Source organism: Rhinatrema bivittatum, chromosome 1 (assembly GCF_901001135.1).
Source record: "Rhinatrema bivittatum chromosome 1, aRhiBiv1.1, whole genome shotgun sequence".
NCBI lineage: Eukaryota > Metazoa > Chordata > Amphibia > Gymnophiona > Rhinatrematidae > Rhinatrema > Rhinatrema bivittatum.
The window spans coordinates 84,389,805-84,678,162 of NC_042615.1; positions in this window are offsets into that span (position 1 = coordinate 84,389,805).

Below are 288,358 nucleotides of genomic sequence, written 5' to 3' on the forward strand. Positions count from 1 at the left end.
TTTTGAGCTCCGATATTGCCCGGCTGAGAAAAAACACCCGTGCTAACACTCTTTCTCGCTCCCTGGAACCCGAGGACACAGCAGATAGGCCAGCACACATAATTGATCCAGCATGTATTTGTTTGGCAGCCATATTGACTGTACTGCCCGGGAAGACCGTAGTTCCATGGTGTCTCCGGGAATGAGTCCTACGATGGGCCTGTGATTCAAGTCTTGCCGGCCACCCAGGCCGGACCCGTACCCTAGAGATGCTCCATCACCATTACTGGTGGCCCTCCATGGTCAAATACACTCATGACTACTTCAACTCCTGCCCTACATGTGCCCAGCAGAAGCCGCCCACTGGATGCCCTTCTGCAGCCATTACCTGCACCCACCGGACTGTGGTCCCACTTGGCATGGACTTTATTGTAGACTTGCTCCCCTCCAAGGGGAACACCGTTATATGGGTCATCATCAATCATTTCTCAAAGATAGCTCACCGTACCACTACCAAGCCTTCCTTTGGCTCCCAAGCTCACTCGACTGTTCCTAACTCACGTGTTCCGCCTTCATGGGGCCACCACAAGAGACTTGTTCTGTCGAGGCCCGCAGTTTGCTGCCAGCTATGGAGATCGCTATGTAAGAAGTTTGGAATCAACCTCAATTGACCTCGGCCTACCACCCTTAGGACAACGGACAGGCCGAACGGACTAACCATTCCTTGAAACCTTCATATAGCATACGTCAATGATCAGCATAACAATTGGGCAGACCTAACTCCCATGATCTAGTCTCCCACAATAGCCATGTGGCAGCTTGCTTTCGGAACCCTATCCAATTTGTCATGCGTCTTTGGACGGCCAGCCACAACTGACTGCTACCCATTCGTTCCAGGTCCCTTCTCCTGCCGGGCCCCAAGCTACAGCACAGAAGATTTGCTTGTGTGTGGGACCATGTGACACACAAATCCGCAGGTGGCAGATCTTTGCTAAGCGTTTCACGGATGCCCACCGGCGAGCGGCTCCAGTGTTCCTTCCAGGACAGAAGGTATGGTTGAGCACCCAGCATATCCACCTACAGATGCCTTCGCAGCGATTTGTGCCCTGCTTCATCGGACCCTTCCCAGTCCTTCGGCGAGTTGGCACCATGTCCTACCAACTGCATCTACCCCCAAATATGGGTATCCACAACATGTTTCACGTGTCACTTTTAAAGCCTCTCGTTCTTTCCTGGCCATCCCAACGGCATCCTCCAGGTCTGGGAGGTCCTCAATGTGTGACGCCGTCAGAGGAGATGGGAGTACCTCCTCGCATGGGTGGGATTCGGCCCCAAGGAAAACTTGTGGGAGCCAGTACATCAAATTCTAGACAATGACCTTCTCCAGGCCTTCCATCATGCTCACCCTGAGAAGCCCCGACCAATGAGTGGGAGGCCTAGAGGGAGGGATACTGTTGCGCGCTCTGCTGTGGCCCCACAATGGACAGCCCTGCTCACTTCGCTTGAACTCCAACAGGCCCTGGTTCAGCTTCTCCCGCAGCCGCAGCCAGTCGCTGCAGTCCATGACGCTCCTCGTTGGCATCTCCTGCTCCGTCCAGGCCCTCAACCTCCCAGGCCGCCCTGCAGGTGTCCTGCAGGGCCTCGTCATCCTCCCTCTATTTAGATAGATCCATTTAAACTTTTGAAATTCTAAATGTGATTAGTACCAGTAAAGCAGGGAAAGCACCAGGCCCCAATGGCTTTTCATATGATTTTTACTAAATGTTAAAATCACAGCTAGTGGACCCATTAACCTTCCAAATTTATTTTAGCAAAGCTCATATATCATGTTACCTAAGCCTGGGATGGATCCACTATCTCCAGCCTCATATAGACCCATCTCACTTTCTCAATTGCACACCTGAAAATTGTGGCAAAACTTCTGGTGGAAAGGGTGGATGCAATTCTCCCTTCTCTCATTTTGAAATATCAGGTAGGCTTCTTTAAGGGGAGGTTAACTAGCTCTTGTATTATTAAATTGCTCACGGCTATTTCCCACCTGTAATGTTTACCATATTCCAGCCCTTGTTATTGGATTTGATTCTGAGAAGGCATTTGATCAGGTATCATGGCCTTATTCCTTGTCAGTCCTTCACAGCTTTGGGTTTCAGGGAGACATAGTTTCCTACATCTCTATGCTGTATCATAATCCCTTATCATTTATAATAGCTAATGGGTATAAATCCACTGCGGTCGAGATTCAACAAGGGATTAGGCAGGGTTGCCCGCTCTCTATGCTGCTTTATATTCTAGCTAATGACCCCCTGTTAAGGAAAATTGAGATGATGCAACAAATTACTGGTTTTCAGGGATGCAGCATATCTTTAAAGTCATCGCTTTTGTGGATGATGTCCTGGTTTTTCCTTACTGAGCCTGAGGATTCCTTGGCTTTATTGCTGGAACTCCAAACCACATATGGTAGTTTTGTGGGCTTATAGATTAATCAGGATAAATTGGAGGCACTTGATGTTTATGGAAATATGAAGATTTATTGGCAGGGCAATTTTCCCTCAAATGGGTACATAGGGAAATGAAATATCTAGGAATTTGGATATCAACAAGTCCTAACAAAATTTACTCTGCCAATATTAGACCATTAATGGATTGTAGGTCTCAATTCCCTAAAACAGTGGCAAGAACTACCACTGTCTCTCTTACTGAAAATGATTATTTTGCCTAAATGGCTCTATATCTTTCATATGTTAACAATTTGGATTACAAAACAAGACTGTAGAGATGTAGAGAAACTGTTTTGAAAATTCTTATGGAATGGGAAGAGAGCCAGAATTTTCTTGAAAAATCTTACCCGGGAGCTGAAGGAGGGAGAGTGGAGGACCGCCGGAGTCCCTTAGGCGGCGGCAAATTGAAAGAACTGCTCACAGCTGGGAGAGCCGCGAGTGCCATGTGTCATCAGCCTGATCTGGGGATTTAAAATCCCGTGAGAACTGGAGTACCTCGGAGCTGAAGGAGGGAGAGTGCCAAAGGGGTGCGCGCGGCTTAGACCGGCTTTGACCGCCTTTGACTGCTTTGCTTGCCTGGAAAGTTTCAATTTAGATTTATGGGCGTAAAAGGAAGGCCAGGGGCCTATACATCATCCCCTGTTACCCCTAGAGTCAGACCGATGGATACACTCCTGAATAGACTCAATAAGCCAATTGAGGATGATGCTAGAGACTCTTTTGAAGTCTCTTTAAGTCCTGGCTTGGGAGCCACACCCTCTCAACCCCCAGGAGAAGCGACCGTGGATGGATCCATGGGAAATGAGGCTGCAAACGTAAGTAGAGAGGAAATCCCTCCCGAAGAGGTGGGTGTTGAAGCTCTACATCATTTGTCTTCCTTACATCAGGAAGGTGAAAGTGGATTTCCATCTCCACTTCAAGCAAGCATCCAGGTAGTGGATCTGGATGCATCTAAAGTTACGTTAGGGGATCTTTGGAGGATGTTACTGAAACTTGACTCTAATGTTACCTAAATGAACTCCTCTCTTTCAATGATGGTTAACAATAATAAGGTGTCAATTACTGAACATGGGAAAAAGTTAATAGATATGGATGTGAAGGTAAATAATTTATTAACTAATGTTCAAAATATTCAGAGTGTGGAAACAGCACGTGTTTCTGATAATGTGATGCTGCATAATGATATTGAGAATTTGGAAAATTTGATGCAGATTAAGAATTTAAGATTTGTCAATTTTCCCTATACAAGGTTACTATCTCCATATGAGATGTTTGTTAAATATCTCAAAGAAAATCTGTCTTGAAAGAATGAGGAAATTCCACTTATTTCCAAAATCTATTATTTCCCTTTTAAGGTAATTAATAAACCAGGGGGAGTGGATGATATACAGTCCCCAGGAATATCAACTTTCCTTGAAGATTCCTTGGATATGATAAACAAAAGGACAACTTTGTCTCTTTTGTGCAGGAAAGGGATAAGGAGTCAATATTTGAGAAATCCCTAAAAAATCGTGAGATATTATTCTGTGGTCAAAAAGTCTATACATTTCCTGATGTTTCTAGGGCCACGCAAGGTCATAGAAAACAGTTCCTTATGTTGAAGGCCAAAACATTGGAGTCAGGGGCAACTTTTTATTTAAAGTTCCCCTGTCGATGTTTTGTAAATTACCAAGGGAATAAGTTTATCTTTTCGTTACCTGAACATATGGAGAATTTTTTAAGGGATAAGGAATTGGAAAAGTTGAATCAAGCTTCAGTAACAACAGTGGGTTGAATTAAATTGAAATGTGTCCTCCTATCTCCTTAGATAAATTTATATTTTCCTATTTGTTTATTGTTTAATGGCTCCCTTTATGAGTTAAATGGAGCAAATGTATATGTTTTTCTTCTAACAAGGTTATATTGTAATTTTTATGTTTTGCAAAATTGATTTACTTTATTAGTGAAGGAAAAATTGTAATCATTTAAAGTGATTGAAACTCAATAAAGATTAAATTAAAAAAAAAAAGAAAAATCTTACCCAACCCATTCTCAGTGGGGTTTGGGATGTCCTTATCTGAATTTGTATAATTTAGCATGTTTGCTAAGGTTCCTGAGAGATTGGACCTTGGGAAGCTCACATTTTGTTCCTTACTTCCATTTGCTAGATTGGTACTGCTTACCCTGACTGAATAGATTGCCGCAAGTAGCTCATGCTCTCTTTGTGCCTGAATTACACTCACACATCACGGTAACATGTAGCTGACATGCCTAGTTGTACTTACGCTCTCTGCTTTATCTCCTACATAGGTTAACTCCCCTCTTAAGCAATGGTATGTTTGAAACAGGAATGAGTAAATCAGCCTTTCACTGTTGGAAGGAACAAGGCCTGGTTTATATTTACCAATTATTTTCCCAAAACATTGGGTTGTTTTTATGTTTTCAGGAACTTCAATCACAGTTTTCTCTGTCTTGCCAACACTTCTTTCCATACCTACAGTTCAGGCATTTTGTCAAGACCTTTGAAGCTTCCTTTTGAGTTTCTTCCTCCTTTAGGACATTGCAGGATATTATACTAGGGATGGCAAGCGTAAACATTTGGTCACCAAGTTTATCAAATCAGTAGAGGTCACCCCTTCCTTATTGGGACTTCAAGTTCTGCATGAAAAATGGCAGAAATGGTTGGAGTTTAGTCTCTCTTTTCCAGAATTTTTAGCTTGTTTTGGTGAGATCCCAACCTTAACCAAAAAAACTTCTATTGGTCTCCGGACAAAGCCTTCTTGGCCAAACAGTCTGCTAATAACTTATGTCCTAAATGTGAGACTGCCCCCCCTGTGACTATTATCATTATTTTTGGTCTTGCCCTCTAATACAGTCTTTTTGGTCTCAGATAAGACAGAGTTGTGCCTTTCTAACAGGCCGATACAGAAAGAAACGCAGGAGAGCGGGAGAGTGCCCGCTCTCCCGGCGCGCGCACAGGCCAGTGCCTGTGTGTGCAATACAGTAAATAAAATTATGCTAATTAGGGCACGTCCCTAGTGCCTCCTTTTTGACAGGAGCGGCGGCTGTCAGCGGGTTTGACAGCCGATGCTCCATTTTGCCGGCGTCGGTTCTCAGACCCGCTGACAGCCACGAGTTCGGAAACCGGACACCGGCAAAATTGAGCATCCGGTTTTCAACCCGCGAGCCGCGGGCTGTTTTACATTTTTCTATTTTTTTATTTTTAATTATTTTTTACTTTTGGGACCTCCAACAATATCGCCATGATATTAAGTCAGAGGGTGTACAAAAAAGCAGTTTTTACTGCTTTTCTGTACACTAGGGATGTGCAGAGTGATGGAATATGTTGCATTCGGTATTCGTATTCATCAGAGGGCAGATACGTTGCATTCGGCAAGGGGGGCCCCCCCTATATTTTCATGCGTTCATTCTTATTCGTTTCCCGGCTAAAATTGAATTAACTACAACCCCCCACACTCCTGAACCCCCCCAAGACTTACCAAAACTCCCTGGTGGTCCAACGGGGGGCCGGGAGCCATCTCCTGCACTCACTCCGTTGGCTGCCAGTATTCAAAATGGTGCGAATATCCTTTGACCTTACTATGTCACAGGGGCTACCAGTGCTATTGGTCGGCCCCTGTGACATAGTGAGGGCAAAGGCTATCGGCGCCATTTTGATTACTGGCAGCTGACAGCCCGAATGCAGGAGATCGCTCCCGGACCCCTGCTGGACCACCAGGGACTTTTGGAGAGTCTTGTGGGGGTCATATGGGACCACCAAGACTTGCCAAAAGTCCCTGGTGGTCCAGTGGGGGTCCGGGAGTGATCTCCTGCACTCAGGTCGTCGGCAGCCAGTAATCAAAATGGCGCCAATAGCCTTTGCCCTTACTATGTCACAGGGGCTACCGGTGCCATTGGTCAGCCCCTGTCACATGGTAGGAGCACAAGTTGGTGCCGGCCATCCATTGCTCCTACCATGTGACAGGGACTGACCAATGGCACCGGTAGCCCCTGTGAGATAAGGTCAAAGGCTATCGCTGCCATTTGGAATACCGGCGGCCGATGGCGTGAGTGCAGGAGATGGCTCCCGGATCCCCCCCCCCCACCGGCTGGACCACCAGGGAATTTTGGTAAGTCTTGGGGGGGGGGTCAGGAGGTTGGGGGGATTGTTTAAATTCACTCCTTTAGATGGCCAAATAATTCAGTGAAGATTCATTGTATTCTAGGGAATCACGATACGTTTCACTTCCCCACGAATACAACGAATATGGCCCTATATGTTGCAGATTACCAATACATTGGAAATTAATGCACATCCCTTCTGTACACTTTCCCAGTGCCAAGAGAAATTAATGCATAACTTTGGGTAGGTGCTAATTTCTGAAAGTAAAATGTGCGGCAAAAACTATATCCAAAGCAGAAAGCCTTTGAGGGAGTTAGTTGGACCGTTAGATGATCGAGGGGTTAAAGGGGCACTTAGAGAAGATAAGGCCTTGTGGAAAGATTAAATGATTTCTTTGCTTCGGTGTTTACTGAAGAGGATGTTGGGGAGGTACCCGTAATGGAGAAGGTTTTCATGGGTAATGATTCAGATGGACTGAATCAAATCACGGTGAACCATTGTACCTGAAGACTGGAGGATAGCAAATGTAACCCCAATATTTAAAAAGGGCTCCAGGGGTGATCCAGGAAACTACAGGCCGGTTAGCCTGACTTCAGTGCCAGGAAAAATAGTGGAAAGTGTTCTAAACATCAAAATCACAGAACATATAGAAAGACATGGTTTAATGGAACAAAGTCAGCATGACTTTACCCAGGGCAAGTCTTGCCTCACAAATCTGCTTCACTTTTTTGAAGGAGTTAATAAACACGTGGATAAAGGTGAACCGGTAGATGTAGTATACTTGGATTTTCAGAAGGCATATGACAAAGTTCCTCATGAGAGGCTTCTAGGAAATGTAAAAAGTAATGGGATAGGTGGTGATGTCCTTTCTTGGATTGCCAACTGGCTAAAAGACAGGAAACAGAGAGTAGGATTAAATGGACAATTTTCTCAGTGGAAGACAGTGGACAGTGGAGTGCCTCAGGGATCTGTATTGGGACCCTTACTTTTCAATATATTTATAAATGATCTGGAAAGAAATAAGATGAGTGAGATAATCAAATTTGCAGATGACAAAAAATTGTTCAGAGTAGTTAAATCATAAGCAGATTGTGATAAATTGCAGGAAGACCTTGTGAGACTGGAAAATTGGGCATCCAAATGGCAGATGAAATTTAATTTGGATAAGTGCAAGGTGATGCATATAGGGAAAAATAACCCATGCTATAATTACACAATTGGGCGGAATTTAAATGCCGGCTGGATTTACCCGAGCAGGGCCCTCGCGCGCCGGCAAATCTATTTTACATAGGCCACCGGCACGCGCGGAGCCCCAGGACGCGCGTAAGTCCCGGGGCTTTTTAAAAGGGGCGTGTCGGGGGCGTCGCCAAATGACGCAGCATTTCGGGGGCGTGATGCGGCGTTTGGGGGGCGGGCCCGGGGGTGTGGTGCCGGCCCGGGGGCATTCCGGGGACGTGGCCGCGCCCTCCGGATCAGCCCCTGGGTCAGGTCTTGGCGCACCAGCAGCCCGCTGGCATGCGCGGATTTACGTCTGTCTCCGGTAGGTGTAAATCCATGGATAAATGTAGGGGGGAGGGGGTTAGATAGGGCTGGGGGGGTGGGTAAGGTAGGGGAAGGGAGGGGAAGGTGAGGGGAGGGTGAAAGAAAGTTCCCTCCGAGGCCACTCCGATTTTGGAGCGGCCTCGGAGGGAACGGAGGCAGGCTGTGCAGCTCGGCGCACACTTTTGTGTGCGCGATTGCATACTTTTGTTTGCGCCTGGTGCGCAAACAAAAGTATGCAATTGCGCTATTTTTTAAAATCTAACCCAATATGGGTTCCATATTAGGTGCTACAACCCAAGAAAGAGATCTAGGCATCATAGTGGATAACACATTGAAATCGTCGGTTCAGTGTGCTGTGGCAGTCAAAAAAGCAAACAGAATACTGGGAATTATTAGAAAGGGAATGGTGAATAAAACGGAAAATGTAATAATGCCTCTGTATCGCTCCAAGGTGAGACCGCACCTTGAATACTACGTACAATTCTGGTCGTCGCATCTCAAAAAAGATATAATTGCAATGGAGAAGGTACAGAGAAGGGCTACCAAAATGATAAGGGGAATGAAACAGCTCCCCTATGAGGAAAGACTAAAGAGGTTAGAACTTTTCAGCTTGGAGAAGAGACAGCTGAGGGGGGATATGATAGAGATGTTTAAAATTATGAGAGGTCTAGAACGGGTAGATGTGAATCGGTTATTTACTCTTTCAGATAGTAGAAAGACTAGGGGGCACTCCATGAAGTTAGCATGGGACACATTTAAAACTAATCGGAGTAAGTTCTTTTTTACTCAACGCACAATAAAGCTCTGGAATTTGTTGCCAGAGGATGTGGTTAGTGCAGTTAGTATAGCGGTGTTTAAAAAAGGATTGGATAAGTTCTTGGAGGAGAAGTCCATTATCTGCTATTAAGTTCACTTAGAGAATAGCCACTGCCATTAGCAATGGTAACATGAAATAGATTTAGTTTTTGGGTACTTGCCAGGTTTTTATGGCCTGGATTGGCCGCTGTTGGAAACAGGATGCTGGGCTTGATGGACCCTTGGTCTGACCCAGTATGGAATTTTCTTATGTTCTTTTGTTCTTATGAATACTTGCACAAATTCAAAGATTTTCTCTCTCCAGGATTCCAATATTCCTAAATTCAGGCAGGGTATTATGTAGAGATACAAATTAACCTGCAGATACTGATAAGGCTGTTCTAATTATCAAATTTCTATTGCTTCGAAGCCCTGGTTCAAGTGGTCTATGCCCTAGACTCCTATTTTGTTTTATCTTGTTTTGTTTTATTTAAAGCAGTGGATGGGCATGGGATTGATTGAAAGATGATTAAAAGATGACAAATAGTATCCTGTTTTGCTTTTCACTTGTTGAGTCGTATACTTGAGGTTGATGTGTCTCTGTTTTCTAATGTTGCTTTGTTGAAAATGTAATAAAAATATTGAACATAATAAAGCTGCTTGCCCATTATATCCACTTACAATGTATGAACATAAGAACATAAGAACATAAGAAAATGCCATACTGGGTCACACCAAGGGTCCATCAAGCCCAGCATCCTGTTTCCAACAGTGGCCAATCCAGGCCACTGGATTGGCCACTGTGTGTTCATTATTGATGGGTTGTTCAAAGGGATGGAAATGGTATTGGGGGTGGTAGAGGGTAGAGAGGAAGGGGCCATCCCGGCTACCAATGTTAAAATAAAGGCCTGGGCCCCCGAGCAGAAGACCACAATAACGTTATGCTGGGTGGACCTGTTTTCCCAATATAGCAGCCCTTAGACCCCCAGTGCAATGGGCATCACCCTCTTTTTCCATCTCCTTACCTCTCCCATGGTGGTACCTTCTCCCTCGATGACTTCACACAGTGGCGCAAGTTGTGCTGGTGGTGGGTCTAGATTAGCTACGAGTAAGGGGGAGGGGAGGGCTAAGTGTCCTTTGATGTTGCAGCCACCAGTTTAAAACCACAGTGCTGACACACACAGCCCCTTTTGCTCCTTTTCCTGCAGCATTCACACTCACTCACCATCGATAAAGCTATTAGGGATATGTGCAGTCTAGCAGTAGAGTATTGATGGGGTATTAGGTACGTGAATTTTGTTAATCAAAAGAAAAAAGAAATGATTGTAGGTTAACTGTTATGGCTATTGTATCGAGCCAGAGTGGGGGCACCCCTTTGGAAGGGGTACCCAAAGCCTATCTGCAAATCAGTGTATTTTTGGTTGGTAGTTTGGGTACCGTTTAGGCATGTTATGCCTGTAAAGTGGCTTCCTTGCTTGGAAACACAGCAGGGAGCCGGATGCCACTGGGCTGTCTTACTTGGCTACGGTGAACGACAGATAAACGAAGGCTCATTAATGTTCATTAAGAGGTGACACTGGCTTGGTTACTCATAGGATTCTAAGTTTTGTTTTATAAAGCTGCAGATTTGTATATCCTCCTACAACTTGTACTGTGTGTTCATTAACAATCGGTTGATCTAAGGAGATGGTTTGGGGGGAGGTAGAGGGTGGAGAGGAGGGGGACATCCCGGCTATCAATATTATAACAATATATTTTTCCTTTTCTCAATAGATTAAGATGCCAAGAAGCTTTATGCCACTGCTGATGCTACTTGATATACTACTGACTGTCAGTTTTCAATTTGATATAGCATACAACATGGAAAACAAATGTTTAAAATGTAATGCTACATTGTACACCACTTCAGAGTGGTGTACAATGTAGCATATAGGATGTCAGTTTCCTGCAGTTCTCTAGAATGGTTAAAGAACATTTCACTATTAACAGATGGATATTTTATTGTCTTTATTATTCACTTAACTAGCATGTGGATGAATTTGGCTTGCTGCTATATTATAATTTCAAGTCACGCGCCGTCTGAAGAACACCTCAGAGTCTGAAATCAGGTTCCATACTTGCTTACTCAATAGAAATTGCCTCTCTTGGGAGAATCTTTTCTCTTGCCATGCTACATCTCAATCAGTAAAGAGATTCATTTTGAATTCTTGCTTCATCTAGTTACATCCAACTGAACACTGACTTTTCTGAATGTTAAAAGCCACAACTTTCTATTGACAGTTTCATGGAAGAGATCCAGAATTGCTCAGTATCTGAATTTTGTATTTTTTTTTTCTTTTGGCAAAAATGGAGGTCTTTACTATGCAGCAACATAACCTTTTCTGAATTTCTTTTAATATACTGTCTGAAAGCCCATGCTTGCAAGAAAGTTCTCAAATCATCTCAGCTAGGATGAGCAACATAATAAAATGTGAAGTGAAAGGTCAGAACAGGTACTGGACATTCATTTACTACAGGTACGCCTGAGGGCACACTTTACAATCACTTGGGCTCAGAAGAACAGTCTAACTAGGTTTGCAGATTTTGGATTACAATATTTTCAGGGTTGTTTTGTAATTAAAATAAATCCACAGGGTATTTTTGCTTGCATTTAATCTTCCCAATACAATATTAGCAGGAGAAAACTCTGTTCATTCTTTTTTATTATTAGTTTCAATAGTTTTATACTTAATGCAGAAAAAGTTTTGAAAATAGGTCTGAGTGGTTAGGATTTTCAAGGGGAAACTATGAGAGAGAGAGAGAGAGAGAGAGAGAGAGAGAGAGAGAGAGAGAGAGAGAGAGAGAGAGAGAGAGAGAGAGAGAGAGAGAGAGAGAGAGAGAGAGAGAGACTAGAGAAGATTCACTGTGTGCAGCTATTTATATCTCTATAGAAGGCTCACCTAATAGGTGGAGGTGAGGTGGTGGTGGTTTAGGCCTTAAGGGCTAGTTTCATATGTAGAGTGAGACATACGAACAGCACGGTAGACTTTGTTGAAGATTTGACATCTTTTTGAGTTAGGAAAGTCTCAAAAAGATGAAATTTATACTATGTTCTCTCACCCTAGCTTGATGGACTCTATAGTATCAAGGTGTACTGTGCTGTTCATACATCTCACTCTACATGCAAAACTGGCCCCTAAACTCCAAACCATCACTAACACCTGACCTCAACCTATCAGGGTGCCCTCCTATAGAGCTATAAATAGGTACACAGTAGCTTTCTCTCTTGAGATCTTGTTTATATATTCTAAAGTTTTTTTCTAAAGTTTTCTAAAGTTTTTTTCTAAAGTTTGGCAGCTAAGATTTAATGCTAACAAATGAAGAATTGTGCATTTGAGCTGCAAAAACTGAAAGTAACAGAATAGTAAAGGAATAAATTCTCTAATAAAAAAAGAGTGGAATCTAGGGTTCATCTTAGGGTGGCCAACAGGTAGGTAAGAAAATGGCAAAAAGATGCTTGAGTGCATAAGGAAAGGGATATGCAGCAGGATAAATTAGGTTATATTGCCCTGTATAAGTCCCTGGTTAGACCTCATTTTAGAATACTGTGTACAGTTTTGGAGACCACATCTTCAAAAGGATTTAAGTTGGATGGATTCAATCCAGAGGGTGAATGCTGAAATGATCACTGATCTTCATTATAGGGCATATAGGAGCAGACTTAAATATCTAAACATGTATACCCTAGAAGAAAGGCAGGATACCTCCAAGGAATCAAGGTGGTGGGTCTTTCTTAAAGGAAATGATGTCCTGGAATGAGGGTCTTAGGATGAGGGGGAAAAGGAGTAGATTCAGGAATACTCTGCAGAAATATTTCTTTTCAGAGAAAGTGATGGATTCATGTAACAACCTTCCAGAGGAGGTGGTGGAGACAAGGACAGTATCTGAATGTAAGAAAGTATAGGGAAAAAAAACCACAAGAGATGTCTGGGGGAATCAGAGAGATTGTACAGCTAAGTAGTAAGTGTGGCTGGGCATATTAGATAGGCATATGTTTTTTTTCTAAACAAAAAAAATATAATGTATATATTGTTATGTTATGAGTAAAGTCAATAGTGGACCCTTGGGCCGGCTGAGGTGGACAGCGTCCACAGGAGTTAATAAGCCGGGAGGCGGCACTCAGCTGGAGCGGACTGATGGCGTCTTCACCCTGGAAACCCAAGACCCCCCCAGGAGGAGCCCGTAGGGGTCCGAGTCGCTGGGACTTAGGAGAATCGTGAATGAGTCCAAGGTTCGAGGCTGGCAGAAGACAAAGGAGAATCGTGAAGAAGACCAAGGTTCGTGGCTGGCTGAAGACAAAGGAGAATCGTGAAGAAGACCAAGGTTCGTGGCTGGCTGAAGACAAAGGAGAATCGTGAAGAAGACCAAGGTTCGTGGCTGGCTGAAGACAAAGGAGAATCGTGAAGAAGACCAAGGTTCGTGGCTGGCTGAAGACAAGGAGAATCAGGAACCGGAGCTGGAGTCAGGATATGTAGACAGCAAGTAGAGCCCAGAGCTGGAGCCAAGGCACAGCAGGACCAAACAGAACCTGACCTGGAAGCAAGGCACGGCTGGGACAAGCTGGAACCGGAGCTGGAAGCAAGGCACGGCTGGAACAAGCAGGAACCAGGGCTGGAAGCAAGGCACGGCTGGAACAAGCTGGAACCGGAGCTGGAAGCAAGGCACGGCTGGAACAAGCAGGAACCAGGGCTGGAAGCAAGGCACGGCTGGAACAAGCAGGAACCAAGGCTGAAAGCAACGCTGGGAAGCAACTAAGCACACAGTAGAGTGACCTCGTTGCAAAGGCAAAGCAAGGAAGTCAGACGCTGGTTTAAATAGCCGGCCAGCGTCTGACGTCAGGAACGGGGCGGTTCAGCACTTCCGGGTGCTGGACCTTTAAGAGCCCCCTGCTCGCGCGCGCGCGCGCGTTGCCTGGCAGTGGGAGGAGTCTGAGTCGTCCCTCGGCAGCGTCTCCACGTGGAGAGAGACGCTGCCATGCGGCCCTGCAGGCCCCAGGAGCAACGGAACGCGGCGAGACCGGGAGAGGCAGCAGAAAGGTAAGGACCCGGTCGCTAGCCTAGCGACCGGGACCGCAACATATATAATATACATATTATATATTATATATATATATATATATATATATATATATATATATATATATATATATATATATATATATATATATAATGTTTATAAATATATATATATAATGTGGTTGCAAAAGTTTTTTGAAAACTTCAAGGAAATGGATGCATCTCATCATTAATCAAATATTAAAAGCCCTTTTAATCAGAGAATGTCCTTTACAAGTTTAAATGTATTCAAGCAAAAATCCCCAATCTTGTGCAGTTTAAGCAATTGCTCAATGAATGGATGTTACATAATTCAGTCCCCTGACACGGGATGGTGTTTTACAAGGCTGCATTGGGAGGGACAAATGTAGCATAAATATCAGGTATACTCTAATTCAAAATGAACCATATATAATTTTGTAAAGAAATAGCAATAACAGATTTAAATGCAAAGTAACATTTCCCCAATTAAAAGCAAAGATGTAAAAAAGGGATCTGGCTGCAGGCTTGCAGTAAATGTCCATGTTGAATGTTAAAAAAAACTTTCAAGCAATTGTCGATAGAGGCTGCAACGAACATCCACAAAATCAAATGAAATACAGTAAATTGCAAATCCACAAAAAAGGCATGAAGTGAGAGGAATATGAAAGACTTACATACCTAATTCAAAAAGAACCATATATAATATTGTAAAGGGATATCAGTAACAGATTTATGCTCTTATGTTCTTATGTTCCCTAAAAGAGAAGAAATTTTTTAATACATAAGTTAAATAAAACTTAAATGAGAAACAATATAACAATATTACAAATCAGAAGGAAGAAAAGAAAACCACTAAGTTATTGAGTGTCTGAGAAATGTATTGGAAAATGGAAGCAAGACGGAGAACTGCCACAAATCCACTTAAGGGTCTAGGTGAGCTTCAAAACAATAAAGAAGGTTAAAAAAAATGTTTTTAATGGCTCAACAATTAGAAGGCAGAGAGAATATGAGTACATACTATACTTGAATCATGTTGATAGATCAAATTTTAGTGATAGTGATGACTCGAGGGTGTTGAAAAATAGAAACTGCTTGAAAAGGTGACTGTGACACAAAGGAAGTTAACAGTGTAAGATAAACAAAAGCAGACAGAGAGAAATGTGTGAAAATGATAAGTAAAATAGAACACCAATGAAGATGTACTGAGCGAAAAATTACATAACCTATTTATAAAGTACAGATGCAAAAAATGGGTCTGACCACAGGCTCACAGTAATTGTCTGAAGAATAAGATTTAGGATCAGTTAGATGGACAGAGAAGGGTAAAAATATTTTCAGCAAAAAAAGGGGATTTAGTGATGTCATAAATAGCATTTAAGGTACTGTGAAAATTAATGAGCAGTGAGATGAAAAATGAAAATCGGGAAAGATGAAAATATTATGAAAAAGCTTAAAAATACCCATGATGATTGTTAAAAAAAAAACAACCTTTCAAACAAATGTGAATAGGGGCTGCAACATGCATCCCCTGATTCAGTGAGTGGGGAGAAGAGAAAACATAGTAATTTAAATGCAAACCGGCTTCCCGAGTGCACCAAAACGGGCCGTCAACAAGCATGATGTCAATGTTAAATAAGGAATCCAGACACTTTTGTTCTGCAAGATATAAGAAACAAAATATAAAATCAGTCAAAAAGAGAAAAGGGGAAAACAAGATAGAGAAAATAAAATTATAAAAGGAAGTCCTATGAACAACTATGTTAAACAATCATGAGTTGTAACCACAAATTGGGAATAGAGCAGAAGTGGGGGGCAAATCTAAGTGATAAAACATTAACCTCAGTAAAAGGTACATGAGTAAAAAAGAAGTCTAGGATTGAGAAAAAAGGTTTGAAATGGAAATAATTCAGATGAAAGAAAAAGTAAAATTTTCAAAAACAGAGAAAAAAGAAAAAATCTACAAAAGGGAGCCCCATTCAATCTCTTTAATGAGAACAGTGGGAGATAAGGAATGAAATTCAAAAATCCAGCATTGTTCAGGTCTAGTTAGCGCACTGCTAACTAGACCTGAACAATGCTGGAAGCCCCCCCCCCCCCCCGACCCCCCAGCACAGATGTGCAGGTGCTGCAAATAACCGGGCATCCGATGCATTTTGTTGATGATGCCTTCGCCGCACCAGGTTTACAGTAGATGCATGGTAGGGAGGTGGGTCCAGCTGGTCCGGTGTCGGGTGCAGTGACATCATCATTACATGCCCTGATGACAGACCACTCAATTGGCCCGGAGGAGCGGTGTGATGATGTCGGCAGGGGGAGGTGACCAGCAGGAAATTTAAAACCTGCTGGCTCCCCTTCATTTGGCCTCTTCTTCCTTGGCCCCAATGCATAGTGATTCAATGCCAGGGGTGTGCATTCATTCTCTACGAATTGGCAATCCACAACGTATAGGGACATATTTGTTGTATTCGTGGGGAAGCGAAACGTATCGCGATTCCCCACAAATACAACAAATCTTCACCAAATTATTCGGCCATCTAAAGGAGCCAATTTAAACAAACCCCCTACCCTCCTGAACCCGCCAAGACTTACCAAAACTCCCTGGTGGTCCAGCGGGGGGTCCAGGAGCCATCTCCTGCACTCACACCCTCAGCTGCCAGTTTAAAAATGGTGCTGATAGCCTTTGACCTACTTTGTCACAGAGGCTACCGGTGCCATTGGTCAGCACCTGTCACATGGTAGGAGCAATGGATGGTGCCATTTTGAATACTGGCAGCCGATAGTCGACCATCAGCCCCTGTGACATAGTGAGGGCAAAGGCTATTGGCGCCATTTTGAATACTGGCAGCTGATGGTCCAAGTGCAGGAGGTTGCTCCCAAACCCCCGCTGGACTTTTGCGTCTTGTGGGGCTCAGAAGGGTCCCCCAAGACTTTCCAAAAGCCCCTGGTGGTCCAGAAGGGGTCTGGGAGCGATCTGCACTCGGGCCGTCAGCTGCCAGTAATCAAAATGGTGCCGATAGCCTTTGTCCTTACTATTGCCAATATGTAGGGACCGAATGCACACCCCTATCGTTTAGTGCATTTTGATTCTAGTAGAACATTACAAACCTGTAGCACCGGGTTTCATAAAGCCTGTGGTTCGTGCTCTGTATGTAAAGTGATGATTGATATGGAAGTTCTCTTTTTTTCAAGATTGAATTTTACTTTGTCACTGAAACACAGGACTGATTGCACATCTGCAGGTGTCATTTATCTGATTTAATGCTCATGCAATCTGTGGTATGTGGGCAAAACAAGAAGACAGTTGAAAACTCGGATAATAGAGCATAGATCGTGTCTTAACAAAGCACGTACCACGGCCCGCTTGGTCACACATTGTTTGGAAAAAGCTCATGATTGTGATTCGCTACGTGTTTGTGTTTTGAAACAGCTGTTTCAATCTTGGCGTAGAGGAGATTTTAATGGAGCCCTGCTACAGGAAGAACAACGCTGGATACATTTGCTAGACACTGCACATCCTAATGTTCTCAATTCTGCTCTTGAGCTGCAAGTTTTCTTATAGGAACAGGTTGTTGACACAGTTTCCATAGTGACCTTGCGTTAAGACGTCATCACGTCTGATTTCACGCGGGCTATTTAATCATTCTATCCTGGAGTAATCGGTCTCTGTCCCATGTTTTTTGAAGATACTATTGAGAGACTGGGAGTTCGTTTCTAAAGAGGTTGGCGTTGCGCTAATACAAGCTAAGTACAGTTTCTTTAATTGTCCCGTTATTTGTATTGATTTTTTCCTTTTTTTGTAAGGTTGTTACCCCTGATGAAGCTGCCAGCCATGCAACGAAACACCGGCAGCTGTCGGGAATTTTGCTAAAACATCCAAGGGACACTGAACATTATTCTTTGTTAACAATTGTCATTTATGAATAACAAGCCGTTAAGCCCGTTAAAACGGGCAACATTAAATTTTTTTTTCTGTCCATTTTTGAACACAGCACCCTTCTACACTTTTTCTTCTCCCTCACTCCCCTTCCCCTCGTTCACTCACCCCTTCCCTCCACTCAATCTTACTCACCCTCTGTCCTCCCCACTGCCTCCCTCCCCCTCACCTCCCTCCCCTTCCCTCAGTCACTCCCACCCTCTCTCAATCCCATCCCCTCTCCCTCAGCCCTCCTCCACTCCTTTTTCTCTGTCTCTTACCCCTCCCCCTCATTCTCCCCTCTCATTCTCCCTCTCCCCTCACCTCCTCCCACCTCTCCCCTCTCCCCCACCCCTACCGTCCCCTCTCTCCCAACACTCTCCTCTCTCCCACTATTCACCTCCCTCCCCACAGAGTTCGCTGCTCCTTGCGGACGCTACTGGCCGCCGCTCCTTGTCGCCGCCATGTTGATATCCAGCTGACGCTCACAGCCCATAACAACTGGATACTCTGACCCTCCCACCCCTCCCTCTCACCCTCTCCTCCCTCCCACCCCCCACTCACTCTCACCCCCCACTCACTCTCACCCTCCCACCCCCTCACTCACCCTTGCTTCCCCTCTCACCCCTCCCCTCACTCTCTCTCCCCTCCCCCTCACTCTCTCCTCCCTCACCACCGGGTTCGCTGCTTCTCGCCGCCGCTGCTACTGCTCGCCGCCACCTCTTACTGCCCCTCGCCGATGCCGCCGCCGTCACTGCCCCTCACTGATGCCGCCGCCGCTGCCCCTCGCTGATGCCGCCGCCACCGCTACAGCTCCTCGCCGCCGCCACTGCACCTTGCCGATGCCGCCGCCACCACTACAGCTCCTCGCTGATGCCGCTGCCTCTACTGCCCCTCGCCGATGCCGCCGCCGCCACTGCCCCTCGCTGATGCCGTCGCCGCTGCCCCTCGCTGATGCCGCCGCCGCTGCCCCTCGCCGATGCCGCCGCTACAGCTCCTCGCTGCCGCCACTGCACCTTGCCGATGCCGCCGCCACTACAGCTCCTCGCTGATGCCGCCGCCGCTGCAGCCGCCATGTTTTCAAGCAGCTGACGCTCTGCTGTGACCGATGTGCTCGCCCACACATGCTCAGTAGAGTTTCTCTCTACTGCGCATTTGCAGCACGTCGGTCAACCTTCATTTATTAGGTTGATACATTTTCAAGGCTTCATTGATATCATAAATTACTAGCAGGCTTCATGGCTGGGAAAGAGCCGCAGATGAAGAACAGACCGGACGGTCCGACCGGGTAAGGTTAGGCACGTCGTCAGGCTTGCAGATGCGGCTCCTGCTTTAAGAATTTTTTTTTTCCTTTTTTCCTTTATTGTTTGTCTGCACGCCTTAGTTGGTTTACAATTAATAGAATAGGTGCCTATTGTGTTTTTTGGATTTAATTTTGAGGACCTACTATACGCTCTTTGTGTTGGGATAGATATCATCTAAGACATGAATGGGTGGATGTGCATTGTTCAGGATTGTTTGCTCTAGAAGGAGTGGCTACATGGGAAATGTCCTTTAGGGGGGTCTGAGTGGTTCTAGGGAGGTGCTTGCTGATGTCATCTTGAATGACAGTCCATGCTAAAAATCGCAACAATCAAACCAATACTAAAGAAGAAAAACCTTAACCCAGAAGACCTGAACAATTACCGCCCAATATCAAACCTACCCCTCCTTGCTAAACTGACTGAGAAAGCGGTCCTGAAACAACTCAATGAACATCTTTACAATCACAAAATACTACACCCCACCCAACACGGCTTCAGGAAAAATCTCAGCACAGAAACACTACTAATAAACCTTTCCAATACTATACTTAGAGGATTCGATAACAAAATAGGCCACCTACTGATCCTCCTCGATCTTTCCGCACCTTTTGATACAGTTGACCACAAGAGACTAATAACTAGCCTAGAAACCATCGGGCTCACTGACAAAACTCTAGACTGGTTCACCTCTTTCCTAAAAAACAGGTTCTTCAAAGTCTCTATCAACAACAACTCATCCGAAGCCATCCCCCTTGAAACAGGAGTGCCACAGGGGTCTGCTCTATTGGCCACACTCTTCAATATTTACCTACTACTCCTATGCCAACTCTTATCGAGCCTAGGCATAACTTACTACATGTATGCGGACGACATTCAACTCCTCATTCTAATCACTTCAACCATAGAAGATACAATAACGATAGCAGCCTCACACCTCGATGCAATTCGAAAAATGCTAAACCAACTAAAATTATGTTTAAACATGAGCAAAACCGAATGCATTCTAATCGTAAGAAAAAACTCAGGAGCAATAACCACACCACCATTCCAAATCGATAACATCCGCATACAGCTCAAAGACAACATAAAAGACCTTGGCATATGGATTGACAGTGAATTAAACTACAAAAAACACATAGCAACAAAAACAAAAGAAGGTTCCCATAAACTCCAAATACTCAAACACCTAAAACCGATGCTTCACCACCATGAATTCAGAAGTCTTACAAGCCCTCATCTTCAACAGCCTTGACTACTGTAACTCACTATTGATAGGTCTACCTAAAATTGACTTAAAACCACTTCAGTTACTACAGAATGCGGCTGCCAGAATCCTAATTGGTAAAAAGAAATCAGACCACATCACCCCCGAGCTCAACAATTTACACTGGCTTCTGGTCATAAAAAGAATAGAATTCAAAGTACTAACAATTCTACATTACGCCATTCATAACGCAGACAACACAGCTCTGGACAATGCCATTCACATACACAGGTCACTACGAATGACCAGGACGACAAGCAAACTACAACTAGAGGTACCATCACTACCGCTATCCAAACTATCCTCCAAAAGAAACAGAGCCATCTCTATAGCGGGCCCGATTCTATGGAACTCCCTACCACAACACCTAAGCTCACAAGAAAACATAAAATATTTTAAAAAAGAACTCAAAACATGGCTATTCAGTCAAACATTCAAAGATGGCATAGGATAATACAACAAATCACACATATCGCATGCCCGCTTCGGATATGCAATATTCACCTCAATGACTATATGACTGTCTCACTGAAAACCTTATCAATTTTCACCCATTATCAATTCTTTCCCCACACATGATTTGAGCACAGATATATACCTCGTTATACTGTAAACATTTGAATGGTTCAAGTTATTTATTTATTGTTATTTTGTTATATATTAATTTACTTGTTTCAGAACCAGTTTCAGTTACTGTTAAATGCTTTAGATGTAACAAGTTGTTGTCATTGTAAACCGGAGTGAAGGCATTTTTTTGCTATACCTCGGTATATAAAAAATCTTTAAATAAATAAACAAATAAATAAATTTTGGCACACTCAGGAAGCCAATTTGTATTTAAATCGTCATGTTTTCTCTCCTCTCTGCTCACTGAATCAGCCTTGAACTTTCATTGCAGTCCTTATTCACAATTGTTTGAAAGTTTTTTTGAGCATTCAACATTTGAATGTTTATGCTTTTTCAGAATATTTTCATCTTTCTGATTTTTGTTTCTCCCTCACCTCTGATTAATTTTTACAGTACCTTAAATACCATTTAAGATATTGCTCTAGCCCCTTTTTTTACTGAAAACATGTTTACCTTCTCTGTCCATCTGACGAATCGTAAATCTTATTCTTCAGACATTAACTTCGAGCCTGTGGTCAAACCCCTTTTTTACATCTCTACCTTTAATCGGGAATGTAATTTCTCACTCAGTACATCTTCATTGTTCTATTTTACTCATCATTTTCACACATTTCTCACTGTCTACTTTTGTTTATCTTGAGCTGTTAATTTCCTTTGTGTGATAATCACCTTTTCAGCAGTTCCTATTTTGGACACCCTCGAGTCATCACTATCACTACTATTTGGTCTATCAATATGATTCAGGTATAGCATGTATTCATGTTCTCTCTGCCTTCTAATTGTTGATCCATTTTAAAATGTTTTTTTTTGTTTTTGTGTGTGTGCCTTCTTTATTGTTCTGAAGCTTGCCTAGCCCCTTTTTCCCATTTTCCAATACATTTCTCACACACTCAATAATAAACTTAGTGGCTTTATTTTCTTCTTTCTGATTCAGAATATTGTTATATCCTTCCTCATTTAAGTATTGGACTTATGTATTAGGGAAATGTTACTTTGCATTTTAATCTGTTACTGATAACCCTTTACAATATTAATATATATAGTTTATTTTGAATTAGGTATGTAAGTCTTTCATATGCCTCTCAATTTATGCCTTTTTTGTGGATTTGCAGTTTACTGTTATTTCATTTGATTTTGTGGATGCTTGTTGCAGTCCCTATTCACAATTGTATGAAAGGTTTTTTGAACATTCAATATGGACATTTACTGTGAGCCTGCTGTCAGCCTCCCTTTTAACATCTCAGCTTTTAATCGGGGAAATGTTACTTTGCATTTAAATCTGTTACTGAATACTGATATCCCTTTACAATATTGTATATGGTTCGTTTTGAATTAAAGTATACCTGATACCTATTCAGTCTGCATATGTCCCTCCCGATGCAGCCTTGCGAAACGCAGTCCCTTTTTGAGGGACTGAATTATCTAACATCCATTCATTGAGTAATTGCTTAAACTGCAAAAGACTGGGGATTTTTGAGTGAATACATTTAGACTTGTAAAGGACATTCTCTGATTAAAAGGGTTTTTACTATTTGATTAATGAAGAGATGCCTCCAGTTTCTTGAAGTTTTCTAAATGTATTGTTTAAATGCAAGCACATTAAGAGTTAACACAGCACACAATTATATTTTTGGGGGGACTGAATTATGTAACATCCATTCATTGAGCAGTTGTTTAACATGCACAAGGTTGGGGATTTTTGCTTGAATAGATTTACACTTGTAGAGGACATTCTCTGATTAAAAGGACTTTTGCTATTTGATTAATGATGAAATGCATCCATTTTCTTGAAGTTTTCTAAATTTATTGCTTATATGCAACCACATTAAGAGTTAAGGCAGCACATAATTATATTTGTCTGTTTTTCTTACCTGTGTGTATTCTGTGCACCATCTACTATTTTCTGTTGTGTGTGCTTTCTCTGCCATCACATTTATATGTTTCAAATTTTAAAATCATAACAGCCAAATTTTTAACCGGCCACATGCGTAAAAAAATGGAGGTTATGCTCGTGGCCACGCACACGCACAGAAGTGCCGGGCCGAAGGAAAGGGGCAGGGAGGAGCTATCCAGAGGACTGGGATGGCAGGGCTGCAAGCAGCCAGTACAGGGGACAGGGGGGGAACTGGGGAAGGCCGGGATGAGTTACCATGTGAAAGATTGCATGTCACCCCCACTGCTCGTGTCGCCCAAACATGCACGCAGATTATAAAATCTGGCACATGTGCTCATGGCCCCTGGATTTTTTAACATGCAAGTCCAGCTTGCGCACATTATCAAATCCACGCATCAGTGTGTGTGCACCGGGAAGCATTGGCACATGGAGGCGCGCACGTAAGTTTAAAAATCTACCCCTAAGTGCAGGGAATCTTTGGTTTCCCTAACTAAAAGGAATTTTCCATTTGATCGGGGAGGTTCTGTGTGGATATTTGTAAGTGAGGTTTGGGTTTTGCTCCCCCATGTGGGGCTGCAGATGGTGTGACCTAGCTTTTTATCATTCCATAGCACTATCTTCATTTATTTTTAGCTACAGTTTCAAGCAGAAATTGTCTCCTGCTTGCTATTTTTCCAACTGAATTTATGAGAAAAGAGAAAGGAAGATTTCTCATTTAGGGGTTAGACTCCTGTTCACCAGTTTATCCAGCCTTTAAGATTTTAAGCCAAATGTGTAGAATTCCCTGTGAAGCCAGTCCCCCTTGTTACAGTGGGTTGGGGTCTCCCTGTGTTAAAGGCAGGATTTGGGGTAAGAAGACCTGCAAAGTGCAATCTCTTCTTTCGAGGAAAGACCTGAGAGTTAGCTGATGCAGAGGAGTTTCAATTTGAATTAACAGTCTTTTTACACTATCTCCTCTATCTTGATGTGAGGAAGTTTTAGCCCATCCTTCCTGCTTCTTGCATGATTTTTTCCCCATTTATGGGTCTAATTACTATTTTTGTTCCTCTGTTTGCTAATGGCCTTTGGTTCCCGGGACTCAGTGACCAAACCATTGGGATACTGGTGTCTTTCATTCTGATTAGAACCAGAGGTGTGGATAAAGTCATCTAGAGGAAAGCACCAAGGCAACTGGCCAAGTGAAGGACAATTATGAATAAAAGTAAAGGTAGAAGAACATTTTTGCTGCTATATTAAGTATTACATGAGGAATACTGTGCCCATCAGGGTGTAGTGGGTTGTGAGAATGGTGGTTTTTGCCTTGAAGTCTGGATCATAAAAAAACCAACACTGACACTGATTACAGCTTAAGTGAAAGTAAGGAAAAGGTATATTATATCTTCGAGAACACAACACAGATCTGTAAAAGCAAGTATTTGGTTTACTAAATATTATAAAATATGGTAAAACAGAAAATATTGCATAAATCAATAAAGACAAATAGTATAGCGAAAATTATGCAAATCTTATGTATTGCTTTAAGATACCTCCTTCAGAAGTCAACATATCTGGGAAGAAATCAAGAGAAAAGCAGGGCTGGAGACCTCAAATGAGATGGCTAAAGTGTTCTTGCTCTCTGATGATCTAAATTACACTATTAAATGAAATTAACTTTATACTCTCATTTTCTGGGCTCTAGTCCAGATTTTGCGAGTTCAGTTGGTCTTACTTAGAACTCGCAGCTTCAGCAGATTTATGCCTTAATTGTGGGTTCTGCCAGGGGACCTCCTGCTGCTGCACGAGTCACAAACAGTTCAGACACTGGCCATATTGAGCGTCAGCAGATGTTTTCTGTTCCTTTTTCAACTTGTTACTAAGCAGACTTAAGTGAACGCAGGTGAAACTGGCATGTTTTAAAAATAATCTTTTCCTAAGCTCTTGTGCAGTTAATATTGATCCACATTTATTCATTTATTTTTTGGTGATCGCTATGTTCCACTATCCCAACTGCTTGTGCAAAGATTTTGTTATGCTCGGTATAATGTGGACCCTTGCCCCGGAGAAAGAGAAACACCCACCTGAGGAACCAGGTGCCCCACGACTCCGGATGGTGGACGTCTCGGTACTGCTACCCCTCAGTACCCTTCGCAGTCCTCGGCAGGCTGGGTACAGGCCAGAAGAGTCAGAAGTAAGTCCAAGTTCCAGGCAGGGGTATAGTGGATTTCCCAGGAAGTACTGTAGACTCCAATCTGGGATTCCAGCAGACAAGGTAAATCCGAAGCAGTCCGAGGTCCAGGCAGGCAGCAGGCAACGAGGTCAAAAGACAGTCTGAGGTCCAGGCAGGTAGCAGGTAAACAAGGTCAAAGGCAATCCAAGGTTCAGGCAGGCGGCAGGCAAACAAGGTCAAAGGCAATCCAAGGTTCAGGCAGGCGGCAGGCAAACAAGGTCAAAGGCAGTCCAGGTATCAGGCAGGCGGCAGGCAAAACAAGATCAAAGGCAGTCCAGGTATCAGGCAGGCGGCAGGCAAAACAAGGTCAAAGGCAGTCCAGGTATCAGGCAGGCGGCAGGCAAAACAACAGAGTCAAGACCAGGCAGGAGACAGCAGGAAAACCGGACCGAACACAACTGGGACCTGTTGAAAAGGCGTCTGAATCACCACGGAGGAGGTTTAAATCTCCCTCCCCTCCGACGTCATCTCCGGGGCCGACCTCGTTTCCGCGGCCCGGCCCCTTTAAGAGGCGGGGCCAGCCGCGGCTCCTTCGATGCTGTCTTCGGGCGGCAGGACGCCATTACGCCGCGACCCGTGCCCTGCCGACCGCTAGTGGAGGAGTCCCGGGTGACCTGCGGGGAACAGGTAGGGAGACCCGATCGTGTGCAATCGCGATCGGGTCTCACAACAGTACCCCCCTTCTTATGCCCCCTGCTGGAGGGACCTGGCTTATCCGGATGAGCCTGATGAAATTGATGGAGCAAGTTTTTATCCAAAATGTTGACAGCCGGTTCCCACGAGTGCTCTTCCGGGCCAAACCCCTCCCAGGCGATCAAATACTCCCATCGTCGATGAAGGCGACGGACATCCAAAATGTCCCGAACTTGATAGACAGAGTCGTCCTCAGACGAAATCGTGGAAGGTGGAGGAGGAGGCTCATGAAACGGGGAGGAGACCAGAGGCTTGAGCAAGGAAACATGAAAAGAATTGTGGATCCGAAGGGAAGAGGGGAGCCGCAGACGGTAGGTCACCGGGCCCAGGCGTTTGGAGATGAAAAATGGTCCAATGTATCGAGGAGCAAGACGCATGGATGGAACACGCAGTCGTAAATGACGGGAGGACAGCCAAACATGATCTCCTGAATTAAACAGGGGAGCAGGTCTCCGATGACGGTCAGCCATACGTTTGGCCGCAGCGGCCGCATGATGAAGTCGGGCATTGGTGGCCATCCAAAGCTCACGGAGGTGCTGCGCCGATACTGTAGTTCTTTTCGGCAGGTGAAAATTTTTTAGAGAAGAATGAACACGGGAGTAATGCCCCCCGGACCGAATGCTGACTGAGGACTGCCCCGACCGCTATATCTGAAGCGTCTTCCTCCACCACGAAAGGTCGGCTAGGGTCCGGATGATGAAGGCAAGGTTCTTGAAGGAAGGCACTCTTGATTCTCTCGAAAGCTTGCCGAGCCTCAGGTGACCATTCTTTGGTATCAGCCCCTCTTCTGGTCAGGGCCGTAATGGGTGCAATGATATGTGAATAATGCGGAATAAAATTCCGGTAAAAATTAGCAAAGCCGAGAAAACGCTGGATGGCTCGGAGTCCAGTGGGTTGTGGCCAGTCCCGAATACAGGCCACCTTCTCAGGGTCCATTAGGAATCCAGTGGTGGATACAATAAACCCTAAAAAAGGTAGGGACTGTCTTTCAAAGAGGCATTTTTCTAATTTTACGAATAGTTGGTTTTCTCGTAATCGTTGGAGAACCAGTTTAACGTCCTTACGGTGGGTAGCCAGATCTTTAGAATAAATGAGGATGTCGTCCAAATAGATAATCACCTGTTTATATAACATGTCCCGAAAAACCTCATTCATCAGGTTCTGAAAAACTGCTGGAGCATTGCATAATCCAAATGGCATTACCAGATATTCGTAGTGTCCATTACGAGTGTTGAAAGCGGTCTTCCACTCGTCCCCTGGTTTGATGCGAACCAGATTATATGCTCCCCGTAAGTCCAGTTTCGAAAATATCTTAGCTTCGTGTAGTTGGTCCAGTAATTCAGGTATCAGGGGAAGAGGATAACGGTCCTTGCGAGTTATAGCATTGAGACCCCTGTAGTCGATACAGGGTCTTAATGACCCGTCTTTCTTGGGCACAAAGAAAAACCCTGCCCCTGCAGGAGACGTGGATGGACGGATGAAACCCCGTGCGAGGTTCTCCTGGATATACTCCGACATAGCCTGGGATTCTGGACCTGAGAGAGGATAAGTTCGTCCTCTCGGAGGAATGGCGTCTGGAAGTAAATTGATTGCACAATCAAATCTTCGATGGCAGGGTAGAATTTCCGCTTTCTCTTTGGAAAATACGTCCATGAATTCCGAGTATTGAGATGGGATAACCACCTTAGTGGCAGTGATCGAGACGGTGGATTGATGTGTCCAATGAATACAAGTCCTCTGACAATCTGGACCCCAGGCCGCAATTTGGAGGGTTGTCCAATCAATGGTAGGAGAGTGTCGTTGTAACCAGGGCAGACCCAGTACCACTGGGTGGATGGCTTTTTCCAAAATAAAAAAAGTAATCTCTTCATGGTGCAATACCCCTGTAGAAAGGCGTATAGGGGCAGTGCATGAGGAAATCTGTCCCGGGAGGTTCTCTCCAAGAATGGAAGACACAAACAATGGTGTTTCCCTAGGCCGAGTTGGTATCTGTAATTGATGGACCAGTTCAGCTAATATGAAGTTTCCCCCCGCTCCGGAATCAACCAGGGCCTGAGTGGTGAAAGGTCCTGTTTCACCTTGAAGAGTCACGGGTACTATAAATTGAGGAGCAGGAGTACTCCCTAGGGTCTGCCCCCCCAAGACTCCTAGGACCGGAAGTTTCCCGGACGTTCGGGACACTGAGCCAAAAGATGACCTTGGTTGCCGCAATATAAGCACAGCCCCATCTTTCGTCGACGCTGTTTCTCCTCCGCCGTCAGCCGACTCCTACCCAACTGCATAGGCTCGTCTTTCGTCTCTGGAGCTTCAGCCGGACCAGGTGTAACCAAAGGACGAGAAAAGTTGGGGGCCAAGGAAAACATTCGACGAGAGGTTTTAGCCTCTTTGGCTCTTTGTTGGATTCGTCGGTCTATCCGACCTGCCAGATTAATCAAGGAATCTAGATCTTCGGGAAGATCTCTACCCGCAAGTTCGTCCTTGATACGGGGAGATAAACCTTCCAAAAAGATGCCTCGTAGACAGTCTGGTTGCCATCCGACTTCAGAGGCCAGGGTATGGAATTCGATGGCAAAGTCCGCCAGAGTGCGGGACCCCTGTCGTAGATTTAGAAGTTCAGAAGCAGCAGTAGCTGATCTTCCAGGTTCATCGAATATTTGGCGGAAGGTGGTAACAAATCTGGATAAGTCACTCAAGATGGGATCCGTCTTCTCCCATATGGGGGAGGCCCATGCCATAGCCTTTCCGTCGAGTAGAGAAATGATGAATGCTGTCTTCGTTTGATCGTTTGGGAATTGCTGTGCTTGTAAAGAAAACCTGATGAAGCACTGGTTGAGGAAGCCACGACATAACTTGGCCTCCCCTGAGAAGCGAGATGGAGCAGGCAGATGAGAAACTGAAGCAGACACGTTAGGCGGAGGTGGTGCAGGAACAGCGGCCTCAGCTCCACGGGGTGTCTCCAGGTGCCGCACTAAACGCTCCACCGTAGCTGTGAGGGCCTCCAGACTTAGCTGCTGTTGTTGTTGTTGTTGACGTTGCTGCAATAACTGCTGGGCCAGGCCCGGAATTGCCTGAAGCCCTGATAGATCCACCGGGTCCATGGCCTTTTCAATCTGTTATGCTCGGTATACTGTGGACCCTTGCCCCGGAGAAAGAGAAACACCCACCTGAGGAACCAGGTGCCCCACGACTCCGGATGGTGGACGTCTCGGTACTGCTACCCCTCAGTACCCTTCGCAGTCCTCGGCAGGCTGGGTACAGGCCAGAAGAGTCAGAAGTAAGTCCAAGTTCCAGGCAGGGGTATAGTGGATTTCCCAGGAAGTACTGTAGACTCCAATCTGGGATTCCAGCAGACAAGGTAAATCCGAAGCAGTCCGAGGTCCAGGCAGGCAGCAAGCAACGAGGTCAAAAGACAGTCTGAGGTCCAGGCAGGTAGCAGGTAAACAAGGTCAAAGGCAATCCAAGGTTCAGGCAGGCGGCAGGCAAACAAGGTCAAAGGCAATCCAAGGTTCAGGCAGGCGTCAGGCAAACAAGGTCAAAGGCAGTCCAGGTATCAGGCAGGCGGCAGGCAAAACAAGATCAAAGACAGTCCAGGTATCAGGCAGGCGGCAGGCAAAACAAGGTCAAAGGCAGTCCAGGTATCAGGCAGGCGGCAGGCAAAACAACAGAGTCAAGACCAGGCAGGAGACAGCAGGAAAACCGGACCGAACACAACTGGGACCTGTTGAAAAGGCGTCTGAATCACCACGGAGGAGGTTTAAATCTCCCTCCCCTCCGACGTCATCTCCGGGGCCGACCTCGTTTCTGCGGCCCGGCCCCTTTAAGAGGCGGGGCCAGCCGCGGCTCCTTCGATGCTGTCTTCGGGCGGCAGGACGCCATTACGCCGCGACCCGTGCCCTGCCGACCGCTAGTGGAGGAGTCCCGGGTGACCTGCGGGGAACAGGTAGGGAGACCCGATCGTGTGCAATCGCGATCGGGTCTCACAACAGATTTTACATAAAATAAAATAACTCCCTTCGACTTCTTTCCATCCAGGTGCTGCCCAAGGAGTTAAAGGATTCAAGAAGATCTGGAAAATGTGTTAAATCAGAGATAAGTTCTGATAAATTATTGGGATTGTATTTCTAACTACCTTCAGAGGGAAATGCTATTGATGCAATTTGGCTTGAACTGATTTCAATCTGATACACTTGAAGAATTTGGAGTAATTTAGAAGAAGGAATTTAGTGTAAATAAAGTTCTTCCAAAGACAAGTAGAGACTTTGCTAAAGAAATGGAGTCACAAGTTTATTAAATCTTTCTGCTGTATTATTATTTGTTGACTTTATCTAAGAATGCATTGAAGCTGTAAATATTATTCCATCATCTAATCATCTATCAGTAAATAACTTAGAAACTGCCAATCTTCTCATGTATGTTTATTGGATGCAGAGATAGTGTAGAAAGGACTGGTCTTACAAAAGTAGGGTATAAGAACTATTGTTTGTCCCCACACTGGAATCCTGGGACAGAGTGTCAAGCTATCTGTGGGGTGAAGGAGAGACTGAGAGACATTGAAGGAGTTTTGTACAGAAATGGTCCATCTCTTTTCTTTTTCTATGTGCTCTTGAGTGCAAATCAAAGGAACTGTCCCACCCAAGGGTTACATGAGAAAATAAAAAACACATAAGATGCACCATACTGAGACAAACCAAAGATTCATTGAGCCCTGCATTTTTCTACAACAATGGACATTTCAGGTCAGTAGGAAAGCATCTGGAAGATCCCAAAGAGTTTATCCATTCCTTTTGCTCATCCCCAGGGATAAGTAAGTGGTGCCTTTCCACATCTACCTGGCTAATAACTGTTTATGGATTTTTCATCCAAGCACTTGTACAAACCTCTATTTAACCCAACTCCATGTTATTGCTTTAACCCATCTTCTGTAATAATTCCCACAGACTGATTGTGAATTAAATAAAATAAAATTATTTCTCCATTTTAAATCTGCTACCTGTTATTTTCTTGGCATGTCCCTAGTTTTAGTACTATTTGAAAGGGTAAATAGCTGTTTGATTCTACCCCATTCATGATTTAATAAATCTCTATCATATTCCCTCTCAATCATCTCTTCTCTAAGCTCATGAATCCTAAACTGTTTAGAATTTATTCAAAAGGGGGCCATTTCATTCCCTTTATTAGTTGTATTGCCTTTTCTGTACCTTTTCTAGTTCTGCTATGTCTTTTTTGAGATGCAGTGACTAGAACTATACACAATACTTAAGGTGTGGTTACACCATGGATCAGTACAAAGGTATTATGATATTATCAGTTTTATCCTCCATTCTTTTTCAAATGAGTAATAACATTATATTTGTTTTTATGGCTACCACTGCATACTGAGGATTATGAAATATCTACACTAACTCCAAGATCCTTTTACTAGGTGGTGATTTTTTAACTGAAATCCAGCATTGTTCTTTTTCCTTTTTGGAATACAGGAATTTGCATGCAAAGAATTTTCAGTACAGTTCATTTTATTCATTTTCAACTTGTTTTTTTCCAAATTTTATTTTATTTTGTATGTGGATTTTTTGTTGAATATATAATTTTCATTTTGGCATTTAATGAGCACTATTTTTTATGCTCTAATTGCAAATAGCATGCACTGTTTAGAAATAAAATATGCTATTTTCAGAAGTGAAAAATCTGAATTTTTTTTAGTTTTTGAAGGCTTTTTCAATTAGTTTTTGATTTAGCAAAACACAAATTTGGTCTCATTCAGTTCAGAATTCACATTCATTTTAAAAGAATGTACATCCATAGCGCATTACTTTGTACTTGTCCACATTAAATTTCATCTTCTATATAGAAGGCCAGTCTCCCAGTATCAGAAGGTGCTTTGGCAGTTCCACAAAGTATATACCTGCTTTTACAACTTTCAATAATTTTGTGTCATCTAGAAATTTGATCACTTTACACATTGCTTTTTTTTCCAGATCATTTATGTAAAATGGCGCCAGAACACCGGGTGACTGCGCACAGGGATGCCACACACCATCACCACTGGGCTCCCTCAAATAACAGTGATGAGAAAGACAGAAAGAAAGAAAAAAAAGCTGAAAGAATCCACCTGGGAGGGGCGGTGAGTGATCCTCGATCGGGAGACCTGCCCCCTCTGACGTCACTGACGACTGTGATGGACGTTAAATGGCGCCAGAACACTGGGTGCCTGCGCACAGGGATGCCACACACCATCACCACCGGGCTCCCTGAAATAACTAACAGTGATGAGAAAGACAGAAAAAAAGAAAAAAAAGGTGAAAGAATCCACCTGGAACTGAGAGGGGAGGGGAGGTGAGTGATCCTCGATTGGGAGACCCACCCCCTCTGACGTCACTGACGACTGTGACAGACGTTAATCGGCGCCAAAACACCAGGCGTTGCACGCCGTTCGTTGCGCGCCAAAGGGGCATGACAAAGGGCCGCTCCCCTTTGTGCACCCCTTCATGCATCCCGTAGAGTTAGCCATTCCCCATGTTCTTTTATATCCCTTGTTAACAATCCCCATATTTAAATGTTTAATATATTTGACAAAGGTAACGCATGAGTTCCTGCAAATTTTGTTTAAATGTAAACCGATGTGATATGTAAAATCGAACACCGGTATATAAAAATAAATAAATAAATAAGTAAATAAATAAATAAAGGTTAAGAGCCCGAGTTCCATTACCAATCCCTGGGGCATTCCACTATTCATGGCTGTCTACTGGGAAAACTGACCATTTAGTTCAACTTTCTGTTTTCTAAATTTTAATCATGCACCAACCTGCAGTAGGACATTGCCTCCTATCCTGTGACACCTTTTAATTTGCTAAGGAATCTCTCATGAGGGACTGTGTATTTTTTTTTTATTTCAAATTCCACTACTTGATTAGATTACTGGAAGAACATCTATAACTATGTTTTTAATTACTTGCTTTTCCAATCCTCTGCTACAGGTGGATTACAATTCAGGTACACCTTGAACAAGATGGCTTTAAGTCTAATGGGTGAATTTTAAAAGTGTTGCTCATGCAAAAATGGCCACAAAGTGCATATGCAGGCGTCACACAAGGACCATGCATTTTAGGAAGCTGTGAAGTATGTGCGTACATACCCATGCACATGTCAAGGAGAAGGGGGAAGTAAAGGGGTGAAGAATAAATGGGGCATGATTTGGGTATGGGTGTTCTGGGCTGGGGCCAAGACTTATGCACATAAATCCCAATTTTAAAAATAAAACTGACCATGGCATGCATTGGCTTGTTATCCCCGTAACTTTACTTCAGGTCCTGCTGAGGAGCAGGTCTGGAGATATTGAGTTTTATGTCATTTAGCATACTGTGAGGTTCAAGTAGGGGGCTTGCAGGAAGAAGAACCAGAAGTTCTTAAAGACCTCAGTATGAACTGCGCAAACTGGTGGACTACTTGGAAAAACTGGTATTTCCCTTGATAAGACTGTAAAAAATAATTAAATCAGATAGTCCATCTCATAGTGGTCAAACCACTTCCCTATATGCAATATATGTGTAAATGGAGATAGCTGTCACAAAAACTTCAAAATGTAATGCCTGGCTGAGCAGCTGCAATTCAGCTCTAAATACACTTTCCCACGTCTGTGGTTTTTTTTATATATAAGGTAAAGCATTGAGAATTATCCTATAAAATGACAGTTTCTATACTCTCTTATTAATTAATTAATTTACCTTTATATATCTCTAGAAAAAAAAAGGAACTGCATCATCACACTGATTGGCTGTGAAAAAGCAGAACTGCAGTACTTTGCTCATTAATATTCATTAATCACAGGTGCAGCTAAACTTGTGCAATCCTAACAGTCTTTGAAGAAGTAAACAACTACTGGTTATAACTGGTAATTCCTTACTTATTTCTATGTGCTTGCCCTCTAGCCCTCTTGTCACATGTCAGCCTTTAGCAGTTTCTGAACTATTTGATTATATAGAAGAAAGAGGAACTTAAAACCTTAATTCTAACTGCATAGTTCTGGCCTTGTCAACCTCAATGCATCGATTCAAATGGGATCTTAATCATAGATTCCCTGTAGATCTGGCAACTCCTCCCTTTTGATGCATTCAGGCTGAAAAAGGATCTAAATGTCTGTGGATAGAGCCATTTGCAACCAATGGATTTCAGGATGTTCAGGCATATCAGAAAGTTGATGCTACCCAGTTTTGTAAAGGTTAGGAAGAAGGGTCGCTAAGGGTTGTTTTGTAATTGAGGTGGGTACAAGACCCATTTGGTCTTCTTCTGCCGTCATTTCTATGTTTCTATGTTTCCTTTGGATTGAGAGGGTTTGATGAGTGACTCATTTGGGTTCAGAGACCTAGAAAAGATGTCAGAGGCTGAAGAGATATGTTAGCTTATATAGTACAATTCTAGAAAGTCACAGTAGTATTAGGCATAAATACATAATTGGGATAGCTGTCAAAAGTGGAATTCTGATAAATGTCTATTGGGGTATGGGCTGCAAATTTATAACATGGTCCAATAATTGGCCACTGGGGAAACATAACATGCAGGTAGTAGTTTCAATCCATCCATCAAGTATATAGCTTCCATTTAGGTAACCATAAACACTACAGTATAAAGGCAGAAGGGGTAATCATCAGAAGAGTTTAACAAAGTTGAAGGAGTCTGAGTGGCTTTTAAGGACTTGAAACATCACTCAGCAGTGTATAAAATCCTCAGACAAAATGATCAGTTTAAAGGGAACAGGTTTTGGGTGTTGCAGTCCAGCATATCTCTTACAGAAACTTCCCCCATGGATTAGGAAAGGAGAGAGCAAGAGGAAAAGTAGTGAAGGAATGCTGAGACAACATGGGAAGTTGGGTGCAAATCTATCAATGTGTGAGATTAAGGTCCAACCTGATAGAGTTATTTGAATAAAGTGATTATCATTAAGATTTTAGCTATCCAAGCTAGCCAGGCACAGTAATATGAATCATAACATCCAGGAGACACCTGGCTATGTCAGGGAACTAGTGAGGACTAGATAATGCTTTGTGTTCTTCTGCTTCTGCGGGTTCCAGATGTGCCTTACTTCTATCGATAAGAATCACTGGCTCTGGTTTACAGGCCATTTTGCAATGGCTGGAGTGCACCCAGTGATCAAGTCCTTGCAATTTTAAGGCTGAATGACTTACCAACAGTACTTGATATGGGGCCTTCCACCTTGGCCACAAACAGTTCTTTCACTAAAATACCTTGTAATAGACAAAATCTTCAGGTTGAATATCTAAAAGAGCTTGGTTGGGCAGTTTCTGGAAAGCTGGAGAGTCTTTCTTATGAATTCTTCTAACCCTTTTTGCAGTTAAGAGACAAAATGTAGGATCAATTCATCTTGAGCAAATTCTATGTCAACAGGCAGTTTTGGCATGGATGGCATTGGCATGGGTCTTCCCATGAGGATTTATTGTAGAGTAAGTCAATGTGTATGATTTGGCATATTTATCATACTCATAAGAGCTAAGGGAAGTGCATCAGGCCATTTCAAGATGTCTTATGGGTAAACTTGGCCAATTTACTTTTCAATGTTTGGTTTAGTCACTCTATGAAGTAGGAGGTATGTGATCTGTATACACAATGAAATTTGAGATTTATCCCCAGAGCTTTTCCCACATCTTGCATCACCTGTCCAGTAAAGTGAGTACCCCTGTCACTCTCAAGTGTCTCTAGAATACCAAATCTTGGAATGACTTCTGTTAATAATTTCTTTGCTACCATGACAGTATCATCTCTAGCTCTAGGGAATACATAATTCTACCCAGTAAACATACATGCAAATGGTAAAATATATTTCCATTGTAAAACTCGCAGCATCACAATTTGCATCTGGAGGAGCCCAAATGTTCAGGATCAACCCACAGACCTTTCCCAATGTAATGAAACACACAGGTATCACATCTCCATACAACTGAGGTGGCAATGGGACCTAAATTGGGGGCCCACCAGTGGGACTGTATCTCCATCATTACCCCTGCCTTGCTTGAATGAGAACTAGAGTGAGCCAAACAAGCAAGTTATGGAAGGAGAGTAGAAGGGGCAACAGGAAGGTCATTGGGGCAAAACCAGAAGCCAGGCAGCAATGTGGTGCAATTCTGACATTTCCAACTTGAGTGTTCATCTGTGGAAGCTGCCTGTAGGGGAAGAAAGTCAGAAAGAGAAACCTGGTCTGGAACCTGTACTGGAAAAATATAATTAGCAGGAAGAGAGGAAGTGGGTAAGTCTGACTTGGCAGCCCAACAGGCAGCAGTATTTCCAAAAGCATTTCTACAAGCCTCAAATGTGTCCACAGAAGACTGGGCTGAACATTTCACCACTACAACCTGTGAAGAAGAAAACAGAGAATATAACAAGGTTTGAATGAAATCATGATGTCTAATCGGAGACCCAGGGGAGGTAAGAAAATGTCAACTCTTCCTAAAATGGTGGTCAACCATAAAGGCATACTGATAATTGGGAAGAGGCAAGAAGGCAAGCCTGAGTTAAATCCACAACCTCTATAACTTGGGCAGAGGCATAAGAGGGAGGAAGAGGGGAAGCCTCATTGACCTCTGATGGAAAACCAGACAGCATACCCAGCCTGAAAGGACCTCAGACCATTAAGGCAAGAGCCATCGATGAAATGTGAAATCAGGATTGAGAAGAGGAATATCCATAAATCCGAAGAAAATCTCTTACCTACTAGGACAGCCGCATCCCACTCCGTGGAGTTCCCCATCATCTGGTAAGGGCAAAAGGTTCAGAAAGCATTGCCTGGCTGTGCAGCTACAATTCAGCTCTAAATACACTTTCTCACTTCAGCTTCTTTTTTACATATAAGATAAAGCATTGCAAATTATCCTATAAAATGACATTTTCTACACTCTCTTATTAATTAATTAATTTACCTTTATATATCTCTAGAAAAAAGAGGAACAGCATCATCACACTGATTGGCTGAGAAAAAGCAGAATTCCAGTACTTTGTGCATTAATATTCATTAATCACAGGTGCAGCTAAACTTGTGCAATCCTAACAGTCTTTTAAAATGTAAACAACTACTGGTTATAACTGGTAATTCCTTACTTATTTCTATGCGCTTGCTTGCATAGCCCTCTTGTCACATGTCAGCCTTTAGCAGTTTCTGCATTATTTCATTATATAGAAGAAAGAGGAACTTAAAGCTTTATTTCTAACTGTGTAGGTTTGGCCTTGTCAGCCTCAATGCATCAATACAATTGGGATTTTAATCATAGATTCCCTCTAGATCTGACAGCATTTAGCATTTAGCACAGCATGAGGCTCAAGTGGGAGGCTTGCAGGATGGAGAACCAGAGGGTCTTAAAGACCTCAGTATGAACTGGGCAAACTGGTGGACTACTTGAAAAAAACTGGTATTTCACTCACGCAAGCATGTTTTAAAATCCACCTGATTGCAAGTGTAAAAGCTGTTTTAGTCCTTTTAGTCCTAACTAGAGTGCACATGGTGGTGGTGGGGTGGGGAGGGGTACCTTAAATTATATATATATATATATATATATATATATATATATATATATATATATATATATATATATATATTTATTTCTGTACTGCAAATATTATATCATGTCCTAAAACACCAATCCACCACCTATTAGATAAACAGAACAATTCAGGCTACCTAAAAATATCTGCAAAATAAAAAATACCTGTACCTAAAAATATTGTACAAAAGCTTTTAAGATTACATAGGTCTCTTTTTCAGATGTCAAATCAGATATCAGAGACATTAACATCTAAAGATGAGTCCTATATTGTCTCAATAGCTCATGTATAGTATTTTGAGATAATACATATACAGTCCAAAAAAAGCTATCACAGTCTGCCAAGAATACAGTTTACCCCAAGAGACAAAGCTGTCATATCAAAACAACACTAACTCCCAAGATGTTAGGACCTGGAGTGTGGACCCTTGTTCTGAGGTAGAGTCGGTACTGCCGTCAAGGGGCGAACTCCTCATCCGTCTCTACCGTCAGATGGCGAGGCCTGTTGCAGATGTAGATCGGACTTCACCCTGGAAGCATGTGGTCCCCCCAGGAGGAGCCCGTAGGGACACGGCCACTGGGACTTAGGCGACTCCCTGAAGATAGAAGATGGTCTGGATGCAGGCGCCTCCTGCAGGTCATGAGTTCCAGATGGCTGGCGCCTCCAGCAGGTCGTAAGTTATCTCTGTAGAGAAGTTGGAGAAAATCCAGACGTCGTCCAAGACTCGGAGTCCAACGAGCGGTCCGCAGCCAGTCCAAGGGTCGGAAACCAGAGCGTGGTCCAAAGCCAGACCAAGGGTCGATATCCAGAGCGCGGTCCCAAGCCGTTCCAGAGGTCGGAGTCCAAAGCACGATCCGAAGCCGGTCCAGGGGTCGAAGTCCAAAGCGCGGTCCAAAGCCAGTCCAAAGGTCGAAATCCAAAGTGCGATCCGAAGCCAGTCCAGGGGTCGAAGTCCAAAGCGCGGTCCAAAGCCAGTCCAGAGGTTGGGGTCCGAAAGAAGCAATCCAACGAGGAGGGCAGAGCAGAAGCGGGACGAAGAATCAGGATACCAGGAACACAGGAACAAAGCAAGACCTCAATACTAAGGCTAGGTCTGAGGAGCAGACCTTGCCTTTAAATACCAAATCCAAAGGAAGTGCTGCAGAAGGGAGCCACGACACTTCCTGTCGTGGCCCCTTTAAATGCTGTCTTCAGCCGTGCGCGTACGGCCCTAGTGGAGTGGAGAAGGGGGCGGAGCCACGGCAGGAGTCAGAGGCCTGCAGCCAGCCGCACAGCGCCCGGGCCGCGCGGAGAACGTCTTCTGAGGCTCCCTGCCCCAGCAGGAGCCTCTTTGGAGCCCCGACGCCACGGGTGAGTATCAGGTCCCGGCCGCGGACCACCGCAGCTGGTGGCCATGACAGTCGGCCTCAGTTGCGGGCTGCCGTGGCCGGTGGCCATCTCAGTACCCCCTCCTCTAGGCCTCCCTCTAGAAGGCTTCGGTTTACTCAGATGTTCACTGTGAAAGTAAAATGTTCTTAGCAGGTTCTCAAGAATTCTCCTCCGGCCCGAATCCTTCCCAAGACAGGAGATACTCCCAAGTTTTGCCTCTTTTCCGGACATCCAGTACTTCGTGTACCTGGTAAATGGTCTCATCCTCGGCCCGAAGTTGTGGTACATCAGGGGGTTTCTGGGATGGCCACGTGAGGACCACGGGTTTCAAAAGGGACACATGGAAGGAATTATGGATTCGTAATGTCGCAGGAAGGTGAAGCTGATAGGTCACAGGCCCTAGTCGTCGAAGCACCAGAAAGGGACCAATGCAACGAGGAGCCAAACGCATGGAAGGCACTCGCAGACGGATGTGCCGGGTACTCAACCACACTTTCTCACCCGGACTGAATTGGGGTCCAGGCTGATGCCACTTATTGGCAAAGGTTTTAGCAGAGAGAGCCGCTTTACGAAGCATCCGTTGGGTACTGACCCATAGCTGTTTTAATTGGTCCGCCGTGAGCTGAGCTGCTGGAGATGGAACCATTAACAGCAATGGGGGTCAGGGTTGTCTGCCAAAGACGATCTGAAAAGGGGAAGCCCCCGTAGAACACATGCGTGAGAATTGTGGGAAAATTCCACCCAAGTAGGAAGGGTCGCCCAATCATCTTGACAAGAATTGACGTATAATCGTAAAAACTGTTTCAATCTACGGTTTGTGCTTTCAGCCTGTCCATTGGCTTGCGGGTGAAAAGCGGTGGTAAAGTCCAGAGCAATGTGGAATTTTTTACAGAGATTACGCCAGTAATGAGCTGTAAACTGAGGTCCTTGATCAGACACAATATGTATGTAGCTGAAGACCGTGAAATCTGAAGATATGGCGCATAAACAGCTGGCCCAAACAAGGAGCAAACAGGAGGGAGGGTAGTGGGATGAAGTGGGCCATTTTCGAAAACCGATCCACTACTACCCAAATAATGGTGTTGCCCTCTGAGGGTGGCAATTCCACAATGAAGTCTGTGGAGATGTGTGTCCAAGGTTTCAACGGGGCTGGTAATGGTTGCAACAGTCCTTGTGTTTTCCCTGTAGGAATCTTATGTTGTGCACATGTTGGACAGGAGGCCACATAAGCTTGTATGTCCTTGCACATACCTGGCCACCAATAATGCTGCTGAAGCAGTGCCTGAGTCCGAGCTCGTTCAGGGTGTCCAGCCAGCAGGGAGTCATGTCCCCAGGCCAACACTTTATTTCATAATCTTTTGGGAACCACTGTCTTTCCGGGTGGTACTGTGAAGGTCGCAGTCAAGCTGATGCAGGCCGGGTCAATTATGTGTTGGATGGGTTCCTCCATATCTTCTTCCGAGAAGGATCGAGACAAGGCATCTGCCTTAATATTCTTGTTAGCAGGCCGGTACCGGAGTTCAAAATTAAAACATGTGAAAAACAATGCCCATCAAGCCTGACGGGGGTTCAAACGTTGGGCCTGTTGAAGGTATACCAAATTTTTATGGTCCGTGTAGACTGTGATACGGTGCTGGGCTCCTTCCAGCCACTGTCGCCACTCTTCAAAGGCAAGTTTGATGGCGAGAAGTTCTCTATCACCGACAGAGTAATTCCACTCGGCAGATGAGAATTTCTGGAAGTAATAAGAGCAGGGATGAGATGTTCCCGAAGTGTCGTTCTGACTTAAAACAGCCCCTACTCCTTCCGCAGAAGCATCTACTTCCACTACAAACGGGCGTCTAGGGTCCGGGTGCCGCAAGCATGGTTTCTTGAGAAACAAATTCTTGAGTGCCCGAAATGCCTCCTCTGCCTCTGGAGGCCAAGCTTTTATATTAGCGCCTTTGCATGTAAGAGCTGTGAGAGGTGCTGCTAACTTGGAGAAATTTAAGGTAAAGCTGCGGTAGTAGTTGGCAAAACCAAGGAAGCGTTGCAATGCCCGTAGGGTTGAGGCCAGTATTGTATATATTCTAATTTGGACGCGTCCATCTGAAAGCCTTGTTTCGAGATTATATACCCCAAGAATGGTAAGGATTCTTGTTCGAAGATGCATTTTTCGAGCTTGGCATAGAGATGATTTTCTCTTAAACGTTGTAATACTAAGATCACATGTTGTCAATATACCTGTAAGTTCTGCGAGAAAATCAAGATATCATCTCAAAAAAGATATAATTGCGATGGAGAAGGTACAGAGAAGGGCTACCAAAATGATAAGGGGACTGGAACAACTCCCCTATGAGGAAAGACTAAAGAGGTTAGGACTTTTCAGCTTGGAGAAGAGACGACTGAGGGGGGATATGATAGAGGTGTTTAAAATCATGAGAGGTCTAGAATGGGTAGATGTGAATCGGTTATTTACTCTTTTGGATAGTAGAAAGACTAGGGGGCACTCCATGAAGTTAGCTTGGGGCACATTTAAAACTAATTGGAGAAAGTTCTTTTTTACTCAATGCACAATTAAACTCTGGAATTTGTTACCAGGGGATGTGGTCAGTGCAGTTAGTATAGCTGGGTTTAAAAAAGGATTGGATAAATTCTTGGAGGAGAAGTACATTACCTGCTATTAAGTTCACTTAGAGAATAGCCACTGCCATTAGCAACAGTAACATGGAATAGACTTAGTTTTTGGGTACTTGCCAGGTTCTTATGACCTGGATTGGCCACTGTTGGAAACAGGATGCTGGGCTTGATGGACCCTTGGTCTGACCCAGTATGGCATTTTCTTATGTTCTTATGTTCTTAAGATAAAGACAACACATACATATAGAAGATCCCTGAATATCTCATTTATGAAATGTTGGAATACCGCTGGAGCGTTGGTTAACCCAAAGGGCATGACTAAATACTCATAATGTCCATCCCTGGTGTTGAATGCCGTCTTCCACTCATCCCCTTCTCGAATTCTGACGAGATTATACGCTCCTCGAAGGTCCAATTTAGAGAAAATCTGGGCTCCCTGTAAACGATCAAAGAGCTCCGCTATGAGTGGTAATGGATATCGGTCCTTTATAGTAATGGCGTTAAGCCCACGGAAGTCTATGCGTGGACGCAGAGTCCCATCTTTTTTCCCACAAAAAAGAAACCAGCCCCAGCTGGAGATTTGGAGCATCTGATGAAACCTTTCTGTAGATTGTCCTGAATATATTCCGACATGGCTCGGGTCTCCAGAGCGGATAATGGATAAACCCTTCCTCGAGGCGGGGTGGTACCAGGAATCAAATTGATGCTGCAATCATACTCCCGATGTGGAGGCAAAATGTCCGCAGCTTTTTTGGAGAAAACGTCAGAAAACTGCTGATACGGTAATGGCAGACCCTCCAATCAAGAAGTGCAGATGAAACTACAAAATGAATTGGATCCAGAGGTACAAGTCCTCTGACAATTTGGTCCCCAGCTGATCAGTTTCAAGGAGGTCCAATCGAACTGTGGATTGTGTTGGGAAACACTATTCTAATACAGCCCCAGAGAAAAATGTAGTGGGACCAAAGAAAAATAAAGGTGACTAAGTGTTGCGCCTGGAGGTGGACCCTTGGCCTAGGGAAGGATTCGTAGGCTCCCTGGTCGGACGCAGAAAGCACCTGCCAGCAGGAGGTAGAGCACAAGAGGAGACAGAGGCTAGCTGGAGCTTCATCACTAGCAACACAGGGTTCCCTCAGGTTGAGCCCTTGGTTACCCGGGCTGCCTGGTCTTAGGTGGGCCTCGCAGGATCTCCTTGAGAGAAAGTTCAGAGGTGTGCCCACCAGGATCAAGGGTGCGAGGTCGATGTTCAGGCTAGAAGTCCAAGGTGCCAGAGAAGGCCAGAAAAGAGTCTCTGAATGGATGGCAAGGATCAAGTCCAGAGTCAAGGTAGTGTAGTCAGCCAAAGCAAGGTCAATACCAATGGTCAGTCCATGGATGGTCAGCCAAAGCAGGGGTCATGTTCCAGTGGTCAGACCATGGGTAGTCAGGCAAAGCAGAGGTCAGGTTCCAGGCAGCAGTCAGACATGGTCAGAGGTCAGGCAGAGGTCAGTTCCAGGCAGCGTGCAGATGTGGTCAGTGATCAGGCAGAGGTCGGTTCCATGCAGCATGCAGACGTGATCGATGAAACAGGCAAAGGTCAAATCCAGGCAGAGATCAACGTAGTCAAGAACAGGCAGAGATCAGTACCGAGAAGACAGTCCGAGAGGTACTACCTGGGGAGACGAAGGAGCAGGAGAACACAGGAACTGAAGGACGCTGGAACAGGAGGACACTGGAACAGAAGGATGCTGGAACAGGAGGACGCTGGAACAGAAGGACGCTGGAACAGGACTGGAACAAGACTGGAACAAACACTTGGAAATGCAGAGGCAAACTAGAAATCACAGTGTGATCGACCCGAATGAGGTGCCCGCCGGCCCTGGATCCCAGGCACCGTGGAACCGGATGCCGGACAGAATGGATGTCCCAGGGAACGGTCGACTGAGGAAGGATTCCAATGAACACCTGAACAGGGAGCTGTAGGACGACACATTGCACCAGGTAAAGACCCGAATGCCAGGGCAAGGAAATGCAGACAGGCACTTCCTCTTATACAGCGTTCAATCAGGGCACGCCACGGAGCTGGGATCCACCCCTGGCCCTTTAAGGAGCTGAGCGGTCCGCGCACATGCGCCTAGGGGCAAGGCCGATGCCACGGAGGATGCCGAGCCCTGCCGTGAGGCCTGGCTGGAAGTGGAAGGCCCGGCGACTGCTGTTGTGGGATGCCGAGGCCTGGCTGTACTCGCTGCTGCAGCTGGGGAGGACAGCCCGGGACCCATGGAGGACTTAATGAGGTAAGCAGGCCCAGACATGGGCTGAGTGTGGACGGGACGCGCAACACTAAGGTGACAAGAAGAATCCCTGGACGAGAAGTTATGTGTAGTGAGAAGGCCAGAACTCTAAAAGCATACCCTGCACAGCTGGCTTAAAATAGGTGGAGACAAGCGAGGAAGATGATGGTTCATCTCCACAGCTGAGGAAGATTTTATGTATTATTTACTTTAAAATGTTATATTCCTATTACACAAATGAGTTGTTGTTTAGAAGAACACCACTCATAGCTACGAATACAGCCATGGTAACTGAAGACGTCTTAGTTTGGGAATAATTTTATAATGCAAAGAGGGGATGCAATTGACACTGATGTATAGGAAAGGGCTGGGGAAGAGTGAAGAAATGTATTTGGGGGTCAGATTCTCACAAAACCTTAGCCAAAAAATCAATGAGAAGACATAACAAGGACCTGCAGCGTGAGAGACTGGGAAAGAGCCGGGGGGGGAACTGGATCAGAGAACAGACCAACTTAGAGTGCTCTTAGCATGAGAGACATTTGTAAGAAGGATGAAGGTAGAACAGACAAAAAGCACCAGAGCAATGATAACCACACCAATAAGGACTCACTTCTCCACAATGAATTTTCACTGTATAGTTTAAGTTCAGGAAAAATGTCACATTAAAAAAATTCAAAAACATGATATTTATAACGGACAGTACCCATTTACCTGTATTATTGTTATTACATGTATTATTCATTTTACATTTTCCTTTTCTTGTTCTGCTTGCGTGTGTTTTGTTTGTTTACAGAACTAAAAGCTTGGTTCATATTTATCACTTGATAAGTAGAAATAAAAATATGTGTGCATCCATTCATCAGTGCAGATATGCTGCAGCAAACCTCTTCCTACCCTTTTCTCTACTGTCCTTGCAGAGACAGTACCAAATTGATTATGGGTGGCTTCATGAAGTACTGAGCAGTGTTATATTGTCAAATTTGTCTCTAGAGTCATCTTAACTGTCAGAATATGATGCTGAAAACTTAGCTGTATCAGCTTCTTTTCAGATACCAATTTGTGCCTTTAAAATTTTGTATAGTCAAAGGTCTCTATACTCTCGGTAGTTAAATAACTTACACAATGAAAACGAACTGTAAGAATGGCATGAAATAATGGAAAAAAAATAATTTCAAAAATAATACATGTCTATGTATGTAAAGAATATACATAGAATATGAAGGCAGATACAGACCACCAGCCTAATTCAGGGCTTCATGTACACATTAAAATCTTGTTTTGCAGTGCTTCAATATACTATGACTTATTTGAATCTCCCTATCACCCTTGTTCTTTCCTCTTCTGAATATTTCATAAGGATTATGATGCAGATTGTAAACTATTTTGGAAGCCCTCCTTGGGACAACATCTGCTCCTTCAGGGATGTAGTAGAGGGTATAAATTATATATGGGCACTTTATATGAGGGATGGCATAGAATCCAACAGGATAAAGATCCTGCAGGAGGCTAAAAGCACAATAGAATATTTATGGTTAGAAATTCTATGAGTGATAGGGAAGAGTAGCGTGGTAGAGATATACTACCATTCAACTGGCCAAATGAACAGATAGCTTATGAAATGATAATGGAAATTAAGGGAGCTATCAAGTTTAGTAGCACAATCACCTCACTATTGACTAGGTAAATGTCACATCAGAACATGCTAGGGAGGTAAAGTTTCAAACTGAAATAAATGACTGCTTTATGGAGCAGCTTGTATGGGAACCAAGCAAGAGAGGGAGCCATTGTAGACCTAATAGTAGAATGCAGGATTTGGGGAAAAAGGTAACAGTAGGTGGCTGCTCAGCATCAGTGGTCATAATGCAATCAAATTTGAGTTAATGACTGGAAGGAGGACATTAAATAAATCCTCTGCGCTAGCATTTAACTTTAAAAAGGCAGACTTTGATAAAATGAGAAAAATATTTAGAAAAAACTAAAAGGTTCAGCTATAAAGCTGAAAAGTTTATATCAAGCACAGACATTGTTTAAAAATACCATCTTGGAAGCCCAGATCAGATTCATTCCATGCATTAGAAAAGGCAGAAGGAAGGCCAAATTAGTGCCAGCATGATTAAAAGGTGAGGTAAAAGAGGCCATTATAGCCAAAAAAACTTCTTTCAAAATTTGGAAACAGGATTCAACTAAAGAAAATAGGAAAAAGCATAAGCATTGCCAAGATAGATGTAAAACACTGATAAAGCAAGCAAAATAAGAATTTGAAAATCTGGATGTAGAGGCAAAAACTAATTTTAAAATCTTTTTTATATACATCTGCAGCAGGAAATCTGTGAGGGAGTTGGTTGGCCATTAGATGGCTGATAAGTAAAAAGAACACTTAGGGAAGACAAAACCATAGTGGAAAGACTAAATGAATTATTTGCATTGGTGTTTACTCAAGATGTTGGGGAGATACCTGTGCTGGAAACAGTATTTAATGGTGATGATTCAGAAGATCTGAAACAGATGATGATGAACCTAGATGATGTAATAGGGCAGATTGATAAACTAAAGAGTATCAAATCACCCGTAACAGATGGTTTACATTGCAGAGTTCTGAAAGAACTCAAAAATGAAATTGCAGATTTATTACTAGTAATTTGTAACCTATCATTAAAATTGTCTATTGTTCCTTAAGATCAGAGGTGACTAATGTGACACCAATCTTTCTAAAGGACAACAGGAGCGATCCAAGAAACTATAGATTAGGGGTGTGCAGGTCAAAAAATGTGATTTTGTATTGTGTCATTTTGTTTGGGGGTCAATTTTCATTGTTGATTTCCCTTTTTATATTATTTTTTTACATTTCTGGAAAAGTGTGCACTGTTTTCAAATAGTATGCACTATTCAGAAATAGTGCACACTACGAATGATAGAAAAAACCACAAATTGTTCTTCTATCATTTTGTTTTGCAAATGACAAGAAATGACACAATGTCATTGATATTGTCTATTCTTTCAAATGAATGCAAATCCCTACCACAGTGTAACATTTGGCTGTTCACAGGAAGCCCCTCAACCTGTCACAACTGTTATGCTCGGTGGTCTGCGCGCTCTTCCCATGGACTGCTGCTCTCACCTCCTGCCCTTCCCGAACAAATGTACCATGACCTGGCATGATGAGAGCGCCCTTGCATGCTGCGACACCACCCACCCACAACAGGAATGCTGTTCCCCAACTCGGTCTCGGACCACCAAGACTTGCAACCGAGATGCCACCGACATGGCTTAAGGCAGCATAATATCTTTAGATGTGTGTGCATGCCCCTAGTCTAAATTTAAAGGGATTATGGTGGGAAAGCCCCATGGCCCCTCCTGAGAAAGTCACTGTACTGGGCCTATAAAAGTTCGCGTCTGTGGCTCCTCCAGTGCCTCAGCAATAGGTTGCTCGCCTTGTGAAGTGCTTAGCCACCGCATTCCTTTTCCTGATTCTTGAGTTCCTGTGTCTCATTCCCGATCCTGTTTGACAGTCTAGTTTGTCTTGAGTTCTAGTCTTCATAATCAGTCTTTCTTGTCTGTCTTCAGTGTCTTCTGCTCCTGTGATCCCCATCCTCTTCATTCTCTTGTCTCTTGGATTGGACTTCTGGCTTTGACCTTGGACCAGCTCTGACTCTGACTTGGATTGGATTTCTGGCTTGACCCTCGGACTGGACCTCGACGCTGTTTGACCACCACTTGCCATTGACCATTGCCTTCACTCCATCTCTGATTGATCTCCGCCTGCCTCGACCACTGCAAGAACCTTGACACTCCCAGAACTCTGAACTTGACTATGTCTGATTGCTGACTGCCTGATTGCTGCTTGCCCTGACTTCGCTTCTTTCTCCATGTTGGCCTGCAACATCTTCATCACGACAGACCATCACCTTCACAGAGGCCCACACCTAAGACCCTGGCCCCAGCACCTAAGGGCTCAACCCAAGGGAACATAGGCTGGTACTGGTAAAGCTCCATTTGGGTCTCTGCTCCAGCCAGCTCTACCTGCTGATGGTGGGGACATGCAGGGCTCCTCCCTGCAGGTTGTGCCAACTCAGCCTCGGCCCAAGGGTCCACATTTGCAACAGGACTTACCCTCTGATGTCATGGGCCTCACAGCAGCAAGGATGCCACCATTCCACCTTCCCCAAGGATCCCTTTAGGTGAACATACACGGCGTGATTCAACTCTTAATGGCCCTGTGGCAGGAAACCTGCAGCATTACTCTTGATGATGTTAGTGCTAGCTGGGTACTTAAACCAAGGCTGTGCTTCCAGGTGGTGGCTCAGCAACAGGCCCCCCTAGCTTGTCTGAAGTGCATGTATTGCTACCTCTTTGTTCTGCCTTGCTTATTGCCTTGCTGTGCCTCCTTGTCTAGTTCCTGCCTTACCCTGCCTCTCTGATACCTTGCCCTGCCTGCCCTGCCTTGTCTTGATTCCCCATGTCTGTCCTGCCTTGTCCTATATGTCTTGACCTAATTCCTGGTTCTGATCTGCTATGGATTCTGACTTTCCCTTGTCTGCCATATGGTTTTGACCCTTATTTAGGACATGACTACTCTCTTGCCTGCCACCTGGAAATGACCTCTGCTATGGATATCAACTACTCTTTCAGACTTCTGCCTTCCCAGACTTTGGCCTGGACCTGGACTCTGCCTACTTGCTGCCAGCTCTGACCTCAGTCCATATTCTGACTTCACTTGACTGTTCCTTACAGGACTTTTGCTTAATCCCTGCAGGCCCCTGGAAACTAAGGGCTCAATCTGTGGGGAACAGGGCTGCTATAGGTGATATTCCTGGCTTCAGTCCCTCTAAGAGGGATTCCATCAGCTGTCAGTGTGGGACTAATGGATTCACCTGTTAAGCTGTGTCAACCACACCACAGCCCAAGGGCTCACATCCATGACACATAGTCTGATGAATTGGATTTAAGTGCCAAAAAAAATCATAGAATCTATTCTATAGAATAAAATCACAGAGCACATAGAAAGGAATGGTTTAATGGGACACAGCCAGCATGGATTTACCCAAGGGAAGTCTTGCCTTACCAATCTGCTACAATTTTTTGAAGAGGTTAATAAACATGTGAATAGTGGTGATTCAGTGCATATAGTAAATTGGATGTTCAGAAGGTGTTTGACAAAGTCCCCCATAAAAGTCTCCTGAGAGAAATAAAAAGTCATTGGCTAAGAGGCAATGTCCTATTGTGGAATGCAAACTGGAAAAATAATAGGAAACAGAGAGTAGGAATAAATGGTCAGTTTTCTCAGTGGAGAAAGGTAAACAGTCAACTAGTCTAGTGCCTCAGGAATCTGTACTAGGGCTGATGCTTTCCAATATTTTTAAAAATAATCTTGAAAATGGAACATGAAATGAGGTGAACAAATTTGCACATGGCACAAAATATTTTAAGTAATGAAATCACAAGTGGATTGTGCAAAATTGTAATAAGACCTTGCGAGATTAGGAGCTTGGGCAGCCAAATAGTAAATTAAATTTAATGTAGAGAAGTTTAAAGTGATGCACATTAAAGATTTGAATTCATGAGAAACAAAATAGTAAATGAGATGAAATTTCCTATTTTGTTTACTTCGTTCTCAAAAATCAGACAAAATGTCATTGGTTTTCACATTTCATTTTAAAAACAAAAAAATGTTCCATCCAGCCTAGGCCCAGGGCCAAAACTGGGGCCTCACCTAGGCATAGACCATGGTCTGATGCAGGAGCCATGGCCTAGGTCCAAGCGTGATGCAGGGATCTCAGCCGAGGCCTGGGCCCAATGTTGGGGTTTTGGGCCAAGATCCCAAAAATTGAAAAAAAAACATACCTGCTCCATTAGGGATACATTATCATGGCCCAGGCCCAGGCCCACAACTGGCTAGGTCTACCCAGGTAGACAGTCCATCAAGCTAGACTGAGAGAACATTATACAAATCTCATTGTTGTGAGAGTTTCCTCACTCTGAAGGACATCAAATCTTCACAAGAGTGTACTGTTCTGTTCATACATCTCACTCTGCATGTAAAAGTGGCCCCTAACCCCTACACTATTACCTAAACCTCACCTTGAGTTACTAGGTGGGCCTCCTAAAGAGATATAAATAGCTAACTACTAGAAGAGTTTTATAGCTAGGTGTGCTCTCTCTTTCTCTTTCTCTCTCCCCCCCCCCAGTTTTTGCAGGTAGAAAATCCAATAATGCACTTTGTGGTAATACCTATGTGAACTGCTAAGATAGCACACATTGTGATAAATAGGCTATTACCATAAAACATGCCCCTCTTCCTATTGCATGTGATAGTTTGATTAATCTAGCCCTAAGATCTATATCACATAAAGTTCAGCAGCTTCAGAAGTCATGGACAATGGAATTCTTAGCAGAGTGTATTTCAGTGCTGTCAAATACCTCTCTGCAATGTGTTGTGCTCTCAGTAGTTAAGAACATAAGAAATATCCAACTGAGTCAGACCAAGGCCCAGCTAGTCCAGTATCCTAGGTCTGATAGTTGCCAGTCTGGGTCACAAATACTCAAGAGATTCCAAATAGTTTATCTATTTCTTATATCTCTTTCCCAGGGATAAGCACTGGCTTTCCCAAGTCCACTTGGATAATAATTCTGTATGGATTTTTCCTTCAGTAACTTGTCCAGCACTATTTTTAAGCTATGTTAGTTGCCTTGGCCATATCCTCTGGCAACAGATTCCATAGCTTGATCTGTGCTGAGTGGAAAAATCATTCCAACAATTTGTTTGAAATCTTCTAGTAGTTTCATGGAGTGTCTCCTAGTTCTAGTATTGTTTGAAAGGGTAAGTAACAATTCACTATTTATTTACCTATTCCACCTCATTCATAATTTTGTAAAACTCATCCCCTCACAATCATCTCTTCTCCAAGTTAAACAGCTATAGTCTATTTAGCCTTACATAGAAACATAGAAATGACGGCAGAAGAAGACCAAACGGCCCATCCAGTCTGCCCAGCAAGCGTTCATACTTTTTTTTCTCTCATATTTATCTGTTACTCTTGGCTCTTAGTAACCTTTTTTATTCTGTTTCCCTTCCACCCTCATCATTAATGTAGAGAGCAGTGTTGGAACAGCATCTAAGTGAAATAGCTTAATTAGTTAGGGGTATTAACCATCGCAATAAACAAGCTACACCCATACTAATCTGTTTATCCAGACTATGTAATTCAGTCCTTGTTGGTTGTTGCCTGAATATAGATCCATGTTTCTTCATTCCCCCCTGCCATTGAAGAAGAGAGCCATGCTGGTTCTGCATTGAAAGTGAAGTATCAATCTTGCTCCCCTGCTGTTGAAGCAGAGAGCTATGCTGGATATGCGTGAAGTGTCAGACTTTCTCCCCTGCCGTTGAAGCAGAGAGCTATGCTTCTCCATAAAGGAGCTTCTCCATCCCCTTTATCATTTTTGTCATTCTTATCTGTGCCTTTTCTATGTCCACTTTGTCTTTTTTGAGATGGGCAACCAGAACTGCACATAATACTCAAGGTGCGGTTGCACCATGGAGCTATACAAAGATATGATATTCTCAGTTTTGTTCTCTATTCCAATCAAATAATTCCTTACATTCTATTTGCCTTTTTGACCACTGCCACACAATGAGCCAAATACTTCAAGGCATTTTCCACAGGGAATCCAATGTTTTCTCCCCTGGGTGGTGACTCCTAACCCAGAACCCAGCATTCTGTATCCGTAATTATTTCTCCCTATGTGCATTACATTGCACTTGTCCACATTAAATTGCATCTACCATTTAAATGCTCAATCTCCTTGTCTTCTATGATCCTTCTGCAGTTTCTAACAATCCACTACTGTTTTAATGATTTGAAACAATTTTGTGTCATTTGCAAATTTGGTCAACTTACTCATTGTTCCCTTTTCCAGGTAATATGCTAAATATGTTAAATAGTGCAGATCCCAGTACAGATCCCTGGGGTACTCCACTAATATAAGCACATAATAACATAATAAATTTGCCATTCTGAGTCAGACCAAGGGTTCATCAAGCCCAGCATCCAGTTTCCAACAGAGGCCAAACCAGGCCACAAGAACCTGGCAAGTACCAAAACACCAAGAAGATCTCACGCTACTGATGCAATTAATAGCAGTGGCTATTCCCTAAGTCAAATTGATTAATTGCAGTTAATGGACTTCTCCTCCAAGAACTTATCCAAACCTTTTTAAACCCAGCTACACTAACTGCACTAACCATATTCTCTGGCAACAAATTTCAGAGCTTAATTGTGCATTAAGTGAAAAAGAATTTTCTCCTATTAGTCATACATGTGCTACTTGCTAACTTCATGGAGTGCCCCTTAGTCCTCTATTATCCAAAAGTGTAAATAACCGATTCACATCTACTCATTCAAGACCTCTCATGATTTTAAAGACCTCTCTCATATCCCTCCTCAGCTGTCTCTTCTCCAAGCTGAAGAGTCCTAACCTCTTCAGCTTTTCCTCATAGGGGAGCTGTTCCATCCCATTTATCATTTTGGTTGCCCTTCTCTGTACCTTTTCCATCGCACCTATATCTTTTTTGAGATGCTGCGACCAGAATTGTACACAGTATTCAAGGTGTGGTCTGACCATGGAGTGATCTGTTTTAGTAACCATTTCCTTCCTAATAATTGCTAACATTCTGCTTGCTTTTTGACTGCTGCAACACACTGAGATGACGATTTCAAAGTATTATCCACTATGATGCCTAGATCTTTTTCCTGGGTGGTAGCTAGCTGCTAATATGGAACCAAACATCATGTAACTACAGCAAGGGGTACTTTTTCCTTATATGCAACACCTTGTACTTGTCCATATTAAATGTAATCTGCCATGTGGATGCCCAATCTTCCAATCTTGCAAGGTCCTCCTGTAATGTATCACAATCCACTTGTAATTTAACTGCTTTGAATAATTTTGTATCATCTGCAAATTTGATAACCTCACTCGTCATATTCCTTTCCAGATCATTTATAAATATATTGAAAAGCACTGGTCCAAGTACAGATCCCTGAGGAACTCCATTGTTAACCCTTTTCCACTGAGAAAATTGACCATTTAACCCTACTCTCTGTTTCCTGTCTTTTAACCAGTTTGTAATCCATGAAAGGACATCGCCTCCTATCCCAAGACTTTTTAGATTTTGTAGAAGCCTCTCATGAGGGACTTTGTTACCCAGGTAGAGAGTCCATCAAGCTAGGTTGAGAGAACCTTGCCCAAATCTCATCTTGGAGTGAGTTTCCTCACTCCGAAGGCCAGCAAATCTTCACAAGAGACCACTGTTCTGTTCGTACGTCTCATGTTGAATGTGAAAGTGGCCCCTAACCCCCTACATTAATACTTAAACCTCACCTCAAGTTACTAGGTGGGCCTCCCATAGGGATACAAATACCTGTCTAGGGAGGAGGCACTATAGCAAGTCTCTCTCTCTCTCTCTCTGCCCCCCCTCTCTCTCAAAACAGGCCTGTCCAGAAACATCATGAACCACGATAAACCTTTACCGGCTGTAGAGCACAATGTAACGCAAATGAAAGAGGTGTAGTTATTGGCCGCGTTAACAGTGCGGCTGTTTCGCGACACATGATAAATCCTCCCTGCTTTACATTTACTCCGCCCCCTGAATACAAAATTAAAAATTTGCATTCGCAAATCACGTTAACTGCTGTTAACGCGATTTGCGGAATTATCACACGCGTTAACTCCTTGGCAAATGAGGCCCTAAGAGCGGTAGCAACCTTCATCCATTTGCAAAACTTATTTAGTCCTACCCTTTGCTTCTTTTCTTTTATCCAGTTACCAGTCCACAACAGGACACTGTTTTTTATCCCATGATCTCCAAATTTCCTGAGTAGTTTCATGAGGGAATTTGTCAAGTGCTTTCTGAAAATCCAAATATATTATATCAACTAGCTCACTATCTGTATGTTTGTTTACACGATACAAGTTTTCTCTTTACTTTCACCTATTACAATCTTTTTCCTTGGTGCTCCTGTGCTTGTAGTTTTGTAAGTGGTCATCATGTGCAGAGCTTAGCCTGTGTTTGTGTGCATATGGCTGACATCTGATACTGGTCACCTTTCATTGGTAGGCAAGTTCATAGAAATCTAATTAGACAAATCTCTTGACTAGGAGGCTGGCCTTTTCACATCACAGTTCATTGTCAGGCCTTATTTGGCCAGCATTCATCACAACTCATTAAAAAGGGGATCAATGGTCCTTTCCATAGTTCTGCTTCTATATTCCTTTTCCATTGTTTTCTTTATTTTCTGCTTCTGTAGTTAATTGTTCAGATGTCTTCCTGTACTGTGCTGAGTTCTCTATGTTACAGGTCTGGTTTATAATCATCTCACATCTCTTTTGTGAAAGCCTGCTGTGATATTTTGGTGGCTGAGATGTCTAACAGGACCATTATGTAACCTTGACCATTGTCAAAGGCGTGCCACAACATGTCAGTGATTGATAGTGGTAGAGTTTCAGGTCTGTGATTTTTATACAATCCATACTGGTTGGGATGCAGGAGAGTATTACTTTCTAAATAATCAGATAGCTGTTCATTAACCACTTTCTCAATGACTTTAGGGAAAAAAAAAAAGATAGGGATGAGATTGGTCAATAACCAGCCAGAGCATTTAGATCGACTGTTTTATTTTTTAGTATAGGGTAAACTGAAGGCCTTTTGATTGTATCAGGCACCATTCCATCCTACAAGGATAAATTGACCATGTAACTGATATATGGGGAAATTTAATTTCTAATGCATTTTAATTTGTTGACTGAAAATTGTATTTATTTATTTATTCATTCATTCATTCATTCATTCATTCATTCATTCAACGTTTTTATATACCGACATTCATTAATAACATCACATTGGTTACCATTAAACAGAAATGCAGCCACAGCGGCGTTACAGTAGAACTGATTATGAAACTGGGGGTGGGAAGTCCATTAAACAAGAAGCTACTAAGTGGGGGGACAAAATTATGTGTTTAATTTAGCAATAATCGGTTGGACTTCAATGAACAAAATGGTGTAAAAAATGCTCTTATTTTCAGTTGACTTGTAAGGTACTGTTAACTGTGTGTGTATAACAGTGAGGGAAATTTAAATCATAAATCAGCAATCTTTTTAGTGAAGTAGTAAGCAAAGGCATTACATTTGGCAAGGTTTATGTGACCTTTTTGTTTGATTGAACCTCCCAGGATGAGCCTGTAAGGAACTTCTCTGTTGGGAATAGATATTGCGTATTGTGAATGCAACCATGAATTTTAGCTGAGAAATATTCTTTTTTGGGCTGAATTTACTGCTTCTCTATACTATTTTAACTGTTGTCTGTATGATTCTAAATTTGAACTAGATTTTTCTTTTCTCATTTTTTGCTTCTGTGTAAAGATATAAAGTTCCTGTTTCTGGCTAGCAAAAAAAATAAAAATAAAAATAATGTGACTTTTATGTTTTAAAATCTATATGGTCCAAGAAAACAAACCGATAACCGATCCAAGATGGCTGACAGAAAACAAAACACAAAGGTGGAATCGGTATAAAATGGACTTTATTGAATCTTGCCCGACTCTGGCTGAGTTTCGCTCAACGAGCTGCCTCAGGGGCTGTTGCAAACAAATAAAAGACACACAAACATATATATTTGAAACAACAAGTAAAATGGAATATAAAAATGTTGTATAAATAATATTAAATAATATAAAATAAATGTAAATATAGACATATTATAATATAAACTGACTTACAAACATGTGCCTATAATGTTTGTATGTGTGTACAAATCTATATACAATCATTTTATAAAGCAAATGTTCGTTTATGTGTACAAATATCAATGGCATCAAAGGCAATGAATAAACAGATAAAATATAAAGGGACTACGTGTGTACATATTGATAACTTAGTAAATAACCCTTAAACAAGGAGCATAATTAATTGAAGGAACAAAAATATGTTGTATTATTGTTATATATATCAAACATATATGTATACCGGAATACAAAAAACAACTTAAAACAAATGGAAAGTGGAAAACAAAAGGAGGTGGGGAAAAAGGATAAAAAAAAGGGGGGGGAGAGGGAAAAAAATAAAAAAGAGCAAAAAAATATATAAAAAAGAAAATAAAAAATGTGCAGGTAGATGGTTTTCAGGATTCTCTTATGAAACTCCGTGTGAACTGCATATAATGAAACATAACATAAATACCTTAAGAGCCACTTGAATTGGCTCAAATTAGCACGGACATCTCATATGTCATAATTGAAGAAGCATTAATCAGCGAACTGATTGAAAATAAAAAAGGAAATTTATGACTGCAATGGTCACAACAATGAGAACAAACCACCTTAAATACATTCAATATATTCAAGCATTTTTACCTATTGGACCTGTTTTGAAACAGATACTTTCAACAGCAGACCACTGTGAGAGCAATGATATCACAATTCTTTCAAGGAAAAGAAAGGAAATTAGATCAGTGGAAAATTTAAATCACAGTCATTGCCCTATATCTGATTGTAAAGTGCTCAAACTAAAACGGTATTTAAAACATAAACTGATATTTCCTTACACCTACAATTCACTATATCGCCGGTACCGAAGTCTATAAAATGCATATATAGCAGTGCACTACGAGCGTGTCTAAAACCAAAACATCTTAAAATTAATTAATAATGTATAAAAATATCTGAAAGGTACTCGAAGGGACAAGTGCTATTAAAATAACTTCTAAATAGCATTTTATGAATCAATAAAAACTGATTTCAACCGTGCCATTAGTATCGTAGGAGGGCAAAACATAAAGGGGTAGATTTTCAAACAAGGCGCGTTGGCGTACTTTTGTTGGCGCTCCAGGCACCAACAAAAGTACGCGGGATTTTAGTAGATACGCGCGGAGCCGCGCGTATCCACTAAAATCCTGGATCGGCGCTCGCAAGGCTATGAATTCTGTATAGCCGGCATGCGCCGAGCCGCGCTGCCTAACCCCGTTCCCTCCAAGGCCACTCCGAAATCGAAGCGGCCTTGGAGGGAATCCTCTAACGCCCTCCCCTCATCTTCCCCTCCCTTCCTCTATCTAACCCACCCGCCCGGCCCTGTCTACACCCCCCCCTTACCTTTCTCCGGGGATTTATGCCTCCCGGAGGGAGAAGTAAATCCCTGTGCGCCAGCGGGCCTCCTGCGCGCCGGGCCACGACCTGGGGGCGGGTACGGAGGGCACGGCCACGCCCCCGGACCGCCCCGGGCCATAGCCACGCCCCCGTACCCGCCCCCAAAACGCTGCCGACACGCCCCCGAAACGCCGCGACGACTGGACACGCCCCCGACACGCCCCCCTCGGAGAATCCCGGGACTTACGCGAGTCCCGGGGCTCTGCGCGCGCCGGTAGGCCTATGTAAAATAGGCTCACCGGCGCGCAGGGCCCTGCTCGCCTAAATCCGCCCGGTTTTGGGCGAATTTAGGCGAGCAGGGCTCTGAAAATCCGCCCCAATATATGTTTTAGTTAACCTAGGGTGCTGCATTTAATCTCACTATAACTTTGAGACGTAGGAACCACGGCTATAACACAATAAAATCTGCATGCGATTTGACACTTAAAAAATGATTGTGAACAACGGTTTAAAACAAAAGGTGCATTTAAAAAAAAGGTGTATTTTAAAATAATGTGAAAGCCTCGAACAATTACACTTCATCTTCATATATTAACCATTATTAGAAAACGGCACTCACCTACTCGCCGCTCAACATGATGCTGTGCAGAGATGAACTGAGCTACCTAGCCATTATTTATGCCCCACCTCGCATTCTAAAGCTCGCGATAACAAACGCACCTGCATTTAATCAAACCTATATAAATGAAGGTTAATATGAATTTAAATATTGAAATTTTTTCAACATTATGAAAATTCATAAACTCAAGGAGATAAAAAAGAAGAAAAACACTTCCCAAATAAACTACTACGTCCATTCCATAGCTCCTGAGGCTGTTACTGCTGCTCTTCTTCCTCCTCCTTGCTCACCTGGGTCTGGACATCCATCAGCAAGGCCCTCTGCAAAAGGGCTGGTATGCTGCTGGTTCCTGGGGCTTGCTGGCTGGACCCGGGGGCTTGATGACTGGGACTGGCAGCTTTGTGGGCGAGAGCTGTAAAAATAAAGAATAAGACAAAAGTAGCAATGGCAGTAAGTATCCATTTTGCATTTGGTATCAGAGACATACTTTGTCTCTTAAGAACTGTGAGCATCTTATGCCAAATGATGTGTACAACAGTTGCAGCCTGGCCATTTACAAGTGACATGAACTTACCAGCTGCAGCTCTCCTGGTGTCCAGCCACTCAGTTATTTCTTCAAAGACATCCAGTTCCAGCCATTGCGTGAGATGCTCCTCCTTGGTTGTAAGGATGATGGGACAAGGGGCTCCTCCTTCAGTCTGGCTTATGTATTTATTTTGGCTCGCCACCTTTGTCGTCAACTGCGCCTTGAGGTCCCAGTACCTGTGATCTACCTGCTCACCACTTCATTGGATACCACTGCGCCTGGAGGTCACTTGGGCTATGGTGCGCAGATACTACACTTGGCTGCCTTTGAGGTCTTGGCTGCCCATTGCCAAACAACATGGCATATTACTCCAGGAGCCCTGCAATCATCATATCATTGTCCTGCACACTGAACTTGATAGCTCTGAGTCGAGGGCATCCTGCCGCCTGGCTGTCAGAAGAGGGTGCCACTTCTGCTTCGAGAGGTGACCTCTCTTTCCTCACACTCCCTCCCACTCACTTGTCCCCTTCCTTACTCCCCCCTCTTGCCCCTACCCTGCAAACCTCTAACTCTCTGCCCTCTATTTCTAGTCTGCTGTCCTCCTCCCTCTGTCCTTGCCTGCCTATCCCCTTCCCCCTCCTACCTCCTCCTATCTCTTCCCCCCTGCCTATCTCTAATCCTTTCCCTGTCTCTACTCTTCTCTCTTACCTCTGCCCTCGTCCTCCTTCCTCCTCTCCTCTCTCCTCCCCTTCCTCTCCTCATGCCTCTCCTCTTCTCTCTCCCCCCACGCCTCTCATGTTCCATCCTCATCACTCCTCCTCACCACAACCACCACTCCTCATCACTCCTCTACTCCGTCACTCCTTCTGACTCCACTCCTCCACCACCACCTCTCCTCCTCACTTCTCCACAAAAAAAAGACTGACAGACAAACATGACTAACAAAAACTTTCACACACAGAAAAAGACAAAGGATCAAGGAAACAGATGAGAAACACCAACAAAGGACGCAGCACTCAGAAATCACTAGCTAAACTCCTATTCTAATTACTATCCAACTCACCTCCTCTCCTCTCTTTCCCATACCTGACACACCCTCAAAGTGGCATCTGCAGGATGCCGGGATATATAAACTGCAAAAATAATAAGCCATGCACTAATTTATGCTAGCCAGGTAAAATGACATGGCTTCCTGCTGACGCTATGTAGCACTTGCTGATGCAACACACCACATGCTGATGCAATGTGTGACACGATAACATAACGCACCTTTTGTTATTTCCCTATGCATTGTGGTAATCAGGAAATTAGTCTAACCATGCCCTTTTTTTTATTGTGGATTCTATTTCACTATATTTATAGAATTTTGATAACTCTAGGCCTATGTTTGTTATAGTTTTCTTCTTTTCCTGATACTATTCCCTATGTATCCCATAAATCCTCTGCATCTATCCACTTCCTTATCTTACTGTTTTTTAACCTTGACATCTTCTAATACAATCTCCCTAAGATTTATCTTGGGTAGTTTGTTGAAATTGTTTTGTTTTGTGCATAATTTAATAGGAATTAGCCTCATTTGTAAGACAGTGTATGTTGCATAATGTTTCAGTTTCTTAAATATACTACTACTTCTCTTAAGCCAAATCAAGCTTCTTCTGGAATTCATGGGATGTAATTAGGACTGGCAATTTATCAAGGTGAGCTTGAAGTTCTTTTTTTAATCAGACTGGAGGCAGCTGATGGAACTGAAAGAGTATAAAAGATTATTTATCTTTTAGTTGTACATTTATTACAATTCAGCTGGCCCGAGCAAATTAAAGCCTTGTAAGTCATTGAGTTCAAGATAAACCTATCTTCCTCAAGAAAGACAGGATATCTATAGGAAACAGCTTACAGCAAGCCTTTCAAGGGTAACAGTTTGTGAGTCCTTCTTACCAAGTCCAAAAGCAATGCAAGTTCATAGAAATATACAAATGAGGGCAGAACATTTCCAAATAGTCCATCCAGTCTACCCAGCAAGCTTCTTAAAGTAGTAACTTCCAATGCTGTGCAGGTTACACCATGTTTCTCCTAACTGCTGCTCCAAGCAGTTATCCCAAGCCTTATGATAACCCATAAAAATTGTAGCTAGCAATATTTTTTACTATGTGATGAGCTTTCTTGAAATTTCAGACAGTGCTGCTTGACGTGCTTTGCATATGTACTTTGCAGTCCTGTGCTTTTTCCCGTATGTCTATGTAACAGAACCCCAGACTGTAGAAGTCGCGGCCCTCTTGGTTGTTGTCTGAATCCAATTCCCCTTTTAAAGTGGGGAGCAATGTTGCAGTTGCATTAAAATCATCAAAGCTTATAGGTTAAGGTTAGTAATCTTCATGTCTTCTGCTAAGGATAGTAACTACCACAACAGCAAGTTACCCCCATTCACACTTTCTCCATTTCCTTTAGGACTTGGCCATAGAAGCAGTCCTATGCTTTTTCCCTTATGTCTCTGTATCAGTATCCCAGTCCATGGAAGTCGGGGACCTCAGTTATCAAGTGAATCCAATTCCTATTTTCCTCCCTGCTTTCAAGGTGGGGAGCAATGTTGAGTGGTATAATTTATTTATTTATCTATTTATTTATTTAAGGCTTTTATATACCGACTTTCTTGATACAAATCAAATCAAATCAATATTAAACACCTAAGGGTAGTAATTGCCACATCAGCAAGTTATTCCCCTGCACTCTTTTCACATTTCTGTCCTCTAGCTTTTAGAGATCCATAGAGTTTATCCCATGCCCCCTTGAATTTTTAGACAATGCTATGTTATTATGTTAGTATGATACCATGTATGTTATCATAAGAAATGTACTGTGTCGAAAGATTTATTGCATGCTTGCAGTTATAATCAAAACTTAAGCTTTGAAGAAGTTTTAGCTGTATTGTAGAATCAAAACTTGGCTCTTTGCTTTCTTATTCTAAAAATTTGTAACCGTAACATATGATTGCATCAATTTTCAAAAGCCCACTTACATGGGTAAAGTGCATTTACACAAGTAAAACCTAATTTTAAGTGTGTAAATGCTTTTTAAATCAGGCCCAGGATGGTAACATTTAAACAGGCACGCAGACACACATGTGCACGCATTTATATATTTATTTAACGCTATTTTTAGCCCATGTTCTCCAAATTTCGGGGAGGGTTACAATAACACATGCATAAAAGCAAGTATGTACATACATAATCAGTTAAAATGAATTACAAAATAAGACGTATGACAAGAATTGCATGATAGTACAAATAAAATATCTTTTCCTAGCTTTAGGGCAAGAATTCAGGAGACTGGGGACTCACTCTTATAAATCATTGTGCGTTATTGGAATGGAAATTAAGCTGAAGTTGAGGGAAAGGTAATTGTGAAAAAGTAAGTTTTTAAAGATTTTTTAAAATTGTTTTTGTTTGTGAGAAGTCGTAAATGCTACGGTATGGTATTCCAGAGTGTGGGCCTGGCCAATGAAAATGTCTTTTCCTGCATTTAATATTCGGACAGAAGGAGTTTCTAATAGTGCTTGTGAAGATGATCTAAGCACTCTGGATGGTACATAGAACTTAAGAGAGCTAGTGACTCAAGGTGATTTTATGTGATATAATAAATTGTGAACTAGGGAGGCACGTTTGTTTTGGATCCAGAATTCAATCGGTAACCAATGTAAGATTTGCAATGCTGGGGTAATGTGTTAGTGTTTCTGGGTGTTAGTAAAAAGTCTTGCTGCTATGTTTTGAATTAACTGGAGGGGTTTGATAGAATTGTAAGGAAAACCTATTTAAAGTGCATTGCAGTAGTCAAGGGAGGTTAGGATAAGCAATTGTAATACTTTTCTAAAGTAGTTTGGGTCCAACAATGACTTTGGGCCGACGCAATATATATGTGGTGAAAGCGGGCGCTGAACATTCAACGCCTGATTTTCTAATGTGCCCCCAGGCGCCTCTCCTGCGGGCACTATGCAATATTTAAATTAGGGGTCGTGTTATCAAGCAGGCGCTAAGGTCGCTTGCACACCCTACCGCCTCCTTGAGAACTGGAGCCCGCAAGCGGTTGGCTGTCCTCCGGTTAGGTAAACAGACAGCCAAATTTATCAGTGTCGGTTTTCCTAATCGGAGGACAGCCAGGGGTTAAGGAAAAGGACACTTGTTAACTGAGCATCCATTTCCTGAACCTGGACAATGGTGCTTTTTTTTTTTAGTTTTTTAAAGATTTGTTCCTCCTACTTAATATTGCAATGATATTAAGTAGGAGGATTAACAGAAAAGCTGTTTTTTCAGCTTTTCTGTTCAACTGCTCCTGGCAGGCATTAATTTCTAAGCGCAAAAATGTGCACCTTAGATGCACATTTTTTTTTTTTTTTGCTTTCAGAGTGAATAGCTAATAGCCTCATTCACATGCATTTGCATGTAATGAGCACTATTAGTTTCGTTCTGCGTTGGACGCACATTGTAGAAGCGCTAATCCCCTTATTTCATAAGGGAATTAGTGCCTATACAACTGAGCGCACTGTATTGCATCGGCCCCTAAGTGATGAAGTAAGCGTAGTTTATAGAATAGAGACTTTGTGACAGTTTTTATATGGGATTGCATAGATAATGTCGAGTCTAATTGTACACCGAGGTAGCAAACATTATTGGAAATGGCAATAGGCTGTGAGTTAAAATTAACAGAAACTGGAATTGGGTATGGAATTGATCAACCTAATATTATGATTTTGATCTTATTAAGATTCAATTTTAATCTGTTATGGGTGAGCCAAGCTCTGACAGAAGAAAGAAATAATGAAATGAATTGAGATGTTGTTGTCCATGAGGCTGAGATTGCTGTGATTCTGCCTGTGGCTAGAGCCACGGGAGTCCTCTTACCTTCCTGCCAGCCAGTGACCTGATGGCGTTGTTCCTCACGGCCGGGGGCTGCCCAGGTTGTCTTCGGCACGGCGGGCCGCCGCGTATCCATGCGGTCTGGAGCTGCTGACATCATTGCCAGTCTGTGGCCGGGGCCCACCACCGTTTCTGGCACTCTTTCCCCCGCGTGGCTAGGAGGCCATCGGAGTTCCTGCTGTGTCCCGGCAGCTGGCTCTGTCTCTGCTCCACTTTGCGGCATGGATGCTGCTCTCCAGGGTCCTGCCTCCTACCTGCCTCTAAGGCTTGGGGCCGCGCCTCCTTCCTACATTTAAAGGGCCAGGCCTTCTGGCTCCTCTTGATGACATCATCGGCTGCTGACTATAAATCCTCTGGAGGCTCTCAGAAGCATTGCCCTTGCAACTAGTCCTCCTGTTCTAGTTGCCTTGGTTCCATGGTTCAAGTATCTTTCGTGCCTTGGTCTTACCAAGCCAACCTCCGCCTGCCTGACTACACTGACTTCTCCAAGCTGACCTCCACCTGCCTGACTACGCTGACCTCTCCTGGCCTGACCTCCGCCTGTTTGACTACGCTGAATTCACCGAGCCTGACCACAGCTGGCCTGACTACTTCTTCATCTCTCCAGGACACCCTCAGAGGCCCACCTAAGTCCAGGTGGTCCAGGCACCCAAGGGCTCAACCTGCGGAAATCCCCGGACTGTTATTGGTGAAGCTCCAGCTAGCCTCAGTCTCTTTGCATGTTCTGCCTCCTGGTGGCAGGTGTTCTCTGGGCCCAACCAGAGGGCTGTACCAATCCTGCACCAGCCTAAGGGTCCACCTCCAGTGCAACAGAGATCGGTAAAAAGAACAGGATATCGTCAGTATAGATACGATAAGATAACCCTAGGGTAGCTAGGAGATGCAGAGGGGTGCTATGTAAATGTTGAACAGAGAAGCCAAGAGGGCTGAGCCTTGGGGGACACCTGTTGTGATGAAAAACCAGAAACGTGGCTGTTTTACAAAATACACAAGTATATGTGCGTGTGTCAAAAATAGCTGCTACCATGCGCACATGTGTGCCCATTTTAAGAGGGTGCACGCCTGTGCAGACAAATACCGCTCCTAAAGTGTAAGTGGGGAAATTTTAATATGCATGCACACCGATGCCATTACCGTTTTTCCAGTTCGAAACCAGTTCACACGAGCCAAGGATATTACTTTCAAACCCCCTACTTTAATTGCCTCCCTTTTCCCCTGTTATGCCTGCCCCTTAAAACCTTGCTGACATGCCTAGATGTCTTTATTTTATTACTTACACGCCATCCATAGCAGAAGTAAAGTTACGCAGCAGGGGACCCCAGTGCGCGCTTGTGCACACAAATAGTTACATGAAAAACTTCAAGTGAAATCTGGGAACGCCCATGCCCTGTTCAGACCACGCCTTCCCAAGCCCCTTTTTTCAAAAAATGTGTTTGTGAGTGCAGCGGGAAATACATGCATACATGGGCTCCTTTGAAAATCCACTAAGCGTGCGCTGGCCCAACATATTCACATATCTCTCAGTTCTGGTGTGTGCTGGGCTTTTAAAATTCACCTTTATATATTTTGCTGATTGCAATGGATTTCAGAACACGTCTGAAAGCTTGCTTGAAGTGGCCTCCTCCCTGTTATTTCATTTGCAATAAAACTTAAAGGCCTTAACTTGGAATAGAGTTATGTGTGGTTTTATCAGTGAGCTTAGAAGGAATTAAACCAGAGACTCCCAATTGGGACAACTTCTGTTTTTTTCTGCCACATTCTCTCTGGTTGTATTTCTAAGTATTTGATTTTCTTCTCTTCAATATGGTTTACAATATATAATAGCGACTTGGTACCAACACCAATTAGCAATCCTAGTTGTTTATTTTTCTTTGTTACAAACAATGTCAATACTTTTTATTTGTTAAAATGGGAATGCCCCAGGTGATCACACTTTTTCATTCTCTACAACTCTGTCAGGGACATGATCCCAGTGCTTTTTTTAGGTACAATGATGTTATGGTATTTAAACATTTCCAGTGGATGAGTCATAAGAACATAAGAAGTTGTCATACTGGATCAGACCGAGGGTCCATCAAACCCAGCATCCTGTTTCTAAAAGTGGTCAATCCATGTTACGAGTACCTGGCAAGTAACCAACCATTAAATAAATCCCATGCTGCTAATGCCAGTAATAGCAGTGGCTATTTCCTAAGCCAACTTGATTAATAGACGTTTTATGGACTTCTCTTCCAGGATCTTATTCAAGCATTTTTTTAAACCCAGCTGCACAAACTTCCCTAATCACATCCTCTGGCAATGAATTCCTGAGCTTAACTATGCGCTGAGCGAAAAAGAATATTCTTTGATTTATTTTAAATGAGCTACTTGCTAACTTCATGGATGCCCCCTAGTCCTTCTATTTGAGAGAGTAAATAACCAATTTACATTATCTTGTTCAAATCCTTTCATGATTTTGTAGACTTCTATCATATCCCCCCTCAGATGTCTCTTCTCCAAACTGAATAGCCCTAACTTCTTTAGCCTTTCCTCATAGGGCAGCCGTTCCATGCCCCTTATCATTTTGGTCGCCCTTCTCTGCACTTTCTCCAGTGCAGCTATATCCTTTCTGAGATGTGGTGCCCAGAACTGCACACAGTTTTCAAAGCGTGGTCTCACCATGGAGTGATACAGAGGCATTATGACATCCTCCGTTTTACATACCATTCCCTTCTTAATAATTCCTAAAATTCTAATTGCTTTTTTTGATTGCTATAGCACACTGGGATGACAATTTCAATATATTATCCATTATGATGCCTAGATCTCTTTCCTGGGTGGTAACTCCAAAGGCCAACACTGCTCGCACACCAGTCAGTGTCACTCATTCCCCCATACCAGTCTCTTCTTCAATCTCTCTCTCTCTCTCTCTCGTTGTCACCTCCTCCTCCCCTTTCACTCTCAGTCACTGTCATCCCTACCCCTAGACAAGTCTCTCTCTATTACCAGTCACTGTTACCTACTCCCCCCAAACCAGTCTCTATCTCAATCGTCACACTCCACTCCCTCCCCCAGACCAGTCTCTTGCTTGCTCTTAGTCAGTGTAACTCCCTACCCAGATTAGTCTCTCTCATCAGTTGCTGTCACCTCTCCCTATACTATTATCTTCCTTTCTCGCACCCTCCAGTCACTATCACCCCTCCCCCAGACTAGCCTGCCTCTTTCTCTCACTCCAATTAGTGACACTCCTTGCCCCCAGACCAGTCTCTCACTCTTGACTCTCTCTTACTGTTATGCTCGCCGCCCAAGGCAGCCCCATGATGTGGCCATCTCACCTTTCCAAGCAACCTCCAGGCTCCAGCTCCCCGTCGCTTGTGGCAGTGGGCTGCCGGCTCTGACTTCAGGCTCTTGCCAGCGCCTCTGGTCCTGCTCCACTTCCTGGGACTTCCAGACAGGATGCCTCCATCCATCGGGCCACTCTGCAGGGTTCATGGAGAGATGCTGCCAGCAGCACTGCACCCCTCTCTAGGTGCGCACACATCAGTAAAACTTTTAAAGGGCCTGCAGTGGGAACCTGGCCGTGGACCCGGATGCTGACGTCAGATCCCTCAGCATATTTAAGCTCAAGCCGAGCACTGAAGCTTTGCCTTTGCAACAGGTCTCCTCGGTTCCGTGTTTGGTTCTGAGTACTCATTGCCTCCGTGCTTCCTCATTCCATGTTCCTTCCAGTTCCTGTATCTTCATTCGTCTCATCTGTGTTTCGACTGATCTCCTGGTGCCAACTTCTACTATGTCTGACCTTGCCTGCCTTCTCCAAGCCTGACCTCTGCTACATCCAACCTTGCCTGCCTTCTCCAAGCCTGACCTCTGCTTCGTCCGACTTTGCCTGCCTTCTCCAAGCCTGACCTCTGCTACGTCTGACCATGCCTGCCTTCTCCGTGCCTTGACTACTGCTACGCCTGACCACGCCTGCCTTCTCTGCCTTCTCTGTGCCCTGATCATTGTTACAAACAACTAAGCTATAGACTCTTTGTGTCCAGAGTTCTACAATTACTTGCTACACATTTCCATTGCTGCCAGCTCTCATTCAAGTTTGATAATGATGCCTCTGTCCCTATCCTCTGGACTTGGACTGTCAAGGCTTCAGCCTTTCTCTGTCCAAGCACCTTCAGTCAAGCCTCGTCCCTTGATGCTTGAGTTCCTGTACTGGGACTAGTCCAGGATAATACTACGCCAGCTGCTGGCTGCTGTCTTTGAGCTGAACTGTTCGCCTTTGTTGTTCTACCTCGAGGCCCGCCTAAGTTCTGCCGGCCCCGGCATCCAAAGGCTCAACCTGAGGGGAACATGGGCTGGTATAGGTGAAGCTCCAGTGGCCTCTAGCTTCAGCTCACTCTACCTGCTGATGGTGGGAACCCGTAGGCCCTTGCCTAGGGTGTCAACCCCACCTCAGCCCAAGAATCCACCTCCAGTGCAACATTTACTTCTATCATTGTCAATCCCCCGGACCAGTATCTCTTTCTCACCAGTCACTGTCACTTACTACCCAGACCAGGCTATCTCTCACAAGTCTCTGTCATCCCGTCTCCCATACCAGTCTCTATCTTTCAAGTCTATGACAGTAATAAGCAGTTGTTATACCCTGTCAATTTGATTAATATTTTATGGACTTCTTCTCCAGGAATTTATCCAAACCATTACCCTCTGTCACTTCCCACACAACCAGTTTCTAATCCAGTCTATCACTTTTTGGTCCATACCAAGAGTACTTAGTTTATTTGAATTAGTTTATCTGATGTTAAGAATCCTCATTTGAGAATGTACCATCATTACCTACACTCTAGGTATATTAGTAGCTTATCTCTTATCATATACTGCTTTTTAGATTACTGTACATCAAGGGAGTAATTTTCAAAGCTATTTACACATATAAAACCTGGCTTTATGTGTGCAAATATCTTTTCTAAAATTGACCTGGGTTCTGTGTGTTGTGGAGCGCTAGGAGAGCGATCCCACTCCTGGGTGATGTGTGTCCTTGGGCCACGGCTCGACCCCAGAGGAACTCTGAAGAGGTGCCGCGGGAGGCGTGGCATGCCCGAGCATGGGGTGGACGGAAGCAGGGCTGGAGTGACATGGAAGACAGGCCCTCCTCCGGACCTGCACGCTTCGGAAGACCCAACAACGCAATGTTGGTCTTGTGAACAGTCCTCCGACCGTTCCCAGCCCTTTTGGACCTGCCGCAGGGTACGGCACGAAGCGGCAGGCCGGATGGAGGCCAGGGCAGCGAAGACTGGAACATGGATTCAGACGAGACTCAGGAACAATGTAGACTCAGGCATAGACGTGGACTTCAGGAACGAGGTGCAGGATGCAAAGACGTGGACAGGCACAGACGTGGACTCAGGACAAGGTACTGGATGCACAGAGGTGGAGTCAGGAACGAGGGCTGAAGGAAGACATGGGCACTGTCCCTCAGGGCGCCCTACTCAGACCACCCGCGGGACTGAGTCGCGGACCACCCTGTGAGCGGGAGAGCACAGGGAAGAGCAGGTTGCTGCACTCCTGGCAGCTTCGAGGCAAGGATACGCTGCACTCCTGGCAGCTTCGAGGCAAGGATAAAGCATCAGGATCAGGAACAAGGATTAAGACAGACCTCAGTGCTGGAACAAGGACATCTGGAACAGCAGGAACAACAGGACTGGAACAGGAGACACACCTCAGGGCTGGAACATGGACATCTGAAACAGCAGGAACATCAGGACTGGAACACAAGTACTGGATCAAAAGACAGACCTTGGGACTGGAACGGCAAGCAGACATCAGGACTGGACGAGGAGCTCCGACAGGTAACAAGAAACACAGGACCTTGCAGAAGTGCTGGAACACGGACGACTTCCTGGAGCGAAGGATCTCAGGAGTGACCAACTCCTTGCGAAGGCAAAGACAGACTGAACGCTGAGCCCTTTAGTAGAGCTGAGGTGGACAACGCCCAGGGAGGGGTCAGCAGGGGGCCACACCTGGCTGGCCCTTGAAGAGGCGCAGAGAGACGCCCGCCCGCGCCCTAGGGAGCTGGAGAGAAGAGCTGGAAGCTGGTGGCGTCCTCAGCCACGTGGAAGGCCAAGGAAGCAGTGGAGCAGCCCTGGGCTGGGTGAAGGCAGGTCAGTGGAGCAGCTCCCAGCTGCAAGGACAGAAGCAGGAAGAAGCAGAGAGAGGTAAGGCTGGCTGCAGGCACCGGCAGAGAGAACAGAGAGATGTAAGGACTGAAGCAGGAGAAGGGCTGACTGCAGGAACTACTCCATGCCATGAAGACAGCCCCAGGAGGAGAGGTAAGACTGCAGGCAGAGCAGAGAGCTGTAGCAGGCTGCAGGCACTGGCAGGGATGGCTTCCCAGCCAGGCAAGGACCCGGGCTGTAGCAGGCACCAGCAGAGACGGCCTGCTGACTGAAGGGCCCGGGATCGCAGCAGCACATCGGGGGAAGGCAGGAACAGAGAAGCCGGCCGCTTGGGAACAGCTGCGGGGACAGCCCCAGCTGATTCAGGGAAAAAGCAAGCAGCAGCGTCAGCAGCCCGACTGGCTGTCTGTGAGAAGGTAAGAGCCTGCCCACGCTTCTTGCGGGCAGGAGCATAACACTGTGTGTGTAAAAGTATGTGCATAACCTGATTTTATATGTACTTTTGAATCCACTGTAGAGAGGTATTCCAGGGGCCAGAGCTGGGGAGGAGTTGAAACATATACACATATTTTTTATTTTAAAAATTGTGTGCGGCAATGTACATTTATACAGGGTAATTTTCAGAGGAAAATATAAATGTATCATACTATTGTATTGTAGCAATTTTCAAAAGCCCACTTATGCCTTTGAAAATTGCTACAATATGTGCTATTGAATTATTAATAGGTTTTACCCGCGTTAAAATTCATTTAATGTGAGTAAATTGGCTTTTGAAAATTGCTACTATAGTATGTTATATTTACATTGTCCTTTGAAAATTACCCCATTACATGTACCTGTATAAGTTATCTGTACAAGTCATGTGTAACATTAAGTGGTTACATGTACAAGTTAGATGTAACTGTGTCTGAATGTGTGTGTATATAGTCACCCAATTACCCAAGCATTTTCAAAGCAAACTCACACATGTAATTTCACCTTGAAATTGTTCTGTAAAACTTGTGTGTGCAGATTTTACTGCTGGGCAGGTTGTTTGAAAATTTTACTCCATATGCATGAGTCAGTACTTTAGTGTGTTAAATCTTGTATGCTATACTCTTGACTACTTTTAAATTTCCTCTTCATTTGTTGTTTGTCATCTGAAATGTCCATCATACTTCAGATTCATTTCTAGGTACTACAGTTGCTTGCAAAGGTAACTAAAATGAGAATGCTTAGCAAATAAAATCTTGTAACACTGTCCTGACAGCAATTTTTTCTTAAGAAAATGTACTCCATATTATGGAGTCTTTGATAATTGGCTTTTTTTGGGGAGGGATTTGATCAGTTTTAATGGGATTACAGATGATGATCATCAGCTGGTGCTGATTCCTTTAGGCCTAGTTCAAAATGATTTTCAAAATAATATTTTTTTTCATTTTTTTCTATGTTTGAAGAGACAGTGTGTTACTGATTCTGAAATGAACCATCTGAACACAATTTTCAGCTTATAATGAGAATGTGCTGCTGACAGGATTTATTATTCCATGCTCATAACAATCTGAGACATAGGAATAAGGTATATCAAGGTATAAAGCCTGGCATATTGTGTTTTGTACATTCTGGTAAAAGCTTGTTGTTCTTGTCTTTTGTATGTTTTAATAGAGATGCCAAAAGAGCATACTCATGTTTCTGAAGGGAAAATTAAAAGTGCTATTTCATTTACCTTATTATTTTAGAATTGGTTTCTAGCTTGCTGTTTCATAAGATTGCAACATATATGCAAATAGTGTGATCTTCCTTTCAGGTTCTTATTGTCTTCTCAATTTAGGACTCATTTTACCAAAAATAGTACTTTATATAGGGTCATTTTAAATACTACACATAAGACAGTAGGGATGTGCAGAAGAAACATTTTAATTTCATTTTACTCATTCATTTTGTATGGAATTTCCATTTGTTTCAGTAGTTTCAAATGAAAAAAAATAAAGATTTTGTTCATTTTGGGGCGGATTTTAAGAGCCCTGCTCGCCGGTGCGCCTATTTTACATAGGCCTACCGGCGCGCGCAGAGCCCCGGGACTCGCGTAAGTCCCGGGGTTTTCCGAGGGGGGGCGTGTCGGGGGTGTGTCGGGGCGGGCCCGATCCACGCGGCGTTTTTGGGGTGGGACGTAGCATTTTGGGGGTGGGTCCGGGGGCGTGGTTACTGCCCGGGGCGGTCCAGGGGCGTGGCCATGCCCTCTGGACCCGCCCCCCGGTCGCGTCCTGGTGCGCTAGCGGCCCGCTGGCACGTGGGGATTTACGCCTCCCAGAGGGAGGTGTAAATCCCCCGACAAAGGTAAGGGGGGGGGGTTAGACAGGGCCGGGGGGGTGGGTTAGGTAGGGGAAGGGAGGGGAAGGTGAGGGGAGGGCAAAAGAAAGTTCCATCCGAGGCCGCTCCGATTTCAGAGCGGCCTCGGAGGGAACGGAGGTAGGCTGCGCGGCTCGGCGCGCGCCGGCTATACGGAATCGGTAGCCTTGCGCGCGCCAATCCAGGATTTTAGCGGCTACGCGCGTATCTACTAAAATCCAGCGTACTTTTGTTGGCGCCTGATGCGCCAACAAAAGTACGCCAAATCGCGCTTTTTGAAAATCTACCCCTTTATTTGTTCATTTGTTTACTATTATAATCAATGGGGAAAGCAATTAAACATATTTTGATCTCCCAAATTTAAATTTTCTAATCATTTCTAATGAAACTAGTGGGTAAACATCATTGTCAGAAGTGTAAAGGCAAGCCAATTAAATCAATACTATGTGAACATTACATCAAAAGTGACACGAAGAGCCCAAGGGCCCATAATAGATCAAAATAGTACCAGCAGTGATAGGTATTCTCCAAGGCATTGTCAAAAGAAGAAAACTTCAGCAAGAGTCACTAGATCACCCCAAGTTACAAAAGTGAGGCAAAGGACACCAACAATAGTGGCATGAAACCCAAGGCTGTATATGAAGGCCAAAGTGGCATGAATAACTCAAGGCACCATGAAAGGAGAACAAATCATCAAAAGAGGCTGAAACCTACCCAAGGCATTGATAAAGGTTGAAAGCAATTGAAAAAGTATCATGAAGATCCCAAAGCATCTTGATAGGGGCAGTCACCTAGAGTGGCAAGAACACCACAAGGCTCCAAATGAGGGGCAAAGGGCACTAACCACATTTTTAGAAAGTCCTAGGTAGGTATATGTAAGAGGAAAAGCATGGAGGAGGTCTGATATCATTTGCAAAGGAACTGGCTGTTTAAGTATGAAGTTAGCCTTCACTGGAGATTAAGATGCTACAGTAGAGGCACAAATACTCTATAGCATATAGCTGTTTAATATCCTGTGATTTAGGGAATCTAGGACATGATTCTTCTTCTGAATCACTTTTTTCAAATGCTGCCTCAATTACCTCAGAAACAGTAATCATTGAGGAATTCAGTCCTGGGTGCTGCACTTCTGTAGCCCTTGCTTTTTGATGCAGTATAATCCATCAATGGCTAAATACCAGATGAGACCAATAATTGCAAGAACCATAAGGGAATGCAGTTTGAAGAAAATGTCCAAGAGATCATGAAACCATTAAAGATAACTGGATGAATAAGGCCTGTGTAAACCAGCATATGGCCATGGCAAGAGCAAGAGTTGGTAAATACCATAGAGGAAAATGATTTGGAAGGAACTTCATAGACAGCTGGAGTGGCAGAGGAAACACCCTAAGGTACCAAGACTGGCTTGAAGTGGTGGTGGCAGTAGTGTGCTGTCCATTATTAATAACTGAAATGCTAAAAGCAGAGCAATACAGCAAAAAGAATATCTGTAAAATTCCCAAGGCAAACTTTGAGAGCTGAGATGGAGGAAGAATGGTATAAAAAGCCCAAGGTATGGTGCAGTAGGTGTGCAAAGCAATGGATAGCCAGGGCAAGACCAAGAGTTGGCAAGTACCATAAGGGAAGGTGATTTGGACAGAAGCTCAATGGAAGCCAAAGTGGGGGCTGTCTGTCTCAGTAGGAGGAATGTGATTGATGCTACAGTAAACTAGCATATTGCTCGGTCAAACAGTAAAGATCAAGCTATGCATGTTTTATATACACATGACTAGTATAGTGAAATTGCAAATGGCTCATTAGAGGGCTGATTTAATAAGCTGCACTGACTCTACCATGGGATTTAACTCTTATTTTAGTGCATATTTTTTTCAGCGCTGACATATCCTAGATATGTAATGGAGGTTGTATTGCCAGAAAAAGCAGCTCTATAAAACCTGCAGCAAAGAGCATGTCTCATGCTAATTGCAGGGTACTAAGCCTTATTAGCTATTAACATTCAATTCATGGAGACACGCTACTGCAGAGGCTGCCTAGCACATCTCTAGCTTTGAAAATGTAAGGCCTGGTCAAAGGCAGGGGTTAAACTTGTCATGGTAGAAAAGAGGGCACCATACCTCACTCTATTGGCCGGGGACGGCCAGCCAGCTAAATGTGAAAGCTAGCAAGTCCTCCCTCCTTCCCCAGTATGCTAAATCATGTTCCTCTCACCTTAAAAAAGAAATCAGAACAGGCAGGGCTGGATCAGGTCTGGGTCAGGTTCGGTAGATCTTATTCTCTTCCCAGGCCCCTCCCTGTCATCCTAAAAATTAAATTGGGCATAGTGGAACTCCCAAGTCTGGAACCCCCTCCTACCCATTAAAATCAAAGGTATCCTCAAAATCCCCCCAGTCCCACCCAGGAACCCCAGCTAGAGAAGAATTTACCTCCTCCAGCAGGGCTGCTTCATTTCTGGCAGCCAATTGGTCCCTCCACTGACACATATCAGTAAAAGGACCAGTCCCTTTATAGAATTCTGAAAGGACAGCCTTTTGAAAGGTGATTGTTCCTTTCACTAACAGCTGACAGTTCAGGGATCAATTCACAGACTGTGAAGAAGAAACAAAATTAATGTTAAGTGTCATACAGGTACAGCATGACCCCAAAGTTGGCATATCAGGGACAAGTCAGGTAGCAAGTGGTAGCAAGACACCTAAGGAGGTACATATGAGGCATGGCAGGCAATAGCAGGAATCTTAAGGTGGTATATCTAGGTTTTGCAGGTAGGTATAGTAGCAGGAAGACCAATAAATTGGTATATCTTGGGCAGGGCAGGTAAGTAGTATGGTAGCATCAAGACCCTTAAGGTAGTACATCTGGGGTATTTCAGATAGCATATTTAAAACTAATTGGAAAAAAATATTTTTCACTCAAATCACAATTATACTCTAGAATTTGTTGCCAGAGGATGTGGTTAGTGCAGTTAGTGTAGCTGGGTTTAAAAAAGGTTTGGATAAGTTCTTGGAGGAGAAGTACATTACCTGCTATCAATCAAGTTGACTTAGAAAATAGCCACTGCTATTACTAGCATCAGTAGCATGGGATATACTTAGTTTTTGGGTACTTGCAAGATACTTGTAGCCTGGATTGGCCATGGTTGGACACAGAATGCTGTGCTTGATGGACCCTTGGTCTGACCCAGTATGGAAATTTCTTAAGTTCTTATGTAACAATAATACCCCTAAGGTGGTATATCAAGGGCATGACAAATAGGCAGAGCAACATTAAGACCCCTAAGATAGAATATCTGGGATATGGCAAGTAGACAGAATGGCAATAAGAACTCTAAGACAGAATAACTGGTTTATGATAGGTAGGCAGAGTGGTAGCAGCAAGATCCATAAGGTAGTACATCTGCAAAATGGCAGATAGGCATGTGGCAGCAAGACCCCTCTGGTGGTATATCAGGGGCATGGCAAGTAGGCAGAGTAGCAGCAAGACCTTCAAGGTGCTTTCAATTATCTTGCATTTGCATAGAAATTCTTGAAACCGCAAGAAATGGAAGATTGATTTTCAAAAAGACCAGTTTTTCAATCAACTCTGGAACCAGTCTTGAGTGATGATATCTCATGATGTCACCTGCTATTGTGAAGATATGTTCACTAGGCATTCTGGCTGATGGGTAGGAAAGATAGCATTGAGTCACTTTGGCTTGGTATAGCTAGACTGAAGACTTGTATGCAGGGCTGGTACATCCCAATAGCTGAACTAGGTGGTCACCTAGGGCGCCAGCCATTAGGCAGTGGCAAAGAGCAGACATATGGAGCCACGAGCAGTGCCCATCCTGCTCACAGCTGAGAAAAGCAGAGACTTGGTGGGCTATGAGCAGCGCCCATCCTGCTCGCGGCTGAAAGAAGCAGAGTTTTGGCGGGCCGCGAGTGGTGCCTCTGTGTGTGTGTGTATGTGAATGAGAGGGATTGTGAGTGTATGAGAGAACAATGGTGTTAGTGAGAGAGAAGGAGGGAGCCTGTGTAAGGGTGCATGTGTGAATGAGACAAGGAACCTAAGTGTTATGATAGAGGGACCCTGGCTGAGTGAATGAGGTTAGGACCGGCGCCAGGGTCTGGACCAGGGGGGGAGGGGAGGTGCAAGGCAGAATATTCACCTAAGCACCTGCTGTGCTGCCCCAGTCCATGCCTCTCCCCTGATACTGTCTGCCTTGGATAGCTCTCCTACCTTTTTCATTTCCTCCTAAAGAAAAGGGCAAGGAATAGGCTGCAGTGGCACATGCTCTTCAAATTTCAACTGCTTGTGCCTTGAGCTGCCAGTGCTTTCCACTCTTGCTATTCTGCAGTTAAAAAGGTCTCTTTTAATTTGAGGGACAGTTTATTCCTGCTACTAAACTAAGCTGGATCTGTATCAATTGTTCTGTCCCTTCCAAGACTTACACTCCTTCCTCTTTTTTTCCTGACATGATGGAATTTGTTGACATGCCCTGCCTACTGAGGGTTTGGGTATTACAAATAATGTATTTAGTAGAGATGTGAATCGTGTCCTCGATCGTCTTAACGATCGATTTCGGCTGGGAGAGGGAGGGAATCGTATTGTTGCCGTTTGGGGGGGTAAAATATCGTGAAAAATCGTGAAAAATCGTAAAAAATCGAAAAAACGTAAAATCGCAAAACCGGCACATTAAAACCCCCTAAAACCCACCCCCGACCCTTTAAATTAAATCCCCCACCCTCCCAAACCCCCCCCCCCAAATGACTTAAATAACCTGCGGGTCCAGCGGCGGTCCGGAACGGCAGCGGTCCGGAACGGGCTCCTGCTACTGAATCTTGTTGTCTTCAGCCGCCGCCATTTTCCAAAATGGCGCCGAAAAATGGCGGCGGCCATAGACGAACACGATTGGACGGCAGGAGGTCCTTCCGGACCCCCGCTGGACTTTTGGCAAGTCTTGTGGGGGTCAGGAGGCCCCCCCCAAGCTGGCCAAAAGTTCCTGGAGGTCCAGCGGGGGTCAGGGAGCGATTTCCCGCCGCGAATCGTTTTCGTACGGAAAATGGCGCCGGCAGGAGATCGACTGCAGGAGGTCGTTCAGCGAGGCGCCGGAACCCTCGCTGAAAGACCTCCTGCAGTCGATCTCCTGCCGGCGCCATTTTCCATACGAAAACGATTCGCGGCGGCGACACTGTCCACATGCGCCTTGAACTCTGTGCAATCAAATTCAAAAAGAAACTAAAAACACTGCTGTTCAACCATGCCTACACAGAATAGCTTTCCCTCCCCCTCCGCAGCCCCCCCCCCTCTAGGTGACCGCCCTCTCCTTATATTAAGGAGATATTCAATGTAAATTGTAAATTGTTAATTGTTATTCTCTCGTTATGACCTTCTTGTTTTCTATCCTTCATTCTGCCTTTTGGTTATCCCCGCGCCCAGTTACTATCCCTGTTGAAATGTACTTTCCAACCTTGCAGTTATTATGTGAACCGGTATGATGTCCCCACAAATACCGGTATATAAAAGTTTCTAAATAAATAAATAAATAAATAAATGGTACAGTGAGACCACTTCAGCAGAGAAATCCGAAGCAGCACTTTGTCATTGCCAAATCCAACATTTTCCAATTGTTTTTTAAAACTCTGTGAGAACTTCTATAAACATATCTTTCTTTGCCATTAGCTAGAGAAGAAAAACAGACTGTTTCTTGCAGATGTTCAGACTTTACAGTGAGTCAGGGTAACTTGATCCAGATAGCATATAGGCTATTTTAAAAGATGCTACACCATGATTTGGCCACTTTCTGGTTTCCTTGACAACTTGCCCTGACTCAGCTCTAACAAAATTATGAAGTCACATAGCTAAGAGTTGGTTCCTAGGGTAAACTCTACTTGTTTATTCAGAGGATACCCATAAACCTGACTATGCCATAGATTTGAAGGGGAAACATAAACAAATGAGACAAGTACTTTTTGTTTCATTCATGAGATCCCTCCATTTTTTCCAGGTGGCCATGTATGAAACAAATATGGACAGATTTGTTGTAATTTACCCATTTATTTCAAATGAATGTACATCCCTATAAGCTAGAACATATAATGAATATACAAGTATGTGCACACAGAATTTATAAACTGTTTGGTGGAAGCAACACTGTTTTTAAAATACTGTGTACCTCTGCCCTGAATGTATATGTATATGTTTCAGTATGTGTATATTTTAATTTGCATGGAGCCGCTTACTTTTTATACTTATTTTATAAAAGTACATGTTTATATTTTATCTGCTAAATAACTGTATTCTGTGCAAGTATTTACCACAGTTTATGTACAGAGGAGAGTGTATTATAGACTATGTGTGTACTCTGTTTGTGAATATTCTTCTGAATATATTTTAAATCACAAATTCGCTAACACCTTTAGAGGTTCGCCTATATTTTCACCAGTTCACCTTGATCCTCCAACAATTCACTCCACATTACCTCTTAACTCAGACCTCCCACCGAAAAACTGCATAAAAAAAAGACAAGTGTATTTCAATTCTATGACTCAGGTTTAAAAGCATGCGTAAAAGTATGGTAATGTATGCACATATACCACTTACAAAATACTAACTTGTGCATGAGCATCTGAATCCCAACCTGTAATGCCCCTACACTGCCCTTTGTTTTCATTTACATTCATGCACGCCACTGCTAATACATGTTCTTCGAGCTTTTATCAAATAGTTTATTTGCTTATTTATTTATGAACATTTAATATTATGCCTTTCTCAAGTTAGTAACAAAGCAGATTATAAAAAATAAAAAGCATACATACATGCATAAATACCAGCATAACACATAAAAGTAAAGATCATAGAACATGATGCCAATATGATCTAAGAAATGAGGTAGAATTTTGCATCTGCCGCTAGGGATGTGAATCGTGTGCCCGATCGTTTTAACGATCGGGTTCGGCTGGGGTGGGGGGGAATCTGATCATTACGAGATGTGAATTGGAATCGGTTCCGATTCCAATTCACATCACTAATTTTTTTTAGTGAGGCCCACGCCGATAAAAAAAACCCACCCCCGACCCTTTAAAATTACCCCCTTAGCCTCCCCCACTCTCCCGACCCCCCCCCCCAAAACTTTTTACACATACCTGGTGGTCCAGGGGGGCCGCGGGGAGCGATCTCCTGTTCCCACGCTATCAGCTGCGCTAAAAAAATGGCGCCGATGGCCCTTTGCCCTTACCATGTGACAGGGCAAAGGTAGCGCCGGCGCCATTTTGAATATTGGCAATACGGCCCGCGTGCAGGAGATCGCTCCCAGACCCCCGCTGGACCCCCAGGGACTTTTGGCCAGCTTGGGGGGGGCCTCCTGACCCCCACAAGACTTGCCAAAAGTCCAGCGGGGTCCAGGAGCGACCTCCTGCACTCCGGCCGTATTTTCAGTGTTCAAAATGGCGCCGGCGCTACCTTTGCCCTCACTATGTCATAGGGGCCGACGGTCAGCGCCGGCGCTACCTTTGCCCTCCCTATGACATAGGGAGGGCAAAGGTAGCGCCGGCGCCATTTTGAATACTGGCAATACGGCCGATGTGCAGGAGGTCACTCCCGGACCCCTGCTGGACTTTTGGCAAGTCTTGTGGGGGTCAGGAGGCCCCCCAAGCTGGCCAAAAGTCCCTGGGAGTCCAGCGGGAGTCCAGGAGCGATCTCCTGCACGTGGGACATATTGCCAATATTCAAAATGGCGCCGGCGCTACCTTTGCCCTGTCACATGGTAAGGGCAAAGGGCCATCAGTGCCATTTTTTTAGCGCAGCTGATAGCATGGGAACGGGCGATCGCTCCCCGCGGCCCCCCTGGACCACCAGGTATGTGTAAAAAGTTTGGGGGGGGGGGGCGGGAGAGTGGGGGAGTCTAATGGGGTAATTTTAAAGGGTCGGGTGGGGTTTTTTTTTTATCGGGCCATCGGCACCATTTATATTAGTGGCAGCCAAAATGGAGCCGATGGCCCGAGAGCGGGAGATCGCGCCGGGACCCCCCCACTGGACCACCAGGTAATTTAAAACATTTTGGGGGGGGTTCGGGGGGGGGGGGGATTTGTTTTAAAGGGTCAGGGTGGGTTTAGGGGTTGTTTTGGTGTGCTGGTTTTCCCGCCCTCCCCCCTCCCCCCGATTTACGATTTTTCACGATAAATCAGGGGAATTTCTATTATATCGCGACTCTAACGATTTTTGACAATTTAAAAAATATCTGACAATTTTTTTAAATCATCAAAAAACGATTCACATCCCTATCTGCCGCTATTAGCATCCTTGTTTCTCAGCTATAGAAGAGTTTGGGCATTTTTGGCATCCTCTCCCCTGCCTTTAGCCTTCCCTTTTTTGGGATGGGTCTTAGGGGTATAAACTGACTCCTGAGCATGTGCATAAAGTCTTTCTGTTCTTCAGTGGATTGATCTAGAAATTTCTAGCTGTTAAGGGGTAGATTTTAAAAGGAATGGGCTCACATCCATGTGTGCGCGGTTCCTGACATGCGCACATGGACGCACCAACTTTATAACATGTGCGCGCCGGCGCATGCATGATATAAAATCTGATGGCCACGCGCTTGTGTGGGTGGCACGTGCTGTGGGGGGGGAGGGGGGGTGAATTGTAGTAAATTTTGTGTGGCGATGCAATCGGGCCTTCCCCAGTTCCCTCCCAGTCGGCTGCAATTAAGAAGCGGACTGGAAGGGAACTTCCCTACCTCCTGCCTAACCTTCCTTCCCTTCTCCTTCTCTACCCTGACCCCTAACCCCTACCTACTTTCCCGAAAATCTTTTATTTTTTGACTTACTGCTCCTCCCGAGCAGAAGTAGTTTGCGTGCCCACACATTTCCCCAGGACAGCAGCCGGCCTCTGTCCTGCCTCGCCCCTCCCCACCCGGACTACGCCCCCCGCCCAACCCTTTTTTAGGGCCCGTCACTTGTGCACATATCGGGACTTATACAGTGGCCAGGCTTTTTGAAAATGTAAGTGGCGCAATTTTTACACGCACTGCCGTTTGAAAATTCAGCCTTAAGTGTTTGGAAGAAGTTTGTTGAAGAGAAGTGGAAATATTTTTGCCCAGTGATCTACTAGGAGGGTTAGTTACCCCCTCTCTAGGAGAACAAGAATGGATCTGGTTTTTTTGTTTGTTTGTTTGTTTGTTTTGCTTGAGCCCAGAAAACAGCAAGGCCTAGACTCTAGAAATGAAGATAGTGATTTAGAGAATTTTGTGACCAGTTTTGCAGTAAGGTGGATTGGAAGTTGGCTGTTTTATCCCATGACCAGTAAACAGTGGGTAAAAGCTGATGATGTTTTAAAGATTTTTGAAGAATATTTGTAGACATCTAATTACTGGAACAAGAAGATTTTTTCATCCTACCCCTTGCATTCTGCTGGTTGCTGAAAAGACTTTTCCCACCCTCCTTGGGGAAGGGATTTTGGAAACTGTTTTAGTTAGAGAGAGAAGAGTGAATAGAGGAAGTGCTACGGACAAAGAGGCCACTGCTTTTGTTGTTATGATTCTTATATTGTTGCTCATAAATTTTGCAAACCTTTCATGGATCCTTATTTTTAAGTTAAAGTAAATTTCAGTTGAACACCATTGTGCTTTATTTAAGAGTATTTTTCCTCCCAGATGATCCTCTGTTGTGAGTATTAACCAACCAGTGAAAGAGAGAGAGAGAGTTCAGGTGTGAGTACATGACAAAGACTATGTTACCCACTACTGCATCAGGGGCCCTTTGAGGGTGAACCTCCCACCCTCCTCCCTGGATGAACCCCAGCATTTCCAGAAGCTGGAGCGGACAATGCGTTAGAGGAAGAGAGGTCTGAGATATTGAGGAGCTGTCCTGGGATCTGTGTGACCCTCTTATTGCAGTGCACCCCAAGATGGGGGTTACAAGTGTATTGACTGTAAATGATACCTCAAGGTAGATAAGACAGGGTTCATTTGATAGATTGTGTAGCAAAGATTTTTAAAAGAAAAATAGAACAATGCAAATAATTGACATGAGGAATACAATTAATCATTGACTATGCTAAGCACATGGTGCCTATAGAAATACCTACATAGATAAGAAAAGCACCTGATATTGGAAAGTCAGGAGTCAGGTACTAATAAGAGGAGTACATGCACATACATGTTCATTTCATGCATACCTTCCAATTTTATGCACTGGAACCTTTTGACAATTACCTCCATAATATATAGTTAAAAAATTTGCCAGAGTTATAGTAGTTTGTTTTTCCATGTTTATAATTTTTCCTACACTTGCTAAACATCCTTCAAAGTAAATCCTGGCATTTAAGATTCAAATATTGAATAACAGCCTCCAGTGCCCCTGCCGGCACCTCCTCGTTTCACAGGTGACCCCCTTGTTATGTAGGGGCTTCTTGAACCAGTTCAGCATGCACTTTTCTTTACAACCTGCATATTTCCCTGATGTAGTTTCCAAAACTACATACATTTTGTTCTTCCTGGACATGAAAGCACTGGCCTGGGTGTCACCACTTTGGGAGAGAATGGATCTGATCCTCAACGACCTGCCGGGCTTCCTCGCCCTATTTTGCATTGTATTTGACGACCCAGGTCGAAAAACCATCTCTGGGTCTATGCTCCTGCACTTGCAACAAGGTTCCAGATCACTGATTGATTATGTCATGGAATTCAGGACTCTCTCCTCTGAATTGCACTGGGACCTGGGCTGCCTTCCTTGATATCAAGGACGAACTAGCAGCATGATAACTTCCTGAGATGTTGGATTCCCTTATAGACCTCACCGGGTGCATTGACCGCCGGCTGTGTGAGCGTTCATAAGAAGTCAGAGGAGCCAAGAGGATGGCTTCAGGTGCTTCACGCACTCGTCCAACGTCATCCACTCAGACCACTACTATCCAAGGTACCGAGGAACCCATGCAAATGTGTCGTAGTCATCTATCTTCTAAGGAGAAGCATTGTCGCCAGAAGTCTGGTTTCTGCATGTATTGTGGTCAACCGGGTCATGCGATACCCTCCTGTCCATTCCGTCTGATAAAATCTCAGGCCTAGGATCTGCCAGAGGACTTCTCCTAGGCTAACCACACCTTCCACACTGTTAACTCTGCCTGTCTCCATCAAATTGGATGCTCAGTGGACTCCGAGGCCGGTGGAAATTTTATCCTCAGACAACTCATGGAACACCTCCAGATTCCTACAGTCTGTATACCGACACCATTATTGCTTTTGTCTATTCATGGGGAACCATTACCAGGTGAAGTTGCCTTCTCCACGATCCCCATTCGACTTCGCACAGGGTCTCTACATATGAGACCATTTCTTTCTTAATACTTGGACTTCCTTGGTTGAAACTACACACTCCAAAATTTGATTGGAATACAGTACAACTGTCCCACTGGGGAGACTACTGCCACAAAAAGTGTTTGGAGGTCGTCCCGCCAATGCCCTGCCTAGCCACTACAACCTCCATTCCGGGGCTTCCATCGCAGTATTCCTCCTTCCAGGATGTGTTCTCAAAGAAAGCAACAGACACTCTACCTCCTCACTGCTCATTTGATTGTGCTACAAATTTATTGCCTAATACTGAGCCTCCCCGAGGAAGGGTCTACTTTCTTTCACTGACTGAGACTAAGGTCATGTCTGAGTATATACAAAACAGCTGCGACTGCTGATGCTCACCTCTTTATTTGCCGCATTGACCCTGTTGGGGAACATGGCGGCCTCTGCCAGCTACCACCGACCTGCCTGGTGTCCCCGGGTCTCTCTGGATGCATAGATGCTGCCGACTGCCATCTTGCCCTCGGAATCACTTAGGCACACGCGCATGGGCCAGTCTTAAGCACGTCATGGTGGGAACCTGGGGGTGTCCCCTCCGGATGACATCATCCTTCCAGGATACTTAAGCCGGTTGGCCCTGCCTACCTACGACTTGGCAACAAGTTCCTTCATTGCTGAATCCGCTTCACTCACTGAAGTTCCTTCTTCCGGTTCCTGTTTCCTGGCCATAAGACATCCTGGGTACCCGCTCCTCGGGGGCCCTCTCTTCGCCTCTGGCTATCCGCTCCTCGGAGGGCCTGGTCCTAGGACCTCTGCCTACCCCGTGTCCTGGGGCTTCCGTGGAACCATCACTGCTCCTTTCATGATTACCCCGCTCTGCGTCCCATTACCATCTCTACTGAGGACTCTCTTCAGTGTATCCTGCTCTGCGGACCATTACCAACTCTACTGAGGACTTCAGTGGTGCACCTCGTCCTGCGGACCAGTACCATCTCTACTGAGGACCGTCAATGGGAATCCTGCTCCGCGGACCACCACCATCTCTTCTTACTGGGTATCCCCCTTTCTACAGACTCTGCAACCTCTCTCCTTGCACCCCCCGCTCCATGGGTAGTGCTGCTCTATCTCTTTAATAAAGACTCTAGATTTAGCTGTGTCTGACGTCAGCTAAGATCTCGCCTCCCGAAGGTGAGGCTTACTGGGCTCCTCCCCGAGGGCGGTACCATCTCTCACCTTGGCCCAGGGCCCACACACCCACAGAGCCTAACACTCACTTTTGCACACTAACAGCTTATTCTCTATATGCACTCACACACTCACATACATGCTTTGAGTTGGCACACATTGGGGCTAATGTAATAAGGTGCACTGAAGCTACTGTGTGTTTGTGCATGCCTGCAAGGCTGGAGAGAGCAGGAATTAGGCCCATGCCAGCTAAGAAAAGTAGGCCTCTATGTAAGGTTCTGATGTGATATTTAATAAGAGAAATAGTTTTCTAAATTTCCCAAATTATTTTTATTTATTTAAGAAGGCTTTATGAGCTTTTTTCTTAGCAAATTCTTCAATTACAATTTAAATTTTTATTTATATGTGTTAGAAATAGATATATTTAGCTTTTTAAAAAATTTTGGCCAACAAAAGCAGGCCCCTTGAACATTGTAGGCCCTAGCCAAATGGCCATGCTAGCACCCCCCTCTCCTTGAGTTCATGCCTGTAAGCGCATTTGTACATGCATTTTCTAATGCAAAGCCCTATATGAGGATGTATTAATGGTTTAATGTGTGGGAAAAAAGCGTGTATGAATGCGCTTACAGACCCACACTTTTTCCTGTGCAAATGCATGCTAACGGCATGCAAAGGAGGTGATTAGCTAATCATAGACAATACAGGGAGCCATGCTAAAGCTAGTGCAGGTTTTTTAATGCGGGTCTTTTACCACCAGAGAATGAGTTAAGTGTCAGTACTGACTCGGGGGCCTATGACGGCGTTCAAGCATCCTGAAAACCGTCTAGTTGAACGCCTATCTCGGCGTCCAAGTGGCCAGCTTAGCTAGGCAGTTTTCTTGGCATCGGAGCAACCAGCTTAGAAAAGTGCTTCCCTAGGCACTTTCTGGGCACCCAATTGTATAGATTCTCGACCAAGAAAGCGTTGAGCTCAGCACCTGAGTGGCAAGATTAGCTAAGCACCTTTCTGGGTGCCCAATCATATAGATTTGTAACTAATTAAGCACCTAGCTTAGTGCATGAGTGGCAACACTTGCTAGGCGCCTTTCTGGGCACCAGAACATCCATATTCGCTCCCGGCTGAGTGCCTATGTTAGCACCCAGGCATCCAGATTGGTGCCCAACTGAGCACCTATCTCACTGCTATGCCAATACGAATTAGCATCCATGAAAATATTTGCCATGTTTTCTGCAACACAGTTATTTGAAATATTAAAAATACTTTCCAGGGTCATACTTTCACTTAATAGGGAGACCCGTTTGCTTGCTCACTTTTATGTGCGGATTATCGGCGTGGGTTTTGAGCGTGAATGCGGCCACTTATTACATAGGCCCTGTACCACACTTAGGTACACGCATTTCTCGATATGTGCGCAGATTTCTGTGTGTAAATCATTTACATAATTTATTTTTTTATATCCCGTGGAAGCAGCATCTTCAGCTGCACACGGTGATCAAAACCCATGCTCAAAACTAGCGTCTGTTTTGCTGTGGGTCTTATTATATCAGCCCCATTGAGATTCTAGGAAATAGCTGCAAGCTTATTACGATCTTAGTTATGCTACTGAAAATAATGCATAATATGTATATATATAACACTAAGTAATGATTCCAATATTTCATGCAGTAAAATACTGATGTAGAGGGCCTAAGGGAATCTATGTTGCTTCTGTCATTTTCGGAAGTTCAAGATAGCAGATCTTCTGACAAATGATAGGGTCTGCCACATTTATATCTTTCTGTGTGTGCTATCTAAAACTATGCTAAGAGAGGCAGGGTTACCTCCTTTCGAAACCTAGCTGAGAGATAAAATCAGGTTGCCACATATTAGTTGTTATTTTTCTTTTCCTTGTAACTGTTTACTCTCTCAGAAGTTTGTCTTTATTCATTTTACAAGCAATAGTAATCAATTTTGTGACTTGAGTTCACTGTGAGGGCTCTGAGGCCTACCTTGCGTTTAGCATATTCATTTGTCCTAAGTTGATCAGATCCCATTACCGTGGTAAAAAGCAAATGCAGATTTTACACCAGTGTGGAAAATTTGAAAATTGTCCCATATCCCCTTTCCACTGGGGCTGGTGAGTTTTTTATTTTATAGGTTTTTAAGTGGATTGTTTCCCGAAATCTATTCAATTGGGTCTCATTCTATAATTCATGTCACTTTAGTTTTATGTTTATTAAACAATTTGTATTACATACATTTTATTTTAGAAAACCTTCACCAACCTGGCTACGAAGAGTTCAGGATTCAGTTTTCCAATAATGACATGATTTAGGCCAAAGAAAACATTGGCTGTGTAAAAGGCTAGATTTTCAGATTTAGGCATGATATTGCTCTTTAACTTGGGAGATCAAGTTCACACTTCTTTGTGACATTACTTAGTATTATCAGCATTGCATTATACCTTCTCAGCACCTTAGTCCAGTCCTGCTTTTCCCTCAAAATGTTGAGGATTACTATTAAAAATTTGAAACAAAACAAAGTAGACTAGTTAAAAATCCATCCCTGAGATTAATAAGTGCTATTTTTAAATGTGGCACCTATAAGAGATGAGGAAAGAGTATTCCACCTTGCCACCATTTTTGAAATACATGGTGGAGTAGGTCCTGGAGATTGGGAGGGTATTGGTCACCTCCTTTTTAGCAGTAACACATCAATTTTATCAGCAATAATAATTCTTGATGTGTTCCATAATATTCAATCCACCACCCGTCAAGACAACAATAACCTCCTCTGGATGCCCAACAACCTTACGCTTCCCCCTTATAGGAAGTGAAAACCCTCTCTGGTGGTCTAGTTTCCTCCACTACTCATCATCGCAAACTAAGAGGACCTTTTGATCTCAAGATCCCCCCCAACCTAGACAGTAAAAGGCTTTCCTGGCAGCTGATCCCTCAATCCCCTCTCCCAGAAATGAAGAGGCCGTCTCTATTATCCCAATCCCCAGACAGAAAAAGATCACCCTATCCCCACCTCCCCAGAGAATTTAAAGGCTCCTCCAGTGACCCTAGCACTTTACCCCCAACCTCAAAAGCAAGAGGTCCCTCCAGTGGCATGATACATATAATGATGCATATAGTGAAAAATAATCCATGCTATAGTTATACAGTGTTAGGTTTCATGTTAGAAGTTACCACCCAGTAAAAGATTCTAGACCTCATAGTGGACAATACATTGAAATTGTTGTCTCAATGTGCCGCTGCACTCAAAAAGAGCAAACAATTTTAGAAATTATTAGGCAGGGAATGGTGAATAAAATGGAGAATGTCATAATGCCTCTATATTGCTTCATGGTGAGACCACACCTCGAGTACTGTGTTCAATTCTGGTCGCCTCATCTAAAAACAAAGATATAATAAATACAATAGAGAAGATACAGAGAATGTCGACCAAAATGATAAAGGGATTGGAACGGCTCCCTTATGAGAAAAGGCTAAAGAGGTTAGGGTTATTGGAAAAAAGATGGGTGAATGGGGATATGATGGAGGCCTATAAAATCATGAAAGGACAAGAATGTGTAAATAATAGATAATAGAAAGACTTGGGACTACTTGAAGTTAACAAGTAGCACATTTAAAACTAATCAGAGAAAATTCGTTTTCATTCAATGTACAATTAAGCTCTGGAATGTGTTGCTAGAGGATGTGGTTAAGACAGTTAATCTAGATGAGTTTAAAAAAGATTTGGACAAGTTTCTGGAGATAAAGTCCATAAATTGCTATTAGACAAGTTGACTTACAAGTAAAATTTCAAAGGGCTACATGCATAAATTTAGGAATTTACGTGCATGACCAGACCTTGTGTATGCTGTGCTCATTTTACAATGGGCCCAACCATGCGCGTAAATCCCGGTATGCACCAAAGTGATGGGCCTTTCAAAAGGGGTAGGCTGGGGGGCAGGGACTGGGCAGGGAGGGGTGAGGTGGGGGGCGGGCTGGGACAGTGCCATTAGCCGCTGTCCCGGGGAAGTGTGCGCCGGCAGCTGGCCAGTGCACATAATCTACCTCCGGGTATTTAAGCCTCCACTACGCTACCTTTCATTGAGTTAGCAAGGACTTTGGTTTAGCTACTCTGACTGCTCTAAGCTGCTCACTTAGATGCCTCGCTTCCCTCCGGGGATTCTCACTCCAACGAAGCTCTAGGTACCCGCTCCTTGGGGTCCTCTCGCTTCCCCAAACCCTTCGGGGTTTCTACTAACTAGACAACCACTCCTCGGGGGTCTCTCTCTCTTTCAGGATTCTGTGCTATCAGGTACTCACTCCTTGAGGGCCTATCTGTCCAGTATATGCTGCACCATGGACCTTCGGTCCCACCATCTTCATTGCCAGGAAGACGTTCCCACTACGTTTCTGTGAGTACCTCTATGATCCGGTTCTCCAACTCCACCCACCAGGTTCATCTTTCCCGCACTACGGGCCTCTAACCACCTTGAACATCTATGTGAGACTTCTTCTGAGACTGTCTAAATGTAGTGGCACCTTGCCGGACTTCAGTTCCTTTTCTTCTTGCCTCATACCATCTATCTATAGCAGTATAATAAAGTTTTCCACCTACAAGTGTCTGCTCTCTGAGTTTAGCCTGTCACAGTGGTTCCCCACGAGGCCCATCCCCGTGGGAGGAGTCATCTCCACTGTGATTAAGGGTCCACACAATGCCACAAACACAACACTACGTGTTCCCATTTCCAGCTTTCCCATTGAATGTTCACTGCTTGAACATAAGTGGCAGGTAATTGCTGGTCACAGATTGTAAATCACATGAGGTCTAAGGTCAAAGGAGTGAACCATGTTCCTCTCATAGAAAATAAAGAAAGGTGCAAGCTGGGCTATCACTTCTTTGCATTCTGTATCTCTGTTTTCCCTTCCATCTATCTTATCATGTTCTATGATGTATTATGGAGGTGGACTGAGGTGGATAGATAGTGGAGAAATGAACCTCTCTCTTTTTGGGGACTTTGCACAACTGTATTGTTTGGCTAGTGGTCAGTTCTCCAAAGACAAGTATTCTATGGGTGCATCATGAAGAGGCTGTAATATTGTAGGACAGCAATGCAGGTAAAGTCAGAGATCACACTTGCCTGTGGACTTCTACTGAGATGAGATATTGGAAATCCTAATTTGTGGTGGTGATCCACCTTAGGGTGCATGAAGTCCAGGAAGGTTGAAAGTGGCTTGCCATTGAGATAGCATAAAGAGCTATCCAGATATGCTGGTGGGGAGGGGAAAAGGTTTGATTGCATGTTTTATTCTGGCTTGGGTCTCATAATCTGTCATTACTTAAATTAATCTGTGGCCCTTGCATTCCAATTCATTGTTTGTGGTTATTGCATTATTATGGAAGAGGGAAAGAGGGGATGTGAGGAGGATTGATGGCTCCCATTTACTGTTGTTAGTCTCAGTTGCTTCCTTTCTTGTGAGTGTGAAATATGAGGGAACTATGCATGAAATTGGTAAATAGCCCAATAAAGGTTTTACTGGATATGATCTTTTCTATGATCGTGTTTTAAGATCCAGTCTGGTCCCTTAAGCAGTGATAAATATATACAAGTTATGGTTGCATGTGATACTTACAGAGGATCTAAAATGACAAAGTCTTGCAAGATTGAGAAATGGTTTATTTCTATATTTTCATTTCCTCCCTCTGGCTGGGCAGGTGCTTCCCCTCCCCCCCCCCCCCCCCCCCCCCATCTTCCTACCACAGGCTAGATATCAGCTTGCCATAGTTCCTTATTATCCAGCTTGTCATGGCTTCTTATTGAGCTGTGAATCCTGGTCGGTTTTTGATGCAGTGAAGCCTTTATTTTCATTCCTCAGAATCAAATATTCTACTTAGGGGGCAAATTCATCCACAATTTGTACAGTTTGATTTGGCTGTTATTTGCCTCCCTTTGTGAAACAATTGATACCTGATTCCATTTGCTAGACAGGAAAGTGTGTTACTGGGAGCACAGGTAACAAGACTTCCTGTGATGTCCAGTTTTTCCAATTTCAGACTACTACTATTGATCCATTATACTGCAAGGTCTCAAGAAATTATGTCATTGCTGCTATACTCCTCTTTCTTTCTCCATTCCCCATAGGGAGGAGTGAATAAGAGACATGTTGGCCAATGTTCTCTTCTCATATATGGGAAGACTTATGAGCTCCTACTGTAGATTAAGTAAAATCTATGTATTAAAGTAGGTAGGTAAGCTGCACAGACTGGATGGGCTTATCTACCATCTTGTTTTATAATTCTGTGCTTCTCTCAACCCTTTTCCACAGGCCAAAGGGCTAGAAAGGATATGTCTAGTGCTGTAGACCTAGCAGAAAAAATAAAATGGGTTCAGCTGGAGGAGCTCACTTGAAAAAACAACCACATTAGTGTTGTAATTTAAATGTAACAGTGCTGTTAGATTGTGTGACAGCATGTTTCCTGGTTTTCAGGTATCTTTCCAGTACTACAGATAATGTCTTCACAGTCAGAAATGATTCTCACTAAAATGTCTTCAATGCTTCTAAAGAAAGAATGCCTTATTGAATGCAATATCAGGGAAAATATCAGAATAAAACTATGAAAAATACTAAATATTGATGTTAATCCTTCAGATCTTTAAATTAAAATGTCAAAATTTAGACACACTCAAATGGATACAAGTATAGCTAAGAATTATTCATTTCTTGCAGAAACTAATCAGGCTTGAGGTTCTGAATGATTTATTTGGAATATGTTTAAATAAACATTTGCATATTGGTAATGGCAATTATCAAAGGCATTTAACTGGATACATAAGTATTTAATCAGGTTAAATGACCTGACTGAAAATTGCCCTCCTCAAATGTGGTTTCTATGGTGCATGTACATTTAGCAGCATTAGAAGGAAGCATTCCTATGGGGCATATTTAAGTCAGGTCAAGGAAAATAGCATACATGTTTTAGATTTCCAAGAGTTCACACATTATTTTGCATCCTCTTGGCCATTCTTAAAAATGTGCATACATTTCTAAGGACCTGATTTTCAAAAGCATTTACATGCTTAAATAAATATAGTTTTACCACATAAATTCACATTGCCCTTATAAATAGGCTTTTGACATTTGCTGCAATATATGCCATTAAAGTGTCAATATGTTTACATGCATAAATGCACTTTATGGGGTAGATTTTATAAAAGTACGTCCGCGCGTACTTTTGTTCACGCACCACATTTTAATAGATACGTGCATAGCCGCGCATATCTTTTAAAATCTGGGGTCAGTGCACGCAAGGCTGCGCAAAATCGGCAGCCTGCGCACGCCGAGCCGCGCAGCCTGCCTCCATTCCCTCCACCCCCGCACCTTCCCCTCCCTTCCCATAACTAACCCTCCCCCCAGCCCTAACTAATTACCCCCTACCTTTATCGTGAATGTTACGCCTGCTAGCTGATCATACTGGACTCACCAATCATGAACTGTACACTCCTGTTTCCCATGCACATCAACAGCATCTGGATCTTATCCTCACTGCGGGAAAATAGGTGGAGAATATCAGGTGGAGCCAGCAAATATTAACCACCTTTTATTATGGATACCAGTACCCACCTTTGTGGAGCTGCATAATCAAAAAATATAAAAGACAGAAAGAAGAACCAACAGAGCGGCTAGCATAGAACTAGAACATTCCATTTAACTTGAACGCCTCCTGCAACATAATAACATAGTAATTAATATAATAATGTTATAATTACTATATTGCACCCAGTTTTTAATATTGCTGAGCAAATCTTAAGTTTGTCGCTATATATGGTTGGGGGCCCTCACACAAATAGACTAATACATCATACCACACTTACACACAAAATGTCAGACACCACTCTGAGACAGAGACAGACACACTACACTCAGATACAGAGAGACACTCAGGCATACAGGTCATACCACATATACAGGGACACAGACATTCATCATCTAGTCAAACAAGATAGGCACACCACCTCACAACAGAGAGACCAATAGAAAACATCATATTCACACACACACACATGTGTAGAAGAGGTACTTTTAGTTCATGTATTAAAAACTATACCTTAATTCAGCTCCACCACATTACTACATAACCAGCTCGTCAGTATGCATCCCACATCTTAGGCATTTTTTCAAATCATTTTATTTATACAGAATTAAATCTCAAAAATAAAATAAAATATTGAAAACAAAAAATTAACATCAACAATCAGAATTATGCAAGTCAAAGAATTCAGTTATAAACAGAAATTCCACCATGTATAGAAGGGAACCCAGAATCCAAAAATAGAATAACAAAATAAAAGGGGGAATAAACAATATCTATTTGTACGTAAAAAGCCAGACAGAAAATTTCAAAATAAAATAAGAATCAATCCTCTGAGGCACTCATCATTGCAGTGAGTATCTTGCTGATAACTCCTCAAAAATAACTCAAGCTACTATGACTCAATAAACAGGCACTAAGGGAACAACAAGCTTCCTCCAGCATCTGGCACTCTGAAATAATTCAAAGCCTTGTGAAAAAGACTGAGCACATATGTAGCAAATCTGCCATAACAAAACAGTATTAAAACTCAGAACACAAATGGCAATAGCCCTACCTATTAAAAGGCAGCATTCTAGAAAACCAAAACACCTCTTATTGGGAGGTATGGATTAGAAAATGGATCAAGCTGGACTGCTGTTGATCTCTACACAGAACCTACAGCTAATTGAATACCTCACCTTGGTCACATATGTAGAACAAAGACAGACCTTTACCAAATAAACAGAATAAGAGATTACAAACTAAAAATGGAAATATGTATACATAAATCTGAACTAGAAACCCCTCCAAAGTGCTAGGGGCCTGAGCAGTGGGGCTGACAGAGATCCCAGACCCCAGCGAAATGGAGCAGCTCACCTGCTCTGTATGGCTTTGCAGTTGATCTTTTTCTGGATATTGGTAAAGAATAGAGATGTGAATCGTGTCCTCGATCGTCTTAACGATCGATTTCGGCTGGGAGGGGGAGGGAATCGTATTGTTGCCGTTTGGGTGTTTGAAGTATCGTGAAAATCGTGAAAATCGTGAGCCGGCACATTAAAACCCCCTAAAACCCACCCCCGACCCTTTAAATTAAATCCCCCACCCTCCCGAACCCCCCCCAAATGCCTTAAATTACCTGGGGGTCCAGCGGCGGTCCGGAACGGCAGCGGTCCGGAACGGCCTCCTGCAATTGAATTGTGTTGTCTTCAGCCGGCGCCATTTTTCAAAATGGCGGCGCAAAAATGGCGGCGGCCATAGACCAACACGATTCGACTGCAGGAGGTCGTTCCGGACCCCCGCTGGACTTTTGGCAAGTCTTGTGGGGGTCAGGAGGCCCCCCCAAGCTGGCCAAAAGTCCCTGGGAGTCCAGCGGGAGTCCAGGAGCGATCTCCTGCACGTGGGACATATTGCCAATATTCAAAATGGCGCCTGCAGGAGGTCGTTCAGCGGGGGTTCCGGACCGCCACTGAACGACCTCCTGCAGTCGATCTCCTGCCGGCGCCATTTTCCGTACGGAAAACGATTCGCGGCAGGAGATCGTTTTCCGGACCCCCGCTGGACCCCCAAGGACTTTTGGCCAGCTTGGGGGGGCCTCCTGACCCCCACAAGACTTGCCAAAAGTCCAGCGGGGGTCCGGAACGACCTCCTGCAGTTGAATCATGTTGGTCTATGGCCGCCGCCATTTTGCGCCGCCATTTTGAAAAATGGCGCCGGCTGAAAACAACACAATTCAATTGCAGGAGGCCGTTCCGGACCGCTGCCGTTCCGGACCACCGCTGGACCCCCAGGTAATTTAAGGCATTTGGGGGGGGGGTTCGGGAGGGTGGGGGATTTAATTTAAAGGGTCGGGGGTGGGTTTTAGGGGGTTTTAGTGTGCCAGTTTTCCTGCCCTCCCCCTTCCCCCGATTTACGATTTTTTGACGATAAATCGGGGGAATTGGTATTGTATCGTGGCCCTAAAGATTTTTGATGATTTAAAATATATCGGACGATATTTTAAATCCTCAAAAAACGATTCACATCCCTAGTAAAGAAATCCTAGAAAACGTTCTATTCTGTATTCTCTGAACATTAGATTTGTTATGCACTTTTCTGTCCCTTAGGGCTTCATTTTCCAAGCCGCTCACACGCGATAAGGGACCTTTCGCAAGCGAAAAGTCCCTTATCACGTGCGATACCAGGATGGGGTCGGAGTCGGGGCGGAGTCGGCCCCGGAAGAGGAGTCGGGACGTCACCGGGGCCGACTCTGTGCTGACACCACGAACGGCGAAAAGGTAGGTGCCTTTTCACTGCCTATTTCGTTCCCAATAGCTACACCTCCTATGGTGGCGCTATTGGGTGCGAAACCGGCAGTGATCGCACCGCGACGGTGCGATCGTTGCCGGCTAGCGCAGGCCCACCCCCTGTTTCGGCCCCCCGCCCCTCATTTTCTAAAGTATCACAGATCTGCGATACTTTAGAAAATGAGGCCCTTAGTGAGAATTATCTACAGTCAGCAGCTCCCAGTAACTTCTTAGTAAATGGCTTTTAAGTTCTTTCATTTAATTTGGAATATTCAGGTAGGTTTCATTTCACAGTTTTCCTCCCAGTTTTAGAGAATAATGTTTTTGAGTTTGGATCTTTTGCTGCTACTTCCTAGTTTCATTTTGGAGTGGCCTTGGAGGCAACTTTTCTTTCGCTCCCCCCCACCTTCCCCTCCTTTCCCTATCTAACCCAGCCCCCAGCCCTACCTAAATCCTCCCCACCTTATTTTATTTTTTACGCCTGCCTCTTGCAGGTGTAGCTTGCGTGCGCCGGCTGGCTGTTGGCGCACAAACCTCCAGCACGCCCCCGGACCGCACCCAGACTGCCCCCAGACCGCCCCCGGACCGGTACCATGCCCACGACCCCGCCCCTTCCCACCCCTTTTTCAAAGCCCCGGGACATATGCACGTCCCGGGGCTTGTGCAAGCCGCCGAGCCTATGCAAAATAGGCTCAGCGCACACAGGGGCAGGTTTTTGGGGTTACGCGCATAACCCTTTGAAAATCTAACCCTGTATTTCTTGATGCTCACTGAAGACTTAGTGGTTATTTTTTCTAGGGGTTTGAATATTTAATTTAAAAATCCTTGAGAAGTAGTCTCAGAAAAATTTTCCTCTTGATGCTGTCATTAGGATTTTCTTGTCTCTCAGAGATATTGATTCTGTTGCTTATGGCAGTCCACGAGCTACCCCTGGGAACCACTGCACTCACACCCCATGCGGCTGGATGCCATGCCCCGGTGCAGCAGGATGCCACAAGCTTCACACATGACAGATCTCCTCCAGCCCCATCATGATATGCTCCTCCATAGGCATCTGCGCATTCAGCATTCCTCCATTTAAAGGTCAATCAATAGGAAAGTCCTGATGGTGCCAAATAATAACATCACTCATCCAGGCCTTTAGAAGGCCACTGCTGACAGTGACACCCTCTCACTGCCTCAGCAAGTCCACCCACTCTAGAGTGTGTTGTTTCCAGCATCCTTGTCTTCAGTCTTCATTATAGCATCCTTGTTTTCAGTTCATCATTCAGCTTTGTCTTCAGTTTTTTGTCCAGTCTATCTCCAGTTTTAACCAGCTTTTCTCTTGCCTTTGTCAGTTTGTCTCCAGTCTTGTTCCTGTTGTTCTTCTCCTTGCCTGCTTTCCCTGACTTTCTGTCGCCACTTACCTGGTTATACCTTGGCCTGATCTCAGATATGCTTGTCTGTAGCCTGCCGCTGACCATTGCCTGAATCTGGATATGCCTGACCTCCGCCTGCCTCTGAACATTGCCCAGACCTTGGACTTGCCTGCCCTCTGCCTGCCTATGACTCAAGCTAACCAAGGACCACCTCTTCTGCCATCAGCAGAGACCCCACCTAAGACATACCAGCCCCCGCAACAAAAGGCGGTTGACAAAGGGGAATGAGTGCTGATATAGGTAAAGGACTGCTAGTTCTCTGCTTCTCCCAGGTCTGCCTGCTGACAGTGAAAATCTGCATGGCTCCTCCCTGAAGGTTGCGCCAATTCTACCTCGGCCCAATGGTTCACAAATGCAACAAGTTGCTAAGGCCATGGATCTGGCAGACTTGATTTCCTTGCACACCATTCCGGATCTAGCCCACAGGCTGCACAAGCAGAAGTGAACCTTGAAACTTATGGACACCTCCATGGATCAGCTATGCACTTGCCTGAATTCCTTGACCAAATCTGTGATGCACCAGCACCACTATCCCTTGTAGCCTCCAGCCATCAGATACCTCAGTTACCAGTTCCACCCTGGTATGTAGAGGATCCCAAGCTATGTTGTGGATTTTTGAACCAGTGCCATATGCACTTTCAACTACAAGCATCACTATTCTCCAAAGACCAGATGAAAATTACATACATCTTCTCTCTGCTAGATGGAACAGCCCTGGCTTAGGCCTCTCCTCTCTGGGAATGAGGGGATCCCTTCTTTCTCAATTTGCAGCAGTTCCTAGAGAAGTTCTAAATTGTCTTTGAGGATCTTAGCTGTGCTGCAACTATGGCATCTGACTTCATTCACCTCCACCAAGGCTCCAGAACCCTGGCAGAGTATGCTATCCCAGACACTGGCTACTGTGTTAAACTGGAAAGAGAACAGTTTACTCACTAACTTCCTCAAAGGCTTCTCTCCTAAAATCAAAGATGAGCTCACCATTCAAGATCTCCCTACTTCACTAGAGGAGCTCATTTCCCTAACTGGAAAAATTGACTGTTATTGACAGAATAGAGCTTGAGAGATCCATCTAGCATGAAGGATCATTGCATTGGTGTCCCGGTTTCAGAATCTACTCTCGCCTCTGGCTGCTGCCCTCTCAACCTCTCTTCTCCCTGAAGAGCCAATGCAATTGGGACATTGTCACTTAGCCCCAGAGGAGAAGTTCTGTTGCAGACAGCATGGCCTTTCCTTATACTGTGCTGGCCAGAATCACCTTTTTGCTGAATACCCACTGAGGTAGGTAATCCTCAAAGCTTAGGGTCATGCGGGAAGATGACCCTAGGCCTTACTATTCCAGCTCCACAACTACTCCTTCCCGTGACCCTGGAGTTGTATTCCACACAATTTTCCATTCAGAGTTTGTGGATTCTAGCTCTAGAGGAAACTTTATCTTGAAGGAACTTGTTGATCAACTTCTCATTCCCATGGTCCTGATGACATCTCCCTTGATAATCTCTTCTTTCTGTTGAGACCCTCTTCCAATCCAAGTTACTTTGACTATAGTACCTGTTACCTTGTGAATCTGTCTCCTGCATCTGGAAAATCTCAATCTGTATGTGATCTGCAGGGCCATCTACTTCATTATCTTGGGATTACCATGGCTCCAGCAGCATTAACCTCACTTCAGCTGGGCTACCCTACAACTTACTTGATGGTGTCCTGAGTGAACGGAATCCTGTTTAGAGTCTGAAGGACTTCCTTGTCCCATAACTGTGGCTACCTTACTCCCTGGCTTTCCTTTGCAGTACATGGACTACAAAGATGTTTTTTTTAAGAAAAAGGCTGAAACGTTACCACCTCATCGCAAGTATGATTGTGGTATTGAGCTCATCCCAGGAGCCATGCCCCTGTCTCCCTGTCTCTTCATAAGACTGATACTATGTCCTATTACATTTGGGAAAATCTAGAGTGTGGATTTATCCATCCTTCTTTCTTGGCAGGGGCTGGATTCTTCTTTGTTGCCAAATAAAGATGGCTCACTCAAAGAGTGCATAGAGTACTGTGGCCTGAACGCCCTCACAAAGAAGGACCATTATCCATTACCTCAAATAAAATAACCCTTTAACCACCTACAAGGTACCAAGATATTTACAAAGCTGGATCTCAGGGGGGCATATAACCTTATTCTTATCAAGGCTTGTGCTGAGTAAAAAAACACATTTAACACTTGAGATAGACATTACAAATATTTGGTCATGCCCTTTGGGCTTTGTAATGCCCTAGGAGTCTACCAGACAATGGTCAATGAGATTTTTCATGGCATACTCTATACCTGTGTGGGCATATATTTAGATAATATATTTATCATTTCCAAAACACTGAAATCTCACAACAGAGATGTCTACATCTGTGAAAAAACAATCTATACACCAAGTTGGAAAAATGTCTCTTTGAAGAAAATGAACACCTCTTCCTGATATACATATTGTCTTGTGATGGATTTCAGATGGACCCTGCCAAGATAAAGGCCTTCATCGACTAACCCTGTCCAAGAAGCTCTGGGCTCTACAAAGATTCTTGGAATTTGCTAGTTATTATCATCAGTTTAGCCAAACTACTCCTCAATGGCAGCTGCTCTTACTGCCCCTACTCTCAAGGGCACTAAGAAAAAAGATTGGCCATCCAAGGCTCTAGAGACATTTCAGAAGTTAAAGAATGTCTTTATAGATGAGCCTTGCCTATCTCACCCAATTTCTACATGGCCCTTCATCTTAGAAGTTTATGTCTCTACCCTGGGCATAGGGCAGTCCTTAGCCAACACACTCCAGAAGGAGTTCTTCATCCATGTTCCTTTTTTTCTAAGAAGTTCTCACCATCTGAACATAATTACAGCACTGGAGATTGAGAGTTTTTGCCTTTTAAATTAGCTCCTGAGGAATGGTGCCATTTATTGGAAGGGACCCAACACTGTGTCACAATATATATGGATCACAAGAACCTCAAACATCTACATCAAGCTCATCATCTTGATGCAAGACAGGTCTGCTGGACTTTGTTCTTTGCATGCTTCAATTTTGAATTGCGGTATCGCCCAGTACTCAAGAATTAACAAAGAGATGTCCTCTTTCACTCCTTCCAGACCAAGGATAATCCATGCTATAGTTATACAGTGTTAGGTTTCATGTTAGAAGTTACCACCCAGTAAAAGATTCTAGACCTCATAGTGGACAATACATTGAAATTGTTGTCTCAATGTGCCGCTGCACTCAAAAAGAGCAAACAATTTTAGAAATTATTAGGCAGGGAATGGTGAATAAAATGGAGAATGTCATAATGCCTCTATATTGCTTCATGGTGAGACCACACCTCGAATACTGTGTTCAATTCTGGTCGCCTCATCTAAAAACAAAGATATAAGATATGAGCCCCAGACACTTTTAGAACAGCCATGTATGTGCATATGACATGATTTTATGTGCATGAATGGTTTTGAAAACTCAGCTCTTGGCATAATTTGGAAGTATATTTTCACACGTAAAACACTGTATTATACTCAAAAATGTTTTATAACATTGCCTGCCAGAATTGTGGGTAAGCCATATGCCATGTTTGTGGGTAAGATTACCTGGACTGTTTGGAGCTGCCCCCGGGGCTGGCGTTGGGGTGGAGTTTTTACTCGTTCATACTTTATGATTTCAAAAAGCATACACATAAATTTACACAGTTCCCAGTGCAGATGTTACTAATACAGTTACTTTCTCTGGGATAATTTTAAAAATGAATGTATATGTATACATTCCTTTGGAAAATTGGCATATCTTATGCACATATTTGCTGTATAAGTTGCTTTCAGTGTTACAAAATTGCCCTCCCTAAGTTTAGCAGAGAAAGTTGCCTGCTGCTATCTCTCAGTGGCTTGCTCTCACACATGCTGCTTTTCTAATGAGCTCTGTAATTCAGGTGCAGTGCTAAATAATACAATCTGCTCTCGCTATTGTTCACAATTATGCCTTTTGCCTTTACTCGGCAACTCTGAATAAAATAGTGAAGTTGCTGTGTTAGTCCATGTGGATATGTAGAAATAAAAGTTAATGAAAAATCGTTAGGCGATACCTTTTTATAGGACTGAAAGCATTTTTGCCTAGCTTTCAAGGGCCTTACTCCCTTCCTCTGCTCAGGCAAAATGAGCAAATATAACTCTTTGCATCTGAAACTTTACCTTGACATAACAGTTGGGTTAGTCTTTCAGAAGAAATGAAGTCCCAGATGGTATCTTAATATCACCTTCCTCATTTGTTTATAGAGATATCACAAGGAGTTCACCGGTTTGTAACTGTAAAAGCCCTCTCAGGGACAATATTGCCTGACTGATGATTCCACCACAATGCCTGAACAGGGTTCTCTGAGGTTATGTACTGTATGGAAGGTTTCTAAACAACCAATAACTACAATAAGTTATAAAGGTGGGGGGAGGGGAGGGCTCAATGCTACCTACCTCCCCACAATCCTCCCTCTCTATTGCACTGCTTTCGTGTTAAATTGATAAGTCCCCCAGAGCTTGGAATGGAAAGATTTATTATCGTTTATAAATTTTATTTAGGAAGGTTAAACTTACATTCTTTACATAAGTTAAAATAATGTAGTTCTATCATATAGAATATTTAGGAATTTCCCATGAAGACTCAGCTGAGAAGACGATGCTCATATTAATGAAGGTAAGTAAACAGTTTCTTAGGTATAACAATTCTGTTAGAAACTCTTTTATATTCAATTGACACTTTGCTTTCTTTTAACAAACTTTTTTTTTCTCTGCTTGAGATTAAATTCACACTTTTACAGCAAAAAAAATGTGATACTCTCCCATCTTCCTTATAGAAAACTTCTGCCTCTGAGCAGCCATTAATGTGCAAAGCATATTATTAAAGATAATACATAACATTAAAACTTTAGTTTAAAAAAAGTCTATTAGAACTTCAGTGTGACTTTTGAGGCTTTCTAGAATGGGGGTTTGTCTACTGTCTGTTTTGCTTAGTCTCATTTTGCCAGTAGACTGGCAATCCTGCAGTATGGCCATCTGATGGCCTGGAAAGCTGGCAGCCTAGATTAGATGGGGTGCACTGTACAATAACTTCCAGCAGCAACTACTTCCTTCTGATATGGCCTTGACTTTCTTGTAGTGGGCCAGCTTGTCCAGGAGCACAAGATGGCACCGGCCATCCATTGCTACTACCATGTGACAGGTGCTGACCAATGGCACCGGTAGCCCCTATGACATAGTGAGGGCAAAGGCTATTGGCACCATTTTGAATACTGGCAGCTGATGGCCCGAGTGCAGGAGATCGCTCCCGGACCCCCGCTGGACTACCAGGGACTTTTGGAAAGTCTTGGGGAACCTCCTGACCCCCACAAGACTTGCCAAAAGTCCCTGGTGGTCCAGCGGGGGTCCGGGAGCGATCTCCTGCACTCGGGCCGACAGCTGCCAGTAATCAAAATGGCGCCGATAGCCTTTGCCCTTACTATGTCACAGGGGCTACCGGTGCCATTGGTCAGCCCCGTCACATGGTAGGAGCACAAGATGGTGCCGGCCATCCATTGCTCCCACCATGTGACAGGCGCTGACCAATGGAACCGGTAGCCCCTGTGACATAGAAGGTCAAAGGCTATCTGCGCCATTTTGAATACCGGCAGCCGAGGATGTAAGTGCAAGAGATGGCTCCTGGACCCCCTGCTGGACCACCAGGGAGTTTTGGTAAGTCTTGGGATGGTCAGGAGGGTGGGGGGTTTGTTTAAATTGGCTCCTTTAGAAAGCCAAATAATTCGGCAAATATTCATTGTATTCATGGGGAATCGTGATACGTTTCACTTCCCCATGCATACAATGAATATGGCCCTATACGTTGCGGATTACAAATACGTATGAAACGAATGCACACCCCTACTGTTCAACTTGGAGAAGAGACAGCTGAGGGGGGATCTGATAAAGGTCTATAAATCATGAGAGGTCTAGTACAGATAAATGTGAATTGGTTATGTATTCTTTTGGATAATGGAAAAACTAGGGGCCACTCCATGAAGTTAGCAAGTAGCACATTTAAAAAATCAGAGAAAATTATTTTTCACTCAACACACAATTAAGCTCTGGGATTTTTATTTTTTTTTACCAGTGGATGTGGTTAGTGCAGTTAGTTTAGCTGAGTTTAAGAAAGGTTTGGATAAATTCTTGGAGGATAAGTCCATTAACTTCTATTAATCAAGCTGACTTAGGGAATAGCCACTGCTTTTACTGGCATTAGTAGCATGGGATCTACTTAATGTTTGGGTACTTGTCAGATACTTGTATTGTAACCTGGATTGGCCACTGTTGGAAACATGAAGCTAGGCTTGATGGACCCTTGATCTGACCCAGTATGGCAATTTCTTATGTTCTTATGTTTGCTTTTCCATGTTTTCTTTGTGTTATATAATTATTCTGCTTCTTGGTTGTGATCTATGGGATCCTCATATACATTTTTCCAGAATTTTTCTGTTTAAATTTTGGTTGGTGGAGTTTTAACTGAATTAATGTTTTTCCCCAGATCTCCATAGATCTATTTTTGGTTCTCTCTAAAAATATTATGTTAATGTCTCTGATTTCTGTTTTCTTTCTATCTTCACAGTCTTTGTGCTTCTGCCATTTTACATTTTTTATCTGAGCATATTAGATGAAGGATTTCTTCTGTTTCAGCTTGATGTTTTGGATTTTTTTTTTTTTCATTATTTTGGGCATTCTCAGTCTTGAGGGGTTGCCTAGCGGCTGGAAAAGTGGGTCTCAAGCCAGGGTTACAGTCTTGCTGTTGCTCCTTGTGACCTTACTGGATTTTTAAATGAATGTTCATGCTGGGCCTGATAATCAAAAGCATTTGCACACCAAAAGCATAATTTTAAATGGAATTACATGTGTAAATGTAACAAACATTGACAGTAACTTTTAAAACAGCACTCTTTGGCACACATCCAGATACACGGTCATTTTATAATTTGTGTGTGTGTGTATTATAAAATAGCTTGACTGCATGTGGCCACACAATTTTTTATTTAGATTTTTATATTCTGCTTTATGCCACTTCAAAGCAGATTACATGTGGGAACTTCCTTATCCTCAGAGGATTTACAATTGAAGTTTGGACCTGAGGGTAAAGTGACTTTTATGCAAGGTCACAAGGGGCTATAGTGGGATTTGAATGCTGATTGCCCTGTTTTGTAGCCCACTGCACTAGCCATTATCCTACTTCTCCACTCCTTCCATATGAATATGTGCCTATAAGTGTAAATCCTGTTTCTACTTTGTAAGTCATGGGATTTTAAAAGGGGTGTACATCCATGCAACTGCCAGTTTCACCAATTCATCCTCCCATCTGCCCAGTTAACTGCTAGGTCCTCCAAACACCCCTGGTTTGATATCATGCCCTCTCAGAACCCTATAAACCTCCGAGAAATGGCTCTTTATTTTTATTTTTTAACTTACATCTCGTCCCTAGCAGAAGTAAATTTACACGGCAGGGGATCTGGGTATGCACCCAGGCATGTAAGTACTTATGCACACATCTTTTGCATCTGCCCCAGAATGCCCTTGCCCCACCCAGGCCTTGAAAAGTTTAGAGATGTGCGCAATGCGCGGGAGATATACATGCATCTGAGCAGCTTTTAAAATTCTGTGGATGCTCACGAGCCCCACTTATGCGAGTATCTCCCGATTTTGGCACATGCTGGGCTTTTAAAATTGAACTCTTTCTGAATAAATAAATAATTTAAAAAAGCCATTTATGCACGTAAAATGCACTTATACATGAATATCCTATGAACAATTCAAGTATACTACATCTTGCACTCTTCTTGATTCTGTTTCTTAGCCTGTCTTTTATTGCTCTTATCTTCCTATGTTGCACCCATGTCATACAGTGGAGTGTTATCTGTTACCTCCTCCATTTGTTCTGGCTGTTCTGACACCTCTCCAGACTATCTTTCTACTTTTGTATCATCATTGTTATAAGATGATATCACCTATGTAATTTTTATGCTTTGTACAATTTAAGACTAAATTTACATCAATTACTTTTGGAAGCTTTTCATCTAATATTACTCTCCTTTCTTCCAGTTTTGGCAGAATCTCTTTGCATAAAAGTAACAGTACACTATCTTCTTTTTATCTTCAAGGGTCCATGTAACTGTAATTAGTCTTAATTTTTGATCAGCTTGTGTGGTCTCTTTTCTGCTGCAGTGAGTCCATGAAGAGGTTCGTTCGCCATGGTCTAAAACTGTACCACGGAAGTTTCTTCATTTTAAGATTCTGCACTATTGCTTCTTCCATCTTTAGCTCGCGTGCTAAGGCCAAGGATGGGAAAATATTTGTCCTGGGTGATGTGCGGCCAGCATGAATTTAACTTTTTGTGTGTCATTTCCTACTTCATTAGTAGTGCTCACTTTGCTGATATTTGGCCTAGATGTTTGATAATGAGGTCATCATGTAAAGGTACTCAGCAAGAGTTCAAAAGAGAAATTTAATCTATTCAATTATTCTCTTCCTCTCAGACCGCTCTGTGTAAATTCTGTGTTGCAGATGCAGTTCTACTTTTGCTGCTCTTTTTTGATTCCATCCGTACAAATGGACAGCATCCAGAAATGATGAATTTCACTCTCAGTCTCTTCAGTGTCCTGTATAAGTATAATATTACTTTTTTTTTCTATACATGATTTCTTCTTATCCTTACATTTTTATCCAACTGACTGGACACCTTTGAATTATCAGAAATTATTCTAAATCCCTTTCCTGTTTGCTACCCTCTTAAATGATAAGTGGCTAGAGAGATTTTGTGCCATAAATTCATTATTTAACATTTTTCCAATTGAAACACATTGCATAATCTTCGCCATTCCACTAGTTTTTTCCATGTCACTTTTAATTTTTGTCCATCTCTCTAATAGGGTCATTCATCAAAATGTATTATGGCATTAACACCATAATGCATGTGATAGCAGCAGTAGCATGAATACAAGAGGAAAGGAAGAAGAAGAGGGAGAGGCAGAGAGAACAATTCTGCAAAGATTTTTCTAGTAGTCAACTATTTATATCACTAGAGGAGGGCCAGTTAATAACTTGAGGTGATGTTTTGGTGGTGGTTTAGGGTTTTGGAGCCAGATTTACATGCAGGATGAGATGCACGAACAGCACAGTACATGTCAGTGAAGATTTGACATAATTTTGAGTGAGAAAAGTCTCACAAAGTTTAATTTCTACAACGTTCTCTCACCCTAGCTTGGGTACTATCAAGCTAGGGTGAGAGAACATTGTAGAAATCTCATCTTTGTGAGACTTTCCTCACTCAAAATGATGGCAAATCTTCACTGAGATGTACTGTGCTGTTTTTATGTCTCACTCTGCATGTAAATCTAGCTCCAAAACCCTAAACCACCACTGAAACCTCACCTCACGTTATTAGCTGGCCCTCCTATAGTGATATAAATAGTTGATTACAATGATGACCTGCCCAGAGGTTCTCTCTCTCTCTTTCCCTTGTTCTATCATTTAAAATTGTCATAGACACATCCCTTTCTCTTATCACAGGCATTATTCATGCAAAAATGTAGCATTTTGATGAATCTAGGGGTTAGTATGTCTACTTTTGTTAGAGATGTTTTGTCATCTCTAAACAGACCTATTTCCCCTTCATATCCTTCCACATTGCTGTTTACAATGACTGAAAAAAACCAAAAACAAACCCCAAACCCTGGCCCTAGAACTGAGCCTTGCAGAACTCCATTATCACTTCACCTTCACAAAAGTGTTCTTTGTGTACCAATTTTGTCTGAGTTCAATTGCACAAACAGCTTCTTGGTTGGTTCCATCCAATAAAGTCACTAGAACTTACATCCTTTATATGTGCAAAAAATATGTTAATTGTGGGCATGTGCTCATTTTTTAAAAGAAATTGCATGCAGTATATCAGGGGTTGGGCAACACCACAAAGAAGTCTGGTTTACAGGATAACCAAAATGAACATGCATGAGATATATTTGTATATAATAAAGGGATTGAATTTCATGCATATTCATTATGGATATCCTGAAAACAGTACCTCTCTGTGGCACTTGATGACCAGAGTTGCCTACCCTTGTGGTATACAATCTGTTACCAGAATTACAGAAAAATCTCAGGTGCAGGAATGTACATGTAGAATTTTTAGTTGCTGACAACAGTTTAAAATGGTATGTGATTTGAAGTATACTAGGTTCTGTTTCATCACAAGCTCTGGAGTCTGTACATTTTCTCAGCCTACTGGTGTGATACTTCCTCTATAAAAGCGAGATCAGAAGTATCAGCTATTGTAAGATGTCTATAACTATAACCCCTATTATGATTTCCCTGCACTTAAAGGTCTCTTTAGTACTTTACTAAAGTTTGTACTAATCTCTAGTGCAAACGTCCTGGGGAATCCCCAGGCAGTAAAATATTCAGGATGTCCATGATAACCATGCAATTGATATATTTGTATGTACTTCCTCCATTGCATGCACATCCATCTCATGCATATTGATTGCTATGTCCTGAAAACCTATCTTAAAGGGGATCCCCCAGGACCAGGGCCAGTGCTTTCATTAGGCAAACTAGGCAGTCACCTAGAGCTAAAAAATTTTAGGAGGAGCAAAATCCTGCTAGCAGAATAGGTGTGCTAGGCCAGGGCCAGTACCACCAAACAAGGGAATGCTGTGCTGGAGGGATGATGGGGGAGGGGGTGCATGATCAGAAGTTCACCTAGGGTGCCAAATACTCTTGCACTGGTCATGGCCAGGACAAGTTTGGGAACCTTTGCTCTAGGGGACTCCTTCTGATGATTGATCAGTAGGAGCTCAGAGGCCAGTGGAGTGAATCTTTCAAGCTGATATAGTAAGTAAAGGGACCTTAATTGTTTATTTTTGTTGCAAAGGCAAGCAGTATACTTTGTATTCTGTTATAAACATTTGGATTAACAAAAAAATGTTACTAGCATAGGTAAATTTGCTATGTAAAATCTTTTGTGAAAAAATAGAGGAATTTCCTGCTTATGCTGTGACTATGAATCTCATTTGTGTTAAATAATATTTGGCAAGAATATGCTGTTATTGTTATTTCAATTTATTGTATTAGCTACTTTAAGAACAAAAATATTATCAGGATTAACCTGCATGGTATATGAGGTTGCAGAATCTTAAATATTGTATTGCTTGGTGCATTTTTTAGAGATCTATATTCAAATGTTACTTAGCTGAAGAAATATGACTTATCCAGCTAAATGGCAGCCACTGAATATCCAGCTATGTTCAGTGGTCACCACTTAACCAGAAAACTCAGGGGCAGGGAATGGGAAGATCAAGAAGTGGCTACTTACCAGGCTGATTTAGCAAGATAAGTGCCAATATTCAGACTTATCCACCTAATAGGGACATTTATCAGAATGCGCTAATGCATTTTCACATGTGTTAAGGGCTTACTGCATGTGAAAAGTGCTGTTTACGCATGCGATTGCACCATAACGTATGGTGTGATACAAATCCAAAAAAGAGGAGGAATTAGGGGTGGGCTTACCATTTTGTGAAGTCCTTTTGCATGGCTTTAATTACACCTTTTTCAGTAGTATTAAGCCATATGATAGGTTGTGTTAACTTTGTGTTTTGTGATATGTTCTCAAAGGCTTGTTTTGAAGGAGAGAGAGAAGTAGCCATGATGCCCTCACCCTAGATAGGTATTTCTATTACTATGGGAGGCCCACCTAGTAACTCGAGGTGATAGGTATTAGTGTAGGGGGTTAGGGGCCATTTTGACATTCAAAGTGAGATGTACAAACAGAACAGTGCTCTCTTTTGAAGATTTGATGACTCTCGGAGTGAGGAAACTCACCCAAAGATGAGATTTGTGCAATGTTCTCTCAACCTAGCTTGATGTTACCCAGGTAGAGAGTCCATCAAGTTAAGTTAACTGGATAAGTTAGATCTGCTCAATAGCAGGTCTAACTGCTATTAACTGGATAGGTTAAGTTAACTGGATAAATTAGAACTGCTCAATAGCAGGTCTAAACTTAGCTAGATATAATTTATCCTGTTAAGTTGAGGCAAATATGGAGATATTTAGCTATATAACTGTGCTGTTGAATATCCCATGTATGTTAGCCAGATCTTATCCAGCTAGCTTACATATACAGCTGGAGATGAGAGGCTAGACATGCTGTATTAGATCTCTCAAGCTGATATAGTTTGAGAAAGAAACCTCATTATTTTTGTTAAAAGAGATTGCATCATTGACCCTTGAAATTTGGAGAGAAGATCAGCGAGCAGAAGTAGCTACAATCCCCCAAATGCAACCTTAAAACCTACAATGATCTTCACTAAGGATGCACAGTATAATCTCACCATTTCAAAGTTGCATGCACCATATTAAACTGACCTGAATAATAAATGCTGCTTGTGGAGAGAGATAAGCAATTCTCTGACTTTATTTTCTGCTCAAACACTTATTTAATCAGAGTTTCCTTCAATATATATTTTATTGTTCTGCATACATATAATTGTCAGTCTTTCTGTGTAGATAAATTATATTTACACATATGTATGCTATATACAAAAATTTGAATTTCATTTTGCTGCTTCCAGTTAAACATTGTATTAAAACTGTAACTATGTCAGTGTCATTGTTGAGTACTGAAATCATACATTGTGGTTTTTTTTTCTTTGTCTCAATGCAACACTTGCAGCCAAACGCTGATGAAGTTTATTGTTGTTGAAAGTTTTGCTTCTTTCCATTGACCCCCCTCACCTATACTGAAAGCTAGATGGGAAAGAAGAGTTGGTTTTATAAACATGTCTTCTTGTTGTCATTACTTGGTGAAAATATGTAACATTTTGTAAGACATCTTAAAGAGTTCCGCTATAAACCACCTTGTTGCCAAAATTTGAAAATAATACTAAAATCAGATACTTATAAATAAACATGAAATAGCTCAAATCCATTTTAAACCAGATTTTCACTGATTATGAAACTTTATAAACTGGAGAGTTTTGATCCAGGTGATTGAAAGGGTGTACAACTCATGTTAAAAACAAATCATGCATCCTTTCTCTTGATGTAGCTATTCCAGCTGGAAAGCAAGAAGAGACATTCAACAGTAAGGTCAATTTACCATTAGTAATCAAACTGCCAACTAGGAAGCGAGAAAATGAATGCATTCTATGTGCATTATTCCACCTCCTCCACGTATGTCAGTAGACAGTAACATCTGCTACTGTTAAGTTCTGAATTGAATATACTTTGTGAAAACAAATATGTTAGCTTAAAAAAATAGAAGAGCTTCTGAAATGCCAGCTCAAACCCCATGACATTTATAGGCTCCAAAGACGCATCTTCACCCAAGTTGATGGCTTTATATCATTGTATTCACAATCACAATAACTGATATTCTGTGATTTATTACAACTGCTTTACTTAAAATAATAAGATTGTTTTATCAGGTAAAAAGCAGATGCTCAAACCTGATCCTGTAATTATCACATAAAAGGGATCATGCATATGCATGACTTTATCAGTCAATAGCAGATACTGCATATTTATTCCTCAAGGCACAATAGCTACACATTACACATTTACGGTTCTTTGGAGTATACTATCAGTATTCAGTTAAGTGACTGTCCAACAATCCTGAATGAGCAAATTTCACTTTTCTCTCCTGGGATTCCATGGATATTTTCTCTTTGCCATCAATAGATCACAATAAATCACTAGGCTACAATAAAAGAAATGAAAATGTATATTTATATATAAATTACAACCCCTCTTCTTCCTCTTGAAGGGAACAATGTATTATCAAAAGGTCACCAAACAGAAAAATTAAAACTAGTACATAGAGAAGCAGTACTTGCAAGCCAGAAAAGAAGCTTTTCAAGTGACCTTGGACTGTGACTCCTAAAACATCTCAGTAATTTCCCAGAAGATGAGAGACTGAGGTATAATTCCCAGAACACTACATAAAACTTGCAGTATTCCAGTTACTGGACCCTGATTGAATTACTTAAGTTTTACAGGTTATAAAAATAGCTTTCTCTCTGTACAGAAAGAATAATGTATAATATGAAAATATGTAAATATGTAATTTGAGACTTTGCTTACTGAAAAAATCTAGAAACATTGCCACCCTAATGGCATCTCAAACTAATGAGTGGAAAAGGGGCACCTGTTACTTAGGCTATTTTACTTATTATATATACATCCCTATGTTGAAGATTTTGAGAAGGAGACTTGGGAGAGAAAAGGTTTTGTAACTGGAACCCTTTTTCTGGACTTTTTCTGTTGATTATCTGTCAGGCAAGTCTAGATTAATTCTTATGAACCATTGCTGTAATACTGATTAGCATATGTAGATAGTACAATGTGGTGTTCAAGTTAGATTTTATAAAACAATGAAGGTTTGCCACTAGATACAGCACAAGCTTTTAAGCTAACTTTTCAGAGATAAAGATGAAATATTTGCCCTATAAAATAAGACTTCCTCAATCCACAATACAGCCATTTCAATTAGTCCAAAATGCAGCAGCATAGCTATTATCCAACACAAAATTACATGAAAATATTTCCCTGATACTTTTCAGTCTACGCTGGATACCTATCAAATGGTGCACACAATATAAAACTCTATCAATCTTACACAACCTCATTTATAACAACAATAATGCTTGGCTGTCTGCCAGCTTGCACTTATATATTCCCTCCTGAAATGTAAGATCTAGAAACCAATTTCTGTTGCAAGTCCCCTCCACCAAAATTACCAGGCTTATAGCGATGAATGAATACACATTTTCCATCACAGGACCTGTCCTATGGAACTCCATACCTCAATCCCTTAGATCTATAAGCAATTCCAAAAAATTCAAGAGAGCCTTAAAGCATTTCTTATTTAAGCAAGCTTTTGCTGATTTGTGTAAAGCCTAATGATCCAGTTCCATATTCTTAACCTTTTTAAACTATTTTCAAAGGTCTTTTTCATCATTTTATTGTCATCAGGTTTCTATGATGTTTTAGTTATTGTCTTAGGATTTTATGTAAATATTTAATTATGAATGTATTATTGTAATCTGCCCCGACCATTGATGGGTACAGGAAATAAATGCTTTAATTACAATAAATAAATAAATATTTGGATAGAAAGGGGCAAATCATTTTCAAAGGAAATAAATGGTCTCCATTATATGATGGATTATCTCTACCTCATGAGGATTAATCAATAGATAACTATGCTCACAATATTACAATATGATGCATTCCCTTTATATCTAATATCTACTATTGGATGAATATATTTTTCAGGCAAGTGTACCTATATTTATGCTGAATGTATGATGTATTCTAGGTTGTTTTTTACCTAGCCATTGTGAAATACACTGCAACAGAAATAAGAAATAAGGCAAAAAGATACATTAAGTGAAACAAGAAACCAGAAATATACATTTATACATTTAACATATATTTATTTACTCATTTATTTTACTTAAAAATGTATATATCACATAACCAGTAAATTTTACAATACAAGTGGTTTATAGATTTAACATACTGTACATAATAAAATCCAACATAAAACCAATTACTAACAATACATTATATATACAAACTACCAAATGCCACTGCTGCTAGTACCCTTCTCAAGAACCCATCACTCCCCAAATCATAATCCTAATTCTCCACAACATCAAAAAAACAACTCTAAATCAACTTAATTCATCAAAATGGTGAGAGAGAGAGATGTGTCACTCTCTATTTATACCACTGTATGAGGGGGCACTTTTAATTCAGTGTGGGATTTGGGGTGGGAAAGGTTTGTGGGGGTGGCTTTACATACACAGTAGGAGGTACGAACAGCAAAGTTGATAAGCTAGAGTACATTGTATAAATCAACTCATCTTGTACCTTTCATCTATTCAAACAGCATAAAATCTTCAGTGATGTCAACTGAAGATTTTATGCTGTTTGAATCCTTCCACCCCCCCCCCCCCCGCACCTTCCCCTCCCTTCCCCTCCCTAACCGAGCTGCATCCGTTCCCTCACTCGGAGCGGCCTCGGAGGGAACGGAGGCAGCTCGGCATGCGCAAGCTTCCGATTTTGGGCAGCCTTACACGCGCCGACCCCGGATTTTAAAAGATATACACGGCTACGCACATATCTATTATAATCTGGCGTACTTTGTTTGTGCCAGTCATGCTAACATAAGTATGCGCGGGCTTAGTTTTTTTAAATCTACCCCTTAGGGCGTAAGGGGACATTTATAGTACACTATCAGAAAAGACATGGGCTCAGTGTGGTGAAAGAACACTCTATTGTTTTAATAAAGAAAAGAGAGCCAATTCAGCTCGTGCAAGGAGACAGCTCGCTCAAAAGAGACTGGTTACAGTTCTTCAAGAAGTATCAATCAGAGCCCTTCTCATCATTCTAGCCATGTCCACTAACAGTGGTCAGTCAAACTACACATGCTAACAGTAGTAGAGGGGAGAAGATTCCTTTCCACTGAGTTCTAGATAAGTGTACACTCATTACAAATATCTAGCTATACTGGATCTAGCAATATTATGGAGAAAAGCAGAGAGAACAGAGAAAGAGAGAGAGAGAGCAAAGAAACATAAATAATTGATTCAAAGATATAAGAAAAGAACATACAATACAGGAAATTTATGACTTACAGAGACTGGAAAGTTCACAGAATGATTCAGTGAGTAAAGGAAAGATTAAACACAGAGATACAGACAAACAAGAAAATAACACCTTTTCTTTACCTACCTACGACCTAGGAATGGTGATCATGTCCTACTGTACCTGTAAATATAATTGAAACACAAAGACTCACATTTCTTTACATAACTCCAGTTAATATATTCTTTATAGAGAAAATACTACAGATAATAACAAAATATTCTTATCTGATTGGTTTATTTTAGTTAGGAGATCTGGTTCTCAACAGGTCAGTAAGTTCTATAAAAAAAAAATAGAGAAACATTGCATCTATGTTGCTATTTCATAGTGAAAGCATTCACAAATTGCAGCTTTTTTCTAACTTGAAATTGTTTCAATACATTGTTAATTTTTGATAATTGATTTTAAAATTCATATTAATTCCCTCTGAATATATTTCTCTTCAAGTCTCTGTCTTCCTTCTTTACCCCTGGGAGACTATCTAGATGGGTTCTGCCACATATTTCCTTAGAGAATACCTAGCAGGAAAAAAAATAATGTTATTTCTCCACTCTCAATTGGTACGTTGCTAACATCTTATAGTGACACACTTATTGCTATCCAAAACCCCAGAAGTTGCAGTTTTCACCACAGCCACTGAAGCAGGTGAGACACTAACCAAAAGTGTCCAATTGATGAGAAATGGAAGAGGTTACCTTCTTGCAGTGGAACCTGGGATCACCAGAATTCAAGGAGAGGATGACGTTGAGACATCCTGAGAGAAAGAGGAAGGAGATAGAGGAGAGAAGGTGATGAGATGGCCCATGAATATCTACTGAAGATGGAAAGAAAGAGGAGTAGGATGTATCACCCTTGATACTATAGAAGGTAGTACTAAAACCTTTTGTCCCCGCCCCTTGGTCTGGACTATGAATTACTCCTATACTTGAAATAACAAATACCATATGAGAAATTATATTTACTAACACGATTTATCTTCATGTTTGTAGCCTGAATGGGGTTGAGACATGGACCCAGTCAACCCAGAACAACAATTTTGTGCCCTTTTCAAAGAAACTCTCACTTGTGGCATCAGAGACCAGAAAGATCAAGGTTCATCAGTTTTTCTTTCTCACCAAGGGTTTATGCTTGACTTTGGCTGAAAAGCTGACACAATTAACATGAGATACTGAATTTGGGGACAAAAGTCAAGGAAATAAACCTTCTTCCTCCTCTGCTAAAATAATCTCTGTGCAAAGTTTAGATTACTTAACTCAGTCTCTTAAGAAGATGATCCATCCATATGCTACTGGGCCTGGATATCTCTGGAAAGGAAGTCTCTCAGCTCTTGGCTCCTGTGTCCCTTCTTGGGATTTTACATGTAACTTGGCTCTGAAGCAATAATAGATGCCTGTCTCTCTATTTCCTTAGAGCACAGACTTCTGTCTCTACCACTTAATAATTAGCTCATCAGGAGAGCTGATGGCAGAGCTGCCAGATGCGCTCCTTTCTTCCTGGCTCCAACTCTAGGCCATCCCACCCCACCCACACAGACAAAGCCAGCCAAATTATGCCTTTTCTACCTTAAATGTTCTCCCAGCATTCCTTTGGCTTTCTCCTCTGCTGGCTATAAAGTGCTGTTCTCCTGGCAGGCTAAATAGTACAGCCCTTTTCCCAACTTGTTAGCACTGTGAGAGGTGGATGATGGTTCTTGCCGAACATTTGTCATTCATAGGAAAGCACACAGAGGTTTTTGATGTATTTGTATATTCCTTCACCTTGGCTACAGTGGCTTGTAGTATCTGTAGAGATGAAAACCCCTTTTGGCAGGTTCAAACATAACACATCACTCAGATTAAGATGAAGCTCATGTTAAACTCATGAGGGCAGGAACCTGGTTTATAGTAGCTTTCTACACTTTAAAAAACACTCTATGATATTCCATCTACATTGGGATGAAAGTACCACACTTGTCCTATATTCCAATGAGATGGATGCGATCAAGTAACTAAAAAAACTAATTAAATTGGAGAAAAATCTGAGCTTAAGAAAGACTGTAAGAAGTCACAAACTTACTAAAACTACTTGTATCATCTTGAAATTGAAATACACAGCTGTAAAGTCTTTAAATCATCATTACACTTTATCATTAAAAAGAGAAATGTTGGAAACCAACATACAAATATCATGTATTTCATTGAATTATGACTTCATTATACTGAAGTCTGTGATCAGTTTTATCAGCAGATAAAGGGCACATGTATTTGGCATGTATTTACGTTTCCCAATTTGAAGAAGCTTGTGTTTATCCTTCTCCTTTTTGGTCTAAGATCGTATTGTGGACTCAGTTTATTGATTATGTATTTTTTCATCTGGAGAGAATCTATAACAGCTTTGTAAATTTTTATGGACTGGTTTAATGCCCCAAATCACCATCTTCAGTTTCCAGAGTGTCAGGCAGTTGTGAGTGGAAGGCTTCTGCATGCACACATTCGAATCATTAATGAAGATTGACCCATTAAGTACGGGATTGAAACAGCACAAGACGCTACAGCACTATTTCTCTTGCTTTTGAAATTCCTGTACCACAGTTGTTGGCACAAGTTCTCTCTCACAAAGCCATTCAAAGTTTGAGGAATTTCCCCCCTTAAGGATGGTGCAACTATCTTTGCAAGCACGAAGCGTACACCTGTTAAACGCTATATTTAAATTTAACTAGTTTATCAAGCCTATGTGGCTTTTTCAGACTTAGTTCTAACTGCAGCTCTCCCAGCTGTGGCATGGGTGGAGCTTGATACGCATTCTTGGGTGTCCAGTTCATGAGGAAGCCAGTTTGGTGAAACAAGGACCTTATAACATCAGACCCTACAGGAACACCTCCTTTAAAAGGATTCTTTGTAAGTACACCATTAATAAACAGTACTGAGTGCAGCACCAAAGTGATTGTTAAATCTGTCATTCATCAATAGGCATCTAGTCTCATGCATTTTCTCGTAGAGAGAGTGTTTTTGCAACATTATTTTCAAGAGAAATATTATTTCTGAGTTTTGTTGTTTATATACTATTATAACATGTAACACTGTATCACAAAATTCTGGTTGTTATCTGTGTACGGTATCAAGGGTGAACGATTTCATGTGGTTAAATTAGTTACTATACTACTTCATAATGCCAAGACTGTGAGACATGGTTTTCATTTTCTATGGAGGAATAACAATTTTGTATAAACTAGTTGACATTGCAACCTTGCTTTGAGAGACACAAAGTTTTTCAACTATCAATCCTATTTAATTTCGTTATTGTCTGTTTATGTAGCCTTAGGGATCATTAGTACAGATCTGCATTAGTTTTATATTCTTCTTTACTGTGAGAGAGTACTAATATTTTAATTGTGTATATGTACATGAAGAAAGATTTAATATAACAGATTCACTTTTAATTTGCACTGAAGATAGATTATCCCATAAGTGCTTTACTCCCACTCTTTTTAGAGTGTATTTTGACTGTGCATAATAAGCACTAGTGAGAGGCACATATTGCCTGATTTTTTTGTTTCTCTCTCTCTCTCTCTCTCTCTCTATATATATATATACAGACACAAATACACACACACACACATCTCTTCTTCTCTCCCGTCTCTCTCTCTCTCTCTCTCACTCTCTCTCTCTCTATATATATATATATATAAATGTGAATCAAAACCAAACAAGGAACAAAATTACCAAACCATAACACAAATGGAAAATCTGATAAAACAAAAGTATTTATTAATTCTTGACAAGTATCTTTACTTAAAAAAAAAAAAAAGCCAGAACAGCTGCATAGATTCATATACAAAAATAGACATGAAATAGACTGAATAGGGATTTTTGTATTTTGTGGACAGATATGATCGAAGCACAAGGTATGGATATGTTTAGTTATTCCAAGCAGGCTGCTACTAGTGTACTCTCTGGCATTAGATTGTTTGATGTTGATGTTTCGAATCAGGAATTTACCGCTGATTGGTCTTTAAGGAAAGAAAGAGGCATATCCATACTGAGTTTCACTCTGCCTTCCTTAATGAATATTGTCGAGTAAAATGCATTCTGAGGGGTTTAAAATTTTTAAAGAACCTTTTTTGTATGCCCATGATACTAATTTCATCTCTAGGCAGAACACTATTTTGAACAAATACTCCTACGACTTGATGTTATTGATCATTGAAATTGTGAATACTTTGGTTTCTGAAATTAAGATTTCTTTAGATAAACAATTATCAGAACTTCAAGCTAAATCTCTGGTAGACTCCTTTTCTATTCAACTTGCTGAATATAAGGACAGTATGTAGAAATATTGGTCTGAATTAAAAGCATCAAAGATCAAAAAAATCCAAAGAGATATATATGATTACAAGGAACCCACCAGGGTAAGGCCTAAACCCATTCACTTACCCCAGCGGGTCCGCCCGGCCGACCACGAGGCTCCCTCCGCTGCATGCCTGAAGCCTCCGCCGTCCTGCCAAAGAGCTCCGCCCGCTCCGAGCAAGCCAGCCTATCCGGGGACCGCTCCTTCGCAGCCAATCAGGACTCCCCCTCCGGGCTCTAAAGCCCAGCTGCGACCGGCGCCACATCCTCTTCGTCGACCCGCCGTCCAGGGGAGGGTGTAGGCCTGCGCGATCGGTGCAAGGAACCCACCGGGGTAAGGCCTAAACCTATTCACTTACCCCAGCGGGTCCACCCGGCCGACCACGAGGCTCCCTCCGCTGCATGCCTGAAGCCTCCGCCGTCCTGCCACAGAGCTCCGCCTGCTCCGAGCAAGCCAGCCTATCTGGGGACCGCTCCTTCGCAGCCAATCAGGACTCCCCCTCCGGGATCTAAAGCCCAGCTGCGACAGGCGCCGCACGCCGTGCATCGCGCACCGAAGGAGCGCAACAAAGGGGCCAGCCCCTTTGTGCTCCCCTTCGTGCAGCTCCGTAGGGCCTACCCTGGACTCTTTCACTCTTCCATTCTTTAGAGTCTCAATTATTAAAATTCACCTGTCTACCTAATGTCTTTGCTTGCTACCCTACAAATTGTGTAAGCCTGCCTTAGACCCTTCTTCCCCCCCTCCTCTTCACAATTGGCTTTCTGCCTTATCTAGTCCTGGGCCCAGGAACCACTCTTCACCCCTCCCTTGTAACTCAATACAAGCTATTGCAATTTAAGGCTCATTGTGGAGCAGTGCAGCATACTAGGCCAAACTAAACACTGACTAAAGTGCCTCCCAATCAACACCCCAGTTGTGCACTACTCCCACTATCCCTCCACAATGGCCACCTTTCCCATTTACAAACTCCGATATAACTTCCACAGAAACTCAGCACCCCACCAATCACATCGTCATCACAACTCCCTCCTCCCAATCATGCTCACGCCTTTCACCCTATTCCTAGGCATTTCAACCATTGCCATGCTTTTGATCAACTCCCAATCCCTAACCAAAAAAACCCTCATCCTAAATGATCTGCTCCTTGATGAAAGACCAGATCTCTGCGCTATCACAGAGACATGGTTAAAGGACACCGACTCCGTTCTTATCAATCAACTTCCTAATACTGAATATGACATCCACTCCATTCCCAGACCTAAAAAAAGAGGTGGGGGACTACTTCTGGCTGCAAAGAAACACCTTAAGCTTAAACAAATCCCAGTCTCTCTCCCTCCCAAATATGAAGTGGGCCTATTCAAGTCCCCTATCCTTCAAATATGCCTTATATACACACCACCCGGCGTCTTAGACACTGACATCTCACCCATCATTGAATGCATTGCTGCAAATATCACCAGAGACATACCTGCCATAGTCCTTGGAGACTTCAACCTCCATATTGACTCACTCCCCCTTTCTCACAGCTGCGATACCCTCCTATCATCTCTTAATGCCATGGACCTCCATCAAATCATAACTAGTCCCACACACAAAGCCGGCCACTCCCTCGATCTCATCTTCATGAACTCCCTCCTCATACGACAATGTACCACCTACACTCCTGTTCCCTGGTCGGACCACTTTCTCATTAAAACCTCCTGCACCATCAAGAACACCCCTAAGCAGTCTAACACAAAAACTACCATACAATTTAGGCGAGCTTGTCCCAGAGACGACCTTAGTGACACCCTCACTGATAACCTTAAAAAGCTTGACCTCTCTGACTCCCAAACGGCCATCACCTCATGGAACCACATCACTAAAGACACAGCCAATGAACTTTGCCCTCTAATAACAAAAGAGATCCTACCCCCCACCAAAACTAAGCAACCTTGGTACACCCCTGAACTAAAACTCCAAAAACACAACCTCAGAACTCAAGAAAAAATATGGCGTAAAGATCCGTCCATTAAGCAGTTTGCCAAATACAAAACCTTACTGTACGACTACAGATCTAACACTCTCAAAGCTAAACGCGACCACTATGCCATTAAAATTCACAACTTTCAATTCAATCCGAGAGCTCTTTTCTCTATTATCTCTAATCTAACCATGACATCTCCCAAGACACCTCCATGCGAAGACCCCAGCACAAAATGCTACCAGCTTGCCCAATACTTCCATAACAAAGTTGCTACCATTGCCTCTCACTTTCCCCCTACGCCCTCTCCTACCAAATTCACCCCCAAAATCATTGACTACAAAATGGACACTTTTGAAAGCACATCCTCCTCTGAAATCTCTTCTATACTTAAGAAAATGCGACCCGCTACTCACCCCTCCGACATGATCCCATCCAAAATGCTACTAACAATCCCAGAAAACATTTCCCAACCACTGGCTGATATCATCAACACCTCCTTATCCACTGGAGTTGTTCCCACTCAGCTCAAATCAGCCATAGTAAAACCTATCCTTAAGAAACCAAAACTTGACCCTGCTGACTTATCCAACTACCGACCTATTTCCAACCTCCCATTCATCGCTAAAGTCCTTGAAAAAACTGTAAACACTCAACTGTCAACCTACCTTGACCAGCACCAGATACTCTACCCATCACAACACGGCTTTAGAAAGCGCTTTAGTACGGAAACACTGCTACTCTCACTCACCGACTTTGTCATCAGAGGCTTCGACAAAGGTCACTCATTCATACTAGCCCTATTAGACATCTCTGCAGCCTTCAACACTATTAACCACTCCATTCTACTCGACAGGATAGCCGATATTGGCATCTCTGGTACCTCATATCACTGGTTCAAATCATACATAAGTGACAGACAATTCAAAGTAAAAATAGAAAACCACGAATCTGAGCCAATCGATATCACAAGGGGCGTACCTCAAGGCTCCTCCTTATCATCCACGCTCTTTAAAATATACCTCCTCCCCCTCTGCCAGCTACTCTCAAATCTTAACCTTCCGCACTTTGTCTACGCCAATGATGTACAGGTTCTTATACCCATCACTGACTCCTTCTCCAACGCCCTTAAAAGATGGGACAGTGCCCTCTCATCCATCAACTGTCTACTCACACAACTCAACCTAGCCCTAAACCCCAGCAAAACTGAACATATGATCATTTCACCGCAACCCCTCAATACCTTACTGACCCCCTCAGCCAACTCTTCCCTTGTTCCCCCTGTCCTCTCGCAATCTGTAAGAGACTTAGGCGTCACACTTGACCCTCAATTCAGCCTACAGAAATGTATCTCCTCTACCATTAAGGATTGTTACTACAAATTACACACTCTCAAAAAACTTAAACCTATACTGCACCTCAACGACTTTAGAACTGCCCTGCAAGCCTTAATATTATCCAAAATAGATTACTCAAACTCTCTACTCCTAGGACTTCCCAAGAACAGCATTCCGACAGAACCTCAAGACTTGGTTGTTCACACGAACCTATACATGAGCCTCCCCTTCTTTTCTCCCCTGCTCCTTTCCGCCCCGTTCTCCCTCTCCCCACCCCCAGGTCCCTACTTAAACCCCCCCTCTTAACTTTCTTAACCCCCATTGTATTACTATTGTACATAAGCTTTATTTGCATTTAATTATGTTTTTGCCTTGAATTTACTTGTACAGTATATCCTTGGTTTCCCCTATCCCTCTACCCCCCAGTTCTCTTAATATTTGCATTGTAAAGCCCTTACCCCCCCCCCCCCCCCCCCCGCTCCCCCCACCCTCTCTAGTTACTTTATTCAGTTTCTAGGTAAAGCCCTGTTGGCCATATTTTGTTCTATGGAAACCGATGTGATGTTTTCTAAACGAATGTCGGTATACAAAAATTTTAAATAAATAAAATAAATAAATAAATACAACAAAGGTTATATATATCAGTGGATGGACAGGAATAGACTTGTGAAGAAATCCTGGCCTTTTGACAGTTTTTCAAGGAAGTTATTTTCTAAAGCTTTATTGCATGCGCTAGGGCCCTAACGCACCCGATATAATGCAAATTAAGGGGAAGGGAGGAGTTGGGGCAGGGAGGGGCGGAGTCGGGGGTGGCTTTGCTGTCGACGTTAATGTTACTAACATTATCGTTGGCAGGAGTGTGCCAAATAGCACCACCTTAGACGGTGCTGCTATTCAGTGCAAAAGCAGGCAGCCAGTGCACCACCGTGGTGCTAAGGCTATGGGTTTTCGCTGGCCTGCCACCCCCTTCGCCCCCCACCCCCCATTTTCAGCGGGGACATTGAACACAGTTTTTAATCTATCATCTCAGAATATAACTGTTCATGAAGTGGATTGGTTAGAAAAGGGTCTCTCATTTACAAAAATTCTTTCACTTAAAATTAAATTTTTTTTTGTAGATTATCCTCCCTCCTCTAAGGATTCTACATTAGTTCAGAAATCTAAGTGGGTACCCTAGATCGTCCTGATCCAGTCCTTGCCACTTTTGAGTAATTGGTACTACAAGCAATGGACCAGTTAGAAACTCAGCATGTTCATCTTTTTTATAATTTGTCCTTTCATGAAATACAACACTCTTCATCTGTTTGGCAAAGGTCACTGGTGGACTTTTCAAATGACAATGGTTACATTTTATTGGCTATTATATGAACTATTAATGTTTTATTAAGAAGTGTTGTTTTTCTATTTTGTGTCTATTTTTTAATATGAATCTATGCAGCAGTTTTGGCTGTTTTTCTAAGTAAAGATACTTTTCAAGAATTAATACATATTTTTTGTTTTATGAATTTTTCTATTTTGTTATGATTTAGTAATTTTGTTCCTTGTTTGGTTTAGATTCACATTTATGTAATTTTCAGGAACTGATTTATTTTTCTGTCCATGTGGTATTGACTGACAGGGATATATATCAGAGTTTCTGCATTCCTCTGACGTTAATCCTTATTATCATACTTTCCATATACAGAGACAGAGAGAGAGTGAGAGAGAGAGAGAGATGTATGTGTGTGTGTGTGTGTGTGTGTGTATTTTTATGCCTCTATCATAAATCCCCTATCCTGATTTTCCTCTAGGCTATATATATATATATATATATATATATACATACATATATATAGAGAGAGAGAGAGAGAGAGAGATATAATATATACACATTTTTGTGTGGGTATGTCCTTGAGTGGGTGTGTCCATGTGTCTATGGGTAGGATATGTGTCTGTGCATATGAGTGTGGTGTGGGAATGTATTTCAGAATGTGTTTTATGTATGTGTGTGTCTCTGTGAGTGAGGGTATGAGTGTTTGTCAGAGTGTGGTTATCTCTCTGTGTGAAGGATATGGATATGTATGTCTTTGAGTTTTGGTATGTCTCTGGTTGAAGGTGCGTGTGTGTGTCTGTCTGTCTGTGAAAGAGGTGTGTGGGATTATTTGTGTGTGTATGCCTTTGGGAGTGAATGTCAAGGTGATGTGTTTATTGCATACTCTCTCCCATTCACATCTCCCATACTCTCCTGCTCTTTCTTTTTCCTTCCCCTTCCTTACTTCTTTCCTCCACCCCTTATCTTTCTTCTCATTCCTTTCTTGTCTCCTCTCCTCCCACTCAATCTTTTTCCATCTTTCTCCTCCCCTATCTTCTCTTCATTTCCATCCTTCCTCACTCACACCCCCTTCCTGCCATATCATCTTTTGTCCTCTTCCTGTCCTCTCTTTTCTTCCTTCCCTCTCACACTTCCTTCCCCTCACATATTCACTTTCCTTCTGTTCACTCCTCCTCCACCTCATCCTTGCTAGGATTTCTTCTTCTGCTGGCAGCGAGTTGGGACTCAGCCAGACTTGCTGCCCTCCACCATGCTGGACTCATTACTCTGAGGTGGGGACCTGCCAGCATTGCTGCCTTTTGCCGAGCCATAGAGGCATAGGTGGTCCTCCTTCCTTCTGGAAGGAGGACCTCCACCAGAATTTCGCCATACACAGTGCCAAACATTCTTCTCTACTTCTGGCCACAAATACATACAGCTCAGTGTTACAGGACAACTTTCTGAATGACTTGTAGAGAGAAGATCTATGAGTTTCAACTTCACCTCTTATTCACCAGCAACTCTCCTGCTGTTTGCTTAGAAAATTACCCAAATTGTCTGTCTGAAGATAATCTTATTTATTGCTAATTTACACAGGGCTAAGCTTAGGTCTGCTTCAGGAAACACACAAGCAAGTAGGGACACAGAAAATAAGTAAAACTAGAGTTACAAAAGCATTCTTAACATCCTCTGCTTATCAGATTACAATTAATTAATGTTGGCATCAGCTCTCTTTAGTAGAAACTTAAATTTAAACTACTAATAAGTGCAAACTTACTAACCCATGGGGTGAGGAATAGAACTAATTTCTTACCATATGGGACCTACAATAATGCAGTCTCTCTCTCTCTCTGGATCTTCAGCAGGCTGGTTTCTCTGTACCCAGGGTCCTGGAGTCTGAGGCAACAGGGTCTATGCCCCAGACTAGGATGTCCTAAGCTGAGAAGGGCTTCACCTTTTCACTTTCTAGCAGCAAGGTGAATTCAGCTCCTCTACTCAGGGACACCTGGGATGGGATCGGTCTGTTTCTCTTCAGTGGGTGCCAGGAGCTTGGCCAGGGTGGAAGTAACAGCACTTGGATGGGCTGCATCCTTCTCCTTTAAGGGTAATGATCGGCTGACAATGATGACCCTGAGCGCTTGCACCCCTGCCACTTTTAAGGCCTCACCTATGCATAATTCTGCAGCTTCATGCATCAGTTGAATGCATAATTAAGGCTTTAATTAGCTGATCTTCCCACTCTTTTGCCAGTCCTTTGTCTCATCTCCAGGTGTTTTGTTTCTTGGTATTACCATACTGGGTCAGACCAAGGGTCCATCAAGCCTAGCATCCTGTTTCCAAAAGTGGCCAATCCAGGCCATAAGAACCTGGCAAGTACCCAAAACCTAAGTCTATCCCAAACTACTGTTGCTAATAATAGCAGTGGCTATTCTCTAAGGGGCGGATTTTAAGAGCCCTGCTCGCCTAAATCCGCCCAAATCTGGCCGGATTTAGGCAAGCAGGGCCCTGCACGCCGGTGAGCCTATTTTACATAGGCTCACCGGCGCGCGCAGACCCCGGGACTCGCGTAAGTCCCGGGGTTCTCCGAGGGGGGCGTGTTGGGGGAGGGCCCGGTCGTCGCGGCATTTAGGGGGCGTGTCGGCAGCGTTTTGGGGGCGGGTCTGTGGGCGTGGTTACGGCCCGGGGCAGTCCGGGGGCATGGCCGCGCCCTCCGTACCTGCCCCCAGGTCACATCCTGGCGCGCTAGCGGCCCGCTGGTGTGCGGGGATTTACGTCTCCCTCCGGGAGGCGTAAATCCCCCGACAAAGGTAAGGGGGGGTTTAGACAGGGCCGGGGGGGTGGGTTAGGAAGAGGAAGGGAGGGGAAGGTGAGGGGAGGGTGTTAGAGGATTCCCTCCGAGGCCGCTCTGATTTCGGAGCGGCCTTGGAGGGAACGGGGGTAGGCTGCGTGGCTCGGCGCGCGCCGGCTATACGTAATCGATAGCCTTGCGCGCGCCGATCCAGGATTTTATCGGATACGCGCGGCTCCGCGCGTATCTACTAAAATCCCGCGTACTTTTGTTTGCGCCTGGAGCGCCAACAAAAGTACGCCAACGCGCCTTGTTTGAAAATTTACCCCTAAGTCAACTTAATTAATAGCAGGTAATGGACGTCTCCTTCAAGAACTTATCCAATCCTTTTTTAAGCACAGCTACACTAACTGCACTAACCACATCCCCTGGCAATAAATTCCAGAGTTTAATTGTGCGTTGAGTGAAAAATAATTTTCTCCGATTAGTTCTAAATGTGCCACATGCTAACTTCAAGGAGTGCCCCCTAGTCCTTCTATTATCCAAAAGAGTAAATGACTGATTCACATTAACCCATTCTAGACCTCTCATGATTTCAAACACCTCTCTCATATCCCCCCTCCAAGCTGAAAATTCCTAAACTCTTTAGTCTTTCCTCATAGGGGAGCTATTCCATTCCCTTTATCATTTTGGTCACCCTTCTCTGTACCTTCTTCATCAAGCAGTCAGTTCTGATAACTGCCAGTTGTTCGTCTCTGACAGGGACTAGCCAATAAAAGATGCCCTCATGTTTTTCTGATACAAATTCACACACAACACCATTTGTGATTATATTTCTTTTGGACTCTTTTGATACCAGCTCAGATAGCAAAGCCTTCATAAATCTATCCAGCTAATCATGTACACAAAACTGCAAAATCTCTGCATTTTGCTGCCCACAGCAGAACAGGCAATGCCCATTTTTACTGATGTAAGAAAGTCCATCTTTGCTGCTTGTCCTTGTTAGCAAGAATTTGGATATTCCCTATAGACTGACAGAGCTAGCCTTATATAAGGGTTATAGCATAGTATATAGCATAGGATTGCAGTAGATATGATAAAATTATAGCTGGCCTATTGTAGTAAAGTCTCTAGGAGAGCTCTAGGCACACCTTCAGGTATCAATGATTAGAGAAAGAGAGAATAGAGCAGGATATAAGACCAGAAGGAATAGACTGGTTGTACGGGTGTAACTTACTTGCTTGCTTCCTGATTCCTGGACTGTCGTTCCTGGTTCCTGACTCAATACTTTCAGCCTGCTAGTAACTGCATCCCTCCATGCCATCCTCCCAGCCACCTGCTTCCAGTGGACTTGAGACCTGAATCCACTTTGTAGATGCAGATTATGTGGGAAGATTGCTACACGACTGCTTATAGTTTGGTCAAATCTTGGCAAGAACAAAGAGAACAAAAATTACAGTGATGGCAAAAAGTGCATTTTTACTATTGGCACATGCTGTCCTTGTTTTACAAGTGTAAACATGTAGTTGCATGAATAATGTAGAAAATTACCAGTTTTATGTGCCCAATTAGAAAATATTTTTTATTGTATTTCATGTTCAGTTAATGATACTGAAGGACAATTTTTGGTGGAATTCCAAAAATACTCCCTACAGAAACAGAATCAATAAATAAAGGTCCCAAAAATGCAGTGTATTTGAGATTTTGGAACATGACTGACAGAATAACCAACACATAAATCTTACAACTTATGGAAAGAAAGATTTATGTTATGACCATCGGTCACAGACGGCTGTGACCGATTCAACTCTTGTCATGTGTTGCCCTGCTCTCCTCTCCGGGTCAACTCATGGCTGGGGCTAGCCACTGCCGCCACATACCTCTGGGTTCTCAAGGCTCCTCATAGTGGCCAGGATGCCCCCGCCACCCACGCCGACTCCAGGCCTTCCTAGGTACACACGCGCACCACCGGGCCTTTCTTTAAAGGCCTAATGGTGGGAACCACAGGGGCATCCCCAACTGATGACATCACAAGGTTGGGATTCATAAGCACCTCCCTCACCCTTTGCTAGCTGACTTGTCAATGAGTTTATTTGCTACTGGTGCTTGTCCTGTCTCCTCGGACCCATGGTTCCTGCATCGGATCTACCTGCAGCTCTGGACTCTGGCTCGGGTACCCGCTCCTCGGGGGCCTGCTTATGCTCCAGTCGGAGACCTCATCTCCAGGCTTCCACGCTCCTCGGGTTAGCCCTGTGCCCTCCAGAGGTCCTGCCTGCCAGCTTTCCTGCTCCTCAGGGTTGTCCCTCGAACTGCCTTACTGCTTTGGAGACTCAACTCTGCGCTTCCTTGCTCCTCAGGGCAGTGCCTATGTTCTACACCAGTGACTGTACCCTGCACTTCCCCTCTCCTCAGGGCAGTGCCTACGTTCTACATCAGTGACTGTACTCTGCATCTTCCCACTGCTCAGGGCAGTGCCTAAATTTCTCTACCAGAGATTCCATCGTATGTAACCCTGTTCCTCGGGGAAGCTTACATCACTACTTCGGAGATTTGACTCAGGCTTCCCTGCTCCACGGGTCAGCCTACGTCATCACACCAGAGCCTCTCTTGCTATGCTGTCCCGCCCCTCGGGACAGTCTCTGCTGCATTCCTACAGAAGTTCCTGTCTCGCGCTCCCACCCCTCTGGGCCTGCCTAGCCCTTCTCTGTCGGAGGCTCCTGCTCTGGTACTCACATCTCCAGTTCTGCTTGAGTACTGTGGGTTCCCTCCGAACTGTGTCTCTTGCCCCGCTCCTCGGGATCCCTCACAGTACTCTCTCTACAAGCTCCTGCGATCACGTGGCTGTGACACAGGATGCTCTACCTCTCTACCTCTCTACCACTACTACCATATCTCCTGCTACAGCTGACCTCACCTCCTGATGGTGATGATCTTTGGGGCTCCTCCCCGCAGGCGGTGTCAACCCTCACCTTGGACCAAGGGTCCACAAAACTTACAAATCCTAACATATTGCCAAGTCCATGGACTCGGCAGAGGTCTCAGCTATCCAGGCCATCCCTGGCCTGGCACAAAGAATCAGTGAACAACAAATGTTCCTAGAAAAACTGGCAGCAGCCATTGATAACTTGAGCACTTGTTTAGACGCCACTGTGACTGCTGCCATGACGTCTACCAAGCTGAATTCTTCCACCTCTATGCCAGTCCCTCAGCTTACCGTGCCTTTGCTGGCACATCCACGCTTTTCGGGGAACCTTCTTATGCGCAGGGCTTTCCTGAATCAATGTAATATGCACTTCTGCCTACAACCGGCTTACTTCCCGGATTTATTTATTTATTTGGAGCTTTTATATACCGACATTTGTTTAGTAACATCACATCGGTTCACATTCAACAAAATTTTGTAACAGTGCTAAATAAACATAGCGATTAGCAGCAGTGTTTTACAAATAACATTCCAACTTAAGAGAATAATAATAATTGCACCAATAATAATAATAGCACCAAGATGACCTACATCCTTTCCCTTCTGGATGGTAAGGCCTTGGCCTGGGCATCACCCCCTCTGTGAGCATGCTGACCCAGTTCTTTGAGACCTGCCCGGGTTCCTTGCCTTATTTTGCTCCATTTATGACGACCCTGGCTGAAGAGCCATTTCCGTGTCCTCGCTTCTCCATCTCCAACAAGGCTCTCGGCCATTAACTGACTACGTCATAGAATTCAATACCCTTTCATCAGAACTTCACTGGGACTCAGACTGCTTATGATCCATTTTCCTTGAAGGCCTGAGTTCCTGGATCAAAGAGGAGTAGGCGGCTCGTGAATTGCCTGCATCCCTGGACTCTTTGATAGACCTTGCTGGTCGCATACCACCACCTGCAAGAGTGCTCACAGGAGTCTAGAGCATCCAGAAAATCTACGCCAAGCTCGTTCCAAATTCGATGTTCGTCTTCACCCAGGCTGAACACAGCCCAGAGCAAACCTGAGGATGAGCCAATGCAAATGGGTCAGAGCAGAATTTCTCCCAAAGTATAAGGCCATCACTAGCAATCCGGCCTCTGCCTGTATTGCGGAAAATCTGGACATGCCTTAGCCTCGTGTCTAGTCTGTCCGGGAAATTCCCAGGCCTAGGTTCAGCAGGAAGACTGCTCTTAGGTCTGACTTTGCCTTCTCCTCCATTGACAGTACTCATTTCCATCAAGCTGGACAATCAGGAATTCCACACTCTGGCTTTGGTGGACTCTGGGGCTGGTGAGAATTTTATTTTAAAACAATTGACTGAGCACCTCCGGATTCCCACCCCCGTTCCCCAGTGCCCTTACTCTTCTCGTCCATCTATGGAAAACCACTACCTGGTGAGGTTACTCACACCACTGCTCCTATTCGGCTCCGCACAGGGTCTCTGCATGTAGAGACTATTTCCTTCCACATTCTGGACAAGGCCATACACCCTGTGGTCCTGGGACTACTGTGGCTACAGTAACAAACCCCACAGTTTGACTGGGCCACATTACAACTCTCTCCCTGGGGCTCCTCCTGCTATGACAACTGTCTGGAGTCCGTCTCGCCCCTGCTATGCCTGAATGCTTCAGTCTCTCCTCCCGGCTTTCCTCTGCAATACTCTTCATATGCTGATGTATTCTCCAAGCAGGCCATGGATACCTTAGCCCCACATCATTCCTATGATTGCACAATCAACACAGAACCTCCTCAGGGTAGGATCTACCCATTATCACAACAGAAACTCAGGCCAAGCCAAAGGCTTCATTTGGTCCTCCAAGTCTCCCGTGGGAGCGGGTTTTTTCTTTGTAGGGAAAAAAGACGGCTCACTTCGCCCCTGCATCGATTACTGAGGCATAAACAATATCACCCTAAAAGACCGCTATCCATTGCCTTTAATTTCGGAGCTTTTTGATAGGCTTCATGAAACGAAGATCTTCTCCAAATTAGACCTCAGGGGAGCTTACAATTTGGTTTGTATCCGCAAAGGCGATGAACAGAAGACCGCGTTTAACATGCGTGATGGCCACTTTGAATACCTTGTGATGCCATTTGGCCTTTGCAATGCTCCTGTGGTCTTTCAGAATCTGATGAACGAGGTCTTCAGAGATATGCTTTAGCAATGTGTTGTGGTGTACCTTGACAATATCTTAGTTTTCTCCCAAGGCCTACAAAGCCACCGCTAGGATGTCTCTCGTGTCCTCCAGCGTCTACGGGACAATCAACTTTATGCCAAACTTGAAAAGTGTTCTTTGGAGCAGGAGACCGTTCCTTTCCTTGGCTACATGGTTTCCAGTCAAGGGTTCAGAATGGATCCCCAGAAATTGAAGAGTATTCGCGATTGGCCTCAACCTATGGGTCAACTCGCGGCTGGGGCTAGCCGCTGCCGCCGCATACCTCCGCATTCTCAAGGCTCCTCATGGCGGCCAGTATGCTGCCACCACCCACGTCGCCACTGGGCCTTCCTAGGTGCACGCGCGTGCCACCGGGCCTCCCTATAAAGGCCCAATGGCGGGAACCTCAGGGGCGTCCCCGACTGATGACATCATAAGGTTGGGATTCATAAGCACCTCTCTCGCTCTTTGCTAACTGACTTGGCAATGAGTTCCTTCACTACTGGTACTTGCTCCTGTCTCCTCAGACCCATGGTTCCTGTATCGGATCTACCCGTGGCTCTGGACTCTGGCTCGGGTACCCGCTCCTTGGGAGGCCTGCTTGCACTCCAGTTGGAGACCTCATCTCCAGGCTTCCCCGATCCTCGGGTAGCCCCTGTGGCCTCCAGAGGTCCTTCCTGCCGGCGTCCCTGCTCCTTGGGGTTGTCCCTCAAACTGCCTTACTGCTTTGGAGACTCGAGTCTGCGCTTCCTCACTCCTCGGGGCAGTGCCTACACCAGTGACTGTATGCTGTGCTTCCCTGCTCCTCAGGGCAGTGCCTACGTTCTACACCAGTCACTGTACTCTGCACCGCCCTGCTCCTTGGGGCATTGCCTTTGTTTCTCTACCAGAGATTCCATCGTGCGCAGCCCCGCTCCTCAGGGTAGCTTATGTCACTACTTCAGAGATTCAACTCGGGCTTCCCCGCTCCACAGGTCACCCTACGTCATCACACCAGAGCCTCTCTCGCTACGCTGTCCCACCCCTCGGGACAGTCTGTGCTGCATTCCTCCAGAAGTTCCTGTCACACGCCCCGCTCCTCAGGGCCTGCCTAACACTTTTCTGTCGGAGGTTCCTTCTCTGGTACTTGCATCTCCAGTTCTGCTTGAGTACTGTGGGTTCCCTCTGAACTGTGTTTCTTGCCCTGCGCCTCGGGATCCCTAACAGTACTCTCTCTACATGCTTTTGCGAACACGTGGCTGTGTCGCAGTATGCTCTACCTCTCTATCACTACTAAAGTATTTCCTGTTGCAGCTGACCTTGCCTCCCAATGGTGAGGACCTGTGGGGCTCCTCCCCGAGGTGGTATCAACCCTCACCTTGGGCCAAGGGTCCTCGAAACCTATGAATCCTAACAATTTGTTGTTGTTTTTTTTTAATAGAGTTTTAATCCTTCTACTTTGCACAAGCTCCAACAATTTTGTGTCCTCCTATGGTTGAGTGACAGGGCATTAATGCGTCACACTTTTTAAGTTCTCATTCTCATCCAAGACACCATCCTCAGCTCCTGGATCAGAACTTACAGTATACTTGATCTTAGTCAAAAACAGGCTAATAAAGAAAAACCTTATTGAACCAAGCCACTTGTCAATTGTCATAAATCCTCATTCATATTTCCATTTAAACAGGGCAAAAGCAACTAGAATATCCATTTATAAGCAATGTTTTGGATGGCAAATTTGTTTAAAAGCAACATTGCTGGTACTTGCATGATCATTATTAAAATCTTGTTTTATTATTACTGTTAATGGTGGTGTTAAAATGGAATTAACTAAAATTTGGAAATGAAATACATATATATGGGTATATAAAAGCCTTTCAGATTCCAATATTTGAATAAAATAAAATAATTCATTTTTTAGCCAGCTTTTGGAAAAGTAATTGAGAATAATCGTCTTTGCAGCTAATTAACATTCTCATTATGTTTATACAGTATGTTAAATAAAATGTGTTAATTTGTAAACAATTTCCATTATCTCATCATACTGCATATATAATACTTTACCTTAAAAGGTCTTTAATAAGTTAACATTTGCTTTGTTGGGGGAGGGGAGAGTGGCATTATTACTTTGTAGGGAAGTGAATCGTGTGCCCGATCATTTTAACGATCGGGTTCGGCTGGGGGGGGAGGGGAAATCTGATCATTAGGGATGTGAATTGGGATCGGTTCCGATTCCAATTCACATCACTAATTTTTTTTAGTGAGGCCCGCGCCGATAAAAAAAAACCAACCCGACCCTTTAAAATTACCCCCTTAGCCTCCCCCACTCTCCCAACCCCCCCCCCCCCCTTCCAACACTTTTTACACATACCTGGTGGTCCAGGGGGGCCGCGGGGAGCAATCTCCCATTCCCAGGCCATCAGCTGCGCTAAAAAAAAATGGCGCCGATGGCCCTTTGCCCTTACTATATGACAGGGTATCCGTGCCATTGGCCTGTCCCTGTCACATGATAGGAGCACTGGATGGCTGGTGCCATGGTAAGGGCAAAGGGCCATCGGCGCCATCTTTATGAGTGGCAGCCGATGGCCCGAGAGTGGGAGATTGCTCCCCACGCCCCCCCTGGACCACCAGGTAATTTAAAAAGGTTTTTTGGGGGGTCAGGAGGGTGGGGGAGGCTAAGGGGGGTCAGTTTAAAGGGTCGGGTGGGTTTTTTTTTATCGGGCCATTGGCGCCATTTATATTAGTGGCAGCCAAAATGGCGCCAATGGCCCGAGAGCAGGAGATCACGCCGGGACACCCCCCCCCCCACTGGACCACCAGGTAATTTAACATTTTGGGGGGGTTCAGGAGGGTGGAGAAGGGTAAGGGATTGGTTTTAAAGGGTCGGGGTGGGTTTAGGGGTTGTTTTGGTGTGCCGGTTTTCCCGCCCTCCCCCCAAATAATTCCTGTGCCCGATTTAACAATTTTTCACGATAAATCGGGGGAATTTCTATTGTATCGCGACTCTAACGATTTTTGATGATTTAAAAAATATCTGACGATTTTTTTAAATCGTCAAAAAACGATTCACATCCCTATTACTTTGTGTAATGCAAATACTGAAAAATGTGAAGTCTCTAAAAATCTCTGTCTACAATATATTTTATAAGCTGTATATGCCTTCTGTCTATATGTTATTTAATATGTTGAACAATTCAAACTGGTGAAGTCTGTTTTGATCTTGTTTTGACTCTGGAGGACCATGACATGGTCTTGATCACCTCCCATTTGTAAGGTATAGCAGAAATTTAAATATGCATATATTGACACATGGTAACACACATGCAAGCAGGGCCAGTGCTAACATTTTTGCTGCCCTGTGTAAAAAAGTGCTGTACTGCCCCAGGCCCTTCCCCCACCCCCAACCACCACCCCGGTTCTGTTTTCTTTTTAACACAACATTTTTGTTGTCTTCCCTAATAACTATCACTCTGTCCCAGATCCCCTGTCGCTGCCAAAAATAGCCCTACTCCCTCCAACAATCCAAACTGTCAAAACTGACACACTCCCATGATTCTATTTTACCTCATCTACAGGTCCCAAATTTCTAAATTGTGCGGGAATGATCCACAGGTGCTCCTGCCCTGCCTACCAGTACATACAATTTGTGCTGATTGGCCCTGTGGCTTGCTCCAGTTTGTTGTACAGAAAAAACATGCACTGCTGTGGTGCCTCCCACATATCCCTGCAAAAAAAGACACATGGAACCCATATAGTATTAGGCCTATTGTAATGTGAGTTAGAGGTGGGGTTGGCCCTAGGACAGCCTTGAGTAAACTGAATGACAGCAATATAATAAAATTCCCATACCACAACAGTATTAACTGCAAGCACTCAAACAGGAGCATACTATCTATGAAAAGTAAAATATTATACCATATCCTAAAACACCTCCTATTAGGAAAGCAGAACAAACAGGTTTGCTCTAAATTCCAATATAGAAACTACATGCTAGCAGAATACCTCACCTTGCTTACACATGATGAACACAGACAGACCTTTACCAAATGCAGAATAAAGAGATCATATATTATAAATAAAAATGTGTAGATAGAAACTGAACTGAAAACTGCAACAAGCCAGACTATATACAATGAAGCAATGAACCAATGAAGAGTGGGTGACTCACCAGAATGACAGCTACTGCCTGGAGACAATACCCTTATTCAATAAACATACACATGCTTACTGTGACTCCAACATCGCTCTAAGCTTCAACAGCAAGAGGAAATGTGGAAAAATGGATTTACACTCACAAAGAGGGGAGTAGCTGGCTTGTTACGGCGGTTACTACCCCAAACCAAATAAGCCTGATACTTCACCTTCAATGCATATACAGCATAGTTCTCTGCTTCAACGACAGGGGAGAAGAAAAAAGGGTTCGCACTCACAAAGCGGGGAGTAGCTGGCTTGTTACGGCGGTTACTACCCCAAACCAAATGTGTCTGATACTTCACTTTCGATGCATAACCAGCATGGCTCTCTGCTTCAACGGCATGGGAGAAGACTGATACATCACGCATTTCCAGCATAGCTCCCTGCTTCAACAGCAGGGGAGAAGAAAAACAACCAATAAGGACTGTATAACATAGTCTGGGTAAAACAAATAAGCATGGGTATAGCTTGCTTACTGCGGCGGTTACTACCCCTACTACCCCTAACTAATCAAGCTAGATATTTCAATGGTGGGGGTGGAAGGTAAATAGAACCAAGAGCTAAGAGAAACAGATAAGTATGAGAGAAAAAATGTGTGAAGCTTGCTGGGCAGACTGGATGGGCCGTTTGGTCTTCTTCTGCCGTCATTTCTATGTTTCTAATTTTCTATGTTTCAATGGAAAAATATCATGAACATTATTAGTCCTCATAAATCATCAAACAATAAAATCAAGAAATATACATTGATCATAATAAACCATAGTAATAAAAAGAATATTGTCAAACAGAAGACAAATAGAATAATACCTAATAATTAAAAACTCATATAAAAAGTTTAAAAAATTTATAAACAGCAATAAATTATTTTAAAATAGCAGACATATCAAATAGGGATGTGAATCGTTTTTGACGATTTAAAATATCGTCCGATATTTTTTAAATCATCAAAAATCGTTAAAGAGTGCGATACAATAGAAATTTCCCCGATTTATTGTGAAAAATCGTTAATCGGGTTTGTGTCCACTAACGGGAGTTATTTGGGGGGGGGGGGGCGGGAAAACCGGCACACCAAAACAACCCCTAAACCCACCCCGACCCTTTAAAACTGACCCCTTAGCCTCCCCCACCCTCCCGACCCCCCCAAAACTTTTTACAAGTACCTGGTGGTCCAGTGGGGGCGCTGGGACCGATCTCCTGCTCTCGGGCCGTCGGCTGCCACTAATAAAAATGGCGCCGATGTGACAGGGTATCCATGCCATTGGCCGGCCCCTGTCACATGGTAGGAGCACTGGATGGCCGGCGAGGAGCGATCTGTTTGCGATTGAGAGGTTGTGATATAGAAGGTAAAATCTGCCAACACACTTTTGAGAGGGAACGGAATAATTATAGAATCTACACTGATACTGTCAGTTTGTGAAGCGGAGAGAGTTGTCTGCATGATCAAGACCGAAATTTGGCTTGACACTTTGATTTATAAGAGTAAGTCTATGTAGTTTCTCTGTCATCAGAAGTCATCCCCTGATGCAGCCTTAATTGGCGAAACTCGGCCGGAGTTGGGCTCTGTAATACAATATATTAATAAAATCTTTCCACGGCATAAGGTTGTCCCTTTGTTGTTTTTTTTTGCCTTGGCTACGTGGGACCGCCTTCCGATTTGTTTTATTGGACCCACATAAATATAAGGACACACACTCAATCCCCCATGCAATCTCCCAGTCACACACACACACACACACACATACACAAACACCCCCATCACACTTCCCATCACACTCCCCATCCCACTCACACATTCAAGCAACTTCTATGCTGGCAAGGTCCACGTGTCTCCTGTTGCTCTTCAGCTGCTGCTGCCACCACTCATACCTTACTCCTTGGGAGAGGATAAAATTGGTTGCACTGCTGCAAGTCCTTCCTCTGGTTCCTCCACACATGCCGGCCAGTCCCAAGATACTCAACCCTTGCATTGTTAGCACCTCCTTATACTCATCTCATGATGCGCCACGTTGGTTTCCTATGAAGCAAGCCATTAGCACACAAGGAGGAGCTGCAAAATGAGCTCCCTATTCCTCAGCCGGTTTACAGATCTCTCTCTTTTCTGTTTCTGGTGGAATGGTATTCACCGGCGGCAGCACAGGTCTCTGTCTTCTTTTGCCACTGGTGGTATGTCCACCTTTGCCCACATTGGCTTATCACTGTTCCTGGTGATCCCCACCTCTCACCCTTCCAGGGGTGCCGCTCTGTGCAATTGCAGTTTGCATATCTGGTAGCACTGGGCCTGCACATATGTGGGTTGATTTAGCACAGGGTGAACCTTAAGAGAAATTGCACCAATCATTCAAGTTTTAGCCCTGGTTAATCTCCATTAACATATCTTTCATAAGCAATAAAAAATATATATCAAAAGTACATCATTCATACATTTCCTTACTTCATACTTTCATTCATAACAAGAGGAAGAACGGACATGTGGACACTTTTAAGATTTTGCATTATGAAATGAAATATACATAAAGAAACAAGGTTTACAGGGCAATGTGATTTTCTGTGGTAGCAAAAGTGAGATTACCAAAAGGACATATGTGTGAGGAGGTTGGGAAGTACTTTTTTAAAAATCTAGGATCTGAACTTATATAACCTTGCTCATCTTTTAGACTGCTTAATAGGGATGCACATTCATTTGAATGAATGCATAAAACAGAATTAATGAGCCTATTTTTGTTTCATTTTTGGGTTTCCAAAATAAATGGAAGGGTCCCACAAATGAAACTAAAAATGTCATGTCATTTGTTTTTGTTTCCCTTTCTAGTCTATGGCACATTCAAGTCTGACTATACTGCTGAGCAAAAAACAAACAAAAAAAACAAACTGGTAACTATAGCAATAAACTCTTGCCTGTGTGATATCTCAGTTTTGTCTGAGCTAATGCAGGACAAGTTGGAAAGGAGGCCAGACAGGACAAATCACAGTACAGCATCTTTTTAACTAGCCTATAGCTGCCGTCTCAATCAAGTGATGCTGATATCCTTTGAATATGTGCAAATTTCCACCTCCCCATCCCCCTTCCTGCTCAAACCTGTCCCTTAGACAACATTTCCCTACCCAGCATTTGGACCCTTCAGCCTCAGGAATGCCCCAATCTTAATCCTCTTTCTAGTTCGCCTCAAATCATATCTTGAAAACCCAGATGGCTTAGTAGGGCCCAGAGTGCCCCTAGAATCTGAACAGGCATCTTCCACGTTATTCCCCAATCACATGATATGGGCATAGCTCGAAAATTGGCTGGCAGTACCATTGTTTGTACCTAAGTCAGTGGATAGTAAAGAGATTTGCTCAAGGTCAGAAGGAGTATTTAAAGGATTAGAACTCTGGATTCCTTGGTACTCAGCAAACTGCTCTAATGAATAGGCTTATCTACCAATCCAATATTGCCTATGCCTAAATCCAGGCCTGTGTACAACATGTATATGACATGGAATCAGGTGGTAATAGAGGTGTGCAGGCCAAAAAATGTTTTGTGCTATGTAGCATCATCTGGGGATTGTTTTTTGTTTTCATTAATATTTTTCAATATTTTTTTATTTTTATATTTTGGAAATAGTGTGTTCTTTTTCAAAAGTGCACAATTTACAAAATAGTGTTTCCAAATAGTATGCACTATTCAGAAATAGTATGCATTAAAACAATATAATAAAAATCATGAAAATTATTTTTTTCATTTGTTGCATTTATAAAATGACATTAAATTACAGAAACATTATCAATGACAATGTATATATTGTTTCAAATTAATGCATATCACTACTTGGCACCATCTCCTGTTTCCAGCCTAAATGAACCCGATGATGACATTGCTTTTGTTTTTCATCTATGCAGCAACTTATGACACTGCCTCTTATTTTTTACTTCATGGGCTGATGATGATGATGCACCAAACCACTTCCTGTTTTCAGCCTGAGTAGACACGATGATCATATTTCTTCTTGTTTTCAGCTACATAGACAGATAGTGATGCTACCTTCATTTCTTGGACTGTGCAGACAGATAATTATGCCAAGCCTCCATTCAGGTTCAGTGAGTTGAAGTTGTCTAAACATGGGGGTAATAAGGGAGTAGAAGCAGTTACTATCATTAGCACATTGCTGGGTAGAAAAGATGGAGCATTTGGTCTTTTTCTGCCATCATTACTATGTTACTATGTTTTATCACATTCTGAACATTGAAAGTGTTTCTCCTCATCATTTTTTTTCTCTTGTGCTTGTATTTCTTCCTTCTGATTGAATGTTTTTCTGGGTTCTTCCTATATTGTGTAGCTGAACTCAGGCTCTTCCATTTCTTTATATTCTGTGGTATGATAGGTAGGCATTTGGTAGCAAGTCTCCTATGGTGGTATTAAGAATATGACAGGTAAGCATGAGGTAGCAGGACCCATCTGGTGGTATTAGGGGTATGGCAGGTAGGCATCTGTTAGCAAATCCCCTATGGTGGTATTAGTTGTATAAAAGGTAGGCATGAGGTAGAAATTCACTTATGGTGGATTAAGGGGCATGGTAAACAGGCATTTGGTAGCAAGTTACCTATCGTGATATTAGGTGCATGGCAGATAGGTGTGTCAGAAAGTCTCCTATGGTGGTATTAAGAGTATGGAAATGCTACCTCATGTCTACCTTGTATGCATTTTCAAGTTTTCTTAAATCATGTACACCTGTCCCATGGTCTGACCACTCCATCATTAAATCCTCCCCTTCCATAAAGACACCCAAATCTAGCAACCCCCCCTCCAGCACCTCCATATTCTTCAGAAAATCCTGCCCCAGCGAGGACCTCATCTCAGCCTTTGCCAGGTTCTCAACTAAACTAGACTGTTCTACCCCTGACACAGCCCTTGACTCTTGGAGCAATGTCAGCTTAGATATCACAAACAAACTGTACCCCATCACCAGACGTGAATTGAAACCGTCTGCGAAAAAGCAAAACCCATGGTACTCCTCTGATTTAAGACAAATGAAAAATGAACTCAAGCAAAAGGAAAGAACTTGGCGCAAAGACCCCACCCCTCAAAAAGCATCCATTTTCAAATTCTCCCTACATCTTTACAGTCTTGCCACTCAGAAAGCTAAACGAGACTTCTACGCCTTAAGAATACATGACTACAAATATAATCCAAAAGCCCTCTTTACCTATGTTTCCAATCTCACCAAGCATTCATCCCCCCTATTCCAGACAACGATGCCAATAGTAAATGTGAAGAACTGGCTCTCTACTTTCATAATAAAATTGCAAATATTCTCCTCCGATTTCCTCCTAACCGCCACCCGCTCCATGTAACCACAGGCTCTATTTCTACATCTTCCACCTTCAAGGCCCTTGACCTCATTTCGTCCACCAAAATCGCATAAATCCTCAAAATGATTAAACCTGCTACACACCCTTCAGACACCATCCCTACCAAAGCCCTCCTCACAATACCTGACACCATCTCCAAACCCATTGCTGATATCATCAATTGCTCCCTATCCTCAGGCATCATCCCTGACTCTCTCAAGCATGCAGTGCTTAAACCACTGCTCAAAAAACCCTCATTAGACCCCAAGGACACTGCCAACTTTCGCCCGATTTCTAACCTCCCATTCATCTCAAAAGTAATGGAAAAGGTTGTCAACTCGCAGAAAAGACTTCATTGAAACCAACAATATACTTCTCCTCTCAATTCGGCTTCCGCAAATATCTCAATACTGAGACTCTCCTTCTCTCCTTAACCAACCATCTCATTAGGGGAATGGACCAAGGACATAATTACTAGGGATGTGAATCGTGTGCCTGATTGTCTTAACGATCAAGTTCAGCTAGAGGGAGAAAAAAATCTGATCGGTGGTGATGTGAATCGGAATCGGTTATGATTCACATCGTTAATTTTTTTTTAGTGAGGCCCGATCCTTTAAAATTGACCCCTTACCTTCCCCCACCCTCCCGAACCCCCCCAAAACATTTTACGAGTACCTGGTGGTCCAGTGGGGGCACGGGGTACGATCTCCCACTCTCGGGCCACCGGCGCCATTTTGGCTGCCACTCAAAAATGGCGCCGATGGCCCGATAAAAAAAAAACCCACCCGACTCTTTAAAAATGACCCCTTAGCTTTCCCCATCCTTCTGAGCCCCCCAAAACATTTTAAAATTACCTTGTGGTCTAGTGGTGGTCCCGAGAGCGATCTCCCATTCTTGGGCCATCGGCTGCCACTCATAAAGATGGCGCCGATGGCCCTTTACCCTTATCATGTGACAGGGTAACCGTGCCATTGGCTGGACCCTGTCACATGGTAGGAGCACTGGCTGGCCGGCGCCATCTTTAAAGATGGCGGCGGCCATCTTTATGATGGTGGCGGCCATCTTTAAAGATGGCGGCGGCCATCTTTAAAGATGGTGCCGGCCAGCCAGTGCTCATACCATGTGACAGGGGCCTGCCATTTTTCACGATAAATCAGGGGAAATTCTATTGTATCGTGACTCTTAAAGATTTTTGACGATTTAAAAAATATTTGATGATTTTTTTAAATCGTCAAAAAACGATTCACATCCCTAATAATTACATCCTCGCACTACTGGACATTTCGGCAGCCTTTGATACAATAAATAACTATCACCTCCTCTCCCGTCTATCTGACATTGGCCTCTCAGGCTTCGCCCTCAAGTGGTTCACCTCCTATCTCGCCAATAGGCAATTCTCTGTGAAGATAGGCAATGCTGAATCCACCTATTACTCTCTCTCCCATGGAGTCCCTCAGGGCTCCTCCCTTTCTTCTACCCTCTTTAACATCTACCTCACCCCTATTTGCCAACTCGGAACTCGGCCTCAAATTCTTTCTTTATGCTGATGACGTGCAAATCATCATACCTATTCAGGGCTCTCTATCCAATGCTCTTGAATTCTGGGGAAATTGTCTTGCAGCCATCAATACCTTACTCACTAACCTCCAACTGGCTTTGAACACTTCCAAAATAGAACTTCTCCTAATTTCTCATCATCTACCTATTAAACCCTCACTCGCAAATTACCCTGCTTACAAGACACTTGACGCGCAGCACTGCGCTAGAAACCTTGGGGTTCAGATTGACCAGCAATTGAACCTCATAAAACACATCAATGCTATCCTCAAAGAGGGATACTACAAACTTAACATTATGAAAAACTGAAACCTCTACTTTATGCCAGTGATTTCCGTACTGTCATCCAGGCCACACTTCCGTCCAAAATGGATTACTGTAACTCCCTATTTCTTGGCTTACTCTACTCCTCTATAAAACCACTCCAAATGCTGCAGAATGCAGTAGCCAGAACTATCTCTAACGCACGTAAATATGATCACATCTCCCCTATCCTTAAAGACCTGCACTGGCTCCCTATCCCATCTCAAATCCTCTATAAAACCCTTACCACTATACACAAAGCCATATACACACACAACTCCAACTGGCTTGTCGAGCCCTTCCGCCTAACATGCCCTTATCGGCCCACCAGGACTTCCAAAAAAGGGACCTTCCATGTGCCCTCCTTAAAGAAAGCACACCTCACATCTACGAGGGATTGGGCGCTCTCCATTGCTGGCCCCATGCACTGGAACTCACTTCCGACCTACCTCAGGCTAGAATCATGCATTATAAAATTCAGATCCCAATTAAAGACTTGGCTTTTCAAACAAGCCTTCCCCCAAAACCCTTAACAGTCCCTCCCCAGTTATTAGTCCTGTGCATTGTCATGTTAAAATTGTTTATGCCCTTTTACGTTATCATGTTTTAATTGCCCTTGCATCTGTTCTCAATGTTTCCAAGTTTGCCCGTTGTGATTGTTCCTACTCTTTCTTTGCTATCCTTTTGGTTCTTTGTATCCCCTCCCCTTACCCCTTGTTTTTTGTAATTTTCCATTCTATAGTTCGCTGTAAACCAATATGATGGTCTCTACTAATATCGTTATAGAAGACTCTTAAAATTAATTAATTAATTAATTAATTAATTAATCATTTAATTTCTTTCTCTTTAAGAAGCAAATACTCTAGAGATGAGAGGGAACAAACCACTCTTGCAGGTGCCAGCCTTTTTTTTTTCTTATACCCCTTTGATGTTTGTGACACAACTGCAACATCTCTCTCTGCTTTGATGGCAGGGGGAGAAAGAGGGAATTGGCTTTAGATGACAGCCATTGCTAGGTCCTGACTTTTATGGTCTGGGATACTGGTATGCAGACAGTAGGGGTAAAGAATATGACTGCCTCTATAGCCAAATCCAAAAAGCAAAACAAGTTCAAGCAGCATTGTCTAAATTATTATGAAGGCTGCTCACCCTGTAAAAAATATTTTGTAATGGGTTTTGCAGATACTTTGCTTAGTTTGTATATATTGCTGCTCTTAATATAAGGCTTGGGGTAACCTACATGACGTGACAGTTATTACCCTAGAAACATGGGGGTAACCTGCACAAGTGGCAGTTACTTCCATGGGAAACATGATGGGCAGACTGGATGGACCATTTAGTCTTTTTTTGCCATCTTTACTATGTTACTATGCATAACTTTCAATGAATATTTTTGCTGCTTGCCAACTTACTGAATGTTTACCTCAGAGAGAATAAAATTATGAATGCAAGAAAAGTTAGGCTAGGATATGTAAGATTTTTTACATTATAGAGATTAATTTGGGTGTTGGGGAAAATAAAAGAGACTTTTTTAATAGGAAGCGCAGTATAAGGATCAGTGATAAGGTTTGGCTTGTTCTCAGATATTTATTTTTTAGTTAGCATTTTATATTCCATAAATCCAACAGGTTCAGTGCAGATTACAATATAATTGGGAGGAGATGACAGATCTAGTATGGGTGGCAGAATGAATTGATTACAATCCCTAGCTAAGAGCAAAATGGATAAGGATCATGCGGCTTGGCAATTTTTACAGTTGACAGCTGGAAGGTTTCCTTAGCATAAAAAGAAGTAAGCAAAAGAGAGTATAATGACAATAATTAGAGCAGTGTATGCCAAGATCAACTAAAGAGAATGGGTAGACCAAATGGTTACCTACTAACAACTACTATATTACAATGATACTCAGCAAGACAATGGCACTTGCATGGTGAATTTTAACCAGTATCTAAAAATAGGGAAAGACTGTTAACTAAGTAAATAAATTCTCAGTTGGCTGAGTGCACTAAGTCATTCAAGAAACTCCTGAAGACATATTTACTCATCCTGGCATTTTCGGAATAAGTTGAGGACAGAGTCTCATTCTGCTAAACTTTACTGCTCATTTGATGCAAACACTAATTATGTCTTTTTGCTGTGTAAGTTGGTTTTAGTTTTATTGAAGATTATTAGAGCCCAATATTCAATCACCAGATAGCCAGATAAGTAGGAATTATCTAGTTATCTAGCAGCTGTTGAATATCTGGTTACATTCAGTGGCCGCTAGATACCTGGATAAGTCACTTTTCCAGCTCTCTGGCTAGCTTGCTAACTTGTAGATGGGCACTGGTCAGATTGAGGTGGCCCTACTTTGCTGGATAATGTATCTGGCTAAGTAGCAATAATGAGACTTAACCGGATAAGTTAACTGGCTAAAGTAGATGTGCTCAATTGTAGATCTAGATTTAGCTGGATAACAGATATCCAGATATATAGCGCTTTGTACACAGATATTCAGTGGCATAGCTGTGCCACTAAATATCCTTGCAACAGCTGGATAAGCTATATATGGTTAAGTTCTTAGCCGGCTACACTTTCAATATCTACCTCTGTATGTTTAATTATGAGCCACCAAGAACTATGGATTGGCAGCATAGATAAATAAAATTGTCAACATCTTTTATAGCAGGGTTGGGCAAATTAAAGCCCACAGGTCAGAACAGGATGGTCTCCTCCATCCTTCTGGCCTATTTCCCACTCAATTGCCATAGTTTGAAAAAAGTGCTCCACATCTCCCCCAAAAATGAATGGTAGGCACACATTTTGATGACATCTCCCATTTTCAGGCATGCCTACTGAGTTGACCCGGCTCACAGAATGCAGAATTTCCACAGGTTCCCATTCATTGTCTTTTATGATCTGCTTCTTGCATTCTCATGATTGGCAGGCAGCACTTTCAGTTAGTATGTGACCTGGTCTGAAGTGTGTGTCCCAGAAGCCTCAGCCTGCAGTGGGAAACTAGTGGCAGGGTCAGGGGTAGGCAACTTGCAAAGGGCAGGCCACCATAACAAGCAGCACACTGCTTTGCCTTCTACCCCCTCTTGGGTGTGGTAAGTGCAAAAAGTTCTGGGGAAACCCACCAGGTGTAAGGATGGGCAATACAAGGGGAGGGGGGTGGGGTTTGAGATTCCTTAGGTACTGGTTCCAGGATGTGCATACTCTCCCCTCAATATACTCTGGTCTGGTAATAGCCACTGGGCTCACATTTTTTCCCAGCATTGGATGTTGAAAGGTTTGCATCCTTTTAGTATGGTAAAAGAGCAGTTTAATGGTGTGCTTGAATGAGTGGCAGTTCACTCTCTGAACTAAGCTAAATGTTATGCCTGTTGGTCACAGACGGCTGTGACCACTCCTGCTCACCTCTTGCTTCACGTCTTTGACTCCATGGGGTAGATTGGCAGCCTCCGCTAGCTACCTATGACCTGCCTACTGCTTCTATGCCTCCCAGGTTGGCACAGACGCCACCGACCGCCATCTTGTCATCAGGTCCCTCTAGGCGCGCGCGCGCACACATGGGCCGGTCTTATCCACATCAGGGCGGGAACCTCAAGGGCGTCTCCTCCAGATGACTTCAGGATCTGTGGATATTTAAACCTGCTGGCCCTCTCCGAAGTTGATTTGGCAAAGAGTTTCATCCTTGCTATTTCCGCCTCACTTCCAGAGGACCTGCGTTCCAGATTCCAGTTCTGACATGGACGTCTCAGGTACCTGCTCCTCGGGGGCCTCTCTCTCGTCCTGGCTATCTGTTCCTCGGAGGGCCTGACACCTGGGACTCCGTCTGCCCCATTCCCGGGGCTTCCTGGAACCAACTTGCTCTTTGTGAGTACTTTGCTCTGCGGATCACTTCCTACCTACCAAGTGCCTATTGGGTGTACCCTGTGCTGAGGGCCATTACCATTGCTACAGAAAGCTCTGTCAGAGGTGTCTGCTCTACTTCGCTATCGAAGACCTCACAGGCACTTCCCGCCTTGCGGAACGCTACTAGACTGACCGAGGACCCTCAATGGTGTACCCCAAGCTGCGGGCCATTACCACTTCCACCTTGGGCCTCGACTGTGCTCCTCGCTCTGTGGGCCACTGTCACCTCTTCTGAAGACTTCACCTGCATATCCTACTCTGCGGGCTTTTACCATCACTACCGAGGACATCATTGGTGTACCCCGCTTCGCGGGCCACTACTATCTCTATCAAGGCCTCTTCGGTGTACCCAACTTCGTGGGCCACTACCATCGCTACACGAGACCTCTCCAGTGTACCCGCTTCACGAATTAGTATCCGTGCTATGGAGGTATTCCCTCAGGGCACTACCTATCCCATCGACCCTGTGTCTCAGGACCTGTGTGACCATCTCTCTCTGGCACCTCCCGCTCCACGGGTAGTGCTTCTATCTCTATTAATAAAGACTCTATTCATTCTGTGCCTTCCTTAGCTGAGACCTAGCCTCCAGACAATGAGGCCCACGGGGCTCTTCCCAGTGGGCGGTAACACCTCTCACTTTGGCTCAGGGTTCACACACCATCTGATACCTCAGAATCCTAACACTGAAGAGTGGTTGATCAGTGCATACATTGCAGACTAATAAACAGGGGAAAACCAGAGTCTAGAGTAAAAATAGAGAGAGCACGGGAGAAAGAAAGAGGGTGAAGAGAGAGAGGAGAGGAAGAGAGAGAAGAAGAGAGGGAGAGAAAGAGCATGGAGGGAGAGAGTAATAGAGTCAGTGAAAGTGGTAGACAGGGAGACGAGAGAATGAATGGGAGAGAAAGAGAGAGATAAGAAGTGAAGGACTGGGAGAGCAGGAAGATGAGGAGAGAGGATGAGGGACAGGGGAAGAGAGGGAGAAGGAGAGAGGAGGAGGGGAGTGAATGGGAGAGGAGGAAGAGAGAGAGGAAGAGAGGAATAAAGTGAGTGGGGTGGAGGACTATAGAGAGAGGAGAGAATGAGTGAGAGAGGAGGGAAAGGATAAGAGAGTGAGTGGGAGTGGGAGAGGAGGGAGAGAGAAGCATAGTGAGAGAGGGGTATGTGAGAGCACTCTATTTGACATAGTTCCAAAAGGATACCATCACCCAACCCCCTCACTCTGCTCATGTTGCTACCAATGGGAACGTCATCCCCCTCGGCCCTGAATACTGTCCAAATCAAGTGATGTGGCTCCGGTTGAAAAACGTTTGCCTGCCCCTGTTTTGGAGCTTTGCAACTGAATAAAATAAGATTTATTTCAATCAGCTTTCTTATTTTTCTGCAAATGTGAACAATTTTTCAAAGTCTCCAAATTGCTCCCATCACTAGTAATAGAGGTATATGGCTGGCTATGGCAGCATTCTAGAACAGACTTATGTCAACCTCAAGCAGCAGGAACTGTATTCCTGTCTGAGAGCTGCAGGAGATGAATACAAGGTGCATATGTTAGTGAATGATTAAGTGTTTGTTGGTATGTCTGTGGCAGAGGTGGGGGTATAAATATGGCACCTCTGGTGGCAACTCCTCCTATACATTCCAAATAACTTTTATCAGGCTATGACAAATAATTTCTTTTTTTATGCCAACTATATCCAGAATATCTATGCTTTTTAAACAGTTATTTAGTTTTTTGGGGGGTTTTTCCTAGCATACACCCGGAGGCCAAAAAGAATTCGAGTAACTCAAGCCTTATGAATATAGTCCACAAATAAAGATGTAAACAAATGCTTCAGAAATAGATTGATGAAAACAGCTAATGTAATGCTTTTATTTCACTTTGTCTATAAAAGAAATCGTAAAAGTATGCTGAGGAGTTTCTCAATTTTAAATGAACATATCAAATCATCTAAATGCTCTGAGGCTTGCTTTTTCATTATTAAAAAAGTCATCTGAATATGACAATTTAATTATGCCAGATATAACAGTGTGGCATTTGCAATGCATAAAGAGACTAATGTAAACAATATATTTTCTTCGAATCACCTCATTGTTTTGTTAATTATCTGAGAGTAAAATATAAACCTATATGGGTGCTATTCCAAGCTACTCTATGATGATAAGGTGCTGAAATATTACATGCTTAACAAGATATGACCTTTGAGACTCATATTAGGCTCTATGTAGAGGAAGATACATACTGTATAGATATAGATATTGATATGGAGTTTTCTATATGAGTGCATATTACTAGGGCAATGCAACGCCATAAAAAGCACCATCTACCACTAAGAAGATTCCAAGGAGTAATGAAAGCTGGAGAGATAATTTGATGAAATATTTATTACTGCCAACAAGATATGTGTTTTTCAATTCCCAAAATATGGCTTTCTTGAAAGGGATATTGATTGAGTCAATTGCACTTTTTGCACTTAGAATATTACTTAGCAAACACTTCTCAAAGATAATCTCTTTTTCTTTTTGGATCTATAACCCATGTTGTGTGCCAAATGTTTTTATAATGTTAAGACTGGAAAACACATATTTTATACAGGAAAGGAAAATAGAAAATATGAGGGTACGTCTGGAAGAATGGCTTACAAGATGCAATGCTAAATGTTGCTTTTATACTGCAAGCTAATGTTTTATTTACTGGTAATTGAGTAGTTGCTGGTATAGGTATACAACACTGCTGTGCCTTAGTTGAAATGTTCCTTCATGACTGAACCATGCTTTTATTGTTAAAAAAAATGAAAACAATCCAGCTCCTTAGCAAAACTATTTTCAAAGACATTTACCTAGGTAAATACTAAATAATGATCACCTGAGGAAAATGTGGCTTAAAATTGCCCTCCTATGCTCATTTAAATGCATATGCAGTCTTTCATAGTGCTCCTATATTTTGCTGTGTTAAAAAGACACCTTCCTGTTTCTACCAGGGGAAGAAAGCAGCATGTATACATTAGAGTCTCACAAATCTGCTTCACTTGTTGTGTTCCGCGGTCGTGGCCATCGCTACCACGTACCCCTACCTGACTGGGCCGGCGGGCCGCCGCAGCAGCGTCGGGTGGAGCGCAAATGCTGAGGACTGTGGGCCTCCACGTGCCGGCGTGGGCATCCGTGGGGGTCCCCGGGCTTGGGAGCCGTCCCTGCTCCTTCCTCGCGGCGTCTGGTGGCTTCCCCCATGGGCCGAGAATCCAAGATGGCCACTGCCATCTTGGGCGCGAGGCCGCGCCACCTCACTAGAATTAAAGGGACCTAAGCCCTTTACCTACAGCTTCTTCCAATGAACCAGAGCAGAGGAAGTATAAAAGGAGGCTTCCTCTGCTCATCCCTTGACTTGGCAACGTCCTACATAGTCAGGTCTGCTTGCTTCAGTGAGTTCTTCTACTTTGGATCCTTGTTCCTGTCTCATCTTGGTGTTCCTGGTTCCTGACTTCAGATTAGCTAGCGGTGATTCCTGGTGTGTGACTTCGGACTGGCAAGTGGCGATCCCTTGGTATACGACCTCGGACTGGTAAGCGACGACCCTCTGACACGTGACCTCGGACTTCTTCTGGACCATCATCTTCAAGGGCCCACCTAAGTCCCAGCAGCCCGGGTCCCTACGGGCTCCTCCTGAGGGGACCGCGGGCCTCCAGGGGTGAAGCTCCAGTTAGCCCTTGCTCCGAACTCTCATCTCCTTGACCTCTCAAAGGTCCACCTAAGTCCCAGTGGTCCGGGTCCCTACGGGCTCCTCCTGGGGGGACCGCGGCTTCCAGTGGTGAAGACACAGCTCCTCTCCTCGACATCACGACTCTTCGTCTGCCTCCACAGTCGCCTCAGTCTCCTGTGCCAAGGGTCAGCTGGTCATTTCTTCTCTCCTGCCTCGCCACCAGACGGGAGAACCTACGGATCCTCTTCCTAAGGTACACCATCCTCCCGTCGGCCCAAGGGTTCACAAGCCTGAGCATAGCATCACTGTTTTGAAGGGGTTAATAAACATGTAGATAAAGGTGAACCGGTGGATGTAGTGTATTTGGATTTTCAGAAGGCATTTGAAAAATGTATTCATGAGAGACTTCTAGGAAAAGTAAAAAGTCATGGGATAGTTGGTGATGTCCTTTCGTGGATTACAAACTGGTTAAAAGACTGGAAACAGAGAATAGGATTAAATGGACAATTTTCTCAGTGGAGGGGAGGGCAATGGAGTGCCTCATGGATCTGTATTGAGACCTGTGCTTTTCAATATATTTATAAATGATCTGGAAAGGAATACAACGAATGAGGTAATCAAATTTGCAGATGATACAAAATTATTCAAAGTAGTTAAATCACAAGCGGATTGTGTTAAATTGCAGGAAGACCTTGTGAGACTGGAAAATTGAGCATCCAAATGGCAAATGAAATTTAATGTGGATAAGTGCAAGATGATGCATATAAGGAAAAATAACCCATGCTATAGTTACACAATGTTAGGTTACATATTAGGAGCTACCACCCAGGAAAGAGATCTAGGCGTCTTAGCGGATAATACATTGAAATCGTCAGTTCAGTGTGCTATGGCACTCAAAAAAACAAACAGAATCTTGGGAATTATTAGAAAAGGAATGGTGAGTAAAATGGAAAATGTCATAATGCCTCTGTATCGCTCTATGGTGAGACGGCACCTTGAATACTGTGTACAATCCTGGTCGCCACATCTCAAAAAAGATATAGTTGCAATAGGGAAGGTACAGAGAAGGGCGACCAAAATGATAAAGGGGATAGAACAGCTCCCCTATGAGGAAAGACTAAAGAGATTAGGACTTGGAGACGACTAAAGAGGTTAGGACTTGGAGACGACTTGGAGATGACAAGGATGAGGGGGGATATGATAAAGGTGTTTAAAATCATGAGAGGTCTAGAATGGGTAAATGTGAATCGGTTATTTACTCTTTCGGATAATAAAAGGACTAGGGGGCACTCCATGAAGTTAGCATGTAGCAACTTTAAAACTAATCGGAGAAAGCTCTTTTTCACTCAACACACAATTAAACTCTAGAATTTTTTGCCAGGGGATGTGGTTAGTGCAGTTAGTGAGGCTGGATTTAAAAAAGGTTTGGATAAGCTCTTTGAGGAGAAGTCCATTACCTGCTATTAATTAAGTTGTCTTAGAAAATAGCCACTGCTATTACTAGCTTCAGTAGAATGGGATAGACTTAGTTTTTGGGTACTTGCTAGGTTCTTATGGCCTGGATTGGCCACTGTTGGAAACAGGATGCTGGGCTTGATGGACCCTTGGTCTGACCCAGTATGGTATGTTCTTATGTTCTTAGAGTCACTTCAACAGAAACACTCAATTCTTTCTGACTCATGTCCTTAACTTAACCATCAATGCTATCCACTGTAAATTTGATTCAACTGTCATGTTAAATGACCTTTGACCAATGTACTGTAATTGTTAGTTAAAACTTGTTTTGCAATCTGCCTTGAGGCCATTTGCAGAAATGCCTATCAATAAATAAATAAATAATAGGCATGCTATTTTGCTCACCCCTTCACTATCCACACAAATAGGTATAGAGCACACAGATGCTTAGTATGCATAATTAGCACTTTCTGATTACTTTCAAATAGAAAGCACATGCATACTTTCCCTTTCAAAATTGGCTGCAATGTACACAAACTGTAAGTTCCCACATGCATTGCAATCAATGCATACATTTCAAAATTGCCCACACCACCAACAAATTTCTAATTGTGCTCAATAAGAAGCATCAATTGAGCTCTAGGAATCTATCTTCAAAAGCAAGCTAATGAGCAAATGTCTAAGACTAGAAAAAGAAATCACTGATATTACTTACTTATTGTTTATAAATCATTGTGAATGCGAAGGGGGAAAAGAAAGAATATGTTTCTGCAATAAATTTACAAATAAGTGGACTGATAGAGAAAACTTTCATCTCCCAAATAACTTTCACATTTAAGTTAACAATATTGATAAAACAGATCCATGGAATGCATCATGTGAGATGATTATATAGGAAACAGGATGGGGTTAGTGGTTGAAAGATCACAAAATATTTCATTTTCACCTCTGTCTGTCAAGCCTCCAAGATGCAGAATTATATTAAATGGGTGGCTATATTAAACTGATCACTCTTTCATTTTGTCTCATGATAATTAACATTACAGACTTCGATATGGAATAATAATTGGCAAAAATATATAGTGACCATCTACAAAATTAATGTGGCAAATGAGGGTCCCATTTATGTTTTTCAATCAGTTGAAAAAGTAGAAATCTTTTTCATTTAATTTCAGTGTAAGTAAGTTGCAATTACAGCTGAAGAAGTAGTTTTGTTTTTGCAGAGAATAAAAGGTTGACTATTCAGCACCATTTTTCTGGCTAATTTCAGTTATAAATTATTGTTTTTTTGTTTTATTTACAATTTATTTTTTGTTATATGGAGAAAAATGAGGGAGACTAAATAATTTTATGAAAACAAGGAGAGCCCCTTGATAATAAACTTGTTTCCGCCCCTTACTGAGTAAGGGGTAAGGAAAAACACGCGTCCAACCCGTCGAACCTAATAGTGCCCTCAACATGCAAATACAAATGCATGTTGATGGCCCTATTAGGTATTCGCGCACTAATTTCTTCCAGCACTGGGAAAGTGCACAGAAAAGCAGTAAAAACTGCTTTTCTGTGCACCCTCCGACTTAATATCATGGCGATATTAAGTCGGAGGTCTGAAGAGTAAAAAAAGTTAAAAAAAAATTAAAAAAAAAAATTGGAAGTAGGCAGGCGGCTGTCGGGTCAAAAACTGGATGCTCAATTTTGCCGGCGTCTGGTTTCCGAGCCCGTGGCTGTCAGCGGGCTCGAGAACCGAAGCCGGCAAAATTGAGCGTCGGCTGTCAAACCTGCTGACAGCCGCCGCTCCTGTCAAAAAGGAGGCGCTAGGGATGCGCTAGTGTCCCTAGCGCCTCCTTTTGCCCATTTCTACCTCCAGGCCTCATTTAAATACTGTATCGCGCGCACAGGCGAGTGGTTTGTGCGTGCGCCGGGAGAGCAGGCATTTGCCCGCTCTCCCGTGGACTTTACTGAATCGGCCTGAAAGTAAGCTAATGTTGTTTATGGCATGTTTTGTTACCACCCATGATACTGAATTTTCTTTACTGAAAACTGGTGCTTTGTAGCCAGGATGTTAAAGATAGGAATTATTGTTATTTTCTAAATGCTATGTTCTGCCAATCTGATAAATAAAAGTCTATTTCCGAGGAGTATACACATTGTCTTTTACCTGACAAGATCCCAAGGAAGGTGGGAGGGCAGCTGGCAGTGTCTTTTAGCAGACAGACCCCTGCACCCTCTATCTGCACTACAAAGCTTATAGTAATAAAATCAAACCAAGCAGATAACAATATAAAAATAAAATAATAAATCAGAATATCAAAACATAAAATCATATGCAATCAAAACATAACAAGTAACTATTCATTCAAAAGCCTCTTGAAATAATAAAGCTTTAGGATGCTTTCTAAAACTTTTCAAGTCATGGACTGAGCACAATTCCATGGGTAAATCAATCCCTAATTTGGAGTCTGTAACAGAGAGTGCTAGATTTCTAGTTTCTCATATTTGGGCATCCCTTACTGTCGGACACATAAATGTTCCTTTAAAAATTAGCCAGGATGTGTGTGTGTGTGTCTGTCTGTCTGTCTGTCTGTCTGTCTGTGTCTGTGTGTGAATAAAAATATACACAAGAGAGAGTTTTCTTTTATGTGCACTATAAAGAAGTGTTAAGTGGGCACAACTGGGTTAGGGACATAACATACAAACGTTTGATTTGCAGAGCAGGTGTAAATTTTTAGTGTGTATGTTGGCATTGCTTCCATGCACACCCACTAATTTTCAAAACAGAGAATGAAGCATAACAATTGTAGAATGCAGAGATATGTTGTTGATAATGCAAATTTTCTCCTTGATGTACAAGGTAGCTGATAGAGGCAAGGCAAGGCAATGTGTGGAATGTGTATAACACTCTCTACTTATTTCAGACTTCAATGCACCTATGACTGTTTTCTAACTACTGAATAACATATTTTGTTACTTCTGTAATCCCCTGAGTGGGATTGATCCTTTACTTGGCACCCAGTGACATATAGGAAGAAAAAAAGAGACAGACACTTTATACAGAATTCCTCACAGTTTCTGTTCAACTCCTTCTCCCTCCCAGATATCTGAGTTAAATCCTTCCAATATGCAATTTCCTGTTTCTGTCTGTAGTTCACAGCATCAATAATTATACAGTCTCAGCATCCAATAAACACACAGCAGAGGAATTGTAGATTCCAACTTCTTTATCGATAGTTTGGTTAGATGATTGGATAATATTTACAGCTTAGATTTGTTTTTCTTCATCAAAGTCAATAAATAATAAACAGCAGATAGAATAAACTTGTGATTCTACTTCTTAGTCTAGTGAAAGCTTTGTATTTATACAAATGTACTCCTTGTATCCAATTTGTTACATTCCTCAGTTGAACAGATTAAAGATAGTTTCATCTTCCTTTACCTCCCAATATATTTCCTTTTTGCTCTTCCCATTGGCTATGCAATACTGACCCAATGTTTGATCAGAACTTAGTTTCAGATTTAATATCTTCCAAGAAATCCTTTATCCACCTGTTAACTTCTCAATCAGCACCAGAATGGTACTTCACTCTTTTTCTTGATTCGGTTAACTCCTTAGTTAGCACCTGGTGGGCACTAGAGATTTGCTTTGGGTTTCCATATCATGTCAGGCTTCATTTCAGGGACACCCCCCCCCCCATGGGAATTTAATTTTTCCCGCAGTTCAGGGTTGGTTTTTTTTTTCGGGGGCCCCGATTTTTGGGTTAGTGTGCACTATCAGGAGTTAGTGCTTGCTAACTCCTGATACTGTGCACTAACATGGCAGAGCTAGCGCGCGCTAACTCCTATTAGTGCGCACTAACCTGAAAATGAATTTTTAAATCGTTTTTCAGTTCTCCCGAACCATTCCGAATTAGGGGAAACAACAGGTCCCTTATAAATATAAAACTGATTTTGACATTTTTTCTTTTTTTCTTTTTCCCATTGTTTCTATGGAGTAGGTGTACTTTAGACCAGTGGTTCTCAACAAGTGTGTTGGGACACACTGGTATGTCACCAAGGGATGGCAGGTGTGTCACCAAAATTTGACATAGCAAGAATAAGCTTTCTATAACAGCCAAATGTGTTTGCTGCTTCACTAGAGAACATAAGAAGAACACAACAACATTAGAAATTGCCATGCTGGGTCAGACTGAGGGTCTATCAAGCCCAGCATCCTATTTCCAACAGAAGCCAAATAAGGCCACAAGAACCTGGCAAGTACCCAAACACTAAGAAGAGCCCATGCTACTGATGCCAGTAATAGCAGAGGCTATTCCCTAAGTCAATTTGATTAATATAAGTTAATGGACTTCTTCTCCAAGAACTTATCCAAACCTTTTTTAAACCCAGCTACACTAACTGCACTAACCACATCCTCCTGCAACTTATTCCTGAGCCTAATTGTGCGATGAGTGAAAAAGAATTTTCTCTAATTAATCTTAAATGTGCTACTTGCTAACTTCATGGAGTGCCCCCTAGTCCTTCTATTATCCGAAAGTGTAAATAACTGATTCACATCTAATCATTCAAGACCTCTCATTACTTTAAAGACCTCTATCATAAACCCCCTCAGCCGTCTCTTCTCCAAGCTGAAGAGCCCTAACCTCTTCAGCCTTTCTCATAGTGGAGCTGTTCCATCCCTTTTATCATTTTGGTTGCCCTTCTATGTACTTTCTAAATCACAACTGTATCTTTTTTGAGATGCAGCAACCAGAATTTTACACAGTATTCAAGATGTGGTCTCACCATGGAGCGATATAGAGGCATTATGACATTTTCCATTAACTATTCCCTTCTTAATAATTCCTAACATTCTGTTTGCTTTTTTGATTGCCACAGCATACTGAGCTGATGATTTCAAAGCATTATCCACTATGATACCTAAATCTTTTTCCTGGGTGGTAGCTCCTAATATGAACCAAACATTGTGTAACTAAATCATGGGTTATTTTTCCCTATATGCATCACCTTGCACTTGTCCACATTAAATTTCATCTGTCATTTGGATACCCAATCTTCAGTCTGGCAAGGTCCTTCTGCAATGTATCATAATCATGCAGAGTAAGAGCTGGTAGTTAAAATTCCTCATCACAACTTCTTATTGCTGCTTTTCCCTCAACCTCCGGATTTACGCTTAACCTTTTGAAAATCCGGCCCATAATTTCTAAATGTCTTTTTAGTAGATTTTCATGTTATTTCACAAAGTGGCTGGCAGGGAAGGGATTTTGAAGTACTATTACTGAGGGAATATCAGAATTTGAATATATTTTTTGTATGGTGAGTTGAAAGTGGCAATTTCCTAACTCTGCCCCGTATAAACTCCAGAAGGGGTCAGAACTTTCTGAGGTTCACGTTAAAATGCATGCAGGTTTGTCTGAATCGAAAATCTGTGTGCTGCATTTGCAAATCAGTTCCAAATTTATTACTGATGCAGTAATTCAAAGATTACAATTTATGAGAAAAAATAACATTTAATAATATTTTATAAGCAGTTAATGAAATTAAAGAATGTTACCTTACTCCTTCATCATTTTCAATAATAAAAAATCTAGGATTTTCTTTTTTTTTTTTTTTTAGTATAGCTGTTAAATGTAATGTGCAGTGTGTCACTTATGTGAGCATCATCTGCCAAGTGTGTCATGATGGAATAAAGGTTGAGAACCACTGCTTTAGACAATATTTAAATTGCTACTATTACTAATAGAGCCAGGACTGGAGGGTGGCAGATGCCCCTCGTGTCAAGCCCAAGGGGGAGTCATTAGCAAGGCTGCATTTATGTATTGGCATAAGAGCATACAAGGTCTTCTTCTGGATCGCAGTAGCCTCCTACAATGATTCCAGCCCAACGCTTTTGCCATTGCTACATTATGTTGCTATGATGGAGAGAAGGGTGCTTTGCTGAAACTGCCACCATTATAAGGACAGTGGTGCCTTTGCTGCTAAAGGAGAAAGACGCTGTGCCAGAGTAGACACTGGTACGTGAAGTGGTGAAGCATAGTTATGTATATCAACCCCGGGCACAGAAAAAGCTGATCCTGGCTCTGATTACTAATACTACTATCTAAACTTCAATAGTGCTACTTGATGTACGCACTGCAGTGCAAAATCATATAAGAGACAGTCCTTGCTTGTTAGAGCTTACAATCTAATCAAGACAAATGTACAACAGTATAGGGCAAAAGAGATTTGGGGAATTTCATTTATTAGACAATGATTAAATATTAATTAGGCTGTAAGTGGAACAATCAGGGGTTAAAATTTAAAAGCAGTCTTGAAAAGATGTGCGTTAGACAGGATTTAAATAAGACAAGAGAGGAAGCATAAAGCACCAACTCAGGAAGTCATCTGGTGCTTTTACATCTCAGGGAGGTGATCCCATGTGCCACTGTCAGATTGGTGCAGTCTGGTTCGCACAAGCACAGACTAGGCTCTGACAGCTGGCAGCTGAGGTATTGAAAGTTGAGGTCAGGATGATTAGAAATTAGGCAAAGATGAGGAGCAGGCTGAAGTCAGGGCTGGCAGAGTTCAGGCAGAAATGAAGGCAGGCAATGGTCAAAGCTGGAAGACTTCAGATAGAGATGAACGCAGTCTATGGCCAGGGCTGGTAGACAAAGGCAGGCTAATGACAGGACAAGCTGAAGGCAAGGACCAGCAGGGCAGGCAGGAGCAGAGCAGGGCAGGTAAAGACAGAACTGAAGCAGCTGCTGGTACTAGAAAGCAGGCAAGAACAACAGCAGGGACAGGAGTCAGAATCAGGAGCAAAACCAATACCTAGGCATAGGTATATAGAAGGACCTGTTGCTGAGTAGAGATGTGAATCGGAACCGGAATCGGTTCGGATTCCGGTTCCGATTCACATGTGGGTTTTTTTGCATCGGGCCCGATCACAGTTTTGTTTAATCGGCTGCGCCCGAGCCGATAAACAAAAAACCCACCCCGACCCTTTAAAACTAACCCCTTAGCTTCCCCCGCCCTCCCGACCCCCCAAAAAAAAACATTTTACAGGTACCTGGTGGTCCAGTGGGGGTCCCGGGAGTGATCTCCCACTCCGGGCCATCCTCCCGCTCCCGGGCCGTTGGCTGCCACTAATTAAAATGGCGCCGATGGCCCTTTGCCCTTACCATGTGACAGGGTATCCGTGCTATTGGCCGGACCCTGTCACATGGTAGGAGCACTGGATGGCCGGCGCCATCTTGTGCTCCTACCATGTGACAGGAGCTGACCAATGGCACCGGTAGCCCCTGTGACATAGTAAGGGCAAAGGCTATCGGCACCATTTTGAATACTGGCAGCCGACGGTCTGAGTGCAGGAGGTTGCTCCCGGACCCCCGCTGAAATTTTGGCAAGTCTTGTGGGGGTCAGGAGGGTCCCCCAAGACTTGCCAAAAGCCCCTGGTGGTCCAGCGGGGGTCCGGGAGCTGTTACGACCGCCGGCCGTGGCAGCCCGTGACTGGGGCCGACTGTCATGGCCGCCGGCCATGGCGGTCCGCGGCCGGGTCCCAGCACTTACCCGCGGCGTCGGGTCTCTGCTGAGGCTCCTGCAGGTGCAGGGAGCCTCCGACGACATTCTCCGCGCAGGCTGGGCCGCTGCTTGGCTGGCCGCGGGGCTCTGCTTCATGCGGTGACTCCGCCCCTTTTTCCTCTGCTGCACTAGGGCCGCGCGCACGGCTGAAGACAAGATTTAAAGGGGCCATGACAGGAAGTGTCATGGCTCCCTTCTGAAGCACCTCTTCCAGGTTCCTGTATTTAAAGGCAAGGTCTGCCCCTCAGACCTTGCCTTGGTATTGAGGTTCTGACCTGAGTGTGTTCCTGGCTCCTGGTTCTTGGTTCTTCATCCTGCTCTTCTTCCCTGCTCCGTGGATTGATTCTTGGCTCCTGACCTCTGGACTGGTGGACGTGTCTTCTCCTGGCTTGATTCTGGTATGGCGTAGGACCCTTCTCCTGGCTTGATCCCGGTACGGCTCTGGACCCTTCTCCTGCCTTGACCCTGGACTGGACTCGGACCCCGCTGGTATATTGATTCTCGGACCGGTTTTGGACTCTTCTTCGTCTCCGTCCTCAGACTGTCTCGACCTGCTGGAGGCGCCAGCCGTCTGGAACCCACGACCTGCAGGAGGCGCCTGCATCCAGACCTTCTACAGTCTTCAGAGGAGTCGCCTAAGTCTCAGCGGCCGGACCCCTATGGGCTCCTCCTGGGGGGGGGGGGGGGTCACGAGCTTCCAGGGTGAAGACTTCTAGCAAGTCTCCAAGAGGCCTCGCCCTTCGACGGTAGTCCTCTACCTCGAAACAAGGGTCCACTTTCACAACAGGAGCAATCTCCTGCACTCGGGCCATCAGCTGCCAGTAATCAAAATGGTGCCGATAGCCTTTGCCCTTACTATGTCACAGGGGCTACCGGTGCCATTGGTCAGCCCCTGTCACATGATTAGTGGCAGCCGACGGCCCGGGATCGAGAGGAAGGCCCGGAGCGGGAGATCGCTCCCGGGATCCCCACTGGACCACCAGGTACCTGTAAAAAGTTTTTGGGAGCGTCGGGAGGGTGGGGAAAGCCAAGGGGTTAGTTTTAAAGGGTCAGGGTGGGTTTAGGTTTTATTTTTGTGTGCCGTTTTTCCTGCCCTCCCCCAAAATGATAAGGGAACCCCCACAATCAATATCGTGGGGTTTTCCTATCGTTTTGGGGGAACCACCGATTTCTGACGATTTTGAAAATATCGACGATATTTTCAATCGTCCGAAGCCCGATTCACATCCCTATTGCTGAGGCACTGGCTCACTGCACTGAACTCCCTTATATACAGGGAGAGTGATGTTGGTGTCTGCTAGCATCCACAGGAAGTTCTGAATGCAGGGCCTATAAAGGCTCAGGAGCTGCAGTCTACTTCTTAGTCGGAGCCACTGGATGCAGCACAATGCCAGAAGCTATGCTGGAGGAGCCTGCAGTCAGAGGATGCTGCTGGAAAGGTAAGGTGCATTACAGGTTCAGCCAGGTGGAACACATGGAGTTGGGAATTGGAATTAGAGAAGAAGGGCATAGAGACTAATGACTTGCCTGATGAGTAGACTACATGAGAAGAGGGGTAGAGAGAGTTAATAAAGGAGGAGTGAAGAGTTGCAGAGTGAAGGCTCTTATAGGTGAATAAAAGGAGCTTGAACTGTATGTGGAAATGGATAGAGAAACAATGACTTGTGAAGAGAGATTATATGGGTGTAGTGACTTTGGTGAAAGATAAATTGCACAGCTTAATTTTGGATTCATTATAGTGGAGAGAATTGGCTCATTTGGAGACCTGTGAGGAGCAGGAGGTGATGAAAGATTGGATAAGGGTTCTAGTAGTCTATTCAGAAAGGAAGGGACAGATTTTGGTGATGTTATATGGAAAGAAATTGCATATTTTAGCAGTGTTTTGAACATGTGTAGCAAAGGAAAGAGAGGAGTTGAAGACCAAGATTAAAGGGCTGATTTAATATGGAGGATTACAATGTTACCTTCAGCAATAGAGAAAGGAAGAAGATAGGAAGTAGGCTTGGAGGGATAGATAAGAAACTCTGACTTGGCCATGTTGAGTTTAAGCTGGTAGTGGGACATCTAGGCAGCTATATCAGACACTATAAATATATAGAACTGGTATTCTATGTGATAAATACTATAACAATGAAAAAAACAATCACATATAAAGAGTTGTATGACGTATTAAACCCTCATATGTCTGAGCATACCATACATATACGCTGTATAAGCGTTTAAATGTTCAAAACACTAGAAGAATTTAAGTGTTTGGCTCAGATTATTTTAAAATAGTAATAATAATCTGAGCCAAACACTTAAATTCTTCTAGTGTTTTGAACATTTAAACGCTTACACAGCATATATGTATGGTATGCTCAGACATATGAGGGTTTAATACGTCATAAAACTCTTTATATGTGATTGTTTTTTTCACAGCAATATCAGACAGGCAGATTGAGATCTGGAACTGTTTAAAGTATGGGCAAGTGTTTTTGACTATGTCAATATTTATATATTTATTTATCTGTTGCTTTTACTAAAGATCTTCACAAAGTGAAGTAAATACTAAATCCAAATAAATAAACAAATAAATAAATAAATAAATAAATACAGGGAATGTGTGTGTTGGGGGGGTATCATTAATTGATTTAGTAGAAAATACAATTGAGAAAGTAGGTATTTGGTTTACCGTTCAATGTGGACAGAGACATTGAATTTTGAATATCAAAGGGAAGCTGATTCCAGAGAAGGGGATCAAGGACAAAAGGGTGGCAATGTGATGCCAGAGAGGTAGTTGACAAACAGCAAAGATTTTAGATAAGAGAATAGTTGAAGACAGTGGCATACACATAGGGCTGAATTTTCAAAAGGATTTACACACATAGATAGACATTATTGGGGTAATTTTCAAAAGGAGTTACATGCGTAAATGTAGCTACTATTGTAGCAATTTTCAAAAGCCATTTACTCAAGTAAAGTGCACTTATGTGAGTAAATCCTATAGACAAGTCAATGGCATATATTGTAGCAATTTTCAAAAACCCACTTACTCAAGTAAAGTGAATTTACTCCAGTAAACCTGGTTTTTACTCGAGTAAATGCTTTTTAAAATCAGGCCCTATACATGTGAATGATCTTTTGAAAATTGCTACTTTTACATGCATAACTCCTTTGAAAATTGCTCCACAGGGCTACATTTTCAAAAGCTTTTATGCACATAAATGGGCTTTTGAAAATTGCTCCGATATATGCTATTTTTAAGGGCATAACTCCTTTAAAAATTCATTCCATAGGGAGCAAAACAACAAAATATATTTGAAATTAAATAAAAACATTGTAAAATGACACTGATACTTGCCCATGAGCCAGAGAAGAGCAGAAAGAAGGCATGCTATATAGGAGAGGCAAGACAGTTGGTAGAAGAGTAAGTGTTAAAATCTAAAGAATTATGTAGGACAAACCTTTTTTCCCCTGGGGCCATTATGTTGACTCTTGCCTGCTCCAGGACCTGGATAGGGGTGTTTCCCAGACAAAAAAGAGGTTTGAGGGAGGACCCAACTGGAGAAAATAGAAACAGGGATGTCCTTCCTGGAGAAAAGAGGAGTGCTGGGGAGCTAAAAGTTTTAATTCAGTCTGTAAGGTGTAGGTTTTCAATACCACACTCTGAAATTTGTATCCTGCAGTTTATGAATAGCTTAATTTAATTTATTTTTATTTATTTAGTGCTTTTTTATACCAACATTCATGATACAGATCATATCATATCGGTTTACAAGGAACAAGGAGGAAATAACAACATAAACAAAGATAGCAAAAAGTTACAATAAAACAGGGGTACTCAAACTGGGAAGAAGAGGAGCCAGAGGCAGAGGTAACTCAAACTAAACAATAGCAAGTCATGTACAATATCGGAATTGGGGTACATCGACTAGAGGGCCTTGGAGTGTTACTGTAGCTGGGGTGGTCCCTGATCAAGGGAAGGCTTGTAGAAATAGCCAAGATTTGAGTTTTTTTCTGAACGTCAGTAGACAGGGTTCTTGTCTAAGGTCAGGGGGCATAGCATTCCAGATGGTTGGCGCCGCTGTCGATTAGGCTCATTCTTTGGTGGATGAGTGGAGTGTGGATTTGGCTGGGGGAGGGTGCAGTGAGCCCTTGTAAGCTTCTCTGATGGGTCTAGAAGAGGTGTACAGAGTGAGTGGGTAGTGGATATCGCTAGGGGTCTGGTTGTAAATGGATTTGTGAATGATGGTGAGACACTTGTGTAGGTTCTAAAGCTTACAGGGAGCCAGTGCAGATTTTTTTTAGGATGGATATGATGTGATTTCTTCTGTTAGAATTTGTTAAGATTCTAGCAGCCGAGTTTTGAAGCATCTGAAGCGGTTTGGTGGAGGAGGTGGGAATGCCTAGTAGAATGGAATTGCAGTAGTCTAATTTGGAAAATATAATGGCCTGGAGTACAGATCTGAAGTCCTGAAAGTACAGAAGCGGTTTGAGTCTTTTTAGCACCTGAAGTTTGAAGAAGCAGTCTTTGGTTGTGTTGTTGATGAACTTCTTTAGATTTAACTGGTTATCAGTTATAACTCTGAGGTCTCTTGCTTGGCTGACCAGGGTATTGGTGTGGGTCGATTGAAGGTTATCGTTGTGGTTGGGAGATATAAGGAGCATTTCTGTCTTAGACGTGTTCAGAACCAGGTTTAGGTTAGTGAGGAGATAGTTGATATCTTGGAGACAGTGGTCCCAGAACTTAAGTGTTTTTGAGAGGGATTTGGTTATTGGGATCAGGATTTTTACGTCGTCGGCATAGAGATAGTGTTTAAGTTTTAAGTTCGTAAGCAACTGGCAGAGGGGAAGAAGGTATAGGTTAAAGAGTGTGGGGGACAGAGAGGAGCCCTTCAGTACTCCTCTTGAGGAGTTGATGAGAGGAGATTCCTTGTTATTGATCTTTACTTTGTAGCCTTTGTTACTGAGAAAGGAGTTGAACCATTTGAAGGCCGTACCTGTTATCCCGATGTCTGAAAGTCATTTAAGGAGAATGGAGTGATTCACCATGCCAAATGCGGCCGAGATATCAAGAAGTACTAGAAGGAAGGAGTGTCCAGAGTCCAGACCCATGATGAGGTAATCTGTAAGGGAGATGAGGAGGGTTTTGGTGCTTAGTGATTTGCGGAATCCATATTGCGTTGGGTGGAGAATGTTGTGGTCTTCCAGATAGTCTGATAATTGGGTATTGACTAGTTTTTCCATAATCTTTGCCACAAAAGGCAGGTTGGAGATGGGGTGGAAGTTGTTGGGTTCCTAGAGTGTCTGGAACTGGGGCAAAAAATATGGAGGTCAATATTCAAAAGCATTTATCCCACTAACTCAGAAATTAGCCAGCTAAATGAATATTTGTGCACATATCTGGCTAATAGGAAGCTAGAATTTAGTTGGATATGTTAGGAGCATTCCTGGGGGAATAACTGGAAAGTTGAGTTAGCCAGCTAAGTTAACCAGCTAACTCCAATATTCAGAGTTAGCTAGATGACTTAGCTAGCTAAGGGCTGGATTCATCATTCTTCGCAGAATAATGAATCCCGCAAAAAAGGGGGCAGGGGGACGAAGGGGGGCGGGCCTGCGAAAGGCCGCAGCAGTGCGATTTCGACGGCCACGATGCGGCCGGCTGCAGCCTTTCACACTAATAGCAGCACTGTAAAAGGTGTTGTTATTTGCCTCGCTACTGCCGACGATAATGTTCTTCACATTATCACCAGCAGCAATGCCGCGGCCAACTCCTCCCTTCCCTGCCCCGACTCCTCCCCCTCCAGCTAATTTACATCCTAACGCACGCGATAAACTTTTAGTAAATAACCCCCTAAGTCTGGTCAGGCGAAAGAGCTGTCCTAAAGTTATCCGGCTATACCTCCAAAGTTAGCCAGATAAGTTTATCTGGCTATCTTTGCTAGCCAGACTGTGTCTGAATATGGACCTCATGGAGTCATAAGGCTTTGTACCACTCCCTGAGCCATGGGGGTTAGAGCAGAAGGAAAAACAGTGATCTGAGAGCTCCTGCATGGTTGTGAGGGAAGCACAGAACAGTAGAGCAAATCGGCAATAGCCAGGTACCCAGAGCCACTGGCATTGGTGGTATCCTTGCCATTGCACTGAGTCAGAAGAGCCAAGATTAGCTGTGATCAGTTGAGGAATGATGCATTGATACAGGTGGAAACAACACCCATGATCAGCTGTCAGTTGAGTCTGATTAGGCCAGATGGAAAGCAGATGTGCATAGGGCGCAAGTATCTCAGCAGCAGAGGAAAGGATATGCAGGAACTGCAGAAACTCCTGATAGTAAGGCAAAAGGAGCAGCAGCACTGGCAGTCTGGAAAGTGTGAAGATTAAAAAAAAACCAAGTGGGCCAGATGAAAGTAACCCCTGGAGTAGACATGGCCTGTAACCTCAGTTTACTCACCCCTTGCTGTAAAGGATGGTGGGATGAATCTGGATGTCTATAAGAAGACTGGAAAGCTGACTTTGAAAAGTCATTTCAGAGTCTTATGATGAACCCTAGAATATAACATTTCTTGTTCAGAGAAATTTATATCTCTTTAAAGAATATTTGAGGATGTGCAAAACGAATAGAGGGATTTTTAAATCCAAATTCCCTCAGTTACTGAGGTATTTTTTCAGTTTATTTAAACACAAGCATTTTATAATAACTATTAAACTTATTGAAAGATTCTAAAGGGCTTCCTCATATAGAGGACAAAGCTCACAGTATAATTGAAAGTAATCAGCAAAACTTTGATAAATAAGACTAGCAGCTCTAATCAATTTCTTCAAAAGGTTGAATATAGGTATGAAATAGAGTAGGAGATAAAATGGGACTGAGTTGCCCCAAATTTTAATTTCCATGGACACGATAAAGACTCTGCTACCTTAGCAAACAATGGCTTGTTTCCAGAAAGGGGTAAAACCTATGAAGCATGCTACTTCCAGAACTGAGACATTTTAAACAGTAAAGCAGGAAGGTATTTTCCATGATATTGAAAGCAGAAAAATGGCCCAGAAAAAGAAAAAACAAAATCCAGTTCTTATAGAAACAAAGAAACATAAAAATGACGGCAGAAGAAGACCAATCGGCCCATCCAGTCTGCCCAGCAAGCTTTCACACTTATTTTTTTCTCATACTTATCTGATACTCTTGGCCTTTATTGGTAACTTTTTGGTGCTATTTCCCTTCCACCCCCTGCATTGATGTAGAGAGTAGTGCTGGAGCTGCATCTAAGTGAAGTATCTGACTTAGGCATGGATTTATCAAAATGCGGTAAGTACCGCATGCGATAGCAAAAGGGGCGTGTTTTATGCTAATATAGTGTTTATCGCAATTTGTGATAATTACCTGTGCGAAGAGCTAAGTTAGTGCACATTGTGATACCATTTCAGATTCTGCGATAAGTGCCAAACCTGATGTATTTCCTGCATTCAACCACTGGGGGACCAGTTTTTCAATGATCACAGACACATGGAGAGAGAGAGAGAGAGAGAGAGAGAGAGAGAGAGAGAGAGAGAGAGAGAGAGAGAGAGAGAGAGAGAGAGAGAGAGAGCAAGCCTGGCCATAATAGCATGGCCCATAGGCAGGTATTTGTATCCCTAGGGTAGGCCCACCTAGTAACTCGAGGTGGGGATTAAATAAGTGTGTAGGGGGTTAGGGGCCACTTTGACATGCTACGTGACACCTACGAACAGAACAGTGGTCTCTTGTGAAGATTTGCTGGCCTTCGGAGTGAGGAAACTCACTCCAAGATGAGATTTGGGCAATGTTCTCTCAACCTAGCTTGATGTTACCCAGGTAGAGAGTCTGTTTCAGGCATATCACACAGCTTAATGCCAGGAAAAAAAAGATGTAGTTAATTTCAGTGCTGATAACATGCATTACACTAATGCTTGCTGCATTAATTTCCCTCATTTTCATAGACCCCCTCCCTTTCAATACATTTCAAAAATGTGCATTCATGTCACACAACGCGATAAATATCACAAGTGTTCTGGCATTATTGTGGGCATTAGATCCCTATCGCCCGCCATAACAGCCCTAACACCTTTTGATGAATGACCCTGTTAGTGCTATTGCTCTTTCTGTAGCCTGAGTGATTCTTTTCAAGAAAATCTGCCTCCTCCTACACTGACATTAGTTCATTCACTCAAGTATCTTTCACAGGGGAAACACAAATTCACCAGAAGAAAGTTTTCTCCTCCTCACTTCTCCAGAGTTTTGTACAAGACTTGCAGACATCATGTGGTTGTTCATCTGCAAAAGCAATGTTTGATTTCTGGGGCAAAAGAAATGTAGTTTTCCAAATCTGAGTAAGAATACACAGGCCCAGAGGAAGAAGTTGATTGCCATGTGTCAAGAGGCTCTGTTTATTGGAGCATCTATTTTTTTTAATTAAATTTCCTTGTAAATGTATGCTAAAATTAACTGATGATAATTATGCTTTTTTCCAAGCTCTCTCAATTGTGGTGTTTTGTTTAGATCTTAAGAAGTGTGAGAGCCAGGTCTTGGGAAGATGTTTCCAATGTTTGCCAGTGGTCTATTATTTTTTCTTTGTGAAGTTCAATGTTACCAGCTTCCACAGTTTTCATTCTTGGATCCAGTGATTTGAAACTATGAGGTTTTTTAAATTCCCTTTTGTCTTTAATTTTTCTTTATATGATTATGAACGTTTGTCCTACTTATAGTTTACTTATTTAGGAATGATGATCTTGATGTACAACGTTAAAAGCAAAATGTGAGACTGGCTGATAATATTCTACCTAGGATTTTATTAAGAAGACGTTTTTCAGTAAAGGATATACCAAAGTCTCCTTAAACATCTTTGAAAAGAACCCTGCTAGCCTGAAGGAAGAATGAATAACTTGTTTTAGGGGAGCAAAAAGAACTCATAAGCATTATTTAAATATTATTGCTGGACATGGATGTAGGCAGCCATCATCAAAATCTTTTTTATCTCATTAAAGGAAACCATTTCAAAGAACTTACTAACAGGGCTAGAATTTATGAGATCTGAATTATCTGATACTTTTAATTCAAACTCATTTCGAATTGTTATAATCTTGTCTCTAAATTGCAAAAGCATCACAAGTTGGAAGGTCTGAGGTGTTCTCCTTGTCCAGGAAATATTCACAGTTTACTAGCCAATTCAAACAGCACCAAATAAGCAGAAAAAAAATAAAGAAAACAAATAAATTCACTGCCTGAGAAATCTTAGATTTAAAAAAGTCTCTCTGTTTCCATAATCTTTTGATTCTATTCCTTTAAATATAGTCTATACTGTATCTAATCCTGTCCTCTGCATTTTGAGTATTCAGCCAGCATGTCTCCAATTTATGGAAATAAAACCAGATGGTAGTGTTTTTATTTTGTACTTACCTCGGGGTGAATGTATGCTTTGAGCACTTCTTCCCCAGTCCAGATGTTGATGTCATGAGATTGATTCTGCCTATCAGGAAAAAGATAGTAAGGATTCTGCATATTGTAAAAACGCTAATATTGTATACACTATTCAGAGCAGGGATCTGGTGTATTAAGACAAGTAAAGGTGTGTTATGCAACTTTAAACAAAATGTCCTATTCCTCCAGGCTGTTTTTTTTTTTTTAATAGAGGATATAAATATTTATATCCAAGAAAATTAATAAATATTCTTGTGCTATAAATGTTTTAAGTTTCAAATTGGAATGGCTCATGTACTTATTAAAGTTCTAACCTAATTCTTAGTCCATTTTAAAATAGAATAGAATTTAATAGATTTTTAAAAGTTTTATATTTTAATGAGGCAAGTATGTACTATTTCTTTATTTATCATTCATTTATTAATTTACATTTGTTCATCACTATCAAAATTCTTGATATGATTTATAAAATAGCTTAAAATAACTTTAAAGTTAAAACAACACAATATCAACAACTAAATAAATAACATACTGACTAACCTATTCTTAAGATAAATGTATAGAGAAAGTACAAATCAATTCCCTCAATACAAAGATATGCAAAGTCACAAATAAGGGGATGCATAATCTCATCACATATGTTAATTTGTATATAAGCTTTAATACACATAATGCAAAACATATCATGTGACATATATAGGACATCAAAACACCTTTTGATGTCCTATCTTCCTACAATATGACTAATATGGCCATAAAAATTTCTGTACTGTTAATAATGTTCCTTTAAGTTGATCCCCAGTACTATACGCCCTAGCTAAGTCTAGTTTGGTTTTATTATAATTTAATTTGAATGTTATCAGCTATTGTATCCTTTCTTAAATATGTTGGATTGTAAAGCCTGTTGCTCAATTAATGTTCATTGTAAACCGAGGTGATGTTTGCCAACGAGCCGCGGTATATAAAAGTAAATAAATAAATACATAAAATATATCACATACTTACAATATAGGTAGAATGAACAATCTAATCTCCTCTTTAGGGTGTAAATCAATCCTGCACAACCTGGGCCAATTTTGAATCCTTCCAATTCCCACTTGTAACAACTCTGTCTTTGAAAAAATCAAAGTTAATTTATTTTCTTTCAACCAATCTGCCACTATTTGCAAGCATTGATTCAAACACAATAGGGCTTCATCATGATTCCAAACTAAAGGGACTACAAATTATATAATGTCTGCATATATGTAGACATATTGGGGTAGATTTTAAAAAGGTGCACGTGCTACCTGGTGCGCGTACATGTACGCCCGATTTTATAACTCGTGCGCGTAGGTGCACGCAATTTATAAAATCAATGGTCGGCGCGCAAGGGGGTGCACAGTTGTGCACCTTGCGCATGCCGAGCCACACTGCCTTCCCCCGTTCCCTACCAGGCTGTTCTGAAATCAGTGCGGCCTGTGATGGAACTTCCCTTCCCCCTAACCTGACCTTCCCACCCTAACCCCTAACCCCTTCCACTAACCTTTCCTCCCCCTAGCCCTACTCTAATGCCCCCCAAAATTTTTATTTTACCTTTTGTACCTGCACTGTGTTGCAGGCCTCTGGCCCCACCCCTGCCCCACCCCTGCCCTGCCCCCAGACCAGCCCCGCCCATTCCCCACTCCTTTTGTAAAGCCCCAAGACTTACACACATCCTAGGGCTTTATGCGCGCCACTGGGCCTTTTTAAAATAGGCCCGGCGCACATAACCTTTTGAAAATCCTGCTCATATAGCGCATACAATACTTACCTAAAGGAGCCAAGAAAACATTACAAAGTAAAGGTGATAAGGAGGAACCTTAAGGTATCCCTATCATTATTTCCCTTGGAAGAGATTTAGTCCCTTGAAATGGCACACACTTTGTTCTATTCTGTAAAGAGCCCTCCAACCATTTTAAAACTAGATCTCTCAACCCTGGCATTTCACATTGCTACAATGTGTGATCTACTAGGTCAAAGACACTAGATAAATCCAACAACAAAGTAGTTTAACTCTTGTCAAGCCCAGTTAGCATCTCATCTATTAGACATGCCATCAGTATATTTGCGCTACAGCCTTTTCTAAATCCTGACTGTGCTACATCCAAAATATCTGAGCCCATCCTTTCTCTAAAGCTCTCATTATAGTTTAACCAGGCAAATTCTTCATATGCAGAGTGTGTCTAAAAAGGCCACATGGCCAAATGCTTTGAGGAATCCACCCTGCCAACAATTGATGCAGGGCAAGCAAAAGACCTGACCCAATTGTTAATGTTTCTGTATGCTCAAGCTGCCTGTGTCACTTTGGGATTCATCCTTTTGATTACTCCCTTCCAACAAAGTAAAGATGTCACTGTACTGGTAGCGTCTTATTCGGCATCTCAGGGTTTGGGAAGCACCCTGCCACAGCTGCTTCATATTGTTTTGCGTGGGGGAGAACTGCATTCACTGTGGCAGTGTTTTCCAAAGCTCCAACCACCAAAGACCCTCTAAAACTCATGGAGCTATGTTCTGGAAGACCCAGAACAAGAGGAATATTCTCCTGTTCTTGCACCTTTGCTTCCATTTGGAGCCTTTAGGTTTTCCTTCTTTGTGTGAAGGAGGTGTAATAATAAGCTCACCTTCATGATATGAGCAAGTTATTGTTCCCTGGTGGGAAGCTCTCATTTTGCTTCCAGAATTGCTGACTCCATGCCTGCTGAAATCTCTATTGACTGCAGAGCAGATGATGAACCCAGGTGCCTTCTTTCATGCTAGACACAGTGAGCAACATTGGACATGACATGTGGGTTGAGCTAAAACCACTCATTTGAAAGGCTTGATATCATGGGTTCAGAAAGATTGTAAATTAGAATAGTTAAAGACCAGCATATATTTTCCTTTTGGCCTAAATTTTATATTCCTTTTTTATATAGACATTAGTAGATAACTATTTTTTTTAGGAGATCACAATCTTGTTTTTAAAATTCCTTTCTTTGAATTCTGCTGACTTCTAGTGGAAATTCTGGTTTTGTCTTTTTTCACTTTTATTGGCTATTATCTAAGTTTCTGCTACTCGTTCAGGTCTGTGCAATTAGGAAGGAGGGAAATGAGTGGGCCCGAGCTTCCATGCCTGGAGCCCACAAGTAACCTTGTGCCACACGTGGCGGCCCAGTCGCATCCGTTCCCTGGTGCAGTCCCCTTTGTTCAGCCGACACAAGCAACTGTGACACAACCGGGTTGGGGGGGGGGGGGAGTGGAGTATGCGAGGGGCGGTCGCGGAGTAGTGACATCATGGCCCCTTTAAAGGACCACGACGGAGGCGCATATGGCCTCTTCCTTCTCATTGAGCATTTCCCACCCACCCACCCACTTGCTTTGTTAAAACGGGAAATTTCTATTGATTAGTGTTAGAATAGTTTATGTTAATCAATAGTATAGCTTTCTGAATATATGTTCAATCCATATTTGACTTCTCATATATGAGTTAGCACACAATGTTAGACAGCACAGCTTGTTTACCATTGTAGTATGCATACAAGGCAGATAGCAGTACCTGTTAGGTAGTCACATGATGGTGAAATATGTAAATATAAGTGTTAACATCGCAGTACAAGAGGGGAGGTGGTTACCCGGGCCAGTAGCGGTATTTTGGACTTGATGCAACCATGAATCATGGTTGGGTGCCGCGGGGTAGTGCGTTCCATACACCAGAGGTCGGGGCCCCCTTGCTTGGGGATGAGGCAGGGGGCCCAGGTTTGATGCTTCCTTGCTTGGTTATCATGGCAGGCAGCGGAGGTGGCGATGTAGCCTAATATTGTATGCTGCCTTGCTTCGTTATCACAGCAGATGGTGGAGGTGGTGGTATAGCCTAGTTTTGGCAACTGCCATACCAGCCCGGGTACCTGTCTTTGTCCAGGGCTGAATATAGTTAATATATATATAGTTAATATATATATAGTTAATATATATATAGTTTATATATATATATATATAGTTAATAAAGCTGTGGCCTTTTCATTCCATATCTGTGACTATCATTATTCCATGATAGATATTTATCGTGCAGTGCAATATGATGGTCACTCTTTTTCATTCATAAATTATTTTATATGAATAATTACACATATTTGTGTTTAACTACACATCTTTATAATTGGTGAGATTTGGTTGTTTTGTAGATTGTGATTATTCTTACACTTTGTGGGTTTTTGAGCATTGTTTAGTATCATTATTCCATGGCATTAGAGAACATGTACGAGTATGGGCAGAGGGTGGGGATGCAGACAGGATGACACTAAAGTTGTGGATGCTAGAGTTAAGATGTTTTCTTAAGGAAGATGGTGGGGTAGATACCACAAGCTGAACTGTTAATTAGCCAAAGGCTGTGAAAATGTCAGAAATTTACATCAGTGGTCATCAAATCATCAAAGATGGACATATGAAATTGGAAAGATTGCAGAAAAACCTGCTGGTATTTCAAAGTGCTGAATGTGTGACTTTAGTAAGTGAACAGGGTCAAATCATGAGCATCAGAAGCACCAGCTATGAGATGGCAAGTAAACTGCTGAATTAGAAATGTTTCAGTATACTGCATGAACAGTGCCACTGTGATGTCATGCAATATTTCTGCTTATTGAGCTGGGAAAGGTCTAAGCAACTAAGAGACAGTTGCTGAAAGAACTACTTTTGAAAGTAACTAATTACTAACCAATTCACCTACTTAAAACCAGCTCTGCATAACTGTATATACATATAAGTATATAAAATGTGCCATACTGGGTCAGACCAAATGTCCATCATGCCTAGTATCCTATTACCAACAGTGGCCAATCCAGGATCCTAAAGGGTAGATAGATTCCATGCTGCTTATCCCAGGGATAAGTGGATTTCTGGAACTCCACCTTAATAATGGTTTATGAAATTTTCCTCCAGGAACTTGTCCAAAACTTATTAAAATGCAGCTATAGCTAATAGCTTTTACCACATCCTCTAGAAACGAATTCCAGAGCTTATTTATGCATTGAGTAAGAACATAAGAACATAAGAATAAAAGAAGTTGATATACTGCGTCAGACCGTGGGACCATCAATCAAAGCATCTTGTTTCCAACACTGGCCAATTCAAGTTACAATTACCTGGCAAATACCCAAAAATTAAACAGATCCCATAGATACTAATAACAGTAATAGTAGTGGCTATTCCCTAAGTCAACTTGTTTAAATTCCAGTTAATACGAGTTACCAGTTCCTCCAGGAACTTATCCAAACCTTTTTTAAATCCAGCTATACTAATTGTCTAAACCACATCATCCAGCAATAAGTTCCAGAGCTTAATTGTGAGTTCAGTGAAAAATAATTTTCTCTGATTTGTTTTAAATGTACTAGTTGCTAACTTAATGGTGTCATTCTATTATCTGAAAGAGTAAATAAACGATTAACATTTACCCATTCTAGTCCTCTCATGATTTTGTAGATCACTATCATTTCCTCCTCAGCCAAGTTTAACAATCCTATCCTCTTTAGACTTTCCTCAAAGGGGAGCTGTTCCTTCCCCTTTATCATTTTGGTCACCCTGTCTGTATCTTCTCTAGTGCAACTACATCTTTTCTGAGAAGTGGCAACCAGAATTGCACACAGTACTCAAGGTGTAGTCTCACCATGCAATGATACAGAGGCATTATTACATTCTAGGGATATGCTATTGTCAAGGACAAATTAGGCAATTTCAACAAAATTGACTAATTCATCCTGGTTCAGGGACACCGAAACCTGAAAGGATTTTTTCCAAAATTTCAGAAAAACATTTGGTTTCGGGTTAGTGCGCACTAACGAAAATTTGGGTACCTGCCCCCCGAATCACAAAGGCCCGAACCACAGAAAATACGATATTTCCAATGGTTCCCATTCCTTTCCTAATAATTCCTAACATTCTGTTAGCTTTTTTTGACCACCACATCACACTGAGCTGACGATTTCAATGTAAAATCTATTTTCAAGCCTAGATCTTTTTCCTGAGTGGTAACTCCTAATATGGAACCCAACATTATGTAACTACAACATGGGTTATTTTTCCTTATATGCATCACCTTGCACTTCTCCACATTAAATATTAAAATAATTTATCTTATTAGTTTTAAATGTATGACCCTACTCTTTGTGTAACCCTACTCATTGTGTGACCCTACTCTTTATACTATTTGAAAGAGTAAACAACTGATACATATTTACTAGTTCCATTCTACTCATTATTTTATAGACCTCTATCATGTATCCCCTAGGGATGTGCAGAGCAAAATTTTATGTTCATATTTTTTATGTCCGAAAGGGGGTCCCACTTGCGGCCAATATGGACATAAAAAAAATCCAATGAGTTGGGTATATGTACATATGTGCAAAAAAAAAATTTAAACCCCCTCACCCTCCTTAATCCCCCCCCCAGACTTACCACAACTCCCTGGTGATCGAGCGAGGAGTGAGGACGTCATTTCTGCAATCCTTGGCGAGAAGCATGTGACGTCGGTGGCACGTCGAGTGACGCGGCGTCACGTGATTCCCGGCTCGTTCGCGCTGGACGGCTCGTTCGGCCCAAAAAGAACTTTTGGCCAGCTTGGGGGGGCCTCCTGACCCCCTCAAGCTGGCCAAAAGTTCTTTTTGGGCCGAACGAGCCGTCCGGCGCGAACTTGTCGGGAATCACGTGACGTCGCGTCTGAGTGACGCGGCGCCACATGATTCCCGGCGAGTTCGCGCCGGACGGCTCGTTCGGCCCAAAAAGAACTTTTGGCCAGCTTGGGGGGGTCAGGAGGCCCCCCCAAGCTGGCCAAAAGTTCTTTTTGGGCCGAACGAGCCGTCCGGCGCGAACGAGCCGGGAATCACGTGACGCCGGCGTCACTCGACGTGCCGCCGACGTCACATGCTTCTCGCCAAGGATTGCAGAAATGGCGTCCTCACTCCTCGCTCCATCACCAGGGAGTTGTGGTAAGTCGGGGGGGGGATTAAGGAGGGTGAGGGGGTTTATATTTTTATTTTGGCTCAACAGTCGCGATTTCCCACATATCGAACATATCTATGTTCGATATGTGGGAAATCCGATCGTTTATGTCGAATCAATTTTTTAAGTAAAAAAAAAATATGAGTTGCGTTTTACTAATGCGGTCAATCCGAATGCACACCCCTAGTATCCCCTGCTGTCTATTCTCCAGGCTGAAGAGTCCTAATCTCTTTATCCTTTCCTCATGAGGGAATCGTTCCATCCCTTTTATCATTTTGGTCATCCTTCTCTATATCTTTTCTAATTCTTCTATATCTTTTATGAGATATGGTGACCAGAACATCACACAATACTCAAGATGAGGTTGAATTGAGCAATGCAGAGGCATTATGATTTTTTATGTTTATTCTCCATTCTTTTCCTAATAATTCCTAGCATTCTATTTGTTTTTCTGGCTGCTGCTGCACACTAAGCAGAAGATTTCAACATATTGTCAACAAAACCTAGATCCTTTTCCTGAATGGTAACTCCTGATTTGGAACTTTTTATTGTGTTTCTCTAATTTGGGTTACTCTTCCCAAAGTGCATCACTTTACACTTGACCACATTAAATATTTGCCATTTGTATGCCCAGTCTCCCAGATTTGTAAGGTCTTCTTGTGATTTAACAACTTTGTTTCATCAGCAAATTTGATCACCTTACTTGTTCCCATTTCCAGGTCATCTACTAGATAAATGAAGCTTGTCCGGCGTGCCGCAAATGCGCTGTAGAGAGCAGCTCTACCATGCAAGTGCGGGCGAGCACGTCGGTCAGAGCTTGCCTGTAACAAAAATGGCGCTGGGAGGAGCAGTAGCAGTGGCGGTGCGCACGAGGGAGGGAGGGACCTCCCCCGTAGATCTTCCGTCTGTGCCATCCAAAGGGGTTGTGAAGGAGCTGAGAGGGGAGGGGAGGGTATTGAGAGAGAAGGAGAGAGAGAGGTGAGAGGGAGGGAGGGAGACTAGAGGGGGGAGGGGAGAATGAGGAGAATGGGGGGTAGAGGAGAATGGGGGGAGGGAGGAGGGGGAGAATGAAGGGGAGAGGAGAATGAGGGGGGAAAGGAGGGGGAGAATAGAATGAGGGGAGAATGAAGGGGAGAGGAGGGGGAGGGGGAGAATGAGGGGGAGAGGAGAATGAGGGGGAGGGGGAGGGAGGATAATGAGGGGGAGAATGAGGGGGAGAGGAGAATGAGGGGTAGGGGGAGGGAGGAGAATGAGGGGGAGAATGAAGGGGAGAGGAGAATGAGGGGGAGGGGGAGGTGGGAGAAGAGAATGAGGGGGAGAAGAGAATGAGGGGGAGAATGAAGGGGAAAGGAGAATGAGGGGGAGGGGAAGGGAGGAGAATGAAGGGGAGGGAAGAATGAAGGGGAGAGGAGAATGAGGGGGAGGGGAGAGGAGAATGAAGGGGAGGGGAGAATGAGGGGGAGGGGAGAATGAGGGGAGGGAGGAGAATGGGGAGGGAGGAGAATGAGGGGGAAGGAAATAGACCAAAATAAAATTTGTAATGTAGCCCGTTGTTACGGGCTTAACGGCTAGTTTATAAATATATTAAAAAGCAGTGGTCCCAGAATGGATCCCTGGGGCTCCTCACCATTCACCATTGGAAAAATTTACTATTGAGATGTACTCTCTGTTTTCTGTCATTTAACCTGTTCACAATCCATAACAGGACACTGCCCCTTATCCCATAAGTTTTTAATTTCCTTTTAGGTGTCTGAAAGTCTGTATCATATCTCCCCTGCATCGCCTCTCTTCCAGGGTATATATATTCAAATCCTTCAGCCTCTCCTCATACATCTTCTGATACAGACCCCACCCCAGTTTGTCACCCTTCTCTGGCCCACCTCCATTCTATCTCTATCCTTTTTATCTCTATCCTTTTTGAGATACAGGATCCAGAACTGAACATAATGCTCCAAGTGAGGCCTCACCAAGAATCTGTACAAGGGCAAATTTGCTACATTTTTTTGAAGGGTAGGTACCTGAGAAGATCATGGTGGGAGGCTGCACATAGCCATTCTGGGGACACTGGAGAGGTCAGCTTGTAGACGCGGTGGTAGCCATCTTTCCTAGATAAGCGAGAGGAGCCATGAATAAGGTGAGGCAAACGGGACGAAGCCGTCTAGCACCGACGGATGCAACAGAAAGGCTAAAGAAGTTAGGGCTGTTCAGCTTGGACAAGAGATGACTGGGCGGTATATGATAAAGGACTATAAAATCACGAAAGGACTTTAATAAGTAAATGTAAATTGGTTATTTACTCTTTTAGATAATACAAGCACTAGAGGGCACTCCATGAAATTTGCAAGTACCACATTTATAACAAATTAGAGAAAATTATTTTTCATTCAGCACACAGTTATGCTCTGGAATTCATTGCCAGAGGATTTGGCAAAGGCAACTAGTGTAGCTGGGTTTAAAAAATGTTTGGATAAGTTCCTGGAAAAGTCCATCAAATGCTTTTAATCAATAGGGAATACTCACTGCTTGTTTCTGGCATTAGTAGCAGGGGATCTATTTAATGTTTATATACTTACTAGATACTTACGACTTGGAGTGGACACTGTCGGAGACAGGATACTGGGTTGTTGTATCCTTGGTCTGACTCAGTTTGGTATATCTGTTACACGTGCCGCCTGCGGCATCCCCGCAACATGGCCAGCAGACTCCAGCTGCTGGCTCCTCTTAGCTGGCGGTGGTGGGCCGCCAGCTCCGACCTCGGGTTCCCTCCAGTGCCTCCAGCCCTGCCACATTGCCCAGTGTTGCCGACAAGGATGTCCCTGCTCATCGGGCTTCTCCACGTGGCCTGTGGAGAGACACCGGCACCAGCACTGCACCCCTTCCTAGGTACGCTAGCGCACATCAGTGATTATTTTAAAGGGCCTGCGGTGGGAACCTGGCCGTGGACCCAGATGCTGGTGTCAGACTCTTCAGCGTAAAAAAGCTCAGGCCTCGTTCCATAGCGTTGCCTTTGCAACAGGTCTCCTCATACTCCGAGTACTAGTTTATTTATTTATTTTATTTTGCACTTTTATATACCGATTTTCCAATAACAGAGCTACTGATCAATTCGGTTTACATTCTGAACAGAACAATGACAAGTTAATGTCTTACAATGAACAGGTAAAAGTAACTTGGATACAGATATATGGGGTAATAACATAACATAACGTAAATGCTACAGAGCCTAATGTAGGCTAAAACAAAGAAGCGAGGTATCAATCTGGGAATGGATTTAAGTCTGTTAAGGATTCAAAGAAGGTCTGAGAGTTCTGGATATGATCTATATAGTTCTCTGGGGGGTTACCAAAGAAGGGTCCTTGGCATGAATAGTTCGGCAGGCTGTTGCTATTCCCTGGATCGTCTCATCGTGTGTTCCTGTTTTCCTGTGGTTCCCGGCTCCTGTTCTTCTAGTTTCTGTTCGTCTATGTGTTGGATTGACTCCCTGGACTTGACCTTTGCTACGCCTGACCATTCTTCAGCTTCTCTTCAGCCTCGGACCTCTACTACACCTGACTACTCTTCAGCTTCTCTTCAGCCACGGACCTCCGTGACGCCTGATTACTCTTCAGCTCCTCTCAAGCCCCAGAACTCTGCTACACCTGACTACTCTTCCGCTTCTCTCCAGCCCCAGACCTCTGCATTGCTTGACCATGCCTGCCTTCTCCATGCCTTGACCAATGCCTTGCCTGACCATGTTTGCCTGCTTCATATCATGACTATTATTTGGACTGACTATCCCTGCCTTCTCCGAGTCCTGACCCTCACTTTGTTCGACTACGCTACAGAAACTCCTTCGTCCAGAGTTCCTCATTGCTTGCCACATCTACCATTCACAGCCAGCTCAGAATCCAGCATGTCAGTGATGCCTCTCTTTGCCTATCCTCTGAATGTGGACTTTCAAGGTGCAGGCCTTCCTTTGCTTGGGTGCCTTCAGTTCCCTATTGTTCCTTTGGCACCTGAGCTCTTGTGCCGAATCCAGTCCAGGATAGAACTACACCATCCACTGACTGCTGTCTCTGGGCTGTACAACTACTCACAAGGCTCGAGGCATTGATGGAGGTGGCTGTGGAGGAGGAGGAGCTGGGTTATTCATGAGGCATGTAGCATTGATTTATGAACCCTATGCAGGGGTGTCACCCAGGATCATCAAATCATCAAATGTCCGTCTAAAGACAGCCACAAACTGGAGGAGGAGGAGCTGGGTTATTCATGAGGCATCAAACCAGGCATGAAGACAATCCATGGAAGAGGCCAATGCCTCAAGAAATTGCTGCTGTTCTTGTACCTTAGATGCCAAGCCGGGAATGGCCTGGAGGACACGTGACTCCACCGAGTCCATCTTCTTTGCAACCATTTGCATCGGAGGTGGACCCTTGGGCTGAGGTGGGGTTGACACAACCCGTAGGAAAGTATCTACAGGTCCCCACCATCAGCAGGTGGAGAGGGCTGAAGCTAGAGGCTGCTGTAGCTTCAACTTTACCAGCTCTCATTCCCTTTGGGTTGATCCTTTGGGTGCCAGGGCCGGCAGGACAGGTGGGCCTCGAGGTGAGTCCACAGCCACCTCCACAGCCACCTCCATCAATGCCTCGAGCCTTGTTGGCACTTCCAGCACCTCCACGCTTCAATGGCGACTCCAGACTCTGGACTTTTCATAAATCAATGCTACATGCAATTCACTCTGCAGCCTTCCGTCTTCCTGGATGAGCTGACTAAAGTTATATTTATCCTGTCCCGCTTTGAAGGGAAAGCACTGGCCTGGGCTTTTCCCCTGTGGGAATGCTAAGATTCCTTGTTAAAGGAACCGGCTCAGTTTGTGGCTGTCTTTAGATGGACATTTGATGATCCTGGGTGACATGTCATGGCAGGCACCAGTTTACTACATCTTCGTCAGGGACAACAAAGTCTATTTGATTATACTATTGAGTTTCTGACTTTGGCTACAGAGCTCGCTTGGCAGGAAGACTGCCTCCAAGCTATCTACATGGACGGACTTTCTCCGCAGCTAAATGATGAGTTGGCTGCACAGGACCTCTCTTCTTCTTTGGAGGACCTTATAGACTTGGCAGGCCGAATTGACCACCGTCTTCAAGAGTGTCACAGGGAGAGTTGGATGCCCAAAAAACCTATGTGATGTTCAAGTGGTCAAAGTGGAAGAACCTATGCAGTTGGGTTGCTGCCACCGGAAGAGCACCTACAGCGGAGACAAACAGGCCTATGTCTGTAATGCCACCATCTACAGACCTGCCCTATCCTTCTGGAAAACTCCTTGGCCCGAGTGCAGTAGGAGTCCTGCACTTGGTGCAGCTTCTCCGGCCTCTCAATTATCAGTACCAGTCATTTTAATTTGGAACTCCCAGGCCTTCCTGGTTCTTGCTCTGGTAGATTCTGGAGTAGGAGGTAATTTTATCCTTAAAGACCTTGTACAGCTTTTGGGTATAAAGACCCATTCACTAGATATGTCTTTGTGCATTGTTTCCATCTATGGAGAACCTTCGGCTACATCTCCTTGACCATGGAACCTGTCCAGTTACACACTGGGGCCTTACATCTTGAAGAACTTGAATTACTAGTATTGGATAAGCCCCTCCACCCTATAGTACTTGGACTCCCCTGGCTATAGAAGCATTTCCCCCAATTCAACTGGGCTTCATTGCAACTAGTAGAGTGGGGTCCCGCTTGCTACCAGTCCTGCCTCCAAAAGGTGACACCATCTGCAGTGGTTCCCCTGGCTACTACGTCCTTTGGCGTACTCGCTCCATACGCTGCTTATAAGGAAGTGCTCTATAAGCAGAAACCTGAACTCCTTCTCTCCAAATGTTTGACTGACCAATTGATCTCCTTCCTGGAACCATGCCTCCTCGTGGATGCACCTATCCTTTGTCTTTACCCGAGACAAAGGCAATGATGAGTATATTCAGGAGAATCTTGCCAAAGGATTTATTCATCCATCAACATCTCCCTCTGGGGCAGGATTTTTTTGTGACCAAGAAAGATGAGTCACTTAAGTGTGTATTGACTACCGCAGCCTAAATGCCATCACTCATAAAGATAAATATCCCTTACCGCTGATTTCTGAATTGTTCGACCATTTCCAAGGTGCTTCCATCTTCACGGAGCTGGATTTACGTGGGGTGTATAACCTGGTGAGAATTTGCCCCGATGATATATGGAAAACTGCTTTTAACACCAGGGACAGTCACTATGAATTCTTGGTGATGCCCTTTGGTCTCTGGAACGTACCTGCAGTATTTCAATGAATGATGAACGAGATTTTTAGAGACCTATTGTATACTAAAGTTGTGGCTTATCTGTACGGTATCCTCATCTTTTCCAGAGATCTTGACACTCATCTCGCCGATGTACGAACTGTCCTCCAACGTCTTCATGAGAACCATCTGTTTGCAAAATTGGGCAAATAGGGATGTGCAGAGGGACGCCATACGTTGCATTCGGGATACGTATTCATCATGGGGCAGATACGTTGCATACGTCCGTATGGCGCCCCGATGCGGTTATATGTCTTAATCTATTTGTTACCCGGCTAAAATTAAATTTACTCCAACCCCCACCCCCCTGACCCCCAGAAGACTTACCAAAACTCCCTGGTGGTCCAGCGGGGGGTCCGGGAACCATACCTTGCACTCACACACCCTCGGTACCAGTATCAAAATGGCGCCGATAGCCTTTGATCTACTATGTCACAGGGGCTACCGGTGCCATTGGTCAGCCCCTGTCACATGGCCATCAGCACCATCTTGTGCTCCTACCATGTGATAGGGGCTGATCAATGGCACCAATAGCCCCTGTGACATAGTAAGGGAAGGCTATCGGCGCCAATTTGATTCCTGGCATCCGACGTCATGAGTGCAGGAAATCACTCCCGGACCCCCGCTGGACCCCCAGGGACTTTTTGCCAGCTGGGGGGGGCCTCATGACCCCCACAAGACTTGCCAAAAGTCCAGCGGGGATCCGGGAGCGACCTCCTGCACTCGGGCCGTATTGCCAGTATTCAAAATGGCGCCGGCGCTACCTTTGCCCTTACTATGTCACAGGGCTGATGACCTGATGCATTGGACCCATTACATACCAGCTTTGGCTGCCCCTTACACTGGGGATACATAATACATTCCATGTATCACTTTTAAAGCCTGTAATTTTATCTTGGCCTGCCCGGAAAGCTCCTGAGCCACTTCCTCTGGTGACAGAAACCAACATGACATACAAGGTCCACGAAGTCCTAGACTCTCATCGCAGGGGCCACTGATGGGAATACCTCCTCTCTTGGGAGGGATATGGACCTGAAGAGAATTTGTGGGAGCCAGCACGAACCATTCTGGATAAGACCCTCCTCTTGAATTTTCATCGTGCCCATCTGGGCAAACCCCGATCTCCAGGAGGGGGCCATAAAGGTACTGTTACACGTGCCACCCATAACAGCCCCTCAGCGCGGCCCTTTCACCTCTTCAGACGGACTTCAGCTGCTGGCTCCACTTTGCTGGTGGCAGTGGGCCGCCAGCTCTGACCTCGGGTTTCCTTTGGTGGCTGCAGCCCTGCCACGTTGCTCAGTGTTGCCGACCAGGATGTTCCTGCTCATCGGGCCTCTCTGCGTGTCCCGCGGAGAGACGCTGCCACCAGTGCCGTGCCCCTTCCTAGACGCGCGCACATCAGTGATTCTTTTAAAGGTCCCGCAGCGGGAACCTGGCCGGATGCTGACGTCAGACTCTTCAGGTTATAAAAGCTCAGGCCTCGCTCCATAGCATTGCCTTTGCAACAGGTCTCCTCATACTCCTTGTACTCATTGCTATTCCCTGGATCGTCTCATTGTGTGATCCTATATTCCTGTGGTTCCCGGTTCCTGTTCTCCTAGTTCCTGTTTGTCTATGTGTTGGACTGAGTCCTTGGACTTGACCTTCGCTACGCCTGACCATTCTTCAGCTTCTCTCCTCCCCCGATCTCCGCTACGCATGTCTACTCTTCAGCTTCTCTCCAGCCCCGGACCTCTGCATTGCCTGATGACACCTGCCTTCTCCACACCCTGACCACTGCCTTGCCTGACCACATTTGCCCATATCATGACTATTGCTTGGACTAACTATTCCTGCCTTCTCTGTGCCCTGACCCTCTCTTTGTATGACTACACTACAGACTCTTCTTCATCCAGAGTTCCTCATTGTTTGCCACAACTACTATTCACTGCCGGCTCAGAATCTAGCCTGTCAGTGATGCCTCTCCTCACCTATCCTCTGGACAGGGACTTTCAAGGCTCAGGCCTTCCTTTGCTTGGGTGCCTTCAGTTTCCTATTGTTCCTTTGGCACTTGAACTCTTGTACCAAATCCAGTCCAGGATAGAACTATGCCATCTACCGACTGTTGTCTCTGGGCTCTATAGCTACCCACCTCTCGCTAACCTCGAGGCCCACCTAAGTCCTGCCGGCCTCGGCACCCAAGGCTCAACCCGAGGGGAATGAGGGCTGATATACGTGAAGCTCCAGCGGCCTCTAGCTTCAGCACACTCCACCTGCTGTGGGGACCCATAGGTCCTCGCCTACGGGTTGCGTCAACTCCATCTCAGCCCAAGGGTCCACCTCCGACGCAACAATATCTTATGTTCTTATATACCCAGGGGCAGATTTTCAGAAGGTTACACACATAAATTGTGCACCCCCTTGCATGCGCCGACCACCGATTTTATAACATATGCACGCCTGCGCATGCATGCTATAAAATCACGGGTCCATGTGTGCACTCCGGATAGCGCGTGCACATGGATGCGCGCGTATCTATTAAAATCTACCCCACAGTGCGCATGTTATAAAATCGGCTCATCCATGTGCGCATGCACATGGACGCACGTGGGCCTTAAAATCTACCCCTAAGGGTTTATTTCCATAGACTCAAAATGGAAGAAAAGCCTTAATGAATCTGTCCCTTAGTTTGTACCTGAGGCAATGGAGGGTAGAATGACTTGCCCAAGGTCACAAGGAGCAGTAGTAGGATTTGAATCCTGGTTTTCTTGGTTCTTATCCCGCTACGCTAAGCACTAGGCTACTCCTCCACTGAAAAATGTTTACTAAAAAGAGTTGTTCCCATAGGGGTGTTGAGACTGGGTGAAAAAACAGTGTATATTTGCTCAGTTTTCTAATGTATATAGGCTTTCCACTCCTTTGCCATAATAGCGGGTGTAATGTATGCAGAACCGTTTAACCTGAGCTTCCTCATTTTCAAAGAGAGACAATGTAGGTAGTTTCTCTTTGGAAATCTGTATAAAGCACCCATATTAAACCTGCCCATATGGTTTGGACCTACATCAGGCCCTGAGTAAGGTTTAGGTGGATTAATAAAGGTCCATTGGTGAAACATTCTCTGTTGTGTATCTGAGGGTAAAAAGCCATGAACTGTTAAGAGGAAATATATTTCATTTTGAAATAAATTATATTGCCTTTCATAGAAATTCATTTCAGTTAATGCCTTATAGGGCTCTATATGAATAGCACATAGTACTAGGAAAACATTAAGAGACATGTTTTCCAGTTAAAACGGTACATTTATAAGACAGTGAACATTTAACCATCTTAAACCATTTGCATTCTGTTGTGATAAGTTATCAGGAGTTTGGTAATTGAATTTCTTTCTAATTTATATGGAGTCTGCCTGCAGGGGACACATTAACTTCAGGCCCAAGATTACATAAACTATAAAATGTATTGCTAAAAATCAAATAAAAGCAATCTGAAACAAACAGCATACACAAATGCTTCTGAATCAACTGAATTTTATGTTCTTAGGGATTTAAAAGGTCATGCATGAGCCTTAAGTTTGCTATTTGACTAAGTTATGATAAGGAGATTAGTTTTATGACAAAATGAAATTGTCTATAGAAAACAAATATGTGTAATGCAGCATTCCTCTAATCATATACACTGAAAATGATACTCCTTTGTGATTATAGTTTTTCATTTAAATGTAGATGTTGACTTTTCAACCAAAGCACAGAAGAAAATATTTCTACCACAACAAAGGGAAATTTCAGCATAAACTGTTTTCATTTTTTTATTATTTTTCATAAAAATTCATTGTCATTTTTTATAACTATGATTATTTAATTTTCAGACAATACTAATGGGGGTTAGTACAGGTTATCAAACTTTGTACCCACATATTTTGCCGCTATGCACATTGGTCAAATTTGAGTCTTAAAAGCTTCTTATTTTTCAAAATCATAATGTTCTTCTGGTACAAACAGCACAGTAACCATCTGACTGTGCATATTAGAGATGTGAATCGTGTGATCGATCGTCTTAACGATCAATTTTGGCTGGGGGGGGGGGAGGGAATCTGATTGTCGCGGTTTTGTTTTGTTTTTTTAAATCGTTTAAATCGTAAATCGGGGGAGGGCGGGAAAACCGGCACACTAAAACAACCCTAAAACCCACCCCGACCCTTTAAAATAAATCCCTCACCCTTCCTCACCCCCCCAAAATGTTTTAAATTACCTGGGGTCCAGTGGGGGGGTCCCGGTGTGATCTTCCACTCTCGGGCCACGGCTGCGTTAATAGAAATGGTGCCAGTGCTACCTTTGCCTTTGCCATACGGCCATACGGCCGGCGCCATTTTGCAATATGGCAATGAGTGCAGGAGGTCGCTCCCGGACCCCCGCTGGACTTTTGGCAAGTCTTGTGGGGGTCAGGAGGCCCCCCCAAGCTGGCCAAAAGTCCCTGGGGGTCCAGCGGGGGTCCGGGAGCGATCTCCTGCGCTCGTGACGTCGGGGGACAGGAACCAAAATGGCGCCGGCACTACCTTTGCCCTGTCATATGACAGGGCAAAGGTAGCGCCGGTGCCATTTCTATTAACGCAGCCGTGGCCCGAGAGTGGAAGATCACACCGGGACCCCCCCACTGGACCCCAGGTAATTTAAACATTTTGGGGGGGTTCGGGAGGGTGGGGGATTTATTTTAAAGGGTCGGGGTGGGTTTTAGGGTTGTTTTAGTGTGCTGGTTTTCCCGCCCTCCCCCGATTTACGATTTTTGACGATAAATCGAGGGAATTCCTATTGTATCGCGTCTCTAACGATTTTTTACGATTTAAAATATATCGGACAATTTTTAAATCGTCAAAAAATGATTCACATCCCTAGGTCATATAATGCTTCCTTCCAAACTCTAGACCACCACCAAAACCTCACCTCGAAATACTAGTTGACCCTCCTACAGTGGTATACATAGTTGACTAGTATGTGTGCCACTACAGAGATTTTTTTTCTCTCTCTCTCTCCCTCCACACACACACGCTCCCTTATCGCAAATCCTGGTGTGATATTAGGAGTTATGCTATGCACACAATGTTAAACACCCCTCATTTTCATAAATTCCTCCCTGTTAACTAAATTTTAAAAATTTGCATACGCATCTAACACCCACGATAAGGCTTTAATGCAATTTTATGAATGACCCAGAAAATAAGAAATTAAAGAATAATTGCAGCTCCCTATCTGAAGATAAGGGCAGGTCCCTATGTTACGTCATTCAATGAAAACTCTTTCAAGATGAGGGACCAAAGCAGTAAACTCTTTTCATTGCAATTGAGGGGCTGCCTGTGACAATATACTGTATGTCAACTTTATTTTTTTCATTTGCTTCCCTGTAGCCTAACAAGTGCCCACTTGTAGCCTAAGGTTATGGCTTGCCAGAAGCATTTGCTGCTTGCCACTTAGAATTGTTTCTAAGCAACCATCTCTATAGCAGTCTCCCTTTCAAATGCTGCATATCAGGGATACTCTCTAACGTAATTGTTTTTTTCTTTATCCTCCATCTACAAATTTGTTGAAACCCACAAACATACATCTCAGTACACCCTTAGTGTAATAACTGATTTCAAGCACCCAGCAACCTGTCTGAGCTGACACTAATGCCCAAGGGTCAGCTGTATTTTAACTATCCTGTTCATTCCTTACCTTGAATGGTACCTATTTTTTAGAGGTGTGCATCCGTTTTCCACGTATTTGTAATCCGTAACTTATTTTGTCCTATCTGTTAAATACGTGGGGAGGCGAAACGCATCGCGACTCCCCACGTATTTAACAGATTTCTGTTTTATTCGGCCTCCTAAATAAAAATGTAAACCCCCCCACCCTCCTGACCCACCCAAGACTTACCAAAACTCCCTGGTGGTCCAGCAGGGAATCCAGAAGCCATCCCTGCATTCTCACACCCTCGTTTACCGGTTTCATCATGGCACCGATAGCCTGTGTCACAGGGGCTACCGGTGCCATTGGTCAGCCCCTGTCACATGGTCACCGGCACCATCTTGTGCTCCTACCATGTGACAGGGGCTGACCAATGGCATCGGTAGCCCCTGTGTCATAGTATGGGCAAAGGCTATCGGCGCCATTTTGAGTACTGGCATTGGACGGCCGGCGTGCGGGAGGTCGCTCCGGGACCCCCGTTGGACCCACAGGGACGTTTGGCCAGCTTGGGGGGGCCTCCTGACCCCCACAAGACTTGCCAAAAGTCCAGCGGGGGTCCGGGAGTGACCTCCTGCACGCTGGCCGTCCGATACCAATACTCAAAATGGCGCCGATCGCCTTTGCTCTCACTATGTCACACATAGTGAGGGCAATGGCGATCGGCGCCATTTTGAGATGCAAAGTGATTGCGTCTTGAGACGCAAAGTGATCGCGCAAGATGGCACCGGTGACCATGTGACAGGGGCTGACCAATGGCACTGGTAGCCCCTGTGACACAGGCTATCGGCGCCGTGATGAAACAGGCAAACGAGGGTGTGAGAATGCAGGGATGGCTTCTGGATTTCCTGCTGGACCACCAGGGAGTTTTGGTAAGTCTTGGGGGGTCAGGAGGGTGGGGGGTTGTCGTTAATTTTAATTTTAGCCGGGACACGAATTTAACTCGCCGTATTAACGCATTGGGGTGCCATACGGCCGAATGTAACGCATTTGCGCCCCGACAAATCCGAATCTTGAATGCAACGAAAACTTTTTGGCTGCACATCCCTACTATTTTTGCTTACTGTATAATCATACATTCACACACTCACACTATGAAGAAAAATTTAAGACCTGCGCACGTGCGCATGCATTTGCTGGCACGCGCACATGGACGCACCGATTTTATAACATACACGAGTATATGCATGCATGTTATAAAATCAACTATCCACGCGTACCTGAGCGCATGATTTTATATTGACACGCATGTGTGCGCAAATGCCGTCTTGAGCGCGTAATTGAGGGGAATTTTAGTAGGTACGAGCGGCGACGCAATAGGCCTTTTTCACAGTTTGCTCCCAGTTCGCCCTAGTAAAGGAGAGGACTTCCTAAGCCCCCTAGCTAACTTGCCTCCCTTTCACCCTATTATCCCTGACCCTTGAAACACCACTAACTAGCTTTTTTTTTTGTTACATGACTTACACATCATCCATAGCAGAAGAAAAGTTATGCAGTAGGGGATCCTGGTGTGCGCTTCTGCCCATAAATAATTACGTGTTGGATTCATGCTATAGACCTGGTCTGCCCATGTTCCACCCATGCTCTGCCCAGACCACGCCCTTGCCCCGCCCCTTTGGGTGAGAAAATTTTCTATGCGCATACCAAGAGATATGCGCGTTCCTGTGCGCCAGGCCGAGTCACACACGTATCTTCTGGCTTTGGCATGCATAAGGCTTTTACAATTGACCAGAATGCTTTCTCACTGCCCTTGACTGTGTTATAGTGTTTTTATACACTTTGTAGGCCTTGGGGATGAGCAACAGCTATGTGCTCCTGCTTAGAAAAAATCACTCTGGGCTACTCCTGTCAGCTGTAAACTGTCATGGCTTGTTTTTCCTCTGAGATTATTGCTTTTCCTGATGTCATCTCAGTGAATAGTCCCAGGTGATAGTTGGTTTACCCATTAAATGATGTCTATTGTATCTATTTCTTATCTGAGGTTTCTGGCACTGATGTTAATTGATATTTGAAACACTTGTTTTTTATTGTCTCTTTCTCAGTTTCTCTATATTTTTTGTGCTTTGACCATTCTTTTACTTGTTGTGCAAGCCCTCTCACTGGTAACCGTGGAAGCTGTTGCTAGGTATCCTGTGTTATGGCTTCATAATACTATCTGGTCACCATGGCGGTCCTCATTTGCTAATGATGTTTTGTTATTTACTATCAAATCTGGAGTGTTCAAACACTACAGTTCCTATTTTTTTCCCTAATCTTTTAACATTAAACATGCAAATTTTGTGTTTTTCTGGGCAGCAAAAATATTCCCCATATTCAAACATATGCATTCAGGTCATTATCACTTTCAAAGTCATCTCCAGAGTTGTTTTGGTATTCACCTTAATTGCTCAAAAAAACATTTTACATGCACTGAATAGGAAAGAGTTCTCATGGTCCTCTCTGGTGGTCCCTATCAGTTTGGAAATGTTTTAGCATCATTTTGTGGGGTTTTATGTTCAAAATCCCTCAGGTCACCATCGGGGCAAAAATCTATTTAAAACCTCATTTTGGAGGCCAGGAGGTTCCCTTACCTGACCATCACTTTCATTTTATCTAAATTCAGCCTAATTTTATTTTTTTTTACATTTTAGTGGCCCCCCCCTTTTCCAGGCTGCAGGTCTGGCTGACTTCATCTGTGACATCAGAAGTCATGGCCTAGCTGTGATGATTACCACATTGGGGCTTCCCCATTACATCGCTCTGGCATGAGGTCTCAAAGCACTCACCATCATGGCTTAGAACAACTGAGGCAGGAGGGTGCCAGCAGTGGCAGCACCCCATTGCTGCCACTGCTCATTCTGGCTCTTCTCATCACCTGTTCACAATCACAGCCCTGCCCCTTCAATTGCGGCCAACAGCTGCCGCTACAGCCACCTCCGTTCCTCTCCTCACTCAGCCACCGGTGCAGATGAACCTTATGATCTTCTGTTGTTAGAAAGCATGCAGAGACTGTGGAAGATGAAATCTAGAGTGCTCACAGCACCCAATAGAGGTCTTTATTAAGGCTACTAGAATAAGTGTGCAGATTAGTCTTCTGGTTCCCTACTTCTGGAAAGAGTATGGGGGCCTAGATGGCATGCAGTGTCCTCTTGATTCATCTGTTGAAGCTTCTGTGTGAAGAATGCAGATGAGTCTTCAAGTCCTCTGCTGCAAGGTAGAGTTTGGGTGGAGCAGAAGATAAAGCCTAGATGGTTCTCTGTGTCCTAAGGTCTGCTGGGAGAAGTATTCAGGTAAGCTTTCCAAGTCTCTGCAGCTGGAAAGAGTTCAGGGGTTATGGAAATTGAAGCCTAGAGGGCTCATGTAGTCCTCTTGCTAGGAAACATATGCAGATGAAACTTCCAGTTCTCTGCTGCTGGAAAGAGTGAAGGTGTTGTGGAAAATAAAGTCTAGAGGGATCACAGTATGCTCTGGATTGCTCTGCTGGGAGAAGTATGCAGATGATCCTTTAGATTCTTTGCTGCTGAAAAGCGTGCAGGGATTGTGGAAGTTGAAGCCTAGATATTTCATAATATTCTCCAGCATTCTCTGTTGGGAGAAGCATATAAATGAGCCTTAAGGTTCTCTGTAACTAGAAAAAGTGGAAGGTGAAGCCTAGGTAACTTACACAACATTGCCATACACCAAAATGGTTCCATCTGCTAGGATGGATGCGCCAAAGTTAACTAACTCAGGCATGACCCCAGCGGATGGGGTCATTTGGCTTGCAAATGCTAAAGAACAAAGAGGACCAAGAAGAGGCTCCCAAGCCTGGGCATGACCCTTGGCTGACACCCAGGTGTTGGGACCTGGCCTCCTGGCTGAGGCCCTGGCATTGGGCATGGATCTAGGCCTAGGCCCCAGTGCTGGAATCTGGTCTCTGGGTTGCATCCAGGTGTCGAGCCTGGTTCTGGGTCAAGGTCTCAGCATTGATACCCAGTATTGCTATACACCAAAATGGTTCCATCCACTGGGTTGAATGCACTGGAGTTAATTAACTCTGGCACGACCACAGTTGATGGTGTTATTTGGTTTGCAAGTGCTGAAGAATAAAGAAGACCAAGAAGAGGATCCAAGGCCTGGCCCTGACCCTGGGCTGAGCCTCAGGTATCAGAACTCAGCCTCCTGGCCAAGTCCCTGGCATTAGTCCTGGGTCTAGGCCTAGGGCCCAGCATCTGGACCCGGATTCTGGGTTGGATTGTGGCATCAAGCCTGGGTCCAGATCTTGGCCCCAGGGTCAGGACCAAACCTCTGGATTTGAATGCTGCGTCTGTCCTAGGACCGGGCCCTGACCTAGGCTGAGGCCCCGGTGTTGGGATCCGGTCTCCAGTTTGGGTAGCAGCATCGGGCCTGGGTTCAGGCCTTGGCCACGGCATCAGGACACAGTCTCCAGGTTGAGTTGTGGCATTGGGTCTGGCCTAGCCAAGGCCCTGGCATTGGGATCCGGTCTCTGGGTCAGGGCACAGAATTGGGTCGAAATCTGGGCCAAGGCCCTTGTGTCAGGATCTGGTCTCCAGGTCTGGTGATGGTGACGGGCCTGGGCCTATGGTCCTGGCCTGGGCTGCGCCCTGACATCAAAATCTGTCCTCCGTTTCAGGTCACAGAGTTGCACCTGGATCCCGGTGCAGGCCCTGGCATTGGGACCTGGCCTTCTAGTCAGGTCATGGCATCAGGCCTGGGCCTGTGCCCTGACCTAGGCCAATGCGCCTACATCAGGACTTGGCCTCTGAGTTGGGTAGTGGTGTCAGGTCTATGTCCAGGCCCTGGCCAAGGCCTAGGCTCTGGTGTTGGGATCCTGCCTTCATCAGCAAATGTGACAGATCAGGTAAGTTTTTGGTTTTTTATTTAATTTTTGGGGGGACTCAGCTGAGGCAGCATGAGCCCATGCCTCTGCCAAGACCCTGGTGTCTTGCTTGGGCCTAGACCATGGCACCTGCTTTGGACCTCACCTATGCCCTATGCTAGGCCTTGCATTTGGGCCTAGTCTGTGGCATCTGCATTGCCCTTGGGCATAGGCCAAGGCCCGTGCTTTGGGCCTTGGCCTGTGCCCTAGGCTACACCCCAGCTTTGGGCCTAGACCAGGGTCTGAATTATTAGTTTAAAAAGAAACAAACAAACAAGGTTTGTTTCATTTGGAAGCCCCCAATTCTTTACGAGGACTCCCCCAAATGAAACGAATTAGCCTTACTTGTCGCGTTTTGCAGTTTCATTTTAAATGTGTGCAAATCCCTTGCATTTATTAGAGCAGGGAAATCATGGTTCAGAATCCTACTGCCACTCCTTGTGACTTTGGACAAGTCACTTTACCATCCATTCCCTCAGTGACAAACTAGATTGTAAGACCTATTGGGATAGGGAAATACCTACAGTTCCTGAATATAATCTGCTCTGAAGTGCCAAAAAAGCAGAATTTAAATAAAATTAAAAAAAAATATTCTCTGTGTACACACCTCATGAAACTAACAACCAGCAGATTCAAAATTAATTGTAAAAAGTAATTTTTCATTCATCTCTAACCTGTTTATTCTTTCCTATTAGGGAGCCATTCCATTTCCTTTACCATTTTTGTTGCATTTTTCTCTACTTTTTCTAGTTCTGCTACTGCTTTTTGAGATGGAGTGACCAGAACTGCATACAATATTTAAGGTTTGGTTGTACCATGGATTGATACAGAGGCATTATGATATCTTCCATGTTATTTTCCATTCCTTTCCTTATAAAACATAACATTGTATTTGCTTTTATAACTGCTGCTGCACATTGAGCTGAGGATTTCAATGTATTGTTCTCAGTGATTCCAAGATCATAGTAACATAGTAATGACAGCAGAAAAAGAGCAGATAGCCAACCATCACCTGGACTGGATGACATCTACCCCAGAATTCTAAAATAACTTCTTATGATAGTATCTTCCGCTCTGTGAAGGACACCACCATATTTCTCTCAAGGGTAGTAACTGTTACCCCATCCAGTTACCCTCAAACCTTATGATAATGGTAGTAATAATTACAGTCAAAATCAAGAAACTGTAAAACCCATAAAAAAGTACTGCTGGCAAAATTTTTATTGGGTGAGGAGCTTTGTAATAATTCAGACAATGTCGCTTGATGTTCTTTGCTTTGGGACTTGGCCATAGAAGCCATATTGTGCTTTTTCTCTTATATCTGTGTATCAGCCTCAAGACTATTAAAATCAGGGCCCATTTTTGTTGCTGTCTGTATCCAGTTCCCCTTTCCCGCTCCTTTTCCCACCACCATTGAAATGGGGAGCGATGTAGCAGTTGAGTCAAAAGCATCAATGTTATTGTTTGAGGGTAGTAATCCTCATGCCTGCCTTTTAATAGTAGTAACTGCCACACCCTCTTCTTCATTTCCCTCCTCTAGCCTTTAGGGATCCACAATGTTTATTCCATGCCCCTTTGAATTAATTCATTGACTGTTTTCTTCTTTCACCTCCTTCAGAAGGGCATTCCAAGCATCCAGCATCCTCTCCATGGAGAAATATTTCCTGACTTTGATTCTGAATTATCCCCCCTGGTGTTTCATTTCATGACCACTAGTTCTACTGTTCCCTTTCTGATGGAAAGATTAGAAGTTTGTGCAGCATTAAAATTTTCAGGTATCTGAAGGTCTGTATCATATCTCCCCTGCACCTCCTGTCATCCAGGGTATACGGATTTTAATCCTTCAGCCTCTCCTCATAATTGACCACAGTAATTTTAGTCTCCATTCTCTTGATTGCCTCCAACCTGTCTCTATCACTTATGAGATATGATCTCCAAAAATTAACACAGTACACCAGATGAGGCATCACCAAGGTCCCATCAAGAGCATTATCACATCCTATTTCCTGTTGGTTATTCCTCATTCTATATGGCCCAGCATTCTTCTGGCTTTAGCTATCACCTTGTCACATTGCTTCACCAATTTCACATCGCCAAGGACTCTCTCTTGATTCGTGCACATCAGTGTTTCACTCCACATTATATACAGCTCTTTCAGATTATCACACCCCAAATGCATGCCTCTATACTTCTTGGCATTGAATCCCAACTGCCAAATCTTGACTATTCTTCAAGTGTTCTTAAATCATTTTTCATTTTCTCTTCTCCTTCAAGCATGTCCACTCTATTGTAGATCTTAGTTTCATCTGCAAATAGACAAACTCTACCTTCTATCCCTTCTGCAGTGTACTCACAAATAGGTCAATACAGTAAAGTGTGGCCGCGGTTACCCTGCTTCTAACCCGCTTTCTACTCACTTTTCGGCCGCGTTAGTCCAACCCGTGATACACTATCCCCATTAACCCATTCTTACCGCCTCTTTAAATCACCGGGTAACCCCTTCCGCCCGCGGCATGTATATTAGATGTAAACGATCGAATTAGCTATTCCCTCCCATACAGTAATGCGCACCCCGACTATCGCTTTTTTAACCTGCAGTTTTGCCGCGCGTTTAACCTGCTAATTTACCACTTACCCCTACCCCTACGTTAGAGGCAGTAGTAAGGGTAGACGGCAAACTTTCCCCCAAAAGGAAACCTAAAAACCTAAAATCCCCTCCTCCTGAAGCGACTCGACATGAACTAACTTAACTTTTGTTGCTTTTTCAGCCCTTTCAGCCTCATCTCCACCGTCCTCCGAAGGGGGAAGCCGGCGACGAAAGCGGCTTCCATTGGTCCCCCGTGCAGGTCCCAGTTCTCCTAGCTCTCGATGATGTTCCAGCAGGTACTCCGCGGTGCGGTTCGGGCTCTCGGCTCCAATGGCTAGAGCCAGCGAAGCGCCTGAAGTAACGGCGCGAGCGAAGCGTACTTTCCTTGGCTTGAGCACCCAAATTGGCGGGCGCTCAAGCCAATGAAAGCACATGGACGGGCGTGCGTGACATCACTAACAATCATAGCCCTCCTCTCATCTCCCATCCCCTGTCATCTGGTCCTCCTCACTTTGTATCATTATTATTATCATTATTTTATTTGCTATTTCACAATTGATTGGGCCATTATTTTGGATCACATTTCCGGATGAGTTGAGAACAGTTACTTGCTCTCAACTTTCAAATAACAGTTAAAAAATTTGTATTTAGTTTGACTTTGAGAAAGAGATTCTTAAGCAGTAAGGGGTAGATTTTAAGAGGCGCGCGAACAGCCTACTTTTGCTTGCGCATCAGACTCAAGCAAAAGTACGCTGGATTTTAGTAGATACGCGCGGAGCCGCGCGTATCCACTAAAATCCTGGATCGGCGCGCGCAAGGCTATCGATTTTGTATAGCCTGCGCGCGCCGAGCCGCGCTGCCTCCCCCCGTTCCCTCCAAGGCCGCTCCGAAATCGGAGCGGCCTTGGAGGGAACTTTCCTTTGCCCTCCCCTCACCTTACCCTCCCTTCCCCTACCTAACCCACCCACCCGGCCCTGTCTACACCCCCCCCTTACCTTTGTCGGGGGATTTACGCCTCCCGGAGGGAGACGTAAATCCCCGCGCGCCAGCGGGCCTGCTGCGCGCCGGGCCGCGACCTGGGGGCGGGTACGGAGGGCGCGGCCATGCCCCCGGGTCGTAGCCACGCCCCGTACCCGCCCCCAAAACGCGGCCGACACGCCCCCGAAACGCCGCGTCGACCGGGCCCGCCCCCGACACGCCCCCGACACGCCCCCCTCCGAAAACCCCGGGACGTACGCGAGTCCCGGGGTCTGCGCGCGCCGGTAGGCCTATGTAAAATAGGCTTACCGGCGCGCAGGGCCCTGCTCGCCTAAATCCGCCCGGTTTTGGGCGGATTTAGGCGAGCAGGGCGCTGAAAATCCGCCCCTAAGTTACTGAGAAATTGATGGCCTGACAGCATATTGTTTTTAAGCTTACCCAGATTGTTTTATCTGAGAGCAGTCTTGTGTCTTGTTGAAGTTTTGTCTATTTTGTACATTTTATGAACGTGGCTTTGCTACCCCCTTTGATTCCTGAACCAATCAACCAAGCAGTTACTAGAGTAAAGAACATGTACAATAATATAAAATCAAATAACTAGCAGGACACAGGAACTTAAAGATGGTTTTTAGAGGATCAAAAATTGCATCTGTGTATTACAGATAATGACGTGCATAAAGCATAATGTTCTGGTAAAGAATCAGGTAACCATAAAAACAAGAATGGGAATTTCTGCAGCATCAAAAGTATGGTGCAGAGTGAATGTCATAGCACCTTTTTTTTCTTTGATAATTTCATTTTCATTGTTGAAAATCAGGGAGGATAACTTTAAAACAAGCATGTGCACCCATATACGCAAATATAAGGACACAATTCATGCTCATGTATTTTATATTATGCACAGAAATGTGTGCATACTTTAAAAAAATGCTTAAATCTATCAAGAGCATGCTCACAATAGCTAAAGAAAAGGAACATGAATTTTCAGCATAGCCATATAAGTGTTAAACATAGCCAGATAAGTAATATTTTAACACTTATCTGGCCACATTTCTTACCCAGATAAGTAGAGTTTTTGAGACTTATCTGGTTAAGTAGCACAAATCTCCTATATGCAAGTATTTGTGCTCCTAATTTTAATCATTCGTATGTGGAGATTTAACTCACATATTTTCCTTAGCACTTGTCCGCCATGAACTTTTTGGCAAGGCACACAATCTATAAATTTTAATACATACAAATGTACCTGTGTAAGTCATCAAATTTTGTAACATGCACGTGTGAAGGAAGTTGCCAGTTTTTCCAATTAGTCCACCAGTTTGTCCAGTCTCTCTCTAGGTCATCAATACCCTTCTGGTTCTTCAGCCTGAACTCCCCCCAGTTTACCCTGACCCCTCACCCAGTGAATATTTGGCTATCAAGAATGTTATTCTCACTTACTCTAGACAATTAACAGGTATAAATATATGAAGGTAACTCAAATACATGCATCACTTTCACAGATTATAAAATAGCAATTTAAGGATTTATCAGTGTAAGCTGCAGTCTAGATAGTGACTCATCCCCCTCCCTGTGGGGACAGACAGTGTTGCAGAAATTACCACTTATTTCACCTTTATATGCAACCTGATCAGCCCAGGAATTTGCACCTGTTTGACTCAGAATATACATTTTTATTATAAGGCATTAGGTTACCAGATAAAACATTAAAAATTATCGATCTTAGAAACTTATAATGAATCCTTAGCAAAGAATACACTTATGGTGATTAGCTTAACTGGTTTGAATAAATTAGTAGAAGCATAACACATCTTCTTAGCTGGAACTTGCTTATAATTTATAAACAGTTCTAACTTAGGGCCGGATTTTCTAAACTACTGCGGCTTCCTGAATCCCAATGCTAATGGGGGGTAGGGGGGGGGGCGAAGCGGGGGGTGGACCTATGAAAGCCAGCAGCGATCGCACCACCGCAATGTTATTGCTGCCGGCTTTCACACCCAATAGCGCCACCATGAAAGGTGGCGCTATTGGGCGTGCTACTGGCTGCGATACTGGGGCGGATTTTCAGAGCCCTGCTCGCGTAAATCCGCCCAAAACCGGGCAGATTTACGCGAGCAGGGCCCTGCGCGCCGGGAAGCCTATTTTCCATAGGCCTCCCGGTGCGCGCAGAGCCCCAGGACTCGCGTAAGTCCCGGGGTTCTCCGAGGGGGGCGTGTCGGGGGCATGTCGGGGGCGGGCCCGGTCGTCGCGGCGTTTTGGGGGCGTGTCGGCAGCGTTTTGGGGGCGGGTACGGGGGCATGGCTACTGCCCGGGGCGGTCCGGGGGCATGGCCACGCCCTCCGTACCCGCCCCCAGGTTGCGGCCCGGCGCGCAGGAGGCCCGCTCGCGCGCGGGGATTTACTTCTCCCTCCGGGAGGCGTAAATCCCTGGAGAAAGGTAAGGGGGGGGTGTAGACAGGGCCGGGGGGGGGTGGGTTAGGTAGAGGAAGGGAGGGGAAGGTGAGGGGAGGGCGTTAGAGGATTCCCTCCGAGGCCGCTCCGATTTCGGAGCGGCCTTGGAGGGAACGGGGGTAGGCTGCGCGGCTCGGCGCGCGCCGGCTATACAAAATCGATAGCCTTGCGCGCGCCGATCCAGGATTTTAGCGGATACGCGCGGCTCCGCGCGTATCTACTAAAATCCAGCGTACTTTTGTTTGCGCCTGGAGCGCAAACAAAAGTAGGCTATTCGCGCTCGTTTTAAAATCCGCCCCAATGTGGCTTACCTTATTGCCGCCAGCGAAGTCTTTGCAGTGTCCGCCTCGATGCCACCCCGACTCCTCCTCTTCCGGTGCTGACACCACCCCGACTCTGCCCCTTTTTAGCTATCGCATGTGAAAAGGGACTTTTCGTGTGCAATACTGTAGGAAAATGACCCCCTTAGTAAGCCTCAGACATGACCCAGGAATCGAAGCCCCCAGTCTCATCACTGTCAAGATTCTTGGTCTCTGAACTGTGAGCGCAGCTAGAGGTCTCAGACATTGTCTCTGTCACTGTGAAGCAAGCTGTGGGCCTTTGCACCTGGGTGAAGGGCAGAGGACTCTTCTACTTCCTTAAGCAGAACCAGGCAAGTTCAACTCTAGCTAAAGCAGTAGGGCTTGAGATGCTCTTACAAACAATGTTCTAAGACACTGGATCTTGTCTAGCAGCTTAGTTGCAGGGAAGAGCAAGGAAAAATGACTCAGATGTCTTCTTCATGGTGTGGATGTGATCTTCTTAGCCAATCAATGAGCCCCTTTTCCAAGCAGATTTTAAGAGTTAGAATATGCATATTTAGTGGCTTCATGCATATGAAAAACATGAACATGTGTCAAATTCTGATTGGTTCTTCCTTCTTCACTTTGACTGCTTAACCCCCCAGCTTTTTCCCCTCCCACAAGGAGGGCCATCTTTCAGTTGTGTGGCAGAGAGCTGTCCAGAGAGTTGATTTTGTCTCCTCTGTTTGAAGCACCTAGTTGCCAGATACTTCTGAGCTTTGCTGAAGCCTCAGGTCTGTCTCCTCTCATGTATACACACTGGCCTGAATTGTCTTAGATTTATCTGTTTGCTAAGAAAATATTTCATTCTTTAAAAGAGACCTGGTTAAACAGTGTGTGCTAGCAGATCTGATAATTCAGCCACACACTGCAGCTTGTCAGAAGTTCATCATCTCTGATTTTCTCTTATGAAATATAGGCCAAGTGTCTCTAGTATGAAGTTGTAATTCTTTTTGATGTCTCTGGACAGTAATGAAACTTAAGAGTTTTAATTCCTGTAGAACTTATACATGTAAATGATGGCATCCATCCCAGAATGCCACTAGCCTACTCCTTTTTTATATGAGTAATTTTTTTTCATGTACCATTATTTACGTTTTTATGTGAGAGATTTAAAAAAGAGCATTTATGCAAATCTATGCTATTTGCACGCACATCTGCTAATTGCTACATGTGCAATTCTTTGAAAATTCACCTTAGAATTTTGAAAAGCATATACCTGCATAAATTGGCATTTTGAAAATTTCCCTGGGGGTAGTATGCATACCACTACCTGGGAAAGCAATTTCATGTGTAATTTCACATATATTTGAAAGTTTTATTCTAGAGGGCAGAGTTGAGACAGAGAAGACATTTATGTACATGCCTTGGATTTCCAAAAATATGCAAGTAAATACACATATAAATGTCGGTGCATATCCTAGACAGACCACTTTGAAAATTAGGGCTAAAATCTGCATGTATTTTATAACAGCCCTAAATGAATCTTTATAAAATTTGGTTAAAAAGAAAACAGTTTCTAGCGGGACTGCAGTTCTTGAGGGCTGTCAACTGGTAAAGTTTTCAGGCTATTCCTAGGAAAAATGCATGCAATAGATTTGCATTCAAACCACTTAAACTGTATGCAAATCTACTTCATTCGTATTCACTGGGAATAGCCTGAAAAATCTGACAAGTTTTCAGCCCTGAAGAATTGCCTATGGACACCTCTCCTTTACAATATGCTGAAAAGAATGACAAAACTAACAGCTAATTACAGAGATTGCAAATGGGTTTAGCTACATAATTATATATGAAAAAAAATGCAACAGAAGTAACAACATTCTTGAAATAATTGAAAGAAAAACTGAAATTAAGTAGTTCAGAATCAATGTGGGCTAATTAGGTCAATAAAATAACATCCAGTGATTGCTAGGCAGAAATGACAGATCTTTATACTCAACGCACTTAAAAGATTCACCAAAACTACTGTACTTTCAAGAATGTGTGTGTATGTAAAAGAAAATAATGAAAGTTCATTGGGTTTGGGGGGGGTCACTGTTTTTCACTGTGCAAAATACAAATTGGAATCTTCAACATAAGCAAATCTTTTTCACTAGAATAATATTTTATTTCTCTAGAGCATATACACTGCAGATTCTTTAAAACTTCTTTAACAGTGATAGAGAAACTGACCTTATGCACTGTAAAGGTAAATTGTATCTACTCACATTTAGTAGGTAAATAAGGAGTCCCGATTCACTAATAGGATAAACATGAGGTATTGGTGCCACAAAAGTCAAGAAATAGAGTAAGTGGATAAAGAAGAGACAAACTCCTGTGATGGTTGTTATGACTACATTTGTGTACACTTCTACCAAACAGGAATAATAAAATCCACCAACACAAATTCTTGCCAACAGAAATCATATGTCTCTGTGAAGATTATATACATTTCTAAGGAGTTAAGCACTATGGCGGTAACTTTCAAATCAGCGTGCAGGCACACATTTGGGCGTGCGCATTGGCCTGCTCCCAGAGACACAGCTATTTTATAGCTTGCGTACATATATGCATGCATGGTATTAAATAGCCTGGCTGTGTACACATATGCGCCAAATTTTAAGTGGCCACAGGCATGGGCACACAAATCCTAATTCTACCACTTAAATTGGGGGATTTTAAAAGGGGTGTGCGCCCACGCCATTCCCAGTTTACCAATTCATCAACCAGGTCATCCAGTTAATACCTAGGTACTGCAATCCCCCCCCTGGTTTGATAGCCTATAATCCCCCCAGTTAACTCAGACCCTTTAAACCCCCTCAGAAATGGCTCAATCCTTTTATTTCAATACTTACACATCATCTATAGCAGAAGTAAAGTTATATAGCAGGGATCTTGGTGTGCGCTGGGGTGCATAATTATTTGCACACACATCTCTTGGCCAGGCCCTGAAATGCCCACACCCATGTCCCATTTAGATTGTGGCAATTAATATATGGGCATGTGGAAGCCCAACTTCTTCATGCATCCCCTAATTTCAGCATGAGCCAGGCTTTTAAAATTCATCTTTATATGAATGAAATGTTATAGATATTTCCAATACTATGGAACATCTTTTTCTATTTTTAACTGGATATTTTTTTATATCTCCTCAAGTATTAACTGATCAGTGTACTTGTTCCATGGTGTAATGTTGTAAAGTCAGGAGTGATAACAAGCCTGTATGTATTTCATATTAAACCCTTAAGCAGTAAGAATATTTCATCATCTATTCAAAGATAGATCTATTTATACCTTGTTCCTAATTGTACTAAAAATGCTTAATAGGTAGCACCTATAAGCTGTTAATACATTTCCTTTTCTCTTATTTTACATACCTTTTAAATGGAACAATTTATCTTATGTTTCAGTCATAAATACAGGAACATTTTCAAAAGGAATGGATTGGTAAAGTGCATATTCAGTAGAACAGAAAGTTTGTTAAATCATACTTAATGGGGGAGGATCCAAGATGGCCACCGGATGAGAGTGTGAGAGCAGAGCGTCCTCGTGCATTTCAAAGAAACATTTCTCTTGCGATTTTTTTTTTCCTTAGTAATGGGAAGGAAGCGCAAACCAAGGATTTCTTACCCCGCAGAGCCTTTGGTGAGTGCTCCGACCGGCCCGATGGACGCCCATGTCACACGCAGTGTGAGACCGGGAGACCAGCCGCTGCAGAGTGGGGGAGGGGAAGTTGAGCTCCCCTCTCTGCCAGGCTCATTGTCACCTTTGAGTCCCGTGGAGAGGACTCCACCGCTAAATCCAGCTGCCGAGAGAGGGGCAATGTATCCAGGGGAAGGAACCTCCAACCAAAGTGTGCAGGAGGTTTCCCCAGCGAGGCCTGGAGAAGTCCCAACAGCAGCATCGAGCCCCTTGGAAGTGCTGGGGCAAAGCGGTGAAGAAAATGGAGCCATGGGAGGAGAAGCTTCAGTGGCTGCTGACTTTATTCCCGCAATAGAGATACCATCATTGGTAAGACCGCTTGTGTTTTCTTTTGAAACTTTGTGGGAAGCCATAAATGAAATGAGAACTAATGTATTACAACAACTTATGCCAGTAAGAGAACAAATTAAAGGGCATGAAAAGAAGCTGGAAGTGCTTGAAAAGGCAAATGTGGAATTGGATCAACAAACTGCAACTATTCGGACTGAGATAAAAATGATTCAACAAACACAATCAATGTTGATGAGAGATAACAAAACTATTGTCTCAGATAGAAAATTTGGAAAATTATGCAAAGAGCCGAAATTTAAGATATATAAATTTCCCTCAATTACCAATGAGATCACCAAGGGAAGTTTTAAATAAGTACATGTTGGAAATATTGAAAATCCCAGAGGACCAATTTCCATCGGTCACAAAGATGTTCTATTTGTTGAAACCAAAAAAAGAAGCAGTAAACCAAGAAGGAGAAGTTGAGAATATGGCACTTATTGATGATCAACCTTTAAATATAACAGCACTCCTAGAAACATCTGACACGGAGATGGCTATTCCTGCAACTTTAATTGTGACCTTTACCTCAGAGACAGACAGGGAAAGGATATTGAGATTGAGTATAAAATAGAGATGTGCTTCGTTTTTTCCTGCCGGGTCGTTTTTTGACTCGGATACTTCGTGGTAAATTTCGGGTTTCCTCGTCTCGTTTTTTGAAAAAACGAAATGAGGAAACCCGAAACCGGGCCAAAAAGCGAAACGGCAAAGGAAGCTTAAAAAAAACCCACCCCAAGCATTTAAAATCCTTTTTTTACATATCTATCATACACTACCCCCCCCCCCCTCATCCCGATCCCTCCCCAAGACTTACAAAGTAGATCCCTGGTGGTCCAGCGGGGTCCCGGGATCCATTTGCCCTCCTCCGTGCCCATGTTTCTGCAGCCGTGCTCTTTAAAATGGTGATGCGCAGCCTCTGAACTACCATGTCACAGGGGCTACCGGCGCCATTGGTCAGCCCCTGTCACATGGCCATCGGCGCCATCTTGTGCTCCTGTCATGTGACTGGAGCTGACCAATGGCGCCGAAAGCCTCTGTGACATAATATGGGCAAAGGCTATCGGCGCCATTTTGATTACTGGCAGCCAACAATGAAATGGCTCCCGGACCCCCGCTGGACCCCCAGAGATTATTGGCAAGCCTTGGGGGGGTCAGAAGGGGGGCTCCTGACCCCCCCAAGGCTTGCCAATAATCTCTGGGGGTCCAGCGGGGGTCCGGGAGCCATTTCATTGTCGGCTGCCAGTAATCAAAATGGCGCCGATAGCCTTTGCCCATACTATGTCACAGAGGCTTTCGGCGCCATTGGTCAGCTCCAGTCACATGACAGGAGCACAAGATGGCGCCGATGGCCATGTGACAGGGGCTGACCAATGGCGCCGGTAGCCCCTGTGACATGGTAGTTCAGAGGCTGCGCGTCACCATTTTAAAGAGCACGGCTGCAGAAACATGGGCACGGAGGAGGGCAAATGGATCCCGGGACCCCGCTGGACCACCAGGGATCTACTTTGTAAGTCTTGGGGAGGGATCGGGATGGGGGGGGGTGGTGAATTATAGTTAAGGTAAATGTTTGGGGTGGTTTGGGGTGGGTTTTAATTAAAAAAAAAAAATGTGTGCCCCTCCCCCAGGCAAACCCGAAAAACAAAATTTCCCCGAAAGTCTTCTTTTCGGGTTTCGGGCCTCCAAAAAAAAACCGAAGTAGGAAATTTCGGGCAATTTCCTACTTCGGGCGAACAATGAAGCACATCTCTAGTATAAAACACAGAGGTGTAAGATTTCTTGGGTTTTTGGTTAGGGCCTTCCCTGATCTCTCTCGTGAAACACAGAAGAGGAGAAAAGTATTCTTACTCCTGAGACTGCAGGTTTTGTTAATGGGGCGAGATATTTCCTCAAATACCCTTGCAAGTGTGTGGTAAAATGTTCACAAAATACATATGTTTTTTTCGATCCACCCCAGTTAACCCAATTCCTAATGGGGAAGTCTCCAGTAATAGCTGAAACCCCTCGAGAAGAGGCTTCAGGTCCTCTATGAAAACAAGATGACACTGTAATTATCTGGTAATATTTTGTTTAGTCAAGTACTATTTCCTTTGGGTTTGGTCGATCCTCCCCCAAAAATTTTTGTGGATCTCAATTGGAGGAACTGTTAAAGTTGTTTGTGGTTTAGTATGGAAAATTGTATAAATACAGTTTGTATGAATGTACGGTTCTCTTCTTTTTCTGTACAAGATTTATGTTCTTGAAATATTGTAAAATTGCATAAATATAAAATTAAAAAAAAAATCATACTTAATGGAGACTTTGGTCTGGGTATTAGAAATGTAGCAGTCCCTATTCAAAAGCCATTTAGACAGATAACCCAAAATATATCTATCTAAATGGCACAACTGGCATATTCAGCCACTTATCCAGCTATAATTTAGCTGGATAAAAAGGGGGTGTAACTCGGGCATTCCAGGGAGGAATTGAATTATCCGGTTAAGTTAAGCCAAATATAGCATATGTCTGGCTGAGTTAGTCTACATCTAGCACTGGAAGAGTAAACCTAGTGTAGTTTATGCATCCAGCACAACTTTGACATAAACTGTGCTGGACCATGCCAGGAGTGCTGACCCCACTCCCAGCGAGGATATTTTGATGGGGGGGAAGCGCTTGGGGGGGGTGGGAGGTTTGAAAGTGGCAGTTTAGTAAATATATTGGTGGGGGCGGGGAGGAAGGAAGCTTGACTGGATGCTGTCAGAATAAGGGGTTTGCTGGGGGGGGGGGGGGGCATGACGGTTCCATTTTTTTGAAAGATGTGGGATGGGAGATGCCAAGCTTGATAGGGCAAGTACTTGTGTCCTGGATTGTTCACTGTTCGAAATATGATACTGGGCTTGATAGGCCTTAGGTCTAACCCAGTATGGCAATTCTTATGTTCTTATGTTCTTACTCTTGCTTATGCAGTTCTTTTGCTTCTTCATCTATGTTTCTCCTGGCTTGTTTCCCTCTGCCACCCTGCCCTGCTTTTTTTTCTAATGCCCCTTCTATTGCTTGCAGCTGGCTCTGAATGGAACACTGCTGTTATATCTGTTTGCTCATTTCCGTGTGAAAGAAATGACATTAATCTTCAGATGTAAAATGTTGGCATGAGCAATCATTGATAGTACAAGTAAGTGCAATAAGTGGAAAGACTGCACCTGTTTTCATCAATAATGTCAAGTTAACCTGTCTGGAAGGCCTTCAGAATCTCAGCTTCAAGTTGAAGCATCAGTATTTTAATTGGAAGTATATCTTACATCTGGACTTTTATGAAGAACTGTTCCTATCAAGGATTAGAATAAAAATGAGAAGTTCTTAAGCTAATATGAAAATGGTTGGAAAATTAATTTACAAGACAGAGATGTAGTAATATAAACCAAATTGCTTTTATACTCTAATGTGAATGTTTTATTAGTGATCCTAAAGATACAATATTACAAATTAATCATTTCTCAAATTTGAGTATTATACATTGGAAAAACATTATTTTTATATTTCAAACTACTATAATTTTATGAAGTATAATAGGCCAGACTTGTGCAAAGAGACTGCATATGATTAGAAATGCTATCATATAACAAGATAGATTCTTTTAAATGAAATCATAGGTTCTGATATCTTGAAGTCTATATTTACATTTATGTAACTATCAATCCATTTGTATTATTTTCATTTGTTTAAATAACTATTTAATACTTAATTATGAGGACAATAGAAGCATAGAAATCTAGAATATGTAAGCAAATAAGGATGTAAGGCCTTTCTAGTCTGCCAGCTTTTCCCATATTATGTAGCTTAACGCAGTCTCTTCATTTTATTGATTTTCTGGAGTTGCATTATTCTCTTCCAATTGAAAAGTTTACCACATTTCTTCCTGCTGGCTGAAGGATTTATTTTATTTATTTATTTTATTTAAAATTTTTATATACCGGCATTCATGTTGCAAACACATCATGCCGGTTTACATATAACAGGGGTGTACAGTAAACAATTCAATAACCTATTTGTGTAGAAGGAAGCAGTTACAAATAACAAGGTAATAGAACTGGGAGGAGAGAAGAAAAGAAAGAGAATAACATTAGGTATAGGTATTTACATTAGTAATAACATTTTTACATGTGGAAGTGGTAGAATCTGGCTGAATAGAATTAATCGGTGTCCGGGAAAGCTTTTTTAAACAGCCAGGTCTTAAGTCTCTTCCTGAAGGTTGGGAGGCTGGGCTCCTGTCTAAGGTCCGGTGGGATGGAGTTCCATAGAAGGGGGCCGGCTGTTGAAAAGGCCCGATCTCTCAAGGTAATGTGTTTGGTAGTTTTGGCTGGGGGCACTTGAAGAGATCCTCTGAGTGTGTCTCTTGTTGGTCTGGAGGAGTTATAAATTTGGAATGGGACTTGTAAGTCGAGTGGGGTGTGTTGATGGATGGTTTGTATATTATGGAAAGAGATTTGTAGAGGATTCTAAAGTGAACAGGCAACCAGTGGAGATCTTTTAGGATTGGAGATATATGGTCCCTCCTCCTGGAGTTTGTCAGTAATCTTGCCGCAGCGTTTTGTAACATCTGGAGGGGTCTAGTATAGGAGGAAGGTAGGCCCAGAAGGATAGAGTTACAGTAATCGATCTTAGAAAAAATGATAGCTTGTAGAATGGTTCTGATGTCCTGAGTGTGGAAGAGTGGTCTAATTCTTTTCAGAACTTGGAGTTTGTGGAAACAGTCCTTGGTGGTTCTGTTGATGTAAGCTTTATATAGCTTTATATAGCAATAAAAGAGGAAGGCTGGGATCCTAGATATGTACAACAACACTAACCCCTAGATTCATCCAAAAGTCTTAATAACGCAGTGCTAAGAAAAAGGGGTATGTTTAGGGAAATTTTGGAGTTACTGTACCATGTGGTAACTTGCAGCAGTATTATCACACTGTGCAGTAAATTTACTACACAATGCAATAAACCCTATGAGAGAGAGAGAGAGAGAGAGAGAGAGAGAGAGAGAGAGAGAGAGACTATCTACAAGGCCCTTGTAGTAGTTAGCTATTTATATCTCTATAGCAGGCCCACCTAGTATCTCGAGGTGAAGTTTAGATAGTAGTGTAGGGGTTAGGAGCCACTTGTTACGAATGGGCTCTGGTCAGGAGTTGTGAACACCACCCAGAAGGGTGGCTCCAGGTGGAGAGAGACAGGAATGGCAAGAAACAGTGTCTGGGTCCAGGCTGGGTCAGGGCAGGCGGCAAGTAGCAGTGTCTGGGTCCAGGCTGGGTCAGGGCAGGCGGCAAGTAGCAGTGTCTGGGTCCAGGCTGGGTCAGGGCAGGCGGCAATTAGCAGTGTCTGGGTCCAGGCTGGGTCAGGGCAGGCGGCAAATAGCAGTGTCTGGGTTCAGGCTGGGTCAGGGCAAGGCAGGTCATAAGGTCCGTAGGCCACACACACACAGAAGGCCCGTAGGCCACACACAGTAAGCAGGGCAAGGCAGGTCAGAAGGCCCGTAGGCCACACACACACAGAAGGCCCGTAGGCCACACACAGTAAGCAGGGCAAGGCAGGTCAGAAGGCCCGTAGGCCACACACACACAGAAGGACGTAGGCCACACACAGTAAGCAGGGCAAGGCAGGTCAGAAGGTCCGTAGGCCACACACACACAGAAGGCCCGTAGGCCACACACCGTAAGCAGGGCAAGGCAGGTCAGAATGCCCGTAGGCCACACACACACAGAAGGCCCGTAGGCCACACACTGTAAGCAGGGCAAGGCAGGTCAGAAGGCCCGTAGGCCACACACACACAGAAGGCCCGTAGGCCACACACAGTACAAGGTAGCAGGCCCAAAGGTACACCCAGAGCAAGGCAAGGTAGAAGGCCCGAAGGCCGCGCAAGGCAAGGCAAAGCAAGGAATGAATAAGGCCCGAAGGCTGCGCAAGGCAAGGCAAGGAATAAGGCCCGAAGGCCGCGCAAGGCAAGGTCCTGGGACCAAACGCACAGCAAGCAGGGAAGGAAGGCAGGGAGCCCAGGCGAGCTCGATGCCGAAGCACCGAGGGAACTGTCAGGCAGGGTTATAAGGGACAGCCCAGAACATAGAGTGGACAGGGGAGATGGACTGGGCCTGTCAGGAGAGCCAGCACTAGAGGGACCCCTGGTGGTGAGGCAGTTGCACTGCAGCCATAGCCGTAACACCACTTTCATATGCAGAGTTAGATGTATGAACAGAATAGTACACTCTTGTGATTTGTTGTCCTTCGGAGTGAGGACACTCACACAATGATGAGATTTGAATCTAGGTTGAGAGAAAATTGTACAAATCTCATCATTGTGTGAGTTTCTTCACTCCGAAGGACATCAAATCTTCACAAGAGTGTACTGTTCTGTTTGTACGTCTTACTCTGCATATAAAAGTAGCCCCTAACCCCTACACTACTACCTAAACCTCACGTCGAGTTAATAGGTGGGCCTCCAATAGTAGCTGCTTATTATGGTGCCACCCACAGTGGCGCTGTCTCTCTCTTTCACTCTCTCTCTCTCTCACACACACACACACCTCCCCCTCCCCCCTCTCCCTCATCTCAAGCCCTTCCCCAGCGTAAAAATGCACAAAACAGAATTTTCAAAAAAATCATAAATTGCATTATGGGTATAACACATGACATTGCACAGCTTAATGCAATTGAAAAAGGTGTAGTCATTTTAGGCATTAAAACTGTGCATTATGGATTTGCACTTTGCAAAGCCAGCCCACCTTTTCAGAAATCACACCCTGACTTCTCTCCAATCCCTCCCGTTTAAAAAATGTGCATCGCACATTGCGTTATTGTTATGATCCCTCCCGCGGCCGGAGCCATGGGAGGTCTCTTACCTCTGCGGCCGGAGGCTGCTCGCATCCCTGGACTTTCCTAAGTGTCAGGAGCCGCCCGAGTGTTGCTCCAGCTGGCCCGACTTCCGATGCCATCTTGTCCCGCGGCCTGGAGGCCGCATCCCCGGACTCTTCTTTATGGCTCGGGCCACCTCCCAAGTCCCTCGACATGCCTGGAGCCATCTCCATAGCAGCAGGAATGCTGCCTTGCTCCGCCTCCCACATTGGGGCCTGCACGGCCCAGCTCCGGCTCATCCCTTGCTTCAGTATCTGCAGAGCCACTGTCCAGGGCCCTGCATACTTCCTCTTCCTGCTCCTCCTAAGGGGCAGGCCTGCGGCTCTCTTCCCTACTTATAGGGCCAGCCAGGTGTGGCCCCCTGGAGACTCCTCCCTGGGCATTGTTCTTCAAGCCCTACAAAAGGGTTCCTCACTCATTCAGTCTTTGCTTCGGCAAGGGACTTATTCCTCCCAAGGACTCCTCATCTCCAGTTCCTGCCTGGAATCTCTGATCTTCATCCATGGATCTTCCTGATGTTTCGTTCCAGTCCTGATGTTCCGCTGTCTCATCCTGGTCCTGATGCTCCAGGTCCTGAACTACCCATGCCTATGGAGATTCCTTGCTTTTAATCCAAATTCCAAGTTCCATGTTTTATCTGCTCCTGAATCCAGTCCTGACTCTGGAGGATCCAAGGGGTTGCTTCAATCCTCTGCCATGAGACCTCCTGAGCCTGTCCCGCTCCTCATGTGATCCGCGACCAGCCATCGGGCTGTGTAGGGTGCGTTGGAGACAGTGTGGTCCATGAAAAGCCTCTGGGCTGTGTAGGGCACCTGAGGACATTGCTTGCCCCTCTCTCTGTATTATTGTTTGTAAGGGTTTCGGTGGACCCTTGGACCCTGTGGCAGATGACCATGCCCACGGGGGGAAGTCCCATGAGGTCAGGCTCAGCTTTCGGACACACAACACAGAATTATCTTTTATTAAGCAGAGTTGAGAAGCCACCAGAGGTGGCAGTAGTGAGTAGAGATGAAGCCCAGCTGGGCTTGTAGTCCCTCAGGACACTGGAATAGCAATCCCTCAATAGCTGTGCTGTAGTGCAAAGAAACTGAGATAGTGAGTACAGTGGAGCATACACAGGGTTCTCATATAGAGCCTTGTTGGTTGATTACTCACACATAGGGGTGTGCATTCGTTTTTGCTATATTGACGATCCACAACGTATATTACACTCTTCGTAGTATTCGTGGGGAAGCGAAACGTATCGCGATTCCTCACGAATACACAAAACTTCCCTGAATTATACGGCCACCTAAATAAAAATTTAAACATACCCCCCACCCTCCTGAACCCCCCCAAGGTTCCATTGGGGGGGTTCAGGAGGGTGGGGGCACCATTTTGAATACTGGCAGCAGATCACCTTTGCCCTCAGCATGTCATAGGGGCCGTCCATCGTTACCTGTGACATAGTGAGGGCATAGGCGATCGGCGCCATTTTGAGTATAGGCATCAGCCGGCCGGCGTGCAGGAGGTCGCTCCCACACGCCCACTGGACTTTTGGCAAGTCTTGCGGGGGTCAGGGGCCCCACCCCAAGCTGGCCAAAAGTCCCTGGGGGTCCAACGGGGGCCCCGGAGCGACTTCCTGCACGCCGGCCATCCGATGCCAGTACTCAAAATGGCGCCTATAGCCTTTGCCCATACTATGTCACAGGGGCTACCGGTGCCATTGGTCAGCCCCTGTCACATGGTAGGAGCACAAGATGGCGCCGATGACCATGTGACAGGGGCTGACCGATGGCACCGGTAGCCCCTGTGACAAAGGCTATCGGCGCCATGATGAAACCAGTACCGAGGGTGTGAGAGTGCAGGGGATGGTCCCAGACTCCCCGCTGGACCACCAGGGAGTTTTGGTAAGCCTTGGGGGGGTCAGGAGGGTGGGGGGTTGTAGTTAATTTTAATTTTAGCTGGGACACGAATAGAAATCGCTGTATTAACGCATTGGGGCACCATACGGCTGAATGCAACGTATCTGCTCCCCGACGAATCCGAATCATGAATGCAACATATGGCGTCCCTCTGCACATCCCTACTCACACAGCGGTTTCTCCCGGAAGGTAACACAGAAGCTGGAATAGAAGCAGGCCCTCAAGGAGTGAGTACCAGGTTCCAGGGAACAGCTCTGAGAGAATATAGATGGTAACTCACTGATGGTGTAGGCAGCGGGTTCTTCCAAGCAGAAGTGAGCTCAGGCAATGAGTCTGGAACATGGGCCCTCGAGGAGCGAGTACCAGTTCCAGACAGCGACCTGAAAGAAAAGGGAGAGGCCCCCCGAGGAGCGGGTACCCCAATAGAGTAAGTACAATTAAGGAGAGGCAGAGTAGCTAGGTACGGAGAGCGAATCCCATCCATAAGGAGTCCCTTCACCATAAGGAGTTCCTTCCCCACCTTGCTAACTCGAATAGCTAGCAAAAAGAGTAGGCTTTTGTATCCGGGATGTGTGACGTTAACATAGGGGGACACCCCTGAGGTTCGCGCCAAAGAAGGAATAAGAAGCAGGGCCACGTGGCGCACGTGCCCTATGATAGCTGAACAACATGGTGGGATGCAGTGCCCAAGGCGGACCGGGGACACTGGAGAGGATGGCAGGCAGATGCAGTGGCAGCCAGACGTCCATCAACCACGGGAGAAGTCGCCAAAGAGGTAAGGAGGGCGGAGTGGAGACATCGGGCAGTGACAGTCGTAACACTGTGTCTTTGCCCAAGTCTTCTCGGACTTTCCTCATCCACTCCCAGTCTTCTCAGACTTTCCTCGTCTACTCCAAGTCTTCAGGAACTTTCCTCGTTTGTTCCAAGTCTTCACGCCTGCTCCAAGTCTTCAAGGACTTTCCTCATCTGTTTCCAAGTCTTCACATCTATGCCAAGTCTTAAGGACTTTCCTCATCTACTCCAAGTCTTCACGCCTGCTCCAAGTCTTCAAGGACTTTTCTTGTCTGTGCCAGCCTCATAGACAGACTGGTTTCACTGCAAGGGCACACACTCTTCTCGTCCCACGCTGGAGAGCTCCCAGTTGCACCCCATCCCATCACAGTGCAACAGAATTGCCGAAGCCTTGTGCCCGGTGGGACTATCCTTGTCCCAGGTTCTGTTCTGGACCCCAGAATTTTATTTTGGGACTTCTCTCATATGACCTGCTGGAGGCGCCAGCTGTCTGGATTTCATGACATGCAGGAGGCAACTGCATCCAGACTTTGTCATTCCCACAACAATTCCAGGTTGGGGTCCCACAACCTGCAGGAAGCACCTGCACGCCACCTGATGATTGCTGCTTCAGCCTGATCCCTCCCTGTATTTCCTCCCAGGTCTTCATTGTGTTGTTCCTTGTCCCTTCTTTTGTTCTTTGTGTTGTTCCTTTGTTCCTTGTGTTGTTCCTCGCTCTTCATTTGTTCCTTCCTTGTTCCATTTTTTCCTTGTTTCATTTGTTCCTTTGTTGTTTGTTCTTTGTTTGTTCTTTGTTCCTTGTTCCTTCCATTGTTCGCTGTTATTTCTTGTTCTGCTGTTCTTTGCTCCGCTGTCTTGTTCTGTATTCTGCTGTCTTGTTCTTTGCTCTGTTGTTCTGTTTTGTGCTCCATTGTTTCTTGTTCTGTTTTTTGTGCTGCTTTTTCTTGTTCTGTGTTGTGTTCTGCTGCCTTGTCCCTTACTCCATTGCCAGCTCTCTTGTTTGTTTCCTTGTCCTTTTGTCTGCTCCTTTGTTTTTCTCGTTTGTTCCTCTGTACTTTCCATTGTTCCTTCCTCATCGTTCCTGTGTCCTTTGTTCTTCTGTTTTTTCCAATGACCTGCACCTTGTCCCCAGTTGCCTGCTCCAAGTCTTCAAGGACTTTCTTTGTCTGTGCTAGCCTCCCAGATTTGGACTGGTTTCACCGCAAGGGCACACACTCTCCTTGTCCCATGCTGGATAGTAGGGATGTGCAGAGCAAAATTTTATGTTCATATTTCTTATGTCCGAAAGGGGGTCCCACTTGCGGCCAATATGGACATAAAAAAAATCTAATGAGTTGGGTATATGTACATATGTCGCCCATTAAAGTCAATGGGGGAAGGATTTCCAGCCTATTTTTGGCTGCAGAATTGTGGTTTTCTTATCAATTGGCCCAGGAGAGAGTTCCCTTTCCTTTGTGCAGGGAAGTACTCCCTGGAAAGGGTCCACCCCTAGAGTTGTGTGTACCCGGTGTTTACATTGGCGTCCAGTGAATATCGTTGGCGTCTAGTGAATTCCGTTGGCGTCTAGTGAATTCAGACGGTACTTACGCACTTCAGCAGATGACAAAGGAATTGGAGGATCTCTCAGAAATAAGAATACGTGTGGGAACACAAGGTCTGGATGAACAGGCAGGCACAGCAATGGAGTTAAAACAGCAGTAGGAACACAAGGCCTGGATGAACAGGCACTTCCTTCGAGGACAGAGGTCAATCCCAGCTAGGGACACAAGGCCTGCATGAACAGGCACAGGAACTAGGTTAAAACACTGGTAGCTCGCCAGCATCTTTCTGATGCATGCTAGAATATTGGCAGCGGTGTGGGCATGGTCCGTCAGGTGGGTGTGCAGTAAAGCCCACCTCCACCCTCATGCTTGTTCAGGGAAGGACTCCCTGGAACGGGTCCACCCCTAGAGTTGTGTGTACCCGGTGTTTACATTGGCGTCCAGTGAATATCGTTGGCGTCTAGTGAATTCCGTTGGCGTCTAGTGAATTCAGACTGTACTTACGCACTTCAGCTGCTGACAAACGAATTGGAGCCTAGGATCTCTCACAAATAAGAATACGTGTGGGAACACAAGGCCTGGATGAACAGGTACATCATTCGAGGACAGAGGTCAATTCCAGCTAGGGACACAAGGCCTGCATGAACAGGCACAGCAACCAGGTTAAAACACTTGTGGGAACACAAGGCCTGGATGAACAGGCACAGCCACTGAGTTAAAACACCTGTGGGAACACAAGGCCTGGATGAACACGGATACTCGGATAGTAATTATGTGTTTTTTTAATGTATTTATATTCTTATTCGAAAACGTTTCTAGCACGTCATGCTTGATTACACTCAGGTACTGTAGGTATTTCCCTATCCCCAGAGGAACACAAGGCCTGGATGAACAGGCACCGCCACTGAGTTAAAACACCTATGGGAACACAAGGCCTGGATGAACAGGCAGGCACAGCAATGGAGTTAAAACACCAGTAGGAACATGGATGAACACTGATACTCGGATAGTACAATTTTTTTTTTATGGATTTATATTTTTTTTTTTAAAAGTTTATAGCACTTCATTTATTTTTATATTTATTTGTCATTTTTATATACTGACATTCTTGTATTCAATGCAAATCATACTTGCTTACACTCAGTTACTGTATGTATTTCCCTATCCCCAGAGGAACACAAGGCCTGCAGGAACGGGCACAGCAACGGAGTTAAAACACTTGTGGGAACACAAGGCCGGGATGAAGAGGCGCAGCAGTCGAGCACAGAGGTCGATCCCAGCTAGGGACACAAGGCCTGGATGAAGAGGCACATCATTCGAGGACAGAGTTCAATCACAGCTAGGGACACAAGCCGCGGAGGAAAAGACACTAACCAGGATCCTCCAAGCCCTCATTTTCTCCAAATTAGACTACTGCAACTCTACATTTCTTGGACTCCCTTCCTCATACACAAAACCACTCCAAATGGTTCAAAACGCAGCAGCCCGTCTACTAACAAACACTAGGAAAAGAGACCACATTTCCCCAGTCCTAAAAGACCTCCACTGGTTACCAATTCAGTTCAGAGTCATTTACAAATCCATCACCGTGATATACAAAATCTTTCACCAACACACCATAATCGACCTACAAATTCCTCTCCGTTTATACAAATGCACAAGACCGACCAGGGAAGCCTACAGAGGATGCCTCCTTGTTCCACCCTCCAAAACCACTTATCACAGCACCTTTAGAGATTGAGCCCTTTCCACAGCAGGTCCACCGTTATGGAACTCCATCCCCCCAGATCTCAGAAATGAACCTTGCCTCCTAACCTTTCGGAAAAGACTCAAGACATGGCTTTTCAGGCAAGCCTTCCCGAACTGCACCTAACACACACCATCAATAAATTCTCAGCTCAGAAGCTGTATATATTGGACGCCATATTTGTAATGTACTCTTGTATATTTTTATATTCTACACATGTATATAATTAACCTCCTCTATCCCTCTTTATTTCTTACACTCCCAGTTCATAGCCCCAGTTAATTGTAACTGCATCTCTTCACCACGTGTATTTATGTTATAGGTTGTTTTCTTTGCACCCCTGTTTTCTGTAAAGCGACATCATGTGAACGATTTCATGAATGCCGGTATAAAAAAACCTTAAATAAATAAAATAAATAAGTAAGTACCGCAAGGGAAAGTTGAAAACAACTTTGAAGAGGGAGTTCAAGAGGGCGTGAAATTGTAAAGAGGTAAATGGGTGGGGTCCGTGCAGTCCGCCCGCAGGATTCAACCCGGCGGGTTCGGTCGGACCGGGGTTTCTGCGGATCCCCCACCCCCACCCCTTTCGCGGGGGGTGGGGGAGGGGCGGGGGACGGCCCCGGCCCCCGCAGGGCGCATTTCCTCCGCGGCGGTGCGCCGCGACCGGCAACGGGTCGGCTGGGAAGGCCCAGGGGGGGCAGGTGGCCCGCTGCTCTGGCGGCGCGTGTTATAGCCCCCCCTCCCGGCGTTTCCTCCTTCCCCTTTGGCAACTGTTAACTTGTCTTAACCTCATTCACTACATCTATGCAGACGATGTTCAGATTCTTATTCCCATAACAGAATCTATTAACAAACTTGGCTATTCTTACAAGCCTTCCCTGATCCTTCAAACTTTCACTAGATAAGTACAGCTACTCAGCTTTGAATATGGAACTTCGCCCCTCCAATATTCTCCTCATTTAGCTACCCTACTTATGCACTTCAGAAAATGACAAAGGAATTGGAAGATCTCTCAGAAATAATAATACGTGTGGGAACACAAGGTCTGGATGAACTGGCAGGCACAGCAATGGACTTAAAACACCAGTAGGAACACTAGGCCTGGATGAAGAGGCACATCATTCTAGGACAGAGGTCAATCCCACCTATGGACACAAGCCGCAGAGGAAAAGAAACTAACCAGGATTCCCTCCGTAACGGCGAGTGAAGAGGGAAGAGCCCAGCGCCGAATCCCCGCTCGTCCGGCGGGCGCGGGAAATGTGGCGTACGGAAGATCGCCTCTCTGGCGCCGCTCGGGGGCCCAAGTCCTTCTCATCAAGCCTCAGCCCGCGGACGGTGTTAGGCCAGTAGCGGCCCCCGGCGCGCCGGGACCGGGTTTTCTCGTAGTCTGTTTGTTTGGGAATGCAGGCCAAAGTGGGTGGTAAACTCCATCTAAGGGTAAATACCGGCTCCGGCGCGTGTTATTGCCCCCCCCCCCCCCCCCGGCAGCAGCTTCGCCGTTTCCCCCGCCGTTTCCTCCTTCCCCTTTGCCAACTGTTAACTAGTCTTAACCTCATTCACTACATCTATGCAGACGATGTTCAGATTCTTATTCCCATAACAGAATCTATTAACAAAGCCATCGCACTTTGGAACAACAGCTTACAAGCCATCACTAATCTCCTCAACAGTCAAAGCATGAGATCTTATTAAGAAACTGACATTATCCTCAACAAATTCTTACTCCTAGCAAAACCTCTACCAAGTAAGTACACAGGGGTCTGTATTTTCATACCCCAGTGCTTGCTGTTTGAATACCGCTCTTGCCGTACCGACCCGCAGGGACCACCTAGGGACACAAGCTGTGGAGGAAAATAAACTAACCAGGATTCCCTCAGTAACGGTGAGTGAAGAGGGAAGAGCCCAGCGCCGAATCCCCGCCTGTCCGGCGGGCGCGAGAAATGTGGCATACGGAAGACCGGCTCCCCAGCGCCGCTCGGGGGCCCAAGTCCTTCTGATGGAGGATCAGCCGGCGGACGGTGTTAGGCCGGTAGTGGCCCCCCAATAAAACCACCAAAGACTGCTTCTATAAACTGCAAGTTTAAAAAAGGATAAGACCACTCTTCCACGCCAAACACTTCAGAACCATCCTCCAAGCCCTCATTTTCTACTACTGCAACTCTACATTACTTGGACTCCCTTCCTCATACACGAAACCACTCCAAATGGTTGAAAACGCAGCAGCCCGTCTACTAACAAACACTAGGAAAGGAGGCCACATTTCCCCAGTCCTAAAAGACCTCCACTGGTTACCAATTCAGTTCAGAGTCATTTACAAATCCATCACCTTGATATAAAAAATCATTCACCAACACACCATTATCGACCTACAAATTCCTCTCCGTTTATTCAAATGCACAAGACCGACCAGGGAAGCCTACAGCGGATGCAATGCCGGTATAAATAAATAAAATAAATAAATAAAATCAATAAGTACGTAAGGGAAAGTTGAAAATAACTTTCAAGAGCGAGTTCAAAAGGGCGGGAAACCGTTAAGAGGTAAACGGGTGGGGTGCGTGCAGTCCGCCTGGAGGATTGAACCCGGCGGGTTCGGTGGGACCGGGGGTGGTTTCGGCGCATCCCCCACCCCTTTCGCGGGGGGGCGGGGAACGCCTCCCGGACGGCCCCGGCCCCGTCCAGGAATAAAAAAAATAAAGTAAAGCAATAAAATCAATAAGTACGTAAGGGAAAGTTGAAAACAACTTTCAAGAGCGAGTTCAAAAGGGCGGGAAACCGTTAAGAGTTAAACGGGTGAGGTGCGTGCAGTCCGCCTGGAGGATTGAACCCGGCGGGTTCGGTGGGACCGGGGGTGGTTTCGGCGCATCCCCCACCCCTTTCGCGGGGGGGGCGGGGAACGCCTCCCGGACGGCCCCGGCCCCGTCCAGGAATAAAAAAATAAAGTAAATATATAAAATCAATAAGTACGTAAGGGAAAGTTGAAAACAACTTTCAAGAGCGAGTTCAAAAGGGCGGGAAACCGTTAAGAGGTAAACGGGTGAGGTGCGTGCAGTCCGCCTGGAGGATTCAAACCGGCGGCGGGTTCGGTGGGACCGGGGGTGGTTTCGGCGCATCCCCCACCCCTTTCGCGGGGGGGCGGGGAACGCCTCCCGGACGGCCCCGGCCCCGTCCAGGAATAAAAAAATAAAGTAAATATATAAAATCAATAAGTACGTAAGGGAAAGTTGAAAACAACTTTCAAGAGCGAGTTCAAAAGGGCGGGAAACCGTTAAGAGTTAAACGGGTGAGGTGCGTGCAGTCCACCTGGAGGATTGAACCCGGCGGGTTCGGTGGGACCGGGGGTGGTTTCGGCGCATCCCCCACCCCTTTCGCGGGGGGGCGGGGAACGCCTCCCGGACGGCCCCGGCCCCGTCCAGGAATAAAAAAAATAAAGTAAAGCAGTAAAATCAATAAGTACGTAAGGGAAAGTTGAAAACAACTTTCAAGAGCGAGTTCAAAAGGGCGGGAAACCGTTAAGAGGTAAACGGGTGGGGTGCGTGCAGTCCGCCTGGAGGATTCAACCCGGCGGCGGGTTCGGTGGGACCGGGGGGGCTTTCGGCGCATCCCCCACCCCTTTCGCGGGGGGGGCGGGGAACGCCTCCCGGACGGCCGCAGGGCGCATTTCCTCCGCGGCGGAGCGCCGCAACCGGCTCCGTGTCGGCTGGGAAGGCCCAGGGGGGGCAGGTGGCCCGCCGCTCCGGCGGCGCGTGTTATAGCCCCCCCTGGCAGCAGCTTTGCCGTTACCCCCGCCGTTTCCTCCTTCCCCTTTGCCAACTGTTAAGTAGTCTTAACCTCATTCACTACATCTATGCAGACGATGTTCAGATTCTTATTCCCATAACAGAATCTATTAAGAAAGCCATCGCACTTTGGAACAACAGCTTACAAGCCGAAGCCACCACTAATCTCCTCAACAGTCTAAACCTGGTCCTCAATGCCTCTAAAACTAAACTCCTCTTCATTTCCTACAAGCAAGAAAACCTCCCATCTCAGATCCATCACAAACACCTTCTCACCCACAACCATGTGAGAGACCTGGGAGTAATTATAGACAACCGTCTTGACCTAAAGAATATGATCCAAACCACAACTGTAAGATATAATATTATATCTTAATGGGCCTCGACAAAGGAAACTCTTTCCTATTGATCTTGTTAGACCTTTCCGCAGCGTTCGACACGGTCAACCACGCCATCCTCCTAAACCAGCTTTCGTCCATAGGAATCAGCGGCACCGTCCGATCCTGGTTCAAAACGTTTCTCGATAACAGAGGTTACAAAGTTAAACTCCAAAACAAGGAATCCTCAAGATTTGACTCTGTCATAGGAGTCCCTCAAGGTTCTTGATTATCTCCGACCCTATTTAATATCTATCTTCTTCCTCTCTGCCAACTTCTTACCGACCTCAATCTAAAGTACTTCCTTTACGCAGATGATATTGAAATCATCATCCATATCAAAGACACATACTCTAAAACTCTTGACTACTGGGAAACATGCCACCAGAAAATCAAACAAGTAGTAAACAACCTACACCTCATCTTAAACTCATCCAAGACAGAAATCCTACTCATCTCTCCTGAAAACAATATCTCCAACACTACTCTTCCCACCAACCTACCTACCACACAAGTTACAGACTTAGGAGTGATAATAGACAACCGGCTAAACTTCAAGGCACATATCAACAAAACAACCAAAGACTGCTTCTATAAACTCCAGGTTCGGAAGAGGATAAGACCTCTTTTCCATGCTCAAGACTTCAGAACGATCATCCAAGCAGTCATTTTTGCGAAATTAGACTACTGCAGTTCCCTATTGCTAGGTCTGCCCTCATCCTATTCCAAACCACTACAGATGGTTCAAAATTCAGCAGCCCGATTACTAACAGGCGCAAGAAAGAGAGACCACATATCTCCCATTCTGAAAGAGTTACATTGGCTACCCGTCCACTTCCGTATCATCTATAAAGCCATATGTGTCATCTTCAAAACTATTCATCAACGCATCTTATGCACTTTAGCTGATGACAAAGGAATCGGAAAATCTCTCAGAAATAAGAATACGCGTGGGAACACAAGGTCTGGATGAACAGGCACATCATTTGAGGACAGATGTCAATCCCAGCTAGGGACACAAGCAGCGTAGGAAAAGAAACTAACCAGGATTCCCTCAGTAACGGCGAGTGAAGAGGGAAGAGCCCAGCGCCGAATCTCCGCCACTCCGGGTTCGGGGATCTGAACCCGACTCCCTTTCGATCGGCCGAGGACGACGGAGGCCATCGCCCGTCCCTTCCGAACGGCGCTCGCCTATCTGTTAGGACCGGCTGACCCATGTTGAACTGCTGTTCACATGGAACCCTTCTCCACTTCGACCTTGAAGAAGAATGCTCAGTCTGTTTAAAAGAACAAAATTAACGGACCCACTCAAGGAATATGCTCAGTCTGTTTAAAATAAGAAAATTAACGGACCCACTCTGAAGGTCAATGCTCAGTCTGTTTAAAAGAACAAAATTAACGGACCCACTCAAGGACTATGCTCAGTCTGTTTAAAAGAACACAATTAACGGACCCACTCTGAAGGTCAATGCTCAGTCTGTTTAAAATAGCAATATCAACAGACCCACTCTGAAGGACAATGCTCAGTCTGTTTAAAATAACAAAATGGAACTGCCCAGCTAGGGACACAAGGCCTGGAGGAACAGGCACATCATTGGTGGACAGAGGTCAATCCCGGCTAGGGACACAAGGCCTGGAGGGACAGGCAGGCACAGCAATGGAGTTAAAACACCAGTAGAAACACAATGGCTGGAGGTACAGGCAGGAACAGCAACGGAGTTAAAACACTTGTGGGAACACAAGGCCTGGAGGAACAGGCACATCATTGGAGGACAGAGGTCAATCCCAGCTAGGGACACAAGTCGCATAGGAAAAGAAACTGACCAGGATTCCCTCAGTAACGGCGAGTGAAGAGGGAAGAGCCCAGCGCCGATTCTCCACCACTCCGGGTTCGTGGATCTGAACCCGACTCCCTTTCGATCGGCCGAGGACGACGGAGGCCATCGCCCGTCCCTTCCGAACGGCGCTCGCCTATCTGTTAGGACCGGCTGACCCATGTTGAACTGCTGTTCACATGGAACCCTTCTCCACTTCGGCCTTGAAGAAGAAAGCTCAGTCTGTTTAAAATAAGAAAATTAACGGACCCACTCTGAAGGTCAATGCTCAGTCTGTTTAAAATAGCAATATCAACAGACCCACTCTGAAGGACAATGCTCAGTCTGTTTAAAATAACAAAATGGAACTGCCCAGCTAGGGACACAAGGCCTGGAGGTACAGGCAGGAACAGCAACGGAGTTAAAACACTTGTGGGAACACTAGGGCTGCACAGTAGATGCCGGTCAGACACAGCGATTCATGTCAAGAACATGTGCTGCAGTGCTTACTGCTTACATTATCTTGAGCATAGGAGGCAATTGGAACTGCTGCAAGGCTCCTTTCAATAGCTTTTATTCATTTTGCCATTCACAAGGAAAATCGGGAAAGCCAAGCACTGGCAGGTTTACTTTCAAAAACACTAGCATTTCCATCAAGACCGGTGAAAGCCTTGAGCGGTGAGGGCTCATGATATCCCCTGTCATTGAAAAAACACGTTCACTGGGCACACTTGTTGGTGGACATGACAGATATCCTTCAGCCACTTTGGCTAGGTGTGGCCAGACAGTGGACTTGTGTGCCCAATATGCCAGCGGATCTGTCTGCGTATTCTCTATCGGCTCTGAGAGATACCGTTTCACTGACAGCTCTGCTGCTGTCTCCTCCTGTGCTTGGGAGGGCTGAGAGTCACTCAATCCAGTTACTTTCTCTCTCGCCTGTTGCACTACTGATGTATCTTTATGGCCAACATGCCTTGGGCGTTCTGACGTTGAGGTGGAGGCACTAGTAATAGTATCTGTCACTGACACAGTCCTTCTCCTGCCAGGGCTAGCAGCAGCACAACTCTGTGACGTGCCTGCTGTTTGCACCTGTGCTTCAAGCCTAATCTGTCTCCGCCTATGGTGCTCCTGTTCACGGACCTGTGCTAACAACAGCTCCTTCACAAATGACAGACAATTGGTCTGTAGGGCGATTTTACCTTTCACACGGGGATCACAGACAGAGGCGAGCATGTATGTGCTGTCCTCTGTTAAAGGCCTTAATCTGTCTTTCACCTGCTGCTGCAAAACGTCCACACACTGCAGCACCTCAGCAGTCATTCCCTCTTGCCGTTTAATGCCTTCCAAATGGTCATCCAGGAATTTCACTATAGGGATGATGTCAGCCAAGGTGGAACTTCTGGAACTCAGCTCCTCCGTGACGTCCTTGAAGGGCTGCAGGATTTTTACCAGCTGACTCATGACTAACCAATCGTGATGCCCTAGGGGATTCTGTACACCTATGTCTATTGTACCAGAAAGTTCATGAAGGGGTGTCTGCAGCTCCAATAACCTCTCCAGCATCATAAAGGTGGAATTCCACCGGGTGGGAACGTCTTGAATGAGACGCTTCTGGGGCATATCCAAAGCAGTCTGATTTTCTCGGAGAACCTGCCCCGCCCTGACACTTCTGTGGAAGTGTGCTGCTATGTTCCTGCACTTCTGTATTAACCTACGCAGGTATTCAGTCTCCTTGTCCTTGGACTCCAAGCCCAAACCTGACTTCACTACCAGATGCAGAGTGTGTGCAAAACATCGGATGTTCTTAAACCGCCCATCGCTTATTGCCTTAACCATGTTTGCACCGTTGTCTGTGACAAAAAAGCCTGCCCGCGTTTTACTGTCTCGCTGGTGTACTTTCCAGCTCGCCAGCATCTTTCTGATGCATGCTAGAATATTGCCAGCGGTATGGGCATGGTCCGTCAGGTGGGTGTTCAGTAAAGCCCACCTCCACCCTGATGCTTGTTCAGTAATAGAGCTGCTGGCTGCCCCTGCCTCTGCCATGTCCCACCAGTGTGCTGTCAGAGAGAGGTAAGAGTGTGCAGCATTCATGGCGGTCCAGATATCGCAGGTGAAATGCACTCTTCCGTCTGCCTTACCTAGCAGTGCTTGCACGCGACTGACACAGTGCTTGTACAGGCTGGGGATGACCTTTCTACTAAATGTGGTTCTGGAGGGGACTTTGTAATTTGGAAGTACGACCTTCAAGAAACGTTTGAAACCCACATTCTCAACTAACTGCAGGGGCTGGTCATCAAGGGCAATCATTTCCCCAATGCTCCTGGTTACTACTTTTGCGGCTGCCTGCCTCCTACCCCGGGATAGCGTTACCGCACTCCACCCCATTTCCTCCATGGTGCATTGTCGCTTCTCCCACATGTCAGTGGGTTTCTGGCCTGCCGCCTGACTGCTAGAAGGGTATGAGGGCGTGGGCTGACTCTGCTGCTTTCCTACCACTGCACCCTGGTTGGAAGGGGAAGGGGTCCCCTGACGGAAAATGCTACCATCCCCAGATGGCAGTAATCTTGTTGGGTGTTGCCTCTTAACATGATACTCCATGCCAAAATTTGACAGATGTCCCAGTTGCTTGCCTCTGCTAATATCCCTGGCACAGTAATTACACCGAGCATAACGCGGGTCTTCTGTCACTTTAAAATGTGCCCAGATCGCAGATTTCTTTTGTGATCCTCCTCTCTTTCCCGCCCTGGGGGTGGATGGTGGCACTGGAGTTGAGGTACTACTGGGTGTGGGTGGTGCACCCACTGCACCCGGCGAAGCAATGCCAGCGGGGGCAACAGTCACCCTCTGTCTCCCTTCTGACAGCTCTTCCTCCTCCTCGATATCAGTGGAATGTCTCCCCTGCCGCAGATTTCTGGAGGTGGAGGCTAAAACAGGACTAACTGACAATTCTACCGAAGATTGCTCAGGTATAACATCTTCCGTTTCTGATGAGAATCCCATCCAAGAAGATTCTTCTTCTGAATCAGAAGCTAACAGTGCCAGCGCTACCTTGTCACCGCAAAGTTTTGCAGGACACTTCTGTCCCCTGGATGCTCTTGGGTGTGTAACTTTTGTCTGGCTAGACTCTGCCTCCTCTTCACTCTCCTCCAAAACTACAGTGCCAGAAACAGGTGCTGGCGATTGCAAAGTTTCATGGTCTGATTTCTTTTTTTTTGCCATGGAACTGCCATCCCCTACAAAGACGTTTGATTGCGACAGTTGCCTTTTTACCTGTACTGGTGGTGTTGCGCTGGTGTCTTTTGCGGTGCCTCCGCTGCCATTCCCACTAAGTCGCTTGCATCTCCCTTTCCCTGACATTATGGATTTAATGTCAATGAGTACTAGTGGTAACACTGCCCACTGTCCCACAATAATAATGTTCGGTCAGTTTAAAATAACTAAATTAACAGACCCACTCAAGAAGAATGCTCAGTCTGTTTAAAATAACAAAATGAACGGACCAAGTCAAGGACAATGCGGTTAAGTCTGTTTAAAAATAGCAGATTGAACAGACTCGCTGAAGGCCAATCTTCACTCTGTTTATGCCCACTGCCTGCCTGGCAATGCACGGAATGTGTCTGTCTGTGTGTGTGCAGTGAGTGCACAGAGAACAAGCTTCCTTTTCAGTAGATATGAGGCAGGGTACTCCCAGCCCTGGAACTGCTGCCCACCCAGCACTGAACCACTCAAGGACAATGCGGTTAAGTCTGTTTAAAAATAGCAAATGTAACAGACTCGCTGAAGGGCAATGTTCACTCTGTTTACAATGCCCACTGCCTCACTGTCTGCCTGGCAATGCACGGAATGTGTCTGTCTGTGTGCACTGCAGTGCACATAGAACTAAAGTAGATATGAGGCAGGGTACTCCCAGCCCTGGAACTGCTGCCCAGTGCCCACCCAGCACTGAACCACTCAAGGAGAATGCTTTTAAGTCTGTTTAAAAAATAGCAAATGTAACAGACTCGCTGAAGGGCAATGTTCACTCTGTTTACAATGCCCACTGCCTCACTGCCTGCCTCGCAATGCACGGAATGTGTCTGTCTGTGTGCACTGCAGTGCACATAGAACTAAAGTAGATATGAGGCAGGGTACTCCCAGCACTGGAACTGCTGCCCACCCAGCACTGAACCACTGAAGGAGAATGTGTTCACTCTGTTTACAATGCCCACTGCCTCACTGCCTGCCTGGCAATGCACGGAATGTGTCTGTGTGTGTGCAGTGAGTGCACAGAGAACAAGCTTCCTTTTCAGTAGATATGAGGCAGGGTACTCCCAGCCCTGGAACTGCTGCCCACCCAGCACTGAACCACTCAAGGACAATGCGGTTAAGTCTGTTTAAAAATAGCAAATGTAACAGACTCGCTGAAGGGCAATGTTCACTCTGTTTACAATGCCCACTGCCTCACTGCCTGCCTGGCAATGCACGGAATGTGTCTGTCTGTGTGCACTGCAGTGCACATAGAACTAAAGTAGATATGAGGCAGGGTACTCCCAGCACTGGAACTGCTGCCCACCCAGCACTGAACCACTGAAGGAGAATGTGTTCACTCTGTTTACAATGCCCACTGCCTCACTGCCTGCCTGGCAATGCACGGAATGTGTCTGTGTGTGTGCAGTGAGTGCACAGAGAACAAGCTTCCTTTTCAGTAGATATGAGGCAGGGTACTCCCAGCCCTGGAACTGCTGCCCACCCAGCACTGAACCACTCAAGGACAATGCGGTTAAGTCTGTTTAAAAATAGCAAATGTAACAGACTCGCTGAAGGGCAATGTTCACTCTGTTTACAATGCCCACTGCCTCACTGCCTGCCTGGCAATGCACGGAATGTGTCTGTCTGTGTGCACTGCAGTGCACATAGAACTAAAGTAGATATGAGGCAGGGTACTCCCAGCACTGGAACTGCTGCCCACCCAGCACTGAACCACTGAAGGAGAATGTGTTCACTCTGTTTACAATGCCCACTGCCTCACTGCCTGCCTGGCAATGCACGGAATGTGTCTGTGTGTGTGCAGTGAGTGCACAGAGAACAAGCTTCCTTTTCAGTAGATATGAGGCAGGGTACTCCCAGCCCTGGAACTGCTGCCCAGTGCCCACCCAGCACTGAACCACTCAAGGAGAATGCTTTTAAGTCTGTTTAAAAATAGCAAATGTAACAGACTCGCTGAAGGGCAATGTTCACTCTGTTTACAATGCCCACTGCCTCACTGCCTGCCTGGCAATGCACGGAATGTGTCTGTCTGTGTGCACTGCAGTGCACATAGAACTAAAGTAGATATGAGGCAGGGTACTCCCAGCACTGGAACTGCTGCCCACCCAGCACTGAACCACTGAAGGAGAATGTGTTCACTCTGTTTACAATGCCCACTGCCTCACTGCCTGCCTGGCAATGCACGGAATGTGTCTGTGTGTGTGCAGTGAGTGCACAGAGAACAAGCTTCCTTTTCAGTAGATATGAGGCAGGGTACTCCCAGCCCTGGAACTGCTGCCCACCCAGCACTGAACCACTCAAGGACAATGCGGTTAAGTCTGTTTAAAAATAGCAAATGTAACAGACTCGCTGAAGGGCAATGTTCACTCTGTTTACAATGCCCACTGCCTCACTGCCTGCCTGGCAATGCACGGAATGTGTCTGTCTGTGTGCACTGCAGTGCACATAGAACTAAAGTAGATATGAGGCAGGGTACTCCCAGCACTGGAACTGCTGCCCACCCAGCACTGAACCACTGAAGGAGAATGTGTTCACTCTGTTTACAATGCCCACTGCCTCACTGCCTGCCTGGCAATGCACGGAATGTGTCTGTGTGTGTGCAGTGAGTGCACAGAGAACAAGCTTCCTTTTCAGTAGATATGAGGCAGGGTACTCCCAGCCCTGGAACTGCTGCCCACCCAGCACTGAACCACTCAAGGAGAATGCTTTTAAGTCTGTTTAAAAATAGCAAATGTAACAGACTCGCTGAAGGGCAATGTTCACTCTGTTTACAATGCCCACTGCCTCACTGTCTGCCTGGCAATGCACGGAATGTGTCTGTCTGTGTGCACTGCAGTGCACATAGAACTAAAGTAGATATGAGGCAGGGTACTCCCAGCCCTGGAACTGCTGCCCAGTGCCCACCCAGCACTGAACCACTCAAGGAGAATGCTTTTAAGTCTGTTTAAAAATAGCAAATGTAACAGACTCGCTGAAGGGCAATGTTCACTCTGTTTACAATGCCCACTGCCTCACTGTCTGCCTGGCAATGCACGGAATGTGTCTGTCTGTGTGCACTGCAGTGCACATAGAACTAAAGTAGATATGAGGCAGAGTACTCCCAGCCCTGGAAATGCTGCCCAGTGCCCACCCAGCACTGAACCACTCAAGGAGAATGCTTTTAAGTCTGTTTAAAAATAGCAAATGTAACAGACTCGCTGAAGGGCAATGTTCACTCTGTTTACAATGCCCACTGCCTCACTGTCTGCCTGGCAATGCACGGAATGTGTCTGTCTGTGTGCACTGCAGTGCACATAGAACTAAAGTAGATATGAGGCAGAGTACTCCCAGCCCTGGAACTGCTGCCCAGCCAGCACTGAACCACTCAAGGAGAATGCTTTTAAGTCTGTTTAAAAATAGCAAATATGAGGCAGAGTACTGCCAGCCCTGCCTGGCACTGCCCAGGATAAAATGTACAGACTCACTCAATAAGAATGTTCTTTTTTTTTTCCCTAACAAAGAATCTGTTCTGTGTTGTCTATCAAATCTGGTTCTGTTCTGTGTTGTCTATCAAATCGGGTTCTGCTATCTTCTCTGCCTCAGCCTGCCTAAGCCCACCCAGCACGATCCCAATCCCACCTCCCCACTGAATCGCTGAAAATGTCCGTCAGTCCTCGTGCTGCTGCTGCTTTTATAGTGCTGCTGGCTCGTCAGGAAATCCTCAGAGAAGCACGGAATGACAGCGCGATTCGCTGCATTCAGTGCTTCTCTGAAAAGGTGAACGCAGATTCGCTGCGTTCCGGTATCCATGCCGACCTGTCCCACCCTTTCCTGTGAGTCACTGAGACTCACAGGACAGGGTCAGACAGGTTGGCATGGTTACCGCAGGGGCGCCGCCATTTTCAGGTAATCCGGGGCTCCGAGCTCGAGTCGCAGGTAATGGCGGCGAGAAAGCGCGCGCATGGCGATTCGCCGTATCCGACATATCTATGTTCATTTATGTCGGAAATCTGCTCGTATACGCCCCATCTTTTTTTTAAGTTAAAAAAAAAATTTGAGTTGCGTTTTCCATATGCGGTCAATCCGAATGCACATCCCTACTGGATAGCTCCCAGTTGCGCTCCGTCCCATCACAGCGCAACAGTTATGGTAGTTATTGCATGCGTTAAGGCATTTTAAGCATGCAAAAACACCTTACCTGGTGCATTAACACCTTAACACATTTTGAAGAATGATGAGGTAAGGTAGAGATTACCAGAAAAGAGATGGGTGGGAGGAGAAACAGTATTTTCTTTTCTTTTTTCAATTATTTTTTTTTCGGGGATAAAACACCACAGTATAACCAACAAACAAACAAAGAAGGTGGGATAACTAGGCTGATATCCAAACAGCAAATTACACGGAGGCATGATATGGAGAATAGACATATTATTAACACCATGATCCATATCGTGGTAGAGCAGTAGAGACAAGACCTTTAAGTTGGTACATCTTAGACATGGCACATAGGCACAGCAGTAGCAGCAAGACCCCTAAAAATGGTATATCAAGGGCATGGCACTTAGACAGAGTTATAGATGCAAGCTCCTAAAGTGCTACATCTGAGGGATAGCATATAGGCATAATAGAAGCAAGAGCCCTAAGGTGGTATATCAGGATATGTCAAATGTAGTTTAACTGTGTTTTAAAAGGATTCCTGGACAAAAAGTCCATAAACCATTATTATCCATGCAGAATTGTGAAATGTACTGTTTATGCCTAATTATGAGCAAGGATAATTAGGTCTGCTCTTTGTGATCCTGCCAGGTACTTGTGATCTGGATGGCCACTGTCAGAGATAGGATGCCGGACTCGATGGTTTGACCCAATATGGCATTTCTTATATTTCTTATATAACAATTACCTCAGTGGATGAAGCACAGATGAACCACACAATGGAGTCTTAATATTTCCCAATGTCTCTGAATATAATTTTATCACTTATGACAATGTAGTAAGCTGTAAAATGCAAATTAGCCTGTCATCTTTGTTGTCCTTTTGAAGTGTTGTTCATAGATGTAACTCATGACTACTGTAAAGTTCCTGTTTGGAAACTATACTCAACTCACACATTTTATTAGATATCCTTGTTCCAGCAATTTTTCACTCAAAAGTATAGCTTGCTATATAAATTCATAAAGAAGGGAACATAATCTTCTGACAGATTCCATCTTGAATGTCTTGAGTGGAAACAAGAATAATGCAGAACTGAACTGAAATATCAAAAATTCCAGAAATATATTAAGGATTTCCTGTTCCCTAGTACATGAGTGGGTGGGGTTATTAGGGTAAAGGGTTTAGCAGTGAAGAGTGTGATTGTTTTTTGCTTGTTTGTTTTTATATATTTTAGTGATGTTTTTACTGAAATCACTCTGATAGTTTTGTTTATTGTGTTTATACAAATTTTTAAAGAACTAAATAAGTACGATGCTAAACCTAAACAGTAGAATCAAAATGAATAATAAACTGCAAATTATTATCACAGGGATTGAGCCTACTATGGAAGGTGTATAGTTCAGAAACATTATTGCTCCATATGACAAAGATTTTGTCTCTATATCATTTCTAAATATAAATGTAATTTTTTCATCTTTGTTGGAGAGAGAGTGTGTGAAAAGTCAAGTCAGTAGGATACAAATATAAATAATAAACTCTTAGCCTTAGGCTTATTGCAGTTTCCAAAGTTTCCAGTTTTGCTCACAGATAAAGCAAAATATTTTGCAATGTGCCTATCAACATTGGCTAGCTTTAAGAAGGTACTTCGTGGGTTTTAATACAATGCCACTGACAGATAGGAGACCTTGGAGGTAAAAAAAACAACTCTTTAAAAATAACCAAATAAAGTTAAAGGAAAAACTGAATTGCTTAGGCAGCATCCATTCAAAATAAATGTAACACTCTTCCACCATTAAAAGAAAAAGAAAAACAGCTTTAAGATAAAGCTTGTAATTTGTTATGTCCCACAGGTCACAAATATAAATAATTAACTTTTTGCTTCAGGATTATTTCAGCTTCCAAAGACCTTGACTTTTTAAAAATATTTTAGTAAGTATCTTTGACAAATATTTTAGTAAGCAGAATTCTGGAAATTTTTTATTATTACGCAGTCTTTGTGCAATAGAATGCATTAAAGGGAGATTACCTTAGTCCTACCATTGACCCCTCCTTTCGAGTAAAGAGTAGAGCAGTGTACAAAAACTGTTCTGCTCTCACAACAAAAGCATTTGGCACTTCTTTGTACTGCAGAAGAGAGTACGCCTTTCAAGTATTGTGATGTGGCAAGTAGACCAGTCATTGATAGTTTGAATCAGCGACATAAGGAAGTAACAACATTGCATCAACGTTTTAAACCTGCAGATATTTTAATTAAACACACCACCCAAAAAAATACATATGTGCATATACACAGGCAACTTCCTGTCCTTGGATTCTGGCAGGAACCATATTTGATTTTACAATCATTTAAAGCAGGGGTCCCCAAACCTTTCAAGGTAAGGGCCAGATAGAAAATTTTAAATCACCACCCAAAGAGGGCCAGGGAAGGGACCCCTCAGAGTTTGTTGAGCATGGAAATGGAGGGTACAGGGTTCCTGTAAGATTTGTGGACCCTTGTTGCTGTGCAGTTTGGCTCAGCCTGTGGGGAGGCCCTGTAAGCTCTCACTGATAGCTGGAGGAGCTACACAAAGAAGAGATGGGACAGGAACTTCACCTATACCAACCCCTTTTCCTTTGGTTTGAGACCTTGGGTTCTGGAAAGCAGCATGAGAGTCTCTATGGAAGAGGTGTAAGGGCAGATCTAAGACCAGGCTAGGGTCAGATGCAGGCGGCAAGCTAGAAGGGTCAATGTCCAGGCAGGGGTCAATGGAAGGCAGCAAAATGAATGGTCAGTATCCAGGCAAGAGTCAAAGGCAGGCAGCGAACCAGAATGGTCAAAGCTTAGGCTAGGGTCAGATTCAGAAACAGGTCCAAGGACAAGCAGGAGATAATGAGAAGGACTGACATAGCAGGGCAGGCAGGAAAGCAAGAGCTGGATAAGATGAGGCAGGCTGAGCTGGAGAGATGAGGCACCTGATCAGGAATGCAGGCGTCATGAAGCTCACACTACACACAAGATTGAGGCAACCCGTTGCTGAGACGTCTGCTGAGATTTTGTTGTGGCCTTTCATACCCAGAGTGGGTAATATATTCAGCAGGTGCTGAAAACCAGTTTCCTGCCTTTAGCCCTTTAAGATGTCTTGCGCTGCACCTACCCACCTATAGAGACTGCCGGGAGGGTCCAGAGCATGGCCAGGAGGAGCAGCGTTGAAAGGAGCATCTGAGCTGGGGCCTGCTTGTGCTTTGCAGCAGTGGGTGTGAGTGCCATGGCTCTTAGGACATGCCTGCAAGCAGCAAAACTTAATAGTGCTGGGAGCCATCTCCACTCACACCCTCGGCTGCCAGTATTCAAAATGACGCCGATAGCCTTTGACTTTCTATGTCACAGGGGCTATCGATGCCATTGGCCAGCCCCTGTCACATGGTAGGAGCAATGGATGGTCAGCACCATCTTGTGCCTGAAATGGGGAAGAACCGGAGGCACTACTAATGTGGTTGTTGTGTCAGAACTCAGCCCAGGATTGCAGTATATCCCAGTTATCTTGTCTTTTATTGAAATATAGGCAAAAGAAGGTTTTGAGAATCTAATTTATTTTCTCTGTCTGACTTTTGCTTTGAGGATGGTAAACTGTGGAAAAGTCCAGAGTAATGCTGAATTTTTTAGAAAGTCCCTTCTAATATTTGTCTGTGAATTGTATGCCTCTATCAGGCAGGATATGAGAGGGTAATCCATGCAATATGAAGACATGCTGAATGAAGAAGCATGCTAATTCAGGAGCAGAAGGCAAGCCAGACAGAGGTACGAAATGTGGAATCATGGATAATCTATCTACCACGACACATATCGTGGTAACAGCCTGCAGGGTCAGGCACGAGTAGGTTTATGCTGTGCATAAACAAGGCAGGGCTCTACATAGCTTTTTACATCTATCTTCAAATAAGTTCACCAATAGTATTAGTACGGGCTACTTTAGGATATCTTGTCAGGTGAGAATTGTGGGCCCATTTTAACACTTTGTCTTGCAGACATTTGAGTACTAACGTCTTTCCATGTGGAACTGGTGTTTTGTGTAGGGACTATGATCCTTGCAAGGTCAATGATGTGTTGAGGCAGTTCTGCTATGTCCTCCATTTGAAAGGAGCAGGAAAGGACATCCACTTTCTGATTTTTAGCTGCTGGTCAGTTTTAGAGCTCAATCTTGAACTGTTTAAAGAAGAGGGACTAATGAGCCTATCTAGGATTGAGCTGTTGTGCCTGTTACAGGTACTCTTAAGATTTTATGGTCAGTGTAGATTGTAATCCAATGCTTGGCTGCCTCTAAGAGGTGCTGCCACACTTCCAATGCCAATTTCACTATGAGGAGTTCACAGTCCCCAATCATGTAATTCCTTTCTGCCAGAGAGAAGAAAAAGCATTACTGTCAGCTCTCTTGGTCACTGAGTTGATTGAGGACCACCCCTACCCCTAGGGTAGAAGCATCTACCTCTGGGATGAAGGGCTGAGCAGAGTTCGGATGTCGCAGACAAGGTCCTTGAGAAAAGGCTTGTTTGAGAACCTGGAAGGTGTCAATAGCTTCCGTAGTTCAACATTGGGTATCAGCATCCTTTTTGGTTAAGGCGGTGAGTGGCACTGCCCATGTGCAGTACCCAGCAATGAATTAGCTGTAACAGTTGGCAAATCTTAAGAAATGTTGTATTGCCTGAACATTGACCAGTTGAGGCCAGTCCAAGATGGCCTTCTGTTTAGCCAGATCCATATGGAAGCAAGTTCGAGAAATGATATACCCCAGAAAGGAAAGCTGTTCTTGCTCAAAAGAGGCATTTCTTGAGTTTCAAGTCCAGATGATAATATCTGGACTTAGATTGTAAGCCCTCTGGGGATAGAGAAATACCTACAGTACCTGAATGTAAACCGGTGTGATATCTCAATTGAGATCCAATGTCAGTATATAAAAAAAAATAATAAATAAATAATAATAATAATAATAAAATATCGTAGGCTTTATAGAACCTGTCTAATATGCTCCTGATGGGAGACCTGAGACTGGAAGTAGATAAGCATATCATTGAGATATACAACCACATGAAAGTACAAGGGAGTCTGGAAAATTTCATTTACCATATTTTGAAATTCATTAGGAGCATTGAAATGACCAAATAACATGCTGAGGTATTCATAATGCCTGTCATGCATATGTAAAGAGATAATAAAGTTAATAAATAAATAAATAATCTCCTGGTATAGAAGGCTGATGCAAAGAAAGAGTGGAACGGTTTCTTTGGTGAGCTAGCTTAGTAGGGGCTCCCCATAGACAGAGCAAATAGTTACTGGATGGTGCAGCAAGATGGTTAGAATCCAGTACTGGCAGATCAGGGCTTGGTCAATAAAGTTCCCGCCTACTCCAGAATCTAGGAATGGTTCCGTGCGGAACTGACCATGTTCATTGGAGATTGCAACAGGAGCCAGAAATTGTGTGTATGTGTATGTGTGTGTGTGGGGGGGGGGGGGGGTATCCAACCTAGGATTGACTCCCTGGTCAACCCTAGGCATGGGATTTTCCCCGACATCTCTGGCATTGAGATTTTATGTGTCCATGACTGACACAATGTAATCATAGGATCAACTTTGTTGAAGCTTCTCCTATGGAGAAAGTTTGACACTGCCCAGATACATGGATTTTTCTGGAGTTTTGGATTCAGGGGAAGAAGTAAAGACAAGTTGGTGCTGAAAATGCAGAACTAATGCTACCAGTTGCCAAGTGCCCTTACTCTCCATAATGTTATCTTGAAAGTGCTGATCAATATGGCCAGACAAGGAGATCAATGCATCTAATGAAGAAGGGACTTCGCTCTCGACCAGTTTGACTTTGATTCTGCTAAAGAGGTCTTGCCAAAAAATGGCAGTGAGACTATAGACAGGAACCCTGCTTACTGACATTCAGAAAAAGACAAAACATGGCTTTTCAAACAAGCCTTCCCAGACTCAGATTAAAAACAATTCTATCCGATATTCAACCTCCAATCAACATCTTTTATTATTATAACCATCCTGGTATCCTATCCCTAAGCATTATAATCATCCAGAATCTTCATTACTTATGATTTCTTCTTTATTGTTAAAAAAACTACATACTTGTACTGAACAATTCATTGTAAATCTCAAACATCCATTTTTGGAAATTCCACCATTCTACAGGTTTCTACACTATGTTAAAGTTTCTATCTTGTCTTCTTCTTGCTCCTAGTTGTACGACTCCTTGTTTATTGTAACTGCATCTATATTATGTATAGTTCATATTATTTCATTCTCTGTTCCGGTTATCACCCATTGTTTATTGTAAACCGGCTTGATGTGATATTATCACGAATGCCGGTATAGAAAAAATTAAAATAAATAAATAAATCTTCCCCCCAGTGCAGTTCACAGGCAAGTGTGCAAAACTCAGTGGTATACTTCCCAAGGAATCAGGACCATGCCAAATCCAGAGCATGTCTGCTTCCATAGAGGAAGCTCTTTGCTGGAGGAAATCTTGAAGGCTCTAGAGTGGAGGGTCATCATGCTCCCATAAAGGAGATGCCCAGGCCAATGTGGTACCATCCAGCAATGACAAGATGTAGATCACCTTAGACCAGTCATTCTCATTCCTACTGACTGCTCCTTCTGTTTAGCCAGATCCATATGGAAGCAAGTTCGAGAAATGATATAGCCCAGAAAGGAAAGCTGTTCTACCTCAAAAGAGGCATTTCTTGAGTTTCGAGTCCAGATGATGATATTGTAGGCTTTGTAGAACCTGTCTAACATGCTCCTGATGGGAGACCTGAGACTGGAAATTGATTAGCATATCGTTGAGATATACGACCACATGGAAGTACAAGGGATCCTGGAAAATCTCATTTACCATATTCTGAAATACATTAGGAGCATTGCAATGACCAAATGGCATGCTGAGGTATTCATAATGCCTGTCATGCATATTGAATGTGGTTTTCCATTCATCACCCTCCCTGAGAGGCTAAAGAAGTTAGGGCTGTTTAGTTTGGTCCTTCTGTTTAGCCAGATCCATATGGAATGAGAATACACTATAGCTCAAAATGCATGCTGCATTGGTAAATAAAGTTGCGGCATTCCTTAGACTCACCCAGGTATCGAGAAGGTGCAAGGAGTTGAACCAGTCTTGGAGAAGGTGTGGAGCTACTGGGAGACAGAGCCACTGGAGACATAGCTGGAGTCAAGGTCAAGGTGTCCATGCAGTATGTGAGCTTCTCCAGGATTGTGGTACATGGTTTAGGACCCTTTGCTGTTCTTGGACACATTGAGCCAGGCCCAGTATAAGCTAGTCCGAGGTGAAGACCGCTAGTCCACGGCCTCAGCAATCTGAAAGTTTCATGGACTCTTGTTGCTGTAGGGAGTTTGAGTCATCCTATGGGGGAGGCCTCGTAGGCCATCACCAACAGCTGACAGCTATGCAGAAAAGAAATTAGACAGGAGCTTCACCTATACCAACCACTTTCCTCTTGGGATGAGCCCTTGAGTTCTGTACTGGCAGGTGTTAGGTGCGAGTCTCTATGGAAGTGGCATAAGTGCATGTCCAGGGCCAGACTAGGGTCAATGGAAAGCAGAAAACAAGAATGATCAGTATCCAGGCAAGAGTCAAAAGCAGGCATCAAACAAGAATGGTCAAGGTCTGGGCTAGGGTCAGATCCAGAAATCAGTCCAAGGGCAGGCTTAAGAGACAGGGAGAAGGACTGACAAGGCAGGGCAGGCAGGGAAGCAAGGGCTGGATAAGACGAGGCAAGCTGGACTGGCGATACAAGGCAGGCTGGGCTGGAGAGACGGAGGCACAGGATCAAGTCTGCAGGAGTTAGGAAGCAACAACTCACACTTCACATAGGCTACCTGTTGCTGAGGCATCTGCTGGGAGTCTGTGGTGGTTTTTTACACTCAGAACGGGTGATGTCATCAGCAGGCGCTGAAGCTCATTTTCCTGCCTTTGGCCCATTTAAGATGTGATGTTCACCTATGGAGACTGCTAAGAGGGGCAGGAGCATGGCAAGGAGGAGCAGTGTTGGAAGGCTCATCTGAGCTGGGACCTGCTTGTGCTATGTAGCGTCAGGGGTGATTGGCACGACTCATGGGCTTGCCCTGCCACAGCTGTGGGAACCCTGCTCCCTGGCTTATCCTTCTCCTGCATCTTTCTTCTGAGATGCATAAATGAGTTCAAGTACGTGCTTCACCTTATTCACTCCTTTCCCTTCCCCCTCACTCAACTCATACCAGTACCTTCTCTTTCTTTACCTTTCCCCCTCCTTTCTCTCCCTTTCCCTCTCTTTTCACTCCTACAAGATCAGAATTGCAAGCAAAGTCTATGCTTTTTACACAATGACAAACTGTCCCTAGTCAGCTGCAAAAAAAGATAAAAGGAGCTTCTTAGTCATATGCTAATTAGAGATGTACATTCGTTTGCGACGAAATAGGAAATAGAGACGATATTTCCTATTTCGTTGTGTGTTGGGGGGGGGGGGCGATGAAACAATAAGAAAACCCACAAAATTTCATGTGGTTTTCTTATCATTTTTAGGGGGGAGGGAGAAAGGGCACATTAAAAAAAACCCCAAACCCACCTCAACCCTTCAAATTTAATTAATTGCAAGCCCCACCCTCCCGACCCCCAAAGACTTGCCCACCCTCCCCCCCCCCCAAGACTTACCAAAAGTCCCGGGTGGTCCAGCCGGGTCCTGGGAGGGATCTCCCCCTCTCTAGCCGTTGGCTGCCACTGAGGCACTAATCAAAATGGTGCCGATGGCCCTTTGCCCTTACTGTGTGACAAGGGCTATCGGTGCCATTGGTCGGCACCTGTCACATGGTAGGAGCAATGGATGACCCACGCCATTTTTTAAGATGCGCCAGCCGTCCATTGCTCCTACCATGTGATAGAGGCCGGCCAATGGCATCGAAAGTCCCTGTCACACGGTAAGTGCAAAGGGCCATCGGCGCCATTTTGATTAGTGGCAACCGATGGCCCGAGAGGGGCAGATCGCTCCCAGGACTCCCGCTGGGCCACCAGGAAGTTTGGCAATTTTTCGGGGAATCGGGAGGGTGGGAGATTGCAATTAATTAAATTTGAAGGGTTGGGGTGGGTTTGGGGATTGGTTTTGTTTTTTTTTTTACAATCCCCTGTTATAATAATTAAATTCAAAGGGTTGGGGCAGGTTTCAGGCTTCAGTTCATGGGCATCCGAAATAAAATCATCCCGAACTGCGGGAAAACGAAATTTCCCATGGCGGGCCAATAACAAAGGCTGAACCGAAAGGTTAGGCCGAATCACATCTCTTTTATGGTTCTCTTGATTATAGAGGGCAGAAAAGCTGCCATCTCCTTAGTTCTGTCACAAACAGCTGTGAGAGATAGAGATATGCAGCAGGAAAAAATGTGTTTCATATTATAATTCATTTTCTGGGAGTTCTAATTCATTTCCTAGTTTAAAAAAAAATCATGTTTTCATTTGATTCATTTTTGTTTGCCATTCAAGTCAAAGGGGGAAGTATTACAGTAATTTTCAACCTATATTGGGCTCCAGAATAGGGTTTTCTTTTAATCAATGGTCTTAAAACTTGTTGGAAGACATCAACAGAAGGAGGAAAGAACTCCAAGATAACTTGAAAGACTGAGGAGACTGGAAAGTGGCACCAAAAGTGGCAACTCCATAAAGTGGCAGGATTCCACTAAGTCACACTAAGAGGAGCAGAGAAACAGAAAAAGTGTCGTACCCCAAAGCTCCAAAATAGGGCACCAGCAACAGTGTCATGAACCCTTAAGGGCATCTCAAGTGGCAAACTGGCACAGAAAGAGGCATTAGAATCCTAAGGAAGCATGAAGAGGGAACAAAGCAGAAAAGCTAGCAGGAAAACCTCCAAAACAGGCACTGAAAAAGGGGCCAAGCATCACAACATCACAAAGAATGGCTTTGAGGCTCTTTGTGATGCTTGCCCCCCCCCCCCAGACTGGCAAGGTGTTTGCTCTGGGATATAGAAGCAAGGCACCGTGGCAAAGGAAACTGTAAAAAGGTCTGGGCATGGAAGCAAGCCTTTGTGGTTCAAACACCCCCAAGATTCAGGGTAGAATTTAGATTTTATTGTAGAATGGGTTTGCCAAGTTGCCAGCTTTAAAGGTTAGTATTACAATTATTTCATCACAAAGTTTTCTCTAATGATTGTTAAGATGGTTTACCAGGAAAGTAGTGAAAGCTGCTTTATCTAGAGACTATTTCCCAAATCAACAAGCTGCTCTCGGCCTGTTCCATTTACTGATGTTTCTGGTTTTCTTGAAATCTCTGACACTACTCTAGGTTTTTTCACATGCGTACATCAAAATGGTTTCCCTTGATCATCTTTTGTGATATGCTAAGTACGATAATAATCAGATCTTACACTTTGAAATAACGCTTTGTACTGCTTGGTCCCTTTATCAGTGCCTGCCTTGGAAGTTTTATGGCCATCTCCCTTCATATTGTCTTAGGATGCTACTTTCAATGCCAGTTTGCCACTTGAGATGTCATCAAGGGTCCATGGCACTGTTGCTGGTAGGTGGTAACCTTTTTTAAAGCCTTTTAAAGGTATTCTTCCCACACTAATTCTCTTCTTGGTTTGGTATACAGGGATCTACATTTTGGGTTCTTTCTGGCCCTGCCAATGCCAACCTGGCCAATTTTGGACACATTTACATTTACTTTATCTGCTCTGCTTTTCCCTATCACTGACATGATTATTTTTTTTTTACCCAAGGCAGGCGTAACTCGCGCGCGCCGGCCGGCTGCCTGAGCGCAATTCCCCGGCCCGGAGCAGTTTAGGAGGCCTCGGCCACGACCCCAAAGCGCGTCCCGGGGCTTGCGCACGCCGCCGAGCCTATTCAACATAGGCTCAGCACGCGCAGGCTTGGGGCAGGTTTTCAGGGGGGTAAGCGCGTATCTTACGCGCGTACCCTTTTGAAAATCTGCCCCTTAATGTGCAACCTCTCTTATTTGATGTTGTGAAAAGATATAACTTTAAGTACAGTTATGTTAAACTTTGGGTACGAATGGTCTTACTTTTGGAAAAAAATTGTATTTTGCATAATTGTTGTCCAGGGCTGCACCTGAGATGGGACAACTTCATAATATAGTACTTACTACATGTGTGATGGAAAAATATTTAGAGCAAGTGGACTTGATGGGGAAACAAACTCTTTTTGATAATTTGGGATGTTTACCTACAGTCTATGGAAAGGAAGCTGTATTGTTGTCAGTCATGCCCTGTTGCTAATCATAGATGGCCTGGGGGAGGGGGGGGGGGTGGGGAGGAGAGATTGTTGTAGGGGAAGATAACTGTTATTAAGAAAAAGGTTTATTTTATTTCTTACTCGTCAGAGGTGCAGAGTCAATCCACCTTCAGCCTTTTTGTACTGTGCTATGAATGTTCAATCAATAAAAAAGATTTAAACATAAAATCGACCTGTTCATGTCTTGGAGTTTTGATGTCACTGTGTTCACTGCCTTGACCATCACTCTACACCAAGGGTTAGGCAACTCCAGTGCTGGAATGCCATAAACATGTCTGGTTTTCAGGATATCCATAATGAATATGTATGAGGTTTATTTGTATTCACTGCCTCCATTTAATGCAAACATATCTCATGAATATTCATTGTAGATATTTGGGAAATCAGAACTGTCTGTGGAACCCCAGGATCAGACTTTAATTTTATATAAGTTCATGCCACTGTGGCTGCTTCACCCCTCTCAATGTGATTTGGGGTGTTCAAAACACTGTTGGTACTGATTTGCTCCTCTTTTGGTGCCATGTGGTGATCATGCCATTGTTGTGGGTACCCTTTGCTCTTCAGTAGTAGAGATGTGAATCGTGTCCTCGATCGTCTTAACGATCGATTTCGGCTGGGAGGGGGAGGGAATCGTATTGTTGCCGTTTGGGGGGGTAAAATATCGTGAAAAATCGTGAAAAATCGTGAAAAATCGAAAAATCGTAAAATCGCAAAAACGGCACATTAAAACCCCCTAAAACCCACCCCCGACCCTTTAAATTAAATCCCCCACCCCCAATGACTTAAATAACCTGGGGGTCCAGCGGCGGTCCGGAACGGCAGCGGTCCGGAACGGGCTCCTGCTACTGAATCTTGTTGTCTTCAGCCGGCGCCATTTTCCAAAATGGCGCCGAAAAATGGCGGCGGCCATAGACGAACACGATTGGACGGCAGGAGGTCCTTCCGGACCCCCGCTGGACTTTTGGCAAGTCTTGTGGGGGTCAGGAGGCCCCCCCCAAGCTGGCCAAAAGTTCCTGGAGGTCCAGCGGGGGTCAGGGAGCGATTTCCCGCCGCGAATCGTTTTCCGTACGGAAAATGACGCCGGCAGGAGATCGACTGCAGGAGGTCGTTCAGCGAGGCGCCGGAACCCTCGCTGAACGACCTCCTGCAGTCGATCTCCTGCCGGCGCCATTTTCCGTACGGAAAACAATTCGCGGCGGGAAATCACTCCCTGACCCCCGCTGGACCTCCAGGAACTTTTGGCCAGCTTGGGGGGGGCCTCCTGACCCCCACAAGACTTGCCAAAAGTCCAGCGGGGGTCCGGAAGGACCTCCTGCCGTCCAATCGTGTTCGTCTATGGCCGCCGCCATTTTTCGGCGCCATTTTGGAAAATGGCGCCGGCTGAAGACAACAAGATTCAGTAGCAGGAGCCCGTTCCAGACCGCTGCCGTTCCGGACCGCCGCTGGACCCCCAGGTTATTTAAGTCATTTGGGGGGGGTTCGGGAGGGTGGGGGATTTAATTTAAAGGGTCGGGGGTGGGTTTTAGGGGGTTTTAGTGTGCCGGCTCACGATTCTAACGATTTATAACGATAAATCGTTAGAATCTCTATTGTATTGTGTTCCATAACGGTTTAAGACGATATTAAAATTATTGGACGATAATTTTAATCGTCCTAAAACGATTCACATCCCTATTCAGTAGATATCGTGTAGTGTTCATATCATTATTGTTTCAGCCTTTTGACTCTCTTTAGGTGCCTTGGAGTGTTCATGTCACTCCTGTTGATGCCTTTTGCTACATGTAATTTTCTCTGCCTTGACTATTCATGTCACTATTGGTGATGTCAAATGCTCCACTTTTCATACTTTGTGGTTTTTATTCTTTTAATTGGGCTACATTGCTCCTCCCCTCACAGAGCCTTGGGGCATTGCCACCACCCTTCTTGATGGTTTGTTCTGCACCTATGGTTTTGATTTTAAATACCAGCACTCCTACTACTCTGAGTCTTCCTTGGTGCCTTTGGTCATGGGTGTTTCTGCCTCTGCTTCAGGTGTCTTCAAGTTCTTTTCAAATTCCCTTATGCTACTTAGTACTTTCCAGCTATTTGTTTTATCAGGCCAAACCCAACCCATACTTTCACACTTGCTGCATCTCTCATGGCCCTTGAAATGGTGTTCATGCAACTGTTAATGCTGTCTTGCTGCTCTTTTGGTGTCTTGAGGTTTTGATAGCACTGTTCTTCCTGTTTTTGCCTTTTCTCCACATTTGAGGGTATTGATAATATCATTGTGTGCTTTATTTTCTATCAGATATGATTGTCTGCTCTGTATGAATGTGTATGTCCACACTCATAAAGAGCAGACAATATATTATTTTAAGACTAAAAAAAACTAGGTTGCAATTTTAGCCCTTACTGTTAAGTGCTGTGAATTTGGCTCTTCTTATTGCTCTGTAGAGGTTTTGTGATTTTAAATGCCAGTGCTTCTGTTGCTTTGAGCCACTCTTGGTGCCTTTGGGTGGTTCTGCCCCTGATTCAGATGTTTTCAATATCTTATTGACTATTGGTCTTGCCATGCTAATCCAATGCATTATGCACTTGCTGCACCTCTCTTGAGGTTTGTTGCCTCTTTTGTTATCCCATTTTGGGCTGTTTGTGCCTCTGCTTGTGCTACTTTGCCCTCACATTTTGTTGGCTTGACTTGGGATGTTCATGTCATGTTTGCTATTGCTTTGCTCCTCTGTATATGCTTTGAGGTTGTTATGTCAGTGTTGTTGGTGTCCTTTGTTCTTCTTTTAGAGCCTTGGGGTGTTCTTGACACTCTTGATACTGCTTTGCTCTTCTCACAGGCTCCTTGGGGTACTTATGCCATGTTTGAGCTACTTTACCTTGTTTTGCTACTTTTGGTACACAAATAGACATCTTGGAATGCTCTTCTCCCTGCTGCTACTTACCTGCAATTTGTAATACACTTGAATAGAAAACCCCAATTTTGTAACCCAAAAGAGGATGCATTATTTCCCTGATAGACTTTAAAGGGAAACAAATAACACAAATAAATATCTACAAAATGTGTTTTTAACAAACAAAATGAATTATAAAGGCAAATGAAATAACAAACTGTGTTATCAAAATGTGTTATGGCTCGAATGCGCATAAAATGGGGCTAACACTTTTAATTAATATCGTAATATTTGCATGCACATTTTTAAATTTCTTATGCAAGTGGTAGGAGTTAATCACATTGGGGTCTTCTACAGAAGATTAGCATATGATTTAATGTTAGAAATAACTACACCTTTTTTTTTGTTTGTTTTTTGCAGTAGAGAGGAAAACTGTTTTTATCATGCAACCACAACTATTATTGGAGGAGCAGGAAGAGAGAGAGAGAGAGAACTGTAATAGGGAGAATATGACTCTATGATTCTATATATCTAGCACTGTAGATGGGCACATTCAGTTCGGGGTGGATTTGGGGGTGGTGTTACATAGTATGAATACACAATCAGAGGAAATAACTACAAATTTGAAATTGCTGAGGAATTTCTATCATTTGAATTGATGAACGCTATAACAAAAGGAGTTGAACTGTACAATGCAGTCTCTAGCTATCTTCCAAATTTGATGCTCTCCTGGAGAAAAATGGCAAATGTGACCACACGAGCCAGAGCTTGTAAGTTTACCTCACCTGTAAATGGCAAGGCTGCTATAGTTGTCCACATCATTTGTCATAAGATGCTCACAATGATTGAGATGCAAAGTGGGCATCTGATGCCAAATGGTACATGTGTACTTCTTGGCATTGGAATGGATTCTTCTTTGTTTCCACTGCTCTTGCTGAGGACTCTGCCGGTCCTAGCCATCAAGCCCGAGGGACCAGCAGTGCAGCAGCATTTTTCCTAGGCTTAGCCAGTGGACGCTGCTTTGGTAAAGCAAATCCTGGTGTTCAGCATCTGTATCATCAAGAAGGGAGATGTACTGATAATACTCCATGTCCAGGACATTGTTGCATAGTACCTCCTGATGTATATTACAGTGTAGAAATATTAGCTGTTGCGTTGGGTCCTTTTCTTTTACTTTGCTCTCTATTATTTTGCTCTCTATTATTTTGCTCTCTATTATTTTGTTTTAAACTAGAACAAAGGGGAAAGCCGACAGTCGCTCAGAAGCGCATGGTTCGGAGAGATGTATCTTTAAAGGATACTAATGATGCATTAGAATTAGGGCATCCCGACAGTGAGGTTCCAATAATTAGAAAAGTAGTCCAAGTGCCTGTAACTAAAAACTCACCTGAGCTAAAAAATTCTAACTTATCCCTATCAATTAAAAAGCAGAATAAAAATACAAACAAAAAACAAACTTTGAAATGTTTGTATGCTAGGGATGTGAATCGTGTCCTCGATCGTCTTAACGATCGATTTCGGCTGGGAGGGGGAGGGAATCGTATTGTTGCCGTTTGGGGGGGTAAAATATCGTGAAAAATCGTTAAAAATCGTGAAAAATCGAAAAATCGAAAAATCGAAAAACCGGCACATTAAAACCCCCTAAAACCCACCCCCGACCCTTTAAATTAAATCCCCCACCCTCCCGAACCCCCCCCCAAATAACTTAAATAACCTGCGGGTCCAGCGGCGGTCCGGAACGGCAGCGGTCCGGAACGGGCTCCTGCTCTGAATCTTGTCGTCTTCAGCCGGCGCCATTTTCCAAAATGGCGCTGAAAAATGGCGGCGGCCATAGACGAAAAAGATTGGACGGCAGGAGGTCCTTCCGGACCCCCGTTGGACTTTTGGCAAGTCTCGTGGGGGTCAGGAGGCCCCCCACAAGCTGGCCAAAAGTTCCTGGAGGTCCAGCGGGGGTCAGGGAGCGATTTCCCGCCGCGAATCGTTTTCGTACGGAAAATGGTGCCGGCCATACGCGTATGGCCGGCGCCATTTTCTGTATGGAAAATGGCGCCGGCAGGAGATCGACTGCAGGAGGTCGTTCAGCGAGGCGCCGGAACCCTCGCTGAACGACCTCCTGCAGTCGATCTCCTGCCGGCGCCATTTTCCATACAGAAAATGGCGCCGGCCATACGCGTATGGCCGGCACCATTTTCCGTACGAAAACGATTCGCGGCGGGAAATCGCTCCCTGACCCCCGCTGGACCTCCAGGAACTTTTGGCCAGCTTGTGGGGGGCCTCCTGACCCCCACGAGACTTGCCAAAAGTCCAGCGGGGGTCCGGAAGGACCTCCTGCCGTCCAATCTTTTTCGTCTATGGCCGCCGCCATTTTTCGGCGCCATTTTGGAAAATGGCGCCGGCTGAAGACGACAAGATTCAGAGCAGGAGCCCGTTCCGGACCGCTGCCGTTCCGGACCGCCGCTGGACCCGCAGGTTATTTAAGTTATTTGGGGGGGGTTCGGGAGGGTGGGGGATTTAATTTAAAGGGTCGGGGGTGGGTTTTAGGGGGTTTTAGTGTGCCGGCTCACGATTCTAACGATTTATAATGATAAATCGTTAGAATCTGTATTGTATTGTGTTCCATAACGGTTTAAGACGATATTAAAATTATTGGACGATAATTTTAATCGTCCTAAAACGATTCACATCCCTATTGTATGCTATGCCAGAAGTCTAAGAAGTAAGATGGGAGAATTAGAATGTATAGCAGTAAATGATGACATAGACTTAATTGGCATCTCAGAGACATGGTGGAAAGAGGATAACCAATGGGACAGTGCTATACCGGGGTACAAATTATATCGCAATGACAGAGAGGAGCAGTCGGGAGGAGGTGTGGCGCTTTATGTCCGGGATGGCATAGAGTCCAACAGGATAAACATCCTGCATGAAACTAAATACAAAATTGAATCTTTATGGGTAGAAATCCCTTGTGTATCAGGGAAGACTACAGTGATAGGGGTATACTACCTTCCACCTGGTCAAGATGGTGAGATGGACAGTGAAATGCTAAGAGAAATTAGGGAAGCTAACCAAATTGGTAGTGCAGTAATAATGGTAGACTTCAATTACCCCAATATAGACTGGGTAAATGTATCATCGGGTCACGCTAGAGAGATAACGTTCCTGGATGGAATAAATGATAGCTTTATGGAGCAATTGGTTCAGGAACCGATGAGAGAGGGAGCAATTTTAGATCTAATTCTCAGTGGAGCACAGGACTTGGTGAGAGAGGTAACGGTGGTGGGGCCGCTTGGCAATAGTGATCATAATATGATCAAATTTGATTTAATGACTGGAAAAGGAACAGTGTGCAAATCCAAGGCTCTCGTGCTAAACTTTCAAAAGGGAAACTTTGATAAAATGTGAAAAATTGTTAGAAAAAAACTGAAAGGAGCAGCTACAAAAGTAAAAAATGTCCAAGAGGCGTGGTCATTGTTAAAAAATACCATTCTAGAAGCACAATCCAGATGTATTCCACACATTAAGAAAGGTGGAAAGAAGGCAAAACGATTACCGGCATGGTTAAAAGGGGAGGTGAAAGAAGCTATTTTAGCCAAAAGATCTTCATTCAAAAATTGGAAGAAGGATCCAACAGAAGAAAATAGGATAAAGCATAAACATTGGCAAGTTAAATGTAAGACATTGATAAGACAGGCTAAGAGAGAATTTGAAAAGAAGTTGGCTGTAGAGGCAAAAACTCACAGTAAAAACCTTTTTAAATATATCCGAAGCAGAAAGCCTGTGAGGGAGTCAGTTGGACCGTTAGATGATCGAGGGGTTAAAGGGGCACTTAGAGAAGATAAGGCCATCGCGGAAAGATTAAATGATTTCTTTGCTTCGGTGTTTACTGAAGAGGATGATGGGGAGGTACCCGAAATGGAGAAGGTTTTCATGGGTAATGATTCAGATGGACTGAATCAAATCACGGTGAACCTAGAAGATGTGCTAGGCCTGATTGACAAACTGAAGAGTAGTAAATCACCTGGACCGGATGGTATACACCCCAGAGTTCTGAAGGAACTAAAAAATGAAATTTCAGACCTATTAGTAAAAATTTGTAACTTATCATTAAAATCATCCATTGTAACTGAAGACTGGAGGATAGCAAATGTAACCCCAATATTTAAAAAGGGCTCCAGGGGCGATCCGGGAAACTACAGACCAGTTAGCCTGACTTCAGTGCCAGGAAAAATAGTGGAAAGTGTTCTAAACATCAAAATCACAGAACATATAGAAAGACATGGTTTAATGGAACAAAGTCAGCATGGCTTTACCCAGGGCAAGTCTTGCCTCACAAATCTGCTTCACTTTTTTGAAGGAGTTAATAAACATGTGGATAAAGGAGAACCGGTAGATATAGTATACTTGGATTTTCAGAAGGCGTTTGACAAAGTTCCTCATGAGAGGCTTCTAGGAAAAGTAAAAAGTCATGGGATAGGTGGCGATGTCCTTTCGTGGATTGCAAACTGGCTAAAAGACAGGAAACAGAGAGTAGGATTAAATGGGCAATTTTCTCAGTGGAAGGGAGTGGACAGTGGAGTGCCTCAGGGATCTGTATTGGGACCCTTACTGTTCAATATATTTATAAATGATCTGGAAAGAAATACGACGAGTGAGATAATCAAATTTGCAGATGACACAAAATTGTTCAGAGTAGTTAAATCACAAGCAGATTGTGATAAATTGCAGGAAGACCTTGTGAGACTGGAAAATTGGGCATCCAAATGGCAGATGAAATTTAATGTGGATAAGTGCAAGGTGATGCATATAGGGAAAAATAACCCATGCTATAATTACATGATGTTGGGTTCCATATTAGGTGCTACAACCCAAGAAAGAGATCTAGGTGTCATAGTGGATAACACATTGAAATCGTCGGTTCAGTGTGCTGCGGCAGTCAAAAAAGCAAACAGAATGTTAGGAATTATTAGAAAAGGAATGATGAATAAAACGGAAAATGTCATAATGCCTCTGTATCGCTCCATGGTGAGACCGCACCTTGAATACTGTGTACAATTCTGGTCGCCGCATCTCAAAAAAGATATAATTGCGATGGAGAAGGTACAGAGAAGGGCGACCAAAATGATAAGGGGAATGGAACAACTCCCCTATGAGGAAAGACTAAAGAGGTTAGGACTTTTCAGCTTGGAGAAGAGACGACTGAGGGGGGATATGATAGAGGTGTTTAAAATCATGAGAGGTCTAGAACGGGTAGATGTGAATCGGTTATTTACTCTTTCGTATAGTAGAAAGACTAGGGGACACTCCATGAAGTTAGCATGGGGCACATTTAAAACTAATCGGAGAAAGTTCTTTTTTACTCAACGCACAATTAAACTCTGGAATTTGTTGCCAGAGAATGTGGTTCGTGCAGTAAGTATAGCTGTGTTTAAAAAAGGATTGGATAAGTTCCTGGAGGAGAAGTCCATTACCTGCTATTAAGTTCATTTCTAATAATTCCCAACATTCTGTTTGCTTTTTTGACTGCCGCAGCACACTGAACTGATGATGTCAATGTGCTATCCACTACAACGCCTAGATCTCTTTCTTGGGTTGTAGCGCCTAATATGGAACCTAACATTGTGTAACTATAGCATGGGTTATTTTTCCCTACATGCATCACCTTGCACTTATCCAAATTAAATTTCATCTGCCATTTTGATACCCAATTTTCCAGTCTCACAAGGTCTTCCTTCAATTTATCACAATCTGCTTGTGATTTAACTACTCTGAACAATTTTGTATCATCTGCAAATCTGATTACCTCACTCGTCGTATTTCTTTCCAGATCATTTATAAATATATTGAAAAGTAAGGGTCCCAATACAGATCCCTGAGGCACTCCACTGCCCACTCCCTTCCACTGAGAAAATTGTCGATTTAATCTTACTCTCTGTTTCCTGTCTTTTAGCAAGTTTGTTATGGTTTTATATCTCATTTATTTTTTATATTCTTTTGCATTTGATTAAGCATTGATTTCAGCTGTTGATTCGTATTGGAGAACTGAGTGTTCAAACATACATTGCCATACATTCTCCTCTGTTCATTTGTTCCCACAGAAAATGTGAATTTTTTGTGGGTTTTCAAATTTCACTTGTTCTTAAACTATTGCATTTGTATGTCTGCAGCTATAAGGCTAGGGTTTTTCTGCAACAATGTAATGTCCTTTGGTGGTCATAGATAAGATGCTTTCAGTAAAAGTCAAAATGTCTTAAAAAATCTTTTTTTGATATATTTTCACTCTGGTTTCAACTTTGATGAATGGATTCCATCACTTTGATCACCTTGAAACAGCCTTTCGGAGAAACATGGCCTTTCTCAGGGACTGATGGGCATTGATCCATGGCACTTCAGCCATTTTACAGTGGCGAGATGAATAAACCATTCTTCGAGCTGTCAAGCTGGATATGTATTGATTGTTTCCATTCAAAATATACTTGTGGTGAATGAATGTAGGCTCTTTTTGTACTGAGTTTATAGTATAGTACCTGCAGTGATTATACCAGTTGATGACTCACTGCTGCTAAACAACAGCCACAAAGTATTAGATATAAGCAGGTTGCTATCCTTCTGACAACTTGATGACATAATTTTCTAAAAATATTTCTCTAGCTCCTTTGTATATTTATTTATTGAAAAAAGTATATACCACAACATAATCAAAACTATCAGAGTGGTTTACAATAAAAGAAATACATAAAAAATATAAAAACAAAGAACAAACAATCACTTTCTTCATTGCTAAACCCTTTATCCCTGCAATCCCACCCACACAAGCTCTAGGGAACAGGAAAGCCGTAACATTTTACTGGAACTTTTGATAGTTCAGTTCCGACCGCACTGCAGTTGGGAACATATTCAATAGCTGTGGAGATGTGCTAGTAAAAGATCTTTTACAAAAATGCTGCAACCTAAATCCATATCCCACTGAAGCTGACAATCAGAAACCGTGCAAAGACCTTAAGGCCCGACCTTGAACATACCATTTCATATTATCAACTGAGTGGTTGATGATCAGGTTGTAAAAGTAAGTGTCCAGAGCTGGTTGTCATCTGAAGCCAACTTGGATTGGATTCAGACTATAACCAATTCTGGGCCCTGACTTTTTCAGCTAGGGTACTGATATGCAGACATTATGGAAAACAGCACAGGACTGCTTCTACAGCCAAGTCCAAAAGTAAAGCACATTCAAACAGCAACATTGTAAGAATTATCAGGAAGGCTGCTCACTCTGTAAAACTGTTGCTAACAGTAATTTTGTTGAAAGTTTGACAGTTGTTTGGTATTGATTTTTAATATTACTACACTTAATATAAGCCTCGGGAGTAACCTGCATGAAGTGGCAGTTACTACCATAAGAAACTTGCTGGGCAGACTTGATGGACCATTTGTTTTATTCTGCCATCATTACTATGTTACTATGCTGCTGTGTAAGTACTTTGCAACATTATAAGAACATAAGAACATGCCATACTGGGTCAGACCAAGGGTCCATCAAGCCCAGCATCCTATTTCCAACAATGGCCAATCCAGGCCATAATAACCTGGCAAATACCCAAAATCTTCTATTCCATGTTACCGTTGCTAGTAATAGCAGTGGCTAAGTGGATAAGTTCTTGGAGGACAAGTCCATTACCTGCTATTAAGTTCACTTAAAGAATAGCCACTGCCATTAGCAATGGTAACATGGAATAGACTTAGTTTTTGGGTACTTCCCAGATTCTTATGGCCTAGATTGGCCACTGTTGGAAACAGGATGCTGGGCTTGATGGACCCTTGGTCTGACCCAGTATGGCATGTTCTTATGTTATGTTCTAATCAATAGCAATTAATTCAATTAATAGCAGGTAATGGACTTCTCCTCCAAGAACTTATCCAATCCTTTTTTAAACACAGCTATACTAACTGCACTAACCACATCATCTAGCAACACATTCCAGAGTTTAATTGTGCATTGAGTGAGAAAGAACTTTCTCCGATTAGTTTTAAATGAGCCCCATGCTAACTTCATGGAGTGCCCCCTAGTCTTTCTATTATCCGAAAGAGTAAATAACCAATTTACATCTACCCATTCTAGACCTCTCATGATTTTAAACATCTCTATCAAATCCCCCCTCAGATGTCTTCTCCAAGCTGAAAAGTCCTAAACTCTTTATCCTTTCCTCATAGGGGAGCTGTTCCATTCCCCTTATCATTTTGGTCGCCCTTCTCTGTACCTTCTCCATCGCAATGATATCTTTTTTGAGATGTGGTGACCAGAATTGTACACAGTATTCAAGGTGCGGTCTCACCATGGAGCAATACAGAGGCATTATGACATTTTCCGTTTTATTCACCTTTCCCTTTCTAATAATTCCCAACATTCTGTTTGCTTTTTTGACTGCTGCAGCACACTGAACTGACACCTAGATCACTTTCTTGGGTGGTAGCACCTAATATGGAACCTAACATACAGATAGATACTCTAAGGCCGCGGTAGAAACAGTGCGGCAGTGCCAGGCGCACCCTCGTTCCCCGCACGCACAGTTCTCTTCACCTACCGCTCGATACTCTCTTCTAATTGCATGCAGATGCATGCCACGGCTGCGAAGCGTTAGGCAAGCGTTAGGCCCGCGCAACCCATTTTACTGTATAGAGCGCCTATACAGTATCCTGGGTGCGCGGGCCTAACGCTTCATGGCCACGCTGGTATCTGTCATTTCAAATGTCATTTCAAATGACATTTGAAATGACAGGTACCAGGAAGTGGACAGTTATGTTCTCCGATGCTCGGCAAACTTTCCCCCAGCCCCCGCTCACCTGCCCTGGCCGCGTCCGGTCTCCGGTGCAGCCCCAGTCCTGTCCCCTCCTCCCGAAGCAAAAAAAAAACCCCGAAAAAGTAGCAAGAGAGCGAGGGGAGAGACGGGCAATCCTAGGCTCGGGCCTGCTAATCCCTTCTCCTCTCCTCCCGAAGCAGGGCGCGAAAAGCAGCCTTGCTCCGGGAGGAGGGGGGGCAGTTTAAAGCGACGAAGCCTTTAAACTGCCGAAGTGGGGGCTGGCTGGAGTAAGTTGCGTCTTCTCTCCTTGCACTGCAGCCCCCCCCTTCCCCTCCGGACATCGGCGACGACCGCGGCTCCAGCCTCCAGCTGTCAGACAGACTCATTGCACGTGGGAAAGCGGCCCTTATGCGTGCAATTGGCTGCTCAAGACGTGACATCACGACGTTTGGCATCACGGCATGTGACGTCACGTCTTGAGCAGCCAATTGCACGCATAGGGGCCACTTTCCCACGTGCGATGCGTCTGTCTGACAGCTGGAGGCAGGAGCCGCGGTCGTCGCCGATGTCCGGAGGGGGGGGCTGCAGCGCAAGGAGAGAAGACGCAACTTACTCCAGCCAGCCCCCACTTCGGCAGCTCCCCTTCGGCAGCCCCCCTATGGCGGAGACGGCAATGTAAAGCGAGACGAACCTTCAGCGGAGACAGCACTGTAAAGCGAGACAGATCGCGGCGCAAGGAGAGGAGGAGAGAGAAGACGCAACTTACTCCAGCCAGCCCTCCTCCGGACAGCGGCTCCTCTGCCTCCCAGCTGCCGGCAAAGATAGACGCCCGAATGGGTAGGCCCCTCGTGCAATTTGACCTCAAGGCGTGACGTCGCATGCCGTGACGCAAATCGTCGTGACATCACGCCTTGAGGTCAAATTGCACTAGGGGCCTACCCATTCGGGGGTCTATCTTCGCCGGTAGATGGGAGGCAGAGGAGCCGCTGTCCGGAGGAGGGCTGGCTGGAGTAAGTTGCGTCTTCTCTCTCCTCGCGCCGCGGTCTGTCTCGCTTTACAGTGCCATCTCCGCCGAAGGTCCGCCGTGGTCCATCTCGCTTTACACTGCCGTCTCCGCCGAAGGGGGGCTGCCGAAGGGGAGCTGCCGAAGTGGGGCCGCATTGGATTTTTTTTTTCGCTTTTTTTTTTGCTTCGGGAGGAGGGAGAGGACTGGGGCTACCCCGGAGACCGGCACCCATGGATGCGACCAGGGCAGGTGAGTGGGGGCTGGGGGAAAGTTTGCCACTTACCCTTACTCCTGCCTCTAACGCAGGGGTAGGGGTAGGCGGTAAACTAACAGGTTAAACGTGCGGCAAATCGGCAGGGAAAAAAAGCGAGTCGGAGCGCGAGTCACAGTATTGGAGGGGAATAGCTAATTCCTTCATTATACAGCTAATTTGTTCATTTACATATCATATACATGCTGCGTGCGGAAAGGGTTATGCGTCTGTTTTAAGAAGCGCTAAGGACGAGTGAAACTGGAGACTGTATCGCTGGAACGCCTTACGAGTCCGAATTGTGCGCTCCCAGCATGTTACAGACGGGAAATCTTCAACCGCACGTTACAGTATCGACCTGAAAGTGTAACAAGGTCTTCCTGCAATTTATCACAATCTGCTTGTGATTTAACTACTCTGAACAATTTTGTATCATCTGCAAATGTGATTACCTCACTCGTCGTATTTCTTTCCAGATCATTTATACATATATTGAAAAGTAAGGGTCCCAATCCCTTCCACTGAGAAAATTGTCTATTGTATCCTACTCTCTGTTTCCTGTCTTTTAGCCAGTTTGTAATCCACGAAAGGACATCGCCACCTATCCCATGACTTTTTACTTTTCCTAGAAGCCTCTCATGAGGAACTTTGTCAAATGTCTTCTGAAAATCCAAGTACACTACATCTACCGGTTCACATTTATCCACATGTTTATTAACTCGTTCAAAAAAGTGAAGCAGATTTGTGAGGCAAGACTTGCCTTGGGTAAAGCCATTCTGACTTTTTCCGTTAAACTATGTCTTTCTATATGTTCTGTGATTTTGATGCTTAGAACACTTTCCACTATTTTCCTGGCACTGAAGTCAGGCTAACCGGTCTATAGTTTCCCAGATCGCCCCTGGAGCCCTTTTTAAATATTGGGGTTAAATTAGCTATCCTCCAGTCTTCAGGTACAATGGATGATTTTAATGTTAGGTTTCAACTTTTTACTAATAGGTCTGAAATTTCATTTTTTATTTCCGTCAGAACCCTGGGGTATATACCATCCAGTCCAGGTGATTTACTACTCTTCAGTTTGTCAATCAGGCCTACCACATCTTCTAGTTTCTCCATGATTTGGTTCAGTCCATCTGAATCATTACCCATGAAAACCTTCTCCAGTGCAGGTACCTCCCCAACATCTTCAGTAAACACCAAAGCAAAGAAATCATTTAATCTTTCCGCGATGGCCTTATCTTCTTTAAGTGCCCCTTTAACCCCTTGATCATCTAATGGTCCAACTGACTCCCTCACAGGCTTTCTGCTTCAGATATATTTTAAAAGGTTTTTTCTGTGAGTTTTTGCCTCTACGGCCAACTTCTTTTCAAATTCTCTCTTAGCCTGTCTTATCAATATTTTACATTTAACTTGACAACGCTTATGCATTATCCTATTTTCTTCTGTTGGATCCTTCTTCCAGTTTTTGAATGAAGATCTTTTGGCTAAAATAGCTTCTTTTACCTCCCCTTTTAATCATGCCGGTAATCATTTTGCCTTCTTTCCACCTTTTTTAATTTGTGGAATACATCTGGACTGTGCTTCTAGGATGGTATTTTTTAACAATGACCATGCCTCTTGCACACTTTTTACCTTTGTAGCTGCTCCTTTTAGTTTTTTTCTAGCAATTTTTCACATTTTATCAAAGTTTCCCTTTTGAAAGTTTAGCACGAGAGCAGTGGATTTGCTTACTGTCCCCCTTCCAGTCATTAATTCAAATTTGATCATATTATGATCACTATTGCCAAACGGCCCCACCACCATTACCTCTCTCACCAAATCCTGGGCTCCACTGAGAATTAGATCTAAAATTGCTCCCTCTCTTGTCGGTTCCTGAAACAATTTATTCCATCCAGAAACTTTAAATCTCTAGCATGTACTGATGATACATTTACCCAGTCAATATTGGGGTAATTGAAGTCTCCCATTATTACCGCAATACCAATTTGGTTAACTTCCCTAATTTCTCTTAGCATTTCACTGTCAGTCTCACCATCTTGACCAGGTGGACAGTGGTATGCTCCAATCACTATAGTTTTCCCCGACACACAAGGGATTTCTACCCATAAAGATTCAATTGTGCATTTAGTCTCATGCAGGATGTTTATCCTATTGGACTCTATGCCATCCCAGACATAAAACGCCACACTGCCTCCCCGGTGCTCTTCTCTGCCATTGTGATATAATTTGTACCACAATATAGCACTGTCCCATTGGTTGTCCTCCTTCCACCATGTCTTTGAGATGCCAATTAAGTCTATGTCATCATTCACTACTGTACATTCTAATTCTCCCATCTTACTTCTTAGACTTCTGGCATTAGCATACAAACATTTCAACATTGTTTGTGTTTTCATTCTGCTTTTTAAATGATAGGGATAAGTTAGAATTTTTTTTAGCTCAGGTGAGTTTTTGGTTACAGGCACTTGGACTACTTCTCTTATTATTGGAACCTCACTGTCGGGATGCCCTAATCTAATGCATCATTTGTATCCTTTAAAGATACCTCTGACAAGGGCAAAAGTAGCGCCGGCGCCATTTTGAATATTGGCAATACGGCCCGCATGCAGGAGGTCGCTCCCGGACCCCTGCTGGACTTTTGGCAAGTCTTGTGGGGGTCAGGAGGCCCCCCCAAAAGCTGGCCAAAAGTCCCTGGGGGTCCAGCGGGGGTCCAGGAGCGATCTCTTGCACTCGTGACGTTGGGTGACAGGAACCAAAATGGCGCTGGCGCTACCTTTGCCCTGTCATATGGTAAGGGCAAAGGGCCACCGGCGCCATTTCTTTTAACGCAGCCATGGCCCGAGAGCGGGAGATCACGCCGGGACCCCCCCACTGGACCCCAGGTAATTTAAAACATTTTGGGGGGCTTCGGGAGGGTGGGGGATTTATTTTAAAGGGTCGGGTGGGTTTTAGGATGCTGATTTTCCCGCCCTCCCCCTCCCCCAATTTACGATTTTTTGACGATAAATCGGGGGACTTGTTATTGTATCGCGGCTCTAACGATTTAAAATATATCTGGCGATTGTTTTAAATCGTCAAAAAACGTTTCACATCCCTACTCCTAACCATTCCTTCAGTCAGGACAGCGAAACTCACCCAAGTTAGAGAAAAGGCCTTATCCTTAGCAGGCCCTACACTGTGGAACACAATGCCACTAGATATCAGATTACAAAGAGACCTCAAAACATTTTTTAAAAAGTTTAAAAACCTGGCTTTTTAAAAAGCCTTTCACAAAGAGAACAGGGAATAGAAAGTATGCAGGAACAGGCAGAAGATTACCAGCACAAAGCACTATCTTAACATGTACGTTGGAGTAGTTTATTAGCTTACCTCACGGCTAACTTAATAGAATTAAACAGAACATGAGACTTATACCTGTAAAAAATTACTGAAAGGTATACACGATCAAGACTTACCTCACTCAACAAATAAGATTTATTATTTATTTATTTATTTATTTAGAATTTTTTTATATACCGACATTCTCGATACACATATCAAATCAGGTCGGTTTCCATAGAACAAGACAGTCGCTGTTAAGGCGTTACATTATGACATGATGTAACCGAACCTTATTGGCACTTGTTAGAATGTACTACTGTACACATTTAACTACTTTAATTAATGTGCCTGTATGTAAACTGTTATGATGGTGTATAACTTTAACGATGGTATAGAAAAGATTTTAAATAAATAAATAAATAGAATTTCATATCAATCTACCCCTAAGTTTAGACTTGCTCTATGGACATCTAAACTTACACATATACTTATGCAACTAACTCTGAATATCAGTAGCTAGTCACATAAGTTATTTGGCTAATTTATTCTGCCCCCAATCTGCCCAGTACATGCCTATTTTTTGTGCATGCAACGTTTTGTGTATTTAACATAGGCATCAGCCGCTACTTAGTCTTATAAGTCCCACTTATCCAGCTAAATAGTGCTAAATGCACTTTGGGCCAGATTTTCAAAGCCCTACGCCAGTAAATTCAGAGGATTTACGCGTGTAGGGGGGGTTACGTGCACGGGCCTATTTTCAAAAGGCCCGGCGATGCGTGTAAAGCCCCATGACGCGTGTAAGTCCCGGGGCTTACAAAAAGGGGCAAGGCAGGGGCAGGGCGGGGGCGGGGAGGTCCGGGGGCAGGGCCAGAGGCCTCCAACACAGTGGCCATTTGCCACTGTGTCAGAGGATCACGTGCCGGCAGGCTGCTGGCACGCGCAATCTGTACCTGCATCCAGGCAGGTGGAAAAGGTTTGACAATAATTTGGGGGGGTTAGAGTAGGGCTGGGGGGGGAAAGGTTAGGGAAGGGGTGGGAAGATTAGGTTAGGGGGAAGAGAAGTTCCCTTCTAGGCTGTTCCGATTTCGGAGCGGCCTGAGAGGGAACGGGGGAAGCCCGCGGGTGTTGACGCGCACAAGGTGCACTAGTGTACAAGGATGTGCACCGGGTAGCGCATGCACATGTCGCCCGTGTGCTGGTTTGAAAATCTACCCCTTTGAATCTTGGGCCCCTCATGCCTTGGGCTTCTTCAGCATCAATAATAATAAAAATGACATTTCTTATAAAAAAAAAAAGAATACTTATTCCTACACATCATTCATTTTTCCCAGTATTCATATGTGCTCAGAGCAATCATACTGAGTCTGTCATCAGTATTTGGATTTTATTTTCGTAGATATAGAAATAGAGAAAAACCACCTGTAAATAGGGTCCTCTGTCTTCTTTGCACCAAATTACTGAAAATTCAGAAAAAAATAGGTTATGCAAGATTTACTAATGCAGAGGCAGTATACCAGAAAATTCAGTAATTTTGAGCCATGTAGTAAAGTACAGAAGCAAAATTAAAAATAATATCTTTATTTAGAGTGCATCCTTAACTGATCCAGCTGCCTAATGGTTCCTGTAATATGTCTTTTTTCTTCATAGAAAAAGAATTTTATCTGAATTCTGCATTTCTAAAATAGAAATAAGGCATAGATTTGATTTATCCTTCTTCATATATGCTTGTACACTTTAGCCGGACTGAATGCAAACATAATTGTTTTGCTGTCCATTATGCTACTACCATATAAAATAATACAAAGTTCAATATATCAGCATTAGTCAGATGGAAACTTTGCTGTTAATGATAAGTCCTTACAGAGTGTCCCACAGAAGAGTTTTTATCTAGTCACACTGACAGAGCATGCAAAAACCCTACCAGTCAGCTTAATGCACAATTTTGCCATATAATATCTTTCTGCCCAAAGCTTTCATTTCTGTCTACTTCTGAAACAGAAGAAAGATTCATAGAAAAACATTGTAGAGAATCTTGCAAAGAAAGTGCTGCAGGAATTTTGTTGCAAGGGCAAAAAATTAAGGCACAGGCTGTTAGTGATTTTGCACAATTTTGTGCACAGGTGCATCTCCTTTAGTGGCTGTTGGGATGAGCTCTGCCTGTATCTTCATTCCCCCATTTTTCTGTATATCCCACTCCTATCAACAAAGAATATTGACTCCCAATAAAAGTGGCTCTCTCAAAATGTGTGAAACTTGGGGAAGGGGAGTGCTAGAGATCTTGCTTCTGGATAGACATGTGAGAGATCTGATGTCTCAGGAACAAGCTAGAAATCTTGCATGTTGTCTCTTCCAAATACTTATCCTAAGTAATACAAGGAAAAGAATTCAACAGAACCAGGGGTCACGATTTGAAGCTCCAGGGAGGAAGACTTAGAACCAATGTCAGGAAGTATTTATTCATGGAGATGGTGGTGGATGCCTGGAATGCCCTTCTGGAGGAAGTGGTGAAGACCAGAACTGTGAAGGACTTCAAAGGGGCATGGGATAAACACTGTGGATCCATAAAGTCTAGAGGACGTGAATGAAGAGTGGGTGGCTCACAGGAATGATGGCTACTACCTGGAGATAATACCCTTATTCAATAAACATACACATGGTTAATGTGACTAACATTGCTCTAAGCTTCAACGGTAAGAGGAAATGTGGAAAAAAGGATTTCCATTCACAAAAAAGCGGGGAGTAGCTTGCTTGTTACGGCGGTTACTACCCCAAACCAAATAAGCCTGATACTTCACTTTCAATGCATATCCAGCATAGCTCTCTGCTTCAACGACAGGGGAGAAAGACTGATACTTCATGCATATCCAGCATAGCTCTCTGCTTCAACGGCAGGGGAGAAAGACTGATCCTTCACGCATATCCAGCATAGCTCTCTGCTTCAACGACAGGGGAGAAAGACTGATACTTCATGCATATCCAGCATAGCTCTCTGCTTCAACGGCAGGGGAGAAAGACTGATCCTTCACGCATATCCAGCATAGCTCTCTGCTTCAACGGCAGGGGAGAAAGTCTGATACTTCACTTTCAATGCATATCCAGCATAACTCTCTGCTTCAATGGCAGGGAGAATGAAGAAAAGTGGATCTATATATAGACAACAACCAACAAGGACTGAATTACATAGCCTGGGTAAACAAATAAGCATGGGTGTAGCTTGCTTATTGCGGCGGTTACTACCCCTAACTAATTAAGCTATATAATTCACTTAGATGCAGTTCCAACACTGCTCTCTACATTAATGGTGGGGGTGGAAGGGAAATAGAACCAAAAGGTTACTAAGAGCCAAGAGTAACAGATAAGTATGAGAAAAAAAAAAGTGTGAAACTTGCTGGGCAGAGTGGATGGGCCGTTTGCTCTTCTTCTCCCGTCACTTCAATGTTTCTATGTTTCTATAAGACTGAGTAAGAATCGCTGCTGCTCCATTTGGATCCTGGTGCTCATGATGGTAAAGGAGGGGAAATTTGCGGGGTGTGGAAGGGTCTTTGTTGATATATTGTGTGGGGTGAGTTTGTCAGCAGGGGCAGGACCTTTTTGATGAAGGACTAGTGATATGCCAGGGGAAGGGAGGGGCCAAGGAGGTCTGTTATTTTGGCTTCACTTCTGCATCCATGTCTTTCTTCAGTCAAAGATGGGGTGCATCGCGGAGAGGCCGGCGCTTGCTCCAGGGATGGTGGCAGGGGGTAAGGAAGGCTAGCCGCGGGACCCGTGGCCGGCCTATGCAACAGTACCCCCTCCTCTAAGCCCCCCTCCTGAGGGCTTTGTTGGCTGGAGTGTCTGATCTCCTCAGGAACATGTGATTCCAGAGGCAGCGGTCTCACAGGGCGAGAAACAATCAGTTTTGAAAATTTCACCAATGCTTTTAAACATGAAATTATATATATATATAAACAAAAAACAGATTTATCTTTTTATTATATATCTGAATATATTAATAGTGCTTGTATTTCACTCCAAAGGGAGTGTTTTTGGCTTATGTTAAACATTAAACAAGCATTAAGGGAAGTGTAATATTGCCTAAAAATTGGGTTGATATATATATATATATATATATATATATATATATATATATATATATATATATATATATATATATATATATATATAAATAAAAGAACATAAGATATGCCATAATGGGTCAGCCAAGGGTACATCCAGCCCAGTATCATGTTTCCAAAGGTGGCCAATCCAAGCCACAGGTACCTGGCAAGTACCCAAACATTAAATAAATCTAAGCTACTACAGCATAGTAATTAATAGCAGTTTATAGATTTTTCCTCTAGGAACTCATCCAAACCTTTTTAAAACCCTGTTATACTAACTACTGTAACCACATCCTCATTTATATTCTGCCTTTCAGCTACATTAAAGTGCATTATAGTCTGGAACTGTAGATATTTCCCTATCCCTAGAGAGCTCACAATCTAAGGTAGAGATTTAGCAAGCTGTGATATTTAATTGCAGGAAGGGAAAATATTGGGGGGTTGGTCCTTTAATATTTTGCCCTTCACTGACAAAATATTGTCCCTCAATCCCCAATCCACCTGATCTCCGCTGCCTTTATAGAGTTGGTGCTGACACTATAAGGTGACCAGAAACAGAATAAAACTCACAAAGCAACACCCCACCCCATTCCTAAATCACTCAATTTTTCAGAAGCAATCCTCTGTCCTAAGCAAAGACCTCACCCCCTGGTAGCAGGACCCACTCCCATGGCTCCCAAACCCACCCCTGGATCCCCTTTACAAAAAAAATGTTTCTAGTGGGCCCTCAACTCTTCCTACCTCTTCCGCTCAAATACAGACTCTGGGGACTAGGATCCTCCATCTCATAGAAGCTTCATTGGTAGCACAATGGTGTCCCAAAGAACCCCCTTGCTCCAGGCTGGTCAATGCAATTTTCCAAAATGGTGTTAACCTGCCTTTGCCCCAGTACTTGCCCCTAGTGTACATTTATGCTTTTAGCATTTTTACAAGCGTGTACTGCCAAGTGGTCAGGACTTGCCAGAGAACAGACTCCAGGCTGGAATCTGGCAACAATCTTTATAAGCTTCTTTATTTTTAAGCAATAATCAACAAAACAAGTTAGCTGGTTAGAGCAACAAAACAATTGTAACTTACAGTTCCTATTCTTGAGGCTTCTGTAGCTCCCCCCAGTCCTCGCTCATTCCTCTGACCCTGGTCTTTTAACCCCATGGGTGGGGATCAACCCTATCCCAGAATCCCTTGCTGGGCTGATGAAGGACTGGTACAGAAGCAGCTGGGATCGCATTGCACTGAAATCCCAGCAAACAAGATGCCCTGATTCAGGTGCCGGGTAGGTGGGAGGGATTCTGGAGGAGGGTGGAATTGTAGACGGGAGGGATTTCTGAGGGGAGGAGAAAGGGAGATTTTGAGGTCTATTTAGCAAGTTGGGATGGCTGGAGGGTTGGGCCCAATGGTCCTGATAATTCTTCATTTTAAATATTTCAAGGAGTTGGGGGGGGGGGGAGTTCTGGCTAGCAGGTGGGTTGGGATTTTTGTTATGGGGGGGGGGGGGTGAGAATCAGGCTGGAAGGTCCACAGCTTTTTTTCTTTTTTTTTTAAAGAGTGCTATTTATTTGTTGGTATCTTTGATAGTTATCCAGGCACAAAAGTTTGGATAATTCTAGTCCTGTTCTGAAGCAGATCTAAAAATGTATGGTTAACTTACCTGGCTATAGATCAAAATTGGGTAAGTTAGCTGAATAACTAAACCCCTCCCAGAAACAATCCCCGAATGCCTTGTTTTTATCCAGCAAAAGTATAGCTGGATAATGACATATCCATCTAAATCAGGGGTGAGAAAACATTTTTGTGTTGTGGCCACATTACAAGCTATCGAGCGCAATGCGGGCCAGGGGAAGGGGGGGTGTCACTCTTGAAATTCCTCGACACAACAATCATATCCCCAGCACTTGCTGCAGGCATTTCAGTATCCAGCATGCTTAAGGCCCACCATTTTTAGCACTGAGGAGCCCCCTTCAATCAAAGCATTTTCCCAGCTAGCCTCAGTCACAAATGCAGAACACAGATAGACTATCAACAAATAAAAATAAAGTGGCCATAAAGTATAAATAGTAAGGCGCAGACAAAAGACGGGACCAGATACCACTAAGAGCCAGACTCATACAGTGCAATAATGCAAAAGCAGAATTATCACCATTCTTCATTAAACAAAATCAAGAAATAAAAATCTATCGTAACAGTGAGGAAACCATATTAATAAAAAGAATATTTCAAAACAGTTGACAAATAGAACACCACCTAATAATTAAGAAGAATAAGGATAAAAAAAATCTTTAAACATTTCCACAAAATCAATCAAATCTTTTTAAACAACAGCCATATCAAACACCAAATAGTTAAAACTAATAAGGATAAAAAAAAATTCCCCCTCCATACTGAGAAACTTTTCATTACCAGTCACCGTGAGATTGTAGAGGTTTAGTAAGGGGTTTGGAGAAAAGGCTACACTTAAAACATCCTCCTTTCTCTCTCATATACACACACGTTCATTCCATCCACACCCACACGCACAGAAATACTCTTCTACCCCTCTTCCTCTCAACCTCCCTCCCTCCCTTTTTCCTTCCGTCTCACTCACATTCAATCATTCACCCTCCCTCTCAGTCACTCAACCTCCTTACCCTCTTCCCTTCCCTGTATTACTCACCCCTTCCCTCCCCTTTGTCACTCACCCTCCCATTCAATGCTCTTACCTTCCCTCTGCCACTCAACCCCTCTCTTCCACTCACAGATCTTATCCCACCTGAGCTCACTGTAAACCACTGAATCTTCTTTGTCAGTAGGGTGGGTGAGGTTTCCTTGGCGGTTGCTACTTCATTTTGTATTGTAGCAAATTCAGATTTAAGGTGAGTCATCTGCTTTTTAATTGAAGAGGGTTGTTAACAAGTGGGGAATGCCCTAAGCTTCCAGATGGTTTGCCTCAAGATAAAAACACCACAGTTGTTACATTGAGCAATAGTCTTTATGTTTATTTGATTTGATAGAAAACTCCTTGAATCTGATAAAATAGTAGCAAATTATTGTGTTACCAATTACTGCAGTTATATACCCCAGCAAGTCTATATTAGAAGAGCAAATGCTGGGGTGGATGGAAAGAGGGGTAGGGAGGGGAAACCTTAACAATCAATGTTATCGGTGAACCAAATATTCCCTGACATGAGCTTATTGTGATTTTATCTAATCATCTGAAAGTTAGGTTTTCCTTTACTTCTGAAAAAATATAAAAGCAGTTTAAACTCTACACTATAATAAACAAATTAAAATATGTACACTTTGGGCTGGATTTTAAAAGGGTTTCGTACGTAAATCCAGAGGATTTACGCATGTAACCGGTCCTGCGCGCGCTGGTCCTATTTTCAAAAGGCCAGGTGATGCGCATAAAGCCCCGGGACATGTCTAAATCCCAGAGCTTTACTAAAGGGGTGGGAAGGGGGTGGGATCAGAGGCTCCAGGCACAGCAGCCATTTGCCGCTGTGCTTGGGATCGCGCCCCGGCAGTCAGCCGGCGCCGCACAACTTGCTCCTGCCTGGAGGCAGGCACAAAAGGTAAAATAAAGGTCGGGGGGGGGGGGGTTAAAGTAGGGCTAGAGAGGGAAAGGTTAGGGGAAGGGGTGGGAAGGTCAGGCTAGGGAGGAGGGAACGGGGTAAGGCAGTGCGGCTCGGAGCGCGCAAGGTACATGATTGTGCACCCCCTTGCGTGCGCCAACCCAGGATTTTATAACATGTGCATGCCTGCGTGCGCATGTTATAAAATTGGGCGTACATGTGCGCGTGCTGGGTAGCGCGTGCACATGTAGGCCACACGCTCGTTTTTTAAAATCTACCCCTTTATGCCTTCAGTGCTTAAATCTGAGCAATTCCCTCAAAGCACCCAATAATGATAATATAGAACTCATTTCTGCTATATCGCAGATATTTACAGTCAAAATGTATACTTAACTTTGGGAGCCCTTATGGACAGGATATACCTACAAAGACAATAGTACTAGCCTCTGCAATTCACAAGACTTTGTGGCTACTATTCATTAGGATCAGCCACCCACAAAGAAAAAGCAGACTTCTGTTAAGTGAGTTTTTTTTTTCTTTTCTACAGCTAACAAACAAAATATAATATCTAAACTTTATGCCCTTTAGTGCTTAAAACAGAGCAATCTGAGAAAATTACCATTTTTATCAATTTGTTTACAAGTTTGACCAGTCATTCTTGAGCTCATCAAGAGAGTCCTAGTTCTTCAGCCTGGACTCCCCAAGATTTCCCATTACCATTACCCAATCCATATCTGACAATAAAAGCTTTTATTCTCATTAACACCGCAGGTATAAACATGGGCAAATAGTTTTGAAAATTACCTTTCAAATGTATACTTGCTACAAATAAATGTTGCACAATCTAAGGGGGTTATTTTCTAAATGTTTATCGTGTGCGTTAGGGCCTAACACACGCAATAAACCCCTATCGCACACGAAAAGGGACTTTTCGTGTGCGATAGGATACAAAAAAGCTGGAGGGGAGGAGTCAGGATGGAGAGGGGATGGGGTGGGGAGGGGGAGGGGAGGAGTCAGCCACGGCACCGCTGCCGGTGATAACGTGAGGAACATTATCGCCGGCAGTAGTGCGGTGAATAGCACCACCTTTTACAGCGGTGCTATTTGCACAAAAGGCTGCAGCCGGCTGTGCCATGGTGCGAACGGCTGCGGCCTTTCGCAGGCCCATCCCCCCCCCCTCACCCCTGCAACCTTTTTTGCGGGATTCATCATTCCGTGAGTAATAATGAATCCAGCCTTAAAATAGATGATAAAACTGAATTGTTGCTCAAATTCTCTCTCAAGTTTTTGAAGTCTGTCTACACTTTTATTGGCTTTTACCAATTGACATAATGTCCTTTTAAATGCTGAGGAAAAGTAGATTGCAGAAACAACATATTAAAAAGCATATATAAATGTATTGGCTTTTCTTATTGAAATGAAATTGTCAAGGAACTAAATCATCCATCTGGGCATCAGGACCTGACACTGATCTTGTTATTGCTTCTAAAGTAATATATATGATTGTTTGGTTTGGCATTATTCAGACACAGCCATTTGTGATGACTTGACTTTAAACACGTAAGAAATCACTGAGCTAGATCCTCTGCTTTTAGCTTAAAGCTTGCACAGATGCACAAGAGATGCATTATGCTCACAGCAAAAGAGTAAATTCAGCTAATCCAGCACAAGTTTAACAATTTACTTGGCAAAAACCTGTAAGTTACTGAGTTTTTGGAACACTTTCTCAAATAACATCAGCAATCTGTCATGTCCTGATTACGCATCACCAAACAAATGATGAATGTCTAATACACAGAAAATGAGACAGATAGAAATAATTATTTGAAGCAAAGTTTATTTCCTAAACTTAAAGGCACAGATGTATATAAGCATAAATTGTGTACTTACCTCACATTTGCTTTTGAATACTTATTACATTTTGCCTTGGCTTTCAGTAGCAGTTAGAACTCCTGTCAAAGAATGGGTAACAATGACCAAACCAGAACCCATTTCACAATCACAATATTTATGATGGATATGACAGCTTAATCTTTAATGTAAAATATAGCTACTATTTTACATTGGACAATAGGGATATGCATTAGGGATGTGAATCGGGCTTCGGATGATTGAAAATATCATAGATATTTTCAAAATCGTCAGAAATTGGGGGCTCCACCAAAACGATAGGAAAACCCCAAGATATTGATCGTGCGGGTTCCCTTATCGTTTTGGGGGAGGGCAGGAAAAACAGCACACAAAAATAACCCCTAAACCCACCCCGACCCTTTAAAACTAACCCCTTAGCTTCCCCCACCCTCCTGACAACATCTTGTGCTCCTACCATGTGACAGGGGCTGACCAATGGCACCGGTAGCCCCTGTGACATAGTAAGAGCAAAGGCTATCGGTGCCATTTTGACCACCAGGGGCTTTTGGCAAGTCTTAGGGGACCCTCCTGACCCCCACAAGACTTGCCAAAAGTCCAGCAGGGGTCCGGGAGTGATCTCCTGCACTTGGACCGTCGGATGCCAGTATTCAAAATGGCGCCGATAGCCTTTGCCCTTACTATGTCACAGGGGCTACCGGTGCCATTGGTCAGCCCCTGTCACATGGTAGGAGCACAAGATGGCACCGGCCATCCAGTGCTCCTACTATGTAACAGGGTCCGGCCAATGGCACGGATATCCTGTCACATGGTAAGGGCAAAGGGCCATCAGCGCCATTTTGATTAGTGGCAGCCGACGGCCCAGGAGAAGGAGTACGGTCCGGAGCGGGAAATCGCTCCCGGGACCCCCACTGGACCACCAGGTACCTGTAAAAAGTTTTTTGGGGGGGTCGGGAGGGTGGGGGAAGCTAAGGGGTTAGTTTTAAAGGGTCAGGGTGGGTTTTTTGTTTATCGGCTCGGGCGCAGCCGATAAACAAAACTGTAATCAGGCCGGATGCAAAAAAACCCACATGTGAATTGGAACCGGAATCCGAACCGATTTCGGTTCCGATTCACATCTCTAATATGCATTCATTTAAAAAATGTAATTGGAATCAAATCAACCATTTGTGTTTGTGTTCATTTTACTTCAAAACAAATCCCCCAAATTATTGGATTCATTCTTTTCATAAACAATGCACGCTAATTGCAGATAGTGTATATTATTTTCCAAAACAAAGAAAAATGAAAAAAAAAAAAGATTTTAAAAAACCTGAAATTGAAATAAAAAAATATCCCTGTGCATCCTTATTACACAAAAAGGGGCCAATAATCAAACTGACCATATTGGTGCAAACCTCATGGATACATTTTGCTATGGGATTTGTACCAATATTCAAAGCTATACTACATTTTGATTTTATTATTGCCTCCAGAAGAACTACACACAGATTTGTTCTTGCTTTTTCTGTGGGTAATTTTTAGTTTATTTGAAATATTTTGTTATACCACTTTCCCAAAAACTAAATCACAGTAGTTTTTCAATTGGAAACCATGCATATAATTTAATTATGCAAAACTAACTGAATTGTTGTATAGCCCACCCTCTCCTGGGGAGGTGAATAGGGATAAGGAGAAAGGTGATCAGAGCTCAGGGGAGATTTATTATTATTATTATTATTATTATTATTATTTAATTGCCTAGAAGAAGGAAAGTGGATAGATCTTGCGAGACTGTGATGAATGATGAATCCAGGCCAAAGTTTGCTGATACTGCTAGCTATGTAAAACAAAAGATAATTAAAAATGCTCAACTAAGATACTGTAGTCTAAGAGTTAATATCTCTGTGTCCTTAGAAGTAGAATGTCTTCAAATGCTTAGTAGGGTGAGAGCCAAACTTAGGTGATCATCAAGCACTCATTCACACACCCTTTCAAATTCCACTTCTCTTTTTGTGAAATAATGACTTTGTAAAATTATTCATCAATTAAGTTGAACATTATTTTTCCAACCCTTGGCTTTGTAATGAACCAAGCTACAAAGAAACTTTTCCTTCTGTAGTCTTCTGTTCAACTTTTCACTTTTATTTTGATATCAGGCTTTGTCTATTTAGTTTCACTTTGATTTGCTTGGGTTCTATGCAACAACTTAACAAATATTACACATTAATACCACTTGTCCAGGTTCATGTATAGTTCTCTTGACCTTTATCTACAGGACAGAACATTAATTTGCTTAAAATGTTTATTGCTCATAGGGATTCAATATATATCAATTCCCTAGCTTCAGTGTGAATATTCTTTTATCAATACAACATTTTCAAACAGCCTTTCACTCAATATAACGATGTCATCAATATAACGATTGGGCAGGCAATAAACGAGTAACAGCAAAGAAGGTGGTGACAGCAGAAAAGAAAAAGATAAGTTGTAAAATAATTTGAGACTTTGAGGAAGAGGTACAATGTGTTAATGGTGAATAGAGTTAAAGTTGTTTGTGGCGAATAAGAAAATTACCGTGGGGTATTTTAGAAGGGTGTTGGGAATGAAGTGGTTTTCACATAGAAAAGAAAAAATATAGCATGGAAAGAGGTAGATGATGTGACAAAAAGTGCCAACAAAGGAGAGGGGTTGCAGCCCTATGTGGGCAAGAGCCCTTGAGACTGAAGCACTGAGCTTTCTGATACCGATTCCCGGGGGTTTTTAAGAGTGTATAGATAAAGATAATTCTGTATTGTGCAGTTTTCCCTCAAAAAAATGTTTTCTTTTTGGTATATCAATATAATGATGACATCTTTTTTATTTGGAAGGGGCCCGAGGACTGGTTGAAAATATTTTACACTTGGATCAACAGGTTGAATCATTATTTACAGTTTACTGCTCAATGGTGCAATAACATGATGACATTTCTGGACGTTTCAGTGACACGTCAAGAAGAGACACTGATCACTACAGTATTCAGGAAACCAACAAACTGGAACAATTTATTAAGGTTCCATAGCCATCATGCCTATTCATTCAAATGTGGGTTGCCCACAAGTCAGTTTTTCCAGATACGAAGGATCTGCTCTACAGCTTTGGAATATGAAATCCAAGCAGAAAAACTCAAAGAAAGATTTTTACAATGCGGGTATCCGCAAAAAATTGTAAAACGTGCTTATAAAAGGGCCAAATATTCTGACAGGCAGGCTTTGTTGACATATAAACCCAAAAAAACAGGAACCCAAATTGGTTTGTGTCCTAAAGCAAACAACAGCATTTTCAGCCATTTCCAAAGCGATCAGAACACATTGGCATACACTGAGCATTCATAATATTTTTCAAGAACTGCCATTAATAGTGGCATCGAGGGGAAGCAACATTAGAGATTATTTAGTGCATGTTCAAGCACGTAAGCAAGTAAATCAGGATACCACTGGACATTTTAAATGCGGCCAAAGTAGCAATTGCAACAATTGCATAGAGGGTCATACATGGCAAGATCCAGTATCTGGCTATAGGGTCACAAGGAAAACCTACACTACTTGTAATTCCAGCTACGTGATATATGCTTTATTTTGTAATTGTCCTAAAGTATATATTGGAAGAACAACTCGAAATATGAAAACAAGATTAAATGAGCATAAATCCCGGTTACATACCCAGACTTTAACAGCTCCTATAGTATCTCACTGCATCCAGTATGAGCATTCATTTACACAAATAAAGTGGACCATTATAGATCAAGTGTTGACTACCTCAAGTGGTGGTGATCGTAAACACTTATTGGACTTAAGGGAAGCCTACTGGATTTTCACTTTGGGTACGCAGTCTCCTAGGGGATTAAATGAGGAATTAGAATGGAATACGCTTATCTAGTACTGAAATATAAAACTAGATTTCTGATAGTATTCTTCCATCAATGGTTTTTCTATATGTTATGTTTGTGCTAGAGATAATGAAACAAAGTATACATCTTGAGGACAATTTCATGTATATTACGTGATGACGTCTTATTATGCATTTCAGGATTGGTTAAATTTGGAGTAGTGGGTACAGATAAAAGATTCACGCCCACCTGGACATTTAAACCAAAATGGTCACCATATTGGCGATTTAAAGATTGAGGAAACGCCGAGCATTACCAACCACCGAATTAAAACATCCGTTCCTGATGAAGAATCAATGATTCAAAACAAGACCCTGTTGGGACATCTATATGGACTTGATAAATGAACACACATATAGATAATAGGGATGTGAATCGTTTTTTGATGATTTAAAAAAATCGTCCGATATTTTTTAAATCATCAAAAATCGGTACAGTGTGTGATACAATAGAAATTTTCACGATTTATCATGAAAAATCTGGATCGGGAGGGTGGGAGAAGCTAAGGGGTCATCTTTAAAGGGTCAGGTGGGTTGTTTTTTTTAATCGGGCCATCGGTGCCATTTTTGAGTGGCAGTCAAAATGGCGCCAATGGCCCGAGAGCGGGAGATTGGTCCCCGCGCCCCCACTGGACCACCAGGTATTCGTAAAAAGTTTTGGGGGGGTTCGATTAACGATGTGAATCGGAACCGATTCCGATTCACATCTCCAGCGATCAGATTTTTTTCTCCCTCTAGCTGAACCCAATTGTTAAGACGATCGGGCACACGATTCACATCTCTAATAGATAAGTGGCAGGAAAGTCATTTTGTATAATGGCGTTTTGTTAACATGTGAGAAAATTCCGTGTCGGCGTTTTTGGGAACAGTTTGGCGTCTGATGAAGAATATTCTCTCTATATAAACCCAAACCGGGTAGATAGAGTTCTAAAAAGAATTTTTATTTCACATCATTCACTATAAATTTATTCACACTAAAAACAAAAAAATAATTTACGGGTTGGAGGAGGTCGGTTTATGTTTAAAATTGCTATACACTGCTGGATGCAGTGATATAATGAAATTGTATGAAACCTTCCTTTTCTTTCCTAATAATTTTTTGTGGTCAAAACTTAGCTCCCCAATTTTTTGAGAGATTTAGAACCAATTAATTGTTCAGAGAGATTCTCTTTTTTGAAAATAGAAAGTAATAATAGAAAATAATAATAGAAAATAATACATGATCTATTTGAGGTGATATCTTGTGTATTCGTTTATGGTAATTATATATTTGTGCATCATTTTTGAAGGGAAAAATAAAGCATGCAGAGAGAGAGTAAAGATAGAAGGAGGAAAAGATGGGGAGAGGAGGAAGAACAAATTTGGAGAATGAGAGGAAAGGGGGTATGAGAGAGAGTAGTGGTGACAGATGAGGATGGGGAAGAGACTGTGGTGTGATGGGCTGTTGTGGGGGAGGTGCCTGGTGGGGATGAGCTGGCATTGGGGAGAACAATGATTGGAAGGACTAAGTATAATGTTATCTGTTCAAAGTTCATGCCTCATTATTTGTTCTATGCAACGCCTCTCTTGCGATGTTATGTTTCATTGTAAACCAGTGTGATTTGTATTCTATACAAGAATGTCAGTATATAAAAGTTATAAATAAATAAATAGTAAAGTGTTTTCTAGCTTTGTTTTCACCTACAGTGTTATGTTTTTATAATTTTGTTTGGGGGTACTTTAATTTATGTTGAATTCAGCACCCCCAATCTTTTTCAAAAGTTGGTTCCTATTCTCCTAATATGCACACAGGACCACCTTAGCATTATTGGTGCCCTGGACGGAAATCAGCTCCCTATCAACTTGTCAGTCCAACAGGTAATGCTGGTGGTATCCAGGGTACCCTTCCACTGATGGATCCCTGGGCGACCGCTCAGCACATATTTTCAAAAACCAACACAGCACACACAAACACACACGTAAACACATATATCCCACAGCCTCCAAATCACACAAATATCACACTCAGTACCTGGAACACACAAACACTTGCTCTCTGCACACAAATATCTATACTTCTCCCATTTCCACAACACACACACATTCCCTAAACACAAATCCCCAACACACATCCATCACCACATACATCTTCTATCCCTTAAAAATTAATTGTGAGTGGTAAAGACTGGGTCTTGAAGATCTGTATACTTCATGGAGTACACTTTTCCAATTTTTTAAATACTTCTAGCCCTTTGTAAAAAAAATATAGACTCTCAATCTACACTGCAAGTCCTCAAGAGCCAGCTGTTTCACACAAGTTCCAAAGTCGAAGTAGACACTGATCTCAGATACTTGGAAGGAGAAATAATTAAAGAATAGAATAATTTATTTCATCCAAATGAAATGATGCATTAGACAAGGGGCAGCATGCAGTCAGTCCTCATAAGGATTTCACTTTCTACTCTTGCACTTTACATCCTGAACATTATTGTTCTTTTTAATTACAAGTTATAATGTATGATTTATTTTTCTGGAGAGGAGAGATAAGTTGAATATGATAGGTACATTCAAATATGTCAAAGCTATAAATAATGCACAGGAAGCAAACTTTTTTCAGAGGAAAGAATAATCTACAACAAGAGATCACAGTATGAGGCTCTAAGGGATAAACTCAGGAGTGACATTAGAAAATATGTCTTCACAGAAAGGGTGATGGATATAGTGGGCATAACGGAAGCAAAAAGAATAACAATTCAAGAAGTCTTAGGTCAGATACAGAGAATCCTTAGTTCCAAGGAATTTAAGGTAAAGCAAGTAGGGATGTGAATCGTTTTTCTGACGATTGAAAATATTGTACAATATTTTCAAAGTCGTCATAAATCGGGGGCTCCCCGAAACCGATAGGAAAACCCCACAAAATTGTTTGTAGGGTTCTCTTATTGTTTTGGGGGAGGGCGGGAAAATCAGCACATAAAAACAACCCCTAAACTCACCCTGAACCTTTAAAACAGATCCCTTAGCTTCCCCCACCCTCCCGACCCCCCCAAAAAACTTTTTAAAAGTACCTGGTGGTCCCTTGGGGGTCCTGGAAGCGATTTCCCGCTCTCGGGCCATCGGCTGCCACTAATAAAAATGGCGCCGATGGCCTTTGCCCTTACCATGTGACAGGGTATCCGTGCCATTGGCCGGCCTCTGTCACATGGTAGGAGTAATGGACGGCCAGCGCCATCTTTAAAAATGGTGTGGGTCATCCAGTGCTCCTACCATGTGACGGGGCCGGACAATGGCATGGATACCCTGTCACATGGTAAGGGCAAAGGGCCATCTGCACCATTTTTATTAGTGGTAGCCGAGGGCCTGAGAGTGGGAGATAGCTCCCGGGACCCCCACTGGACCATCAGGTACTTTTAAAAAGTTTTTTTTTGGGGGGGGGTCGGGAGGGTGGGGGAAGCTAAGGGATCTGTTTTAAAGGGTCAGGGTGGGTTTTTTGTTTATCGGCTTGGACGCAGCCGATAAAAAAAAAACGATCGGACTGCACGAAAAAAATTTCACGATGTGAATCGGAACCGATTCCGGTTCCGATTCATATCTCTAAAAGCAAGAGAAGATGTGGCAGTCTGTATCATTATAAGAGAAATTGAAAATTTTGGGCAAACTAGTTGCGCCTTACCATTTCACTGTGGTCATATTATATGCTTTTATGTTTCTATGAAGTTAGAAATATAAGTCTATACCAGGAGTAGGCAACTCGGGTCCTGGAGTGCAACAAAGAGGTCTTGTTTTCAGTATATCTATAATGAATATGCATGAAGTATATTTGCATGCACTGCCTCCATTGTATGAAAATATATCTCATGCATATTCATTGTGGATATCCTAAAAACCAGATCTGTTTGTGGCATTTCAGTACTAGAGGTACCTACCGCTGGTCTATATTGTTGCAAAGAACCCACTGGTTCCTTACCTTATTTAGCTATCTTTTCCATTGGAGTACATGTTGGAGTTGGCATGACTTTCTTTCAAACAGCAAAAAACTGGCTTAGGACTATAGTATTAATAAATAGTAATCATGGAAGAGTGAAAAAATTGATACATTCAAACTAAATGCTGCAGAATGGAAACACTTTGATATATAGGGGTAGATTTTCAAACAAGGCGCATTGGCGTACTTTTGTTGGCGCTCCAGGCGCCAACAAAAGTATGCCGGATTTTAGTAGATAGGCGCGGAGCCGCGCCTATCCGCTAAAATCCTGGATCGGCGCGCGCAAGGCTATCAATTCCGTATAGCCGGCGCGCGCCGAGCCGCGCAGCCTACCCCCGTTCCCTCCGAGGCCGCTCCGATATCGGAGCGGCCTCGGAGGGAACTTCCTTTTGCCCTCCCCTCACCTTCCCCTCCCTTCCCCTACCTAACCCACCCGCCCGGCCCTGTCTAAACCCCCTCCTTACCTTTGTCGGGGGATTTACGCCTCCCGGAGGGAGACGTAAACCCCCGCGCACCAGCGGGCCGGTTGCGCGGCGGGACGCGACCTGGGGGCGGGTACGGAGGGCGCGGCCACGCCCCCGGACCGCCCCGGGCCGTAACCACGCCCCCGGACCCGCCCCCAAAACGCTGCCGACACGCCCCCTAAACGCCACGACGACCGGGCCCTCCCCCCGACATGCCCATGACATGCCCACCTCGGAGAACCCCGGGACTTACGCGAGTCCCGGGGCTCTGCGCGCGCCGGTAGGCCTATGTAAAATAGGCTCACTGGCGCGCAGGGCCCTGCTCGCCTAAATCCGCCCGGATTTGGGCAGATTTAGGCGAGCTGGGCTCTTAAAATCCGCCCCATAAAGTGCCCTTTAGCTCAGCCTCACACATCAATTAAAAACACTTTTTAAAAATAAGTTGATATTATTACACCAATAAGCTGTTATCTCACTTCAAAAAAACTCTCTGTATCTCAATAATTGTCTGATAAAAAAATTCCCCTTAGACAAAATTTTCCCTTATCATGGCCTTCTTGATTCAATAAGTACAAGAATGAACATAGCTCAAAAACTGAATAAATGGTGAAAAGATGTTATCATATATCCACTCTATCAGGCTCAAATTCAAAGGCAGAAGATGCTTAATCAAGTACTATAAAAAATTAATATCTGTGGATGTGATAATATGTGTACAAACAACATATCTTATGAAAAATGTATATACATATACAGTATCAACCTGTCTTTGCTTTTTAAAAAATTTTTTAGAATTATTTTGTATCAATATTTCTTTTAAGATCAAATTTGAGAAATGTAATTACAACTTTTTTTTAACAATGTTTATGATGTCAGCAGGAAAGTTTTTTTTTTTCACAATATATATTATTTGGACACTATATTATCATATCCTTTGATAGAGTAGCTAAAGTCAGTGAAAGGTCCATATTCAGTTGCTGTGACTTGGCTAGTAAGCTGGATAAAGTTATCTGGCCAACTTTGCCTATATATTCTGTGACACAGCTGTGCCGCTGAATATATCCGGCTACCTTAAAATTATAGCATTTTACAAACAGTGAACTATGATTGCTTCTTGATCTAAACCATTTTTCAGAATAAATAGTTCCTGAAAGTTTTTATTTAACTTGTCTGTGTGTTTTCACTAAATGGTATGTTCTATGGAGCATGAACTGTCTCTTACTAGTGTCTGTACCAATCTAGTAGCATGATATAAATTATTAACAGTAGTAGTAGTAGTAGGGTTGCTGAAAAGCAATGAGTAGATAAGTCATCAGAAACTAGTCCTTTCTTAGCGTCCAGTCAGATGAATCCAAAACAAGTGGGTTATGTAGTTGGAGACAGAGCAAACTGATGTCATAGTATATATACCCCTGCAGTGAAATCAACCTGCCAGTATTCTCCGTCTCCAGCAGATGGTGTACGTGCATCTCCCTACTGAGGGTTGCTTCATTTTAAGAAAGAAGAATTAAGGAACTAAATTTGCCACACTCTCCTGTGGTGAACCAAATGGTCCCTTCCCCAATTGAGAATTCTTGAGGAGATTTCCATGGTCCCTCAGATGAATGCCTTGGTCCTGTAGCTGGTTTTCAGCCAGTGTGTACTTAGCTGCTTAAGCAGCTGAAAAGCAGTGGGTGAGGATGCCGAGCACAGCGGTGATGGCACATGCCTTCTCCCCCAGTAGCCAAGATCATCTCTGTTCTCAGCCAGGTAAGGCTGAGCTTTCATAACAAAATAAATAAATAAATAATATACAGAGACTTGGAGGCTTTTGTTGCATAGGGCTTCTACCGGTCTCCATGCTTGACATGCTGTTCCAAATTTACCCCGCTCCATGGGATGTCAAGGGACATGGGCATCCTGGAAGGTTGAGCAGCCTCCTGACACTAGGCCCTGCTCTGAGGCCTTTTCACTGTGCGCCACATGGTAGGCCACAACAGCATATTGCACGCTTTCTCAAGCTGCCCTCTACAGGATTGTCAGTTTGGCATGTGCATCTAGCTGTGCATCCAGGTTATGTGCCCAATTTTTGGATGCACAGTCAGACCTTATAGTCCAAGTTATGTGGTGCCATGATTACCTATGAGCACAATTTACGCTTGTTTTTTGGGGCACTTATCTTTGGGATGCCTATTTCTTGGACATCTAGTTAAACATCTAGTTGTGGGTCGCCTAAGTGTTGGACACCTAATTTTTGGATGCCTAAGTTGGAAGTATATATTGAAAAAAACCCCAGCTAGATGCAAACCTCCAGTCATTGCTCAGCGCACTGTTGGCCATAATGGCACCTATACCCAAGAAGTATAAGCGCCTTTCTCTTTGCACTGCCTGTCATATTAGGGCATTTCAGCCAGGAGTGCCCACTAACTTGTACCAGCGCTATTTTGAGGCTCAGGGAGAATTATCTTCCTCTGATTTCACTAAACCTGGTTCATCCCAGGTGGATGTAGGTCTGGGTAAAAATGACTTAGATGGGGTGCCTGCATTTGGACTTCCCCGCACTGGTTCCTCAGTGAGTACACCTCAGGTGCCTCCTGGTTTGGATACTTCTACTTTTTCATGAGTAGAATTTTTTCAGGGGTTGCAATATTTTCTTCAGGTGCAGTCTTCAACCCTGCCCAGTGCTCCCAGAGCAGAGGCACAGGTAGGAGCCTTGCCTGGACCATCTGTTAAACACCGGAGTACTCCTAGAGTGGCAGAAGGACTTTCTGATAAGAGATTCGGATGGCATGGGTAATGGTGCTGAGCCTGACTTTCTTGAGGATGTTGAAATTCCTCCAGGATTAGAACCATATAGAACTATGCTATGTTTCTTTCATAGAGATGAACTACCAGCTTTGATCTCCCAGACCTTGGACACGCTCGGGATTCCTGCGGCAGATTCTGGCTCTTGGCCAAAGAAAAATCCCAGTTTGGTTTTCTTGCATAAAGCCTCTTGTTCTTTCATCATAATGGAGGCCATTCAAGAACTGATTGATTTTGAGTGGGGCACTCCAGAGGCTAATATCAAAAGGGTTCAGATTTTGGAAGGCCTGTACCCTCTGGATCAATTGGTAAGAGAACACTTATGTTTTCTGAAGGTAGATGCACTTGTGTGTGCAGTCTCCAAGCAGACCACTATCCCCATGGTAGAAGGAGTGGCCTTGAAGAATGCTCATAATACAAAGATTGAGTCTATCCTTAAACAAGCATTTGAAGCAGTGGCAATGACCTTGTAGATCACTTCTTGTTGTTGCTTGGAGGTTTGCTTTTGTTTGCTTCTCTCCCAGGAGGTTAATGACTCTGGAGTAAGCTCCAGGAAGGTAATGGAACCAGCTGCTGCCTTCCTGGCAGATGCCGGCTATAATTTGGTACGCACTTCAGTCCGAGGGGTGGCTTCTATAGTAGTGGTCAAGAGTCAGTTATGGTTGAGAAATTGGTAATCCGATGCGACCTCCAAGGCTAACCTCAACAAATTGCACTTTAATAGCTCACTTTTATTTGGGAGTGAATTGGAGGAACTGGCCAGTAACTGGGGCAAATCTATGGTTCCTCATTTGCTGGAGGATAAGAAGCAGATGCAGTGCTCCTTTAACATGAGAGGTCGTGCTTGAGGATCCAGGTGTTTTTGACTCTATAGAGGAGTGACGTTTCATAGGACTCAACCTTTCTGTAGGTCTCAGTCCTTTCAACCTAGACAACCCAGAAGGGCTGCATGCTCAAGCAGTGGGCAGTGGCACCTGCCTGAGCCTCTCAATGAAGTTTTGCCAACTCACTACTGGGAACAGGAGACAGGGCGATGCCTCTCTCTCTCTTTTATCAGAGGTGGGACAAAGTTACATTGGATCCGTGGGTCTTGGAAGTGATACGAAAAGGATATGCGATGGAGTTTCACAGTATTCCTCGGGACATGTTCATGGAGTCTCCCTGCCACTCCCTACAGAAGAAGTGGGCAGTAGAGAGTACATTGGCAAGGCTCCTCAGTCCGAAGGCTGTGGTCCCAGTGCCCATGTCTGAAGAAAATATGTAGAGATATTCTATTTATTTCATCATGCCAAAGAAGGAGGGCTCGTTTGTCACATCCTGGATCTCAAAGATGTCAATCGTCATCTATGGGTGAAACATTTTTCATGAAAATCTTGTGCCCGTTTATAAAGCCATGCAGTCAGTGGAATTTCTGACCTCCCTGTCCAAACCATATCGTCACATTCCCATCTAACTAGAACATTAATGCTTTCTGCGGTTCACAGTTCTGAGGTGCCACTTTCAGTTTCAGGTGCTGCCCTTTGGTCTGGCCACTGCTCCCAGAATCTTTTCCAAGGTAATTGTAGTAGTTGCAGCAGAGTTGAGAAAGGATGGAATCCTAGTACACCCGTAATTGGCTGACTGGCTGATTTGTGCCAAGTCACCAGAAGAGAGCTGCCTGGTGACTCACAAGGTGATTTCCCTGTTGCAGGAGCTCGGCTGAATAGTGAACCTGGCCAAGAGCAGTCTTCAGCCTACTTAGTTGCTGGAATACCTCAGGGTTCAATTTGACATGAAGCAGGGCAAGGTGTCCCTGCCAGAAACTCGAATTCAGAAGTTGCTAGCTCAACTCCATCTTTTGTTGAACATTCTGTGCCCGACCATATGTTCTTACCTGCAAGTACTTGGCTTCATGGTAGTGACCCTGGAAGTGGTACAGTGGGTGGGGGCATATATGCATCCTCTTCAGCTTTCCCTGCTGTCTTGGTAGAGCCCACAGTCTCAGGACTATTCAATTTGGCTCCACCTGTCGATGAAGGTCTCCTCCCACCTGCAGTGGTGGCTGCAGGTGAATTATCTATGGAAGGGAGTTTCCCTAACACCTCCGTACTGGCTAGTACTGACAATGGATGTGAGTCTCCTTGGTTGGGGAGCTCACTGTCAGGAGCTGACAGTGCAAAGGTGCTGGAATGCAGAAGAATCTCTCTGGAACTTCAATCAGCTGGAAGCCAGGGCAGTCCAGTTGGCATGTTTACAGTTCAGTGACAGGCTGCATGGTCGATGGATCCGGATAATGTTGGACAATGCAACAATGATGGCTTACATCAATCAGCAGGGAAGTGTCAACAAGTGTCACAGGAAATAGATCAGCTTATTGAATGGGTAGAGGTACATCTCCAGATGATCTCAACCTTGCACATTGCAGACAAAAACAACATGAGTAGACTTTCTCAGCAGGGAGAGTCTGGACCCAGGAGAGTGAACATTGTCAGATGAAGCATTTCAGCTGATTCAGCATCACTGGGGTCTCCCATTCCTAGACCTGTTGATGATTTTGTGCAATGTAAAAGTTCCATGTTTCTTCAGCTGCAGGAGGACGTCATTAGGGATTGATGCCCTAGTGCAGGACTGGCCAGAAGACAAGTTGTTATATGCCTTTCCTCCAAGGCCTACATTGGGCAGACTGATTCGAAGGATCAAATGTCAAAAAGGGATAGTGCTCCTGGTCACTCAGCCTGGCCCAGGAGACTGTGGTATGCAGATCTGCAAAGGCTCTTGGACCCACCAAGTCTCCTGGGCCAGGCTGAGTGACCAAGAGCACTATCTCTTTTTGGCATTTGATCCTTCAAATCAGTTTGCCCAATGTAGGCCATGGAGGAAAGGCATACAGCAATTTGTCTTCTGGCCACTCCTGCAAGAGCCAGAAGGAACCCAGGCAAATGTAAAATCTACTTTGCCTCCAAAATAAGGGCAAGAATAAAATTTGAACATCATTGGGCAGTCAGTACAAAGAGTATTAACTCATTTTTCAAGACGTGGATTGCCCCTAATATATTTTACTCCACTTCCCTCCCCCCCCAAGTTAGAATTTATTTTGCACATTTAGCTCCCTACCCCTTTTTTGTTTGTTTGTTTTTTTCTTACATACCAAGCATTTGTTTGGGGGAGTATGGTGGGCCTGATGGGTCTGTATGGGAAGATTGAAGCATTCCTGCCCTAGTTCCATGAATCTTGGGATGCACCTTGGGGAAGTGCTAGTTCCTCCTAACTCCCATTGCCAAGGTCATGGTTTCCCCTATCCCCTTCCACTTTTTTTTTTCTCTCAACAATAGCAGCAAACACAGCTGTACAAGCCCATTTCCATCAAGGGTTCTCTGTTTAATGATGGACATGTTTCTAAAGCAGCCATCCACAAGATGTATAACCATTGTCATTCACTGGAAAGTTGTTTTTTTTTCAATGCAGCAGCGTCTTCCCTTAAAATATTTTGCAAAGACTAAGTTGCCGTACGAATTTCTAGAGAGTGCTTGGCCTGTGCATCCAATGAGAACCCTTTACTGAGAAGGGGGAACATCAGAGGTTTCCACTTATGAGAGTTGTGTTAACAAAAGAGAGATTTTTGGTTGCAGTACTCACTTCCTTTTCCCACCTAGAGAGAAAACAGTTTATGGGGCTTTTGTGGTGTGTGTACTCTGTTTTAGCAGAAAAGTAGAACAAGAGTGAGGACCAGTATTCTTTGGAGATCCTAGGAGCTAGATTGTTTCCTGTAACAGCCTCAGAAATCAAGAGTTTGGAGAAAAATCACAAGTGAGAGACAGAAGCCTTCTGCAGAAGACATTCCTGCAGTGTTCCGCCAGAACTCCCACTGCCTGGATCCTCTGATGTATGGTCTGCTGCAATGCTGTGAGCTAAGTACTTTATAACTGTCTAACCAACCTTAAAGAAGAGGCTTTCTGAGGGCTGGCTTACCATTTTAGAGTGTGTCTGTCTACTTTAGACAATAGTTGGTGCACAAGGAACAAGATAATATGATTTTGCTTCCCACTGCCTTATTTGGAGGGAGTTTGACCTTGTGGAAGGTTGCAGCTATCCAGAGATAAGAAACAATCCTCTTCCTTTGGACCTTACTCAACCCCAGAGCCACCCCAACCACTTCATCAATTTCTACAAGGGCCTCAACAAGACATATTTTTCTTTCCTATTATTATGGAACAATATTTTTTTTTCTCTTGAATTACTTGTTGGGGTGCACCCGGGTCAAGGGATTGTTTAAATATTGAGATATACCTTTGTTTGGGGTTGGGTTCTTCTTGGAAATATTTCAGCTAATGTTAATAATAGTAAGTGATTTGTTGCAACCATCTTTGCTCTGCATAACATTGCCATCACCCTTACAGACCTCAGCTAGTAGGGAGTAGTTTTATTGGTGAGTTCTGATTAAGCTTATGTTGTACTACACTGTGATACATATTGATGTGTCCCTATGTTGTGCCAGAATTAATTCAATGGGGTTTCTCTGTTCTTATGGGTGTTGTGAATGCTATTTACAAGAACTGCCATTACTAGCATCAGTAGCATGGGCTATACTTAGTTTTTGGGTAATTGCCAGGTTCTTGTGGCCTGGTTTGGCCTCTGTTGGAAACAGGATGCTGGGCTTGATGGACCCCAGGTCTGACCCAACATGGCAATTTCTTATGTTCTTGTGTTCTTATGTTTTGTTGGCAGCTTTTGGTTAAGAGGTCAGGGTTATGTGTTGGGAAGGTCAGGAAAAAATGCTGAAAATTCAAAGTGAGCTGGTGGAGGTGTTGGCAAACTGGCTATTCAAGTACAAGTACATGTAATTTCATATATTGGATATGCACAAACTTTATAAAATATCTTCCTCTGCATATACATTATTACATGCATATTTTACAATTATTATATGCATAAAAGTATATGCATACTTTAATAAAATAGGTAGAGAAAATATGTGGCTCCCTAAATTACAAAAATAAATTATTGACATTTATGCATATTTACTTACTTTCAGAGTAGAAATATGCAGTATTTTTAAACTGTGCAGTGTTATGCTTCACAGCCGCGTTCGTGCCACGATGGGGCCTGCTCACCTGGCGTGCCCCTCCACCAGTTCCTCACTCACAGTCTCCACTAGCGCTGCTCACCCCCGGGCGTCCCCAGGCCCATCGGGCCTTCTTCCTCACAGCGCTCCTCGCGTCGGGGTTCGGCATCCTCCATGGCGTTGGCCCCATCCCCTAGCGCGCGCGAGCGGAACTCCGGGACATTTAAAGGGCCAAGCGTGGAAACCCATCCCCGGCGCACCCTGATGACATCACCTGAGACTTGCATATAAGCTGGGCTCAGACTCCTGCTCTTCGCCTTGGCAATCGGGTTGACACCATTGATGTAGTGAGTTTGTCTTCGTGTTCTAGTGCCTGCCTGACTATTCTCTTGCCTGCCGCCTGGTACTGACCACTGCCTACCTGACCATTTTTCTGTCTGCCGCCTGGAATCGACCCTCGCTTGCCTCAACTATGCATGGACTGATTCTGGTACTGACCCCTTACTTGCCTCGACTACGCATGGACTGATATTCTGGCTCTGACCCTTGCGCTTCACTCGGACACTCTCTTCTGGCCACCGGTGACCATTGGGCCAACATTCTTGAATAACAACCGCAGCTTCCATGTAGCCAGACCTGCAGGTGCTGCCTGCCTCATTGGAAGACCTCCCTGAACTGTTGCCTTCCTGAGGTCTCCGGAGCTTCTGGTTCAGGTCTACCGCATCCACTCTGCATCAGCCGCTCACCCTTGCTCGTGGTGGGCACACCTCTCTGGGAGACCACCGGAGACCCACCTAAGTTCAGGCGGTCCAGGTACCCAAGGGCTCAACCTGCGGAAACCCCGGACTGTAATTGGTGAAGCTCCAGTTAGCCTCTGTCTCCTTGTGTGCTCCGCCTCCTGGTGGCAGGTGCTCTCTGGGTCCGACCAGAAGGCTGTACCAATCCTGCACTAGGCAAAGGGTCCACCTCCAGCTCAACATGCAGCTCCTGACACTCATTATTAAGTACTAATGTAACATTAGACACATTGACTTATGCACATAGGTGCTAACTTAATGACATTGTTGAAATTTACTTTCGGTTTATATTTAAGCAACCTAAAATTTAGTTGTGCAGTAAAATTCAGAAATGTTTCATATGTGCCTTTATTGTTTCTGAGCATATTACTGTATCTTGCTAAATTGCACCCAATAGAGAATGTTGTGTAGCAGACATTGCTGCATTTAGTGTATAGAAAACTTGCAGTCACATAGTTAGCTTTGGAACCTTGTTAGCTTGAGTACTCACTTCTCATTTTTTACAGCTGGTGTTTTGAGAAGAGAGTTAAATCAAAGTGCCTCCTCCCCTTCTATATTTTTTTTCCATTGCAATCAAAATACGATTAACAATTTTTCAGTTTGTTTCTGATTGGTTAAAAAATACAGTGCTGAGTGGAAAAGAGGTAAGGAAACTGTATTGCGGGTATTAAAAATAGATTAAAATAAGAGAAGGAGCTGTGACATCTTGCCCACTATAGTACTAGGAAATATACAGTGAAAGCAAATAGAATATACCGGAATGTACCAATATTAACCCAGTAATTTCTTTTTTGTCTTATTTGAAGCCGAAGATGCAGAAGTAAATGAGCCCGGCAGTATTAATGAAAACACTTCATTACATGAACTACGTCTGTTGAAAGCAATGAAAACAACAGAAAAACTGCCAAGACAGCAGCTTTTAAGAGAAATCACTGATGCACTTTCTATGCAAGAGAGGCATAAATACCTATTTTATTAGGCACAATCTAGACTTCTGTAACTGTGAAATCAAAGAAAACATTAGTTTATCATATTGCAAATATAAACCCAACACAGTCATATAACAAAATGCATAGATAAAATATAAAGCTAGAAGGGTAACTGTGAAGTAAAATGAACTTTTCTAATGAGATCTATATACATTATTATTCAGTGATTTATTCATAAGAACTGCCATACTGGGTATGGCCAAAGGTCCATCTAATCTCAGCAACCTCTCTTTAACAGTGGCAAACTGCAGGTGTTAAGGACATGAATTTTAAAACAAGGCATCTTACTGATAGGTTTAACAGACTATGATCAATCTATCCTGTATAACTTTGTCTACTTTCTTTATGAACCTGTTTATGCTGTCTTCTTTACAATATCCTATGGCAGTGAGTTTTATTGATAAATCATTAGAAATGTACTTTATTTGAAAAGAATGGATAAAATATAACAAATGAGACCATATTGTTTCATTCATGGCCCACAAAATGAATGAAGGGGGTCTTATGAATGAAACAAATCTTAGTTACATTTGATAATGTTTCCCAGTCATTTCTATGCCCCATTCCAATCTATTGCTGTGTACTACTTGAAAAAAACAACAACTGTTAGATGTAGCAACCAGCTCTTTCCTGTATGACCTCACTGCCTTGTCAGAGATTGCAGAGCCAAAGCAGGACAAGTTGGAAAGAAAACTAGCCAGAAGTCAAATCATGGTGCAACATTTTAACTAGCCTATAGATGCTATCTGATCAGGTAACACTGACATTCTCCCACTGTTAGTCTGAGCATGTCCAAGAAGCTCTGTATTTCCACTACAACTATATATTTTCTGAGATGTGATGACCAGAATTGTACACAGTATTCAAGGTGCGGTTTCATCATGGAGTTATACAAAGGCATTATGACATTTTCTGTTTTATTTATAATTCCTTTCCTAATAATTCCTAACATTCTGTTTGCTTTTTTGACTTCCACAGCACACTGAGCTGACAATTTCAATGTATTATCCACTAAGATGCCTATATCTTTTTCCTGGGTGGTTGCTCCTAGGGGCAGATTTTATAAATCTGCGCACACGCGTACTTTTGTTCGCTTACCAGGCGCAAACAAGAGTACGCGGGATTTCAATAGATACACGCGTAGCCGCATATATCCATTAAAATCTGGGGTCGGCGCGTGCAAGGCTGCCCAAAATCGACAGCCTGCGCATGCCGAGCCGCGCAGCCTGCCTCCGTTCCCTCCGAGGCCGTTCCGAAATCGGAGTGGCCTCAGAGGGAACTTTCCTTCGCCCTCCCCCCACCTTCCCCTCCCTAACCCACCCCCTCGGCCCTATCTAAACCCTCTCCCTACCTCTATCACGAAAGTTACGCCTGCTCGAAGTAGGCGTAACTTTGCATGCGCCGGGCCGGCTGCCGCGCTCCATGTTCCGGTCCGGGGGCTGGTCCGGAGGCCGTGGCCACGTCCACGGCCGAAACCACGCCCACGGCGCCACCTCCGGATGATGCGCTGAACGCATCATGCCCCCTTGACATGCCGCCCCATGACGCGCGGATTGCGACCCGCCCCTCGAAACGCCCCCCCCAGGAAAGCCCCGAGATTTACGCATGTCCTGGGGCTTTGCGTGCGCCGGAAGCCTATGCAACATAGGCTCGGCGCGTGCAGGGGGTGTTTGGGCCAGGTTTTCGGGGTGGGGGGGGGCGCGCATATCTTACACGCATACCCCTTTGAAAATCTGGCCGCCTATGTGCATCCTAACATCATGTAACAAGGTCTTCCTGCAATTATTCACAATCCACTTGTGATTTAATTACTCAGAATAATTTTGTATCATCTGCAAATTTGATTACTTCACTCATCATGTTCCTTTCTAGATCATTTATAAATGTATTGAAAAGCACTGGTCCAAGTACAGATCCCTGAGGCACTCCACTGTTTACCCTTTTCCACTGAGAAAATTGACCATTTAATCCTGCTCTCTGTTTCCTGTCTTTTAACCAGTTTGTAATCCACGAAAGAACATTGCTTCCTATCTCATGTCTTTATTTTCTTAGAAGCCTCTCATGAGGGACTTTGTCAAACACCTTCTGAAAATCCACATACACTATATCTACTAGTTTACCTTTATCCACATGTTTATTAACCCTTTCAAAAAAAATGAAGCAGATTTGTGAGGCAGGACTTCCCTTGAGTAAAGCCATGCTGACTTTGTTCCATTAAACCATGTCTTTCTTTATGTTTTGTGATTTTGATCTTTAGAATAGTTTCCTCTATTTTTCCCGGCACTGAAATCAGGTTCACTGGTCTATAGTTTCTTGGATCATCCCTTGGAGCCCTTTCTAAATATTGAGGTTACATTAGCCAACCTTCAGTCTTCAAGTACAATGGATGATTTGAATGATAGTTTACAAATTTTAACTAATAGATCTGAAATTTCATTTTGAGTTCCTTCAGAACCCTGGGATGCGTTCCATCTGGTCCAGGTTTTTTGCTACTCTTTATTTTGTCAATCTGGCCTACTACAATTTCTATGTTCAAAGTGATTTCATTCATCTAACTCCTCATCCTTGAAAACCATCTCCAGAACCTGTATCTCCCCAACATCCTCATTATTAAACACAGGAGCAAATAATTAATTTAGTCTTTCTGCAATGGCCTTATCTTTCCCTTTAACCCTGCAGTCATCTAATGGTCCAACCAACTCCCTCACAGGTTTCTTGCTTCTGATATATTTCAAAAGATTTTTATTATGAGTTTTTGCCTCTATTGCCAACTTCATTTCAAATTCTCCCTTAGCCTGCCTTATCAATGTTTTACAATTAACTTGACATTGCTTATGATTTTCCTATTTTCTTCAGATGGATAATTCTTCCAATTTTTGAAGGATTTATTTGGCTAAAATAGCCTCTTTCACCTCACCTTTTAACCATGCTGATATGTATTTTGCCTTCCTTCTATCTCTCTTAATGCATGGAAATCATCTGGACTGTGCTTCTTGGATTGTATTTTTAAACAATGTCCAAGCCTGTTGTACACTTTTAACCTTTGAAGCTGCACCTTTCTTTTTTTTTTTTGTTTCTATTTTTCTCATTTTACAGTCAGACTTACTTTGTTTTAGGAATTTGCTGAAAACACACTTGTTTTCTATGGTATATACCAGATAATATCTAAAGCTTGTTGTGAACTCTCAATTGATTTTCTTTTGCTAATGTTGTGCTTGTATGAATATTTTATTGCATTTATTTGTTTTATATTGCTGAAATTGTTTTGCTTTGCCATGGTTTAACTGTGTATCTGCTGATGTAATCCACTGAGGATTGTAGATCAGTGTAATATAAACTGATCAAATAAATACATAAAAAAACAAATAAATAAATAAAGTTGATGGAAAAGCTGGTTTCTTTAAAAATTAATCTAACTTTGCTTTGGTTTCCAGAATTTCCTTGCAAGTAGCAAAATGACTGAACATATCTTGAAAGCCTTGCTTCTAGTTTGCCTATTTGCCACGCATCAGATATACCTTCTTAGTGGTCTTGCCACTACTATGCTTACTTGTGATACCCCAGATATACCACCTTATGGTCTTATTGCTACCATTCTGCCTATATGCTATAACCAAATGTACAACCTTAGGGATCTTGTTACTACATGCTATCTGCAATGCCTCTTAAATACCATCTTAAGGCTCTTGCTGCCATATGCCTTTCTGTCATGTCCCAGATATAATATCTGGGAAATGCTTTAAAACTAACAATGGTCTCATATGAGCCCACGCCCATGGTACCACCTCCAGAGTGGATGCCATGAGGCCAAGGACCTGTAGGTAATCCCAGGCTGTGGGCCGGGTGGTGCTCAGCAGGGCCTGCAGACGATTCCGGAGTTTTGATCTCCTCTTGGAGGTCAGGCTGACCTTGTCTTCCTGGGTGTTGAATCGGACTCCTAGGTATTCCAGCAACTGGGAAGGCTGTAGGGAACTCTTGTTTGTGTTGACTACCCATCCTAGGCTTTCCAGAAGAGATATAACTCTGTTGGTTGCCTGGTGGCTCTCCTCCGGTGACTTTGCCCTGGATCAGCCAATCGTCCAGGTAGGGATGGACGAGAATTCCTTCCTTCCTGAGTGACGCCACCACTACTACTATGACCTTGGTAAAGGTCCGCGGCGCGGTGGCTAACCCGAAGGGTAAAGCTCGGAACTGGAAGTGTTGGCTCAGGACTTTGAAGCGTAAGTAGCGCTGGTGATCCCGATGGATTGGGATATGCAAGTAGGCTTCTGACAGATCCAGGGATGTGAGAAACTCCCCTGGCTGTATTGCACTTCTGACTGACTGCAGAGTTTCCATGCGAAAGCTGGGGAACCGTAAGTGTCGGTTGACTGACTTGAGGTCCAGGATGGGCCTGAAAGTGCCCTCTTTCTTGGGTACTATGAAATAAATGGAATAATGCCCAGAATTTATCTCCCATGCAGGCACTGGGATTATGGCTTTTAGGGACAGGAGCCTCAACAAGGTAGCTTCCAGTGCCACCCTCTTGAGGGGAGGACAAGGAGATTCCACAAACTTGTCCGGAGGGAGGCGCAGGAAGTCCAGGTAATATCCTTCTCGGATGATGGCAAGGACCCACTGGTCCGATGTAATTTCGACCCATCTGCGGTAGAATAGGGTTAGCCTGCCCCCTATGGCTTCCTCCCTCAGATGGGTCGGCTGATTCTCATTGTGGAGTGCGGCCGGGACCCGAACCCGAGCCGGTTCCCCTCTTGCGGTGCCTGGCCCGAAAGGACTGGTTCCTGGCCTGAGAACGAGGTGCTTGGTAGCTATTCCTGTAGGGATTGAAGCGTTGAGAGCTTCTACCTCTAGATTGCCTAGGCAAGGGGCGCTGGTTTCTCCTTGACTTGTCTTCCGGTAGACGGGGTGATGGAGATGCGCCCCAACTGTTTGCCAGTTTCTCGAGGTCGCTGCCGAAGAGGAGGGATCCATTAAAGGGCATTCTTGTAAGGCGTGTCTTGGAGGAGGAGTCAGACGACCAATTTCGTAGCGAGAGCTGTCTCCTGGCTGCCACTGAGGATGAGACCCCCTTGGCTGCTGTACGGACTAGGTCGGAGGCAGCGTCAGTGAGGAGTGAGGAACGACAGCGCTGATTCCATGTCTTCTCCCGGGGTGTTGCTCCTGGCTTGTGATAAACAGGAATGCATCACCATGGTGCAGCAGGCCACAATTCGTAGGGACATGGCTGCCACCTCAAAGGCTTGTTTCAGAATGGCGTCCAGGCACCAGTCATGTGCATCCTTGAGGGCCGCCCCTCCCTCCACAGGAATGGTGGTGTGCTTCACAATTGCGCAGACTATGGCGTCTACCTTAGGGCACACCAGCAGCTCCTTGGTTGCCGGGTCCAGGGGGTACATGCCAGACAAGGCCCGACCCGCTTTGAATGAGGCCTCCGGCGCATTCCACTCCAGATCGATTAGTTGTTGCGCTGCTTGTAGGAGGGGAAAATGGTGGGCCATTTGATGAAGGCCCTCTAGCAGGGGGTTCATTCTAGGTTCTCCTGGGGTGCCTGGGCCTGGGATAGCCAGCTCAGACAGGCATTGAGAGACCAGGTCCGGGAGATCCTCCTTAGGAAAGCAGTGTCTCATGGTTCGATACGGCTCTATCCCCGAGGGAAGTTCTCCCTCCTCAGGGAGCTCGCCTTCTTCCTCAGAGTAATCTGAATTCCCATAAGTGGGGCTCTCAGGTGGCGGGTGTCCGTGCCTAGATCTTGAGGGTCCCGGGACAGGGTCATCCGGAACATATGGGTCCATTCGAGGATCAGACTGCATCTTGACAAAGGCGTGAATCCCCTTGAATAGTTCCACCCAGGAGAGCGAAGCAGGATCTAGCCTTAGGGGTACCAGGTCTCTCGGGTTCCCCGGCTGCTCAGCTCGGCCTGCTAGATCCGGGGTGTTCCCTGAGGAACTGGCAATTAATCTGGGCTGAGACCAGCCCTGGCCTGGAACTCCCAGGGCCTCTTCACAATGAGCACATAGGGAGTCTGCTTCCTCACTCCGTGTAGCTCTGAGGTGGCATGCTGAGCAGAGGCCTAGAGCTTTTATGCCTGATTCTGGAGGCGCCGCCTCTGAGGACGCATGGGCTCTCATACGCTCCATCGCGTCTATTATCTCTATTCGCTGTTGCGCTCCCAACCTACGCTTTGCAGTATGCGTGAGGCTTATGCGTGGAGATGTGCGCTAATTAATGCGCCTAACAATGTGCGTCTAACACTGTGCGCCTATCAATGTGCGCATATCAGTGTGCGCTTAACAATATGCGCTTAACAGTGTGCGCCTATCAGGGTGCATCTATCACTGTGCGCCTATCAATGTGTGCCTATCAGTGTGCGTCCCATATCCAATACCACACGCGCCCAATACCTGTGAACAAGGGCAGATGGCGACAGCGAGCAGGCAGGCAAAATGTCGACCTCCACAGCGGGTCTCCACGTAGGCAGACCCC